General features: G+C 42.6%; 3 protein-coding genes and 1 long non-coding RNA gene across 7 annotated transcripts; 3 read left to right on the top strand and 1 right to left on the bottom strand.

Annotated features, from left to right (window-relative positions):
* Nucleotides 1-43,014: 43,014 nt before the first annotated feature.
* On the top strand, nt 43,015-48,225 carry LOC146638295 (uncharacterized). The gene is made up of 5 exons (XM_085363742.1): nt 43,015-43,207; nt 43,372-44,267; nt 44,417-44,477; nt 45,434-45,587; nt 48,093-48,225. The coding sequence occupies exons 1-5, from the start codon at nt 43,015-43,017 to the stop codon at nt 48,223-48,225; spliced, it is 1,437 nt and encodes a 478-aa protein (XP_085219868.1).
* Nucleotides 48,226-92,407: 44,182 nt separating this feature from the next.
* On the top strand, nt 92,408-95,768 carry LOC146638294 (uncharacterized). The gene is made up of 3 exons (XR_014906619.1): nt 92,408-92,495; nt 93,790-93,925; nt 95,209-95,768. It is a non-coding gene; the product is annotated as an uncharacterized LOC146638294 (long non-coding RNA).
* A 3,562-nt stretch (nt 95,769-99,330) lies between these two features.
* Nucleotides 99,331-107,818, top strand: g3bp1 (GTPase activating protein (SH3 domain) binding protein 1). Its single transcript, XM_085367396.1, has 12 exons — nt 99,331-99,436; nt 103,675-103,791; nt 103,995-104,076; nt 104,351-104,524; nt 104,622-104,712; nt 104,936-105,029; nt 105,227-105,476; nt 105,557-105,661; nt 106,035-106,152; nt 106,339-106,464; nt 106,545-106,654; nt 106,750-107,818. The coding sequence occupies exons 2-12, from the start codon at nt 103,697-103,699 to the stop codon at nt 106,996-106,998; spliced, it is 1,494 nt and encodes a 497-aa protein (XP_085223522.1). The 5' UTR covers nt 99,331-99,436; nt 103,675-103,696; the 3' UTR covers nt 106,999-107,818.
* Nucleotides 107,819-120,609: 12,791 nt separating this feature from the next.
* glra1 (glycine receptor, alpha 1) lies at nt 120,610-241,098 on the bottom strand. Of its 4 annotated transcripts, none has more exons than XM_085367416.1 (11): nt 241,028-241,098; nt 216,518-216,642; nt 216,228-216,239; nt 206,583-206,621; nt 184,844-184,911; nt 173,674-173,897; nt 167,556-167,638; nt 166,097-166,234; nt 152,546-152,760; nt 145,854-146,000; nt 120,610-120,918 (listed from the first exon to the last, which is right to left on the bottom strand). In XM_085367416.1, the coding sequence occupies exons 1-11, from the start codon at nt 241,096-241,098 to the stop codon at nt 120,610-120,612; spliced, it is 1,431 nt and encodes a 476-aa protein (XP_085223542.1). The 4 variants fall into 4 exon arrangements, with proteins under 4 accessions (XP_085223542.1, XP_085223560.1, XP_085223550.1 ...); XM_085367434.1 differs by having other exon boundaries at nt 120,610-120,894; XM_085367424.1 differs by lacking the exons at nt 206,583-206,621; nt 216,228-216,239.
* Between the last annotated feature and the right edge of the window lie 47,260 nt (nt 241,099-288,358).

Genomic DNA, 288,358 nt, shown 5'->3' with positions numbered 1-288,358 from the left:
TTACGGGAAAGTAACGGTAATCTAATTACCGTTTTTGCAATAGTAATCCCTTACTTTACTCGTTACTTGTTACTAGACAGCAGGAATGTCTTTACAGATGCAGATGTTTTCAGCCATATTTATCGAGGATATCAGACCAAACTGGGCCAGAAATGTTTTTAACTTTTACATGAACAAAGCATTTTTATGACCTTTTTATTAAACTCATCTGCTGTCTGTACCATTGGTCAGAGTCACCTTTACTATTTTGTCCCTGTTTACGTTCCACCAGTGTGACAGATCAAGTCATTTGAGGTTAAGCAGACACATTTTGGTGGAGTTCACACTTCTGCAGGCTGTTGGTGTAGAACATGCGTCATTTGCCTTTCCTCCAATATTTACCATATCAACGTGTCTGCCAGGAGTGGAGTGACATTCGTTTTCAGAGCTACTGTATTGACCCGTGCATACTGACGCCTCTGCACAGAAACACGCATTCACTCAATCACACAGCAGTGTCAACATGTCTGAAGTTTCATGTTTCATGACTAAAATATGTGTAAAAAAAATTTTTCAGGCTCTGGATCAGCAATGAGAGTGTCTGACGATTTAGATACAGAAAGAGAGGGACACATATTTAACAGAGACTCACGTCTCTGCACTCCAGCATGTTGACATCCACACATTCATTTTAAAATAAGCCTGTGTCCTAGCCCCAAACACCAAAACTTTAATGTGTTAATGTGAGTCTTAGTGGCTTTTAGTTTGAAAAAAAGTGAAATTTACATGAAAAAAAGGCTAAATTATTATTATTATTTTTTTAAAACAACAGATTATTGTGAAAAAAGACACTTTCATGAAAAAAAACAAGCAAGCTTACAAGAAAAAAATCATCATGGCTTCTTTTTTTGGGAATAAATGCACAAATTTAAAATTCTGGGGTGAAAACTCATACCCCATCCTCTCATATCCACTAACACCTCTGGACTGTTTGCAGGGAGCGTCTACAAAGTGCAGCACTGAATGTTCAGCTGTCCCTGTGACTGTTTTCTTACAGCAGGCCCTGGTTTGTGTCGTTTGTATTTCAGCTTCTGCTCCTGGTTTCAGTCTGGTTTGTGGCTTTTTTCCCGCCTCCCTCATTTCTGTCTTTTCAGTCTTCACCTTTGTCTTTTTGTCTTTTTGTGTTCCGTTGTGTCTCTTCCTGTTTTATTTTGGTAAGCGTTTCTTCTTGTGTTTGTAGCTGTTTTCCCCACCTGTTCCCACGTCCCTCATTATCTTTGGGATATATGGTCTCCCGTTGTTGACTTGTCCCACTAAGCTTTAGTGGCTTCACAGTATTAAAGCTGTTTCTCAGTTGACACCCGTCTGTGTGTGCTCATAGTATGAAGGTAAATGAAACATTTAAAGCTGTATATGAAAATCAGCTGATTCTGGGGAGCTCAGGCTAATTTTTCATGGAGTGACACTTTTGCTTATTGACTATTCTTTATTTGGTTTTGCATGCTTTGCTTTTTTTCTATACATTCGACATTATTTTTAACTGCCCGTTTAAAATAGAAGATTAGGTCCACATTAAGGGAAAATGAAGGAATTCTTCTAAAAAAAATAACAAAGATGAAATGCTGGGAATGAGGGAGAGGTCCTTTTTTTCACATCTAAAGAAAACGTTTCAGAGAAAAGTCAAAGAGACTAAAATTGAAGTCGTTTCCTCCTCATGTGTTCTCCTTAATGTGGCCCCAACACCGTCGTAACGTTTAGTCCCACTGCAATTACTCGGATTCACTTTAATCTGTGAAAGATTTTCTGAGTGCAGTTTGACTCTAAACCTTTGATCCTCTGGAAACGCACTGAAAAAACACAGCTGAGCCTGTGTGTGTGTGTGTGTGTGTGTGTGTGTGTGTGTGTGTGTGTGTGTGTGTGTGTGTTCATCCACAGAATGAGCTCAGTGTCTCAGGCTTGTCTCAGTCATTTGTTGTTTAGTAGCAACAATACACACACTCGATGTAATGTGTGTGTGTGTGTGACCATACTCCATCACCATGTCCAGTGTAAGCAGTGTAAACCATACATATGTTTGGTTTACACTGTTAACCTATGACTTTATCGGAGTAGATGAGCAGATGAATGAATAAAATTGGTTTGTAAATTACTTCAGTGAATCTCGTGCTGCAGCCGTGGGTTAAACTGTCGTGTTATGAAAGACTCATCGGCGTGATCTCTGGGACAGCTCCGAGTTCATAGGTTCAGTTCCTCGCTGTTGCCTCCAGATCGGTGAGTAGTGAAAGGAAACCCGTTGCCACAAACACACTGGCCAAAACCGGCCTGCAGGTGCAGGGATGGAGCGAGGCTGCAGGGCCTCCAACTGTCCTCAGCTGACCCCACCCGAAACCTGTCAACGCATCTGTCAACAAGCTCACTCCGGCTCTCTCTCTCCTCACACAGGTGACAGGAAATCCAGGGTCGGGAGAAGGACAGGAGCTGGGAGGAGGGGTGTCAGTCTAACTTGTATATCTCTCTCACACACACCCTCACACAGTGTTTGCTCGGTCAAACACAGGGACAAGCTTCGAGGCCGCCCTGACCGGTTGACATCGAGTCCACGTTTCTCCTCTGGAGCTCTGCCGCTGGGTGCACTGATGCTTCAGTGTGTTTGAGTTCCTGAGGTATTCATCTGTGAACTCTCATGAGACACAGCGATCAGAGTGATACCAGCATTCCTGCCATCAGCCTTGTCTTTCAATCTCCTGGAGGTTTTTTTCACTGTGGAAATCAGTGTGTGGGTGTGTGTGAACTCCTTACACACACCCACACACACACACACACACAGAGGAAAAGCTTTCAGCGACCCTGACGTGTGTCTCAGGTTTCCATTGCCTCCCCCACTCTCTCATGTTGTGAAACAGTAACCCCCCCCCCCCCGGACCCTGCACCCCCGTTTGTTCCCACCTTGCTGGGCTGCCTGATGAGGCTCACACATGCTCACAGCATTTGTTAGAAATCTCAGTGTTAAACATGAAACTTGACTTTTAGATCAGAGTGTGTTTGCCTTTACTGGTGAGCTTAACCAGAACATCACCAGCACCATCAGCTTTTTACCAGCAGTCAGCTGTTCTGCCAGAGGAAACAGAGCAAACGCTGCTAATGCATACACCCCACCACCACCGTCCCCCTCCCCCGAGCAGATCTGATGATAATCTACTCCCACTGACACTGAAGTATTTACCTCTTGTTAAATGACAGCCTTTATCCAGATGAGGCTGAGGCCCACATGGGGAGGACATGTGGTAACAGTTCGATTGTATCACACATCAAATCCTGTGAACACAACATTGCACCAGCCGTGGGAATGTGTCCTGCTTTGAGAACAGTAAAATCGGATTGTAAGGCTACGTTCACACTGCAGGTCTTAATGCTCAATTCCGATTTTTTGATCAAATCCGATTTTTTTGTCTGCTTGTTCACACTACAAATAAAATGTGACAGCAAACGTGCTCTAGTGTGAACGCTCAAAGCGGCCCGCATGCGCAAAAGATGTCACACACAACGTGCTCTGTTTAGACCCAGACCAAACAATATTATTTGACTGATGGCCCTTAATATAAAGACTTCGGACTTTACGTTTAAGTTATTTTGTTATTTACATAATAATGTAGATAACCTAATAATTATCATTATTGCTGTTTTAGAGAGGAGTGGTGCTTCAAAGGATAGTTGCAGATTTCTGTCAGAATCTGCAGATTATACAGTACAAATAAAATGTTCACATTTCTCCAACGTTGTCTTCCCAACAGTTTCACTAACATCTACACTGGATGACCAGGAAGCGTTCGCGATGTCTTCTCAGGCGCTTCTCCGGCGCTGATAATTGGCGCCTGTCTTGTGTCAGTGACGTAAAAGACGGATTTAATGCGACAAAATGAAGAATGTCTTCAGGTCTGGAGATGGGAACAACCTGAGGAGCACAGCTTAAGGATGAAGGTGAAGGACTGCAAGGACTGCAAGAACTGGTACAGGAGGCAGCGGGCAGCCTGGAGAGGGTTGGAGATCAAAGGGGCTGAATGATTTCAACAGGTTTAGTTCACAGACCTCTGCTGCCTCCACACTTTCACTGGTTTTTGTCCTCCCATGTGAACTCTGTGGATCACACCCCTGCTTGGCTGTGGGCAGGCAACAGCTGGAGAAACTACACCAGAGCAGGGCAGGAGGTCCTAACGGCATCAGCCCCAGGTTCTGAGGACCTGTGCTGCGTGTCGAGGAGGTTACTGAACAAACTGTTCTCCATCATAGATCATCCTATGATCTGAAACCTTAGCTGGTTTAAGACCTCAGAAAGGTCCTTTTCTGTCACCATTGGGTACCTACGCCTCCTCCATTGCCCCTGTTACCTCTGGTGTCCTCCAGGGGTCTATGCTGGGTCCCATGCTGTTCTCTTTATATTTGTTACCCTTGGGCCGAATCTTTGATAAATACAACTTTTCTTTTCACTTTTATGCGGATGACATTCAAATCTATTTTGAACTAGCTGAGGATGTCACATCGTCATTGCAACACTTCTTTGATTGTATGGATGAAGTTAAAAACTGGCTACTGAGCAATTCTCTCATTCTAAATGATAAGAAGACTGAAATTGTAATCTTTGATACTCCCTTCTCTCGGGCTGAACTAATTGGTATTTTTGGGCCCTTTGCTGACTCTCTTTCTGACACTGTGAGGAACCTGGGTGTTGTCTTGGACAGTTCCTTCAAGTTGGACAAACATGTGTCCTCCGTAGTTAAATCGAGTTTCAATCAACTACGTCTAATCTCTAAGGCCAAGCCCTACATACCACGTAAGGACCTGGAGAAACTTATCCATGCCTTTGTTACATCAAGGTTAGATTATTGTAATTCCCTTTATAGTGGTCTCCATTCTGCCCTTGTTCACAAACTGCAGCTCGTTCAAAATGCGGCTGCGTGTCTCTTACCTGGAACTGGCAGGTTTGAGTCTATTACTTCAGTTCTTTCCGACCTGCACTGGCTCCCTATTAAATTTCGTATTGATTTCAAAATCTTATTGCTCACTTTTAAAATCATAAATAACACCATGCCCAGCTATCTTACGGATCTCCTCAGCTTTTATATCCCTGGGAGAGCGCTTAGATCAGCAGGCCAAATGCTCCTGGTGCGACCTAGATCTCGGCTAAAGACCAGAGGTGACCGCGCATTCGCCGCTGTCGCACCCTACCTCTGGAATAACCTCCCCCTAGCTATTTGGGCGTCTGATTCAATTCAATCTTTTAAATGTCGATTAAAAACTTATTTGTTTAGCCTTGCTTTCCCCGCCTCCCAGAGCCCACATTTTTAGTGTACTGGAACTTATCTTTATCACTTTGTTAATGTTTATAATGTTTTAACCTTCAGCATTTTGTGTGGACTTCACTGGTGCCTACTATGCCTGGTGTATTATTGGTTAGTTATGTCACCCGCCTGTTAGTATATTTCATTTGTATTTTATATTTGTATTTATTACTGCTCTTAACTCATTCTGTGAAGCACTTTGGCATACCTGTGGTTTTTTAAATGTGCTATATAAATAAAATTGTATTGTATTGTATCCTGACCGCCCTCTGAGCCGCTCACTGCACAGACAGAGAGACTAGAGCTCCTTCTCCAACAGACTGATACATGAGGTCTGCATGTTATCCCGCTCTATAATAATAGTATAATATTTGTTTGCAAAGAAGCATCTAAAAGAATATTATTTGTGTTTCTCATTCATAATTTGATCTTTCTTTGGTCTTACCGATGTCAATTTTGTCGTATAAAAGTAGCAACATCTGCAGCCTCCAGGGCTCAAACACGAATCATTAAAACCTGCAGTTCTTCTAATATTCAGCAGAGGCAGCAGTGATGCAGTCCCTATAGACTCCCATGGTAAAACTTTACAGCAGCCTCTGTAAGTATTTTCCACCTTCATCACAACTGCAAATGTTTTTATAACTCACCTGTTTTCTTTTTTTCTTTTTCTTTTTTTTTTTTCCGCCTGTCCCGTTTGGCTCTTTTGCCATCAGAATTGTTGTCTAAAGGCAAAGAAAGATGCCCAACGGATTTACTTTACCAAATTGACCATCCCAGCCTTGCCGTAATGGTCCATTTGATTCACCTTTTATTGTTTATTTTATTTTCACTTGCTGAATACGGGACAGACTTGACTGGGGGAAAGAAGGGGAGAAAGAAAGAGGGAAAGAGAAACAGCTGAGAAGAGGGACGGGGGAGAAGGGCAAAAAACAAAAACCAACAGAATGAGCAGAAAAAAAAATGCATATATCGATCACCTGGATCACCTGCTGAGAAAGAAAAAAGAAAACAAGCAGAAGAGAACAAGAGTAATAGAATAAACAACATCACAATGATATATGGGAATATGACAGTAAATACTAAATATTAAACATTATTGTGCAGCACATAAGATCAACAGAACACAGTGTGCTTTGAGGTAGGAGCCAAAAAGGGTGTAGTTTGTGGGTGTGATCACCCGTGTGTACACCTGTGAGCATGGACGTGCTTGTTTTTTGTTTTTGTTTTTTTAAAAGGTTCCTTCATGTAATGATCTGCTAGAGGGTGTGGGGGGGCCACAGCCCCGTCCTCCAGGGCATGAAGCAGGTATGGAGGAGATCAAAACTCCAGACATCCAGAGGCCCCCAGAAGAGACCAAGGAAGACCAACAGAGGGGCAGCCGCGCCACTGTCCCAGAAAGAGCTGAGGAGAGTCCCAGATGAGGGCTCACTCAGCAGCCGCGGAGCAGAAGCCAGGGGGGGTTGCAGTGACGCGCCCGTGAGCTCCGCCGGCAGCCAGCCGTGCCTGAGCGACCGAGCCCCAGGCCGAGAGGCCGGGGGCACCCCACCTCCGAAGTGGCCCGAGCGAGCCCCAGGCTCCAGGCCCCGATAAGCGGCCACCAAGGAGATAATAATGAAAACTCACCTGTTTTCATTATTAGGGGCGTGGCCTCTTTGACATGTGGATGGCGGCACAGGAGTACAGACATCTTTTATATTCAGTCTGATAATCTAATCAGAAGTGATAATAGCAAATTTTCAGTGATTAATGATCTCTCCAAGTGCAGCTCAGCCAGTACAGCAGACTAATCTTACTGTCAGCAGTTTGACTTTTTTGTTTCTTTTTAATAATCGTTTCTACTTTTGGTCTTTCAGATGGATCCTTGACTCATCGCGTCATCGAGTCCTTAGCTTGTAAAGCTTCATGTTTGTTAGCTCGTAACGGAGAGATAACCAAATAAGCATAAGGTCAAAGATTTCAACTGCCTGTGTCATCTCACTGCCTGCACAGATGTCAGAGGATTTTCCCACATTAGGAACATCTCTTTTTCATTCCAATAACACAGAGTTTGGAAAAAAATCCTCTTCTCCTTCAGCGAGCCCTTTCTCCTCTGCTCTCTCCATCTTTTGGTTCTTCCCTCTTTCCAAGCATAACTCGCTTGCTGAGAGACTGAGGGAATAACTCAAGGAATAAGTGGAAGCCAATGAGCAGATGGAGAGAAATAAAAACCACCCCTTGAGTATAGAGGAGAAATTTTACAGATCAAATAGGAAGCAAATCATTTATTCAGCTGTGAAATCACAGTTTTCTCCCTACTAATATTAGCATACATATGGGTTTATTTGTGGAGTTTGTGGACGTGTTGTTGTGAACACGGCATCTCTCTGGGTGTTTGTGTTGTGCAGGGAGGCAGCGCACTGTGTCTCTGAGGTTGTTAAACATGTCACTGTGGTGTATAATCATCGGCACCATGCTAGGATGTTATGCGAACAACAACGCCGACAGCAGCCAGAACCATAAACATCAATATTTATACCTGCCATCATCTCAAGGATTTGGCACAGGGAAATATGAGATTCATTCAAACTAAAGGTAATCTGATGGAGGAACGTACTTAATATTCATACGATTGACCCCATGCCTCCTGAGTGACACTTAACAACCATGAGTGAAATGGGAAAAGTTGAAAAACAAACCGTTAAAACGTGAAAATGCACGAGAACAAGTTCTCATCTTAAAATCATAAATAAATAACGAGAGAAGGAAATGAAAAGCAAAAGGTAGGAGACAGAGAGGACAAAGTTGAGCTAAAACCTGGCTTGCTTTGTGGAGTATTTTTAAACCTCTGCTTCTGATTGGTTGATCACTGTTGTGTGTTTCAGAGAATAACGTTGCACGTGCCCAGCGGCTCCTCACCATGCGTTCTGTTTACGGTGTGCACGCTGCCACATACAGCAGTTGATTTTACACTCATGATAATCTCACTATTACTAATATGTCTGACACCTCATTACAGATCGAATAAGGTGAAGGTATTTATCGCTAGAATGACGCCTGCACAAGCACAGGCATCGTACTACAGGGAGTGCAGAATTATTAGGCAAATGAGTATTTTGTCCACATCATCCTCTTCATGCATGTTGTCTTACTCCAAGCTATATAGGCTCGAAAGCCTACTACCAATTAAGCATATTAGGTGATGTGCATCTCTGTAATGAGAAGGGGTGTGGTCTAATGACACACAAGCTGAAACGTCAAGAGTGGGCCAAGAAATATCTCAAGACTGATTTTTCTAAGGTTTTATGGACTGATGAAATGAGAGTGAGTCTTGATGGGCCAGATGGATGGGCCCGTGGCTGGATTGGTAAAGGGCAGAGAGCTCCAGTCCGACTCAGACGCCAGCAAGGTGGAGGTGGAGTACTGGTTTGGGCTGGTATCATCAAAGATGAGCTTGTGGGGCCTTTTCGGGTTGAGGATGGAGTCAAGCTCAACTCCCAGTCCTACTGCCAGTTTCTGGAAGACACCTTCTTCAAGCAGTGGTACAGGAAGAAGTCTGCATCCTTCAAGAAAAACATGATTTTCATGCAGGACAATGCTCCATCACACGCGTCCAAGTACTCCACAGCGTGGCTGGCAAGAAAGGGTATAAAAGAAGAAAAACTAATGACATGACCACCTTGTTCACCTGATCTGAACCCCATTGAGAACCTGTGGTCCATCATCAAATGTGAGATTTACAAGGAGGGAAAACAGTACACCTCTCTGAACAGTGTCTGGGAGGCTGTGGTTGCTGCTGCACGCAATGTTGATGGTGAACAGATCAAAACACTGACAGAATCCATGGATGGCAGGCTTTTGAGTGTCCTTGCAAAGAAAGGTGGCTATATTGGTCGCTGATTTGTTTTTGTTTTGTTTTTGAATGTCAGAAATGTGTATTTGTGAATGTGGAGATGTTATATTGGTTTCACTGGTAAAAATAAATAATTGAAATGGGTATATATTTGTTTTTTGTTAAGTTGCCTAATAATTATGCACAGTAATAGTCACCTGCACACCCAGATATCCCCCTAAAATAGCTAAAACTAAAAACAAACTAAAAACTACTTCCAAAAACATTCAGCTTTGATATTAATGAGTATTTTGGGTTCATTGAGAACATGGTTGTTGTTCAATAATAAACTTATTCCTCAAAAATATAACTTGCCTAATAATTCTGCACTCCCTGTAGATGACCTCCAGGATGCTGCACACTGATGGAGAAAAAGTAGCAGTGATGATGCTGTGAGATCATCATGGGGGAGACGATTCAGGGAAATGATGTCGCCGCAGGATTTCAAGCTGTGCTCAGAAAAGTCATTGTGGATTTATCAAGTGTAAGATTTTGTACCCTCCACTAACTATCCCAGCTGCGGTGAGTGCTCTGCAGGGTATAGACACATCCTTCATGTTCTTTTCCTTTTTCCTCTTTTTTGATTGTTCTACTTCTTGAATATCGAGTCTTTAATAAAGATGCCTTGATTCTCCACAGGGCTCAACTCCAGGACTTGTTTTCTGTTTTTATAAATGCCTCATGGAGGGCGTTCCAGGGAAAATACTCTTCAACGCTGATGATGTTGTCATTATCACACACATTGTTATACACATGCTCTGTAGACCTGGCAGTGCTTCAGATTGAACACTCATTACAAACAACTCCCCTAACTTAAAAATTTAATTGTGCCTCTTCCAAAGGAGCGGATGATTGTTTTACATCAGCGCCACAACACACTTGTGTTATGAACACAAGTGTCTTCTTCTTCACAAACAAACAGACGTTTCACTGCACAGGTAACAGCAGCACTTAGTGTTGGTGTGTAGACACAGGAGATGAGACCGTGAATAAAATAAAAGTTGTTCCACTCATTACCAACGGCTGGAGGGCAGAATTCGATTGTTTTTACCTGCCCTTGGTTGAAACAAGTGACGAGCTTTGTCTTTTCTGTTTACTAGTCTTTGATATTTATATATTTTGATGTTTAAAGTAAGGAAATCCTGAGACTATATCTGCCCTCACTGCGCTCACATCACACATTTGGAAGCTGTTTTTGAGAAACAGATAACGATGCCAGCTAATTATTAGGCTCAGTTAGGCCTACATAGTTTTTAGTTTCATCATAATTATAAAAGTATACTGTTAAAAAGTTACAGGAACACTGAAACAGATCAGATCTCAATGAGAAACAACTCCTGCTGAATATCTGTACCGAGGAACCAAAGGAGCCACATCGACTGATGGAGCGCAGAGAGAATAGTGAAGGAGGACGGTGGTGATGACGGGACACTGGTGATACTTCAGTCTCTCTTTTGATCTCAGTGGAAAAATAAAGTTAAATTAATAAATAATAATAGATAAAAGGTATAAAAGGTTCCCAATAAGCACACTCTTGTGTCTGGCTGTAACTGTGATCAGTGTTGTAAAAATGTGCATTTTAACCAAAACCATTTTCTTTGGTTCCACACAAAAACTGGCTGGTTAGAATTGAGTAAGCAGTGAGTCTACCCGAAATGCAAAAACGTTCCAGGATGAGATGTGAAATCCAGCCTTCTGGTCAAATGTCAGGGGTACTGTTGCACTCTTTCCCCTGACCTTATGCATAACGAGGAAACTTTTATGTATGTCAGACATGGATGTCTGACAGCCTCCAAACTAAGACACAAACCAATAAAAGTGAATATACAGCCTCCTTAGCAGAGCCAGCAGCACAAAATGAAAATCTTACTAAAAACACAGTTGTGTGTGTGTGTGTGTGTGTGTGTGTGTGTGTGTGTGTGTGTGTGTGTGTGTGTGTGTGTGTGTGTGCGCCTGCTCCTGACAGCTTAAAGCTTTCAAGGTTTCAGCACACAAAAGTCTTGTTTCTCTGTAGGTTCATCACTTTGATACTCCGCTCCACTATCAGACAAAGACGCTCTTTCAGGAGTTATCATGTCCTCGCCCGGGCCCCTCTGTAACATAAGAAATACTGCCGTGTTTCTGCTTATCACCTGCCCACGCTCCAGCTGCCTGGACAAACACAGTTAACTTTCAGTGAATACACAATGTTCTCCACTGGTTACAAAGCATGCAAACTGTGCAAACTGTGCAAACTTAAAGGACTGAATCTCACCATCTTAACAGCATTTTTCATATAGTTGTCGTTCACTGAAGCAGGATTCAGGCAGTCGTCAAACAACACCAAATGGCACCAGGTTTCATCATCGTTTGCATAAATCAGATTTTGACTGATATGAAAGAAGAAGCCTGAGGCACACTGAACAAAACACTGCTGCCGGCAGGGGGTCCGACATTAATGTGAAGCATCGCACAGCCCCACAGTTTAGGCCTTTGTACTCTGTGCCGTGCCTCGGTGATGGTTTGTACTCTCGATTAGACACAAGTTTCTACATTCAGCCTGCTGGACCAAACTCTGCAGCACAGCTTCCAAAACTTAAAGTCTGACAGCATGAGATATGAAGAGAAGCATTCAGAACAACGCATCTCCTGTGGCTTGAGATAGCAGAGCGTCTCACATTTCCACCTCGTGATAAAAAGGGAACAAATTTAAACAAAGTGCATGCCATTTGATCCTCTCCTCTCTCTGCTGCTTTACTGTCACCATGCTGGCTCTGTGCTGATTAAATTAGCTGCACTCGTCGTTTGAAAAGCTCACACAACAAACATCAGACTGTTTTTCTTCCTTTTCTCCATGCATGACCACAATCAACATACTCTAGGCTGTGTGTGCACTTAGACCCAGATGTATTCACTTTATGCTGCTCACTGCTGAATAACAGCTCTAAATTTGTGCTTCTGAACTCTGCAAGTCCAGCAGGACCCAGAACGGGAACCTTAACAACAGAGCAACAGTCGGGAAATAAGGCAGGCGGGGTTTATTCTGAAACAAACCCAGGTAGCAACAAGACGACCTTCGTGTTGGATAAGCAATAAATGCTTTAAAGATCATCACTTCAAACTATCAACAAAAGTTACGCAAATGTGTGCCTGCTGTGCTGAGGTCTGGAAGAAGATCCTTACTGTCATTCTGCTGTTTCACGATAACCCAGGAACCACCAAGGCTCTAACCTGACATGAGCTGGAAACTGCTGAAACACCAGGATCACTATCCACAGTGTAGCTGTCACAGTCCAGGTGAGCTGCTAGAAAATTCCACCAAGTCCACGTTCTCCTGTGCACGGACCTGAACCCTGAACAATTAACCAAATATGTAAGTGTGTATGCTTTGTGTGGACCAGAGAAAATTCAGCATAAAACCAAACTTATAAAACCAATTCTTCTTTTTTAATGTAATTAAAGATGTCTGCTGTTTCAATCATTCCACTCTGGGAAAAGAACAGTTCAAAGATGACCCTGACATTCATGACCCTGATGACTGCATCAATACTTCTTAACACAACTTTGTTTTTACTTTAAATATCCACATATTTAAGGTAACAATAGTAATATTGGCTGTAATTCTACTGCAGACACATTGATCTTTATTTCACTGCTGTTTCATCAGAGTTCAGCTCTGATTCAGCCGACAGCAGAAAGTTGATTTAATGTGATTTCACATCATTTCAGTTATTTCATGTTTTTGATCATCATTAACGCTGCGCACACACACACACACACAGAAGACAGACGGACAGTGTGTTGTACATGTTAGAGGAGCAGATTAGCTGGGAGTGTGCTTCTTGTTTCCTGGGCCCTGCTGTGCCCAAACACACACACACATGCGTTGTGGGCAGGGTCTTGTACCTCCTGCTTCAGCACCATCTGCCTCTTTGATATATTGGCACATTTGGTGCACACACACACACACACACACACACACACACACACACACACACACACAGCATGCCTCTGAGGCCTGACCAGGCATCAGCTGTTCACAGTCGGATCAAAGGATTTAGAGATGACGTAATGATGGTGAAGCGTGACCTCGTCACACACACACACCTGCAGCACAGGTAGAACACCTCCTGACAGTTTTATTGGGATCTTTGTCTCTTGGATGAGGGCATTAGCTCGTATTTTTTCCTGCCTGCTAAATCCCCAGTGGCGTGTTGGCGAGCAGAAATGGGCTCTTCCATGCAAACAAGGCTTTTATGAGACTCCTGAACCTTTTATGTCGTTTACTGAAGCTTTACATCCCTGTTTACTGCAGAACTTCACAACACTGAACCCATGAAGATCTTTCAGAACTTTCTAACACTGCACAGTTCCAGTGAGAAATAAATTCAGCTAAGAAAACCCTTTAGCTCGCAGGTTGGTACGTAGCGTGAGCTCAAACTTCCTGCTGAGAGACGTGGCAATGTCTTGGCTTCTCAATTAGCCGCGGTGTGGAGCGAGCACTATGTCCGCTGGCAGCACAATAAAGTTTATTCAAACAAGACGACTCTGTCTTCAATAACCATAGACTGCTGCTGATTTTTGGACCAAGAAGTGATGATACGTGACACTTTATGGGAGCATCACACAGACACAAATAAAAGTGCTCAGTAACATCCAATTACAAATGAAAGGATTTTAGAATAGAATAGAATAGAATTCAACTTTATTGTCATTGCACATGCACAGGTACAGGACAACGAAATGCAGTTTGCATCCATCCAGAAGTGCTTTATTGATATAGATATATTACAATATATATTAGCAATAATATAGATATGTAAGTATATTACAGAAATGGGTCTATTATGGTATGTTATAATGTACACGGTATGGAGTATGTTGTGAATATTCTATAACTATAAATATGTACAGGCTGTATTGAGTACAAGCTATGTACAGGATATGAACAGGATATAAATATGAAATAAAAAAACTATACAGAATCTGAGATATACAGTTATACAGAAATGTGAACTATGCAAGTTAGAAACAGTTGTAGGATTAAAAATTATCGTATGTACAGAATGATTATTTACACAGAACTATACAGTAGTGCAGTTAAGAGGCTATATAAAGTGCTAGTGGTTGTGAGTGGTGGTTCAGTCCATGTTATTATTGTGTGTTTGAGGGTACAGTTGTCCATTGTGGGTGTGTGTATGTTCAGTCCATGAGTTTAACGTGGGTCAGATGTCAGGAGGCAGAGTTCAGGAGTCTGACAGCTGTGGGGAAGAAGCTGTTCCGGTACCTGGTGGTCTTAGTCCAGAGGCTCCTGTAGCGCCTCCCAGAGGGCAGGAGGGTGAAGAGTCCATGTGATGGGTGACTGGGGTCTTTGATGATTTTCCCAGCCCTTTTCAGACACCGCTTCCTGTAGATGTCTTTTATGGCAGGAAGTGGTGCTCCGGCGATGCGCTGGGCAGTTTTCACAACCCTCTGTAACGCCTTCCGGTCCGAGGCAGAGCAGTTCCCATACCAGACTGTTATACAGTTGGTCAGGATGCTCTCGATGGTGCAGCGATAGAAGTCCACCAGGATGTCTGAGGACAGGTGGTTCTTCCTCAGAGTCCTCAAGAAGAAGAGGCGCTGGTGAGCCTTCTTGACCAGCTTGGAGCAGTTGGTCGTCCAGATGAGATCCTTGGAGATGTGGACTCCCAGGAACTTGAAGCTGCTCACACGCTCCACAGCCGTCCCCTTAATGTGGATGGGTGGATGTGGGTCAGCATTCCTCCTGTAGTCCACGATGAGCTCCTTGGTCTTCTTGGTGTTACAGTTTTTTCTGAATACTTAAACCCTAACTGTGATTCCTGTAGCACAATCTCTAAAACTATTCAGACTTATAGCAAAACCACTCACTGAGTTTGCAAAACTAAAAGCACAAAAACTGCTTTGCACTCAGTTTGCAATTTTGTAACACACACTTTGCAAAACTGTAGGCACAATTCACTGCACAACACTCAATTACCAAATTTCCAACACACTCCTAGCAAAAGTATACACATGTATGGCTATCATTAACACTAATTTGCCAACTGTCTGGCACACTTTCACATGTGAAAACTTTTTTAGATAATTAGTTCACTTTGCAATCAGCCTAAGCGCTATAATACAGGTAAGCTGTGTGTGCGGAGTACAATGGAGGGAGCAGAAAGAGTGAGAAGTAGAGGAGGCCGAGGAAGAGGACGTGGAGGTGAAGAAGTAGGATGAAGAGGACGACAAGGACAAGGAGGAGCAAGAGGAGGACGAGGAGGGGGGAGAGGAGGGGGGATAGGAAGGGTAGGAAGAGTAAGAAATAGAATTGCTGATGACATCAGAGCTACAATAGTGGACCATGTAATCAACCGTGGAATGACCCTGAGGGAAGCTGGCCAACGGGTCCAGCCTAACTCGAGCCGCTACACTGTAGCAAGTACCATAAGGACATCTTGAAATGAGAATCGGTTAGTACAGTCACTTCGCACAAAGATTTGTAGCACTGCCATATGCCAATGAGAAACACACCAATACCATTGATGTAAAAATACTGAAATTGTTACTTTACAGAATTGCTAGATGACCAGATGCTGGGGGCAGAGGAAGCATGTTCACTGCAGACCAAGTAACCCATATAGTCATTATGGCGATTGCAAATAATCCTATACTTGGAAATAAACACTTGTGTTTGTTTTGATGTGTGTGAATAAACACCAGTGCTTGAAGTTTGGATCCGTCTATGCTTATGGATCTATGACAGAAGTATGAGCTCAAACTGACATAGCCTACCTTGTGCAAAAAATGTGCTTAAGCAATCAGAAAAAACTGTAAGTCTTGAGCTCTTTTATTTTGATGTACTAGAATAAATTATTTAGTGCACTCACACCAAACAAGGAGAGAAGTTTTCACATATCTGTGTTATAAACAAAGGCTGATTGCCTTCCGACTCTCCAGCATGCAGCTCCAGCTGTAACAAGAACTACAAAGACCAATTTGTACCAAACGTCATATGGTCGATTGTGTGTGGCGCTCAGATAATGCAGCAGAGATAAAATTTGAAACTTCTGCTTTGACGTCAACAGAAATTAGTGGAATGACCAAACACGTGTGCTGCAGATGGGACTTTCACAGAGTCGACACACTGACGTGTTTTTGTAAAAGTCCACTTCCAGGAAATTTTTCTGACCCACTCTGCTCCATCAAAGGCTGTCTTCCTATTTTCCTGCCTTTATTAAGCTCCTGCATTAAAGAAGAAATGTGGCTCTGTTGGAAGCAAAGGAGTCACTTCTTAAAAGCACTCTTAGTCGTCTGAATAACACCCACCTCAGCCACATTTGCTTTTGTGCTCAGAGTTGCTGTCATTAAGCCAGCCAAAAGAAAACTCATTTCCATCTCTCTTATTGCCTTTCATATGACTTTCATCAAATCCAGCAGTCGAGATTTCTTTGTCAACAAGGAGCTAAAACGCCCGAGCACTGACAGAAAAATTATTCAGTCATTACACGAGCCAAGCTGAGACATGCCAGGAGAAGAAAAGCCCATGAAATGGTATTATCTGCTTCAAAATGACTGTTTTATTGGTTTCACAATTAATTTTCCTGCCTGTTTATTTTTCGAGTCGTGTGTTTTTAAATTGCTTTGCTTTTCATATTTGACCTGTCTTGTCATCGTCCTGTCGCCCTTTTGTGGAGCACTCTGAAGTCTCCCAACTCTGATTGAGAAATAATAAAACAACATTAAAGTGATGAATAAAAGATTGTAATAAGGAGGCATCCCATACCAGATGAGAGACCTCACCAAGGACGTGTCCAGGGGGCTCGCTGTGATGTGAAGGAGCTGTGGCTCTGCTCTTCAGCCTCTCTGGAGCTGCGTCCGCTCTGAAAGCGACATGGTGACCAGATGGCGACATTCTGCGTCTTCACGCTAGTCACAAAAAATAGTTGGGACCAGAGACAAACTTTTCTCAACTCCCAGAGAAGAGACTGAAGCAACTACCAATGTAAAGAATAACATATTTGCCACACTAACATGCGTCTCAGATCATCAAACACATTTTAATATTAGACAAATGTAACCTGAATAATAAGTTCAGTTTTTAAAGTGAAGCAGGCTAAAAGACTTCAAAGCAGCACGATCTAAAGGAAGAGCTGCGAAACAAACAGTCTGAAAGGTTACAGAGACGTGTAAGGCTGTGAGACTGCAGTGAGAGCCACACATGGAGGAAACCTGGAACAGTGCTGAAGATTCCCGGGAGCGACTGAGCGGTCTACCAAAATTACTCCAAGAGTCCATCGACAACTCATTCATGAGGTCAAAGAAGAATGCAGAACAACATCTAAAGACCTGCAGGCCTCACTCAGCTCAGTTAAGGTCAGAGGTCATGATTCAACCATAAGAAAGAGGCGGGGCAAAAATGACCTCCATGAGAGAGTCCCAGGAGAACACAAATGCTGGTCTCACATCTGCCAACAAACATCTGGATAATACTCAGAGACAGAAGCAGAACTTTCTGGAAGGTCTTCCATCAAACATGATGGAATATCACAGCAGTCAAACATGGCGTTGGCGCGATGGTCTGGGACTCATTTCCTCATGAGCCATCGTGCAAAATCTTATGTGGGATGAAAGAACTCGGCTAGTTGATCCAAAGTCATGAAGCTGAAACTTTAAAAAGACTGGACTCACATCAGTCTGGGTGTTTCTATCAGCAGTCTACGAAGACATGGGGAACAAAAGGATCTGAGTGCAAAGTGATTATTGAGAATCATACCTGCAGGAACACCATTAAACTCCTTTATACAAGAAAGACTTTGAAGGTAAGCTCCTACCCTGTGCTTCCATTCTGCCTATTTCACTGTACAGTGGCCATTATCTCTGTGATTGCTTAATGTTAGTTGAGCAGTATGAACAGAGTACTCGGTAATTACCAGCAGAGAACGTCTCGTCTCTAATTTCCCTGCTCCATTTGATTCATTAAAGTCTTGCAGTTATGTTTTGTAAGGAGAACATGAAGAGTTTAACTCTGAGAGCGAAAAAAAGCAGGCAGGGTGAGTGTTAGACAAGAATTTCACAATAAAAGCACAGCTTTAACCCTTGAACAGCTTTTACAGCTTCTCAGAACAATTCAGCACATTTCACCTCAGCCAGCATATTTTTCCTGAATCCCTAATTACAGCCTTTCATCAAACATGAAGAATCAGCGTTTCTGACTGAAACAAGGCTCATTGTTCTTTGTTGCCGCTTTGCAGAAAAGAGTTTAGACGTCGACATGTCGGTTCTGATCCTCGCAGCTCGCAGACAATATCACCGGGCGGTATTTTGGCAGCTTTTCCTTTTCCAGGCGTGACGGGTTTTGTCCAAACCTGCAAGGCCATGGGAGCTGACTGCCTAACACAATGAAAGAAGAAAGTAATTTAACAAGTGGTCCCTTGATCTCTTCTCAGTCTGCTTCCTCGTGTTTCTATTTGTTCATATCCAAACTGATCCCTCCTGTTGCTGTTTTCTTTGGCTGCCTCATTTTAATCTTTCTGCATCTCCTCTCTCTGATCCATTGTACACTGCAGCTGTACCACAATTACCTCAACAGAAAAGGAAAAATCCACATAGAAACTCACAGCTTTATGCTTCTTAATCCATTTCTGATATTTCCGTAGAAACAATTGGACATAATTCTGTAAGCATCTGTTTTAAAGGTATTAAAAAAGGTACAGCTAGTTGTTATATCGGGTACGCTCTTTTAAAAAACACTGCGTCCTTGATACCGTGACTGATATTGTAGACTTTACAATCAGCTCTCAGCCTGACATGAACAAACTCACTGCCAAAGGAGAAAAAAACAGATAGTTGTTTTGAACAGGATCGTCAGTTCTCCCTGCTCATATTCAGAACACACATATTTCATTTTTAGGATCTCTGTGGTGCTGATGACCCAGTTTGATCCAAGCTTTGGCCGTGGGACAGATGGCCTCTCTGTGCTGACAGCTGGTTTATGAGTATGAGCGTTTGCATTGATATACCAAGTCTGATTTTCACCAAATGTGTAAAAATCATGGTGAAAATTCCCACCACCAACCTGTGGGCTGCACGGTGTGCTCATTTAGGTTTTATACTTCCTGTGTTCGTGAGGCCATCAGAGTCCCAGCCACGTAAATTTGGTCAATGGACAGTGAGCGAGAACGTCTTTTTACATTTACATTACAATGCACCGATGATCTGCCCAGGCAGTGGACTTCAAAGAGTCTCTAGCTGTTTGTGTCCATCCAAAGAATAATCCATACTTGTTAATTTATAAAAAGAGGATTCACCCCCCCCCCCCAGGTCGCTACTAAAAAAGAAGCCTACATGTTGGACTTGGTTTCACTTTCATCTGAAGAAGCTCCCAGTTGTTGATGATCAGTATGTTTCAAAAAAATGACACCAATAACTATCAACTATAGTTTCAGGACTTATCTGAAATCCAAGGTAGGACTTGAATCAGTTCTTCAGGCAATTCCCATAATCCGTTCTCATGGCTGGCCGCACAATTTCACCATCATTCAGGTTCTTATTTGGCCTGGGCTTGCCGTCACTGGTTCCTCCAGGATCCTTTGTAGCAGTTGAAAAAACAGTCTACACAAACAGTGCAGGACAATGAATTTCTATTCTATACTGGGTTCTTAACATGAGCCCATTAACTTCTTTTCCTCCAAAATGGATCTTAACAAATATTATACATCATGTATAACCAAATACTTAAGAGTGTACTTTGATTACCAATGTATTAATAACAAATATTTCTCTTAGCTTTTCCAAGTTGCCACAGTTACAGTAACTTGTTTTTAGCTGTAACAAATTATTTTATCACAATTATGTCAAAATAAAGAACATAAGCAACTTAAACAGTAACAATCACTGTTTACAATGAAAGTGACGTTTATCATTCTTACCTCTTAATTACTTAATTTACAGTACAAATACTTTTAAACCTGAGATGCGCTGTTTCTATTAAGACTGAAACATTTTAATATAAACACAGCAAGTACTTATATTTGAATGATATGGCTTGTGGTGTGGTTGGCTAACCGCACATAGCAGCTAGCATCACACCTAGCATCGGCAGTAACATATGTAGCTTAGAACACTCAACACTTACACCACACCGTAAGGAACAACAAGATAATGTGTGCCCTGGCTCATGTGTGCCCAGCCCAGTTTTACTCTTTAAGTGTGTGTGTGTGGGTGTGTGGGTGTGTGTGTATGTATCCATGAACGTTTATGAACATCGGTGGTTGCTGGAGTACTTTTCTATGCTGTGGTGTGCTGGGGGAGCAGCACAGCAAAGAAGGACTCATCCAGGCTGGAGAAACTGATCAGGAGGGCTAGCTCTGTGGTCGGCATGAAGCTGGACACTCTGGTGACAGTGGCAGAGAAAAGGACATTAAAGAAACTGATGGACATTATGGACAATGCCAGGCATCCTCTGCACACGGCCATTAACAACCAGAAGAGTCTGTTCAGTGACAGGTTGCTTCTCCCAAAGACAAGAACTAACAGACTTAAAAACTCCTTTGTCCCACACGCCATCAGACTGTTTAACTCCTCTCTGGAGGGGAGAGGGAGGGGAAACAGGAGGACAAAGGAGGGGGGAACAACTAAGCTGTAGTGCCTCTGCACCTCACTGTGCAATACCTTTGTAAATAGTCAACGGTGCAATAGACTCAATACTTGAAATGTGCAATTCACTTGTATTTTTATTTTTATTCCTATTTATTCTATTTATCCCCTTCGTATATTTTATTTATATTGTCTCTGTATTTATATATATGTGTGTGTGTATAACTCTGTAACTTCTGTCGGTGCTGTGCTTTTTTGGAAATCGAATTTCCCAGAGGAACCCACCCGAGGGATTAATAAAGTTCTATCTAATCTAATCTAATCTAATGTTAATGAGAGTGTGGGGAGTGAGTTGGAGGGCGGGGTGGGCTGCTTTTAACCATGTAAAGCACTTTGTGCTACATCTTTATATGAAAAGTGCTTTATAAATAAAGATTGATTGATTGAAGTACAACAACACACTACATTCTCATAGCTCCCGATTGTTTTGTTTTTTTAATTGTTTCTGAGCTAAATCGGCTAGTAAAAGACATTATCTAAACTTAACAGTTAGCTAACGAAAACATGTGACTGACCGGGATTTTCCAACACAATGGCTGAATAGATGTTATTCCCTTTGTGGCCAGAGTTCATGGCCTAATAAATTAGCAGCTTATTAGCATTGCTATGTAAAAACTATTTGGTCTCATTAACTGGTTTGCAGGACTGCATGTCGAGATACTTTGTGCCGTGCTCCGACTGTGTTGCCCTTAAGGCATTTCTCTGAATAAATAGGTTCATAAGTTTGAAATAAATAATTCTAAAAAGATTTGCCATTAAAAAATTTATATGTGTTGTTAAAATGAATAATTCATGCTTTACATACATTTTAGTTAAAAGGAAAATATCACTAAAATGTATTTCCTGTTCTGGCGGGGCACTTCCGGTTCCGGTCAAGCACTTCCGGTTTTGGTCAAGCACTCGGTTTTGCTGAGAAATTGGTCGTGTCCAAATTCATGGGCTGCATCCTCCTGAGGCCGCATTTGTAGACCGATTACGTCACAGCGACGCGCCGAAGGCTGTCCAAATTCGTAGACTCCTCCGAATGTAGCCGACAAATGCGTCCTCCTTTTCCCTGAATTTGAAGGATGGGTCGGGTGTGTCCTTCGTGGCCTACCATATCCCAGAATTCATAGCGCGGCCCAGCCAAACTCCAGTTTCCAACAATGACGGCCGCTACTAAGCTTTAAAATTACTCATACTAATTTTTCTGGGTCACAAAATAAACTTTTAACATATTTTCAGGCGAGAAAGTAGCTGTGTAAACATCAAATATCTGCTCGGTTTATCAAGATATCGCATATTTGCAAAAGTGCTTCGACGTTTTCGGAGGCGTCTGCTACCCACCAGCTCGATAGCTAGCCGGGAGCTCGAGGGTTACTGATGCGGCCGAGAACGGCACAACTCCCGGCACATCATTTTCAGATCACCGCAGACTTTCGCTGCTCGGGTTAAACGTAATATATATAAGTCACTTAGACAACCTAAAAATGTTATTGTTGGGCTTTTTTCACTGTTTTGTTTGTTCATGATTAAATCGGTTTGGCTGAGATTAAAGTTATTAGATTAGATTAGATAAAATAAAACTTTATTAATTCCCCGGGTGGGTTCCTCCTTGGTTTTTACACAGCTGACTAAACGTCAAACAGAAAACTGATTAAACAGAAGTATGAGACAGTCGAGAATTTACGCCAGTGTCCCGTTATATTTTAGATAGCAAAGAGCAGACGGCTGAGTTTATTAAACTCCACCGAGACAGCGGTGACCCTAATCAGAAGGCTAGACCGTCCAATTTCACGGCCGTTTACTTCCGGCCTACCCGACCTTCTGAGGACCTGGCCCACGTAGACCGCGAAGGCCGGGTCCTCAGGAGGATGCAGCCCATGAATTTGGACACGACCACAGGCTCCTCATGCTAAAGGCAGTATGGAGATGTAATCAAATGCCATCTACTCCGAATTATCAGGCTGGAACGCCGTAACTTACTTTATATGACAGTTCATACAGATAGCCTTGGATATTAATGTATATTTTGCTAACATGAATGTTTTAGTGAGAGTAATGCACTTTATTGATGTAAACATGCTTCTGCCTGTTGAGATGGAGTTTATTTTCTGTCATTTCAGTTTTCACCACATGTTCATGGAGACAATTAAACAAGCTGCAACTAAACTCCAGGGTCTTCATTTGTGGTTTAACTCGGTGTCACCAACATCCTCGTTGAAAACACTACAGTGAAAAGGTGCCTACTGGAGATTCATCACGGTCAAAATGGCATCCAGTAACAAGTCTGCACGCAGTTTAAGGACCAGCCGCTCATCTGGATCAGCAGTAAGCGCTGCCCATGCTCGAGCTAAAGCAGAGGCTGCCAAGGTGAGAGCATACTATGCAACAAAAGAAGCACAGTCAAAGGTTGAAAAAGCTCAAAGCGAACTGGAAAAGGCAAAAATAGATGCAGAATTAGAAGTGTTAACATTACAGAGGGAAGCTGATGCTGCTGTAGCTGAAGCAGAAGTGCTAGAGGAAGCTGAAGCTATACAAGAAGAACCTGAGAGTAGAAAATCTCTATCAGAAAGTGTAAAATTAGAACGTACAAATGAATATGTACGATCTCAAATGGCCACCAAGCTATCTCCCAGTCCACAAAAATTACCTTTTTCTTTTTTTTCTTTTTTTTTTGCCTGTCCCGTTTGGCTCTTTTGCCATCAGAATTGTTGTCTAAAGGCAAAGAAAGATGCCCAACGGATTTACTTTACCAAATTGACCATCCCAGCCTTGCCGTAATGGTCCATTTGATTCACCTTTTATTGTTCATTTTATTTTCACTTACTGAATACGGGACAGACTTGACTGGGGGAAAGAAAGAGGGAAAGAGAAACAGCTGAGAAGAGGGACGGGGGAGAAGGGCAAAAGACAAAAACCAACAGAATGAGCAGGGAAAAAAATGCATATATCAATCACCTGGATCACCTGCTGAGAAAGAAAAAAGCCCACAAAAATTACCAACCACTTTTTGCCCCCAAGCAAGTTCACCCAACACATTTGTAACGTGGTATCCCTCTGAAGAAGGGATAGAGCCACAACCCATCGACTCTGAAACAAGGCTTACCAAAGATAATATCACTGCTCTAAATAAGTCCAGCCAGCTGAAAGGTGTAACAAAACCTAAAGTGGAGAAACAAAATACCTCTCTCAACCCATGCGGCTCACCATTCATACCTCAACATAACTATAACGCCACGGCCAGCATTTTAAATCCAGCAGAGCCCTTTGCCCAATACATGAAATGTCGAGATTTAATAATCTCAGGCCTTTACCAGTTCGACGATAGGCCAGAGAACTACAAAGCATGGTGCTCTTCATTTACCAGTGCAACAGCTGAGGTCCAACTCACCCCCATTCAAGAGCTAGATCTCATGACAAAGTGGTTAGGGAGGGAGTCAAGTGATCAGGTGAAACGCATACGTTCAGTATATGTCAACAACCCCACATTAGCTCTATGCAAAGCATGGGAAAGACTGCATGAATGTTATGCAGCATCAGAAATAATCGAAAGGTCACTTTTCCAACGGTTGGACAGTTTCCCCAAAATAACAGTCAAAGATCATGTCAAGCTACGTGAACTAGGAGATTTACTGCAAGAGATTCAAGGAGCTAAGGAAGACAGCCATCTGCCTGGTCTACTCTATCTGGACACTTCTCGTGGAATTAGCCCAATCGTAGACAAACTCCCATATGGACTTCAGGAGAGGTGGATGTCACACGGCTCTCAATATAAAGAGAACAACCAAGGCTGTTTCCCACCCTTTGAGTACTTCTGTGAATTCATATGTAAAGAGGCAAAGAAACGCAATGATCCAAGTTTCCAACAGCAAAACTTAAAACCAGAAAAACCTTTTGCAAAAAACTTAAAATCCAGCAAGCCAATTACTGTACACAAAACCAATATTTCTCCCCCTAACAAGGACTTTAACCGGAACTGCCCACTGCATAACAAGCCACACCCGCTCAAAAGATGCAGAACATTGAGGAATAAACCACTGGACGAAAGAAAGGCCTTCCTCAAAGAGAAAGGAATATGCTTCAGATGCTGTTCTTCAGACACTCATCTTGCGAAGGAATGCAAATCTTCAGTAAAGTGTTCTGAATGTGACAGCACAAGTCACAACGCAGTCATGCATCCCGGTCCTCCACCACAGACCAACAAGGCTCCACCTCCGGCACAAGAGAATGGCGGGGAGAGAGAAAACAGTCATGACACGGTTGATGTCACAACAAGCTGCACAGACGTGTGCGGTCCAGGTCAGTGGGGACGTTCATGTTCCAAGATATGTCTCACATGGGTGTACCCTAAAGGTTACAAGGACAGAGCTGTTAAGGCATATGTAATACTAGACGATCAGAGCAATCGTTCTTTAGCCAAGCCTGAGTTCTTCGAACTTTTTGACATTAAAAGTGAACCTTTCTCCTACAATCTTAGAACATGCTCTGGTGTTGTAGAAACATGGGGTAAAATAGCTGAAGGCTTCCATATCGAGTCACTGGATAGGTCAGTGGTGAGCCCTCTACCATACGCTCATAGAGTGTCAGGACATTCCTAACAATAGGAATGAAATCCCAACTCCCAGCGCAGTGCTACACCAGCCGCACCTCCGTACCATAGCAAAGTACATCCCAGAGCTAGACCCCAAAGCCGAAATACTCCTGCTACTAGGGAGAGACATTTTACAGGCACACAAGGTCAGGCAGAGAATTAACGGCCCCCATAATGCCCCCTTCACCCAGCGCCTAGACCTAGGGTGGGTTGTAGTTGGGGAGGTCTGTCTGGGTAATGTTCATAGGCCTACAGTCAGCACCCTGAAGACAGTCGTTCTGGAAAATGGCCGCCCTACAGTTTTAAAACCATGCAATAGCCTTCTGCAACTCAAAGAAATGCCACACACAAACAGGCCAGGTAAAGCGCCCGAACAAACTCTGGGTCGAACGGTTTTTAACCGGACAGATAACGACAACAAACCAGCTCACTCAATACAGAACACTCTCTTTCTAAAAATGATGGACAATGCTATGTACAGAGACGTGGACAACAGTTGGGTCGCCCCACTTCCATTTAAGGAACCCCGCCAGCAATTACCAAACAACAGACAGCAGGTGGCCACAAGGTTCTCCTCCTTAAAACGCACCCTTAATAGGAAACCTGAAATGCGGGAGCATTATGTGGCCTTCATGAAAAAAAATCCTCTCCAGTGGTCACGCTGAGGTGGCCCCCCCACTGGAAAAGGGAGAAGAGTGTTGGTATCTTCCAACATTTGGAGTCTACCACCCACAAAAACCCAATCAGATCAGGGTTGTCTTCGATTCTAGCGCCCAGTACTTGGGTGTCTCACTTAACAATGTCCTCCTTACTGGCCCTGATTTAAACAACACACTTGTCGGAGTTCTTCTCCGCTTCCGGACAGAAAGTGTTGCAATCATGGCAGATATACAGCAAATGTTTCACTGTTTTATGGTACGCGAAGACCACCGCAACTTCCTCCGTTTTCTGTGGCATAGGGACAATGACCTAAACAAAGAAGTTGTTGAGTACCGGATGAAAGTCCACGTGTTTGGCAACTCAACATCCCCCACTGTTGCCATTTATGGACTACGCAAGGCCATCAGAGCAGGTTCGAAAGACTATGGTGCAGATACAGTAAAGTTCGTGGAGAGGCACTTTTACGTAGATGACGGCTTGATCTCTGTCCCCTCTCCTGCTGAGGCTATAGACTTGCTTCAAAGAACACAAGCCTCACTCGCTGAATCCAACCTATGCCTGCATAAGTTCGTTTCCAACTCTCAGGAAGTTATGCAGGCCTTCTGCCCAGAAGATTGTGCTCCTGTCATTAAAAACTTAGATTTAAGTGGTGAAGAGACACAATCCCAGCGAAGCCTTGGACTCATTTGGGAAATAACAAGAGACACATTCACTTACTCAGTGGCCACCTCAAGCAAGCCATTCACTCGCCGTGGCGTATTGTCCTCTGTCAATAGCGTCTTCGATCCCCTGGGCCTATTGGCACCCGTTACAATCCAAGGAAGGGCCCTACTCAGAGAGCTTACTTCAGAATGTTCAGATTGGGACGTACCCCTTCCAGAGGACAAACAAAGCAGATGGGAAATGTGGAGAAATTCCCTTCAGGATTTAAGAGAACTACATGTTCCCAGAACCTACACATCCACCTCACTAAGTCGAGCAAAGCGAAAGGAACTGTGTTTATTCTCAGATGCATCTACTAAGGCCATAGGAGCTGTAGCCTACTTAAAGGCAGTTCACACAGATGGGAAGGTCGAGGTTGGGTTCATAATGGGCAAAGCAAAACTAGCCCCCCTGTCAGAACCTACAATACCAAGACTTGAACTATGTGCAGCCGTCTTGGCAGCAGAAATGGCTGACCTCATTCAAGATGAGTTGGACTTAGACTTTGATGCAGTGCACTTCTATATGGACAGTAAGGTAGTGCTTGGCTACATCTGTAATGAGTCAAAAAGGTTTTACACATACGTTCACAACAGAGTACAGCGCATTCGCCAGTCATCAAAGCCAGAACAGTGGCATTATGTGCGCACAGAGGAAAATCCAGCAGACCATGCGTCTAGGTCACTGTCGGCATTCCAACTAAAAAAGTCCACCTGGTTCACCGGACCACCCTTCATCCACCGTCCTGCCGCAGAGACAACACAACTGAGTGGAATGTTTGACCTGATTGAACCAGATAAGGACTCAGAAATTAGACCAGAAGTAAAAACCTACGTCATTCACCTCCAAGTACTCATCTGTAAGCGTTTTGAGCACTTTTCTACCTTTCAGTCTCTAGTCAGAGCCATAGCAAATCTTATCCACATTGCAAAGTCCTTCAATGGGACTAATCCAAACAAAAAATGCAAAGGCTGGCACAAATGTCATCTGCCTCAAACTCCAGAGGAGATTGCTCAAGCAAAAACTGTCATCTTCAAAGAGACACAGAAGGCATACTTTGAGAAGGAACTTTCTGCCCTTGATGCTGGGAAGTCAATCTCAAAACAGAGCCCCCTCAAGAAGCTCAGCCCAATGTTACAGGACAGTCTCATTTCTGTTGGAGGCCGACTCAAACATGCAGAAATTGAGAGTGTTGAAAAAAGCCCAGTAATTCTTCCAAAAAACAGTCACATCTCCCTTCTGCTCACTCGCCATTACCACGAGCTAACAAGGCATCAAGGTCGGAGCAATCAGAGCTGCTGGGCTGTGGCTTTTAGGCAGCAAAAAACTAGTCAATTCAGTAATCCACAAATGTTTAACCTGCCGCAAACTACGTGGAAAACAAGAACAACAACTCATGGCGGACCTACCACCTGAACGCCTAAAAACGTGTCCTCCTTTCACCTACGTCGGCCTTGATGTCTTCGGACCGTGGTCCATAACAACCAGGCGTACCAGGGGCGGAGTAGCTGAAAGTAAGCGGTGGGCCATCATGTTTACCTGCATGAGTTCGAGAGCTGTGCATATTGAGGTAATCGAATCTCTGGACACATCCAGCTGCATAAACGCCCTCCGCCGCTTCTTCGCTCTGAGAGGCCCCGCCAAACAGCTGCTATCTGACCGTGGCACAAATTTTATTAGCACTTCAAAGGAACTTGGAATGGATAAATCACTCCAACAGTACCTAACTATCCAAGGCTGCAGTTGGGAGTTTAATCCACCACATGCATCCCACATGGGAGGCTCTTGGGAGCGCATGATCGGAGTCGCCCGCAGAATCCTGGACTCCATGCTACTACAAAATAAGGTTCAACTGACTCACGACGTGTTATGCACACTCATGGCTGAGGTTACAGCCATAATAAATGCAAGGCCGCTCGTCCCAGTGTCCTCTGATCCAGAGAACCCTTTCGTCCTATCCCCTTCAATGCTCCTTACGCAGAAATCTTACCTCCTATCCCCACCTGGAGACTTTTCGGATAAAGACCTCTACAACAAACAATGGAGACGGGTCCAAGTCCTTTCCAACCAGTTCTGGACACGCTGGAGGCGAGAGTATCTACCCACATTGCAGCAAAGGCAGAAATGGACCGGATCGCGCAGAAACCTCCAAGTTGGCGACCTGGTTCTGCTCAAGGACAAGCAGGTTGCACGAAACAGCTGGCCCATGGCCAGGGTCACTGCCACATTCCCAAGCAAGGACGACCGAGTAAGGAAAATTGAAGTAAAGACATGCAATCAAGGGTGCATAAAGACATTTATGCGACCAGTTACAGAAGTTATCCTCCTCATGCCAAAGAACTGAATGCATAATGTTTGTTTAGCATAGTGGCCTCCCGAGGCCAGGCAGGGAGTGTGTTGCCCTTAAGGCATTTCTCTGAATAAATAGGTTCATAAGTTTGAAATAAATAATTCTAAAAAGATTTGCCATTAAAAAATTAATATGTGTTGTTAAAATTAATAATTCATGCTTTACATACGTTTAAGTTAAAAGGAAAATATCACTAAAATGTATTTCCTGTTCTGGCGGGGCACTTCCGGTTCCGGTCAAGCACTTCCGGTTTTGGTCAAGCACTCGGTTTTGCTGAGAAACAGGCTCCTCATGCTAAAGGCAGTATGGAGATGTAATCAAATGCCATCTACTCCGAATTATCAGGCTGGAACGCCGTAACTTACTTTATATGATAGTTCATACAGATAGCTTTGGATATTAATGTATATTTTGTTAACATGAATGTTTTAGTAAGAGTAATGCACTTTATTGATGTAAACATGCTTCTGCCTGTTGAGATGGAGTTTATTTTCTGTCATTTCAGTTTTCACCACATGTTCATGGAGACAATTAAACAAGCTGCAACTAAACTCCAGGGTCTTCATTTGTGGTTTAACTCGGTGTCACCAACATCCTCGTTGAAAACACTACACCGACACACACTTGACGGCCATTAGAGGGAGGATCTCACAGGTAGAGACAGACAATGCTTCCCTTGCACGAGATGCAAGGTCAGTGTAGCTGCCTCAAAGCACCCCCATGTGACAATAATAGGCAATAGCCCTCGATGACAAAAGGGGATTTATTAGCCCTGTATTTCGCATGGGTTACATATTAAAGCTATAAATCATCTTTCTTTCCAGCTGCCTTCAAATATACAGAAAGTCGAGCTAATATAAATTAAGAAAACCCAGATTAGTCGGTAATAATAAACTAAATGTTATTAAAGTAATAAAAGTAGTCATCCGCCGCTATTAGTGCTTCATTTAGACCTTTGGTGACAGCCTCATATTGTATTGACAGAATTAGTAGATTGGTAGATTTGCACTTTGTGGGTTTGATTATCCTCCTGCTACCTGCTGACGTATCAGCCGTTTCCAGTAGTGGTGTGTGACATTGCATATTTTGGTATCGATCCGATACCAAGTAAATACGGGCCAGTATCGCCGACACCAATACCGATACCGATACTTTTCAATAAATAAGGTGGATGCCTCATTGAATTGCTAAATCGGAATTAATTTTCATGACCTTAAGTGTTTTTTGTGATTTTTCCTTTTGTATTATTAATTACTTAAAACCCAGGACATAATTAGGAGAAATAATTTATTTATAATTAAATAAAAAATGCTTTATTATTGTGGCGGGCCGTGGTCTGCGATGCTGCTGCAGATGAGATGGACTCACAATCATGCCTCACTGGCTTAAAACCTGTGCGCTGCTTGTGCTGTTGTTGTTTTTGGTGTTGATGTGTACATCTGGCAGCAGGAGGGCTGCAGCCGTTGAATGTAGGCTACTGTTACAGCAACCGAGTTGTCGTGCCAAACTAGGTATCCCCGACAGAATTTGTTTCCCCTGCGTCGGGAGCACACGCTGGACTGTCCAAATCACGGACAAACAGTATCCCACATTGTTGATTTTTAGTTCACAAACACTTCTTATAATGACTAACTACTCCTGACATTTTTGAGATGTTAGCTCTTTATACAACGAAGTTATAGCGGGATAATATCAGGTTGATCCTGCCACAATTTGTTCCCCCTGTGTAAATCACTGACAAACAGTATACCACATTGCTGACAGTGTTGGGAAGGTTACTTTTAAAATGTATTCCGTTACAGAATACAGAATACATGCCCCAAAATGTATTCTGTAACGTATTCCGTTACGTTACTCAATGAGAGTAACGTATTCTGAATACTTTGGATTACTTAATATATTATCGTGCTTTTTACAACAACGTGAATGTACTATTGCTGTGTGATTTATTACTATTACTGAAGGTCCGCGACTCCGAACTGTAGTAAAGGGACCTCTGACTAATACGGCGGGGTCCCTGTCGGCTCATAGCCGAAAAATAGCTTTACTTTGTTGTGTGGGTCAATTTTTCTTGCGAGAGACAGAGAGAGGCGTTGAAAGACTGCTCCAACGGAACTTATTGTTTTCGGAGGAAAACACGAACACGGTGTACAGTCGAGTCTTAATAGCTTACTTACAACTGGGCTCGTCAGGCACTCTTCTTGGCTGCAGTGGTTATTATTATATTTACATGCTTCCATCTCCCGTTTTTCCTCGACGACAACTCGTACCTTTCCACTCTCCTTTTTCTCCCTCCTCGCGCTCACAGACACATAACGTGTATGGCAGTGCATTCTCCCTGCAGCACGGACTACACTGGCCATGATGCTACATTCTTTAGAGCTATGCTTGTAGCATTCTGCCTGTTAGCTTAGCACAACAACAACAACGAAAAGGCGCTCTCTCACTGTAACAGGGCAGCCCTTAGCGGCTGGAAACACAGTGAGACAGACCAAGGCAAGTGTAGTGGAACAAAGTATTTATTTGCTATATGGCGCTCCTTAAAACAATTAACTTGTCGAGCTTCTTCACAGCACAAAAATCCCCTAATGACAACTGGCAGCCTTAAATATGTTCAGCTGTCACAGACTTAACCATTATTCCACTCTCAGGTAAATTCTTAAATCCCAACCTTCCACCACAGTATACAATATATCAATAAGAATAAATAAATACATAAATACATCTTCACATTTACATATTAATAAATATTTCACACTTTAATGTTACACAAAACCCAATATTATAAAAACCCAGAAACCCAAGCACAAAAAGATTCACCACACTCTTTACCCATGGTCTCTCCCGGAACCTTTAAATGGTGTCTGGACCCCCGGGGAAACATTTGCCCAAACACCTTGAAGAGGACACAGGCAAGAAAGGTGAGTCATCATTAACTTACAAACACTTATTTGCACCACTTTTATCCCTAGATTTCACACACACATTTGCCTTAGTTTTCCTTATTGGTAAACCTTAATCACAATCTCAATCACCATTCTTCTCTCCTGACAGACAACCACCACATTCCTTGATGAGGAGCAGCTGTGCAGGATCTGAAACAAGGCCACCAACTGATTTTAAAATTCCCAATAAATAGTCAATAAATATTTAAACTTCTTGTGTGCAAATCCATGCTTAAAGTGCAATGCTACATAAAGTGCTTGATAAGGTGCTTTTAATAAAGTGAAAGGTGTGCTCTAAAGTGCTATACAGACAATACAATATAAATAAATGCAGTAAGGGAGTCCTCTTCCTTACACTCACCCAGGAAACACACAGTCGCAGAAAGAGAGAGAGAGCGTCGCCCTGTAACCATGGCAACCGTAACGCTGCCGCCTGGAACGACAGAACGTAGCTGTCAAACAAAACCCAAACAGTCCTGACCCGCGACAAAATGAAACAGGAAAGTACCGCAGTGTAATCCATTTATTTCAACAAAGTAACTGTATTCTGAATACCACCTTTTTAAACGGTAACTGTAACGGAATACAGTTACTCATATTTTGTATTCTAAATACGTAATGGCGGTACATGTATTCCGTTACTCCCCAACACTGATTGCTGATTTTTAGTTCACAAACACTTCTTATTATGACGCATTACTGCTGAAACTTTGGAGGATTTAGCTCTTTATATAGTAAAGTTACAGGAGAATAAAAATAGTTATCAGCTAAAATGTTAATGGTTTGTTAAAATAATCCCATCTGATACCCCGTGAGCAATGAATATATAATTTTCTGTTGTAACCCTCAAACTGAATGGTAATGTAACGATACAAATTTTTCACTTTTTCACAAAATGAAAACATCAGTACTTCCTGCGTGCTCCCAGCACAGGGGAAACAAATTCTGTCGGGGATACCTACTTTGGCACGACACCGGGCCGATTCCAGTCTGAACGTCTCCTGCGTTGGGCGACACTTTCTTCTTTTTAATGTGACATTAACTGTGTCAGGGCTTTTTCACAGCGAGTAATGCTGTGGATGTTCTCTCAGCTGAAATTCACTTTCAGTGTCTTCATTCCGGCATGCCGTTTGTCTCTGCCCATTGGCGACTGTTGGGTCTGTGTTTCCACAAGCCCCGCTAGTTCTAGAGACTTATTCATCATGAAGAAAACAAGACAGTCGATCGATCAATCACTTGCGCAAGGGAGGCTTGTGTCCACCACGAAAATGACCCCGACTCTGACCTCCTCCTGCTGCCTTTTTATTGAGAGACAGTTCACACAAAACACGTCATAGCAAAGCAACGCCCACTTGGTTCTAAGACAAGGCATTGTATGTATATGTGTGAACTTCTGTAAGAATGTGTGTGTGTGTGTGTCAGACCTCCTGCTGACCAAAGGGTCGTAAACGCAGGAAGCTTACATCAAAAAGAAGCAGATCTTCCAAATAGGATGTATCTGCAATAAAACATTACAGCCCCCCAACCAGAACCTCGAGAATCTGGGGGGGAAGGACAGTGGAATCCCTTTCATCAGAGTTGGCAAGCATAGAAATGACAACATTTAACAATTCACCCTAACAGCGACCTTCAACATTAACCTTTACTGCTAATGTGTTAGCCTAACCAACTGTGGCTAGCTACCAGGTACTAATGCAGTTAGAAGCACCATTAAAGCAACTAATTTTATTAATTGCTTTTTTTGTTGATTTTTGTTGACTAATGTTGATATTTTGGGGTGTGTGTAAAGAACCAAAATTCCTTTTTTAACTGTAAAATCAACATTAGGAAAAGCGGGTGGAGGGAGGTTTGGAGTCTTCTCTCACCCCCATTCTCTGCGACCTGCTGGAGCAGGGGGGCTAGGAGGAGGAGTTGGCCGTCCGACTGCGGTCTGGAGTGTGGAGCCTTCCTGCTGCTGCGGAGTCGGGGCGGTCTGCCTCCCCCCACCGCAGGGAAAAGGGAAACACCACCTGGGTCTGGGTGCAGTTCCCCCCTCCAGGGGCGGGGGCACCTAGACCCGGTTTGTAGAGTACGCTTAGGGAGTGTGATCGTGTGTACAACGTCTCTTTATGTCTGTCTCCACGTTGGTTGAGTGTGGAGTAAGTGCATATGAGAGCATGAGGGTGGGAATGGATGTTTGTATCTGTGTGTGCCTGTATTTCTGTGTCTATATGTCAGGTTGGGTGTCAGGCGCCACCTCTCTGGGGACATCTCAGGCCCTCCAAGGTTTGGAGGCCTATCTCCCCCTACCACCACTTCCCCTGCCAGTGGCGGACTCCCTCAGACATCGGTGCGTTGGTGGTTCTTTGTGTCCGGGGATGGGCGTCCAGGTACACACCGGCTCACTCCTTGGCGGCCGCTTATCGGGGCCTGGAGCCTGGGGCTCGCTCGGGCCACTTCGGAGGTGGGGTGCCCCCGGCCTCTCGGCCTGGGGCTCGGTCACTCAGGCGCAGCAGGCTGCCGGCGGAGCTCACGGGCGCGTCACTGCAACTCCCCCTGGCTTCTGCTCCGCGGCTGCTGAGTGAGCCCTCATCTGGGACTCTCCTCAGCTCTTTCCGGGACAGTGGCGCAGCTGCCCCTCTGTTGGTCTTCCTTGGTCTCTTGTGTTCTGGGGGCCTCTGGATGTCTGGAGTTTTGATCTCCTCCATACCTGCTTCATGCCCTGGAGGACGGGGCTGTGGCCCCCCCACACCCTCTAGCAGATTATTACATGAAGGAACCTTTTAAAAAACAAAAAACAAGCGCGTCCATGCTCACAGGTGTACACACGGGTGATCACACCCACAAACTACACCCTTTTTGGCTCCTACCTCAAAGCACACTGTGTTCTGTTGATCTTATGTGCTGCACAATAATGTTTAACATTTAGTATTTACTGTCATATTCCCATATATCATTGTGATGTTGTTTATTCTATTACTCTTGTTCTCTTCTGCTTGCTTTCTTTTTTCTTTCTCAGCAGGTGACCCAGGTGATTGATATATGCATTTTTTTTTCTCTGCCCGTTCTGTTGGTTTTTGTCTTTTGCCCTTCTCCCCCGTCCCTCTTCTCAGCTGTTTCTCTTTCCCTCTTTCTTTCTCCCCTTCTTTCCCCCAGTCAAGTCTGTCCCGTATTCAGTAAGTGAAAATAAAATAAACAATAAAAGGTGAATCAAATGGACCATTACGGCAAGGCTGGGATGGTCAGTTTGGTAAAGTAAATCCGTTGGGCATCTTTCTTTGCCTTTAGACAACAATTCTGATGGCAAAAGAGTCAAACGGGACAGGCAAAAAAGAAAAAAAAAAAAAAAAAAAAAAAAAAAAGGAAAAGCCTCCATGCTGCGGTTTGAGACCCTGCTAGTAAAGAATGTTCTGATGTCTGCGATGTTTTCAGCATCTCCCACTATGTTCTGTCTGGAAATAAAAGGCAGCAAAAACCAATTTCAGTCCTCTGTGTCGTATGTTTACGGCAGGTTTTTGTTTGCTGAAAGTGGAAGATGTGTCTCGCCTTTTCTGTTTCACCAAATGAGCGCAACAGTCATCCTCTGGAGGAGAGCTTTAGAGATATGAGAAATGTCAAAGGGAGGAAGAGGGGTTTTTGATGGTTCCTCGTAACAATAGAGCCATTGTTAAGTCCCAAAAAGTCATATTTGTACAAAACTATGAAAGCAAACTATTACAGCTACATATTACATTCATTCTCTGTTCAACACATTCACACACTTCATCTGCCCCCTCATTTTAGACCTTTTCTTATTGTTCTCCTCCTTTAAAGGTACACACACACTCTCACTTTGGGCTGTAATTAGAGGATCACGCTCTCATTTAGCAATTCCTCCTCTCTCCTCTCTCTGTATCAAAGCTTTTTGTCTCCAACTCTGTGAAAATCAGACGAACCCGGACGGAAGAAAGCATCCACTCGCTACATGTAGGCGTTACACTGATTGGCTCAAATCAACCATTTGCATTGAAATGTATCTTTCATCTTTAATTACACTGTATTTCAGTGCTTGTTATGCATGCATTGTGGGATTGGTCTCTTTTCTGCAAACCTCGCCAGGCAGAGGTTTTTATTTTATACTATACTATCAGGCTGGTGATGCATTCAGGTGACTAAATCACAGCATGAGTCAGTACAGTACTGGAAAAGCTCAGAATGGAAATAAATTACGAGTACTTTGGTTCGAATGTCAGTATCTAGACACTTTGTGATGATCGGCCTTTTACTGTTGAGTTTTATCACAGGCCAAATATTCAAGGTGACAGAAATGAAGAGCTGACAGACTATTTCACTGACTTATTTCTTTATTTCCTGGCACAGAATAAATAAAACTGGTGGGACAATAATAACGTATTATCATCACATCCTCCACAACAACACAACTCAGAATAAACATGTACAAATTTAGAAGTATGGAGAAATATACAGCAGACAAAAGTTTGGAGGATTTATGAAATGTGGAGCTCAAGAAGCGTTTCTTGTTAAAGCACTGATTAGCGCTCGAAACAGGAAACAGTCGTAGAGCGTTTTCCAGTAAAGACCAATCAGCTCATTCACTCTGTCCAAGGAGCATGTCAGCAGTCACCGCTCTTCCACCGAATCCCTCGATCCAGCCGAGAGAGGATCTGATAAGTGATCCCAGCCAGGACGAGGCTATCTCTCTCTCACTGCCTATCCTGGATAATCGGCTTTTCGGACGCTTTACAGCATGAACATCACATTCGATCTGGTCTGACCTGAAACCAATGGCTGAGACCTTTAGACTAATCAGGAAAGTGTTTGCTGAGGTCAAAGGGAAGAGATTTTCCACATACCTTCATAAACCTGCTGAGTCAGCACACTGGTTTTTCCGTGTTGATTTCACTGTTACTGCCCATGGTTCAAGGAGAGCAGGAGACACTTAAACCCACAAATACAGTCAAAACGTCAGAACTTTATCCCAGTCTAAACTCTGTCGAACTTCTTCAGTCATTCCATAAAACAAAACGTTTTGCTGTAATTTGTTTTGTTTTGAGTAAAATTAAATTTTGAACATGTTCTAATTCTGTTTGTTGCAACTTTAAATGGTTTAACTTGTTTTAACTGGTCTTCTTGCCGTTGCTCTTTGATTAGAAATGTCTGTGATGGTCTTCATGCAGGTTCCAGATGTGCTCTGAAAGCTGATGGATCGAGACAATAAGAACTTCATCTCAGTCATTCATCTCAGTTTGAACTGAACGCTTCGTTTTCCTTTCTGATTAATTTCCAATGACAACAGTCTGAATGAGCAACTACATACCTGTCTACCTCCCTTCATACAAATCCCTCCATCTTAACATTAATCTGCCACAGTATTGTATTATGTACTCAGGGAGGAGCTTTACTTAAAATGATGGCTTATCCAGTTCTGCAGTTCTTACGAAACAAGCACTCTCACACTGGCAGCTATTTAATCGCCTGTCAGAGAAACCTAACTTTTCTGTTCTTCAGAAATGGTTTTATTTACCATAAAAGTGAACTTTCACTGGTACTGGGACACTCAGAGTAAGATCTAAGCATTTCAAAGCAAACAGATCCTGGCAAAAATAAAAGCTACACTTAGTGTCAGGGCACTAAAATCTGTTAGCAAGTTAAACCTGTGTGTCTCCTGATTTAACTGGCGTTGATAAAGAAGAAGATCAATACACAAAATGTTTATGAGCTGCCTTTAATGCTTCGTTCAGGCAACAAACCCATAGAGTTCGGCCAAAACCTTCAGTTTTCCTTAAGCTTTTCCAGACACTTCCCGTATCACTGACCCAGAACATGAAATGTTTCATATTAATGGACCTGACTGTCCTAAAATAGCTCAGATTCTTGGAACTCCTCTGGCCCGACGATGACAGCACGGGAAATATCCTGCAACCTGCTGCAGTTTCTTTGGTCGATCTGCAGCATCCATCCTGAGTTTGACAAACACAGCCGCACAATTGGAAGCTTTCTACACTGTAAAAAAAAATCCGTAAAAATACTGTACAATCTACCGTTTTTCTATGAAGGAATTTTCCGTTTTGATTTTTCACAGGTTTTTTTCCGTATTTCTTTAATTATGCATTGCATTCTGGGAGTAAGAATCGACAAGAAGCGGGAAAATTTACAATCAAGGCAGCCATCTTCATGCGCAGGGATTTGGAGACAATTTTGCATCTTTCTCAGGTAAATATCCAATATGTATTTCACATTTTAAAATGTATATCTTAAAAGACTTAATTTTACGTGTTTTTTGTTGAAAATTGTCCTAATAATGGTCAGTTCGTGTCTGCCACATCGAAGAATTTGCTGAGTAATCTTGAAGTAACAATAATTTATATTTAATTCTATTGGTGTATGGCGCTTGTTTGGCTGTTAGGCAGAGTTTCGCTATATAATCACCAGTTTTTATTTGACAGATATTCGTATAAATAAATGCTTATGGTATGAGTAAGTTTATTCCCTGTATCGTATGGTTTATGCTTTGCTAAATGTAGGCCTTCTAGCTAACTAATGAGTTAATGGGAGTTTGATATGCTTGGTTAGTTGGAGATTACAGTTGGTGCAAACAATATTCCCAAGATGAGGAATAATTTGTTATCCGCTTGGTGATGAATTTAAAGACTCTGCGGGGGAAAAAGCAGAAAATAGACTGTGCTTAAAAGGCCAATCACAATGTTTGCTAGCTCCGTCAACTGACATGTTTCTGGGGAAATGCACCTTGCATTAAGGTGTGTCAGGGGTCTCAAACTCGCAGCTCGCGTCACCTTTACTTACGGCCCATATTGGCGTGACGTTTAAATATTTTTTTTAAAAAAAACATTATTCAAAAAATTATTTAACATGAAGACAATATTAGCAGAGTGTTACAAGCATAGCCCTTTAAGAACATAGCCCGATGGGGGGTGTAGTCCGTGCTTGAATGTGTGGGACTGCCCCTCCCGTTGTGTGTGTGCGCGCGTCAGTGAGCGCGAGGAAGGGAGAAAGAGGAGAGTCGATAAGTACTAGTTGTTACCGACGAGAAACAGAAGATGAAAGCATATAATTACAATAATAACCACTGCAGCCAAAAACGAGCCCAGTTGTAAGTAGGCTGTGAAGACTCGACTGTACACTGTGTTCGCCGCCTCCGAAACAAGAAAGTTCCGTTGTAGCAGCTCTTCAGCGCCTCTCTCTGTCTAGCTAGCAAAGTTGACCCAGACAGTAAAGGTAATTACCAGCTACGAGCCCGACACGGAACCGACGTTTTAGCCAGAGGTCTCTTTACCACGGTTCAGAGCCGCGGACCTGGCCGAGGTAACAATAGAGTACAAACATGCTGGGGGATTAGCTGTGTTAGTTCAGTGAGAGATTTATTTGGAAAGAAAACAGTTTTCACTAGCAGTGGGAAAGCTAATATTGTACACTTATTTCTGCATTTTATTTTGTTAAATAGAACAAATGTTTTGTTTTTTTGTAACCCATGCTTTTTCTTAATGACACAATTTTAGCTTAACAGATGTTTTTAAGAGAAAAGGGAAAATAGTATATTCCTTAATGTATAAAGAAATTAAAAAATGAAATCTGATACTTGTCCAAAACTGATATAACCACAATAGTCACATGTCATATAACCAGAGTACAGCAATGACTGTGCAGGACTTTTATTGTGAAAAGTAGGAAGAGTAAATATCCATTTTTTAATGCATAGATTTTTTTTTATTTTATTTTTTTACTTACAGATTGCACTGGGTTTGTTTTTTTTTTGTGTGTGTGTCTTTTTTGGTTGGTTGGTTGGTTTTTAGCCCATATGAAGCTTGGTTTTATATTGACTGACTGCATTTATTAATGACACCATTTAATTAACTTTGGTATGCTTTTTAACTTGGTGCTTATCTAGTTAATTTGGTAAAAAATTTAAACTGAGGATATTAATAATTGAATAAAAAGGTAAAGTTCCTTTTAAGTAAAAACATGCTCTTTCAAGATCTTGAATTTTTTTTTTCTCCATAGGACAGCTGTGATCTGTGGAGTGGGTGCCTTAAATGATTTTTGCAACAACAAACATTGGCAGAACTGGAACAAGGCCATGTGAGCTTGTTACCTTTGGAAACTGAAAAGGAAGCTATCATTTTGAGCTCCGGTGTAAGTGAGAGCGGGGAGGAGGGAAACTCGCACTAGCTGCCACTGAAATGTGGCAAGTTAAACACTGAAACAGGCTTGAATTAAATGTATTGGCTTGTAGTTTGACATATTACAATGACTATTTGTTCCATCTCTTAGTGTTTGGATCAGAATGATATCTGATTGGTGCATCCTTATTCAGTTATGTTGACTTGCAATGTTTGTGGATTTAAGTGCATCTCTTTGACTGAATACCTGAAACACTGCAGATCACACAGACACATTAACAATGTATTTTTTTCGTGTGGCCATAAAGATTGTGGCAGAAGATTTTCCTCATACAGCTGCCTTGCTGTTCATATGTCACGGACACACAAAGATACAAGTACCAGACAAACCTGGAACAGAAATGTGTCTGTGCAGCTAAAGTGTTTGTTGAATTTTTGCAACAGAGAATATGCAGATGTTAAAAGGCTTGTGACTCACTTAAGTGGTCACATACAAGAGGGTTTAAGTGTAACTTGCCCTTTTGGTAATTGTGCAAAAACTTTTAATGTAAAGACATCCTTTTCATCTCACATTTCCAGGTGTCATAGAGGGTGGACTGTCACCCAGATAGCACCTGCACATATATGTGAAGTTGGACAGCCCTTACTAGGTGAAGGAGCACATGTAACAGAAAATGTTACTGAAAACACTGATGTGACTGATGCAGCCCAAAGCACTGATGTTGCGAATCATAACATTCAAGATGCCTATACAACAAATCTAGCTTTGTTTTTCTTGAGATTGCAGGCAAAGTGTTTAGTTCCAGCATCTACAATTACAGGGATTGCAAATGAAATGAAAACCCTTCAGGATATTCAGCAGGAGTACACAATGGATGTTTTGTCTCAAGAACTTGAACAGTATGGTGTTCCAGCTGAGACATTAAGATGTCTTAAGCAAACTGTTTACAAGCAGAGTCCTATGTACGAAACCTTGAATGAAAATGGTTCATTATCTACACACCATAGAAGGGTGCAGTATTACAAGGCACACTATAACTATGTTCACCCTGTGGAAGTCAAGCTTGGGTACAATGATAATGGGCAGAAGAGGCATTATCATTACATTCCAGTTCTGGAAAGCCTCACTGCATTGCTGAAAGAGGGAAATGCAGTTCAACAGAGTTTTAATTCTGTTTCTGCTGCTGATGGTGCAATCTGTGATATTACAGATGGGCATGTCATTAAATCTAATGCCATGTTTTCTTCAGATCCAGATTCTTTAAAGGTGATGCTTTTTCAAGATTCCTTTGAGGTGGCCAACCCTCTTGGATCTGCCAAACGAAAGCACAAAATTTTAGCTGTCTACTTAACCTTGGGAAATTTATGTACACACCACAGATCAGCTATTGACCAAATACAGTTGGTACTGCTCTGTTTAGAGGAAGACTGCAAATATTTTGGTGTGGATAAAGTTTTCAGTAAACTTGTGTCAGACTTGTGTGAGCTGGAGTTAAAAGGCATATCTTTTGAGGGCAAGCTGTATACTGGTACTGTTGCATGCATAATGGGAGATAACCTGGGCTCCCACATGATTGGTGGGTTTACAGAAAATTTCAGCTCTTGTGAGTATTTCTGTAGATATTGTCTTGTTACAAAAGATGACTTTAGGTCTAACTCACTCACAGTTGCCATGCATAGAGATCCTGTTGGATATAACGAGTCTCTGGATTTTTTGGAGAGTCACCCTGATGTAACAATGCATCATGGAATTAAAGGCAACAGTGTTTTCAACAGATTATCTAACTTTCATGTTTGTCAGCCTGGACTGCCACCATGTCTGGCACATGACCTTTTTGAAGGTGTTGTTGACTATGACATAGCACTATGTTTGCAGTTCCTAATAAAAACAAAAAAGTGGTTCAGCTATGAGTCACTAAATGACAGACTTGGATCTTTTTCTGGTGAAAGTGGTGACAAACCAAATGCCATTTCCAACAAGGGAATAAAGCTTGGAGGCCATGCAGCCCAGAACAGGTGGCTGTTGAGGTTTTTACCCATTTTGGTTCATGACAGAATTAAAGATGCTGACAATGCTGTATGGCTGCTTATACTTCTTCTGAGGGAGCTGGTTGAATTTGTCTGTGCACCTATGCTATCAGAGTCGCAGATTGCATACATGAAGGTACTCGTCGAAGAGTATGTGGAAATGAGGCAGGAGTTATTCCCACATGTAAATCTCAGACCAAAACACCACTATCTGCTTCACTATGCTGATTTGAGTTTACAGTTTGGTCCACTCATACATACGTGGACTATGCGCTTTGAAAGCAAGCATAGTTATTTCAAAAGGTGCATCAGGTCAAGTAAAAACTTCAAAAATGTGACCAAGTCTCTTGCTGATAGACATCAGTTGTACCAGGCTTATCAGAGTCATGGTGGCCTGTTCAGTCCACAGGTTCAGGTTTTCAACTCAACTACATTTTATCCAGATCTGTATGACGGTGGCATAAGAGCGGCAGTTGCAGACTTTGAAGTTACCTCAAGTAACTCAGTTGTGACAGATAAAGTTAAAGTCAGGGGTACTTCATATGAGAATGGTTTCCTTGTCCTAATGAGATACACCAAGAGACAGCTACAGTTAGGACAAATAGTAAGCATTGTTATTAAAAATGAAACAACTGTCCTTCTTTTGCTGAGGGAGAAAAATGCCAGCTGGGTGCCTGAGCTTGGGGTCTATGAACTTGAGAAAATTTGTTCTGATAAGCTCATTTGCAAAAATATTGACCAGCTTGGTGATTTTTCTCCCCTTTCCTTTTATCAGAAAGGTGCAAGGTCCCTCCTCCCGCTTAAGCATATGCCACTATGGAGCTAGTAAAAGAGTTGGTTAAAAAAGCTATGCCATTGCTCAGCAATGATCTCATGGATTTACTCATGGCTCGACTGGAAGTGATTGGAGTAAACAGTGTAGATGACCTTAACTTTGTCAGGATTGAGGACGTCGATGGAATTCTACCACCCATTCAGTGTCGAAGACTGATTCAGGCCTTCAGTGTCGGTAAGTCTTGGGGTGTGTGTGCAATTCTTTTTCCAAAGGAAATGCTGCTACCAAAGCAAAGTTATGAATAGATTTGTGTATACCTTCCCCAGATTGTTGAGACTAAAATTATGTGTGTGAGTAACTTTAAAAACTGAGCTAATATTAATTTGTGTATTTCATAGAGCAACAAGTTGGATTGGTCTCCATTTCAAGACCTTTGCCACAGAGTGACAAACTTCCCCAAACATCATCTCTAACTCCTGGTCCCATGGATTATTCCTTACCCTGTGAGCCATATGCTGTACCATGGCACAAAATGCCTCCCAACCTCATGCTTGCGTTGAGGGAAAAGAAGAGACCAAAGCCTAAGGAGAGAAGAGAACTTGTTCGTGTTATTATTGATGATGTCCTCTGTAAAGAAAACATACGACCAGGAAGAGCAAAGCTGCGAGAGATTGCAAGGCAGATTGTGCAGGAATATCCCTTCTCTTTTCAAGACAGAGAGCTCAGTGGAACTAAAGTCATTGGAACAGGATATGAGTCTTTGTTTATACAGCTAGAAAACAGAGTTGAAAATGTTAGGAGGCCATTAACGGTCTGCTCAGCAAAGAAAATGGCAGATGATGAAGCCAGAAAGAAGAAGCCTACATGTTCAGATTGGTATGGATGTGTTGAGTGGCAGCCTGCAGTTGAGGACACAGAAGAACTAGAAATTAGGCAAGATGAGTTAAAAAGAGCCTTCAACACTGACCGTCTTCAGGAATCATCTGTTCGAAAACTGATGGCTGAAACATATTGCATCCAACGTGCAACTATAAACAAAGGAACTGCTGTAAACAAAATAGTGGATGAGTGGCCCTTCCTTTTTGAGGCAGTCCACCTTTTTGAGCACACACAGACTCTCCTTGGCTTTGCAGTTCAAACAAGGCTATCAGAAGAACTAACAATCAAAGAAAAGCCCATAAAAGACTTTCTTAACTTAAAAGGCATCGAAATACTGGAAGGTCCATTATCACTGATAGCTGGAATTGCAAAGTACTTCAAGGAAAACCCTCACCATCTTATGTACCAAAATGAGGTGGGTTTAGCCCCCCCCCGGCTTAATGTACTCAAACATAAAATGTGCTTTTGCATGAAATGCCTTAAACTAAATGCAGACCAATCAATTGCATTGCCCAAGTAATGCTCACAATGACATTCCCTATGTTTCTGTGTTTTATTTTACAGCAACAGATATGCACAGCTGATGGACTGAGCATCCCATGCACCCCCTGCATACTTGCTATGGGTTTGTAGTCTATATTACACACTTTCCAGTTAAAAATCCGGGAATATTACCATCCAATGCATTAGCAGCATTAGATTTGAGAGGGTTGGTTGTCTTCAGACAGTATATAGACAACCAAATTAGTATAATTTTAAATAATTTAGAAGAACTAAAGACGAATATTACCAAATGTGTCAAAATGAACAAACTGGAGTTAAACATTGTCAAAACCATATGCACTGAGTTGGGTAACAGGAATGGTCTATAGATGAGATCTCAATTGAGCAGGTTGTTCAAATATCGTTATTAGGTTTTTTTCATTTTGTGTTGGTTTTTTATCTTCATCTTGGTCTAGTCATATCTATATGGTATACGTTTTCATCTCTGTTGTGATTGATGTCATCTGCTCACCTATTCATACATTTGGTCCTGTGCTGCTGAAAAGCATGTAAACCAAAAAATGTATTACTTTATTATTGTTGCTATTATTTTAATTAACTAAGTTATAGGCATGTCTTGTTATTCATACACATAGCTATTGTAAAAACTATGCCACATTTCCTTTAAGTACTGGTTTTAGTCATGGTCATATGCATATGACATAGCAATTGACATGTGGCTGTTATGAAGACCACTTTTTTTATACAGATTGGGCATGAAATGCTATATTATTAAAGCTAATTTACATTACAGATACCAACTCTAAAAAATAATGGCAATACTATCCGTGAAGTTGGATTTTAAAAAATATGTTTAAAGGTTTTAGAGCAGGTCACCTAAGAGACACTTGTGGAATTTAACCTGGTTGTCATTGTTTTTATGATATTAGTATACGGCTAATGTTGTTTTGATGTATATTTTTAACATGAACTCCCAAGAAGACGCTGTTTTAGGTCGCAACTAATGGCATCCTAATAAGCAAACGTATATGGGCATTTGTGATTGTCTTTAGTAATACTGATGTCTTATGCTTTAAGGTGACCAGCACTTCAAGGTAGCTGTTGACCAAGAAATTGTAAACGACCACATCAACTCCCCTATTGTGGCTCTGGCGTACACTTTTGCTTTGTTTTATGTCTTGAACATAAAATACCCAAAAGAGATGTCACTTACCCTGGAGTTCATTCAAAGGTAAGCACTTTGATTTTTCACTGGTTGAGCAGCATCGTATATGATACAGTCTTGGAGATTCTGAACAAACTGTTAGAAATGTAATCCTTGAGGATAGCACAAGGGTCTGATGTCTTTATAGAACAACATACCTGGCAGGTACACCACAGTTTCATGTGCTCAGGTTCACACAGAGTATATGTGACAGACTAGGGTTGTTGGATATATCGGATGACAATACAAAAACATCTGTTGTTTCCTATTACTCTATCGTTTGTTTTGTGGTGTCATAAAATAAACTGTTTACAGCAATATTTTTTCATCGTTTTGATGGTCACTGTAGCGGAGATATTAATTTCTTAAAGTTTTCTCTTATATTTAATATAACCACACCATGGACAGACAAACGCCTGTTTTTACGTGTTGTCGTTAGCAACAATGACGGTAAAACCACTGTGTGGCTCTGCTGTCCATTTGTTTGTTTTCCACGTAAACCTTCCACAATAAAGCTCAAGATCCTGTTGAGACTTTTCAAAATAAACCGAATCACGTGAAGTGTAAGCAGAGAGTTTACAGATGAGAAGAAAAAAAAAAAAAAGAGCCGTCAGGTGCTAAAAAATAAACCTTAGACTCAAACTTTGAAAGAAAATGGTGGCCGTTACAACTTGTCTAAAAATGTATAGTTTCATGCAACGGTTAAAACACTCGACTCCAGGTAAAGGACGCCCAGCTGGAAACACTTCACGCAAGTCGAGTTGCCCGAGATTCACAGAATTTACATAAAATATTACATTTTTGTGATTTATATCGTTGACAGGACGATAAATGTCTTATATCGGGATATGAGATTGTTGTCATGTCGCAGAACCCTATGACAGACAAGTCAGGGGCTGCGTCTGTGACCCAGCATTTTGAGTTTATTTTTGTATTTGTGATTTCTTATGTTGCAAAAGTGTCAAGTTCTTTTCAAGTTACGAAAAATTCCCATATGGGTTCTTGCTCCACCTGTTTTATCGAGCATGCATCGGTGGTGACTTGTGTGCACTTCGTACAGCTAAATATCCCAGAATGCATTTGGTCCAAAACCCAAACGCAGCAATGGTGGAGGAGAATGGCTAAAAACTTAATCTTTCTGGGTCACAAAACAAACTTTCAAGTTATTTTCAAGCGAGAATGTAGCTGTGTAAGCTTCAAATATCTGCTCGATTTATCAAGATACCAGATTTCCAAATATTCTCCGATGTTTTCGGAGACATCTGTTTCCCACCAGCTGGGAGGTCGAGGATTACTAGAGCCAGCAAGAACAGCAGACTCCCAGCCACACACACCCCTTCCCCCTCCTCCCCCCGCAGTCTTTAACTACTCAGGTTAAAAATGGTATAGAAGTCTCTTAGATAACTTCGAAATGTTAATGTTTGGTTTATTTCAGTGTTTTATTTGTTCCTGAGTAAATCGGTTTGGCTGAGATTAAAATTAAGCTTCATAACATATTAATCACAGTTAAATTAAGAGGGGACGGCAGTAAAAACTCTGTACCTGTGACATCATCAAGTATGCTGGTGTTCCAAGTTTGAAGCCTGATCTTAAAAGTAGAGATAGTGTCTGTCTCCTGAATCCAAACTGGAAGCTGGTTCCACAGAAGAGGGGCCTGAAAACTGAAGGCTCTGCCTCCCATTCTACTTTTAAATACTCTAGGAACAACAAGTAGGCCTGCAGAGCGAGAGCAAAGTGCTCTAATAGGGTGATATGGTACTACAAGGTCATTAAGATAAGATGGGGCCTGATTATTTAAGACCTTGTATGTGAGGAGCAGGATTTTGGATTCAGTTCTGGATTATTAATATTGTTTCCACTTCCCCTGATCACCTCCTGTGGGTATTTAGTCTGTGTTTTCATTCAGTCTTTGTCAGGTTGTCTGTGTTCCTTCCTCCATTTCGAGTCACAGTTGTCATAGTTTAGTTTCTTCCAGTTTAGGTTTTTGTTTAGTTTCCATGGCATGACCATTTTCACAGTGCGTCTGGGGAGGCTTGTCTTTTGGGAATTGTCTTCTAAGTCTTCAGATTGTATGGCATCCAGGTTTATATGCCCATCAAACTTGACTGCAGAGATCAAGAGTTTCTGCTGAACTGTCTTGACAACATTAAGTTCTGTGGAGGATCAGTTTCTTTCATCTTAATGAAAAGAAGACTGGAGTTAGCTGCTTTGGTAATTTTGACCCCTCAAGCAATTCTTGCAATCAGTAATTTGACTCTTCCTTCTCACGCTGTCACGCATGTATGAAATTTGGGTATGATTTTTGATAGGTTTTAAAATGGATAAACAAATAATCCTGTGGGCGTTTTTTTTTTTTTTTTTTTTTTTTTTGTATGGCAAACTTAAACTGACACAGAGCACGGCGGTGATTAAAGTTACTATCTTCCCTAAGTATGTAGTTCCTAAGTATGTAGCTTAGCCTATACATTAGCCTGTAGTTTTCATTCATATTTTATGAGTGTGTAATCAAAAACTATTTTCTATTTCCTAAAGAGTGTTCCTGGGAATAAATCCAGAACGAGGGTCAAAGGCTGAGATGAAGGGAATGAAGCAACTACACGTTCCACCGAGACTGCTCAAGTTCCTGTCTGAACTCAACAACTTTGAAAATCCCTGGAAAATTTGAAATGAAACTGGAAATCAAACTGGAACTTTTTGGGCTGCTTTTAGTAGGTTATTCAAATGGACAAAGGTACTGAGAGGATGCACTCACGTACACATGGAACTCGGTCTTCTCTCCTTCATGCTTGCTATCTCCCTAAACTGTACATCATATATTTGAAGTTTCATATTGAATAGCAAGCAAGAATTAAACAGCTTTTTGAAATGGACAAAAAAATGCAATTTTATAAACAATGCTAGATGAAATTCCCATGTTTTGCATTGGTAAAACATAGCATAAGAGATCTGTTTGTAGTAAATGTTCACAATGAAACCACTATAGCATTTGTATTGGTTTAGAGCTACTGGTGGTTATTTCTTGAAATTTGTACCTTGTATTAAAACATTCACATAACATTTCTTTTATTGTTTAAAGTGCATCTTTGTAAAACATTGTTTTGCACATTGTTGATTGTTTCAGATTATTGGTCTTCATTGACTTGTTTAAATAGGTTTAATTACATTTTTACCAATGGCAGGGGCTTGATTTTCTTCTACTGAAGTAATTTGCCATTTACAGCTGTTATTTATGTATCCATGTTATTCAGAAACATCAGACTGAAACTGAATTTGTGATATAAATGTCCATAGCGGTGCTATTTTGAAGCTCTGTTCATTATGTAATATTTATGTATCTTAATGTATTGTCGTTTTAAGCACCCCATGGAAATTATTAAATCCTTGGAATATGATTTTGTTTTTTTTTGTTTGTTTGGTTTTGGAGGGGGAGGGGTGTAAGGGTTTTGGAGAACTCTCCATACTTTAAATTTACGGAATTGTCTGTATTAGAAATAACAAAACTGTCCGTGAATGGTACGGAGAATATACTGTGAATTTACGGAATTATCCGTATTAGAAATAACAAAACTGTCCGTGAATGGTACGGAGAATATACTGTGAATTTACGGAATTATCCGTATTAGAAATAACAAAACTGTCCGTGAATGGTACGGAGAATATACTGTGAATTTACGGAATTATCCGTATTAGAAATAACAAAACTGTCCGTGAATGGTACGGAGAATATACTGTGAATTTACGGAATCATCCGTGTTGTGGGTTGAAGGAAATTACTGTAAATAGTCCGTAGAAAAACAGAAAATGTACTGGCAGAAAATTACCAGGACATTTCCCGTATTTTGACGGAGGATTTTCTAACAGTGTAAGTCACTGACAATCACAGCAAAAGCTCAGATTATTTGTTACCAGACAATCAGCTGGGGCAATCGTGGCTCAAGAGTTGGGAGTTTGCCTTGTAATTGGAAGGTTGCTGGTTCGAGCCCCGGCTTGGACAGTCACGGTCGTTGTTCTCCTTGGACAAGACACTTCACCTGTTGCCACCTACTGGTGGTGGTCAGAGGGCCCAGTGCCGCCAGTGTCCGGCAGCCTCGCCTCTGTCAGTGCGCCCCAGGGTGGCTGTGGCTACAATGTAGCTTGCCATCACCAGTGTGTGGATGACTGGATGTGTAAAGCGCTATGCAAATACAGGCCATTTATCATTTACAGTACCACACCGATGAGGAATACTGGCTCTGCATGGGTGAAATCTCAGACAGGGTGCTGCAAAAAAAAGCTTCTTGTGATTACGCTGACTGCTACGATTATGCCATAGTTTGCGTGGCAGACCATTTGCTCCCTGAAATGTAGTGAAACCTGGTAATGAGCTGAGCTCGACTGCAACCAACAATTTTCAAAAGGAATCACGCTTCTCACTGTTTCACTACCACTCGCCAAGCAGTTTATATTTGCAGACAAGTTGGGGTCGTCAACGCAAACTGCAGGTAACCACAGCAACCTGAGACATGGCACGCTGTGGAGGTCTCCCCCCAACATGACTGCAGAGGGAGCATGCTCTGCACAGCTATACGGCAACGAGTCACGAGTACACAGACTGAAGGTTGAACTCAGAGTTGAAGCAACACTGTCGTCATTCTCTGTGCACCTTGGAAGCAGATGAAGAAGAAAGACACATACAGAAAGTGAGCACATGCTTACGTGCACGTTTGCTTGATGCTTAAAGTTGGAGCTCTCGCTGGTCTCTATACACATCAGCTGACTTTGAATCATGTCAGCTAGTCCTCCCAGCTGAACTTAGTTCACTCTCATTCTGCTAAAATGACAGAAAACACTGTACAAACCATATTTTCTTGGCTACAGATCTAATAACATGGTTAAAGTTCATTATTTTTCACAATTATCAGATAATTAACATCAGATATTGCTTAATCAACAAAATTATGTGTGGTGGATTTCATGAACAAAGAAGCCTCACATGCAATCACCAGCAGCACGAACACATGAAGAAACCATCCAGCCAGCTTCCCCCTCTCCCCATAAATAACAGTGATAGTAAAAAATTTAATCTGAGAGTCTAAATGTAGATCACCCCCGGCCTTCACCCCTGGGCGGCTCCTGTCAAAGCGACTTCATGGAGAAACAGATAAACTCATTCAGCTTCAGCCGGCCAGCATGAATCACAGCAATAACGCAGCATTATCTGCTATGATTTATGCATCAGGTAACAAGCCCACACAGGAAGTGATGCAGAGCTCCCTTCCCTCCCTCCCTGGAGCTCAGCCCTTTTGTACGGTCTCTTAGCACAGTGACCTCACACCAGCCACGTTATTGGTCAGATGATGTCATTAAAAATGCTCCAACAGCACAAAGACGGTCCAGAGATCCGGTTCAGGGACTCCAATTAGCTGAAGTGCCTGCACACAACCTTGATGAAGGAAAAATGATTGGAGAGTAAAGTTCGATATTTATTGTGAGGATGGAGCAAGTTCATGAAGCTTGAGCTTTATTTAGAAATCTTCTTCATGCAGCAGTCAGGTCATCTTTGATAAAGATGTTCTTCACCTTCACTTAGCAGAAATATTCATTTCACTGTAGCATCAGTATAAAAGCAGAACTGTGCAGTATGAACCATGAATACAATATAAAACAACAGAAAATGGCTAAAGTTAGGGGAGGGCAAAATACAATATCCCACCATCTAACACAGAACATGATGAATATAAAGTTCTTTACCTTTCAAGTAGAGATGGCATGATACCACTTTTTTAATGTCCGATACCGATACCATAAATTTGGATATCTGCCGATACCGATATGAATCCGATATAGTGTTTTTTAATAAATAAAAATGTTTTTTTAATATCTTGCTGCTTTTTGTATAAGTTCATACTCAAGTTACAAAAAAACAAACACTAAAGCTATTCTGTTATACCTGTATGCAAAAAATATACTGCACCCAAAATATTTCATAGTTCAGCAACACTGATCAATCTAATAAACTTAAACCTACTCCATCCTCCCTATTCTGGTATTTTAAAGAGTAAGCAACCTAACTAATAGGGTTCTAAAAAAAGGGAACCACCTCATGATGCTTAATCGATGTAATCAACTTTAATTTGATGCAGTGTGGGAAATAAAATGCACAGAACTCAATTATTTTTCAAGAATAATTAAATAGATTCAACATCTTTCTTCAACAGAATTGCAGACTGCACAGATGGAAAAAGTACTATAGCTTACTAGGGTATATTAGACTTAACAGTTACTATATACAGTAACGGACTTCTATACATTTTTCATCAGATTAAAACTTTGGGTGTAAGATTCGGATAATTATTTATTAAAAGCTAGACATTTTAAATGAGAATAAGAAAGAAAAGTATGTCTTTGTGCCCCCCTTTTCCCTGTTCATGCCCTATCGGCCCCCCTGGCTAAACTTTGCTAGATCCGCCCCTGCACAGTTACCAGCTGTCAGCTATGTAGAAAAGGATCCTGGTGTAAAAAGTAATATTAAATAAATTCTAACAACAGCTTATCAAGCTTAAACGTGCTGCTGTTGTTCAGCCGCTGGTTTCCTCTTTCTGGCGCGAAGTGGGCAATAAACAAACAAGAGAGACGGACTCACGACAGAAAAGCCAATCAGCTGATCATTGATCAGTTTCATGATTGAAGTAGCAGCAGGAGAGAGAGAGAGAGAGAGAGAGAGAAAAGAGGCACTCGCTCCATATATCGGTTCTTAAGCTTAACGTGGGAATGCTTTACAAACATTCAGAGATGGACTTACACACTTGCTTTACTTCCTTCTGAGATCACGTTGTCGGCGATGAAATGCCGGGTTGGTAGCGAAACTCCAAATGCTCAACCAGACCACTGACAGGTCTCACATGCCACAGCCGCTCTATCACGTGACGCATACTGCTCCGAGTGCTAAGGTTATGAGGCGAGTTACCGCGTGTCGCAAGCTTTGTGAGGTGCTTTTTTTGATATTGAACGGATCGGATTACATTTTTTATTTCTCTCCGATATCCGATCCAGTAATTTAGGTCAGTATCGGACCGATACCGATACGTAATATCGGTCCATCTCTACTTTCAAGCATTTCTCAAATACATTACAGGCCTCTCAGTCTCCAATGCCACTGATTCTATGAGTATACTGCACAACAAAGAAAGTTTTGTGAAAATGTGCAGAAAAATAACTTCATTGCTTCTGAAGAAGCTTTTCATGAGGACTCAAGGTTAAAGACAAGTTATTCAACTTCCTCCGTCTTCATCATGAACACTGTGACACCATCAGACTCTGGCACGAAGAGAGGAAAGAGAGCCCAGCCACGGCCCGCTGACACTCAGTCAGTGTGAAACACAGAGCTCACGTGTGGACCTGAGAATCCTGCAAATCCATATCTGAGGTGTGACATTTACACCAAGCACGGAGAAATCTGGCTGGGATTAATGAATCCCGACTCCAACAGCCAACTGTCACACGCCACCTGAAGTGGAGCAGAAGAGAAGCGATCCGATAATCTTTCCACAGAGTCACCTGCACAGACCTGTGAATCTTACTTCCTCTGCACAGAAATTCTTGGAAAAAGACTCTTTGCATCATCGAACTAAACAGCAAGATGGTTTGAGCTTTTAGGGAGGGAACACAACTCAACGCAGTCACGGTAAAAAAGAGCCAAACCTAAAAAAACTGGTTGTGCGAGTGAGTATGGCCTGAGCCACGACCAGCGTGTGTTCTGTGAACTGAGCAGCGGCTGGCTTGCTGGTATCATCCTTGCAAAGATGACAGCACAGATGCTGGCATGCTTTGTGATTCGGCCTTGTTGGAGCTCGTCATGCACATCCTGATTTTTTTAACCAGCAAGTGTCTAAACAGGTTGCTTTGCTTTTCTGTGCTTCCCACTACAGAATAATTTATGTTATACTTTGTTTTTGCTACAGAAGAATATTTATTTTATTAATATTTTACATTTACAATTTTTTTCCTGGGGACCCCATGACACCCTATGTTTGTTTTTAACATAGTTCACGGTGGAGAACAGCTGCTGACATAATGTGGATCCGAAGATCCAGAATTGTCTTACCTGGGGTTGAAAGTCTCGATAAATGCACGGTGTTTCGGCAGGTATATTGGCTTCCGCAAGTGTGACGCTTATTTTGAGTGATCAAAAAAAAAATTAAAAAAATAGAATATAATTTTATATTTCAATATCACAATAATCTTCCAATTTAGAACTACAAGTTAAAAAAGAACTAACATAAATAAAATACACTTCAGCTAATTACTTAAAAAATAATAATTTATTTTCCCAAACCAGCGGAGGACTAAAGGACTAAAGAGCCGCATGCGGCTCCGGAGCCGCAGGTTGCCGACCCCTGTCCTAAACAGTCGATTCAAATGACAGTCAGCATAATTTTTGAGTCATCAACCATTAGAGTATAATTCAAATGTTACTGAACAAAGCTCGAATGAAAACAATGTTTTTCAAAAATAAAATGCCTAAAATGCACTGTTCCAAATTATGAAGCACACAGAGTTTCAAAACATTTTATAGGTTGTAGAGAAATGAAAATGGCCATTTGTTGAATTTGCAGCATTAGTAAAAAACATCTCAACAGGACAAGTTACATACTCACATATTTGATAGCAGTTTCACAATTCTTGCATGAAACGTGAGTTCTTGGAAAGTTTCTGCTTGAATGTCTTTGCAGAAACAGAGCTGCCTTACAGAGCTGCTGTTTGGATGTGAACTGCCTCCCCACCCTCAGAAAAACCTACATACTTTACAGAGGTCATTTTCACACCTTCAGGGACCCTAAAGGGGCCGACCAGCAATGTTCCCTCTAATTTTTCATGCGTGTGAGCGAACACACAAACTCCCTGAGCGGTCCCTTGGACCACTGTGAGCAACAGTAGACGTGTGCACTGTGGTCACGCCAGCATCGAATCCATCCAAGTTACATGGTTTATTAAAATAATCAAATTACAGCATTTACATTTATGTTAGACTACTTTTAACTAACTGCTTTAGCCCACTTGCAATGAAAATGTAAAAAAAAATCTAGTCATTGACCTGTGTAGTATGTTAACACTATTGGAAGTAAAAGTAACTTGAACTCCAATTTTGAAAACACAACTTTCTTTCTTTTTTAAATAAAGTTCTGACTTGTATTATGAGTATGAGTCTGTGGTCTGGGAGAGAGTCCTGTAACTCTCTGTCTGCAAAATATAGTATATAATTAGGGCTGGGTATCGTCACTGATTTCTAGAATCAATTCGATTCTGACTCACAAGGTCCCGAATCGATTCGATCCATGATTCGATTAAATTCGATTCGATTCGATTTGAATATGGGAAATTTTGACAGTCAGAAATATTATAATTCAGATCAGTACATTTACATATTTTTGTATCTATAAAAAGGAAGCTGACACACGCAAGACTTTATCAAAGGTGTGAGCGTCACAGCAGATGCCTTTGTGTCAAAGTAGCTAAAGATAAAACACAGAAAAACATGGTTTTCCTGGCCTGGGATTTTATACAAATATTCTGCAGTACATCAAAAACGAAAAAAAAAACCCCATTAATCAACATATGAACATTACCTCTGATAGGTTTGTAGGTTGAACCCATCCGCTGGAACGTTGAAGGCAATATAATTACACTGCAAAGCAAGACACAAGTAGGCAAAGTTCTTCATATTACTCGTGCACGGGAGAAAACCGGACAGAGCGCCGTTCCTTCGCTTGACCCCAGTTGCTCTCGTCCGTTCTCCCGTACCACTGTTCTTTTATTGAGGTTACATGAATATGCATAAGTTCATTAACATATGACGTCTACATACACACAAAGAGTACCTTGCCTGTGTGTGTGTGTGTGTGTGTGTGTGTGTGTGGACTGCTGATCAAAGGGTCAAACATCCTTGGTCAGGAAGAGGGTAGCCTCCCCCTCACCCTAGATAGATAACACGGTGAGGAAGTCCAGCAGTTCATCTAAACAAAGAGCACTTAGACTAAAACAGATGCAACTACGTTAATCCTACCATAAAACAATAAGACACGGTATGACCTCTCATGCTCCCAAAGTGCTGTCTAATACACACAAAGTTTGCAGACTATCAAGGATCAAAACCTCTACCAATCTACAACTAATTACAAAACTCTAAGCATATATAAGTAAATATTTCTAAGCATAAATGACAATCAACAATACAAATCTAACATTCCCCCCTTTTTGACCTTTATGCTTGAAAAGCTCCCAGTTATGATCACCTCATGTCTGACAGTTTCAATGCAAACATTTTTATACACATGTGACGGAGTTACAGCTGGAGCTAGCACTACGGCAGCAACGGCTACGCCAAGCACGGCAACGGCAAGCAGCCCCCGAATGGTACTGCCTACACCGGCGCGGCAGAGGGAATACGGGGAGTCGCCAGCGGAGGTTCCCTCTCGTCAGTCCCAAGGAGGGATTAGCAGTATCGACCCGTCAGGGGGAGAGTGGAGGCGATCGGCGGGGCCGAAGATCCCGCCTTATCAGATGGGGGAAGATATTGAGAACTATTTGTTGTGTTTTGAGCGGGTGGCCAGAACATGGAGATGGCCAGAGAGCGAATGGGCCTGTCGGCTAGTTCCACTGCAAGCGGGGAAGGCGTTGGAGGCCTATACTGCAATGGATGAAGAAAGAGCCCATCGGTATGAAGATCTCAAAACTGCCTTGTTAATTAAATTTGACATTTCACCGGAAACGTATCGGCAGCGGTTTCGCTCTAATATAATTCCACCTGGTGAGAGCCCCACCGAGACCTATTATCGCCTGAAAGGACTTTATCGACGCTGGCTCCGACCAGAGCAGCACACGAAGGACGAGATGGGAGAAGCGATCATCTTGGAGCAGTTAATTCGAGTACTGCCAGGGGAGGTGAGGACCTGGGTGAGGGAGCATGAGCCAGCAGATGGACTGGCCGCTGCTAAGCTGGTGTCACAGTACTTCAACGCGCGTAAAGGAGCACCACCTGCACGCTCATCTGGGACGCCACAGCGACCACCACTGCCATCGTCGGGGTTTTTGAAGAGGGAGAGCAACCCCGAGCCACCCGGGATCCCCAAGGTATCTAATCTACGAGGAGCGGGTAAGGACTTTCTTTGTTATTATTGCCAGCAGCCAGGCCATAAAGCCTCGGTGTGCCCTATTCGGAAGGCCAAAGTCACGGGGGCCTGCTATGCACCCCGGCTGGAGGCGGAGCCTACAAGGGTCCAGCCAGTGGATGTGCAACGCTATAAAAAAGTGATAGTAAATGGTCAGCAGGTTACTGCTTTGCTGGACACTGGTAGTTTCATGTCATTAATTAAGCAAAGCTTGGTACCAGTGAACTGTGTGGATTACAGCAGACAAGAAGAAGTGTTATGTGTGCATGGTGATAAACACCCATACCCAAAGGTGGAAGTAACAGTGACTATTAATGAACAGCCATACCTATTGTCAGTTGGGGTGGTACAGAATTTGCCGGTAGAGGTTATTCTGGGGATGGACTTGCCTGTGCTTATGGATTTGTTGCAAGAAAAAGAAGAACGGGCCACAGAGACTGAGAGGGGGGAAGCGGGGAAGGTTAAAGTGAATGTGTTAGGCCCGGTGGTCACTAGGGCCCGGGCGAAGGCTGAATGCCAACCCCTGCCAGACTTTGACAGTAGTCTGTGCGATGGTGGCACGAAAGGGCCAAGAAAATCTCGCCGCCAACGCCGCTTTGAGAAGCAGCTATGGTCAAAAGAGCCGGACACTAAGAACATGAAATGGGATGTGCCCGAAAATATCTCTGTGTTGCAAAGGGAGGATGAAACGTTAAATGTGTTGTTCGCTAATGTGATTGAAGGGGGAACGGGGAAATGGGGAGGGAAAGAGAAGTTTATTCTTGATAAAAATGTGTTGTATGCAGTTGACGGGGACCACCAACGGCTTGTGATTCCTGCTAGTTGTAAATCCCTCATTTTGCACTTAGCACACACCCTCCCCTGGGCAGGTCATTTGGGTCGCCAAAAAACTTATCTGCGAGTTAGCTCTCGTTTCTTTTGGCCGTCGATGTACACTGATGTCCAAAATTATTGCCGTACATGCCCTGTATGTCAGAAAACATGTCCAGCCCGCAAATCGGACCGGGCCTTGCTACAGCCCCTTCCAATCATCTCCACACCCTTCCGTAGGATAGCTATGGATATTGTGGGTCCGCTGGTAAAAAGTCGCCGGGGTCATCAGTACATTTTGGTGGTGTGTGATTATGCGACCCGTTTTCCAGAAGCGGTCCCGTTGCGTGCGCTCACGGCACCTAATGTTCTGCGTGCACTGGTACAGTTGTTTTCCCGGGTGGGGATACCAGATGAGATTTTGACTGACCAAGGGACTAACTTTACCTCTAAGTTGATGCAGCTCTTCCACAAGCAGCTAGGCATTTCTGCCATCAGGACGTCACCTTACCATCCACAGACAGATGGGTTGGTGGAGAGGTTCAACCAAACTTTGAAGAGGATGTTGCAGAAGTTTGTGTCAGACACTGGGAAAGACTGGGACCAGTGGCTACCTTTCCTGCTGTTCGCGTACAGAGAAGTTCCCCAGGCTTCCACTGGTTTCTCACCATTCGAGCTACTCTATGGTTGGGACGTGCAGGGGCCCTTGGATCTCCTCCGGAAGTGTTGGGAGACTCCTGCTTCGGCTCAAAATGAGAAAGGAGTGGTGCAGTTTGTGCTGGAGATGAGAGTGATCGAGCCGTCCTGCTCTGAATGGTGTAGCCCGGTGGTCATTATCTTCAAGAAAGATGGCTCCCTACGTATCTGCATTGACTTTCGGAAGCTTAATGCCATTTCTGAGTTTGATGCTTACCCCATGCCCCGAATCGAGGATTTACTGGAGAAGATCGGAGCAGCCAGATACATCACTACTCTGGACCTGTGCAAGGGGTACTGGCAGGTGCCACTGGAGGAGTCGTCGAGACAGTACACCGCCTTCAGGACCCCTGCCGGCCTGTTCCAGTTCACAGTGATGCCATTTGGCCTACATGGGGCACCAGCCACCTTTCAAAGGCTGATGGACAAATTACTACAGGGGTGTGACCCCTATAGTGCCGCTTACCTGGATGATGTAGTGATCTTCAGCAACACCTGGGAGGAGCATCTGCAGCACTTATCCGAAGTCTTGGGAAGAGTTCATAAGGCAGGATTGACCCTCAACCCCACTAAATGTGAGTGGGCACGGCAGGAGACCCGCTACCTTGGCTACCAAGTGGGCAGGGGTGAGGTGCGCCCGCAGATGGATAAAGTGGAGGCTATCCAGAACTGCCCTCGGCCTCGCACTAAAAAGGAGGTCCGGTCTTTCCTGGGGCTGGTTGGTTGGTACCGAAGGTTTGTGCCCCAGTTTGCAACCATTGCGGCCCCTCTTACTGCGTTGACCGGTAAGAACCAACGGAATCCGGTCATATGGACCGCAGAATGTGAACAAGCTTTCCAGGGGCTGAAAACCTGCCTGTGTACGACCCCAGTTCTCTGGAGCCCGGACTTCAAAAAGAGGTTTTTGGTCCAGGTGGATGCCTCCAAAAGTGGCCTGGGAGCAGTGCTGGCTCAAGGGGACCCTGGAGAGGAACATCCAGTCCTATACTTAAGCCGCAAGCTGCTGCCACGGGAGACCAACTACTCGACGGTGGAAAAAGAGGCCTTAGCTATTAAGTGGGCGTTGGACAAGCTCAGGTATTATTTACTTGGAAGAGAGTTTGAGCTGGAAACCGATCACCGAGCGCTCACTTGGATCCAGTCCATGAAGGATCATAACAGTCGACTCACCCGCTGGTACCTGTCACTGCAGCCTTTCAGATTCACCATCCGTCATAGACCAGGCAAGCTCAATGTGGTGGCAGATTATCTTTCCAGGTTGCCGCACATCGGCCACCTCCGGGTGGAAGGGGATGATGTGACGGAGTTACATCGCCCAGCCGCAGACAGCTGATCGGGGCGTATATACGCACCGCCACCATTAGTTCTAACAGACACCAATAAACAAAAAGGGGTGAAGGGGGGGGGATTTGGAGCAGCATAGAGGGTGGCCAACTTATTTCCCCTTACCTTGTTAATAAAGTCGGTCGAGGAGATGCGCTGTGATCTCCAATGATGCGGGATGATGCAAGCCGATGGTATGGTGTTCCGGGGTTTAAATAATGGGTTCACGTGGGCTTGGATGGTCACGTGAACTGCATCCTTTGTTTGGATTGTTTTAATGTTTTGTGAAACATTGTAGGCTGATTGGAAGTTGCCTAAGAGTCTGTATATACATGTGTGTTGTGAGACTACAGTGGGAAAGAAGCTGAGGGGGGACAGTGAGGATTAAAGTAATAATAAAGAAATGATTGTTACGTCTAGGGGGAGGGGCTACGGGATATAAGAGACAGGTCATACGGGGTGGGAGAGAGAGTCCAGTGAGCTGTTACAAGGAGGGTAACATGCAGGCTGGGTCGGGTATACAGACGTTTTGTTGACACTGACCCAAGTCAATTCTATTTGCTGTAAATAATTTTCTGTGCACTGGGGAGGCCGGCTAAATAAATTATCCACACTAAAAGACCTTACCGACTACGCCTGTGTTTGTTGTCCGGGAGAGGATTAAAAGAGGACCCCGCGACAACACAGCATATGTCAAATCACCCTAAATTACTGTAAAAGTACACAGTTTAACAAATGTATTAGCAGTTATCCCATTCCTCATTGATCTCATCTCATGGCAAACTGCATCCTACAAGCAAACAAAGAAATTGTTAATTTAATAGTGAAAATAAGAAGATAACATTTTCAAAAACATCTCAGCTTGGTGGTGCTTCCTCCGGGTGTGCGCATCACATGTCTCTCTGCAGAGTGGTTTAAGCTCTGCAGGGCGTCATGAATGTCTCTTCCAGTTGTTTCCATCATTGTCCATAGGACCTGAGTCCAAATGTATGTAGAATAGACATTCAACCATACCAGTTAGTTTTGTTGTTTGTCAACATGGGTCTCAGCTATTTCCAAAGCTGCAGACCTCTCAGCACTCTAGTTTTATGGCCTCTACCAACCCCCATCACCTCACTTCAGGCCTTCGTCCTGTGAGGGGGATATTTATTTATTTATTTATTTTTTGCCTGTCCCGTTTGGCTCTTTTGCCATCAGAATTGTTGTCTAAAGGCAAAGAAAGATGCCCAACGGATTTACTTTACCAAATTGACCATCCCAGCCTTGCCATAATGGTCCATTTGATTCACCTTTTATTGTTTATTTTATTTTCACTTACTGAACATGGGACAGACTTGACTGGGGGAAAGAAGGGGAGAAAGAAAGAGGGAAAGAGAAACAGCTGAGAAGAAGGACGGGGGAGAAGGGCAAAAACCAAAAACCAACAGAATGAGCAGAAAAAGAAAAAAAGAAGAAAAAAAGAAAAAAAATGCATATATCAATCACCTGGGTCACCTGCTGAGAAAGAAAAAAGAAAACAAGCAGAAGAGAACAAGAGTAATAGAATAAACAACATCACAATGATATATGGGAACATGACAGTAAATACTAAATATTAAACATTATTGTGCAGCACATAAGATCAACAGAACACAGTGTGCTTTGAGGTAGGAGCCAAAAAGGGTGTAGTTTGTGGGTGTGATCACCCGTGTGTACACCTGTGAGCATGGACGTGCTTGTTTTTTGTTTTTTAAAAGGTTCCTTCATGTAATGATCTGCTAGAGGGTGTGGGGGGGCCACAGCCCCGTCCTCCAGGGCATGAAGCAGGTATGGAGGAGATCAAAACTCCAGACATCCAGAGGCCCCCAGAACACAAGAGACCAAGGAAGACCAACAGAGGGGCAGCCGCGCCACTGTCCCAGAAAGAGCTGAGGAGAGTCCCAGATGAGGGCTCACTCAGCAGCCGCGGAGCAGAAGCCAGGGGGAGTTGCAGTGACGCGCCCGTGAGCTCCGCCGGCAGCCAGCCGTGCCTGAGTGACCGAGCCCCAGGCCGAGAGGCCGGGGGCACCCCACCTCCGAAGTGGCCCGAGCAAGCCCCATGCTCCAGGCCCCGATAGGCGGCCGCCAAGGAGTGAGCCGGTGTGTACCTGGACGCCCATCCCCGGACACAAAGAACCACCAACGCACCGACGTCTGAGGGAGTCTGCCACTGGCAGGGGAAGTGGTGGTAGGGGGAGATAGGCCTCCATACCTTGGAGGGCCTAAGATGTCCCCAGAGAGGTGGCGCCTGACACCCAACCTGACATATAGACACAGAAATACAGGCACACACATATACAAACATCCATTCCCACCCTCATGCTCTCATATGCACTTACTCCACACTCAACCAACGTGGAGACAGACATAAAGAGACGCTGTACACACGATCACACTCCCCAAGCGTACTCTAAGCCCCGGGTCTAGGTACCCTTGCCCCTGGAGGGGGAGGAACTGCACCCAGACCCAGGTGGTGTTACCCTTTTCCCTGCGGTGGGGGGAGGCAGACCGCCCCGACTCCGCAGCAGCAGGGAGGCCCCACACTCCAGACCGCAGTCGGACGGCCAACTCCTCCTCCTAGCCCCCCCGCTCCAGCAGGTCGCAGAGAATGGGGGTGAGAGAAGACTCCAAACCTCCCTCCACCCGCTCATTGTAGTGTTGATGCATGTGTGTTCTAAGGTGCATTTAAAACCCAGGAGGGCATGGAGCTACCTGCCAGAGAGCAGCAGGTAAGCGCATGGTCCCTCCTGCTGGCCCTCAATGTCTACGTGTATTTAACATTGAGAGGTGGGCAACGACGCCAGGGGTGGGGTGTACACCCTGATGGTACTTTGGATTCCGTGTATCGTGCCCACCTGAGGGGGATATTTATGACTCCTCCATTGTCCACGCTCTGCAGAAAAACACCTCACCATCGCTTCTGGTTCCTGTGCTTTCACAGAATCATGATGTCATCCTCGAACTCCTTCCAACGCTGCTGAAGATTTAAGGCAGAGCACGTCGTACACCTTAGTTGTCTTCCTCAGCGTCAACATTGAATCTTTCATTTTATTTAAAATCTTGCTGTGGGAAGTCTACTCTTGATCTCCTGGAAGCTCAGTAGCACAGCTCTCTGTGTGATGTCTGCTGTGCTGAAGATGATCTCTGATCCTCCTCAAGCCTCTCTCCTGGCCTCAGCTCCCATCTTGTGGATGATCCTCTCAGGCAATCCTTCTCGTCACGCATAGTCCTGATTTTGGGCCTGCTGGACCTGTCTCTCTTAGGTGAGAGTTGTCATGTGTCCATCTCCTCTGCCTTCCTCCTGGTTCAGCTGTTTCCGGCACCAGCTGGGGTCCTATAAGGATGAGCGTCGTAGTCAAGGTAACCAAGAGGGTCCTGGTCGCACACAGGTCCGTCACGCCTCGCACTTGGTTGCCCTAGAGTTGATCAGAGGCTGGAGGTTGAAGTGCGAGCTTACCCTACGGGGGCTCAATCAGCACTCCCCCCTCACCACTGAAACAACCAAGTGTGAGATTTCTCTATTGTGCTGTCTTGAGGGTGCCGGGGTTTCCTGGGACCTCGACCTCTTTGCAGTGGCTCTGATAAATCCAGGAGGGTCTCTCCGCTATTTTGCAGGCAGTTTCATGGTCTTTGCTGTGGCTCCAAGGTCTGATCTCATGATGGGCCCCAACCAGCATGACCTTTGACCTCAACCACTGCCTGGGCTCAGCTATGCCTGGAATGTTTCTTGCTTCTCACTGGGCCTCTGAAGATTTCTCAGGAGATTACTGCTGCACCTTTATTTCCTTGCTAGGAAGAAAAACTTCTATTTGGAGAACATGTCAACAATCATCAAACCACATTCTTTAGTTCAGTGAACTTCACTTATAGGCCATCAAAGCCTCATCTGAACATGGATGCACCACTTGCATAGCTTTAATACCTGTAAATAAACAGTTAATCACACAAATCGCTGCAAAAATTATATAAAACAAAATTTAATGTTAATTCCAAAATGTAATGTTAATTCATTGTTTCATATTAATCCTGGATCCCCCATCTTGACACATGGACACTCCCATGAGTCAACTCATCAAAATCAGATTCCTGTCTTAAAGAAAAAGGTTAGCTAGATCATATCCCAGGCAACATCAGGGCATCTCCTCCCCTGGAGCAGCACCACCCTGGACCTATAATCCTGCAATAAAAATGTTAGTGTGTTTTGCATAACACCTGGCTCTGCCAGGAGCCTGCATACACACCATCATGGCCTGGAAAGCAAAATCTGGAAGTGAAATCAAACTTCACACCTATAAACAATTATATCATAAAAGTAATAAGCATTCAGCACTAGCAAGACAAGTGTCATGTGCAGGTTTTCTCAAATCAGTAAACTACAATTATTACCATAATTTGCCTCAGACATGGATCATCCCATGTACTCAGTTAACATTAATGTAATCAGTGACTCCTCTTAAGCAAGGTCACTCCACTTATATATTACTATGGGCTCAAAGTGGCCAGCTAAGAGCCCATATTCAACTTTTCCATAAACACCGTAATCTCTTATTTGTTTTACTCATGTCACTTGTCCGCTTCAGCTGAATCTACTACAGCATTCTCAGAGAAACAAACATTAGCAATACACATTGACTGTGGTCAGACGGAGGTCAGACACAGGTCAACAGGTTCCAGAGGTGCCATAAAAAAGACCATAAAGTCAACCATCCATAACTGTGGAAAGAAGTGACACTAGTTTTCAACACAAGAAATTTCTCACATGTTATTCACATCATCAAAGTAACCTTCACATTTTCCCAAAAACACAGTGTAACAGCATCACCAACTCATAAACTGTAAACACAGTTTCTTCACACATAAACCCAGAAATCCAGTAGTAGAAAAAACATCAACCAGCTGTCCTGGTATAAATCATGTGATCAATTCACATGAAGAACTGTAATGCTGTAGAAAAGAAAATGCAAATGTTAGCGCTGCGCAGATGTATACACTTTCTCACAGTTTCCTCTGTGAGCAACACAAGGTAGTGAATAACACCCCGGGTAGATGCACAGACACAGAAAGTGGCACTTAACAGGTTAAATCGTCATGCAACCTCAAATGTGGCTGTCATCTTTCTGCTCCTGTAAAAGGAAACACACATAGATTCATCTGCACCTTTGTCAGGTGGGGGTTAACTTCACACAGTAGTGTTACATCAGTAAAGTCTTGTCAGCTTTTACCAGTCAGTCAGTTTTTTTTTTCCTTTCACTCACTCATTCATGCATTCATTCTTTCTTTCTTTCTTTGCTGATAGTGGAATCAATTGTCGCATTTAGTTTCCACTCTCAGCAAAATGACGTCATTGCAAAAAGAAAAAGAAGAACTTTAGTTTAGATTACATCGCTGAATCCTTTTTGGACAGGAACTTTCATTTAATATTGTCCCAAATAAGTAGCTTTCTCCTGAGCCCATTTTAATGTGGAGAAAACTCACTTATAACGGCTTTCTCGACCGGTCGTATAGCACTTTCAATTCCCAACGTGCAGATCTGCTTAAAGAAAAGAAATAGACAAACAAAATCAGTGTCTGTTCAAAAGATAAAAATGAAAAATAACAGAGATTATCAAACCAAACTTTCAGTGCACTGTGAAAGTATCAAAATAAAAAGGCCTTGTTAAGTGTTATGGTTCGTTCGATTCAGGTAAGAGAAGAAAGCAAGCCCAGGCCGAAGTAGGTGTCAAAAAATAGTGATCTTTATTACACACTTTGCGCAGTCAGTGTGGGAAAGACAATTTGCAATACAATCCTTCCTCGAATGGACAGTCCCGTCTCCTTATATTGCCATTATGACATCACAGTTAGATCTTTACTGGAAATGATAACAATTGCCCTCCTCTTCAAAACCTTGTCCTAATATAGACATCAACTGCTACTCTTAAAGAAAAACAAGTGTGTATTACATTGTGCATTTTGTGAAAGTGTATCTATCAGAAAAACTGTCCTCAGACGACCCTCCTATTATTACTAAGTGTGAGTGTAAACGTGCGTGTGTTATATAAGTGCGTGCATGTGGTTACAGGCCGGCGTACGTGCAGAACTGAACGCAGACAGGCCTGGGTCTGAGCGGTGTGACTGCACTGAGGTGCAACCACTTAAGCAGATAACAAGAATAATACAGAACCTCAATAGACTGACTAGAGTACTGATCATCTGTGTGCATTAATATTTGCTCAAGGTAACATAGATGTGATTCAAAGATTATTCTGTCAACTGATTCAACAATGGTAAATGATTAATCAATGATAGCTGATTATAAGAATACAAAATAAAATATCTCCTGGTCACATAAGTCATGACACAAACTCCTCATCAACTTCACAACAGGAGAAGAATCATCAGCTAGATTCACTCCAAACCAACCATCAGCTGCACACAACGCACAACATAACCCTAATGTCATATTAGCTATGAGTTTAATCACCAGGTCTGTGCTCTTCACTCATTTAGGCCACAGATCTATTTTATTCAGTTTTCCTTTTTCCCTTCATCATAAAACATGTGACATGCTGTCATGCACTTCACAAAAGAAGTTTGTTCTGACGTATTCAGAGTTGTGTATCTAAATACAGGATTCACTCGCACATCAAAACAGGAAACTCAATGTTTTAGAGTCTCCACTCAACACACAACAACTCCAACACATCTCATTCACTCGTGCTAGAATTCAATCACCTTTCATTAATCTAAGAACGATCAACTAATTTGCATATCAGCTATTAACCCACTAAGTTGACAGGACGACAGAAATGCATGTTCAAAATAGTATCACAAAATACAATTTCCCTCATACAGTAAATTACTTGTGCTGCATCAATCAAGCAGGAAGCATCTCCCAATTTACTATATTAACAACTAAATTTATTATCTGATCACTGGTTGGTCAAACCAGGATCTTTTTTCCCACAAAAGTTAAATTATTGTCCTGCAACCTAGAGGGTTAATTTTTTGCATTGGATAAATTCAGTATTTGATAACAAGTGTCTGCTAAATTGACACTATTTTAACACTGATGAAAGATAACAAGCTAATTTTCATTGCATGTGTGTTTGTGTTATTAGGCAGGTCTAATGCATGTCTGTGGAGCTGCATATCCAGCAGAGCATGTTCTTAAAGCTGCCTTTCCTACACATTTCTCTACTATTATTTGATCATTTCTTAACTAATGTGCTGTGAGTCCACTGGTTTTTGCATCACACGGGGTGACTTGGACAAGATGATAAACAGACTCACATGCTGAAGATGTTGTCTAATCTTCATAAGTTCTTTTGTGTTTGTGTTAGTATGGTTAATGCATGTTCTGCTTGTGTGTGTGATTTTGTATGTTTCTATTTTCGCAGTGTTTCAGACTCCTTCACAATTTTCCAACTTAAGCAGTCAGTTTTGTTTTCCCCAGGTTTGCTAACCCAAATTTTGATTTCCCACATTAAATAATTCCTATGTGTTCTCACCTAGTCTTCTCACTCTGTTGTCCTCTCACTTTTTTGTCCTCTCCCACTTTCAACAGTCCAACAGCCGGCAGTTCTCCTTCAGCTTTGTCCTGTGTTCCACTGTCTCTTCTTGCCATTTTACTCCACAGGTGGCAAATGTCAAACTCCAACAGTCTCCTCAGTTCTCCTCAAAAGTTTTCTTCACATGCATAGTGAAGTTGCAGCTTGTTGGAAACACAGTGCCAATCATCCGATCAGTCAGGATGATGGGTTTGCTCTTCTCCTCTGATGCTGTTTGTCCACATTGCTGCTTTTGCTGGGACTCTTTGTTCAGGACTTTGCTGCTGTCTCTTTATCATGTTATTGCTTTGGAGCTGCATTCCTTATCTTCAGGGAGGGGTGAGCTTGCTTGTGAGGTTGAGAGACACATGGCGCTGTAAATAAGTCAGCCAGAAACTTGGCCTGCATGTTTCCAATGATGTTAAAGTATAACTTTCTTCCGACTGCTGCATGTGGAAAATTGATTCAGGTCTGCTTTTCACCTGAAAGTGACAAACTAAGACATGTTCATTATTATCATCACTGCTTAATCAACACACATCTCTCTCTCTCTCTCTCTCTGTTTTTGTGAACAATCCTTTCTTAAAAGCAGAAAATGAAATTGTAGTTGTTTTTTGGCTGATCAACACAAAACCTTTTACCTATGATTTTTCTTTTTCATCTACAATATATTCTTTCCCTTTTTCACTCTTTTTTTTCTTTTTTTCGTTACAATAGCTGGTGACCTGCAGAATCACCGCTCTCACTCACAATCAAAGGCAATTACTTGTACACAGCGCACAAAAACACTGTGATGTCAGACACATTCACACTCACTTTTTCATCTGCGTAAAATAAATCACATGGCTGATGATATGTGCCATGGTGATCCATATGTATGATCACAAGTTTATTTAATTATTTTCAACCCAACAAAACAAATAAACAAAAACATGATGCTGATGTTATGAACACTCTACACACAAGTCAAGATGCAGGAAAACTGCTCACGGAAACGCTGCACACTCTCTGTTTCCCCCTCTTTGAGTAGTTCTCAGACAGCTCTTGATCTGATAATGTGTAGCTTGCTCATCAGCTCAGAAAAAAAACTGCAACGCAACATCACACAGTAGTTGCATGCTCTGCCCACAGCGGCAAAGTCTTACACTTTCATATTCAATACAGCTTCTCCATCATGTACTTTTAGATGTTTCATACAGGGTTCAGCATATTAGTTGTTTTCACAGGTGTGCTCTATATCTCAACAATAGCTCATAATAAGACGACAGTCTTTCACACAGGTCAAGTGCCTCTATGCACTTCACTAGTTTAAATATTTGCCTATATCACTTCACCTCATATGTCATTGTACTGAATTTGAGCAACCACAAGCTTAATGTAGATGACTTTCAACAACTATCCACCTCAATTACGTCTATGGTCTGGCACACAGGCTGTTGTTGATCAGGGCAAGCTAAAGAGTTAACATTTTGTGTCAGCAAGGGGTGGGGGGAAGCCATTCACCAGAGCACATCTTAAGTGCTGCTGATGTGGCAGGCCTTCTCCACAGCTCTTCAAGGCTGGTGTGTTTTCTGAAAACTTCTAACATTTGAATCTCTTCCATTTATAAGCCTGCGATTAACCGCACGGCTCAGGTCCGCGTGACCGCGCTCGCGTGAACCCGCGCAGCTGTGGAGCCGTCGCTCTCTCTCTTTTTTACATAAATACTTTGTGCTGCCAGGAGCAAAGTCCAGCACAAACGTCTGTCTCCCTCCGACTCACTCTTGGTTGCTTAGAAACCCATGATAACAACAACAGTCGGTGTCACAGACCACATGTTCTGCTCCGCACACACTCACACACAACAACAACAACAACGACGACAATGACAACAACACAAAATAGGCCTATTGTCCAGCACAATCTGGACCCCGCGGAACTTCTCAACACCCCACTGAGCGGTGGAGAACTGACTACAGTACCCCACACAGCGGTCTGTATTTCGCCCCACTAAGACGGCGAACCAAAAAAAGTTCGAACTGCGCAACTCTGCAACTTAATGCTTCTGTACAAAAAACCCCACTGAGCGGCTTTGTACATCGCCCCACTTAGACGGCGAATTTTAGCCCCACTGAGCGGCCACGGACAACGCCCCACTGAGCGGCGAAGACGTACAGTTATAGAGTTGGACTCTAAACTTACTCGGTGTTGCTTAGCGTGTAATATCAGCCTCGAATCCCACCAATCGCCATTCATCGAGGAGAAAAGACATACAGCGAATCCACAGGAACTTCCTGGCTGACGTCAGTCTTTCAGCATGCCTCTCCTCCCCTCGGTGAATGCGTTTCCAGGGCTCCGGCATCGAAGGACCAATTAATGATAGGTTTGTAGCTTGAACCCATCCGCTGGAACGTTGAAGGCAATATAATTGATTGATTGATTGATTGATTGATTGATTGGTAATTTATTTCAACATGTGAACAATATACAAGTACATTTAGAAAAGAAATGAGAGAAAAAATATATACTATACAAATTACATACAAAAAAAACATTCTGATTAATTTACATGTTGAAAGGGAGTGGCAAGAAGTATACACTTATTTAATCCCACCCCTGTCCCATAAATTATCAGTGAATATTTAGTCAGCTTCCTTACTGATATAATTTGTAATAAAAATAGTGAACAGATTTCTGATATACTATATACTATAATATCACATCATGAATTTTTTGTTTGTTTGTTTTTAAATAGAGACATTCACTTAATTTAAATATTTTCCTTTTCTTTATAGATCGAGAAGATCATATTTTTATAACTCTTTTTGAACAGTTTTATGTTTGGACATTGCTTTAATTCCATATTCAGTTTGTTCCATAGTTTCACTCCTTGAACAGAAACACAAAAGCCTTTTCTTGTAGTACGTACCTTCATTGTTTTGAAGTTACAAAAACCCCTTAAATTATAACTTCCTTCTTTCAAAAAAAACATACTCTGAATATTACCTGGCAGTTCTTTATTTTTTGCTTTGAATAGAATTTGTGCTGTTTGGAATTTCACTATATCGTCAATTTTCAATATTTCAGACTGCAAAAATAGTGAGTTTGTATGATCCCTATAACCTGCATTGTGGATGATTCGAATTGCTTTCTTTTGAAGAGTAAAAAGTGAATGTAATGTGGTTTTATAGTTATTGCCCCAGACCTCTGCACAATAGCTTAAGTATGGTGAAACCAGTGAACAGTAGAGAATATGAAGTGATGTTCTGTCGAATACCTGTTTTGCCTTGTTTAGTACTGCAATGCTTCGTGATACTTTGGAATGAATATATCTTACGTGAGCTCTCCAGTTAAGTTTTTCATCTATTATTACCCCCAGAAATTTATTTTCACTGACTCTTTCAATATCAACACCATTTATTTGAATTACACTGCAAAGCAAGACACAAGTAGGCAAAGTTCTTCATGTTACTCGTGCATGGGAGAAAACCGGACAGAGCGCCGTTCCTTCGCTTGACCCCAGTTGCTCTCGTCCGTTCTCCCGTACCACTGTTCTTTTATTGAGGTTACATGAATATGCATAAGTTCATTAACATATGACGTCTACATACACACAAAGAGTACCTTGCCTGTGTGTGTGTGTGTGTGTGTGTGTGTGTGTGTGTGGACTGCTGATCAAAGGGTCAAACATCCGTGGTCAGGAAGAGGGTAGCCTCCCCCTCACCCTAGATAGATAACACGGTGAGGAAGTCCTGCAGTTCATCTAAACAAAGAGCACTTAGACTAAAACAGACGCAACTACGTTAATCCTACCATAAAACAATAAGACACGGTACGACCTCTCATGCTCCCAAAGTGCTGTCTAATACACACAAAGTTTGCAGACTATCAAGGATCAAAACCTCTACCAATCTACAACTAATTACAAAACTCTAAGCATATATAAGTAAATATTTCTAAGCATAAATGACAATCAACAATACAAATCTAACAACCTCTGACGTTACAGCGGTTTTATTAGAGACACGACTGAGCGTTTTGCATTTAGCATAATTTTAAAAAGTTTAAATTTGTTCAGTATTGAATGGCAGAAATTAGGTTTTCTTTTCAGAAGTATGTAAACGGGAAAAAAACAGCGGCCGACAGCGCTGTAAACAACGGTAGACTTGTGCGTAACAAGCAAGCGAATAATGCAGAAAACAGTACAGAGAGAGAGAGAGAGAGAGAGAGAGCTGTGCATGAACTGTGATTTTATCATGGTGGAAGCAAAACAGTAAAAGTCAGAGGGAATTCATGACGATGTTTATGTGAAGCGTAGTTTTGATCTTCTTTTGCTGCTGGTTCAGTCAGTTTTATTTTATTTTGTTTGGAGAGAGATAAAACTAACAGCTTTAGGCTACGTCCACACGTACACGTGTATTTTTGAAAACAGAGATTTTCCGTTTTCATTTTAAAAAATAATCCTGTCCACACGTAAAGGCAGAAATGAAGGAAAACGCTGCTAGGAACATGCCAAAGCAGCAGGTGGCGCTATATTCCTAACCATGTAGAAATGTTGGCCAATCAGAAGTGTAGAAGCCTCGGTGGGAAAAAGTAAATAAAGTTGGGGCATAGAAGCAGAACCGAGTCGTATGTGTGGAGGGACAGTAACTGTGTGTGTATATGTAAGCATTTAAACACTGCAGAGAGTACAATTAACAGTAACAGTATTGTAGAAATTCATTTCACCGAAACAATAATGTGGCGCACACTGTGACGTCAAAAAAGGCGCACACCTTTGACGCTGTGTTTTCTCCGTTTTTCTCGTCCACACGTAAATGCAAAAACTGAGTTTTAGAAAATATCCACCCTGGCCGGAGTTTTTAAAAATCTCCGTTTTCAGTGACCAAAAACGCTGTTTCCATGTGGACGAAAGGTGCAAACACATAGAAAAATCTGCGTTTTCAAAAATACCCTGGTACGTGTGGACATAGCCTTAGAATCAGCGCAAAAAGGGCGTAAACACAAAGTGTGGACCCGCCGACAGATCAGAATCAGCGAGCTGTCGGCTTTCAGCCCCAACCGTGTCCATGCCGTCGTGTGAGAAAGGCAACATCTCACTGATTCTGATCCGCAGTCCCGCTGTGTGTTTACGTCTTTGTGCAGAATCCGTGTACCTGCTCGCATTTACTGTCTTAGCTGTTTGGTGGTTGTTGAAATTTTGTGAGATTTCACCTGAGATTATGTCATTTCGGTTTTATCGATTTTAATCGATAAATCGATTATAAAAACCCACCCCTATATATAATGACCAATGCTGGGCAATTAATTATATAGTTACTTCTTCAAAAAAGTAACTCAGTTTGGCAAACAACAAAGTTTTTTGCAGCTATTTTTTTTTAAAATGCAGCCAAGGCAGTTTTTAAATAAACATTTCAAACTGTTTTTAGAACAATCAGCTGTTCTGCATCAAATCTGATGCCACACAAATTATTTGTGCCACTCCAAAAAATAATTTCTGTCCACTATGAGATAAAGGAGAACAACAGCCTGATACCTGCAGGCCTGACAACAGGAGATGTATCACTCCTGTAACACCTGTAACATTCAGCAGTTGCCTCATTGTTCTGACACACAACAAAAACTACACTACACACTAACTACACAAGATTTGCGCTAAACGTCTCAAATCTCTCACATCTCAAAACACCGCCGTCACTCCTAAAACTTCCCCCCGTTTCTTAACAACTAGATGCCATGTTGCCATATCATTTTTTGATTGGTCGACATGGTACTTTTTTGGACGAATAGGACAGGGAGAGGGGGGTGGAATTTTTGCTCACAGGCGGAGAGCGCTTTCGAGCCTTTTTTCTTATGAAACGCCGTCTTTACCGTTTCTTCCCGCAGTAAATGTAAACAACAACAGTATTCAGGAAGAAAACCAAACATTGCATTTTTTTTTTTTAATCACAACTCTGGTTTTACGTGGCCTATCAACACGATTTAAAAACTGGTATAAAGTCCCCACTTTTTTTTTTTTAATTGTTCCGTCTGTCCTGCTCACATCTCCAATGGTTGTACACGTTGTCATTAATGTGGCTTCACTCCACATCAGCCACGCCGCTTTGCTAGCTAAAACACCGGTGTCGGCACATAAGAATGCTGTCATAGCCTGTCAAACACGTTGATTAGCTGCGTATATACGAATGTGAATCGCATCATTGGCTGGACTATGGGATAAGGTGGCATTGTTCTAATCCCATACAGGAGCAGCCAGTCACTTACTGACTAACACTGTAAAACAGAATTGTTAAAGTATTAACTTTAATTTCAATTCAGGTTAAATTTTTTTTGTGCGCAACACAGATTTTCTGTGCGCAGAGACCGTGCCAGCAGTGCGCAATTGCGCACGCGCGCAGCTTAGAGGGAACATTGGCCACCACCAAACAACTGAGTTATTTTTACACACCGGCCAGCATCTGGCCAATCCAACACCTTTCATTGTTTATACCAATGACTGTATAAAAGATGGACGACGCGACACCGCTTCCTCCCATTGTGCAAAAATGAAGCCAAAATATCCCGCTTGTGGAGGCTGCCATCTTGCAAATTTGGAGCCAGAGTCTGCGCAGTAGTGACTTAAGGTGGAGCGACTGTGTAACGGTCCCGCCCACACACCCGCTGGACGTGACCGCAAACACGCCCCCTACACTTTTTACGTAGCCCGGCTGCTTGAGTTTTTTTGCTGGTTTACGTGACTGATGACTCGTTTAATTAAGGTAAATACAACCAAGTCACTGTTATAAAAAAAAGGCACACAGCTTATCATCTTATAGGCTGTATCCCAATTCAGGGTCTGCAGCCTTAACGGTCCACAAGGGCCGCGTACTCAAAGATCGCTAAGGCCTGAAGTGCGAGACTTCTGAAATGGGATTGTCTAGCCTCCGTTGCACTGCCCAGGTTACCTAGCAACCATGACACTAACAGCTGGAAACATTTCATATAGCATTATTTGACAGAAATGAAGGAGAAAATATTTTGTTCATTTGTTTGTTAGTTTCTACATGAGCTTTGATTTGATAAGTATCTGAGGCTGAGACCACGGGACTGTGGAATCATGATTATTGGGCTTCACTTCTGTACTGAACAGAAGCTAGATTAGCTAGTAAATAACAATTAGCTCATGTTGTTCATGAGACTAAAGTCATCTTACTTTGGTAATGTAAATACAATATGGCCAATATTAAAGTTATCATTTCAATCATTATTAGTTATTACAGCAGTGAATGACTGTTTCAAATACTGAGCTGCAGTAAAGATTCATGCTGCATTTATTTGTATTTCCTGTCACCTTAAATCTTCAATTGTTCTTTTAATATGTTGTCATTACTAAATTTGTCTCAGTGCTTACTTTAAATATCCATAAAATCATCAAATTTTCTGTAAGATTAAGGTTGACTATTGAACGGCAGATATTTTAAAGTAAAGGCTTTAAAACCAAGTTAGTACAAATGTCACTAATGTCACATAACTCTGTTTGCTAGATTAGCTGCTAGCATACGCACTGTGTTGGAGGCTTGTTGCTAGCTAGTTAGCGATGCTACACACCTAATACTTTAATAGTCTGTATTATTGAAGGATTCGGCACTTCTTATGTTTGTTTGTTTTTTAATCCATTTTTAGACAGCGATGAGATCATCTGCACACTCCACAGAAGCCCAGAGTTACTGTTAATATCAAAAATATAATGCTGTCCTTTGAGATTTTAACATAAGACTGTGAGTGTAATGGATCTAAAACGGTTTAAATCTTCAGAGCCCTCTACAGCCTGGTAACATGGAAACTTTAAAAAGAGCAGCAGAAGGTTTCAGTAGTGTAGTCTAATTTATTCTTTTCATTTAATAATCCGGTTGTTCAGTGATGACGCAACGAATCCTACTTCCGGGTCTAAAGTTGTCTGCGTTTAATATGGCTTTTGTGTTGTTAACATGTTTAATATGATGTATTTTCTTCTATTTGATCTCAAAAAGCTCCTAAAACAGTCAGTGATCCCTGTTGACCTCCCTCGGCTTTTATTACCACTAATCATTTATTTAAGCTCAGTTTTTAAAACCTTAGGATGTAACTACAGCCCAGCCCATGCAGCAGTATATGAATGACTAACCTCGTATTGTGGATGGATTATCTCAGTTGTTCTCCTGGCTGAAGTTTGGTCCTTTTACAGCATCCTGCCATGCGATTACATTTGTTCCTGACCACCGAGAACACTCACATTAACTTTTATTGAGTGGAAAAAAAGTTAGCTTGTTTATATTATGCTAACATAGCTGTGTCGCTAGCGGTCACGTAGCACATCATTATATACCAGCTAGCCCAACTTCAGTAACCCTACAAACGTCACTGCTGTTTAGTTTTCTGTCTTCATTTATGCTGGAAGTGATAACAGAGCTGTACGTTTGAATTTGTTTCCAAAACCCCGCAGTCAGGACATGCTATATTGTATTTAGATAGAAGCTAGCGAGCTAACTCCCTGCTAACTTCTAACTCCGTTAAATGTCATAAATTCCGTTTTCATGGATGCCTGGATGTTAAACTCAATTGTTACACCTGGTAGAGCAGAACGCTGATAATTTTATTAAAGATGAAAGACTTTAGACAGTTTTTCAACTCTCAGTAATGCCATAGTGATCATTTGATATATGGACCTGCAGCGGAGTTTAGACCCAGACACGGCTAGTGATGTCAGACTGAACAATCAGATAGAGTCCATATTATATCAACAGCTACATTCACCCTGGAGAGAAACTAGCTTTGTGAAACACCAAACTGAGGTCCTGTTAATGCTGATATATAGTGACACAGTTACATGAGTGATTAATCCTTTTGTTTTTTTGTCTTTAACTTTATCAATAAAGCTGCAGCTTTCACTACAGCACATGTGGTACTTTAACCTTTGTACTGTTTTCATCAGTTCATTTTGCAGTTAACATGTTGGATGATCTGTGTGCTGTCACTCAATGGGGCTGAGGTCTGAATCTCAGGGCTACGGTGGCCCCTAGAGAAAAAGCACATACAAACTCCAAAACACTTGCAAACTCCAAAACACTTGCAAACTCCAAAACACTTGCAAACCCCAAAACACATGCAAATTCCAAAACACAACGGAAGTGCTCCAGGACGCTAGGGGCAGTGTTGAGCTTTTGTTACCTAGTAACTACACAAGCCAGGAAGTGGATTTGGGCTGTATCCTAATTCAGGGTCTGCAGGCTTAAAGGCCGCATTTTAAGGCCGATTAAGTCACAGCGACACGACGAAGGCTGTTCCAAATCAAAGGCTGCTCAAAATGCGGCCCTCAAATGCGTCCTTAATTTCCCTGAATTTTAAGGATGGGTTGGTGTAGACTTCATAGCTAGGGTTGCCAACTCCCTGAAAAATAAATAAGGGACACCTCGTGGCCAGGGCCGGGCAACCCAGTTGTCTTCACCCTTCCCAGTGTGGTAGCTCTTTTTTTTTGTGTGTGTGAAATTATTTTTTAACCATTTGACTTGAATTTGATTTAAGCAGATGCATATTCTTTGTGATATGACCATATGGGAAACAAATGATCATTTAGCCATTTATTTTTAGGTCAAAATGACAACATTAACACAGTAAAACAGGTCTCTTTCTTAAACAGAAGCCTGTAATGCTTAACTTTTGAGAATATAAGTAAATCTTTCTTTAAAAGAACTCTGTCCTGCTTAACTTAAAATTATATAAATTAATAGAAAGCAATAGAACGAAAAATATTCTTGTAACTGTGCACATATAGTGCATTTAGTACAATTGGCTTCAGTTGAGGTATTATTTCAGCTTTTCTAATGCTAATCAGCTGCTCCTGTTTGTAAACCTGCTTGTTCCCATGATTACACATCATAACTCATCATCATTATTCATCTATGTATTACTTTTATGTATTAGTGACCTATTTGTTGTAATCATCTATCCTTGCAGTTGTTTATTACACAAAATAAATTATATTATTACACTTCTGGCCACATAGCGCTGATATTCACCGCACACGCCCATATTAACCTTAACCAGAGGGTTTAAAAAAACAAACCAGTGTTTACATACCATATCTGTTTCTGCCGTGGCCTGGTGGACAAAAAATTGGTTAAGGGTTCCCCGAGCTTTCACGCCCCTCATGTTCTTCTTGTGCCCACCATTAGAAGCATGCCTATGGAAAAAGTGCGCCGGCACACAGTGCAGTGCGCTTTATAGGTGTTATGGTGCACTTTTCCAGCCAGGTGTTTTCCTTTTCCCATTCCTCCCTGTACTTTTGCAGCCTTTTTTTTTCTTTCTCTGAGGGGAACAAACATTGCTGCTCTAATGCTGGGCTTACACTGTGCGATTTTTGGCCCATTTTGAGCCGATTTTTGAGTCGTGCGGCCGATTTGGTGATCGGCCCGATTTTGGCCTTCATCGTGCATCGTGTAGTATACGTGGGGTAACGAGAAGCGATTAACTCCTCACGACCAGCTCCCGATCATCAATCGCTCGTGAGGGTGTCACCACAGCCGCTCACACTGCTCATGCGCAAACACGTAAACATCGGTGAAAAAGACGGAGCAGCACGGCAGTGCAGCGTGTGATCTGGACACAAGCGATGGAGGCACAACTTGTAGAACTTTGGAAAGCTCATCCGAGCCTTTTCGATGTGGCATCACAAAATGATCACGACCACAACAACCGTGAAAATAGTTGGATTTACATTGCTGCTCAATCACAGCTGCCTGATCAATGTTTTTCATTAGCAATTTAGCAAAGTTGATGGTGGTGGTGTGTCTGTGTGAGTGAAAGACAGAGAGGGAGAGCGAGCGACAATTTTCTGTTATAACCTTCATTTTATGGAGGCACAGTGTGAGCACTCAGGTCGCATCAGAGCATCGGGCGGTATAGTGTGAGACCCTGCATCGTGACCTACCAACGTCTAACCCCTGCGAGTCAATTGTGCAGTTTGAGCAGGAGCTGAATAACGTGACTGAAAAAATCGCACAGTGTCTGCCCAGCTTTAGGTGTACTGTCATCCGAGACTTGCACCGCAGTGTCGGCGTTTGTTTCCCTGTTGGCCATGCTTGTTGTTGTGGTCATCTGTTGTCTTCCGGTATTTTCTCTGCAAGCGACCTTTCCTCGACCAATGAGATAATCTGAATTGTCATACTTGAATTGTCATAAGTGTGCTGTCAGCTCATTGGTCACAAAGCAGGAGAAGGGCTGGGAATTATGTTTTCAAACAAAGCATTAATTCCATTAACATTTATAGACTACTTTTGATTCTCACTGTATTACGGGACAAAGTGCGTCCCTTATTAGCTCAATACGGGACGTGTACTTTTGTTTCTAAATACGGGACGATTCCGTTTTTTAAGGGACGGTTGGCAACCCTATTCATAGCCCAACATATCCCAGATTTCATAGTGCGGCGCTGGTGTGGATAATTTTGCCGAAAAAAACGGCGGAAGCGGAGCCGCCAAAGAGTAAACTTTCAGAAGTAAGTACTGAATATTATGTCACTTATTTATGCGCAAATGTTTTTATAATGAAGAACATTAAAACATTACTGTTGGTCACATGTCGGGAAAGTTATGTGACATTAGCGATGTTTGTACTAACTTGGTTTTAAAGCCTTTACTTCAAAATATACGCCGTTCAATAGTTGACTTTAATCTTACAGAGAATGTGATGATTTTATGGATAATTAAAGTCAGTCATATATCCACAAACATAACAAGCTGAAAGTCAGTGATGCTGCTCGGTTTGCAGTCCTGAATATCACGGCATAAGCAGGATCCACTCCACTGTTAATGTTAGCTATGTTATATTACTGCCTCTGTTCGGTGGTGTCGAGCCAAACAGACTTTAACGTGTTTTTGAACGAGCTGACGGTTCACTCGTTAAGCTGAAAGAAAGATGCTTTAATCACAGCAGTCACACATGTGTCCACTCTACCATCTGGGAACTCTTCTTGTTTTGTAATAACACAATCTTCCTCCTTTTGTGCTGTTTTGTAGCAGTGTATACAACTGAGACTGTCACCTGTCTGTCTGTCTCACTCTCTCTTTGAATCCTGCAGCTTATCACACATTTGATTTCCATGTGTGACAACTGCAAGTGTCCAGAGTGAGGACATACTGAGGGACCCATTGCTGCACATCATCTGTGAGGCTTTGCACCCCTGACGATCCACAGACAGATGGAGAGAATAGACAGACTGTTCCCTGTTTTTGAAGGACTGCTAGAAAAGTTTGGAATAACTAATTGTCTGTCCTGAATCAGTCTTATTAGGCAATGTTCAAATAATGTTATCATTCCAGTGTTTTCAGTGTGGGAGTACTCAGGGCCTTCATGTTAAACACTATGAAAGGCAGCAACAAGTTTAATATTCAGAAACCTAAAGTATGTATCAGCAGCAGAATGGACCTAAAAATAAATGTTTGTTCCAGTTCTATGAAGCTTTGAGTATTTTGGATTAGTAGCACTGCTGTGTTTGTTGCATCATATTGCTGTAATTGTTTATATGCTTTATATATTCTGAGGTAAGTTGATCTATAGTGTTACATCATATTCTATAAGGATGTTATGTGTTTGTAGACTTTCTGCCCAGTTTGACCCATTTAGCAGAAGTCAGCCTGTTTAAGGCTCTGATATCTATTCTGTATAACTTAAAGCAGTTATGACATGGTCTGATTTTCTCACCCAATAAAGGAATATTCAATATATCAGTCTACTCTTCATTTGATCAGAAACAGTTATTACAGCAATGAGCCAAATTTAGTAATGCCAACATACTGAAGGAACAACATTTGTCTCTTATATATGATACACTTATATATGCACTGTCAAAGATACTTGTCTTTGAGTGAAGATTTAAGGTGATAAGACATAAATAACTGCAACTTGAATCTGTACTGAGACTCAGTATTTGACACAGAGTTCATGTTCACTGCTGTAATAGCTAATAATGATTAATATAATAACTATAATATTGGCCATATTATATTTACATTACCAAAGTGATATGACTTTAGTCTCATGAACAACATTAACTAATTGTTATTTACTAATTAATCTTAAATGACTGTTCAGTACAGAAATGAAGCCCAAAAATCATGTTTTACTGTCCTGTGGTCTCAGCCTCAGATACTTATCAAATCACACAAAGCTCTTGTAGAAACAAACAAACAAATGAACAAAATATTTTCTCCTTCATTTCTGTCAAACAAAGTTGTATGACACGTTTCCAGCGGTTAGTATCATGGTTGCTAGGCAACCTGGGAAGCGCAACGGAGACTAGACCGTCCCATACAGCCCATGTGCTTGCAACAAACTTGCCGTTTATTTTGCAAATCCAGCTCAACACTGCCCCTAGCGTCCTGGAGCACTTCCGTTGTGTTTTGGAATTTGCATGTGTTTTGGAGTTTGTACTGCTTTGTCTCTAGGGGCCACCGTACAGGGCAGCTCCTGTAATCACAAAGAGAACAGACCATCAAACTCAAATTTTATCCCTCAAAATTGAAATAAAGCGGATTCTTCTGTCCTCACACACTCCGGATCTGAAGTTCTTCTCTTGCATTTTTTTCAGTATTACAGTACACTACAGTAGCTTAATCCATAGTTCCTGATTAATGAGGAGTTACTGAAGTACAAGCTTTAAAAAAAATGTTACTGTCTTTACAGATGTGGCAAGAGACTGAAAACATGCTGTTGTGTGCACATATTTTATATTCAGCTCTGCACGTGAGCTAAAGCAGGGTGCAGCCTATTTCTTTTACAGTATAATACTTGCAATAAAAGTACAGTAACAGTAATTAGTGACTGAGTAGCCCGGGGCATTTCCCTTGATTTCTTTAGTAAATTCATTCACCTGCACAGATTAGCTAAACGAACCCTGACAGCCGAGTGCTCATTTTAGCTAGCTAAGGTCTCAGGACCTAGCTAAGGACGGTAGTTACGGATTAGCTTACAAACACGTTTAACTTACCGAAAAAGTGCACCGGGGCCTTGGGTCCTTCTGTCGGGTAGTCCAGTTTACTGTACTGAAGAACACCTCAGGCTGTCAGGTCAAAACACTCGGTCGTGTTTTCGTAGCGTAGGCCCTCCTCTCAGAGCCTACGCTCTATCTGCTATTCCCGAACAGAGATACGCAAGTTTCTCCGTGACTGCAGCTGCCAGTCAAAGCTGTTATGATGACGTTTCACCCCAATTTAACATCAACGCGGTACGAATTAGAATCAAACTTATGGGAAAGGAGACACCTTGGACATCAATCAGCATGATGAGAACTATTGAAAACAAAAGAAAGAATCTTTGGAAAAAAAATTATCTGAGGAGAATAAATAAATTTTAGTCTGACCCCAGTCCCAACCGCTAACATGGAGGAGGCGGGGTTTATGACCTATACTGCAGCCAGACACCAGGGGGCGATAGAGACGTTTTGGCTTCATTTATGGGGAGCTGTCGCGTCGTCCATGTTTTCTACAGTCATTGGTTTATACCGTTACAAAAAATAAAAAAAAAATAAAAATCATCGGACCACCTATGCCCGAAGGCCAGTCCAGCTATGGCTGTGCCATCAGTTGACCCTAGGGTTGCCGACCAGAGGCGGAGCCAGACATTTGAAACACCCGGGGCTTAGCCCAAAAGGGTAGTATGCATGTGGGATTTTTTTTTTTTTTTTTTTTTTGGGGGGGGGGGGGTTAGAAATGAGTGAAAGATTAATAGGCTCTGTTTTGAGTTTTGTTCAAAAAAGAATGTCTTCTTATAGGGAAAAATATATATCACATGTGCAGGACACCTTAAACTAGTTTTTTAATTAAGCAGCAAGGCAGAACAAGGTCAGGGCTGTATCAAGACACGAGGACTAAACCCCAATTCAACCAGACCCAGAACTGATCCAGAATTAAAACAGGACTACAAGAGTTCAAAATCAGGAGTACTTGGGATTTAACCAAGACAGAACCACAATCAGAACTAGATGATAGTAGCACTAAAAATCATCATAGACCTGCACTACACTTGTTTAATTCTACCAAAGTACACTATTTAGATTGAGAAAAGTTTATATAATTATTTAGCCTTGTTGTGCAAACAAGCCTGCAAAACTTAATAAATATAGAATTTGAAAAATAACAAACCTAAAAAGAAACACTAGGTACGAGATACATGAGTACCTATGATACGGTGGTACTTTTGGCAAACGACCATTTGACTAACATGTGTGTCTCACCTGCTCTTGTTCCATCTCTGTTCTGTCCTCATTCTCCATCTCCCTCTCTGTTCCTCTCTCTCCCTCTGTGTGCTGACAATCATCAAATATACAGGTGAAACCAGATATTTACAAACTCTTCAGATCAAAACACAAACACTTTTTTAATTGCAACATCAAATCAGACTAAATGTTTATTTTTTTTGATTGATAAATATAAAAAACACATTTGTTAACTTTAAGAGTAAAGAGAGAAACTATCTGTATTTCTTAATTGTAAATGGCACCAAATTGTATTCAAAATTGAGCCACACTTATGGAGCTCCACAGTTCTTTTTCTGGTGTTTTGGTTGATATCGCTTGGTTTTCCCATTTCAAAGAAACAGGCTCTGTGTTTTGCCTTATATGCATCCACAGCTGTGCCACCACTTTACTCACATGGACTCTACTAACCTATCAGAAGCTTCTTCAGCTCAGAATGGAATCGTCTGGAGTTTTCTTATTAATTAACAATAAACTTAGTGTATATGTACTCCTAAATTTGATGAAAGTGATAAAAATAGATCTCTCTCTCTCTTTATTCTGACATTTAACTAATTCAAAATATATTTCAATATTTATCTAAAACAAAAGTTTACTCTAAATTGATGTTGTACAGTAAAAATATTTTATGTTTTCTCCCTAAAGTGTATGTAAATATCTGGTTACAAATGTGAATATCCTGCTGTGTACTGAAATCCCTCTTGTTTTGCATAGAAATATACTGAACAACATACAAAGCATAATATATAAAATAACATTTACCTGAGTTTTTTCTTTGAAAGAACCCTCTAATGTCCATTCTTATATTTCAGTACATAACTGAAACCGATTTAGTCGGGGAGGGTAAGAACTGAAAATATGAAATAAACACACGTAAGCTAAGACTCTCTTAAAAAAATAGCATTTGTTCGGCTTTTCATTTCGCCATTTGTTGATTCACTTGAAGAGCGAGTAACGTAATATTGGTCAAGTGATCAGTTTGATATCAATCTTTCATGATGCACCGTCATATTTACATTATTTGTACAGTAGGAATGATTTGCTTTGGTACCTGGTCAAACTTAAGCTCTCCTTAGTATGGCTGGCTCCGTTTCTCCAACAGCGCACTCACTGCTGGCAGCAGCTGCCCCACCCCCTCTCTCAGTCGCTTAGTGACTGAGCTCGGATCATACCAATATCAGGGGGGATTCACGCACAGTCGTAAATTCCCACAGTGTGCACTATGTGCTTCGAATATTGTGTGTACTTTTTGTTTTATACAGTTGTCAGCCAGGCATCTAACTATGAAAAAATTACACTCCAAAAGACCCCGGGCTTCTGACAAAACAACCCGGGCTTAAGCCCAGTAAGCCACCCCCACGCTCCGCCCCTGGTTGCTGCTCCGTCCACGCGCAGAATCATGTCAGGAAAAGTCGGGAGAAAGCGCCAGAGTCCAATTTGGGATTACTTTGAATATGACTGTGTTTTGGATAAAGCAAGTGTCTTGTAGTGGAAAGAGACAAATTATGAGGGACATTTCTAAAGGGGAAAAAAATCCCACAAACCTTAAAGTGCACTTGAAAAGCTCACACAAGAAGGCTAACCTAGCTTACCTTGAGAAGGTAAGGGAGCGCACTCAAACCTCATCCCCAGAAAACAGAAGCTAACCCCAGGCAAGGCAGCGTGATGCATCCCGAGACAACAGGACGGGGATATCTACATAACTGTGTGAGTCAATTGCCTTCAAAAGGTTTATCAATTCACTTGAACCAAAATTACGAACACCCGGTGCTGCAAGAGTCAATAGTCTCATTGGGGCCAAGATATAAATTTTATAGTTGCCTGGTATCAATGGTTGTTCATCTGCCTTTATTTATTTATTTATTTAAAGAACCCATAGGTGGGAATGTGAGTTGTCTGTCTCTGCGTGTTAGCCCTGCGACAGACAGGCGACCTGTCCAGAGTGCAGGGTATGGTAGCTGGAATAGCAACATACCCAAGGATAAGCAGAAGAGCATGACTGATATGATGAAACTGGGATTTTGTTGCACTTAATTATTGCAAACACAACTAAAACTAACTGAAACTAATCAAAACTAAACTGAAACTAAGGATTTTTAAAAAAATAAAAACTAAACTAAACTAGCAAACAATTGGTAAAAACTAATTAAAACTGATATAAAATTGAAAATCTGAAGTCAAAACTAAATAAAAATAAAAACTAATGAAAATTGCAAAACTATTAAAACCCTGGTTATCTTGTTGTATTTCTGTTTTGGTCAGTGCTATCCTCTATGTTGTTGCATGCTGGGGCAGCAGGTTGAGGGTCACAGATGCCAACAGACTAAATTAACTGATCCACAAGGCCAGCAATGTTGTGGGGATAGAGCTGGACTCCGTTGGGGTGGTGTCTGAGAGGTAGATGTTGTCCAAGATAAAGACAATGTTGGATAATACCTCCCACCCACTCCATGACATGCTGGCTAGTCACAGAAGCACATTCAGTGAGAGACTGAGATTATCAAAAAGCACCACTGACTGACACAGGAAATCATTCCTGCCTGTGGCCATCTCCCTGTACAACTCCTCCATCTAACACACGGTGAACACTGCAATAGTTTCACCCTTTTTACACACGCTCTTTTCTACTCTGGATTATTCTTGTCAATTTTCTTGATATTTATTTAAGAAAATAATATTTAAGAAAATTGGCGCCCTCCTTGCAAACGGAGGGTGCCCTTACTCCCAGCAAATGGGCGTTAGAAAACCGATCGGTGCCTATGTCATTCCCAATATGCGCTGGCATGATGTCGGGCCAGCATGAGTAAGAGTATATTTTTTTTTTTGCCAATGCCTGTGATGCCACCCCCCACCAACATGTCGGGCAACCCGTATCAAAAACCGCTACTTGTCTGCTTGATAATGTGGAACATCCTTCCTTAGTAGTTTGTTCTTTAATTGGGCTCAACTGTCAAATTAATGATCATAGTAAAAACATGCAGCATGCCGTTGTCTGTTTAAGTCACACTAGCTTCTCCTTTTCACAAACACACACACACACACACACACACACACACACACACACACACACACACACACACACACACACACACACGATGAGGTGTACCGTACCTTAACAAGATGAAAGTGACCCACATGTGCGCACTGTTGAACTTGATGCTGAGTGTTGCAATCGCTGGAAAGCAACAGACAGCTGATAGTGTGAGTATGTCTGTGTGACTGTGTGAGTGAGTGAGTGTGTCTGTGCGATTGTGTCTGCCCCAATAGCAAGCAGATCTGGCCCAGATCTGGTATCAAGCCGGCACTGCTGTTTGACTTCTGGCATGATAAGACGTATGTCATCCAGATATGGGCCAGGCCTGGCATAGATGGCACTGTTTATGTGATGCCATGCCATATCTGGCTCGATTGTGGATTGGGTCATGTGGCCCAGGCTCGTAGAAAACAGGTCTGACCCGGATCTGGCATCAAGCTGGCACTTCTGACTGACTGGTGTCATGGCAGAGTGTATTGTCAACCAGATGTGGGCCAGGTCTGGCAATGATGCACTATTTATGCTCCTATTTAACTATTTTAGTTAGAAGACCCAAATGCCATGTTGCAATACTATACTGCTATGGTAGCCAACGTTTCAAATGCAGGTTTGACAGGTTTGTGAGTGTACACTTTATACAATACCTAGTGACGGTTTACTCATCTTTGCCAGTGGGTGGCTGTATCTCAGGCAGCAGAGCAGGTCACCTACTGATTGGAAGGTTAGTGGTTCGATCCCTGGCTCCTCCAGTCTGCAAGAGTGTGAATGTGTGTGAATGTAGTTAGGAAGCACTCAGATTAGAGAAAGTGTGTGAATGTGGCATGTTGTATAGAGCACTTTGAGCACTCTGGGAGAGTAGAAAAGCGCTATTAAAGGAATTAGTCCATTCACTGTCTGAACAGAGTTTCATCATGTTATTTTTGCACTATTATGCACATGTTGTTATTACATGGCTTGATTAAAATACACATTAGGATGACATCTGGGGCCAGAGCTGAAACTGTTCTGGAACAGCACAGAACCACCAGTGTGTCTACAACTGGCCTTGTGCTGGCCCATGTGTGGGCCACGTCTGGCAAACCAGAGCTGGGCCACCAAAGGGCCGTCATTCTTTGCTGTATGTGGGCCATGTGTAAGCACATTGTGTGGGCCAGATCCGATCCATACCAATTTTGCTTTGTGTGTGTGCGTAAATCATGCAGTGCTCAAAGAAACAAAGATGGCCTTTGTCTCTGAATAAGAGCACTCCACTGGCATGAGGTGAGCGGGAGAGCGGCTGTCACACAAACATGAGTGCTGATGGAGGACAAAATAAAACACAAACTAAAAGATAGCAACACCAGACACACATCAGGAGCACCACAGAAGAAGAGAGTGAGAAGTAAAAGACCTGCACTGTGACCTGAACTGTAAATCACATCGAGTCTGTAAATGCTTCACATTCATGGAACTGAGGCAATCTGCAGTTTTCTTTGACAGCGGGCAGATTTATCATTTGTAATGTGAACAGAACAGCTAGTAACAACATGTCCACTAACCCACCCTCCCAAAGCACTCTCATGGGACACAGGACACTCTGGTTAAACATACTTCCACTCTTCTCGCCCCACCAGTGGGCCAACTCTGATGGAAAGCTGTAGAATGAAATTGAAACAGAAATATGAGACTACTCGGAGGTTAAAAACACAGAAATGTTCCAGCTGTCACCATCGTGATGGGTTTCTCCTCAGAATACGGACATTTTCTCACAGCTCCTCAAAACACAAAACATCCTCCCATCAGGACGAAACCAGTCTTGTCTCAATTGATCACTTCTTTTGTTTTTAAAGGATTTTATGATTATGAAGGTGTTCCCCTCAGGGCGGGACGCTCTCCTACATTGACACAGCCAGCCAAAACCTTCAATAAAGTCAAACGTTTCTGGGTTCACCACAGGAGTCAATATCTGGGTGTCAGATAGTTATCGGAGGAAAAATTTACTGCTCAGAAATCTAAAGTTTATGTTTTGTTCTCCATTTCCTTTGACATCCTTCAGCGGTGTTGTTAATGTGACGGATTTATCAGTAAATGACAAGACCTGGAAGCAAATACCTACAACACTCAGCAGGAAACACTCTTCCTTTACAGTGTGGGACACTGACGTGACATGTGTCATTAGAAAGAATCATAATAATGTGAAACTTTAACACCGTGAAGACAGGGCAGACGACTGGTTTCCATCAGAGAACAGATGGATCTTTATTGGGTGCAAATGAAAAAGCCCTCAATGCAGAGCCAGGATTAACACAGAGAGGGCCACAATGAGAAACTCCCATACAGGGCGTGGAGAAGCCATGGAGAACATCATGCTGCCTGTAACAGCATTCACCGTGACCGGTTTGGTGGTGGGAAGGCGTATTCATGGAGGTCTGACTCGCCTTCAGCTCACTGCTGCTGCAGATGGCCGCCCCTCCCTGAGCCTGGTTCTGCCCAAGGTTTCTGTTAAAAGGGAGTTTTTCCTTCCCGCTGTCGCCAAAGTGATTGCTCATAGGGGGTCATATGATTGTTGGGTTTTTGTCTGTATGTATTATTGTAGGGTCTAACTTACAATATATACTGTAGCACCTTGAGGCGACTGTTGTTGTAATTTGGCGCTGTATAAATCAATCTGAATTGAATAGGTCCTGTGAGTGTATGTTGGATATGTTGTTATGTGTTCGTTTGTTCTATGTTTCCCTGAAGATAGTATTTGCATTTCTTGCTCCTGGCCTTCTGTAGTTTTGGATTTTTTCCTTTTGTGAAGTTTTTTTGAAGTTCTGTTTTCCAGAACTCATTTGGTTCCGCATTCTGTGCTCCACACAGCTGATCTTTTACACTCGTAAAGGATTGAAAGGTGACCTGGAATGACACAATTATCATAGTGAGTAACATCCAAGACGCTTCGGTTGGTTTCCTATGTTGTTTTTATCCATGTTGATTCTCTGAGTACATGAGCAACTATTCCCATTCCTGCAAACTGTTCTATTTGTGAAAAACACAGTTAAACATATACATTTTTAAAAATGGAGTTCTTCCTCCTCACTATAGCCAATCCTGCTCACATTGATTGGCTGACTTGGCTGATTGATTGACTGTCACATTGTTGAAGTCTTCTCTCCAGTGTTGGAGGGTCTTTACCTATTAACTGTAATCTTAGTCTGATTGTGTGAAACAAGTCTCTGTTGTAAATAAGACATTGAGTCTTAACAGGACTACCTGTATAAATAAATTCAAATCAAATAGATGCAAACATCTGCTGTAGTAAAACTCAGTCAATGTAACACTGTAAGACTTATGTGGCTGTACGCGGTTTATATATCGTGATCGATAGGTTCTGGGCATATTCTGGCACTTTTTGGGAGTTTTCACTCTGAACCTGAGCGAACATGTGACAGCTGAAAGCTGTTAGTATGTAGGAACAAAAAAACCAAAAAAAAACAAAAAACAGCCTTGCTGTTGTTTGACCTTCATCTTTCTGAATCCTGCGTACTCTGTCTGAGTTCTGAAAAGAGGTAAACTGAGCGGAGTGGGCAGGAGGCGGTGAGGAACACAAAGTCCTTCAACTGAAGATCGTCTGAAACGTGCTGTGAGAGATGTTTTTATGCTGCTCAGTTTCACAGAGACAGCGATGCTCACCAAACCCATAAAAACTGTCAGAGAGGGGAAGAAGGAGCTCTTCTCCTCTCTTCAAGGACAAAAATCGTGAATGGTTTTGTTCCAGAGCAGAAAGCAGTCTAACCGCCTCCTCCGTGGCTGTACTGCTCTCATTTGTCAAATAATATATGTATTTATTCAGATTAACAAAAGGCTTTGGGATTAAAATATGCCAGGCAGGCAGATGAACTTTAGCTTAGTGTGCAGGACCTGAAGGCCTAATTTGAGGATTTTCCTTTGTTAACAAAGAGAGCTGATCCTGCACTCTAACGCGCACCCTTCTGTTCTGAAAGCATCATCCCCGAGGCTCTAGCTTGCTCTGTCACTCAGGTGGAAATCACAGCTTCATCTCACTCACACACACACACACACACACACACACAAACAGAGAGAGAGAGCAGAAACCTGACAGGTGTGAGCAGGATTATAGAAAAATTCAAATAAATCCGGGGCAAAAAACCAGGCCACACTCTGGCCACCAAGCGTAGAGTTACAGAAAAGGAAGACGTGTTTTTGGACTTTCCTCTGACAGTCCAAAGCAGCCAAAGCAACACAGGAACCCATTTTCCCCTCAGGCTGCTCATTATCAGTGGCTTCATTGGTCAGACTGGACGTCATGTACATGAACTAAAATGATTTAAATAATCAATCCTGATTTGTGGATTAACTGGCTGTTGTTTATATTGTGACCTCTTTATATCAGACATGAGAGGCTCTCCAAGACAAACATTAACACTGTAGCGCCATCTTGTGGTTAAAAAGGTAGAAACTACCTGAACACATACAGATGATAACAGATTTATTACCCCCCTTTCATTTTTTAATATGCTCCCGACGCTAACAGTCAGTGGTGAGGCCTTTTTGCATGATAACTCGGCTGAGTCATCCACGCGTGTCTCTGCAGTTGTTCTGGGTGTTTTAGACCCTCACTAGTTTTCTTTCAGAGTCTTTAATTCTTCTGCCAGGCTTCTTCTGTGCTGTGCGGCTCTCTTTGAATTTCTCGACAATGCTTCTCACTCCAGTTCTTCACACTTGGAGCTGCTGTGATGACTTTGTATATTCACTCCTGCTCTGTGAGCATCAGTGATTCTGTTTCTCAGGTCTGGCCTGATGATACTCATTGACGACTTGAACCCTGCTCAAGTTTTTATACTGAGTGCAAACTGGAAGATAACAGTCAGTTTGAACTGGACAGCTTTGAGTGTTACAGAGTTAAAGCACATCATTGCACAGCAGTACTTTGTGCTGTGACTCAATAGAGTAATATAATAATGTAGAGTATTAATAATATTCACCCTGCGCATTCTCTCTGTTATTGTGTCCAAACTGGAATCATTTATTCTTTCTGAAGAAAACTGTTTGTGCTTTAAATCCTTTTCTCAGTTAAAATATATTCTCTTCATGCTTTGAGCTGCTTCTGAAGTTACAGTGAGCTACTTTTACGTGCAAGATCAATCGTGTCACATAGCACAATCAAATCACAGCGCACTGCTATCCAAACTGGAAATACAGATTTTACACTTCCCTTTTCATGGCAGCGAAGATTTTTGAAGATAACACTACGATAGTCCCTCTTTATTTTTACTGTAGCATTGTAAATGATGATGTCATAACATCTTGAGCTGACAGGACAGAAGCAGCTTTTCAAACTAAAACCATCACTGCTGCCGTCTGTTGGAGGGACACATACAAAGATTATGATTATTTATTGCAGCTATGTGTGAAAATTACATTTTAATTGAAATATAACATTAGTAAAAAAGCAGTTAAGTGAAGTAATTAAAGTAAAAATACTCGTGAGTATTTAAATAAGTATAAAGATACAGGCTGGGTTCACAGATTTTCTGTTAACAGCTGTCAGGTGCCAAAAACTTCTCATCTTCCTAATAAATGCCTCTAATGCAGTGTCTAAAATGCAAGCATTCTTTGTTAATAACCACCGTCTGCCTCTATAAAAGAAATCTACTTTATGTTTCTCCTAAAGTGAAGCTTCTGCTGTCACAATGAGCCAGTCACTAAAGCCTTACTGTTATCACTTGACCCTGCTTCAGCCCAACACACCAACACTGCAAACAAATGTAGAAGTTGTACACCTGATATGAGAGTCTGATTCTGGTGGTAAACTTAGCATGAGGTAAAATATTAAATTTGTTTGGCTAAATGACCTCCTCAACATGTCTTTAAGTTCTCCAGAGGCCTGGTAATGAACTAAGCATTGATTCAGGTGTGTTGACCCAGGGTGATCTCTAAAACCTGCAGGACACTGGCCCTTGAGGCCTGGAGTTAAAATATGAGTAACTGTATTCCGTTACAGTTACCGTTTAAAAAGGTGGTATTTAGAATACAGTTACTTTGTTGAAATAAATGGATTACACTGCGGTACTCTCCTGTTTCATATTGTGGTGGGTCAGGACTGTTTGGGTTTTGTTTGACAGCTATGTTCTGTTGTTCCAGGCGGCAGCGTTACGGTTGCCATGGTTACAGGGCGACGCTCGCTCTCTCTCTCTGCGACTGTGTGTTTCCTGGGTGAGAGAGCGCCTTTTTGTTGTTGTGCTAAGCTAACAGGCAGAATGTAGCCTCATGGGCAGTGTAGTCAGTGTTGCAGGGAGAATGGACCGCCATACACGTTATGCGTCTGTGAGCAAGAGGAGGGAGAAAAAGGAGAGTGGAAAAGTATGAGCAGTCATCCAGCAAAAACGGGAGCTGGAAGCATGTAAATATAATAGTAACCACTGCAGCCAAGAAGAGAGCCTGACGAGCCCAGTTGTAAGTAAGCTATTAAGACTAGACTGTACACTGTGTTCGTGTTTTCCTCCGAAAACAATAAGTTCCGTTGGAGCAGCCTTTCAACGCCTCTCTGTCTCTTGCAAGAAAAGGTGACCCACACAACAAAGTAAACTATTTTTCGGCTACGAGCGGACATGGACCCCGCCATATTAGTTAGGTCCCTTTACTAAGGTTCGGAGCCGCGGACCCTCGGTAATAGTAATAAATCACACAGCAATAGTACATTCACATAGTTGTAAAAAGCATAATATATTAAGTAATCCAAAGTATTCAGAATACGTTACTGTCATTGAGTAACGTAACACGTTACAGAATACATTTTGGGGCATGTATTCTGTAATGGAATACATTTTAAAAGCAATCTTCCCAACACTGCAAATATCCCTGGAAACTAACCCAAGTTGCTCTGTAGGGCATCCTGCTGGGTAGAACGACACACTGTAAAAAAAATCCGTAAAAATACAGTACAATCTACTGTATAAACGTGAAGGAATTTTCCGTATTAGTCATTTACAGGCATTTTTCTGTATTTCTCAACTACTGCAATGCATTGTGGGAAAAAGAACCTGAAAAGGAGGGAAAAGTAAGCGCAAGAGCAGCCATTAGGCTTCTTTCAGGCTTCATCTGGATTTTGGATTCTGAAGTTGGAGAAACTGCCTTCAAATTTCTGTGGTAAGTATTAAAACTCATGTTTCGTTTTATTAAAATAATGTTTTTCAAAAGACTCCGTGTTTTTATTTAGAAAGAATTGTTAATTTATTTGTTAACTGGTTTCGGCTGTCTCCAGACAAGTCAGGAATATTTTGCTGACTCATTTTTTAAAATAATTGTTATTTAGGTTTAACATGACTTAAGCTTTATTTTAGTTAATGTTAAAATAATTTTTACTGTGATACCACCAGTTTTGCCCTTCAGTGGCTGAACCAGTTTTCATAAATATTATAGTTAGCTGTCTGTGTCTCTCTGGGTATTACACAGCTGTGACACATTTTCCCTGTAACTGTGTTTTTACTCCAACATTTGTTGAAAATGTAATTTATGAAATGCTGAGCAGCATTTCTTGTATGTGGAATATTTTTGTCACCCCACTGTGCTAATGTGATTAAATACTAAAAATTATTACTAAAAAAATTCAATAATAAATCAATAATAACTATTTCTTGATTGAACTATAATGTTTTTGTTTTTTTTTGTTTTTTGTTTTTTTTGCCTGTCCCATTTGGTTCTTTAGCCATCAGAATTGTTGTCTGAAGACCAACAAGGATACCCAATGGATTTACTTTGCCAAATGGATCATCGTGGCATTGCCGTATTGGTCCATTTGGTCGATCTTTGTTTTTATTATTTATTATATTTTATTTTCAGATGTTACAGACGGGACAGACATGAGTGAGGGATAGGAAAGGGAGAAAGAAAGAGGAAGGAAAGGAAAAACAGAAGGGGAGAGGGACAGTGAGAAAGGGGGGGAGAAAAAAAATAAAAATCTCCTGGATCACCTGTTGAGAGAAGAATAGAAAACAAGCAGAAAAAAAACAAAGCAACATACTAAACACAACACCATCGCATTAATCTAGCTAAGTGTAAACAGCAGTAAATACTAAATATTCAATGTTGTTGTGCAGCACGCAGGACAGATGTGCTTCGAAGTAGCAGCCAAGAAAGGTGTAATTTGGGTCTACGAGCAGTGAACACCCGTGTGCATACCTGTGTGGATCAGCGCGCTTGTATTCCAAAGGTTGAACTATAATGTAAGCGCAGTGCTGGTGTGCAGGGGCTCTATATGCCTTGTCTATATCAAGCTTTTAGCCAAATATAAGCAGAGATATTTGTATCTTTCTTAAAAATCCAGATCCTTACAGATTATTTGAGAAATGGATCAACAGCTATCACTACTTGAAGCACTTTAAGTCCTGCAGTGGAAAAATATCCCTTATTTCACCTTTGATCACACACTTTGGTTTTCCAGTGCAGAGCAATGGCCAAGAAAAGGAAAGACTTCCCCGAGTGGAAAAAAAAGATGAAGATACAAGCTGGTGATGATCCAGAGCAGCTGGTCTCAGGAAATGAAGAAAAACCCTGATCACCTTCTCTACAAACACAAGGTGAGTTTAATGTTGTGGTTGATTTAGTTTTTCAAGGTATGTATGTTACTTTAATTATAAACTGCTTTTGTTGCAACAGAATGGTGTTATGTGTATGCAACTCTACGTGAATTATAATCCTTTGTAGGGCTGCGTGATATGACCAAAATCTCATATCCCAATATAAGACGTATCTCTCCTGATAACGATATATATCACAAAATAGTGCATTTTCTGTAAATTCTGTGATTCTCGGGCAACTCGACTTATGTGAAATGTTTTCAGTTGGGCGTCGTGTACCTGGAGTCGAGTGTTTTGACCGATGCATGAAACTATACATTTTTAGACATGAGTTTAAATGGCCGCCATTTTCTTTCTGAGTATTTATTACACGGCGTGCTGCAAGGAAAAGCCTGTTCTAACGTTTGAGTCTAAGGATTATTTTGAGCACCTGACGACTCTTTTTTGCTTTTCATTCGTAAACTCTCTCGAAACTCTTTCATGTGATTCTTGTGTAGGTGGTTAAAGAGGTTTGTCGTGTTCGAGTGGTGGTGGGGACCAGTTTGTGGCATAATTTGCATAGTACAGTTTTCTGGGGCGTGTCAGACTTTTCATAACCAAACCATGTCCATGCTACAGAGGTAGCCCCTCATTTAACAATAAGGTCCTCGATTTCTTTTGACTGGTCCTTCTGGTTCTGCCTCATCCTTGCTGGCCATGCTGGTATTCTCTGTGCCTTCATCTGCGTGGTGACTGTAAGCGCCATTTATAGTTACTTGATGTTTTTATTTGAGGTCATTTGTTTGATGCATATTCTGAAATTTTATGTTTGAGAATAATGTATATCATTTCAGTTTAGTTTGAAAAGTCTCAACAGAAACTTGAGCTTTATTGTGAAAGGTTTATGTGGAAAATAAACAAGCGGACGGCGGAGCCACACGATGGTTTTATCCTCATTGTTGGTAACGAAAGTACGCGTAAAAACAGTCACTTGTCCGTCCATAGTGTGGTTATTTTAAGTATAAGAGAAGGAGAGAACTTTAAGAAATAATATAGCAACTACAGTGACCATCAAAACCATGAAAAAAATATTGCCGTAAACAGTTTATTTTGCAACACCACAAAACAAAGAATAGTGTATAATATGAAACGATAGACATTTTTATATCGTAATCTGATATATATCGTCATATCGCACAGCCCTAATCCTTTTTTTGTTTATGTTGTTTATGCTCTAGGTAAAAAAAAATTATAAAAATACAAACTTTTTAAAAATGTCTTGTTGTTTCTCTTTTTTTCCTCAGAATAAATTGCGACTAGTCTCAATGGCTGACACGGAGGAGCAACACAGCGACACGTTAACTCCGACTGCTGCAGTTCCTGTATGAACTGAGCAACTCTTAAAATCCAAGGAAAAGCTGAGTGTATTTTACTTAAAGCTCAGATGGACCTTGATGTACTAACATGCAGGCTGCATTCAGGACTTTGTCACACTGTTATATGAAGAGCGGTAACAAGACTTTGTAGTAATTTGTCTTACTATTGTCTTATTTGTTGTGATTTAGGGTCTGTGCGCACAAGCAGAGGTTTTTGTTTGTAACTGTAACCTCGTTTTCAGAGCCTTGTCTAACATTTAATGGTCATGAAATATGTCAGACTTTTTCCTCTACTTAACCAGCTTAGAGAATTTGAACACCGTGGAGAAAAAGGTGTGCATTAAGGATTTTGAACTATGATGTTTAAGTGTTGTCACTGCTGAGGATTCGTGGACACAGATCCTTATTCACTATGCTGCTGTTTACAGTTTAACTTTTCATCAGAACAAGCACTTCTAATTATACTTTGCTCCTCACTGACAAAACAAGTCCCGTAAATACACTTTTATCTTTAAGTTTGGGACAGTAATCTGTCTTAATTTATTATGTGTTGTAGTTATCATATGGGGAAAAGTCCTGTGGTTATCCATCCGTCCTGTTCGAATAAACCCAATGTTCAGGAACATCTTCTTTAGATCTGTTCAGTAGTATTCATGTGGCACCACTTAAACAGTCAACAAATTTTGACTCAAGTATGTTATATTGTAAGATAAAGAGCCCAAAGAGTTAATCTCAGACAAATGTTCACACAAATGTGAATTACATTCACTTCATTAATGAAGTGAATGAAATGCAGTAATCAAAGGTGTTTGGCTATAACTGACTACATGTGTATACTGTATCATAAGTGGACAGAGATGGATGTAAACCACACCTTAACCATTTGGCTGAGGCAAAACTACCACAAGGCAGTGATTCTAACTCAAAGGTACTCTGGATATTATTAAATGTGAACATGTCGTTAAATATGACATTTTTTGTTTGTCAGGTGTCCTGTTTGAAGAAAACACTTGGTAGCCACTTGAATGAATGTAAATAAACACATTTACATGAGGGCAACCTGATTTCAAGGAAATAAAAATGCTCAAATTTGAAAGCTTGTGAGTTATTTTGTTCATGTATCAGCTGTTTAGTAGTTTTATGACAAGATGGATGCTGTCATTATATTTTAGTATAGTGTTTGAGTTAAGGAGAATAAAAGAATATTTAACATTAATTGTACCAATGTTGTTGTGTACGAAGCACAAATTAATTTAAGTTTTAATTTATGAATTTTTGAGTACATGGTGTACTAGGTTGTAATTGCATAGAAATGTACGTTTAAGGATATAAAGAACTATATTTAATGAGTTACAGTGAAAAGAAGTGCTTGGAAATAGTAATATAAACAGAAATTTCAATTTTTCTATTAACGGAAAATATCAGTTAATGATACAGAAAATATACTGTGAATAAACGGAATTTTCTGTTTTATAGCTGAAGGAAATGTCCGTAAATAGTACAGAGAGTATACTGTAAATCTACAGAATTTTCCGTTTTATCATTTACAGAAAGGTCCGTCAAACCTCCGTAAAAAAACAGAAAATGTACTGGCAGAAAATTACCAGGACATTTTCTGTTTTTCTACGGAATATTTTTTTACAGTGCATGTCTTAGAAAAGGAACCAGTCCATTTTTCAAAGTCTCTGCTGCCATCTAGTGGTAAAGACTAATTTCTGTGTAACCTGGGCTTCTTTAAATGAAAGCAGAACAGCAAGTAAAAAGCTGGAATAAGAAGAATTCTACAGCACTTGTTAGCTTTTTGTTGTTGGTTCCTTTTAATTTGTTATATAATTACAGCTAAAGGTAAATTTGTTTTTATTAAAAAGCCATAAAAACCTTTTTTTTTTTAATATGTTAAATGAACACAGTAAAAAAATAATGATGTTGCGACTGTACACAGTCTTTGAAAAAGAAATCTTGCTCCAAGGAAAAGCTTTTTGGATGGCTGTTTTGGTACAGATTGGCAGAGCATCATATGTTATTGATATTATTTTGCACATATCCAAATGTTCTAATGATGAAAACAAATCAGTATATATTTGCATGTATCCTACATATGTGCTCACACCTGAGATTAAAGTTTAAAGCTATGAGTTAAATGAATCGTGAAATCTAAACAGAGATGTTAAATGTTGTACTCGGTCGTTTCCCTGCTTCAGAGGAAACCGAGTTGGTCAGTGCGTGCTTTGCACCGAACAATGACAGTATTGTCTGGTTCTCGCAGATAACCTGGATGGGCGGTGTGTCATTTCAAAAAGCTTTTGAATTGTTTGGGCCACCAGACGACGACAGCTGTGGTCACAAAAAGCCTTCTGGTCCTATGGAAGTGTACGGGACAACAACTCTCTGACCTCTGCTGGGTTTATGGTCTTACGGCCACTCATTTGGGGTCATACTCAATAAAATATTGAGGATTATTGTGGTATATTATGCCATGAGTTGTATGAGCCAATGAGTGTGCAGCTACACAGCCTGTCCCTCCCTACATGTTCACATGTGCCGCACTCCACAGTAATCAATCAAATAATCAGAGTTTTATGCACATAAAGCTCCAGGTGAACGACTCATCAAACGAGCGTCCAGATCCAAACGAAGCTCTGAGCTGGCGGATAAACACCGTGAGGCAGCAATCTGATCCTGCAAACGTCTGAGACATCTCAGTAAACCACAGTGAGACTCCACGCAGCAACACCCTCCTCTACCACACCAACCTTCTGCATGTCCTCCTTCACTACATCGATAAACCATCTGTTTTGCTGTCTTTGTGTCAGTACCACAGTCTCCAAACCATCCATCACAGCATCACCTCAATCTTTAAACGTTCCCTTTCATTATTGCTGTTTACTTCTGTCACAAATCACCCCTAACATTCTCCTCCACCCACTCCACCCTGCTTGCACTCTATTCTTCACCTATTTAGATGGTTGACCGCAGGTATTTAAGCTCATCCACCTTTGCTCCTTTCATGTTCACCTTTCCACCTGCATGCACATCTGATCACTCTGTCTGTACTCACAGGTGTCCTTGCACCACTCTCACACAACGCCACACTTCCTCTGTTACGACCCATCATCTGCTTTCTATAGCCCAACAAAGACACAGTGAAGCTCCTTCTGACCTTCTCTACACTTGCGCATCATGGGGGGGGGGGGGGGGGGGGGGGGGGGGGGGGGGGGGGGATGGATGGGCACTAAAAATATTGAGGTAGCACAAAAAACAGAACACTGAAGTGGTGCAGTGGAGAGGAGGGGGTGATGATGGGAAATCGTGAGGGAAATACAAAGGGACACAATACGAATGGCAAGAACTGGAAATGCAGGAATAAAAAAAAAAAAAAAAAAAAAAAAAACAAAAAAAAAAAAAAACAAGTCGATGTCCAGCTGTCAGCTCATTTTATGGTGTCTTCCTCTCTCTTTTGCTCATGTTTATTAAAATTATAACCGACACAGAACAGAAAATGATAAATAAAGAAACTCTGCACTTGTATCGGTGAGATGAGGTTTATGGCTGCAGAAAAAGCCCCTCACTGGATCTTGAGTTTGGATTAGTTTGTTTAACAGTCCTAAAGCAGGCTGCATCCAGCTTCTTCTGATCTGAAAGGAGTGAAGCCCACATCTCGGTCCCACGGCCTCCTTTTATCACATTAAGCCGCTTAAAATGAATTAAAATCCGCATGATTGGATGACTCATTCGCTCCCAGGTTGGACAACAAAAGCCTTTGTCGCCCCCAGGCGGGGGTAAGCAACGGTACACTGCGAGCTAACAACAAAAACGGCAGTCGCCTGTTCACGAAACCATCGTACCGTCAACTGACACTGTGACGTTATTGGCACGCTCCGTGAACCCAGGCAGCGAGGAGACGCTTCCGGATTGGCTGTACGTAAGGGGCCGTTGCAGTCACGTTCAACTATTGGTGAATGAGTCGCGGAGCGTGAATATGATTGAGTAGCCGTCGCGTAGGCGGGCAGAATAGCACGTTCGGTTGTGGAACCGAGGCCGGTACTAAGCATTTCGGCACGTTGTGAAGCCGTTAGCGTTCAGGCAGCCGCTGCTGTGACTCTTAGACACTTCCTGTTTGTAAAGCGCAGTTTTGCCCAAAATAATTCACCAGGCGGTAAGTTACTCTTCTCTGTAATCTAATCCAACATTAGTGTGTGATTAGTTTATACTTGTGTTTTTTTATTAACTGGATCGCTCTTCCAGGCCGCGTCTACAGTCTGGTGTAGAAGGGGAGTTGCTGTTAGCAACCCTAATGACATTGTAACTAGAGTATAATTATATAATCGTGTATTACCTATACATTACAATATTTGAGTATTTTGAAATGCCATCGGATGGTGTAATAACTGTTATTGCGTGAAAAAGTCGAAATGCAGCTACCGGCTTGATTGTTTGGTCTCCAGGATATAGCCATCCCCCACATGTAGCTCTCTTTTAGCCGTGGCTTGGTCGTTAATGCCTCTTTTACCGCTCCATTTTGTCGTTTAATCCCTACATGTTAATTTAAATAAATAGTTTAAAGATCAATTTCGTGTTTGGTTCACCCTTCGGTCCCGGTTCGGAGCTGCTAGCAGGGCTCTCTCCGGCAGCAGCGGAGGGGTGGCCGGCCGGGACACGTGCTGCGGCCGCCGCTCGCCCTGCCTCGCTTTGGGAGCCGTGTGTTCGCTCAGTTTCCACAGCTTGGCTCCGGAGAGGGCCGTCTAGCGTGCCATGTGAACCCGGTTATCGATGGGGCAGTCCACTGAGGGTCGCGTGTAAGCCGGTGAGCGGCTCCAAGCAGCGGGCACGCCGCGGCCTTTGTGTGCGTGCAAGCGCGGTCCTTCACGCGGAGCCCGGATCGATAAGCTAGAGCCAGCTGGAAGCATTGGGGCACGTTTTTAGGCTAGCTGGGCTAGTCCACCTTAAAGCCTGGTGGACCAGGGAGGGCTGGGCGGTGTGTCACAGCAACAGATGGCTCGTGCTGTGTGTACAGGTGTGCACATTTATCTGCACAGCACTTTTCGGTGGAAGGTAGCGTGAAGGCCAGTGATCCCGTGTACTCCCGGTGTTAGCAGAGGGCTAAATTCTCTCTAACAAGAAGACACCTTCAACAGCAGGCTGAGGGAAGGCGGCCATCTTCCTTGGCTAGCCCAGGGGGTAAGGAGAAGGAAGACAAACTGTAGGAGTGCAGGGCTTAATTAATTAACCCAAAATGGATTTAAAGTTTATCAAATGTCCAAAGACATGAAAATGGGCAGAGAACAGACTTGTGTTACATACATTTGACTCTTTACCTTAACTGTATGTGAATCAGCTATACCTACATCAGCTTGCAGGCCTCAGATTCCTGTTGTAGGCCAATGAAGACCCAGGTAAAGAGCACTTCAGGTTTCACATTTCCAGTAACAGCAGACATGAAACATCCAGGGATGCCTGCAGACGGTATTGTATAAAGACCAGGAAGCATGCTCGAGCAGGATATCCAAGGTATGGTTAGGCTCACCTAAGATAGGTTTAATCTTAAGCATCAGGTTTTATAGGATTAGAAATGAGTCAATCAGAGGGATGGCTCAAAATCGAGGGAGAGTGGATACACTGGGCAAAGGATGAAGATGGAGCTGCTAGGTGGGAGGACAAGAGGAAAATCTCAGAGGAGGTTCCTAGTTGTAATGCATGGGTAGGCAACTCCAGGCCTCAAGGGCCAGTGTCCTGCAGGTTTTAGATCTCACCCTGGGTCAACACACCTGAATCAAATGATTAGTTCATTACCAGGCCTCTGGAGAACTGTTGAGGAGGTCATTTAGCCATTTGAATCAGCTGTGTTGGATCAACAACACATCTAAAACCTGCAGGACACTGGCCCTTGAGGCCTGGAGTTGCCTACCACTGGTGTAGTGAAACAGATGATGATGCTGGGATAGAGATGGAGAAAGATGTTGGGGTGTGGGAGTAGGAGACCATTGTGCCTTCACTGGTTTTGGGAAACAAGCGAGAGATGCATTAAAGAAAATTTCTATCAATTTATTTAAATAAAAGAGATTAAAAGTATATGAGTCACTAGCGCTTCATTACATCTGTCGCTCTGCGATGACCAGCAGCAGTCACCGTCATGCCTGGATTACATTTTCCCTGATATCGGTCTTCGGTCACATTTATGTCTTGATGAAATCTTTCCCTGTGCTTGTTGACAGAAACATGAGTCTTGAATCATCTGATGAGCTGTTTCACACTCACGATTTGTGATTCTCTGCTTTCACTCTGCGTCCACGAGTGTTTTGTGTGCTGCGGATTCAGTATCAGTTCAGTTCAGGGGCAACAAATACACCTCCTTTTATTCTGCCTTCACTTTTCTGGAGAGCAAACTTGTTAAACACTGAAATACCTTACCGTCTTTTTATTTTTATTTATTATTTTTTTGTTTAAGTCAGCTAAAAAAAAACTAGGCTTGTTTGAAGAAAACATTTTTTAAAATTTGAAATCTGGAATCGAAATTCATGAAAGCACAGCTGAACGAAGCCCAGCAGCAAAATACTCGTTGGCCGGTGTAATCTGCACAACCTTCCAAATGTAATACTTGTAGTACTTTGATTTTTGTTTGATTTTACTCAAGTTGGACAGTCTGCACACTGTGTACAGTTCAAAGCAACAAAGTTCAGATCAACATGAATTGTGATTTAGGATGTTTGTGCTGGCCACCTGTGTCACCACCACCTGTCAGAGGCCACGCCCCTAATAATGCAAACCCTAGTCCAGTTGGAACAGCTTTTATAAAGGTAGAACTCGTCTATAGAGACCACAAACTAGTTTGTTTCAGGCTGTAAACATGTTCATTTTAACTGAGTTGCTGCTGGAGCCCCTGCTGGATGCTATAGGAACTGCAGGTTGTAGTTCTTGGTTCGGTAAGGCTAACTGGGCTTAGAACAGCAGCTGCTCGATACACAGGATATCATAACAGATGTTCATCACCGTTGTTTCAGTTGATGTTGAAATCAGGTTTATTTAATATCATTACTCAGACTTTGTTGATTTATTAAACCTAAAAAAACATTAAATAGATATTGGACAACAGAACACGGATTAAAGCCAAAACTGTTACTGAAATAAACATTAGATGCTAACACATTGTCCGTGTTGCGCTTTCTTTGTCCTATTGTTGGAGTTTTACACTGAGAGAGGTTAGCGGGTAGAGTCGGCGAGTAGCTCATGTAGCAGCCGTGGTTTCTGTCTAAAAATATCCCGACGAGGAGGCCAAGCAGGCTGCCGGCTTCACAGGTGGATACCCTGGAAATGTTTTTAGCAGAGACTCTCAAATAAAAGCCACCAGCTCTTTCTGTCACAGTAAAGTGACCCAGCTGGTTGTTTCCTGTGGTTCATTTCCATTCAGCGTGAAAGAAGGACCTTGGGATTGATTGTTGAGGAATTCACAGCAGAAATGACTTTTTCCAGTCTTCCTTATAGACTCCATTCATGTTGCTACAGTGAGAAAATCTACCAGTAGAGGCACGAAGCAGGCAATCCATCGAGTCTGACGAGCCCTGCAGCTTTCTGTGGAAAAATCCTGAGCGGGTCTCATTTTAAAAACTGCAAATGTTCAAGAAACAGGGAAAGTATGCAGGTCTGTCTGAGCATGCCAGGCGTGTCTGTGGAGCGCAGCAAGCTTCCTGCTTCTGACGCCTGTTTGCATCATAGTTGTCATAGTACAGGAAAGGTAGAACACATCTGAACAAGCCATAGTCTGCAACCATTCCAAAACATAGTCAACGTTTGTGCAGTTTCCCGTGGATGATGTGCTATCTGCCACAGAAGAAACAGTTTTTTAATAAGACTTTCAGCATAAATTCAGGTGTGTCAGAAAGTAGGGCTGTGCGATATGACCAAAATCTCATATCCCAATGTAAGACACTTATCGTCCCGAATTTTTTCTTTTTTTTTTCTTTTTACATTTTCTGCTAATTCTGTGGGTTAGTGTCCACGCCCTGTGAAAATCGTCTCCAGGGCCGTTTTCACATCGGTGCACACAGACGAGGCAGAATGGGTCAGCTCTGCTGAATACAGGCGTCACAAACACGTAGAGGCCGAGGCTGAAACGCGATGAGTCGGTCTGCATGAGCAGCTCATCAGCACCTGAAACAAAGTTCCTCTACCCCACGGGGTCTGCTGCTCTGAATGATCAATGTTTAAGAGACTACTGAGCTCAGAATGACTTCATTGAGCAGATTTCTCAGTCTGTGCAGTCCTCATGTCTCCATGTTTGTGGCACTAAAACGTCCATGATGAATTTGTTCACAGCTGTCGGGATGAGCGGAGCTTTCTTTGTTTGTAGTGATATCATTTGGCCTGTTGCTGATCTCAGCCTGCTCTTTCTCTCTGCAGAGATTTCAAGTTGACCAAAGAAATGGTGATGGAGAAGCCAAGTGCCCAGCTGGTCGGGCGAGAGTTTGTCCGACAGTATTACACACTCCTGAACCAGGCCCCCGACTACCTGCACAGGTACAGCCGGCAGCTGTTTGTCTGTCAAATCAAATCAAATCACTTTTATTGTCACATCACATGTGCAGGTACACTGGTACAGTACATGCGAGTGAAATTCTTGTCAGCATACGAGGGAGTGACTGAAGCGTCACGCGCTCGCCCGCTGTCTTTGTAAATGTCTTCCTGCACACACTAAATCCGTCTCTGCTGTTTGCACTCAGGTTTTATGGAAAGAACTCATCCTACGTGCACGGTGGCCTGGACAGCAACGGCAAACCGGCGGAGGCCGTTTACGGACAATCTGTAAGTAAAGTGGCAGGCTGTAGCTTTAAGGTCAATTCCAAAGAGCTAGAAGGATGTAACTGTACTACAAAGTAATATGTTATAGTTACAGCTTACATTAAAACACACACACGCAGGCTAATTTCAGACGAGGCTGGCCCATCCTGAATGATAAGCTGAACGAGGTGGCGTCCTCTGATTGACGTCTGACCACAAGCGTGAAGTTGGTTTGAGTTCATAGCTTTTAGGTTTGGGCGCGGGAAGTCTGACTCAGCCTGTCTGTTCTCTTTTCCAGGAGATCCATAAGAGGGTGATGGCTCTGAGCTTCCGAGATTGTCACACCAAGATCAGACACGTGGACGCTCACGCCACCCTGAATGAGGGCGTGGTGGTGCAGGTGATGGGCGAGCTGTCCAACAACATGCAGCCCATGAGGAAATTCATGCAGACCTTCGTGCTGGCGCCCGAGGTCAGTTCTTCCATCGGGCCTTCAGCCTGTTATCATGTGATCTGTGACATGAACCCGCAGTAGAAAGTGTTGATTGATGGGTTTTCCTTTCCTTCAGGGAACCGTTGCAAACAAATTCTACGTCCACAACGACGTGTTCCGTTACCAGGACGAAGTGTTCGGCGACTCCGACTCTGAGCCGCCTGAGGGTGAGAACACATCTAGTTCTGTTTTTGTTGTGATTCATGACTCTTTCAGAGATCAGATTAAGAAATCCTGAACATGTCTGATCGGTTAAATGGGGATGAAAATATTCGGGTAGTGAGTCGAGTGTTTTCAGAGCAGAGGTGGAGGAAGTTTAGCGTTGCTGCTGTTAGTACAGCCGCAGTCTCGCGCAGATATTTAATGTTACGTACGTGTTTTGGTTTTCAGAGTCCGAGGACGAGGTGGAGGAGCTGGAGGAGAGGGTTCCCTCCCCTGACGTGGCTCCCGAGGAGTCGGCTCCTTTCTACGACCCAGCAGCTTGGTATGTGATCGAAGCGCGCTGAAGAGTCTCGCGTTCTTGTCGAGGTTTAAACTTGAATATTTAAACGCACAGAACACAGCTGCACCCGGGTTGTGGAAGAGGAAGATGATGTCACAGTTTTATTTACTGGAGTTCTAAAGCAAACTGCCACAAGTAGCGTTTTCAGTGAAGTGAACTTCTCTCTTCTTTGCTTCCAGTTCAGAGCCAGCCGTTCCTGGTGACGAGGAGGAAGCGGTGGCGGCAAGCCCAGAGCCAGAGCAGGAAGCAGAGAAGGAGGCCGAGGCAGTGGCGGTGGAGCTGAAGCCCGAGACGAAGCCGGACACGCAGACAGACGTGCACACAGGTGACGAGCAGACAGAGAAAAGCCCTGCCACCGCCACACCATCCGCTACAGAAGCTGTCGCTGCACCTGCCGAGCCCGCCCCCGCCGCCCCGGAGGAAAACAGGGTAGGTGGTTGTGTGGCGGCGTTTATGAATTGGGTTAAGTGGCAAACACGAGGATCTGATTTCTTTCCTTTGTCTTGCAGCCGTTCTCCTGGGCGTTGGTCACCAGTAAGAACCTCCCTCCCAGCGGGGCTGTCCCTGTCTCAGGAATCCCTCCCCATGTCGTCAAAGTCACCCCCACAGCACCGGTGAGTCCCTGTTCTCCCTCAGAACCCTGCTCAGGCTTTATGTCGCAGGTGTGGGTTCAGAAGTGCCGTGATGCTCTGAATGAACATTCATGTCAAATATTAGCAAATATGATAAAGTCTCACACAAAGACTTTGATTTCTCAACATTTTTCTGGAAATGGCTGTCCTTTTACTCTTTGGCAGCAGGTGTCACTATTTTAAAAGCAGATTTAATCTCAGTTTATGATGCAATCGCTTCTCTTGGGTAACACTGAGAAGATGATGGCAGAGCTCTGAGAGCTAGCTTCTGCCAGCAGCACGTTTGTGATGATAATCAGAGCCTCGAGTCCAGAAAACAAACTTTTTGTTTTAAAATGCGTTTCGACTCTTATAGCCCAGAGCTGAAGGGAAGTCAGAGTCCCAGACACCAGCACAGAGACCACAGAGAGACCAGAGGTCAAGGGAACAGAGGCCGGGAGGTCCTCCGCCCACTCACAGAGGCCCCAGACCAGGTACGCATAGTCCCGTCAGCAGCAGGCCTTTATTGTAAACCAGAGGTAACATCACGAAGCACCTCGGCTGCAAAGATGTCCCTGGCTGATTTGTGACAGCGGGGTCTCCTCGATGTGTTTGGATTTGTTATTTTTGCTGAACACAGAGAAGCTGTATCTGAAAAGGACTCTTCTTGTTTGTCTCAGCTCGAGAAGGAGAGCAGGGTGAGTCGGAGGGGCGCCGGGTGGTCCGGTATCCCGACGCACACCAACTCTTTGTGGGGAATGTGCCTCACGACGTGGACAAGAACGAACTGAAGGAGTTCTTTGAGCGTGAGTTGGGTTGTGTGAAACTTTTGTTTTTTCTTTTGTTTGTAGGTGTAAAATCTGACTGTTTTTACCGCGTCTTTCAGAGTACGGGACGGTCCTGGAGCTCAGGATCAACAGCGGAGGGAAGCTTCCAAACTTTGGCTTTGTGGTGTTTGACGACTCTGAGCCCGTCCAGAAGATTCTCAGTAACAGGGTGAGCTTTTTGATGCTTTCAGCCGAGGAGCTTCACGCTCAGCTGTTTGTGTCTTGGCCCGTGACAACCGCCTTAATGCCTCTTTTCTCCTTCAGCCCATCAAGTTCCGAGGCGACGTACGCCTGAACGTGGAGGAGAAGAAAACCCGGTCAGCCAGAGAGGGCGACAGGCGGGACGCCAGGCCTCGGGGCCCCGGCGGCCCCGGCGGGCCCAGAGAGCGGGTTGGGGGCAGCGGGGGACCCCGGGGCCCCTCTGCCCGCGGAGGCACGTCACAGAAACCCAGCTTTGGCTCCGGACGGGGCGCCGGACCCAGCGAGGGACGCTACCCTGCCCCCCGCCAGTGAGGCTCCCGGCCTCTGAACCTGAGTTCATTACTGTCATTTACCTGAGCAGGTGTGTGCCTGCCGCAGCAGGAGCTGATTGGACACGGCCAAATTCTCTGCTCCGCTCCTGGGAAGGAAAAGCGAGGAACTCTGTGCGGTCGTGGTTCCTTGTCATTTCCCTCCTGGTGCATGAGCGTCAAAACAGGTTTCAGTAATCAACGCAGGTTTAGTCGAGAGCTCTGCCCGCTCCTTCCTGCTGATTTCAGCAGCATGTGTCTCTCCTGAAGATGGCTGCCTCTTCCTCCTCCCCGGATGCCCTCCACTCCAGCCTCCTCCTCCCCCTCACCTCCTGATTTGAGGACGTCGCACTCATTTCTCCCATCGTCTCCTCCTCCTCTTCTTCTTTGAACTCCACCAACACGTATTATTTGGACTCTTGTTGTTTTTCATGCTGAACTTGAATTTATTAAACAAATCAAAACATGCAAACACATAAAAAAGGGTAAATACTACTTGAATTGGGGATAATGAACCCAGAGGTTAGGTGTTGTTTTTCGCGTTCTCTCCCTGTTTCTTAAAGGAACGTGTACTTTACTGCTTGGGCAATCCTGTGTATTGCTGCCACCATTGTATCTAGCGATGGATCTGTCTTATTTTTTTTCTATCAGGTCAAGAGCTGAACTATAGTGGTTTTATTTGAGTAATAATAATGTTGGCTTGTAATATGTGGATTGACAGACGTGTCTGAATGGAGCATGTTTCCAAACCCGTTGTTAGGCTTCTACCGATGCACTTCATTTGTCATGTTTAAAGCGAGCTCACCGGCCAACGAGAGAACTAAATTAAAGTGAATTACTGTTTTGAACGTTGTTTCAGAGCTTGTTTTCAGTCTGTGGACGGATGCACGGGGAGTTAAATGTGTTTGAGGAAGGCAGCACGTGTCCGTGTCCAGGAACATGGACGCTTTAAGCAGGCGACGCTTTAATACTGATCTTTTTCTTTTTATGCCTTTAATTGATTTTTTAAAAAAAAGTGAGTTTTATCTTCACTTAATCCAGAAACTATAAATTATTCATTTAAACCATAACAAGGCCAAGGTCTATGGACATGTGTGACAATGTTCATTTGACCAGCTGGTTAACACAGCAGCAGCGGCATTCGGCTCCCTCCAATGGTGCGTCTGGAGGAAGACGAACTTCACCCTGATTACCAAAATCCGCCTGTACCACACACTTGTAATTCTTCTCTATGGATCAGAGATCTGGGTCATCCTCAAGCCCGAACTCAACAAGCTCGAGTTCTTCCAAATGTGCTGTTTGCGTCAGATTCTCCGAGCATCCCTCTGTGACCGGCGCAGCAACAGCGCGATACATAGTCAATGTCACCAGCAGCCCTCGATAGAAGAGCTTTTTTGGTTTGGCCGCGTCTGCTGCATGAGCAATCATCGCCCCCAAGAAGACTTGGATCGAGCAAATTGAAGACTATCTTAAACGACAACATCTAACCCTTAAAGCAAGCAAAGGTCAAGGTCTGGAAGTGCATTGTTGACCAAGATGGAAACCCTACGACACCCACAGAGACATATTGGCTTCGTGGATGACCTCCCCTACCGACTGCCAGCTAGGGACAAAAGAAGGAGAGCAGGTTAACGCTGGTTTATGAAAGCAAGGTTTCATCAGTCATGGCGGTAACAGCAATACATGCAGTTCACTGTGAAAGGCCGTGGTCATCGACAGGTAAAACCTCTCCATACATTTCATCACAAGTCCCTCCACAGGTGATCAGGTGATGGTCGCCATCACAACGACAGGAAGTCACAGTGGCAGTGTGAACAGCAGTATCCATTTCTGTACTGACCGGTTTGACCTGGGCTGCTTTAACGAGTCCGCTCTCCTCACACCACCTCTGAACAACACGACGTCATCGTCCAACTTGTTTGTAATAAAGATGTGAATAACAGACGTAAGAAATGTTTGTTTTTTTTTCTATTCTCAAACTGCTCTCCCTTAGGAGCTCAGTCTGGGAGGAGTTCTTTTTTTCTCCTCTTTCTTGTATGTATTGTGGATTTCACTGATTTTCATACCTCTGACCTCTTCCCAATGTGATGTTTGTGTAATCTATATATGGTCAGAAGGGGTGCTCATGTTGGCACTGGCTGAAGCTAGCAGCCTTAATCTACCCAATTTCTTTCGGGATCAATGAAGTATAATCAATCAATGTTTCGAATAAATAAGCGGTGTTGGGGCTGTGCTGGTCTGCAGGGTGACCTTAGAATTCAATTCAATTTTATTTATATAGCGCCAAATCACAACAAAAGTCGCCTCAAGGCGCTTCATAGATACAGAGAAAACCCCAACAATCATATGACCCCCTATGAGCAAGCACTTTGGCGACAGTGGGAAGGAAAAACTCCCTTTTAACAGGAAGAAACCTCCGGCAGAACCAGGCTCAGGGAGGGGCGGCCATCTGCTGCGACCGGTTGGGGTGAGAGAAGGAAGACAGAATAAAGACATGCTGTGGAAGAGAGACAGAGGTTAATAACAGATATGATTCAATGCAGAGAGGTCTGTTAATACATAGTGAGTGAGAAAGGTGACTGGAAAGGAAAAACTCAATGCATCATAGGAATCCCCTGGCAGCCTACGTCTATTGCAGCACAACTAAGGCCCAACTATATGCTTTAGCAAAGAGGAAAGTTTTAAGCCTAATCTTAAAAGTAGAGATAGTGTCTGTCACCCGAATCCAAACTGGAAGCTGGTTCCACAGAAGAGGGGCCTGAAAACTGAAGGCTCTCCCTCCCATTCTACTTTTAAATACTCTAGGAACAACAAGTAGGCCTGCAGAGCGAGAGCGAAGTGCTCTAATAGGGTGATATGGTACTACAAGGTCATTAAGATAAGATGGGGCCTGATTATTTAAGACCTTGTATGTGAGGAGCAGGATTTTGAATTCAATTCTGGATTTAACAGGAAGCCAATGAAGGGAAGCCAAAACAGGAGAAATATGCTCTCTCTTTCTAGTCCCTGTCAGGACTCTTGCTGCAGCATTTTGGATTAGCTGAAGGCTTTTCAGTGAGTTTTTTGGACATCCTGATAACAATGAATTACAGTAGTCCAGCCTGGAAGTAATAAATGCATAAACTAGTTTTCCAGCGTCACTCTGAGACAGGATATTTCTAACTTTAGAGATGTTGCGCAAATGGAGGAAAGCAGTCTTACATATTTGTTTAATATGTGCGTGGAAGGACATGTCCTGGTCAAAAATGACTCCAAGGTTCCTCACAGTGTTACTGGAGGCCAAGGTAATGCCATCCAGAGTAAGAATCTGGTTAGATACCATATTTCTAAGATTTTCAGGGCCGAGTACAATAACCTCAGTTTTATCTGAATTAAGAAGCAGAAAGTTAGCGGCCATCCAGGTCTTTATGTCTTTAAGACATTCCTGCAGTTTAACTAATTGGTGTGTGTTATCTGGCTTCATAGATAGATAGAGCTGGGTGTCATCTGCATAGCAGTGAAAATGTATGCTATGTCTTCTAATGATGCTGCCTGGGGGAAGCATGTATAGTGTAAACAGAATCGGTCCTAGCACTGAACCCTGTGGAACTCCATAATTAACCTTAGTGTGTGAAGAGGACTCTCCATTTACATGTACAAACTGGAGTCTATTAGATAGATATGATACAAACCACTGCAGTGCAGTACCTGTAATACCTACAGCATGTTCTAATCGCTCTAATAGGATATTATGGTCGACAGTATCGAATGCTGCACTAAGGTCTAGCAGGACAAGCACAGAGATGAGTCCAGTGTCAGAGGCCATAAGAAGATCATTTGTAACCTTCACTAAAGCTGTTTCTGTGCTGTGATGAGCTCTGAAACCTGACTGAAACTCTTCAAATAAACCATTCCTCTGCAGATGATCTGTTAGCTGTTTGACAACTACTCTTTCAAGGATTTTTGATATGAAAGGAAGGTTGGAGATTGGCCTATAATTAGCTAAGACTGCTGGGTCTAGAGATGGCTTTTTGAGTAAAGGTTTAACTACAGCCAACTTGAAGGCCTGTGGTACATAGCCGATTATTAGAGATAGGTTGATCATATTTAAGATCGAAGAATTAATTAATGGCAGGACTTCTTTGAGCAGTTTTGTAGGAATGGGGTCTAAAAGACATGTTGATGGTTTGGAGGAAGTAATTATTGAAGTTAACTCAGAAAGATCAATTGGAGAAAAAGAGTCTAACTTAACATCAATGGTACTAAGAGTAGCTGTAGATAATATTACATCTGTGGGATGATTATTGGTAATTTTTTCTCTAATGATAAAAATTTTATTTGTGAAGAAGTTCATGAAGTCATTACTAGTTAACGTTAAAGGGATGGTTGTTTGTAATAAAGATGTGAATAACAGACGTAAGAAATGTTTGTTTTTTTTCTATTCTCAAACTGCTCTCCCCTAGGAGCTCAGTCTGGGAGGAGTTCTTTTTTTCTCCTCCTCTTTCTTGCATGTAGAGCTCTGACTTTTTGTCAGCCTGGCTACAGTGCTGAAGAGAAACCTGGGGTTGTTCTTATTTTCTTCAATCTGTGATGAATAGTAAGATGTTCTGGCTTTGCGGAGGACTTTCTTATAAAGCAACAAACTATTTCTCCAGGCTAAATCATGATCCTCTAAATTTGTGACACGCCATTTCCTCTCCAGCTTACGAGTCATCTGCTTTAAGATACGTGTTTGAGAATTATACCACGGAGTCAGGTACTTCTGATTTGAGATCTTAGTTTTCACAGGAACTACAGTATCCAGAGTCGTACGTAGTGAGGAGGTGAAATTATTAACAAGATAATCGACCTCTGTTGGAGTAGCGTTCAGATAGCTGCTCTGCTCTGTGTTGGTACAGGGCATCGAAGATGATAAGAAGATGCTTTGGACCAGAAAATGTTTCAGATTTTAGGACCACTTGAATCCAGATGAAGGCTGGCTGACTCCCAGCAGTATTCCTGGAAATGCAGTGGGCTAGATGAATCTTTGCCAGGCTGATTCTAGCCCCTGGACCTTATGTTTGACACCCCTGATCTACATGATGCGAGGGAGCGATGCTGACCTATTAAATAAATTTGGTGTCTTTGTCCTCAAGAAATTCCACATAAAACCTACAGAGGACAAATAGACCAGAAAAACAATAAAAAAGCACAAACAGATTCATTTATTCATCCATGTTTATGGGGGAAGCGATTATAGAGACAATCTCCAGCTCTCCTCTGCTGTCGTGTAGGATTAAACTGTGATTATTATTTTATTTTTTATTTTTTTACATGTCTGTCATTTTAGAAATTGATCGTCTACAAAACTCCACAAAGAAAACGTATTAAAAATGAAACGTTGATTTCATTCACTGGGATCTGTTCAAAGAACAAACCTAGAAGATTAAAATTTAGAGCAGGTACTTTATTACCTGCCAGCTCCTCTACCTGACACTTTAATAACCAGAGGGGTGCAGTGTTTTTAAGGTGGTACCAGAAAGCATGTCCAATGTCCAATATTCATCCAGTGACACTAATGGAGCCCAAACTCGGCTCAGTTTGAATAAATCACCTTTAAGTTGGTAAACAAAACCACCAGGAGACAGCTTCCTGTCAGTGTGCTCCTCTCTGCCTCCTGTCAGACCTCTGTCACCTTCACACCTGCTCGTTTGTTTCTGCAGCCGCCCTCCAGCTGACGTGCATTATACATCAGAGACGTGCCCTCTTGCCGCTTATCAAAACTTCCACTTCACGCCCTCCTCGCTCTGAGATCCAGAGCTGAGCAGCTGTGGAGTTGCCGTCCCGCTGCTGACACTGATCTCTGACTTCTCTGTGGAAGCCAGTCTTTAATTTGAGGCGGTCAGAGTGAAGCTGTGCTGCTTTTAGGAGTTGAGCAGATTCACCTTTTATCTAAATGATACATGACACGCATCATGTAAGAAAACAGGAAATCTGAGCGTGTCCAAAACCTGTCTGTTGAAAGAATCTTTCAAAGCACCAATCAACAAGAGCACATATTTCGATTTTACCCAGTAGAGCTGGCGGATCAGTGACTGGCCAGATAAATGAGACCATTAATGAGTGGTTATTTACAAAGGTTTGCATCCCTTGGCACAAAAATTGCAATCATCATCATCACCACCACCACTGATTCCGAGTCATTAAAACCCAGTGTGGTGTATCAGACAGCCTGATGTGCCAGAGCTGCACATTCATGAAATTCTGACAACTTTGTTTTAGTATTAATGTGACCAACACGTCTTTAATGACCCTGCATGAGCTTTAAAGGAATAATGGTGCCATTACTGATACCAGATTAAGTTCATATATTACAGTGTGGTATCATTACAGACCTTGAGTTCAGCTGGTTTGGATCGCGTTGGGTCAGTGTGTGTGTGTGTGTGTGTGCAGTCCCTCCATGATGTTTGGGACAAAGACACGTTTGTCTTTGAGGGAGCCCTCTGCTCACAGTGTGGAGGTTTCACTCAAACACACTGAGCAGACACAATTAAAACACACAGTCCTCACTTTAAAGTCAGTCACTCTCATACACAGTCCCCATCATTCAGGCCATCCCAGTGTTTGGAATTCCTCAGGTGGGCTTTATTCATGCGCGGACTGTCATTGGCTCCCTGAATTTAAATCTGCAGCAGGACAAGAGAAACAAGAGCGTTTCTCCAAGCCAAAACAAGGGGGCTGAAATCAGTTGACTTAAATCCAACTGAGCATGAAACTTCAGTTTAATTCAATTTATTTCATTTATTTAGCATCAATTCACAGCAACAGTAACCTCAAGATGCTTTATATTTAAAGGTAAAGAACCCACAGTGATTCTGGTCACGGCAGATGGCCCTGCCCCTCCCTGAGCCTGGTTCTGCTGGAGGTTTCTTCCTGTTAAAAGGGAGTTTTTCCTTCCCACTGTCGCCAAAGTGCTTGCTCATAGGGTGTCATATGAGTGTTGGGTTTTTGTCTGTATGTATTATTGTAGGGTCTACCTTACAATATAAAGCACCTTGAGGCAACTGTTGTTGTGATTTGGTGCTGTATAAATAAAGTTGAATTGAATTAATCAGGTAGCCCCCTATGAGCAGCTTTAACAGAAAACAGACTCTAAATATACAAGCATGTCTGTGCCCAGTTTCTGGTCCTGTTAGTAAAACAGTCGTGTTGACGCAGATCCACTCACTGTGATTTAACAGCTCGTACTGCACACACACACACACACACACACACACACACACACAGCCTAAACCTAACCATAACCTAACTGTAACCCTGACACTAAGCCACATTCTGAGCCTCAAAGATGCCTTCAAACTTGGGCATTTGGTCCCCATAAGGGCTGTTAGTCCCCACAAGTATAGTAAACGTCCAATTTTTGGACACACACACAGAGGATCATTTCTCAGCACCGTGCTGGGTGGAGTCTCGAGACATATAAGAGGTGCTCCCATCGACATGATTAGCATCGATTTCCTGTTGAAACCAGCTCGCCTGACACTTCATGAAGCTGGAGTGTATAGACTTCATCTGTCCCTGTGACTGAGGGATCCTGAGAACAAGCCCCTCCCTCCCTCCCAGGCACAGTTTCTATAACAGTGTGAAAAGTTGACCTTCAGACGCTCGGCTGTGGGTCTGCCACACTCGGGGTCCTTCATACTCGGCCTGACCTCAAGTCTATGCAGCTCTGCATGCTGCCGGGGGAACATCCTGCTTTCACTCACACTGGAGATCAAGAAGACAGTTTACAGGAAGGTTTTTTTTTTTTTAAATATAAAGATGCTTAAAATGTTCCTTGAACATTTGATTAAAACATTTTATCACAAACATTATAACAATCATTAGAACTTTCTAAACAAAGCTCAGGTGGAGCTCCTGTGGTCGTGCTGCAGACATTTAAATTGCTTCCAGGCGTGGGTTCCTATACAAATCTGTAACTTTACACTGATGATATGTGTGCACTTGTGCAGTCCAGACCATATTGGCTGCCTCCTCTTTTATATTAAATACATTATATCCACCTTTTATATTATATCCAACTTGGTCCTTCTCCAAACACCAGTGAAAAAGTACAGCAGGAGATAAGGTCTAAATGATGACGTCAACTTTCCTCTTGCTAAGTAAATGCTGTGTTTTACAGTAAGAGCCATGCAGACAGGTTAATGGGAATAAAATAATTAAAGGACCTGCCATTTAAATCTGCTCTTTTCATTCAAAGGAGCAGATTTCTTCCATACTGACTTCTCTTCATCGGCTCCCTGAATTTAAATCATGCTTCTCACATACAAGGTCTTAAATAATCAGGCCCCATCTTATTTTAATGACCTTACAGTACCATATCACCCCATTAGAGCACTTACCTCTCACAGGTTACTTGTTGTTCCTAGAGCACTTAAAAGTAGAATGGGAGGGAGAGCCTTCAGTTTTCAGGCCCCTCTTCTGTGGAACCAGCTTCCAGTTTGGATTCGGGAGACAGACACTATCTCTACTTTTAAGATTAATTTCCTTTTTTGCTAAAGCATATAGTTAGGGCTGGACCAGGTGACCCCGAATCCTCCCTTAGTTAGACTCTCTTTTCTCTCTCCTCTGTGCTCTCAGGTGGCCGCAGCCCCTCCCTGAGCCCGTTGGAGGTCTCTGCTTTTTTCCAGGTGCTAACATCATTACCTGGAGTACATCATGTACCTGACATAGCCACATGCCATATTCCTGGATTCAACAGGATCAGAGGTTTTGATGGAAAGGTGCGACTGCTTTTTCAGACATATGCAGGGACCCCGGCCCACCGTCCCATAATGAACCTTAGTGCGAGGTGTTCCTCTGGTGGCCACTGATGCTATGTGTGTTCTGACACCGGCCGTCTGAGCTACAGCAGCTCGTCTGTTGGGTCGGAGCACACGACCCAGCTTTTGCTGCTCCACCCACGACCCCGTCACCGGTTTACCGCCAATACTGACCCCTGCAGAAGAGGAACACTTCACAAGAACTGCAGTTTTGTAGGAAATCCTCACACTCACGCATTTTTCCGACTTCTAACGTCAAGTTTTAGGACACATGGTTGACCTGCTCCCTTGTCTGCAGCTTAACGTGAAGCACTCTAATTGCAGGAATTTTGCGTGAGCAGTAGGTGGGACAAAGAAATTCTGAAAGCACGATAAACACAACAAAGAAGTCTGACCTTTATTAAAATAAAAACAACCTGCAGCCGGGATTTCTTTGCAATTTTTAATACTTTTTCTCGAACGATTACACAGATCCTTGAGTCGAGTAACAGAAAGCAGAAGATCCAACTCCAACAACCTCGACAATGTTCAAAAACAGGTAAAGAGATTTTTGTTCAGAAAACCTTTAATCATTAATAGAATTAGTAGTATGACATATTTCAGTAAATATTTAGATATATACAGATACAGCAGAAACGGTACATTCTTTTTTTTTCTCTTCAAATTGCTTCACATTTTTTTATACAAGCCAAAATATCTGCCATTTTATTTATATTCATGCAAAATATTGATTCTCAGATTAATGAAAAATAAAAAGGATTTGCTGAACTTTTTTTTTTTTTCATTCTGCTCTGATGTGCACGTTCAGATTATAAGCGTCATAATGAGCATAATTGTAAGTTCGGCAAACGAAACAGGTGCACTTTGTGCCAATACACGAGAGAAGCAACTAAAGCAAAATTAAGGCCATTCCAACTTGTGCAAAGAAAGTAAATAAATAAATAATAATAAGAAGAATCGTCATAATAATGTTTCCTTTAGTTCACAGCAGTTCGAGAGTCTCTGTTTTTTTCTCCTTCTGCCTCGGGGTCATCGGGTTGTATAGTACATACAATAAAATACAAGAGAATCAAACAAACCCTGCAAAAGCCCGTGAATCATTAATCATCGGCAAATCAAACCATGCTACTTTAAAATCCATAAACGTCTAAAAATGCATCCCGCTCTCTCATCCTTCTGTCAGTTTGCATCACATCGCGATGCAAAACCAACCCACAGTATCCCCCCCTCTGCCCCCCAAACCCACAGAGAACAATGATTAATACGACGGCATGAGGCCTGACAAAAAGCTCTACAACAACTATGACACGCACGAGACCCACGCCTGAGGGGAGGGCCGTAAATGCTGGGAAATGGTGGTTGAATGGATGCACGATATGCTTCTAGGTCCTCTTTTTTTGTTGCATATTCAACCCCCATATGGCACAAGAAGATGTGCATGTGTATGTAAAACAGGCGACTGATGTCCTTGTGTTTTTGGCACAGAAGATAAAAGGAGCCGTCCTAATCAGATTGAGCCGGCTGAGGTTTCCCACCTGGGTGCAGGCCGTGACCACAGAGGAGGCTTCACTGCAAACAGAGGCCATCAGAGGCGGTTTGCATCATACGTGTCGCTCAGAGGAGCTGCCAAGTCTATAAAATACGATTTTCCTGGCGAGCGTGCACGGATCTATAAGTTCATTTGCTGGGAAGAGCTGCACCTCAAGCTCTATTATAAAAGATATTTTAAAGTTTGTTGTGTGCCTCACCACGACTGAGCCAGGTGGACTAAAAGTCGAACACTTCCATTTAAGACAGCGTTGATTTGTCCCTGTACACAAATATAAAATATTCCTTTCAGCAGCACTAAACGGTTTACTTTTTAAGTACTGCACCTGCTTGACTAACCCGTGTAACTGAAAGAGTTTATTACCTGGAATTAGCTTTAAGGTGATTTCTGGAGAACTTTGGTCAAACCAAGAACGCTGTGTGAGAAGCATCGCAGCAGCCTTTGAAAGGCCCAGTGAGCTTGTTTTGCTTCGTTGCTCCCACATACATGAATAGCAGAGAAGTACAAGTGTGACTTTGGACCTGGGTGAGGTCTTCATTTAACATGCATATTTGTGGGTTTTCAGAAAAAACACCACCTTTTTACTTTCCCTGCTTGAACCGTCTGATCTGCTCTGAATCTGAATCCGTGCCCACATCTCTGAAGGTGTAACGATAAGGAGGGTGAGAGGGTGAAGGCGGGGATTCGACCGGAGCTCACGGAAACACAGCCGCGCATGTGGAAATAAAACGGCCTCTGTAAGTAACCGAAGCACCTCTGAGGTCCCAGCTTTGAGCAGTTTTCCTTTTCTGGGAATGATTCGGTGAATGAGATGCATAGTTTGGACTGAAGCAGATTTTATGGCACTTCCATTTTAAAGTCAGAACAGGCTGGGATCGTGTGAGCAGAGGGAGAGGTGGAGCATAGCCCTTCGGATTGCTCGCAGTGTACTTTGAGACAAAGTGAATGATGTAAATTAAAATCTACATCAGATGTTCTGTAAAAGACACAAAACCCAAATTAGTTTTAAGGAATCCCTTTGCTGCGGATTCATGGATTAAACAGCAGGAGGAGAGAAATGAAGAAATCATCCAAATGAAAATATTGTTTTGTATTTCTGTCTCTGAGGATAAAAGGAATATGAAATTATAGCCTCTTAAATCATATTTTTTCTCACAATGCAGAGTTGGACAGCGAAATGTTTGTTTCAGTTAACAGTGGAGATGCACTTTGTGCCAATCTCCCCATGTCTGATATTTAGACCAAAACAAATAATCCATGTTTTATTGTCAGAGCGAGGAAGGTCTAGCTGGCTGGTTGACTTTCAGCTGGTGGCTCACTGATTAGAGGTTATCAGAGGAATAATCGGAAATATTCATCCGCTCTCTCTAAGACTCTTACAGTATGTCTGTGGACTGGGACAGAACGAGGAAACACAAACTATAATATATAATAGCTACATCGGGCTAATTTAACCAGCGCACAAGCTGGAATTTAATAAAATGTTTCTGACTGGGCAGTACGGCTGAGCCAGGCCTCCCGGTGTCTCACAAAGAATCGTCGACGTGCTCCTTTGAGGTTTGGCTGCAAAGGCAGGTTTTTGTGTAAGAAGCAGAAAAAGATAGTGTGAGACTGATTAAATGTTTGCAAAAAAAAAGAACATTGCACATCACAGCCTGTCAGAGTTCTCACTGCACACACATCATCACTCTCCTCCTTCCACCTCCTTCCTTCAGATTTCTAGTTTAAAACATACACACATATATATTTATATATATTTTTCTCCATCTACTGATCCGTGTGCATTGGGCAGAAGTGCCTGGGCAGTTTGCAACACCTTTGTCTCCATTCTGACCAATAAGCATGAAAGACCTTTTTTCACTGTCTGCAGCGGGATGTGGATGAGGGTGCCCAGACGTGGGAAAAATCATATTTGCATATACTGATCGTTGCATAGAGAAGCCTGGTGCAAAGTACAAGAAAAAAAAACGAAACAAATAAAATCATTAGTCACACTTATGAAGCCTCAAATGACGAATCCCCTCATCACAGCCTCTGCATGTGGATGGCGGCGTAGCTTTATGAGGTTTGCAGCTACAGTCGGTGCATACGAATGAGGTGGGAATACAGTTAATTAAGGTAACATATGTCCTCTCGGCTGGGGAGCGGGATGGGCGGCGTCACGTTAAGGCGGGGTCAAAGCAAGGAAGCACTACTGGAGATGTAAACGTATCTGTGTGTTGCTACGTCCTCGCTCGAGTAGTTCTCTGTCCGCTTTCACTAAAACAAAGCGAAATCTCAAAAACCCAGGAGCCTGCGAGGCGACATCAGCTGCTGACATCAGAGCGCACCTCCTTCCTGCGTGTCAGAGCGCCGCAGGAGCCACGTGTTGAGTCGGCACAGAAATTCATTAAGAAACAACCGAAAAAACAGAAATGAAGGACAGGCAGAGGAACACGCTGAGCACGGATAAATGAGATAGTTTGTCCCATGTCGTCCAGTCGTGTGATTGACAGGTCGGTTCAGTTTCACGGTGCTTGATGACAGCGGGAGCAAGGGGGAGCTTTGAGGAGTGCTTGCAGTACACATTTGAAGCAAATCTCGATATACAGAAAGCGCGACCTTTGCATCGCTTTGTTCAATGGAAGCACCGATCGGCCCGCCTTCTTTTCTTTTCTTTTTTTGGGTGAAAAATCCTTTAAATCCAGACGCCCACCTGTGGAAACAAACATCCTATTTTTTCCCAGTTATGATAACATATATGAGTATATTACACTGCTCTCGCACGACCCACCCGTCACATAGCATTATATCTGTCGTCACACAAAAAGCTAAAATCAAACACAACATTTCTTTTACAAGCCTCGCTTGTTCAGTCCGACTGCTCCCACACAGTTTTTGCTGGGATGCCTGCAAAAGTTGAACTTTTCGTTTCTTGAATATATTGCCACATTCATATATCATGCATTTTACTGCATTGCTATTGCACCGGTCCGGATTATTCAGGAGCTGGAAGGAGACGGGAACGGGGCAGGTTTCAGGGTAGGAGAGGAGATTAAAGGAAAAATAAAGCAATAATAAATATTTGAAATCGTGTCTGTAGGCGTCAGGTGGTGCCATGGTGAGCGACCGCCACAAAGAAAGTGACTTTCCTCGACCAAATGAAGGCGAAGGAAGAGGAAGAGGAGAGAACGCTCGGTGGAAAAAGGGGCAACAGATCTTGTACCGAAGTCAGCGCTCTGTTTCCTTTTCTCTGTCTTCTCCTCTTCGCACCGTTCTCCTCCTCGTCCTCCTCCTCAGCTCTCCACTACTGCTTGTGGATGTCCTCGCTGCGGATGATCTTGTAAATGATCCAGTAGAAAATGTTAAAAATGAGGAAGACGAGTGGGAAGGCCACGCGGGACACCGTGTCGATGCGCTTGGCCCGACTGATGAACAGCTTCTTCATCTCCTCGATGCTCTTTTCGGGTGCGGCCGAGGTCGGGGCATTGTTGTTGTTGCCTTTGATGGCCATGCCGTCCTTAGCCTGCAGGCAAGCGGGGCCCATGCCGTAACCGGGGAAACTGAAGCGGCCCTCGCCCGTCTCATCCTCCTGCAACACAGGCCAAGACTCAGGCTGTTAGGAACCAGAGAAAGACGTTACTGTTGAGAGGTGTGTGTGAGTGAATTTCAGAGATGTGCAGTCATGCAAAACAAATAACTGATGACGTGGAGTGAAAATGAAAAGCGAGGAAGTGAAGTACTTTATCACATGACCGTGTGTCTGAATAAACCAGAAATTTAAGGTGGAATTAGCGTCTCATTCTCAGCTGGCTGTCTTAATTAAAATAAAGAGGAAAAGAAGAATATGTGTATATATATATATATATATATATATATATATATATATATATATATATATATATATATATATATATGACTGACCAACCTGTGCACTGCCTGGATTGATTACAAGAAGGCCTATGACTCAATGCCCCACAGCTGGATACTGGAATGCCTAGAATTGTACAAGATCAATGGGACCCTAAGAGCCTTCATCAGGAACTCAATGGGGATGTGGCGTACAACACTAGAGGCCAACTCCAAGCCCATAGCACAAGTCACCATCAAGTGCGGGATCTACCAAGGAGATGCTCTGTCCCCACTGCTGTTCTGCATAGGCCTGAACCCCCTCAGTGAGATCATTAACAAGACTGGCTACGGATACCGACTACGGAACGGAGCAGTCGTCAGCCACCTCCTGTACATGGATGACATCAAATCAAATCAAATCAAATCACTTTTATTGTCACATCACATGTGCAGGCACACTGGCACAGCACATGCGAGTGAAATTCTTGTGTGCGAGCCCCACAAGCAACAGAGATGTGCAAACACAACAACACAAACGAGCAAAATACAAGAATGGCCAACCTGAAACTAATAAATATATGTACAATATATAATAGTGTATGCATTTCTGGATGTGTATACTAAATATTTTCCTACGTGTGTGTGTGTGTGTGTGTGTGTGTGTATACACATTTTTACAAATTAAATAGTAAAAAAAATAAAAAAAATAAAAAATAAAATAATAATAATAGTAATAATAAAATATATAAAATATACAGAGTTGAATATGTGCAAAACAAGTGGCATTTATATACAGTGTGGAGTGCATAATGTTGAAGTTCCAGTAGTGAAGCTGAGGTGTCTATGACGTGTTCAGCAGTCTGATGGCCTGATGGAAAAAGCTGTCTCTCAGTCTGCTGGTACGGGACCGGATGCTGCAGAACCTCCTTCCTGATGGAAGCAGTCTGAACAGTTTATGGCTGGGGTGACTGGAGTCCTTGATGATCCTCCCCGCTTTCCTCAGGCACCGCTTCCTGTAGATGTCTTGGAGGGAGGGAAGCTCACCTCCAATTATCCGTTCAGAGCACCGCACTACTCGCTGGAGAGCTTTGCAGTTGTAGGCGGTGCTGTTGCCATACCAGGTGGTGATGCATCCAGTGAGGATGCTCTCAATGGCACAGTGATAGAAGGTCCTGAGGATGCGGGGGCTCATGCCGAATCTTTTCAGTCTCCTGAGAAAGAAGAGGCGCTGCTGCGCCTTCTTCACTGTTTTGTTTGTGTGTACTGACCACGTAAGATCTTCAGCCAGATGTACTCCAAGGAACCGGAAGCTGCTCACTCTCTCCACAGCAGCGCCGTTGATGGTGATGGGGGTGTGTACTTCTCTGCACCTCCGGAAGTCCACTATCAGCTCCTTTGTCTTTGCGACGTTGAGGGTGAGATGGTTGTCTTGACACCAGTGGGTCAGGGCACTGACCTCCTCCCTGTAAGCCGTCTCATCACCGTTGGTGATAAGACCCACCACTGTAGTGTCGTCCGCAAACTTCACAATGATGTTGGAGCTGTTAGTGGCTGTGCAGTCGTAGGTGTAGAGTGAGTACAGGAGAGGGCTCAGTACACACCCCTGTGGAGCACCAGTGTTCAGTGTGATGGGGGATGAGGTGATGCTGCCCAGTCTGACCACCTGGCGTCTGTCAGACAGGAAGCTAAGGATCCAGCTGCAGAGGGAGCTGCTCAGTCCTAGATCCTGCAGTTTCCTGTCCAGCTTCGAGGGAACGATGGTATTGAATGCTGAGCTGTAATCTACAAACAGCATTCTCACATACGTGTCTCTCTTCTCCAGGTGTGACAGGGCAGTGTGTAGTGTCAGGGCTATGGCATCATCAGTGGACCTGTTGTGGCGGTATGCAAACTGTAGAGGGTCCAGTGAGTCGGGTAGTGCAGAGCAGATGAAGTCCCTGACCAGCTTCTCGAAGCATTTGCTCACGATGGGGGTCAGGGCTACAGGTCGCCAGTCGTTCAATGAGGAGATGGTGGAGGATTTGGGTACAGGGACGATGGTGGCCATTTTGAAGCAGGCTGGGACTACAGACAGAGAGAGGGAAAGGTTGAAGATGTGTGTGAACACTCCAGCCAGCTGAGCCGCGCATGACTTGAGGACGCGGCCAGGAATCCCGTCCGGACCAGTAGCTTTGCGTGCGTTCACCTTCCTGAAGCACTTCCGCACATCCTCCTCAGACACAGTGTGCGCACTGACGTCATCCGCGGTGCGCACACTGTCCGGTCTCATGGTGTTCGCTGTGTCGAATCTAGCGTAGAATACGTTTAGATCCTCACACAGAGAGGCCGTGGTCTGCGGTGTGCTGGTTTTCCCTCTAAAGTCTGTGATCGTGTTTAGTCCCTGCCACATACTCCGAGGGTTGTCAAACTGTTGCTCCACCCTGTCCCTGTACTCACGCTTGGCTGCTTTGATCGTCTTCCGGAGTTGGTAATGTGCATGTTTGTAGTCCGATGTGTTCGCGGAGGCAAAGGCGGTGTTCCGTGCCGCCAGTGCCGCGCGAACATCTCCGTTAATCCAGGGTTTTTGATTTGGGAAGGATTTAACTGTTCTGGATGGGACGACATCTTCCACGCATTTCCTGATAAATCCACAGACTGAGTCTGTGTATTCATCAATGTCTCTGGCGGCCACGTGAAACATTTCCCAGTCCGCGTGATCAAAACAGTCCCGCAGCGCAGACTCTGATTGGTCCGTCCAACAGTGCACCGCCCTCCGGGTTGGTGCTTCCTGTTTCAGCTTCTGCCTGTAGGCGGGCAGGAGCAGGATGGAGCAGTGATCTGATTGGCCGAATGGGGCGCGGGGGAGGGCTTTGTACGCATCCCGGAAAGAGGTGTAACAGTGGTCGAGTAGCCGGTTTCCACGTGTGTTAAAAAGGATGTGTTGATGGAGTTTTGGTGAGACTTTCTTCAGGTTTCCCTTATTAAAGTCTCCGGCTGTGATAAATGCTGCCTCTGGGTGTGCGGTTTCCTCGCTGCTGATCGCGCTGTACAGTTCCCTGAGTGCACGGTCAGTGTCGGCTTGTGGGGGAATGTAAACAGCCGTAATAATCACTGCTGTAAATTCCCTCGGTAGCCAGAATGGCCGGCACTTAATCATCAGGTACTCCAGGTCCGGTGAGCAGAAGGATTTGACCGGGTGCACGTTCGCATAATCACACCAGCTGTTGTTGATCATGAAACACACACCACCGCCTCTGCTTTTCCCAGTAAGATCCTGTGACCTGTCCGCGCGGTGCACAGAGAACCCCGGCAGTTGTATTGCGGAGTCCGGTACTTTGTCCGATAGCCAGGTTTCTGTGAGGTAGATCACGCAGCAGTCCCGCATCTCTCGCTGGAATGAGATCCGTGCCCGAAGCTCGCACAGCTTGTTCTCCAGAGACTGCATATTAGCCAGTAATAAACTGGGTAACGGTGGTCTGTTAGTGCGCCGTCTCAGTCGAACCAGAACGCCAGATCTTCTCCCTCTGCGTCGGCATTTGCGGCCTCCAGGGCCAGAGAACAAAGGCGTCTCAGGTGAGATGAATGGGGGGTCTGCAAACGGAGCGTCCGTGTTGCAAAACTTGAACTCCGGAAAGTTATAAGAAAGACCGTCTTTTATGTCCAGTAAGGTTTGTCGGTCGTACACAAGGAGACAAGTGCTGCTCGTGAAAAAATAAAGGAAAAGTAAAATTAAACACAGAAGAAAGCCGTTGCTTGGGGGAGCTCGCGACGAGGCTGCCATACTCGGCGCCATCTTGAGTATACACATATACATCAAGCTGTATGCCAAGAGTGAACGAGACATCGATTCACTGATCCACACTACCAGGCTATACAGCAATGACATTGGAATGTCGTTCGGACTGGAGAAGTGTAGTCGGATGGTAACAAAGAGAGGGAAGGTAGTCAGAACTGAGGGGATTGAACTACCAGAAGGCAACATTGCAGACATAGAGGACAGTTACAAGTACCTGGGGATCCCGCAGGCAAATGGGAACCATGAAGAGGCCGCTAGAAAGGCTGCAACCACCAAGTACCTGCAGAGGGTCAGGCAAGTCCTGAGGAGTCAGCTGAATGGTAAGAACAAGATCCGGGCCATCAACACGTACGCCCTGCCCGTGATCAGGTACCCTGCTGGGGTAATAGGCTGGCCAAAGGAGGAGATAGAAGCCACTGACATAAAGACAAGAAAGCTCCTTACCATGCATGGAGGGTTTCACCCCAAGTCCAGCACCCTGAGGCTGTACGCTAAGCGGAAGGAAGGGGGCCGGGGACTGGTGAGTGTCAGCACCACAGTCCAGGATGAGACAACGAACATCCAAGAATACATTGGGAAGATGGCCCCAACTGACCGAGTGCTCAGTGAATACCTCAGGCAGCAGAAACCCAAGAAAGAGGAGGGAGACGAGGAACCATCATGGAAGGACAGGCCCCTGCACGGTATGTACCACCGGCAGATAGAGGAGGTGGCTGATATCCAGAAATCCTACCAGTGGCTGGACAAAGCTGGACTGAAAGACAGCACAGAGGCACTAATCATGGCAGCACAAGAACAAGCTCTGAGTACAAGATCCATAGAGGCTGGGGTCTATCACACCAGGCAAGACCCCAGGTGCAGGCTGTGTAAAGATGCCCCAGAGACAATCCAGCACATAACAGCAGGGTGCAAGATGCTAGCAGGCAAGGCATACATGGAATGCCATAACCAAGTGGCTGGCATAGTGTACAGGAACATCTGTGCCGAGTATAACCTGGAAGTCCCGAGGTCAAAATGGGAGATGCCCCCAAGGGTGGTGGAGAATGACCGAGCTAAGATCCTGTGGGACTTCCAGATACAGACGGACAAAATGGTGGTGGCTAACCAACTGGACATAGTGGTGGTAGACAAACAGAAGAAGACGGCCGTAGTGATCGATGTAGCGGTTCCGAATGACAGCAATATCAGGAAGAAGGAACACGAGAAGCTGGAGAAATACCAAGGGCTCAGAGAAGAGCTCGAGAGGATGTGGAGGGTGAAGGTAACGGTGGTCCCCGTGGTAATCGGAGCACTAGGTGCGGTGACTCCCAAGCTAGGCGAGTGGCTCCAGCAGATCCCGGGAATAACATCGGAGATCTCTGTCCAGAAGAGCGCAGTCCTGGGAACAGCTAAGATACTGCGCAGGACCCTCAAGCTCCCAGGCCTCTGGTAGAGGACCCGAGCTTGAAGGATAAACCGCCCACAGGGGCGTGCTGGGTGTTTTTATATATATATATATATATATATATATATATATATATATATATATATATATATATATATATATATATATATATAATGTATGTAGAGAGAGAGAGAATATAGAATATTTGATTCATCTCTGTGCAATTCCATCCTGTTAAGAACAGCGAAAACTACCCCTGGTTTGACCCCTGAATGTTCCCTTCATGCTAATCTTCTTGCACGCCCTTGGACAGAGATGGGCAGTAACGCGTTACTGTAATCCGATTACTTTTTTCAAGTAACGAGTAAAGTAAGGGATTACTATTGCAAAAACGGTAATTAGATTACCTTTACTTTCCCGTAGGAACGCTGCGTTACTGTGTTACTAAAACCGTGATTTTTTTGCGAGAACGTCTCATGACAGTGACGTAAGCGAGTGCGACGTTCGTGACAACAGCTGTGTGCAGATCAACAATGGATCACATATCGATTGTGGGAGAGAGTATGAGCATGCAGCATTTAAAGTGTGGAAGTACTGACCTTACTTTGAGTTTGATTCCATAAAAAGTGACAAAAACATTAGTGTCCGTTGTGCGTGGGAAGAAAACTTCTTTTTACAGCAAAAAACCCCCCTTAAACTTCCAAGCAACCACCGAGTGCGCTACGACGTAATGGGAAACTCACAGAGAAACTCGCGGATTCTTCCACTGACCGCTGCGGCACACCTGCACTAGGGTAAACCTCCGCCTACCCTACTACTGCTTTACAGGTGAAAATAGAGCAACAGGACCGCTAGTCTTTGACTTTATTTATGTTCATCTGTGTTTTACTTGCATCTATTTGAAAGACTGAGTGCAAACACAAAAAATATATATATTTTATGTGCTGGAATGTGCAGAAAATAGGTTTAAATGTTAAACAAATTTCTTCCAGTCAGAGAATGTTGCAGATAATTTAATTTTTGCTTGATGCATAAAGTTAAAAGATTAAAACTAATAAAACAAGTTTTAAAAAGAAACTTTTCCATTTGATTACATTTTGTATGATGGATTATGCAGAAAAAGTAGAATTGGGCTGAAAGATCTATCGCTTTATCACCTATTCAGGTTGTAAATCGTGTTTTTAAAAAGTAACTAAGTAACTAAGTAATTAATTACTTTTGAAAATAAGTAATCAGTAAAGTAATGGGATTACTTTTTGGGGGAAGTAATCAGTAATTAGTTACTGATTACTTTTTTCAAGTAACTTGACCAACACTGCCCTTGGACCACTGCTCTCTAGTTTTAAATCACTCCGTGCAGTTCCCATTTTGACCTCTTACATTTTGTCATGACCTCAAACGTGCAGACAGTAAATGGACCCAATACTGTGTGGATGTTCATCAGAAATGAATATCTGAAAATGGCCCTTTGACTTCATCTGTGTGACCAGAATGAAAGTCAAGTTGAAGGGCCAGCATTTTGGGCAAAGAGCAAAGAGGCATTCGGGGACTTCAGGGAGAAATCTAAAATCAGCAGCAGTGCTAAAAGTGGTCCAAGCAGAAATGAGAAGATGACTTTGAGAGGGAAGTCGTAAAAAAAACCCCAAACCTTGGGCAACTGATGAGAGTTTTGCTCCAGTTTGGATCATCTGACCTCAGTTAAAAAACAGTCCCATCATTCTTAAACTTTCTCGCATGGAAAAATTGTTTCTTTTATATGATTTATATGATCCTTTCATCAGTCAGAAGAAAACGCTTGTAACAAACCAGTCTCAAAGGCCACCACAATCATCTCTTTCATAGATAGGCAGCCTGGATTTGCTTTTTTAACCATAATAAATCTGACTGATATTTCTTGGTCGGGCAGCAGGTTTGACTGATTGTAGGCGGGCACAACTTTAACATCATGACACGTTTGATTGGTGTGTCCATCTTTGATGGCATTAAATAGAAATGTGTTAAACTTTATTAATATGAGCAATGAATACAGAAGTATCATATATATATATATATATATATATATATATATATATATATATATATATATATATATATATATATATATATACATACATACATATATATATATCTAATGAACAGCAGTGTGTTTGAGAAACATGGTGTCTTCTATTCAAGTTCCCATCAGGTATTTGAGAAAAGAAGATGCAATTTTAATGGCTGCACCACTAAATCGTGATATTTCCTGTGTTGCTATTCCAGTGGTTGGTTGTGACTCATCGATTGTTATTTCGACTGAATGGCCCAGCGGCGCCGTGCAGGGGGGACGAACCCCAAAGCTCGCTGCCGATCACACTCGCTCAGCCTAGATGCAGAAGTCATCGATAGGAGCTGACGCCGGACGCCACGTACGCTCATCTCAGTCGCCAAGGGGAGCGGGAGGACACGGCCGAATGGATTTGGATTGATTGACGTGCGCCGTGCTCAAGGTTACGGCGCGTGCATGGCACTTTCACCCGAGCGCGGCGAGATATTGAAAATCCTATCGCCACACTCACCCTGCCTTTTCATTACAGGAGACACAATGACTTCCTTATCTGGTTCAGGGACTCGAACACAAAGGTCTACATGGGCTGAGAGACGGCGAGGGCGTGTGGGGAAACTAAACGAGGAAAATAAACAGCGCAGAATGTCCTTCAAACTTAAAACAACACCCGTGAAATTAAAAATTAGCTTCAATGATAAGGAGTCGTCTTTGTTTGGCTTCAGAGATTTTGATAAAAGTCGAGGTTGTAAAGTTCACGCTTGAATGCCATTTGTTTGTTTGTTCCCGCAGGCCACGGTGGGAGTTTGTGTGGCAGCTTATCAGCAGGGAATCTTTCCAGTTCATTTTGGCTGAAAAGGAAAAGAAAAAGAGCATTTTATGATCGGAAAACAAGCAGGAGCAAAATCGAAAGCAGGAGGAGGAACTGTTGGCAGCAGAAGGACCAAAGTGACGCAAAACCTCTGCAGCAGCAACAAATCAAGCTGCCAACCAAACAGACGCCTCAGTTCTCTTCAGTTAGACCAGCCTCCGGTTTCTAGCAGGGGGAAGGAGCTAAAAAAGAGTCAATAATGAGCCTGTTTGTCTTGATATCATCAATAACACAGAGAAAAGGGTTAAAAATGCTCCAAAAATCCGATCAAATAAAGCAGCGCAGCCGGGTGAGGGAGATGTACTGAGAGTGTGTGTGAGTGTGTGTGCGTGAGTGTTAGACCACCAGGTAACGATCCATTTTTAGTGCCTCATGTCCCCGTTCTGTCCTTGCATGCACTTCAAGCCATCTATTACTGTTAATACATGTACACACACACACATGTGCACGCACACACACTCACACACGCCCGTGCGTGCTAGATGTCGATGCATTAGCTGTGATGCTAGCCGACCTCTGCCTGTCCTTCAGTGACGCTGCTAAACTATTACAGATGCTCTGCTTTATTCTGCCTGCCATGTGATTAATGTGGAGGGCGGAGGAACGTGAGGAGGAGACACAATGAGAGGAACGGCAGAGGGAGAAAGAAAAGGTGGAGTAATGACGAAAAGAAAGGAAGTCAGAGAAGGAGAACAATAAGGGACAAGGGGGGAAGACCTGCAGCCTGCAGACTTGGCGAAAAGAACTCACAAGGTTCCTGAAGGAACCCATCGAAGAACGCCTCCGCATGGACCAGGTGATTCATTACATTTATGCCTAATTATAAAAATGCCCTCCATTAACACACAAGCTCTGGGCCCGCGCAGTCCACGGATGGATGGATGGGCGGAGGAGAATTAAGGTTTGCCCTTTGGATTCTACAAAGGAGCCTCAAAGGATCCAGCTCATCTAATGTCTCTTCTCTGATACGGCCCAAAAATCGAATCCTAACATATTTACACACATACGAAATCTGGAAAGTTATGGACCGTGAGATGTTTGGTCTCTGCACCGCCACAAGTGCAGACTCTGCTTTAATCCCAGGGGGGCAAAAACAAATATGACATTGACCGTTAAAGCCAGTTCAAGGGTGGTCTTCTCTTCATAAATGAAGCAGATAACAAGTCTGCTCCAAACTCGGTGTAGTACCTACTCCAACTGTGGCAATTACATTTGCAAGCTGTTTGTGTAAACAAGTGCAAAGGAGCTCTCGGTGCAAGTGCATCCCTAACTTAATGTCCACCACTTCAGGTCAGGGTTAATATTTTAGCCTCATGCTAAACAAGGGAACACTAGGAGTGGCCTAACCATACTCCCGAGGCCAGCGTGGTGATGAAAATATAATCCTAATCAGGATGATCACTGGATCCTTTCTACGGCAAACCAATCATTGGCCAATGAGGCCATATTAGATTTTGTAAATACATCGAAAGACGTCAGACCAGCTCTGCAACTAAAACTAACATCAGCCTTTAAACGAACCACATGAAGAACATATTACAGAGAAAGCCGAGAAGGTCTCCCACGTGGAGGCAGCGTGATGTATGGCTTCCAGTGTGCCCGTGGTTTTTGTTGGATGACAGAAGCAGTGTAACAACACTCGCTGCTCAGGTTCCTGCGGGAAGTTTCGTTTTTGGGGAACTCTCCACAAAGTGTTAAGGATGAACACTTTCTGTATGATTTATGTTCCTGAAATCAGGGACTACATGGTAATTTCCTAGTGAATATTCTTTGTTCACCGCCTTGAACCGAAGCTGAGAGTCGGCACTCAGAGCTGGCTGAAGGTTCCCAGATTTGTATTGGTACTGGTGACAGAGAAGCTTGTGTGATTTTCTCAGCATCATCTTGTCCTTTTGTCACGTGAAATTTTATCATAATAACTGGACTCGTCTTTAATCTGTACCTGGTAGATGAACACTTTGCTGGATGAAACAGACGGGATAGTCAAGCAGAACAGAAACAATAGACAAGACTAGGGTCAGATAGAAAACAAGTACAGTTAAAGTTAAAGAAAATATGAAAGACGGCAAAAGGGAATGAAATAATGTTGAAAAGTAGAATGCTCAGAAAGAAGCTGGGGCAGCGCAGGCGAGGGAAGACGCTAAAAGAGGAGTGGAAAAAAGAGGAAGAGGACCTCTTAGCTCACTCATCCATCACACCTTCATCTCTGGATTGAAGCGTTTCTATCTCCGCCTCAGCTGATGTGATTAATCGAGCAGATTAGCAGGAAGCTGAAAGCGAGCTGCATCAGGCCTGCCATCCTCCATGTCTCCTCTGCTAACATTACCCTTGGATACTTGTTTTAGAGACCTGCATTTACATAAAACAGGATTCAGAGAGGTGTCAGCCCCAACTAACGCCAGCATCAGTCTCTGCTGAAAGAGGCTGGAGGAGGAATTTCTTGGCTTGCGTTTCGCTTTATGATTTCCCCCCTAAGCAATTCCAGCCAAGCACCGGGGAAGGAAATATATTATACATTTGCCTCAGCCGATCCATTTTCCGGTGGATCCATCTTAAACCGCCCTTCACTTCCTCTCCCTGTCTCCCTTCTGCCTCTCGCCTCGATTACGGCCATTTGAGGCTTTTTAGGACATTTCAGCATCAATATGTCAGTGCTGAGTGCATTCTGGTGTGCTGACAGGAATATCCAAGTAATGTGAACTTTTCCATTCGTACCTATGGTATTTTGTGCCTTTAATTCACCCCAACTTAGTTTGTTATAAGCAGCAGGTTGAGACTGATATCCGGCTATGACAGAGTACACTTCACACCTGGAAATACATCCAGGATCCGTCTCCTGTCTGGCCACTTGTGATTGGATTCTGCATCGCAGCATAGATTTGATTTTATCTGTGAAATAACTGCGCTCGGGCACGGGAACATATTTGTCATCCCGAGAAGGTTAGCGTGGCTGTTTGTCGAAGATGCTGCTGTGCACCACTTTTATAGTTTTGTGTGGCAGAAGGAAGCACGGCAGCTGCAGGGGAGGTTTTTGATGCTTCAAATGCATTCCTGAGTTTCTTCTTCATGTCATTCAGTTTGTGGTAACGTGGGTCCGTTACGTCAGCACACACAGATCCAAGGCTGCTTTGGCACTTTTTATATTTATATAAAAATATATATATGTGGGCTCCAAAATATTTTTCATCATTTCATTTGTGGCCTGAGTCATCCAGTCAGAAATTAGCTCTGGACGTGATCTGGCTGTTCTGGATTATCTAAACTATTTTGGTGCTTATTTGGACTTTTCCTGCTCTCTCCCACGTTTCCTTGCCTTTGTCTTGTTTCCACTTCCTGATTTATTGTTTCATGTTTTCGTTTTCCCTCCTGATCGTTTCCACCTGTGTCTGCCTGCCCTCATTAGTCTCACCTGTTTCTCCTTTGCTCTGTGTGCAGGTATAAGCTGTGTCTCAATTTGTAGGCCACATCCTCCTGAGGCCACATTTGAAGGCCGATTACATCACAGCGATGCGACAAAGGCTGTCCCAATTCGAAGGCTGCTCCAAATGCGCCCGACAAATGCGTCCTTCATTTCCCCAAATGTGAGGATAGGTCAGGTGTATCCTTCGTGGCGCAACCTATCCCCGATTTAATAGCGCGGCCCACCCAATTCCAGTTTCCAATAATGGCGGCAGCTACTTAGTTGTAATATTACTCTTATTACTCTTTGCTATACTGTATTCATTAAACTAGTATTTATAATATCTTTATAATAATATAAATACTTTTCAAATGCATCAATGGCGGAGGAGGACAACTAAAGAGCTTGAAATATTACTCTTTCTGTGTCACAAAATAAACTTTTAACATATTTTCAGGCGAGAATGCAGCTGTGTCAACTTCAAATATCTGCTCGGTTTATCAAGACATCACATAATTGCAAGAGTGCTCTGATGTCTGTTACCCACCAGCTCGATAGCTGACCGGGTAGTCAAGGCTCACTAGAGTTGGCGAGAACACTGGAGCACATCATTTTCAGACCCCGCACGGACTTTCGCTACTCAAGTTAAGCATGATATATAAGTCACTTAGATAACTTAAAAATGTTATTGTTTGGCTTTTTTCAGTGTTTTATTTGTTCCTGAGTAAATCATTTTGGCTGTGATTAAAGTTATAGTTTTCACACAGCTGAATAAACGTCAAACAGAAAACTGATTAAACAGGAGTGTGAGATGGTAGAGAATTTACTCCAGTGTCGTGTTATATTTTAGATAGCAAAGAGCAGACGGCTGAGTTTATTAAACTCCACCAAGACAGCGGTGACGCAAATCTGAAGGCTGGACTGTCCCATTTCACAGACATCAAACCTGCGAGGTGTTATCAGGTGTGGGTGTGGCAACTGCACTTTTAAAAAACTAGTTGCTGTTTTCAATTATTTTGACTCCTCACGCTGCACTGCATGATGGATCTGCAGTGTGACTAAACAGCAGCTCCTTAACTTGAATCTGAGGAATGTAAAGTCGTGGGAGCTGCCTCTGAGTAGAACACATGGCAGTTAACAGTTGCAGTTGGTTCAGGAGGTTTTTGTCAAATAATCAATAATCGAGTCTTTGCATTTCCAGTTTGATCCTGGGCTGGAATTCATCATGTACAACCCTTTGAATGTCCGAGAAAAAAAACAGGAAGCTGCTGCTTGCTGCGCTCCTGATGAACGATACTGATGACGATTTAGAAGCTGTTGCTTGGTCTCGTTCTTTACCTGTGACTCATCACAGTACAAGTACAAGGAACCAAGCTTTATATGAAACTGAATGATCGCACGTCACAGCCTACCCTTTAGCCATTTCACCTCAACTTGAAATTCCAAGTTCTTTTCTCAGTTTCAAGTCATTTTCCCATTCAGGTGGCGGAAATGAGCTTCCCAGTTTTATTATTAAAATCTGTCACAGATGGGAGAAACTGTGAGACCTTCTTGTTCAACAATCATCTGCAGCTCTGATTAGCCACATTCTCTCCCACGACGCCCACATCAGCCATCTTAAACATGTTATTTTCAGTTGCCGTAGTTACAGGTGCAAATGTGTGTATTTGTGCCAATGAGATATCGAAACAGGAGTTGTGTGAGCATGGGTGTTCAGAACATTTAAATTGCAGTTGTTCATTCATCTTCAGCAGTGCAGAGAGTACACTCGTGAGCTACTGACACTCAGTCATTAAGTTAATTCATATTAATACCTGTGTCCTTGTGCATACTTATAAGTGAAGTTTCAGAGCAGAAAAGTAAAACTTTATGTGAATCATTAATAATTTCCAACTGCATTCTGTAAGCGAGTCATTTACCATACCAACACTTGAGACCATTTTCATTAAAAAAGAGCCACAGACGTTTTTCTACTTCAGTCTGAGACTTTAAGAGAACAGAGATTAGACTCTGGAGACACTACTAACTGTAATTCTGTTAAATGAGCTTTGTATAATGATGTTACAGATGTTACATGGGCTGGACAGATCGTGTTTGTGGTCAGCTCCCAAATTAAACACAGCTGCTAGCTGCTACCTTAATGATAGCTTCACAAGCGGCAATATCAGTAACTGCTAATAGCTAAACGGCTAACCTTAACATTTATGATAACTGTTAAATAATTTGGTCCTGTTATTTCACGAAATTCCTCATAAAGACCAGGGTGTCTGTCTGTCACTAGCAGCTGATCTGTTTAGCTGCTAGTGGGGGGAGGGTTAGGGAACAGGCTTGCTGTCTACAACCTGCCAACATGGATGAATCCTGGATTTGGGCACAGAAAATATCTCCATGAAAAACACAGGTAAAAAAACTGCAACCAAATATATCAGAGATTGTGATTCTGACCCAGGAGGAGGAGTCACAGTGTCAAAGGTAGGGAAAAACCAGTCCTTCATATGCTCGTTATGGTGACATGAGCCTGGAAGTTTACCCAGAATGCCCTTGCTGAAATTTCCTGCAGCGAATCATCAGACAGATTGCTGGTTTCTGCTCCTCTACATTACATGAAACTGCTACAGTTCTTCAGACTGACAGATCTGTCACACTGATGCTCTAATGAGGCAAATTAAAAAGTCCTAATTTGAACCCCTAGCTGGTTGTTAAGTGATGACGTATGAACCCTGCTTCCAGGTCTAAACTACTCTGCATTTATTAAGGATGATGTGTTTTAACATGATTTAATGCTTTATATCTTGTTCTATTTAATCTGAACAAGCCCCTAAAAAAAGCCGGTGATCACTGTCGGCCTGTCTCGGTTTTTATTATCACTATCATCATCTTAAAGCTCAGTTTTTAAAACCTTACAATGTAACTACAGCCCAGCCCAGCCCATGCAGCATTATATTAATGACTAACCTCGTATTGTGGATGGATTATCTCAGTTGTTCTCCTGACTGAAGTTTGGTCCGTTTACAGCATCCTGCCATGCAATTGCATTTGTCCCTAACCATCAGGAACCCTCACGTTAACTTTTATCGAGTAGAAAAAAGTTAGCAAAAAAAGTTAGCTTCACTGTGTTTATATTATGCTAACTATAGCTGTGTAGCTAGCCCCCACGTAGCACATCATTATATACCAGCTAGCCCAACTTCAGTAACGCTGCAAATGTCACTGCTGTTTAGTTTTCTGTCTTCATTTACATCTCAAGTGAAAGCAGAGCTGTACGTTAAAATTTTTTCAGAAGGCCGTACGAGGAAAGTTTATGGATGTTCCTGATGATGTTTTGTAAAACTTTGGCAGTGATGATATTGGAGTGCCCTGTGTGACCTGGAATGATGAACCACACGATCTGCTGCTCTCTTCCTGTATCTCCTCTCTTTGCATTTCAACCGTGTGTGACATAAATATCTTTCGGGGAAGTCGCGTCACCTTTTCACTCAATCTGAGGTTTGCATTTTGGTGTCAGTTAGTGTTCATGCTGGTATTAGCTTTTAATGCAGGTGAGGACAGTTTCTGAAGCTGAAGGTTGACCGTCCACAGAAATGGTAAAAATGTTTTCTGTGTTATTTTGAGCTTGAGACATCGTGGTGGTCCATGAGCTCACACATTTATTGTCATCTACATATGAGGTTCTTATCTGTGCGATTGGCTGATTTCCATTTTATTACATGTTTAATCAGGATTACATGTCCTTGTTCTGGTTTCATTCCTTTTACAGGCTGGGTTTTTTGGTAGAAACCAGTTCAGGAGGAGCTCACAATAGATAGTACAGTGTACGGGATGGCCTCTTGGCCAAGAGGTCATCCTTTTATTCTTGAGAAAACATGGAGAGCCTCATGCAAATTCATGTCTGACTAATCCCGAGGCTTTCAGCACTACAATAAGGGCGAGAGGTCGGCACATTTCCCTGTCCAGCAGATAAATATGGATATTTAAATAAAAATTTGCATGATGTTGTAGTGTGATCAGTACAAATCTGTACTTGTACTGAGCAGCTTGATGAAAACAGGGGCTATAAGCACTTTCAATCACTACTTTGCTTGATTTTCCTGATTGGGACTCAGGAAAAATGCCGAATGCCACTCAACAGCCGGCCTGTCAATCCAGAGGTTCAGCCGCCATGTATGGCTCATCGCTCACACCGCGCTTCTTTGGGCCTCCTAATCCCCGAGCTCTCTTATCTGCCTTTGTTCTCAGAGCTGGCGAACAGCCTGTGAGATCAAGGCATTTAGAGAAACCAGCATGTCGACCCCCCCCCCCCCCCCCCCCACCACCACCAAACGAGTAATCATGGCTAACGAGCTGATTATAGCCGATCAATCAGGATGTCAGTTTCCCTAATAAGGCGCTGTCATTATAAAACAGTGGGACGGAGGCTGCAGCGGGGAGGTCATGTCCCCCAGGCCTCTTCTCCAAATGCACATCTCTCTTCCCAGAAGGCCGACCAGGCTGCAGGGGAGGAAGCATCATCTCATTGCTCTCCTTCTTTTCTCGTGTTTTTAAGGTGAACGAGACGCAGGAGAGGACCGTCGTGTGCTTTAGTCGCTTGCTGCTTTGATGTGCTTGAGTGTTTGTGTTACTCTGACTGTGGATGTAACGCAGGGCAGTCACTTTTAATGCATCTGATGCGAGCCACTCCACTCCACAGTGGATAATTCACAAAAAATTTTTTAACGAAGGCCTCTCTTCATCTTAATACTAATGAGAATTTGTAAGGGAAGGCACTGCAGACAGTCCTGATTGAAGCGGAGGCAAAGGCAGTAATGTTTGACTTCCCTTTGATTTCTAAAGAGGCTCTCATTTTCAGTCTGGAGAGCTTGACTGTGTTAAACAAGCGAGCTGCTGCCAGGCGGGCCTATCCTTCAAGGATGAGTGGTGCTATTGATCTGATCCCCATGCAGTAGCTGTGCTCGCCCAGCAGGGGGGGATGTTTCTCTGCGTGGACGTTGGCAGCAGCGTTTGCTCTCACAGGGCTGCGGTATCTGTCTATTTGATGCCCTCTCGCTCTGTCTTTCTAATTAGACGTCCTTCTGAAGCAGGTATCCTGAGTCCAATTGCTTCTGCTCTTTCTCTGACTCGTTGTCCCCGAACTATCAGTGTCACTAACAAATCAATAAAACATCAGAGTAGAAACCACAGAAATCAGCACAACTTGGACTCCTCCAACTGCTGCTGCTGTGGCTACCTGCGCCGCAAACACAGCTCCGTCCGATGCTGAAATACGAGCCGGGGCGGGGAGCAGAGCGACAGCAGGCTGCGGCTTTCACTTGGATTTGCATACCTGCTGATTTCAGCCAAAGATTTCCAGTCCCCAAGAAATCAAGGCACAAGCTGGCTGTCCTTTCACTCTCACTTTTGTATATGTGCACTTGATGCTTCAAAGCACTTTTACAGCATGCATCTCAATAGTTGCATAACAGCCACAAAGTCCTCGAGGACATTGTTCACTCCGACTGCAGCGGCTTCCAACTGTACTCAGCTGCAGCTCATAGCGCTTCATCTCTGCTGCAGCCAGAATGGCAGGAAACAAACCGCTCTGGGGAATAATTACTCTAATCCATTACAATGTACCGTCCTACGACAATTACCACACTTAGAGGAAGGCATGTGCTCACCATTGTAATTACCTTAAAACACAGCTAATGTATATTAGGGCTAAAGTCAGCACAGATGGTTATTCTCTTTCAGAAAGGAATCACTCCACTAGATGACAGGAACCCCTCAAGAAGTGTATTTAACTCATACCACAGATCCTCACGTGTCCCAATACGAAGGTTTATATGTGCGAGCAACATCTGAATCCTGCTTCTTCTCGCTCTGGACCGGCCCGAGTGTCACGGCACTGACTGAGCACACGTACGAGTGCACTGGTGTCACATATGTGCCTCTGTGTATGTGCCAGCTGGCCCTCCGCTGATTGTGAAGTTTTTACTGTGACCTGCTGCTGCTGTCAGTGCTTGGAAGTGATGCACTAATTTTCATGCTAATGCAGCAAGATGCTCTGAACATCTGTACGAATAAGCTCAGAGAAAACTAGTTCTAGACTAGCGAGGGCACCTGTTTGGCAGTCACACCTCAAAGTTTAATCAAACTAAGAAGCCAAAACCTCTAATGACCAGAAGGGGCAGCAGTGAGTCAGCCCTCATAGACTCCCGTGTTAAAACCTTCCAGCAGAAATAAACGTGTTTACAGCCTGATACACAAACTGGTTTGGTCCCTGTAGATAATTCCAACCAGTTTGTGGTACCTGTAGAGGAAACACGGGTGAAACCGATGCTTGTAATGTCTTTAGAAGGATTTTTAAACCAATCATTTTACATTTTATTTTGCTTAGTGATCTTGCCTTTAACTCTTGTTTTCGTTAGTGAAATTCTAGTTTTTCATTTGTATATTAATTAGCACTAACAGAGTGTTTTCCAGCAGCTCTGGATTATCATGGAAATTAATCTCTGTCCAAAATAAAAGTATATTATACCTCTGTTATATTAACAGAGGTATAATAACACAACTCAACAACAGCAATACTAAGAGCCTCTGTTTGGCGTAAGGAAGTTGTTTATCTTACCAGAGTTTTGTGTTCTCCTGTAACTGGTTGGCAAACGCCTTCCCTGGAACATGTCACACTTTCAGAATTTTAAGTGGAATAACACCTAGTGGGAGGCAACCTGTCTCCAAGCAATCTCAGTCCGACACAGAGAGACGAGGTCCCAGCTGATTAGTGGAACTCGTATTCTAGTTTTTTCAGGTCAGTTGGATGGTCGTTCTGCAGTAAGGACTCTCTTGTCACTATTGTGGAGGAACTTCTGTTTCTCTCTGTGAGGTTCTGAATGTAGTTCGTTTCTATGTGACAGAAATTCAACAGATTTGTGATTTTTGTTAATTTATCACAGTTAATCGCTGATTTATGACAGATAAACTGATAGCAGGCTGACTCTAGCTTATTTAAGTCTCCATATTGGATCGCCAAAGTTACAGACCTGGTTGCTATCCTCAAAGTGACCAGGTAAGTTCATCACACATAGTCACAATCATTTAGGCTGTGCTGCAGACTCCAACCATTGTTTTCCCTAAAGCCTTAGCATAACAGGCTTATCTGTCTAATGCAGGTAGGAAGCATTAGCTAATTACTTAACACTTCACCCTTTAATCCAGCCATAGTCACTTCCTGACAAGTAGACAGCCTGAGGTGTATATGATCATCAGTGATGACCTGAAGCTATCGTACATTTCATTTCATTCATTCAGTTTTATTTATTTCCACATCACAGTTGCCTCAAGGTGCTTCATACTGTAAGGTAAAGACTACAGTAATACAAAAGACCCTATCATCGAATCACATCGCAATATCTGGGACAGCAAATGCAGTAAATATATGAGGACAGGACTTAACTGTGCTAATGACTGGGCTTCTAAAACACCAGGTTATAATCATGGTTAGATTGCGGTTATTTTTACATCTCAGCTGGAATTTAGATTTGATCGAGCAGTCCTGTGTTAGTGAGGTTTAGGCGTGCTGGAGCGCAGCGGTGACAGTTTCCTCTGCAGCGAGCTTAAACCTGACTGATAGCCCTCTCGCAGCCGTAATGGAGGGCTGTGGATCACATTAGAGTCACATTAGAAGCACTGGCCAGAGAGGTTAATTAAGAACGAGTGACGCCCAAGGACTGAACGCCTCTCACTCGCTGTGTGCCGACGGGGCTTCGTTGTCATCAGATTTCCTTCACAGCGGTCGGGATTAATGGTGATGATCTTATTGAGGGTGCTCATACATTTATTAAGGGATCATTTTATTCCATTTTTATTGTGCCTGAAATAAAGTAAAAAGACCCAAGGAGCTGAATTTTAAGTTGTTTTATACTTTTGAAGAATTCCTCCATTTCCACCAAATTATGCAGACCTCTCAGCAAAATCCTGCTTTAAATGCAAATACCTCGAATTGATCTCTGTTTTCTTTGCGTCCTTAGACGTCCTTGTAGCCTCTTGTTGTTAAGGTGTTGTGATGAGATGAGTTGTGCACAAGTGGTGGAGAGTAAGTAGATTTACATAAGTGCACTCCTGAAATATTTGACTTAGGTAAGCACCTTTTATTTCAGGCAGGGTTCTTATGTCGGGTTCAGGCCGTCGAGTTCACGCTGCTAGGTTCAGGCGGTTTGGTTACGGCTGTGGGGTTCAGGTTGCCGGATTCAGGCTGTCTGTCAGGGTTCAGACCATAAAATTCAAGCTGCCCAGTTCAGGTCGCTGGGTTCAGACTGTCTGTCGGATTCAGGATGCCAGGTTAAGGCCACTAGTTAAGGTTAAGCTGGTTAAGCTGTCAGGTTAAGGTCTCCAGGTTTGGGAAATCGGGTTCAGGCCATTGGGTTATGGCTGTGGGATTCAGGCCACCGAGTTCAGGCCGCTGAGTTCAGGCTGTTTGGCTGGCTCGGTCCGACTCCACTCAACAAGAGGCCAATAAGACGAGATCAAGATCTGGGAGGAGCTGACCTTCATCCTTCCAGGATGGAGTTTAAAACAATATAGATGGTGGACATCCAGAAAATATCGACCAGTGGTATCCCAGGTTACTGTACTCGCAAAATGAGTTGACTGATCCCGGAGTTGTTTTCTGTAAAGCTCGCCAACATTACTTTGGTAGCAGTTCGGATGTATTTAATAAGCCGTTTGTCACTAAAGCTTTGAGCTCTGAATAAAGCACTGACTGATTTATTCAGATATTCATTGTCCCTGCATACTTTTCATATACTGTAATATGTCTACAATTAATCAGGTACCTTTCTGTGTATGAAAATTCTTTTAGAAAGTTTTGTTTGAAAAATATATAAGATTTGGATTAAAGGTGAGCACAGAGAAACATTTTAACTCTGGACGTATATCTCCAAAAATGAAACTTTTAAACTTTTTAAATCTGACTTCCAGCAGAAAGTCTTTGTGATGTGTTTAAACAAATATGACATGTTTGCAAACTGAATTAAAACAGGCTGATTTACTGTAGTTTATAATATTAGTGACACCAAAATAGTTAAAAATAACAGCCTAGTTCTGTTTTTAATATAGAAATTGTTGTAATTTTGATATTTTTCAGTATCCTATTCCCACATGAATCTTCCTTTATTTAAACCTTTGGCTGTGGTGTGAAAATGCAGAAGAGACTGTTGCATGGATAACTTTATAGTCGCCCACTTTCTAAGCAGGCTGATACATGCTAACATATTTTTTCCCTCCACTTTATGATTCTTACATTTTCTTGGTGATGAATGTAATAAACACTTTTTTATATAAGAAAATACAAAACTCTGCGCTCGCTGCAGAGACATCAACTGTTAAATGACATTAGAGGATTTTTGGTGACTGAAGGGTCACCTCAGACAACCTCAACAAAAACCCGACTACACAACATGACACAAAAACTGAAAAACAAATGATGTTATATAAGAACACCAGAACATGAATTCACCTATTTTGTAATACAAGCTTAAAATAAATATTAAGGATTCCGAATGGCCAGATGTAAAGGCAGGAAGACCGACAGACGGGCTGCCGTGTACAAGGCTCAAATTGCATAACGTGGCCTACATTCACCCCGCTTCCATTGCAGGGCCACACAGAGAGTGTGAGATAAAACAAATGTATGCAAAAGGTTTGGTGTTGCAGATGTGGGTCAGTCCTGAGCCTGCGGTCCTCTTTCACTCTCTCTCTGTGGACTCGAGGGCCGAGAGAGGGGTGAGTGTCTGATTCCCTGGAAAGTGCAGCGGCAGCCGGACTGCTAATCTACCTCTTCACCTCCCATCGCTGCTCAGGGGGATTGGCGATTACCACAATGGGATTTAAGATTTATATATTTTATTTTGGATTATTTTTCTATATTCCCACAGACCGGCCTCCCAGCCCTCTCTCTCTCCCTCACGGTGCCTTTGTGGACTGAGATTTCTGTGGAGGGAGGATTCAATCACACTCCGTTAGTGGGGTTCATTTGGGAATACCGCTGTTTGCTTGTGGGTCAGACATTTTTATATATGCTGAAGTTTCCTCCTGAGTTTGGAAAGCCACACTAAAATCCCTCCCCCCCCTCCCCCTCGATCCTCCTCCGTGAAGGTCGAATGATATGAACTTTTGCTCCTGAGATTATGGGTTAAACATTTGTTTGCTTTTTTGTAGAAAGCGTGACATCACGGGATGACATCATACTTTCAGGTGCGCTCAAAGAAAGGTCTTACACTGATTTTACATTCTGGCTTTGGGCCGACTTCTGACTACAGCCTGAGATCCTGGAGCAGAGGTGGGTCAGTCAGAGTCCTCAGAGCTCTGTTTCCATATGTTTGTTAAACATTATGGTAATTTCCTGCTTCATGTTCTTATTCTTGGAATCTGATAGAGGCAGTGAGCCCAAACCTCCACCACGGCAGCTCACTGTCTATTTTAAGAAATCTGCAGGAAAAACGGGTGCTGGTCTCGATGATGGTTTTTAATGGATTTACATGACCCCTGCAGACTTTCATCAGAATGATAAACTTTAGGGATGTAGACTCAAACAGAAGCTTTATCATTGGAAACCTGTAGAACAGTCGGTACATAATTAAAAAAAACAAGGAAATACACAACAGGCCCGGTTCAGGTCAGGTATCTTTTCAAGGTCCTGTCCTCATCCCCTCACCCCCAACCCTTCACAGCAGATGGGCGCCCCTCCCTGAACCCCAAAGTGATTCCTCATAGGGGGTCATATTATTGTTGGGTTTTTCTCTGTATGTATTGTTATAGGATCTACCTTACAATATAAATCGCCTTGACGCAACTGTTGTTGTAATTTGGCGCTATATAAATAAAACTGAATTGAATTGAATCCCCTCACCACCAACCCTTCGCAGCAGATGGCCACCCCTCCATGAGCCTGGTTCTGCTGGAGGTTTCTTCCTGTTAAAAGGGAGATTTTCTTTCCCTCTTTTGCCGAGCACTTGCTCATAGGTGTTCGTCTGATTGTTGGGTTTTCTCTGTATTACTGTAGGACCTTTATTCTACAGCACAAGGCGACTGAGGGGACTATTGTTGTTATTTGGTGGTATTTAAATAAAACTGAACCGACCCACAAAAACATGCATTAAGGCTCTTTAGTATTAATAATAATGATCACTAATAACATTAACTTTTTTTAATGCAAACGTCTTAAACCCGCCTTTTTCTGCATGTCCAGCCTAAATCGTGATTACCTTCATTCTGAAACTGACAGTCTAATCTTGCTCTTATGTCTACAACGCAACGGCCTCACTGGGCAGGACCTCCGTCACCCCGCGAGGACACAAGGTCCTCATAAATACATGACCACACGCTCACACGCTAAAGCATGTCAGACTCAATCAGGCAGCTCCAGGAGTAGCGAGCACAAACACATGCCCTACAACAGCAAAACGCACGACAGCCCCCACGGATGCATTCATGCATGCTCACCAGCTATAACGATACAATCTCTCTCTCACACACACAATGGGTGCTGTATGGATTGTTTACTGCAGGCACGATGTTGCATTTCTTGTGGGCGTTTGCATTTCCCTGCCCTTCACCCACACAAACCACTAGTTTCACTGTCAAGCAGCACTTCAGCTCCCCGCAGGGCTGACAGCTTTACTCTTTATTCAATACAGCAGCCGGGCGCTGATAAATCCAACTGGACATATAGGATTGATTGATTAAATGCTGCAAAGATAAAAGCTAACCTAAGAAAGTAGCAGAGAGAAGGCAAAGAAGAAAAAAAGGCTCTGATACGTCTGAACTGTCCTCCGGGGGAAATTTGACTTTGTGTGTTGTCATTTTAACCAAATATCCAAAAACAGTGTTGAGGAATTAAATAAAGCGACACATTTTCAGGTCTCCACTCTATCTTCGTTTCATCAGAAGAGATGTTTTTAGGCAGTTTGACAGTTAATGAAAAATGGAGACTGTTTTGGGAGTTATTTGTTTTTGACTTCACAGTGATGTCAGAACAAAGAAAGACGAAGGCTGCTGATGTGATTATCCACCTCTTAGTGATAAAAACATCTAATCAGTGTTGTATGTTTTTCACAGGCTCTCCCAAATTGTAGCCAGCTCCTGGGGCAGATTTTATACGTGTCACTTCCTACAAGAGCTCAACATTTTATTTTTTAACAACACCAGGAAGCTGCGAATGGATGGATTAATACTCAGACGTAAAAATAAACACTAGTTTGTTTATTCTACGTGGCTTACTGTTTTAATAAATAAAAAAAATGTCTGTAATGTTTGTTAGCATACTTGTTAAAGGTTTGACTTTCTTCAGATTAACTAATGGGACATCTGTATATGAACATCTGTAAGCAGAGGATGTGGTTTTCTGATTGATTACTGACCACACGTGTTTAATCTGAGCAGAAATCAATGAAACACGCTGGGATGATTTTTCCAAGGCTACCTGGATGAAAAGCACGTGATGTCACAGACACACAAAAACCCTGCAGCACACTCGGCACTGTTTGTTCTGACTGCTGCATTTCCACAAACAAAAGTTTGAGAGCTCAGCAGAGTTTCTTTTTTAATGTGTGCTTTCTTCTCTTTTACATCGTGGATCCATTATGAGCCTCGTCTGTGTTTGCTCCGCGGCTCAGCCTTTAATCATTCTCGGCTCTCTGCCCATCAAACATTGATGCTTTGTGTTTCTGCCCGGTGATGACAAGCGTTGCCTGCGAAAAAGCTAATATCAAACACGCCGTGAATTTTTCAGAAGGCCTGAGGATGGAGGACAGCTGGGATTTTGATGTTCTCACACACACACACACACACACACACACACACACACACACACTGTTTTCTTGCGTTGAAAGTGAGTTTCCATTTTTATCTGTAAAAACTGCACATTTGTAGATCTAAAATATTAGTTTCTCTCGTGCTTTGGTTCGTGCTGGGACTGGTGAAATAACTGACCATCAATAAAACAACTTTGGTTTCATATTTCCTCTCCAAAGATCCCTTTCTGTTAATCCAAATCAGGTCAAGAACAAAAAGCAGAAGCCCAAAATGATTCGTATTAATTTTATGATTATTCAGAGACACCTCTGTGATATGAACAAATTCTAAGTCTTGAATATAACTCATCAGAGTTCTGCATGAAGGACAGACTCGGTGCGGAGATGTAAAAATGCATGAATTTAAAGGTGAGGCCGTGCCATGGACGCTCAAGGCGGCTCACCTTCATGTGTCGTCGCCTCCGTCTGAAGCGCAGCAGCTCCTTGTGCTGGCGGGCGATGAAGTTGACGGCGGCGTACTCGAGCAGGGCCGAGAACACAAACAGCAGACAGACGGCCATCCAGATATCGATGGCTTTTACGTACGACACCTGTTAGTGGAGATGGGAAAGAAGAGGCCGTCAGAGGGTCTCTGTGCGTCGTGTCTGACTTGCTGATAAAAAAAAGAAACCCTAATAAAATCTAACGAGCATCTAAAGATCATTTCACCCTGTTTGGTTTGAGGCTGGAGGCAGTCGATTAGAGAAAGTTTGTAAAGTCGGCTTCATTTTCAGTTCATGACTTTAAACTCCAAATGTTTTCTCAAATGACCAATTTACACCAAATGATGCTCCTGCGACATGAAAATAAGCGTTCATAAAGGAACATTTATTGCTGTAACTGATGCAGATAAGTGTGATTTATGCACTCATTGTACTGACAATGAGTGCATAAATCAGATGATATATGTGGGAACAAATACATTATTTTTTATTTTCAGCTCTGTCCTCTGCTTGTATCAAAGTCAGAAACTGAGCCTACTGCTAACCTGATCTCAGTAAACACTCGCCATACTTTATCATACTTTCAGCTCAGCTACTTTCAGTAAATTTGATAAGTTAAAATCATTATTAGGACAGAAAGATAAACCAGGGTATGATCACTGGACTGTGACCACAGCTGGCTGCACCCCTCAACTCGAGGTTTCACAACAGATGTTCACTGAGTGATGGGTGACAGTGTGTATTTAACCTCCTAGGACCTGGCGTCCACATATGTGGACATTACATTTTGGGTTGTCTAGACCAAAATACTAAACCTTGCCCTACAGCGGCCTAATATCCACTTACGAGGACAATATACTGCCACTGTTCTATCGAAATTTTAAACAAATATTCTCATATGTGGATCTCATTTCTTTTAGAAACAAAAATCAGGTAAAAAAAATATATATATGGTAATTCTTTGCTTTTACATTCATCGGGTCCCAATATGCCCAAAGATCAAAGAGTAATTAAAAAGGCATGCCACGGAAGACTTCGGGTCTTAGGAGGTTAAATCAAAGACTGCAACAATTTGTGGGGCCGTTAATATTCAGAGTTATCTTCCCCAGCATGTCTTTTATCATGTCTTCCTTCTCTCACCCCAACCGGTTGCAGCAGATGGCCCCGCGTCTCCCTGAGCCTTGTTCTGTCGGAGGTTTCTTCCTGTTAAAAGGGAGTTTTTCCTTCCCACTGTCGCCAAAGTGCTTGCTCACAGGGGGTCATATGATTGTTGGGGTTTTCTCTGTATGTATTATTGTAGGGTCTACCTTACAGGATAAAGCGCCTTGAGGTGACTGTTGTTGTCGCTTATATTTGGCGTTGTATAAATAAAACTGAACTGAATTATGGCAGTCAAGTTATGGTTGGTGTATGTTTTTATCTGGCAGCAGGGCACTGGGACTTTAGTAAGTGTTACCGATCAGTGTAAGCTATTGTTGAAGCAATACGCCGTTCTTATAGAGCTTCCCCTGGTCACTCAAACAAACGACCTAAAAATCCAAATAAGCTGTTTCCCCAATGAAATGTGCAGATTTTGGCGAAGTGCTTTTTAACAGAGGAAAAGGATTTTATAAACATACTGGTTTCCTTCAGAAAGCATAAATGTTTCCAGTTTGCACACAATAGCAGAATGATTTCAGAAAAAACAACAGTGAACAGGGTGAATATTATTGCTCCTGAAAAACTGACCTTTTCATTGAGCCCGAGAGGTTCTCCCAAGAAGAACAGGCTGGGATTACTGAGGAGAGGAGTGAAGACTGCAGTAGATGACTGCAGGCTGTTATCCAGCTAAATGGACTGTTAGCTTCAGGGGTAATCATTACCCTGGTAGTTTTTGTTTTTTGCGAAATAATTTGATTTCTGTGTGCAAAAGTAAAATAATCTAAGCATCCAAATACATTAAAATACTTTAATTTCATAGTGGTCTGATAATCTGTACTCATTTATACATTTGTCTGCAATATCTGAGTGCACAGGAATGAGTGATGCTCTGTATCTTTATCGCAATAAAGGCATACGTGTAAAGGTATTTCCACTGTCTTGAGCTTAGACTACGAGGTTAAGGTGCTTTCACTACATTATTAAATTTACCTGACTGCATGCACAGCCAGGTGCACGTAAAACACAACACTGGGCCCAACTAGCTCACAGAACCAGTGAAATTACAGCAAGACGGCCAGGGCGAGGACTGTCCAGATAACACGGGCTAAATGAAGTCTGGTTGGATCATTGTATGATTGCTATCTGCCCGCCAAGTACCTTTATTCGAGTGCATTCGCCCGGCCTGTCATTACAACTCTTCATCTCCAAACGCAATTACAGCGTGCAGCCTGAGAGGGAGAACCTGGTCTGTCTCGCAGAGAGGAAGCCCACAATCAGCCGTTTAAAATCCAATTAAACTATGACTTTGGATCACTTTACACAAACACAGAGTGCTTATCATCGCCGTTCGACCTCGCTGTGATTCGTGCTCGTTTGTGCCGTTCATGAAAACGTTTATCTTCGAACGCCTGAGCAACTCCCTCCCCGAGCTGCCGAGAGGCCTCAACGCTCAGTGGTGATGGTCATCCAGCCAGAGAGACGGGGATGACTCTCCCACAAAAATGATTTCACAGACACTGAAAGAAGCTTTTCCTCCTTTGTGTGAAGCAGTAGAAACAATCTTCAAATCCTGCCCAGCACACACGTTACCTTTTCATACATACTCATAAAATCAGCATGGACGATTTTAGAGGTCAGCTTTGGTTCCTGTGCTGCTTTATTTTGGACTGTATGGTTATGTTCATAAACTTGGGCAGATCCAGAAGTAAAAGAAGCTTTTGAATGACCCCTTCTCTAAAATAGTGCCTTCTCTGGTGCTGATTCTGGGAAGGCAGAGCATTAAGCGAGGTAAATGAAGCAGATGGAGAGAGAGTCTGCACCACACTGTTGGACAACACTTTATTTCCTGATGCTGTTTTTGTTTTACTGCCAACATGAAGCGTTATGAGTGACCACAGTTTTCCTTATGCTGCTGGTACAGATTTCTTAAATTAGCTCTCGCAGACTCTGCTTAGCTATGAAATCTGGCAGGACTGAAGCACACTAAACTCACGCTCTACATCCTGAGAGTGACTCGTGTGTTTTTACTGTGTCCACAGGCGACTGTTAGCTCGGTGCTGCAGTATGATCTGTGTGAGGCTGAAAGCTCCTGACAGACAAACTGAGCAGTAGTGACCTGCTGAGCAGCTTAGGCGGCGTTACTGTACTCATGCTTCACAGGGCAAGGATCAAAAAAGAAGAAGAAGAAGAAGTAGTGGCGGGCCGTGAGCTGAAAGTGCTGACAGACTGAGCAAGTGTCTGGAATACTGAGGGGGAATTTTCTCTTATTTTCTGCCATAATCATATTGCATTGAATGTTTCCACAGGTTGAAATAACGAGGTAAAAATGTGTGTAAGAATAATCCACAGGAGCCTAAAACTCAGGCATCAGACATGGTTGTTTTGGCCCAGATAGCACCCTCCATTGCTGTGACATCAGCGTGAGAGAGGAACGTGGTCAGCACAGCACAGTGACGTACTGCTGACGTAGCCCGTGTGGGTGGAGGCGACGCCTAGCTTCTACCCGTCTTTGTGTGACCCACTCACAGAGGGATTCAAGGCATGGGGTAGCTTGGAAATCGTTTGGGGCACGTGAGTAGAGTAGCTGGATAGTCTAGTGTGAACACTTGGGAACAACAGATTGGAGCTTCAATCCTTTCACGCATCTACAAAATGTCCCCAGGCTAACGTCATCCTGATAAAAGCGACAGATAACTGAAGCATACCGGTTCATATGTGGCCCGATCAGCAAGCTCCATATCAAGTCTTCAGGATGAGAGGACAAACTGAGAAGTGGGCTAGTGGAATACAACGTGCATGGAACGGGAAAATGTGGGAATGATGGATGGAAAGATCATCTTTCAGTACTGAACAGATGATGTTTTTTTCTGTGCTAATCTGTAATGTAAGATAATCTGACCATCCTTCTTTTTTAATTTCACCAAAGTTGACATTAAACTTGGATTAATAACAGATCTCCCCGCAGTCATCCTTCACCTGTTCAGATTTCCAGCACAGTTCTGCTGACTCAGCAGCACTCTGAGAACTCTGAGAGGGGCTTCCTCAGCATCGAGTCACGACTGGACTGAAGGTTTCTGACGGGGCATCAGCTGTTCATGCATGCAGCATCACGCAACTGAGCTCCCTGTCAGAAGATCAATGCATCGATCCTTTCTTCACTGAGAGACAGAAAAGAAATATCATCATAAATACTAAAGAAGGATGTAGTTTCCACACAGCCAGTTATCATCCCTGATGTGTCAGAGAAGGGGCTCAAAGTTTTCATAACCTGGTACTGAGGTCTTGGTCCTGGCTCCCCACAGAGGGATGCTTGTTCAGAAATTTAAACGCACGTGTCACAACACGCTGGGTTATTATGTATTCAAGCTGTTCCTAAACCTGATCAGACATTTTTCAGGGGCTTAAAACTAACTGAGCAGAGAAGGCAAAGGAAATAAAAGTGAAGACGTGGAGACAGAGGCGTGCAGTCGGTTTTGCTGAGAAGCTTACGCCAACCCCACCTCTCCTGGTTCCTTGTCTTTCGGTTGGGGCCGTAACGCTCATAGCCGCTGTTTGTATCCTGGCAGCAGCAGAACCGAAGGAAACGTCTGCATATTTCTGCGACGTCTGTACTTTCTCACAAAAAGGATCTGCAGCCCTGAGATGAGAGCGCCCTGATCTGAATCAGTGAAGTCAGCCCCTCTCTGAAAGTCCACTGCTACAGGTGAACTGCAGCTGCCCCAGGTCTGTGGCTGGGGCTTAGAGGGTACAACAACATGTGTCCCAATAATGGTACGATAAGTAGACGTGGAGAGAGTCATACTGTGCGTGTACTGTGCTGTATATGGACAGCATGATCAGCTGAGCAGAGATCTCGCCTCGTGTCCACTTCCATCTGCTCTGATCTGACAAGCTGCAGCAGAAACATCTGAAGAGAGCCATATGTGTGTGTGTGTGTGTGTGTCTGCTATCAATCGCACACAGAACACTGTGAGAACACTCACAGAACACTGTGTGTCTGTGTGTGTGTGTGAGAGAGGGAGCAGCATGCCCACCTAAGCTCAGCTGTGCTGTGTGATCATTATTGTGACAGCTGAACTGCAGAGGAATCATGGTTCACTTGTTCAATTTTTAGAGCGCATGAAGCACCTAATGTCAACAGAGTGTGTATATGTGTGTGTGTGTGTGTGTGTTTGTGTTGGGGATTACAGCTTTCCTGGACGTAATTATACAATCCTACTAGCTCACGCAGACCCTGACCATTTTTTCACTTTAATCTGAAAATCCCTGACAGTAAAAGATTCCTCTCGCTTTCTAAAACATATTGTCTCCATTTTTGTCTCCTTGAACCTTCTTTGTTAAAGGTCTTTTTTTAAATTCTTCCTTCTTTCATCCCTCCATCTGTCTGCCTCTCGACTTCCCTCCACTCTGTCTCTAATTTGTCAGGGAAAAGGAAATTTTTCTTTCCCTCCCATTGATTTATCTTTTCCCTTCATTCCAACTTTTCTTCAATTAATTCCTCTCTGTCTACATCGTCTTTGTCACTGCCTCTGTCATTTATGTCCCTTAATTATCAGAAAAAGCTGTAGGCCTTCCTTCCAACAGGGATGAAAAGACATCTGTCATTAAACGGCACGTCATGCATACAAATTCTTCCTGCCGTTGCTTCATATTTTACTTTGTTTTGGTGTTTTTGGGGGTGTGACGGATGAAAAACAATATCTGTAAAGGTAAAAGTCAACAGATGTGAAAATAAGCTTACGGATAAACTATCAGCTCAAACCTGAAAGTTCATCACAGGAATAAGATGATTTTGTTTCTGTCTTTATACAGAGTTAAGTACTGAAGAAGAAGCAGTAGAATATTAGCTTATTATAAACACTGGACTGGAACATAAAAGGCATAAAATAGCTAATTCTGTGATTATCCTGCGGCTTTCTTGTATGTCATCATTACAAGCTATCATATGAATAAAATTCTTGATATAGGAGTTTTATGGGTTTTTTTTAAAATGTTTTTATTTATTATTATTTTTATGTATTTTTGCAGTTTTTAGGAAAAAAAATAATTAATGACACAGAGGTCTCAAAAAATCACACAACCCTGTGAAATGTTACAGGGTTAAGGAATACAAACCTTTAAAGTGGCTCCGTTCTGCTGTTTCTTATTTCCTGTCTGCTGTTCCAGTTTCCAATAATGAGCCAAAACCTCAAGCGTTACAGTTTCTTTCTACTCGTACCTCTGTATGACGTCTATATGATATTATTGTATTCTCAGGCACCTGGCTATGAGTGTAAAAGCTGCACCCTCCTGCTGTTAATACCTTCCATATGGAAGGGGAAGACAATCAGATGGAAGGTCATTGTAAGGGGGAGGAGCTAAAACAGCTTGTTTCAGACAAGCACTGAGAAAGGATTATTTTAAACTGTGAATCATGCAAAGCTGCTCTCTAAGAGTCCAGGAATAAATGAATTAGAAATAAGGTATGTTCATGAAGTCCAAGCAGACTACAATAACGAGTGATTTGTCCTCACCTTGGGCAGAGACGCTCTTGAACCGGAGCTCTGCGTGGTCATGGTCAGCACGGTGGTGATGCCCAGGCCCACCCGGGCGGGCGCGGCGTCCATGTTGATCCAGAAGGAAACCCAGGACAATATGACTATGAGCAGAGAGGGGATGTACATCTGGATCAGGTAGTAACCCATCTGACGCTCCAGGTGGAAACGAGCCTCGATACAGGTGAATTTACCTGGGAGGTGGGGGACAAAGAAGTGTCTTTGATGAGGTCGGAGTTTGTGGGCGAAGAGATATGAGACAACAGAGAGAGCAGAAGATATGAGAAAGGACAGCAGTTTCTTTGGGCTCGTCCTGTCGAATGAGAAGAAAGAGAAGGGTGAGGGTGACAAATGTCCTGTTACTGCTGCTTTGAGTGAGCACACCGGCTTATTTACTATTAACACATTCTTGTCTCAGCTGATCACATACTAACACATCAAAACCCACTGGTGTTGTATTTTATAGAACTGTGTGGACCCTTTAGCTTGTGCTGTTGATGTGCAGGGCGCATGCAGGAAAGATGCCAGGGTGGTCAGGGAAGTCTAATCTTAAAAGTAGAAATACTGTCTGTCTCCCGAATCCAAAGTGGAAGCTGGTTCCACACAAGAGGGGCCTGAAAACTGAAGGCTCTGCCTCCCATTCTACTTTTAAATACTCTAGGAACAACAAGTAAGCCTGCAGTGTGAGAGCAAAGTGATGGTAAATGGACTGGTTCTCATATAGCACTTTTCTACTCTTCTGAGCACTCAAAGCGCTTCACACAACTTGCATTATGCATTCACCCATTCACACAAGCACATTGTTCTAAGTGCTTTCTAAGTAACATTCACACACATTCATACTCTGATGGATGCATCAGAGAGCAATTTGGGGTTAATGCAGACTAGGGGAAGCCAGGAATCGAACCTCGAATCTTTCGATCAATAGATGACCTGCTCTACCGCCTGAGCTACAGCCACCCCTTGGTCAAATGGAGTGATATGGTACTATAAGGTCATTAAGATAACATGGGGCCTGATTATTAAGTACACCCTCTCGCAACACTAATCATCTTCGTTATCGTCGTGAAGAGTCCTGCAACCTTGTCTCGTGTATTCTACTTCAGTGTGTTTCAGAGGGACGAGGTGGGTTGCAAAGTGGCTTGCAGATGGGCAGTGCATGGTGCAGTTTAAACATCGGAGTCATCAGGGATTATGGAATTAAGGGATTAACTTTAAGTTCTGTGTCAATAACAGAGAGAAAACCCGAAGAATCACCAAATTAACCACAAGCCCTGAGTTCAGTTTCAGAGCAAGAGATGGTGGTCACAGATCATGGCATGTAAAAGTAACAGTGCCCATTTTTGCTGTTCTTATCTTTAGCGTTTTTTAAAGCAACTGGTTTGGTTTTTAATGAGATGGCTTACGACACGCATAAGATTTTCTCTCCACAGCTTTATATTCATGGAGCCAGTCATTTTGTGTCGGTAGGTGTTCCATTATCACACGGAAATCTCATTTGGAGAATGATTGAACTTGCAACACATAAAGCACACAGCGCTGATTCCAGGAAAAAGAAACGACGCTGGTCAATGTTTAAACAAAAGCAAAATGTTCTTTCATCAGTTTCCCAGAGGCAGTGCGGTTCCATTATCACCGAAGAGTGTTACTGAATTCTCGATTATCTTCATTTGAAAGGGCACATTAAACATTGGCAAAGGCACATCTCCTTGAAGAACAGGTGGAAATGATGAGACGGAGGGTAAATTAAAAGAACAACAAGCACAGATTGGAGGAAGCAAGGAAACAAGAGCGAGGGGGAGAGTAAGAGAAGGAAGGAAGGAGCTCTCAGACTGAAAAAAGGATGAGCCACAGAGACGATGCTGACGTCTTTGAGACAAAATGTCATCTTCCTTCAGCGCTCATGCTAAGCCAAAGCAGAAAATCAGAGAGACGTACGGGGGCTCGCCAAATATCAAAGGAAGCCAAACATGTGGCACATCTGAAAACAAACCCAGGAGGAGGTTTGGGATTCAGCCTGCCACTCACAGAGTGTGAAGAGGAGCGAATCATTTCCATCTTCACAGCACAGCAGCGTTTTTCATCACTCTAAGAGGACAAAGTGCACAGTTTATTTTAGTCCAAGAAAGAGAAGATGAGGCATTGTGTTTAACACACGAATCCATCAGCAGCTAAACACAACCAGGAATAATCAGGTTTATCAAAACCAGCAGCTCAATAAAAATATTCAAAATATCCTGTTTACAGTCCAAGTTAAACAGGTGAGTTCTGTCCCTCTGCAGGTGTCGTGACGAAAGAAATTACCTATAAAGACAAAAACAGCATCAGGCTGTAAACATGCTTATTTCTGCTGCAAAGGTTCAACATGGGAGTCTATGGAGACTGACTCACTGCTGGAGCCTCTAGTGGACAGTAGAGGAATTGCAGCTGCTGGCTTCATTTCCAGCCCTGGAGGTCACCTCTGGAGTTTAAAGTGTAAAGAAAAGATGCTCTGAAAGTATCTGGTGACCTGAGCCAAGCTTCATATCAGCTGCACTGAAGACACATCTGTTATAACGGCTGCATCAGCGTTGTGCTCATCTTTACATGAGCTTTATGTCCTGCAGCGTCCTGCTACTTTTGGCTGTTCAGTTTTATTTTAGAAAAGGCTAAAGTGGTCAGCTGAAACCCGACAACTGTATGACAGAGGAGGGAAAGCACTAATTATTTAACTACGGGGAGTAACGGTGTGTACTCTCAGACGGTTCCACTCCAAACGAAGATGGCTCCATTGAGACGTTTGCATTTTCTTCTCTGTACATCTGTCTAAATGCTGACTGAAGCAGGCCAGTTTGCTGGATTGTTGGTTTTGGAAAAGTACATCTGTGAATAACTCCCACAATCATGACCAACTCTGTTATTCCCCAACAGGCACAAGCACTCTGCCTTTTTTCACTCATTCAGGAAGCTCGGAGTTGGACACATCTTCATAAATCAGTGATCAAACAGTCACGTCCATCTTATCCGTCTGAGTGTTTCTCCGGCACGCTTGTTGTGTCTGTGTAGAAAAATGAATTTATTTGTCTTTGTCGAAACGTAGGACCGTGAACTGGATGTTTTTGTCCTACATCTCCTCACAAAGCAGCACTTTAACTTGACTTTGTTGCCTTCTTAAGTCAGCGCACTACATGCAGTGTGCTGTTAAAAGCCCGCTGATGCGTTTCCCTTGTTGTACCTGCCAGAAGCACTGCTCATCCTTTTGAGGGGAAGCTCTGGATGTTTATGCTCACAGCATGCTGCCGTGAAAAGGGAGTGCAGAGATTAGGAAGAACGGAGTCAGGACCTACTTCTCCTAATCCCTTTGCTCATGCTGTACTACACTGCACAGCAGTACAAATACACACTGTGCTTTAGTTTTAGGCACTTTAGATTTTTAGATACTTATCCGAATTCATTCAGCAGCATCACTGTGGTCTCGAACATAGAGCCCGACAGAAAGAAGCTTCTGCAGACACAAGAAAAGGTGTAAATCCTACAGCAGATGGCGAGAACCCCCACAGAGGCCTGATCTCAAAAATCACAGAGTCAGTCTGGTTTTACATGAGACAGTCATTCATCTTTTTCTGTTTACAGGATGCAGTCTGGAGTTTATTTGGAATAAATAAAAAAGTATTCATGACATTATTTCTGACATCATCCATACTTTGTACAAACCTGGAAGCAAACACCCTTAAAAGTTGAGAAATTTTGGTCTCGGTTCCTGTTTGTGTTTTTTATCCTGGTTATATTTTCACTCAGTTATCTGACGCGTATTGCTTTGTTCCAGAAAAAGATGCGGTCCACTCTCACTGTAGATCCTAGATGAACACTGCATTCGTTTCTACTGTTCGTGAGAGCAAACTACATTTTCTGGGTTTGACATTGACGGAGTCTCGGGAAGAAGAAGGTGTGTCCAGATGAAACATCATCAGAACTGATTTGACAGATGTGACATGACAAACCTCTTATTGTAAGTTCATCATAACAATTCTTAAATGAAATGTTTGAAATCAACAGCAAAACTGTGCAGCTGCTGTTTTTGTGGTTTCCTGCAGTAAAAACTGACTCCAACAAACAGGATCATTGAGACCAGTTATCTGTCCAATCCTGTCAAAACTGGCTCACAGTGAGTCTGCTGCACTTGTATCTCATTCTTTTGGTCACAGCAGCATAGCTGCACAGCTTTACTTCCACACTCGGCTCTCTCTTCACCACAGCAGACCAGTACAGCCAGTCCACATCACCACATCACCACATCACTGCACGAGATTTGGGAATATTTTATCATCTGAAAAGTGTCTTTGCTTGTAAACACATACAGAGACATCATCTAATATCAGTTTGAATGCCTCTGTGATACCTTACCGACACCTGAAGTTAGCTAATTAAACATTTTTGTTAGCACAACTTGTAAATCAAATGTAAAGGTTTATTTTCTGTGGTGATGTGGACTGGTTGTACTGGTGTGCTGTGGTGAAGCTGAGTGTGAAACTAAAGCCTTAATGGTTAATCTGCTGTCCTCACATGCTACCATGAGCTCTGGGTAGATACACCCTCCGTAGGGTATCTGCTGCTTCTCCACACTGACCAGGATGCCTTGTCTCTGCCATGAGGTGTTTCAGGATGTCCTAGTGCTGTGCTCCTCTGCTAAGTCTACTGCCCCTTTGACCCGGACCCAGATCAGCAGGAGAAGATGGATGGATAAGTAATGGTATGCTAAGCATTATGCTTATGCTAGTTAGCCACGCCAGGGTCCTAACAGTGATAGCTGTAATGCTTTGGTTTTCATCTCTGGATGACAGTAAATGGTAAACAGGCTGGTTGTTATATATGGTCTGTTAAAGGTTAAACATTATTTTCAAATCTGAAATTCTAGCATTTAAAATGCAGACTGCAGTGGGTTTATTTGCATTGCAGCACTGTAGCAACAGTAACCGTGTCCCTCTGCCTCTCTGTAATGTAATGAGCACACTGGGTCTCATAATAAACCACAGAGAGCGAGATGGCCGAAGATCCATTTAATCAAAGACGATCAATGCACGGTGGCCTCATCAGTTAGAGTTAACCCTAAAAGACTGGAGAGAGGAGGAGTGAAAGGAGGGAGTGACCGAGGAGAAGAAGGATGTCAAGTGGAAAGTCGGAGAAACTTGAGGATAGAGCGAGAGGAGAGAGGGATGAGGAGGAGTGGAAGATACAAGAGGGAAGGAGAGAATGACGACAGCAGGAGGAGGAGGGGGGTGAACTTGATTTATAGCTGTGATACACTTCAGAGCTTTTAAGTGCTGTCCATATTTTCTATCTGATAAGAAGATTGAAATTATTCAGCCAGGCCCATATCTCACTGTGTGGAAGATGTGTGTGTCTCTGCTGTACTTAACACTGTACATGAACTCACACCATTCATGTGTGTGTGTTTAAATCTGTAAATTCACTCATCCCCTGCAACAGAGGTGGCATGTATGTAGGTTTACATGTTTCTGTATTACGTCACACTCCGTCTTCTCGGCCTGACTGAGAATCAGAGACACACCAACAAAGAAGAACCAGCACGCCCGCTCTTTAAATATTTCAAAACTCGTATTGATCACAAAACCAACCTGTAACCTGTTTTAAACACCTGCTCAGAACTCATTCTGATTGGCTCGCATTTCCTTAACTGCGCTCTACCTGCTTCGCTGTCTCCTGTCTGCCTCTATAAACTGCAAATGTGGAAATATCAAAAGTGAAAATGCATTGTTCCTGAACAGTGAAGGCAATTTAACGGTGAAGACAGCTATGCTAAAGGAGAAGATTCTGTCAGGTCCTCGTTCAGAGTTTTAGTTTTAGGAATGTTTGCTATGATAAACAGCCAGATTCATTCAGCCACAGCTGAAGCTGCGAGGGAAGACGCGCAGAGCGACGTGGCAGCGACGCACCTGTAAAGAGTCAAACTAACCACTCTCAACTTTGTGGCAAGTTATTAATATTATTATTATCATTACTGTTATCATTAAATCCTGTATTGAAACAGGTCATCTCACTGAGATGGAGATCTCTTTTTCAAGACAGACATGCACAAAAACCAGAGGTGGGGAGAGTAGCCAAAAATTGTACTGTAAGTAAATGTAACTGAGTAAATGTAATTATATACTACCCACCTCTCTCTAAAAGCCACACAAACACCGAGACTTCCTGTTTATAGAGGAAAGAGTGACGAGTAAAAGCAGACAGCTCAGTTGCTAAAACGTGTTACAGTAGTATAAAACAAGCAACGTAAAACGTGACTCTTCTTCAGTATCGACCCGAGCACTGCTAATAATCAACATCCAGTTACAGTTCAAGTCTTAAGCTCCATGGACAGAGCCCAGACCTCCAGCACACCTTTTACTTCACCCAGTTGTAAATGTGAAGGTTTACCGATTTTCACATTTGATGTGACCTTGATGTGTCTTACAGTCCGTCTTACAAACAATCTTTAAACTATGAGCCAGGAACACATCTTCAAACATTGATTTGAACTGTACAGATTTTGAGGCGCATAACCAGGACGTTGTTCCACACACTGAAACCTGCTCAGCTTGTGTTTTAATGACAGCCGCTGCCGGTGGGGACAAAGGTCTCACAGGTAGGAAGGGTTAAAGTAACGAGCTCGAGTCTTTCAGCTCGTCAGCCTGCTGCTTTGTTGGGCTGACTCGCTCTTGTTCTTGTTCCTTCGCTCGTTGGTTCAGGCACTATAAATACCTGGTTAGGCTTCGGTTAGTTTGGTTTAAAACACGCCCCTTAACAACAGTAACCCTGTTCTTCTACTGATGCTGTAAAGCAGGAAGGACACGGGCTGGGTCAATGAACCAGGCCAGCACTAATTGACACCCCCGGGATGAGATGAAGCTGTGTGTCCACACATCTCAGGTTGTACTGAAAAAATAATATGAGGTGCTTGCTTGTGTGTTGCATTACTTAATTTATACAAAAACAACATTTAATGAAAAACAAGGAGCACGAACCTGGAGAGCTAATGAAACTGAGACGATTGTACAGATGTGTAAGGTTAAAACATCAGTTTTAGACACCAGATGTACCGAGTAGGGTTGCCAACCGTCCCTTAAAAAACGGAATCGTCCCGTATTTAGAAACAAAAGTACACGTCCCGTATTGAGCTAATAAGGGACGCACTTTGTCCCGTAATACAGTGAGAATCAAAAGTAGTCTATAAATGTTAATGGAATTAACGCTTTGTTTGAAAACATAATTCCCATCCCCTCTCCTGCTTTGTGACCAATGAGCTGACAGCACACTTATGACAATTCGAGTATACAATTCAGATTACCGCTCATCTCATTGGTCGAGGAAAGGTCGCTTACGGAGAAAATACCGGAAGACAACAGATGACCACAACAACAAGCATGGCCAACAGGGAAACAAACGCCGACACTGCGGTGCAAGTCTCGGACGACAGTACACCTAAAGCTGGGCAGACACTGTGCCATTTTTTTCAGTATTCAGTTCCTGCTCAAACTGCACGATTGACTTGCAGGGGTTAGAAGTTGGTAGGTCACGATGCAGGGTCTCACACTATACCGCCCGATGCTCTGATGCGACCTGAGTGCTCACACTGTGCCTCCATAAAATGAAGGTTATAACAGAAAATTGTCGCTCGCTCTCCCTCTCTGTCTTTCACTCACACAGACACACCACCACCATCAACTTTGCTAAATTGCTAATGAAAAACATTGATCAGGCAGCTGTGATTGAGCAGCAATGTAAATCCAACTATTTTCACGGTTGTTGTGGTCGTGATCATTTTGTGAGGCCACATCGAAAAGGCTCGGATGAGCTTTCCAAAGTTCTACAAGTTGTGCCTCCATTGCTTGTGTCCAGATCACACGCAGCACTGCCGTGCTGCAACGTCTTTTTCACCGACGTCTACGTGTTTGCGCGTGAGCAGTGTGAGCACCCTCACGAGCGATTGATGATCGGGAGCTGCTCGAGGTGTTAATCGCTTCTCGTTACCCCAAGTATACTACACGATGCACGATGAAGGCCAAAATCGGGCCGATCACCAAATCGGTCGCACGACTCAAAAATCGGCTCAAAATGGGCCAAAAATCGCACAGTGTAAGCCCAGCATTAGAGCAGCAATGTTTGTTCGCTCAGAGAAAGAAAAAAAAGGCTGCAAAAGTACAGGGAGGAATGGGAAAAGGAAAACACCTGGCTGGAAAAGGTCACCATAACACCTATAAAGCGCACTGCACTGTGTGCCGGCGCACTTTTTCCATAGGGATGCTTCTAATGGTGGGCACATAAAGAACATGAGGGGCGTGAAAGCTCGGGGAACCCTTAACCAATTTCTTGTCCACCAGGCCACGGCAGAAACAGATATGGTATGTAAACACTGGTTTGTTTTTTTTAAACCCTCTGGTTAAGGTTAATATGGGCGTGTGCAGTGAATATCAGCGCTATGTGGCCAGAAGTGTAATAATATAATTTATTTTGTGTAATAAACAACTGCAAGGATAGATGATTACAACAAATAGATCACTAATACATAAAAGTAATACATAGATGAATAATGATGATGAGTTATGATGTGTAATCATGGGAACAAGCAGGTTTACAAACAGGAGCAGCTGATTAGCATTAGAAAAGCTGAAATAATACCTCAACTGAAGCCAATTGTACTAAATGCACTATATGTGCACTGTTACAAGAATATTTTTCGTTCTATTGCTTTCTATTAATTTATATAATTTTAAGTTAAGCAGGACAGAGTTCTTTTAAAGAAAGATTTACTTATATTCTCAAAAGGTAAGCATGACAGGCTTCTGTGTAAGAAAGAGACCTGTTTTACTGTGTTAATGTTGTCATTTTGAGCTAAAAAATAAATGGCTAAATGATCATTTGTTTCCCATATGGTCATATCACACAGAATATGCATCTGCTTAAATCAAATTCAAGTCAAATGGTTAAAAAATAATTTCACACACAAAAAAAAAAGAGCTACCACACTGGGAAGGGTGAAGACAACTGGGTTGCCCGGCCATGGCCACGAGGTGTCCCTTATTTATTTTTCAGGGAGTTGGCAACCCTAGTACCGAGCCACTTTCAGCAGGAGACGAAGTGGAATATGGACAGCCTGACGGCGGGGATTCTTCATGTCGATGTCAATTAAGAACCAGGTGAAGGCTGAGAGAAGCCACTCTGCAGGCGTTAGGCTATTAACAGCTACCTCACGAAAGAGTACCACGAACGTATCGTTAGCCAGAAACAAAGTGCCCTGCAATGCAGCAGAAAGTGTAATTAGTATTTCAAACAGGGCTTTTTATGTGTGTGCTGGAGTGGACGGAGGGAGGGGGGAGCTCCCTCGCTCCTGGAGTCACAATAGACTGCAGCTAATAAATCTGAGGAACAATGACACCTAATGTTGGGATTAGGGTTCTATGCTGTGGGTTATATTCCCACTATTTCTTTTGTGTTATGTGTTGTGTTTACTTCCTGATAAAGATGCTTGACATAAGTGTCTTATGGTGCTTTCAGTTGTCAGCTTCAGTTATTCCATATTTAAAAAATATTTAACAGTGACAATGAGACGGAGATGGGACAAACGAAAGTCTCCCAAAAGCTAAGACAAGGAAATGTAACGGAGTGTTTGTAGCGCTCGGCTTCACTCTGACTTTGTATATTTGAGAAGGGCTGAATTTGAGTTTTGGGGATCTGTACTTGAATTTATTGATTGATTTTGTTTAATTTTATTTTTCAGAATAAAAGTTGGTTCAAGTTGGTCAAAAAAATGTTTTACAGTTTAAATAAGGATTTATTTTATTTGAGACAAATGAATGCACTTTAAAATGTAGTAGTAGTTTAGAGAGTTGCAGTACTACTGCATGTACTATGTTTTAGGTTAATCTATATTTCTTTCTTTTTTTTTCTTTAAAAAAGGACATCTTTAAAAGATGGACTTATAATAACAATTTTATAGACAAATTATATTATTTATGGTTGCGGGGCGAGTTGGGGGGCGTGAAATGTTTTCTTCTTCCTAAGGGGGGCGTAACAGGAAATATTTGAGAAGCACGGAGTTATGGAGGTCCTTGCATTCCTCTGTGTTCTCAGTCTGTTCCTCTAGCCTTGTCTCTGTATCGTGGCTCTCTTCCTGTTTTATTTCGGTGACTGCTGTTCTCTGTGTGTTGTCTTTACCTCACCTGTGCCCTCGCTGTCTGAGATCAGTGTGTTGTCCCTCCTGAGTGTGAGTTTTCCCTGATCCTCCTTGTTCTGGGTTTCCTGCTCTACAAATGCTCATTTTTAAGTTCATCACTGTTTCCTGAATCCTCCACTCTCTGCCTGCCAGCACAGCCAGTTTATAACAGCAAGTTATGTTGATTCTGGTGTAAATTTTTTCTGCTCTCTTTCATCAATAGTTCACTTTAAAAAAGACTCTAACTTCAGTTTACTGAAATATGATTCTATCAGTATTTGATGTCCACACTGCAGCTGAACCACTTTTTTTTATCTACAGTGATTCGGGAAAGATCCTGGAAACAGCTGATATGTATTCATGTACCAAAGCTGTGGATTATCATCACTTCATTGTCTTTGTGTGTGTGTGTATGAGGAAGAGTGCGTGTGTGTGTGTGTGTGTGGGTGTGTGTGTGGGTGTGTGCAGAGTTGTGTCAAGGCTTTTCGTCTGGAGGAGGATCATTCATCTCCTGAGTGTCGACAGCAGATGTCAACCTCTGTGTGAGTGATGCCTCTGAATGGAAACTAATCAGCCTGCTACACACACACACACACACACACACACACCCACACAGAAATGGACCTGTCACGTTTGTGTTTTTGTTGAATTATGTGTCCCTCAGATTGTGACTCACGGTCTTTGTGTTGCTTCGGTGAGAACAGCAGTAAAGGGCAGCTGGATTCTGATATACTGTCTGACATAGAAGTAAAAGTACGTAAATGATTATTCAGTTATTATACGGAGGAATTTGTTTGTCATTCTGATCGTTCTTCTTTATCATTTAGACCCAAAATACAAATGCTGAATTGTGATTCCTCCACCCTCAGCTCCACGATGCCCCATCAATGTGCCCCCTCACACCTCACATACTCTTCAACCTCTAATGTTTCTGTTTAATCTAAGTTATCATTATTATTATTATAGCTATGTATGCTTTTCTATTTTAGGCTGCTGGCTCATGCAGATAATACAGATTTATATTTTTATATTTGGTGTTTTTTCTGGAGTGTAAGGATCGTGGGCTCGCTGTGTGGACCGGACAGATGGTTTTCAGCCACGCTTGGAGGACCTGGAGGGAGAAACGGAGCGTGGCAGCCGCCCCCGTCCTCCATCGTCTCCAGCAGCTCCTCTGTGGTTTCTCTTCTTCGGGATTTCGTTGTATTTGATTTTTTGGCTTCGTGATTTCGTGTTTCTCTCGCTGCCTGCTCAGTGCTGTCACTGTCTGTGTCTGTTTATTTTGTTTGATGCTCGATGACTGAAAAGCACTTTGGGTCACCTCCTCATGTTTTCATGTGCGCTGTAAAAACGTTACCTGACGTCTTGTCCACGTGCACGATCGGCGTTGTGTCGATTCAACGTTCTCTTCCTGTTTATCTTTTCCTATTTAGTATTTCCCTCTTTATATTTTTGCACATGATGCTTTTTAATTTCACAGTTTTCTGGTTATGAAACCAGACAAAATATTTAAATCCAACCCCCCCGTCATTTCAAACTAGCTCTGCTGCCTACAGTGTTTTCCCTTCACTGAGGGCTTCATGACACCAGGAAAACAAACTTTCAGTCCACTTATTTCCATATTTCACAGAATATAATAAAAGTGAAGACCTGTCTCTGACTCATGCAAGATTTCTGCACATTTCTCCTGTTTACATGATTTTAGAATATCTCTCTCAGTAAATTGTGAGATATCACCCCCTCCTTCCTGAACCAGAGACAAACAGAAAGAAGGAGGAGGAACCAGACAAAGAGACCGAGGAAGGCTGACGCGTAGCGAGGAGGAGTGAGAAACCATAAAATTCAACCTGAAGCTTGAGGCAGGTTTGGTCCTCAAAACTGAAAATATCCAAGTCAACTTCATCACATTTCCTATGCACACAGCATTACAGCAGTTTGATGTTAAGGTAGCTCAGAGAAGCACATTTTACCTGCAGCTGGTAACCGAAATCATTAGCGGTGCTCCCGCTGAGCTAAGCTCGGTATTTCACCGAGCAACGGAGAGAGAGTATCAGAATGCAACTGTTTGGCGTAACGTCTCAGGAAAGCTGGGATAGCGATCAGTTAACCTCCTGCTGATTAAATACAATTATTTGCTTTTCCAAAAGCTTTGAGTTGGAACCAAGAAGATCACCTGAATATGTAAAAAAAATCTATCAGTGCATGAACAGAAAATGGATTCTGAGGCAACAGGAGGAGAATAAAAAGATCTCTTTGCTTATAATATCAGCATCACAGCCCAGCTCTGAGATGGTTTTATCCCATTGTTCTCATGGAAACTGAAATGTTTAAGTAATCGTTGATATTGATGAATAGTTCTCTCTGTGTTAGCCCTGCCATCGACCCTGAATTAGATAAGTGGAAGAAAAAAGATTCTGTATTTGTTTGGGTTGTTCTGGCTGTGCAGAGCAAAGGATCATGGGTATGCAGCCTATGAAGATGTCCCATCGCATTAGTGGATCGCTGATTCTGTCCGGGGAACCTGAGTGGCTCAGACGAGTTCAATTCAATTTTATTTATACAGCACCAAATCACAACAACAGTCGCCTCAAAGCGCTTTGTATTGTAAGGCAGACCCTACAATAATGCATACAGAGAAAAACCCCACAATCATATGACCCCCTATGAGCAAGCACTTTGGCAACAGAGGAAAGGAAAAACTCCCTTTTAACAGGAAGAAAACTCAGAAGAATCCCCCCGCAGCCTACGCCTATGCAGCATAACTAAGGGAGGATTCAGGGTCACCTGATCCAGTCCTAACTATATGCTTTAGCAAAAAGAAAAGTCTTAAAAGTAGAGATAGTGTCTGTCTCCTTAATCCAAACTGGAAGCTGGTTCCACAGAACAGGGGCCTGAAAACTGAAGGCTCTCCCTCCTCTTCTACTTTTAAATACTCTAGGAACAACAAGTAAGCCTGCAGTGTGAGAGTGAAGAGCTCTAATGGGGTACTATAAGGTCATTAAGATAAGATGGCTTCACGCCACTACAGAGATGCTGTATGTATGCGGTCCTTTCTGGCTGCACCGTAGCTCCGCTAACGAACCAACCGCAGCACAAACGAGCATATTCCTGGCTACTCCATGTGTTTCTCACTCCACCTGTAACATGAAGAACTGTGCATAAAGCCAAGCCACATCATTTTTATGAACCCAACCAAGGAATGAATATGAGAGAAAACAGCATCTAAAAGTGAAGATGAAGACTAGGGGCAGGTCTCCAGGTTCAGACCTCTTTATACTAACCTTCCTCCTACAACAAGCAGTAAAAAAGTTTGGTGAACATCATTCTGCATCAGTTTCTCTCACCTGTGTTGTAGTGCTTGGTGCAGTAGCGCAGGTCCTTCTCTTCTTTCAGAATGAACTGAGGTAGTGTCAGCCCGTCGGCAACCTGCACGGCCCCCTTCTTGTCCCATTCGAATATTAGGTCGTTCATGGTGTAGCCGACTGGAGGAGGGAGCAATGAGCGGGAGGTTAGACTATTTCATCACTGCAGAGGTCAGTTCTCATCCTCTGAGGAGGAACTGGACCTCTCTGTATCTGGCAGGGGTGCAAAGTCACACCCTGCAGTTTTAGTGGATAAAAGGCCAGTTCAGCACAACAATCACAATCTGTATTGGCAATAAAATCCACTGAAGTAGTGAGGGAGAAAGCCTGAGCTCAGTGTTTGGGAAACTTTAAAGGCTTCTGTGTTTTCAACTAAAGAAGCAAAAGAATGGAAGGAAGAAAGAAAATAGGACGTAAGGAAGAGAAGGCGAAGAAAGGAAAGAGGACAGAGGGAACACAAAAAGGAAGAAAATCAAGCAAAAAAGACCAAAGCAGCACTCTGGGAGGCTGTGGAGTTTAAATGATGGTACTGAAAATCCCACCAGTAGCAGCCTGAACATGGACACAGGCAGGATGGATCCATGCTTTAAACTTGTCAGACCAGGAAACATTTCTCTAGTTTCTGTTGTCCGGGTTTGAGAGTCTGTGTTAGCCGTAGCCTCATTGTCCTGTTCTTACTGACAGCAGTGACACTGGTGTGGTCGTCTGCTGCTGGAGCCCATCTGCTTCAAGGTTCAGAGATGGTCTTCTGCAGACTTTGGTTGTAGCGAGTGGTTATTGGAGTTATTGCTGCCTTCCTATCTAAGCAGTCTGTCCATCTTCCTCTGACCTTAGCGAGTCATTTCCTCCCACAGAGCTGCTGCTGGCTTGTTATTTCCTCTGAGCTCAGAGATGGTTGGAGATCAGTGTGTGAAACACTCAGACCAACAACCATGCCACATTCTTTCTTCATCATTCTGATGCTCAGTCTGAACTTCAGCAGCTCGTCTTCACCGCTGAGCTGCTGCCGTGTGATTGGCTGATTATATTAATGAACATTAATGAACAGGTGTGCCTAATAAAGTGTCTGGGGAGTGTAAATATCAGTAATATATACAGGGAATTACTTTATGCCTTAAAACTAACTGGTGGCTTAACTAGTAAATGTGTTATTTATAAACAGCGGTAAAAAGCGACTTTATGATGTTTTGGTGTCCGTTTCACAAACTCAGAGACGACTGCATTGTTCTGTCTTTGATTTACGATCACTGACCCTCTGCAGATGTACTTCACACTCGCTACTGGGATTCCTCTCACGTCTGCTCAACAATAAGACCACAAGAAAAATCTATACCATATCTCTCACTCTGCCAGCTGTTGTTACTGATCGAATGATGTGTGTGTCTGTGCGCGTGTGTGTGTGTGTGTGTGTGTGTGTGTGTGTGCGCGTGTAATTGCTCACAGCTCTCCAGCTGCATGATGCAGGTCTGGACGTCCATTGGAAAGTTCTTCAGATCCATGGGGCAGGCCAGGACCAGCGTTATTCTGCAAACACACACACACACACACACACACACACACACACACACACACACACACACGCACACACACACACTTTTACAGTAAGAGGATTACCTCGGGTTTTATCAGATCGCCACATCGACACCTCAGAAGGTTTGAAATTTCAGACTGAAATAATCATCAGTGGAAAAACTGATTAAATGAATCATTATTAGTTTACAAAAGATAAACAACTTTGTTTATGCTAAGATAAAAGCAGCAGAAATAATAAATGAGCCCTGCAGAGACGATAGAAAATTCACTTCATTTGAGCCAAACCAATTAAAGCATCAAACACATGAAAGTGTGAATGAACTGAAAGCCAGAGCAATTAGTTCTTTAATTGATTACCAACTGCAACAAGTTTGATACGTGATCCAATCAATAAATTCATTTAGTAAGCATAAATGAGAAACGCAAGTTTTCCCTCCTGTGTGGGAACGTCATTCATTTCGACTGGAGATGAAAGTAGCTGAGCTCGTCTGAAGCTCCTTCCTCTGGATTTAACGGAGCAGCACAGCATTAAAAACAGCGTCTGATGACGGGTGCCATTTTCAGGTTTTTCATATGAAACTATTTAAACACAAACGTGTTTTTATGTCACTGACAATGAATTTTGATGACAATTGCAAATCGGTCTGCAGAAAGGGTCACTGGCGCCTTTACTGCCAAAGGAAACTTTCCACACTCCCTGAACAATTTGAACTTTGTTTTATCCTTCTTTTATTGAGTCTGCTTTATCTTTTTGTTTGGTGGCATGGTTCACTGAATAACTCACTGAATAGCCGTCTATTTAATGACTGCACCACGTTCCTCTCGTCTCCCTGAGCACACACTCTGCAGTTTACTATGACACCTTCCTGCTGCCTCAAACTGAGCTGGAGTACCGACTGTGGATTAATCCAGACTGGAAATAATCCCCAACAAACAGTCTCTCACCTTCAGTTTGAAGAATATTTAAATAAATGCGACTTGTTATGACTGAATAGGAGAGAAGAAGTTCTGGGCTCACAAAATAAAGTACACATGTACCTTTGTGGTTTGCATGTTTTGGAGACTAGTCTCAAACTTCTCCTGACAGTATGGAACTTTAATGTAAAGGTTAAATGAATGTTAATTAAAAAACTATGCTATTAGGTCCAATAATTAGCAGTAGGAGGCTGATTTGTGTAGATTGGTCATGCAGACAATACTGACAGTATTTTCAAGCCTTTCAAGTTAAATCTTTACTCAAAAAGCCATCTCTAGACCCAGCAGTCTTAGCTAATTATAAAACAGCTAACAGATCATCTGCAGAGGAATGGTTTATTTGAAGAGTTTCAGTCAGGTTTCAGAGTTCATCACAGCACAGAAACAGCTTTAGTGAAGGTTACAAATGATCTTCTTATGGCTTCTGACAGTGGACTCATGTGCTTGTCCTGCTAGACCTTAGTGCAGCATTCGATACTGTCGATACTGACCATAATATCCTATTAGAGCGATTAGAACATGCTGTAGGTATTACAGGTACTGTGCTGCAGTGGTTTGTATCATATCTATCTAATAGACTCCAGTTTGTTCATGTAAATGGAGAGTCCTCTTCACACACTGAGGTTAATTATGGAGTTCCACAGGGTTCAGTGCTAGGACCAATTCTGTTTACATCATACATGCTTCCCTTAGGCAGTATCATCAGAAGACATAGCATACATTTTCACTGCTATGTAGATGACACCCAGCTCTATCTGTCCATGAAGCCAGATAACACACACCAATTAGTTAAACTGCAGGAATGTCTTAAAGACATAAAGAGCTGGATGGCCGCTAACTTTCTGCTTCTTAATTCAGATAAAACTGAGGTTATTGTACTCGGCCCTGAAAATCTTAGAAATATGGTATCTAACCAGATTCTTACTCTGGATGGCATTACCTTGGCCTCCAGTAACGCTGTGAGGAACCTTGGAGTCATTTTTGACCAAGACATGTCCTTCAACGCACATATTAAACAAATATGTAAGACTGCTTTCTTCCATTTGTGCAACATCTCTAAAGTTAGAAATATCCTGTCTCAGAGTGACGCTGAAAAACTAGTTCATGCATTTATTACTTCCAGGCTGGACTACTGTAATTCATTGTTATCAGGATGTCCAAAAAACTCACTGAAAAGCCTTCAGCTAATCCAAAATGCTGCAGCAAGAGTCCTGACAGGGACTAGAAAGAGAGAGCATATTTCTCCTGTTTTGGCTTCCCTTCATTGGCTTCCTGTTAAATCCAGAATTGAATTCAAAATCCTGCTCCTCACATACAAGGTCTTAAATAATCAGGCCCCATCTTATCTTAATGACCTGGTAGTACCATATCACCCTATTAGAGCACTTCACTCTCGCACTGCAGGCTTACTTGTTTAGAGTATTTAAAAGTAGAATGGGAGGCAGAGCATCTCTGGAAATAGTCTGTTTTTCCCAGAAATGAATGTAAAAAGCAATTTTATAAGTAAAAAGAACCATTAGTGAAATTAAACATGCAATTCCATCCATCAGCTAAAATAAAACTTGTTTGAGGATTTTTTTAATGAGAGAAGCTGTTGAAAAATCTACTCCTTGGAATTATAGACTGAACTCAATACAGTCTATCACTATTACAATCCACTGTTTCAGTCTTTCAAGTAATTGATAAATTGGCAGACTGTCAAAAATGACAAATAACAGTTTTGCTAATTTCACTTAATCTTAACCTCAAAACTCGGAGCACGTACATCCAGGTGACATGCTTCCTGCCAGATAACGATAAATATCAAAGTGTTCTCTGCATCAAATGTTACACTGCAGTTTAAATTTCAGGGAGAAAACCTGGAAAAAGCACCAAGTTCAGTTTGGTGTGTGCAGAGTGTGAGCTGAGCAAGCTGTTGTGAAGTGCAGGAGGTGATTTCACTGCACACGCTCAGTCCTTCTGCAACGACACACGTCCAGTCCGCCCAATGCTCCAGATAAACTTTGCCTCGTCTGCACATTGTTACAAGTGCCTCACTGGATGCTGAGTTCGTGCTACATACGTGATGCAGCTTTCACCGATGTCCCACTTTCTCAGGGACGGACTCAGCTCGGTGGTTTCTGCTGCTCTGTGACACCTAAATGCTGACAGAGGAAGTGCTTTACATTGTTCTCCGAGACTGTAAAACGAAGCTGGACTTCAAATTAATTACAAGATGGATGACATGGAAAAATCTTTTTTCTGCACTGCTGATGGTAAATGTGAAGATTGTGTATCTGTATTTTGGGGGGTGCACCTCCATGTTGCTGGGAAAATGGGAAACAGCTGCAGCAATTTATTGAAACATACATGGCAATACAGCACATGAGGCAGAAACAGAGTTTGTGCAACTCTAACAAGCTTGACAGTGAGTGATTGGTATAACCATTTTTATAAAAAGTTCTGCAGGCTTCTTGAAGGACATTCAAAGCTTAATGGATGTTTCTGCCTTTTGTTCTGCTCTCTGTCAGGATGATCCCACACTGCTTTGATAAAGTTGAGGTCCGGGCTCTGGGGAGACCCATCCATACTGTTCCACAGTGTGCTTCTATCCAGGTGTTTGGGATCATTGTCCTGCTGAAAAATGCTTCTCTTCATTAAGAATGTCTTCCTGACAGCCGCCCTTCCACTGATCCATTTCTGGTGAGGCTTCAGTGAACAGTTGATGGATCAGCTCTCATGTTCAGGATCTACACCCTCTCAAACATGGCTAAAAAACATACGCGTGAAAGGAGCAAGATGTATGGATGGAGGATGTTTGGTATGACCGGGGGTGAGATGCCTTAAAAGAGCATGGATGGGAAAAATTCTAGGCGATAACTCAAGAGTTGATAACTGGGGACATCCTGATCAGGAAAGTGGTGACACATCTTCAGTGGGAGGAGATTCACTGACTTGACCTCTAACGTCTGTTACCTTCTTAGTAAAGAAGCAAGCAAAGTCATGAGGTAGAGAGATGTCACCAGTGAAGGAGGACAGGGTGGAAAATCATTTCCTAGTGCATGGAGCAGGTGGATTTTGTAATGGAAAAATTCAATTTTTGCTGAAGTTAAGCTGGAGGCAAATGCCTAATAGGAGATTCAATGAGGTCCATAAAATTTCCAGGTTTAAGTTATTTTCTCTCAGAGTCTCTGAGATCTGTCTGCAGCTTGCCTAGATAGCAACGGCTGGGATGGAACAGCCTGAGCAGATATAATGGAAAGAGGAGTGAGATTGCCAGGCCCCAGTTAGAGTGGAATAGAGGGTATCTGAAGCATCATTTATTCTTGGAGGGAAGAATGAGCCTCAGCGCCGGTGGTGTGGAAATGAGCAGGCACGAGGTTACAGAGATTGTGTCAAAAAGAAACCATCAAATTTCTTCTTCAGTGAGGGAAGAAATGATCAAACCCACACCTGACAGTTCTGACACTCTTAACTTCACTGTCTGTGAAAGTGAGTGCTCTCTGCAGCTGCTGGGTCTCAGGTTTGCCATTTGTGCTCTCCCCCACCCAGATCCTGGTGCTGGCGGTCTCCTCCAGTTGAAACAGAGTTTGTCTCTACTGTGGCCGAGTGCTGCGAATGGGGTCTGATCTTTGGGGGTCTCCCTCTTGTTTTGTAGGGTGTTGCTGACTGCAGTTGCAAACTGGTGCCGGTGCATAAATTCTCCCTTTGATAAAGTACGAATGGGACTCTATATTACTTCAGTGCTAGCATGTGCTTGTGTCTGAAGTGCAGCGGGAGATTGCACTACATGCGAATCTGGCCATCCAGTCTCAGAAACTTTGCTTTCATGCCGGAGGAGAAGCAAGCATCAGTCATGACTTCCCCTTGTGCTGCTCTGCCGATGAGTGATGACGATAGAAAAAAGAAAACAGCATTTACAGCACCCACTTTTCCCCCTTCCCCCGGGATGGTTTAATATCCCGAGTCGTGTTGTCGCCTCTGAGATCAAGCTGATCAACCGAGGGTTCATTCTGATGTTGTCAAGTTTAAAAAAATGAAAGCAGCAGAGGAGGCAGAGTGCAGAAGGGCCAATCTCACTCCTCCTCCTGCTGCTGGACATGAAGGTGAAAACTGAGGTTGATAATGGATCAGGCACACTGCTGGAATACTAACAGGCAGAGTAGATTACCATGGCTCCTGCGTTTTTTCATTTGCCCCCGAGCAAACGCAATAAAAGCAAGGAGGAGGCTCCGGCAGGCTAAAAGGTTTGTCAGCTGAAGGAGGCTATAACTCTGAAAGCCTTGAAAAGAATGTCTTGGAGATAAAAAGAGAAAAAAAGTGAGCAAGTAGAGGAAATAAAAACCTCCAACTCTGACGCAATAATAGAATTCTGAAGCAGAGGAGGGAGGTATGTGAAATGCAATAAACAGGAAGTCAGAGCAGGACAGTCACTTTTTATTTCCTATCACAGTTTTATAACTGATTGTTTCAGTACGACATCCCATCCTATAAACACTCTTCTTCATCCCGGTGTGAAACTTTTCTTTATCGCTCTTCTCTAAATTATAAAGTTCCTGATGTGCTCTTCTACCCGTCTTGTCCAGCAGTAGTAGCAAGCAGAAAGATAGTCTGAATGCTTTGTTGTGCCAAACAAATTTGTTCACGTACAGGTGTGATCTATCTGTAGGAGCACTGAGCTCACTATCAGTCCATCCGAGTCCAGGCCACAGTCTAAGCCGAGAGGCTTAGACTTCCTCCTGCTCCACTAGCTGATACTTGGGTGTTCCTAAAGAGCCAAGACATAGTCTGCCCCAAGATCTCCTACTAGTAGGACGGGCCTGAAACAGCCCAGGAAGCATCCTGGAGGCATCCCAGACAGATGTCCAAACCACATTAATGTGCTCCTTTTCTACTCTGAGCCCCTCACAACTGGCTGAGCTCTTTACCCCAACATTTCCTTCACCTGTGAGGTCACTGCTCTCAGTTTCTGTCAGCAGGTGACAGTCAGAAATCTTAACAAAGATGGTGCTGTGAGCCGTTTAATAACCACTCTCTCTCACAGTTGGAATATAAAACAATCCTCCACTCACCGTATGCTGTAGAGCACGTTGCCATTTTTAGAGATGCGTAGCAGCTTGTTGTCGGTGGTGACCTCATGAAAGTTGGCCCCCTTCTCGTTGGCAAAGAACAAGTCAGGTTTCCAGATGGAGTCCAACATGGAGGGGTCGAGGTCCAGCGAGTCGTCTGGATATTCGCTGTAGGCCAGCCGAGGGTCGTTCCACTGCTGTCTCAAGAAAATGTTCACTCTGTAGTCCTGCAAGGAGACACAGAGGATATGGAAGTGTTAGAGGTATGGGCAAGAAGGCAGAAGGAACATCTACTGAACATCTTCAAACATCTGGCATGGTCTGAAGCTCATTTATTATTGCATGGCACTATAGTTAGTCCTGGTGGAATACACAACGGTCGACATTACTATCACATTCACAGCCTGGCAGTCCTATCTTTTCTCTCATGTTATCCTCATGTTCACTGCTGCGTTCTTTGGAGGTCCAAATTCTCCCTGAAGTAGACTAGGCAGGTGGGAAGGAAACTGCTTTGGCAGAGAAAAGGCTTCAGTGGGTGGTAATTTTGGGGAATGATTGGGCAAAACGTTTCAAAAACAATTCTGTGTCTTATAGATGAAGTGGTTTGAGAGGAAACTAGACTGCACCTGGTTTGCATACAAAATCTAGGCAATGAGCGACACTTTGGCCAAGTGTTTTTACACAGCTGAAGTTTCCATTGGACATTTTACAAATGCAGATCTGTGTGCATGTGGCTGCTGGTAGTAGAAAGTGTAATAAATACCAGAAAATACTGCAAGAAAAGGTGTTTTTCCAGCTTTGTAGAGCAACCCAGAAAAGCAAGAAAACTCATTAAAAGGAGAGTCTGATAATGAATATTAAAAAAGCGTCTTCATATGGATGAAGCATATTCATAAAACCGTAGTTACGCAGTTGGTAACAGCTGGAGTTCACACTCGCTGTTCTTGTTCTGTGTGGATAATCTGCTAACTTAATTTTCCTTGAACATGTGAGTGTGTTGTAGTGGTTTGTTACGATGTGTTGGTGTCGTATGTTGACACACGTGCTGAGGGCAGACAGTGGAGAGCAGTAGGAAAGACGCTGTAATGTTATTCTGTTTTTTGGTTTTTTTTGCCTACTTCAGCCTTAAATTAACACGTAACAGCAAAAGCTGTAAAGCACAACTGACACACCTTGAACAGAAGGATGTAAAATATATCCACGGATCCATGGGGAAATGTTGTCTTTATAAAATAAGAAAGAAAATGTGGAAAAGGGAGAAAAAAGGCTCGTCAAGGGTCACCGCACCGCTGACTAACGAAGCTGTAACTCCATATGGAGGACCGGATCGACAGATACAGGCAGACGCAGCAACGGAGTGAAGGACAGAGCTGAGCAGGTGGTTATGGGTCTTTATCCATATGTCATTTCCTCCTTTATGTGAATGTAGGAGATTTTACTGATGGTGGTGACTTGTAGCCTTGAGCTACAGCACAGATCTGTTTCCTGTCTGTGAACCTGTGTGATCTCTCAGATCCTGCTCAGCCTCAGGGTATTCAAACTACTCGGCTTTGTGCTTTTGTTTTCACAATCTCTATTTGTATTTCTGCACTTGTTCTTGGGGTTGTGTGTTGCCAGAAATCATAGCTAGATGGATGTGGAGCGAGACGATGAAGAACACAGATGGAAATGTTGTGCTTAATGGCCAATAGAAACAAGAGAATATTTTTTTTATTACATTTGATTAAAAGACAAAAAAGTGTTATTCATGACACATGAGTACACATCCTGGCCACAAAGGACAATCAGGAGGAAGTTAAGTTTTGTTAGTGTATATAGCCTCCTACAATTCTCATCTTAAATGTTCTTCCTCACCAAATATGGGCAATATTTTAAACAAGGAGCTCTGCATTCAGGCGGCTCTGAATGTACACTTTCAGTTTTTCTTCTGATTGGCTCTGTCAGCACACAGTGCTCATAAGTGCTGCTGATTATGGCTCATCTGGATCACATATTGGAATGTTCATTTTTGGTTTCAATAGGTTTTATCCAGCTGCAGTCTGAATCGATGGATGTCAGATCAAAAACAGAGCACAGAAATTAACCTCCACCGTCTCTCGCACAGTCAGACCTGACTGAACATGACAGTCCGTCTGCCCTAGACTCGTGGTTGCAGTATGACAACACGGACAACTGATTTAGGTTTAGGTATAAAAATAATTTGACTGAGATCACATAAAGACCATGGTTTGGTTGAAGGTTAGGGATGGGTGGAGAGTCTCCAGTAGATGCTGTCTGAATCTCTGTAATTAGTGGCTGTACTAAAGTAAATCATTGAGCATTTAAAGGATCATCTGATTTTTTCTGTCCCTCAGATCGTTCCCTTCTTCTATGCGTTAGAGTAGAACTAGCCTTTACACTGGTTTCCCTGTATTTTATCACCTGTATCGACACATTTCTGCCTCTGTCCCGTGTCTCCCCCCTTCTCACACTGCTCTGTAAATTCTCTGCATGTGCAGTGCAATCGATCCAGGTAGAAGATATGAACCGCTGCTCCCGCAGAGCTTTGTTGTATAACCCCTCCACCACCCATTCTCCATTTCCTGCTTCACAATCAGAGATGGAGTCTCTGTATTGAGTGTGGGATGGCATTTAGCTTGCCCCTCCATCTCCCTAATTGTCAATTATTCTCAGAACATGGAGCCTGGCCACTCCGGCCAGGCTGGAGCCATCATTAAGCGGCGTGGCGTAGCAGAAAAGCATTGCAGGGACGAGGTACGGCGTGCCAGCAGCCCCGGCAGGTGGCATTTAAAGGAGCAATGAGCCACAGTGCCGTACATGTGTGTATGTGTGTGAAATGCAGTCACATGGCAATCAGCCCCAGTGAGCCCCAGTCGCCGTTTATCACTGTTTATTACACTGAATATCTCACATGAAACAAATGAGCCTGACCTTTCAAACGAGTCGCCTTTTCTTCTGCTTGAGAATATGATGAATATCCTGAAATGAAGCCGAGATGAGGAGCGTCTGTTGATGCAGAGAGCCAACGAGGAAATACAGAGGAGCAGAGCGAGTGTATGCCAGGACCATCAGTCATTGACGGGCCTATGGTTTGATATCAGCTTGGAAAGGGCAAAAGCTGGGCAGACAGGAACCTGATGAAGTTTCTCAAAACAAAGATAACTAGAAGGGCACTCAGAGATCACAGGACTCCACTAGAACCAGTGCCCCATTGTGCAGTTCTACACCACAATCAAATGGGTAAAAACACCCAAACCTGGCAGACATAATCAACATTCAGTCATCATGCACATGTCAGGTCAGTCGGCTTCTCTGCAGTCAAAAGAAGATTACTGTATCCATCTGCAGTAATGTATATCCAGTGGTATGGCGTTCTATGAGCAGAGTAGAAGTCAACACATTAATGAAATGTTGGAGTAAAGGGGGGTTGCAAAGCTGCTTGACGATTTGCAGCAACTGTAGCTGCAGTAGGTCGGAAAATGCTACATGGTCAAATTCAATGGAAACAAATGCCCTCTCAATGTTTTGGTTTACCACTGTGAATTAGTCTTACACTGTTTATTTATATTCATTTGCCTTTGTTGCTAACTTTATTATGTATGTGTTGAGTGAATTGCAGCTCAGGGTCATCTCAGTGAATCCACAGTCTTTGTAGCATTGGCCACACGCCTCTCCCTGCTATGTCCCGCCACTGGTGGTCCTGATTTCTCCTCAGTTCTGTGTCCCGCTAACACGCCACACTCAAACGGTGTTAATATTGTATGCTACATGAGGTTATTGAACTGTGCTAACACTCACCTTTTTTAAAAAAAAATAAACTCGAAATAAAAAAGTCTCACACTCAGGGTCATTGTACTGATCGTCTGTGTTCAACTGTTTATGAGCTTTGTGAATCTTTGTGAATTATTTTGTGAATAATTGAATTGAATTGAATTGAATCTGTACCCAGTCTGTACCCAGGGGGTGATATACCCTCTATTTACAGACTTCTGAAGATCCACAAAGAAGGAGTCCCATTAGCAGCATAAACTCAGCCACCTACAACATTTCCAAGTCCCTCGCCACCATCCTCGCGCCCCCTGCGGGGAACACACCCCATCACATTAAAAACTCCTCTGACTTCACCAACAATTTCCAGAAACTTACTCTGGATCCAGGTGAAACCATAGTGTCCATTGATGTGGTTTCTCTCTTCACTGGCATACAACTTAGGCAGTGTAGACTGCAGAACCAGCTTCACTCCGATCAGACCTGCAAACCTCGGCCTCACCACCACATATTTTAAACACAACGAGGGTTTCTACAGACAAAAACGTGGATGTGCTATGGGCTCCCGGTGTCACCTATTATAGCCAACCTTTACATGGAGGAAGTGGAAAGAAAGGCTCTGGGCTCGTTTAAAGAGACACCACCTAACCACTGGTACAGATACGTGGATGACACCTGGGTCAAAATCCAAACCCAAGAAGTAGAAGCCTTCACTGCTCACATCAACTCAGTGGATTGAAACATCCAAGTTAATCAGGGAAGACACAAAGAATAACAGTTTGCTGTTTCTGGACTGTGCTGTGTGCATGGAGGAGGATGGAAACCTCAACACTAAAGTTTACCTGAAGCCCACACACACAGACCAATTTCTTCTCTTTGACTCCCACCACCCTGTGGAACACATACTTGGAGTAATCAGGACTCTACAACACCAGGCAGAAAATGTTCCCTCTAAGCCTGAAGGGAAAAAGAGGGAACACACACTAGTAAAGGAAGCTCTTAAAACATATGGTTATCATCAAATCAGCAAAGGCACACAGGAAAAAGGTCAGAAACCAACTATGGAGAAACAGAATCACAAACAGAACAACACTGTCATCCCTGTCATCAGAGAAACTGAGGGTGGGGCTCACAACACCAACTGTCTGAGAACCTCCCCAGGCACCCACTCACATCTTGATCTCAGTAAGTCACATGATGGGATGAGGTAAGGTCTCACAATGGTTTTACCTGAAACCTCTGCTGATAATGACCCACACCTTTTTCACACCTTGGCTCATGTGATGGTGCAGATGATCAATAGTGGGCCAACGACCCTCTTAAGGGACACTCCCACTAGGGTTAAATACCTGAGCTTAAAACGCTTCTCGGATGAAACGTCTTCAAGAAACTTAAAGAAGTCCAGACACTTTTATTTCCAAGCTCCTTAGATGGGGGTGGTTATGGTTATGTCACTGTCCAGTCATGTTTGTGCTCCTGATGTTTGTATTTGCTCTAATTTTGTTTGTTTGTTTGCTGTTGAATGTTTATAAACATCTCTAACCTGCAGCCAGTTTGTGTGAGTAAATCTAAAACATGTACTCACTGGATCTACGTGATCACATTGAATAACGCACATGTCCATTTCCTTTTAACAAATATGAGACATAAACAAACTCGTACCAGTCTGTTCGTCCAACTGCTCTCAGAAGCACTGGTAACAACATGCTTCCAATGGTAGGGTACGTTTATGATCATTTATCAGACTGAATACTATTACTAATATTACTCTAACCTTAACTCTTTGAGCCTACTCCTCACAGTCTACAAAGGATTAATCCATGCTTATATGCATTTGCAAAGAAAAACATTAAAAGTGCCCAAAAATGAAAATGCATGTCTTAGTTTGCAGTATATAGTAAAGGTTAAACCTGATTTATTGTGTGTAAATGAGCTTCAGAGTCCTAACAGAATCCAATCTGTGATTTTAATTCTGAAAGTGAGCAGAGCGAGCAGCTTTTCCTTTCAATTCATGAACTGAAAATATATATTTTTTCAAAATGGATAAATGAGGTTTACTTGCATTTTTGATTATGAGCTTTCTCAGCCTGAGAGACAGACACCCTGCAGTTAATGTTCTATCTGCAAAGATATTTTATTTTGAAATGCCCTGAAAGCATTTAATTGTTTCACTGGAAAAAGTGGTCACACTGCACATTCATTTGGTCTATAAAACCTCATCATTATGGGTCAGAGGCTCCTCGTGGCTGCAGATGGACAAACATTAAAATGCAGAAATCAGCAAGCGGATATCAAATCTGTCTCAGACCGAAATGAGGGCAAAGTAATTTGAATGCACAAACGATTCATTTCAGGGAATAGTTCAGCGTTAGGAGAGCAAATGACTCATTTATTAAAAACGTTTATACTGAGGCAGCTTCATATTAAATCCTTCTATCTGAGAACGAGACATGAGGCCGTCGGACTGTTAAGTGCTACCCTGACATTACCATCTACCGTCGATGTGCTGTTATGAAACCATCAGCAGAGGAACTGCTGTACTTACACAATACCTTGCTCATTTCAGCATGTATTAAACTCAGGCAGTAAACCACGCATGAAAGGATGCAATACTCTTCCTCCTCTTCTTCTTGCAGCAACAACAACTACAGCGGCAGCCACATTCTACTTCCATGCCTGTCATAACATCCTGCCGTCTCCTTGGACGGCGCTCAGGAGGAGGTAGGAGGTCACGGAGGCTCGCACATTATGGTGGCACATCTGCGCGTGGAGAGGGAAACATGCTGTCTTCAGCATGCGGCCTGGGAAAAAGCCAACGCTGCGCCTGCAGCACTGTGAGATGTCGGAACAGTTTATGAGAAATCCAGGAAGCAAGCCTCTGCCCGGATCTCGAAAGAGGCGAGGAGGGTGCCGACGCGTTAGACCTGGACCGTTCGAGCTTGGCGTGTCCAATTTAAACTTCTAATTAAATCACCCACCTGAAACCTGTTTGATGATGAGAAACTTTTGCCTTGAGATGGTTACAGTTTCCCATGAATGTGAAGTCACAAATCAAAAACTGGAAAATGATGATTTTGTAGACATGTGAGAAAGAAAAGTGGGAGGGCACAGAGCTGCAGCACATCAGTGGAAGATAGCGGTTATATATCTGAAATGAATCTGGTTTTCTGTCCCGGGGTAACATTTAGATCAGCGCTGTATGAAATATGAGCACAAAATGAATCTTTTGATGCATTTTCACTGACAAAACTTCACAAAGTTCATTCCTTTATTCTGACTCCACAGACAAAAACACGGCAGATTACTTTACTGTAAGATTTCTTCCTTCGATGACTCACAAACACACGTAGTGCACATTTATGCACACGAGTCCAAATTAATGAGATAAAACTCATTAGTGCACATGAGGATAACATTTTAGATAACCTGACATATATACGAAAGAAAAGCTTGAAGCTCACTCTCATACTATGATCACATGGTTTATATTTTCTGTCATATGCTTTGGTATTAGAAACGTGTACTCTGGGTATTAACAGGCTGAGTTCACTGTGCAAGAATATCGCAATTAAAATATAAACCCAGCTGTTTGTCATGCTGCATGGCTAAAAAGTTGTTTTATCACCTTCGGATTTATATCAAAATGTATGACCTGTGTTAAGAAGAAAAGAAACAGCAGCTCAACACTTTTTAATATAATACATGTCTTAGTTATGATTTAATATTCCAATAATCAGTAATCAGATGTTTAAGGTTTCAGTGTGTGTGTTTTACACGCTGTAAGTGCACGTGTGCTACAAAGGAAGTGTGAAAGAATGAAGAGAGATTTTGTGTGTGTGTGCGTGTGTGTGTGTGCACGTGTGTGTGTGAGAGAGAGAGTGAGTGGGAAGAGCGCTGAAACAGGAATAAAGCCGTGTACTGGTGGGACTTTAGCGAGCACTGCGCCATTCTACTCACTCCATCTATCAGTGACCCGCCCCAGCAACTCGGTGGCTACATGCACGTGTGCACTTATGTCTTTGTGAGGACCCGTCGAGGACATTTTAGAGGTTTAGACATTTTTTGGTTTTGGTTTTGTGATGTTTCTGGGTAAGGAACACAAAATATACTTCTCACAAACATAGCTAGACGTGTGTGTGTGTGTGTGTGTGTGTATGTGCGTGCGTGTGTGTGTGTGTGTGCTGAGCATGGAGTGTGGTTACACACTGCAGTGAACAGCGTCCTTGCTGCTGCTCGCTCTGTGTTTCGCCTCCTGAGGTTTAAACTGGATTTTCTGCTTTGATAAAAGCTGATAAATCCAATTATATCAGTACTTTGCTTTTTCCTATAATCCACCATTTGAGAGATTAGAGCACCAGCTCTGACTGTGGTCTGCAGTGCGTGGACTGACTCTATGGTCTGTTATATTTGGTTTCTATATCATCATCAAAACACTCATTCAGGTCTCTGTTTCTCATTGGATCTTCAACATGTTTTCATTTTCTCACAGAACTTTATCCGAGCACTGGAAACCACCGTAAATTGGTCTCGTTGGTCTATAGATGGTGTGTCCAGAGCGTGAAGCATTTCCATGTGTGGTCTACTTCTATGACATAACTCTGACTTTATATGTAAATATTAATTGTGCTTTTTAGCCCCTGTTATGACAGGGCAAGTGAGAGTGGATAAGAAAGGTGGGAGAGAGAGGAGGAGGGTGGATTCAAGCTCAGGCCTGTGCAGTAGGTCACCTGTTTAACCCAGTGAGCTTTACTGAAGCAGGTGAGGTGCGGGACATCAGCTGAACAGGTATTAAAAGTTTCTCTGTGTTCTTCTGCTCATCATTTTAATGAATAATACTGCCACAAAGTGTTCTTTTCTTCAGTTTTTCCATTGATTTTGCTTAAGATAAGATAAGATAAGATAGAACTTTATTAATCCCTCGGGTGGGTTCCTCTGGGAAATTCGACTTCCAAAAAAAGCACAGCAACGACCGAAGTTACAGTTACAGAATTGTTATATATATATATATATATATATATACACACACACACACACACACACACACACACACACACACACACACACACACACACACACACACACACACACACACACATATATAAATACAGAGACAAATATAAATAAAGTATACAAAGGGGATAAATAGAATAGCTTCTGTGAGAGAGAAAATCTGGATTTTTTTCCTGCATGTTGAGGATCTGTAGAAGCCACCAGTGTGTGTGCGTGTGTGTGTGTGTGTGCGTGTGTGTGTGTGTGTGTGTGTGTGTGTGTACTGTGGGATGTCTATCTTTGCTGCTCGGCTCTGCCTCAGTCCTTCTTTCCTCCTTCCTCCTTCCTTTCTACCATTTCTCTGCTCTTCTCTCCTTCCTCCATCCTTTCTTCTTCCAAACACATTATTCTTTTATCATTTCTATTCTCCCACGTGTTTCCCTCTTTTTTCCTGGTCTTATGTTTATTTTTAAAGTAATAATGTAATATGAGGCACTGGCCACCTTCACATTACACCTACAGGAGCCCCTCAGCCACGAAGCTCCTGCCCCCCCCCCCCCCCCCTTTTGTCTGGGCTGATGGTAATGCCACAGGAGGTTTGGAGCTCTGCAGCGTCTTTGCACTACTAGCCTCAGCTGCGAGCCCGCTCTGAGCTGCTGTGGTTACTAAATGCTTCCACATACAGCTGATAGTGGAATATCTAACAGGACACACATTTCTTGTCTTGTCTTGTGCTCAGTGAACTCCTCTCACTGTGTCACAGATGTTGGTAGAGGCAGACTGCATGGCCAGGCACTTGATTTGAATTCATAGATGAAGTGGTGTAGCCCAGTACTTTTGTCCATATGGTGTATACTCATTGGTAACGATCCGTGTGTGGTTTGCTGTGAAGTAGCAACCGCAAGACCAGATCTGAGGCCTCCAAATCTGAGATCAAGGAAAATCCTGGGTTACTTCCTGTGGTTTGGGAGTGAGGTGATGTCATGAATGGTCAACGGATGCATCTCACTGGGATTCCTTGGTGCTGTCTCTTTGAGTTTTGCTGACACTGCGGCCTCACTTTGAATTAAAGCTAAATGCCAGAAACAATACAGTTTTTGTCTTTCACAACTTTCTGGACTCTCTCTATTACCCGAGCTCTTTCACTCGGATGAGATAAATGTCATATATTTTTTCAAAATGGGCTACGCAATTTCCCCTAGCAGCAGGACACTGTGTTTCTGTTTGGAACAGTAGTTAAACAGTGGGAAACGGCACGCTGTTGAACACTACTGTCAGTATTTCCTGCAGCAGCAGGAACGTGTACACCGTGTCAGACTGAGTCAACTTAATGGGCTCGCTGGCACACAGGTAAACTGAAAGACTTTGGATCTGACTCGCAGGAAAAATGCACTTTTGTTTTGGTGTTTTTACAATGTTTTCTTTGCTAACAGGATGGCAGAACATAAAACCTTCCTTTGACCTTCAACTTTTAGGGCCTTGAAAACCAGTTTTTCAAACAGTACTACCTGCCAGAGACAGGGAGCTGTGGGCTGTTTCACAGGAGTGTTTGTGTGTTTGTTAAATTCTAAAGCTGCTCGGGCAAAAGCAAACAGGGAGGAAAATAAGGACTTTTCTGGGGTGCTTGGTCACGCTGATCAAAACAGCCTTTTACTACTAGATGCAAAATTCCTCAAAGTAAAAAAACACAACACCACATTACACGTGTGCACGCTGAACGATGTTTAATCTGCGAATGTGCCCGAGGCCCTGCAGAAGGTTCACACAGCTGACAAGTTCAGAGCTCTCATTGGATGAAGAAGTGATTCATGTATGTTTTGAAGGTTAGCGGCACGAGCGTGCCTCGTTTTTACAAACACTTACAGAGGCAGCGGATGCTGAAATAGCCTCTGTTGTCACACACATACGAAGACACACAGAGGTTGGTTGGTGTCATATCGGCTCTGAGCCTTGTTGCTCTGTGAAGGTTGCTGGTTCAGTTATATTAGCACTAATGGGTTTTCTGTGTAATGATTGAGCGTAAATTTCCACTCCACTGCGTACAAACAGGCACGGGGCCGCTACGTTGTTATGCAAATGGTCGCGGCAGTGATGCGCTCTAACAAATGAAGTGTAGCAAATGGGAGACGGGGTCAATGAGGCAGAGAAATTTCGAAATGCTCACAGGGCAGAACGCTTTTAATTTTTAAAGGGAAATAAAAGTGAAACTTTTGGATGTGCTGAATATCGGTGAAGCTTTCGTTTAAATTAATTGAATTTTTCAGGGCGGAGTTACCCGAGCGGAAACACAGCCGCGACGAGACGTGACAGTTTCTATTGGTTGTCCGACCGTCCGAATCCACACAGACAAAAGTGACAAATAAATGATGTGAAAGTCTTTACACCGAGGTGTGATATGGAGAATAAATCAGCTCACCATTGTTGTTTCGGCGATGGACCCGAAGCTGTTGATGAAAATGTTGCAGGTTACGTTGACAGGCGGACCTGGAGAGAGGGAGCAGAGAGACACGAGAAGTTAGAGTTCATAATATTTATGCAGACAGAAGACGTGGAGACGTGTTTGTCATCACAGAACGTGGAAAACCTGCTCGTGAGAGTTGACTGCAGAGCTCAACATGGATTCAACACTGCATCAACACTGCAAGCAGCTTGAATTTGAGTCGGTATAGAAGCTGTAAAGAGTGAATGTGTGCATTGTGGGTAATAATTTCTGATGAGCCTTTAGATGTTGTTCCACTTCTAAAAGAGCTTTCATTGATTTTCACTGAGGACATGTTGAATTTCTGAGGAAATTAATTAAACTTAGGCATGAAAACATGATAAAAACCGAGCGAGGCTGACAGTGATCACTGACTTTTTTTATGGGGTTTGTTGAAATTAAACAGCACAAGATACAAATCATTAAAACATGTTAAAAACACCACAACCTTAAAAACCCAGAGTAGTTTGGACCCGGAAGCAGTGTTCATATGTCATCACTTAATAACCGCATTGCTATCAGAGTCAGGGGTCAGCATGGACACCCTGATTGATCTGCAGCTCCATGCACAACAAACTGTGATGCTCTGTGTATCCTGACTCCTTTCTATCAGAACCAGCATGAACATTTCCTGCAGAGTGAACTACAGCAACCACTCTGTTGGATCGGACCACACGGACCAGCCTTCGTTTCCCAAGTGCATCATCAGTGAGCCCTGAGCCAAATACTCACGCTCACACATATTTCCAGCTTCCAACATCAACTCTGATGACCACTTGATATCTCCCGCCCACTAACAGGTGCCATGATGGAGAGGTAATCAGTGTTACTCAGGCCTGGTTGGTGTCTGCAGCCTCCTGCTTTACATTCTCCTCGCTGTTGATAATTACTGCACTTTGTCGGGGTTAGTTTACAGCGTAAGATTCTTCTTGTGTTCTGAATCGATGTAAGCTGAGTGGATGTGTTTGCGTGTATCAGTCTGCGTGTTGCCGGATATTAAAGCAGCAGAGAAGATTAAAGCTGAAGCGAGTTGATGGCAGACTGCAGGAAGTAAACAAAGTGAAAGAAACCTTCTGCTGGGGGAAAGTTGGCTTCAAACACTGGCTGAATAAACAACTTGCTTTTCCAGACTTAAATGTTCTGACAGCGTCCTACTGCCTGACAACAGCAGGAAGTTTGTCCGAGAGCCGCTGAGACGAGGAAATGCGCAAACGTCTCATTACAACTCGAGAAAACTACAAACGAGAAAACCAATTACACATCCCCCCGAGCCTTGAAAAGCCCACTCGAGTGGTGTCAATAAACCCACAGTGTCCTTTCAAAGGGAATCATAACAACCAAGACAGTCTGCCCTCTCTCCTCTCAGAGACGAGACGCTGCGTTCAAGGTTGATGAGTTAGTCGAGGTGAGAGTCAGCAGCCCCGTGCACGGCTCCACGATTCTTTGTCTCACTGGATTCTACAAACACAAATGCAGTAAGAAGCACGGACACCGACCCAGCAGTTCAGCTCTCCTCTGTTCCAATCACACTGAACCAACCCCAGCTTCCTCTAAAGCACAGGTGTCGAACTCCAGACCTCGAGGGCAGGTGTCCTGCAGGTTTCAGATGTGTCCTTGATCCAACACAGCTGATTTAAATGGCTAAATGGCTTCAGAGTTCGTGTTTTTTCTCTTTTCTCTTTCCTTTCACTCATTATAATCTGGCTGAACTCTGAAAACCAAGTCAAGCTGCATCAATGAATGTAGAATAAAAAGTCAGTTTTCAAATTATGAAACTAACGTTTAATATGCTAAAGGTTGACACTATAATAAAGCCTTAGTCAGTCAGTCAGATTATTGCATGAGCGATGAAAGAGCAGGTGGCGTGATAATGGCTGGTGCAAGGAATAAAACTAAATACTGAAACACAGATTCAACAAAACACCACAGAAATACCTAAATAAGACATTTATTAAAAACATGAGGATTAATAAGACGAAAGGTTTTGTGTCCAGTTTCAGCTTGAACCTGCAGGTCTGTGATTCTTCAGGCCGCCTCTAATAATTTGGCCTCATTGAAACAGTTTTGGGGAACCTTCTCTGTTAAACGGTGATTGAACTAAAGTCTTCACATACACATCTCCACTGCAGACACCTGGTTTTAAAAAAATCACTCCTTTGAGCGTTCTCCCCTCTGACCTTCCTTATAAACATTTTTAGCACATCACGCTCGCTGGTGTACTACACCAATAAAAATCCTCCCAGTAGAACCAATCACAGAGGCCTCGTCAGCTCTGATATCATGCTTTATCACAGTATCAGCTCAGTCTGCATGTTTCCATTCATCAGGCTCAAAGAACTTCACAGCTCCAGTAGGAGCAGGATGATCCTCAAATGAAGCATTTTCCTTGTATTGGATTTAAGTCTGGAGACACAGTATGATCAGTTCTTTGTCTGTGAGATAATTACACTAATAACTGCCTACATATTTCAAACACATTTTTGTAAACAGATTACTGTAATCCGATTATTTTTAATCCATTTCCCATTAGAGATCTTAGAAAAAAATGTATTTGATTTTTAATGAGTCAAAGGTCTCTCACGGTCTGCCTTTAATGTCCCTGGTTAAACTCGATGTCTAATTCTAACTGCTGGCGGCTAGCTGGAAATGAAGGAAGGGGTCTGGATTATTTTGAAGGCCAATTACGCTCTCTGTCACAGTGTGAGGAGTGCCGGAGGCATACGCACAGACAGATGCGGTTAAGGCACCGGGTTGACGACGTATGGTTAAAAGGTAAAAGATCATCAGAGCCTGGCACAGGCGATGGATGGTCATGTGACATGTACAGCATCATATTTACGCAAACGACAGATTAGTGACGCGGCCGTGTGAGGAAACGAGGGCGAAGCAGAAAGAGCGACTGAGAAACGGAGATATTAAATGAACCTAGTTGGTTTCCACTGTGGCAAAAGAAAGTGGCTGCACGAGAAATGAGTTTGTTCCACTGTAGCTAAAGAGAAATCACCGCATTCTGCAGGTGGAGGAGGAGAGGAAGACATTTAACCTGCCAGCATTTGGGGTTCATTTACTTCAGATGTGATAGATAAGGGATGCTCGAAGTAGACCCGTGGGAACTGTGGAAGATTAATGCTGGTTACAGTCACGTCTAACACTCACCGACTCTGCTGTGTTTCTGTTTGTTCTGCATCTGTCATCTGTCTTCTGCACGGTACCCAGAGCTCTCCAACCATGTAAATATACAGCTTGTGTGTTTGGTATGCTTCAGATTTACACCCTCGATGTTAAATGCAAACTTTAAAATGCGAGAAGAAGAAGATCAGAGCCGTCGGCTTTCAGGCTTCTCTCATTTCCACAAGTTTAAAATATTGTTTTGCTGCAGTCTGTCTTCTGAAAGGGAGCGTTTCTATTTTTCTAATGTTAATAGTTTCATGCTTTACTTCATCAAACCAAAGATAAATTAACGTGCCTGAATGATCGAAATATGTTTTCCAGCCTGTATCTGTGTAGAGAAGAGGATTTTGGAGGAATATATGATGAAATATCACACACACACACACACACACATGATTCAGAGAAAGCTACTGGGTAATATTTTATGTAATGTGTGTACACTTTAATATAAAACCTACTGAGTCTGTAATTAAATACACTGAATGAAAATGTCTGTAACAATGTCTGTGCATTTTGTCACGTGTAAGATTAATTCAAGCACTGATATAAATTATGCAGCGCGTTCATTTTTTCTGTATCCATATTTCAATATTGTGCATTTTGTTAAAATCTGCATATTTTAGTGTAGCAAAACTTGCTTGTAAGACAAGTGGGCTCCTGGTAAACTATCATCCCTGCCCGACTGCACCCGCGTGATACGAGGTGAGCGCAGGCTCTGAGTGCATCACAGGGTTTATCCATAAAGCGGCTGGTATTACATTATCACCGTGATTTCTCTCAGAATGGCTTTTCAGGCCTAACTCGAGTCCTCTGACACGTTTCCTCAGCATCCCGGCTTTGTTCACAATCCCTCCTTCAAAGTCCTCTCGTTCCGTGGTGGGAGGGTGGTGAGGGGAGGATATCGCAATTTGTCTTTTCTTCTTGACGTCCCTCAGAGCACGTGACACAAAAATCTGAGAAGGAGAAGCTAATACCCACTGAAAACCTCCTCCTTCTCCTTCTTTTCCACCACAGCGGTTCATTTAATAACCATGCAGTGAAGGAGAGGAGAGAGAGACGGTTTTCCATTATTGCTTCCCGCTGAAGACAGAGACAAGAGGAAGAAGCAGCAGCTCGTTAAGTGTCACAGAGGACGAGCTGGCACCGAGTCACAGGATCCTGTAGCTTATATCGGCCTCAGCGTGCGAGCCAAGCGCTGAGAGCAGACGTGAGTGCGCTTCTACAGGCACGAGAACGGTTACGTAACGCGCTCTATGCATCGTGAATGAAAGGGAGATTTCTCAATTAAACCGTCTGCTTTCAGCTGCAGACAGAATCAGTTTCAGAATCTCATCACGTGCTGGCATATTTCTGAGTGCAGACTCTTTTAATTAGTGCTCGTTAAAATGCATGTGAGCAATTTCAATTAACGGAACTATGTGTTCTTATGCAGATTTTATGTAAACACTGTTCAGAAACCTAAACCTGAACGACCTTTTTTAACTTTGGTTATACAGGATGTTAAAAAAATGGTCGTTGATGTTTCTAAGCGGTGTCGGCGGTGGTGTAAGGCTTCCATCCTCACACACATGCTGATGTTGATGGTCACGCTGGTGTTAATGGTCTGTCCAGCTGTGGCTGAAATACAATGTGAGTCTCAGCTCTTTGGACGTCTGTGTTCAGTTGTGTAAAGACAGCACCACACACACGTTTTTATTAGTTTTAAATTTTTTTCATTTCACACAATTGTTTCAGTTAGTTTGAAGTCTAATTTTTATTTTAGGTAATTAAAATGTTTTTCACATCTGGTTTTAGTTTTTACTACAATAACCTCGAATGTCACTTATCAAGCACAAAACACACAATTACACACGTATGCTAAAATAAACACAACCAGACTTAGCATATGCTACAGTGCACAGACATGAAGGTGCACTGAGGCGTGCATGAACACACAAACACACAACAACCATTAATATAGATTTAGCAGCACCTACATACACGACTGTTGCAGCTGATATAGTTTGATCACATGGCTCTTCATCCCTGCTGGCTACAGAACATCACACAGAGCTCAGTGAAATGGAAGCCAATTTGAAATGTCAGATTAATGCAAGGAGATGTGGAACTTTTCTTTTTAACTAATGAAACTCTCTTGCTAATGAATGTGTAACTAATTAGGCTACATTTTGTAAAAGTGCCTGAGGTTTGAACAAAATTTGAATTTTTTTATTTCTGTGAATGCTTTTACAATTATTCATGTCCACTGGCCCTCAGTAAAGTTAACACACACACGCACACACACACGCACACACACACACACGAACAGGCTAATCGAGGCTAGCGACTATGCTAGTCTGCTGAGGTGGAGCGGCTCGAATAATCCCGCTCTCTTTCAGCTGAACTCCATGTCCATGAAAAACAAGTGACAGCATTAATAAAGCAGGATGAAACAACTGGCCCAGCTCGGCCTCTCAGCACTTCTGCTAACTGCAGCTGCCGCAGCCATTTCCTGCAGAGATGCTGTAAACACAGCTCTCTCTCTGTGTGTGTGTGATTCCCCATCATGCCACACACACGAGCTTAAAGAGGACTCATTAGGATTTTCCTGTCGTTTTCATTGAGGTTCATAGGTTTTTGAACATGACCGCGGATTTTAAATCAAACTGTTAAAACACAGTCATTGTTTTATCAGATGCTCAAAAATGATTGGACAAATTTAATGTTTTAATAAATTCATCCAGTTATTTTATTTTTTTAAATAATTTAAATATGAGGATTATAATTGCTGTGCTTCCTTGATTGAGACGCTCTGCTGATCTGAGCCAAGTTATGGTAAACAGGCTGGTACTCATACAGTACTTTCTACTACAAGTCTCATTCATCCTCTATATCAAAGTACTTTTATGTGCATATTTATCTAAGGAATGATTCGGGGGAAATCAGAGTTGAGTATCTTACCCAATGGTGCTTCATGGACTGAAGGGGGCGGGGACTGCTCCACCAAGCTTGGGATCAGTAGATGACCTGCTCGCCAACCCGAGGCCCAACTGCCCCGGTCATGGTCAGATTTGGTTATGGGTCAGTGACAGTGACTTTAGGCAAGCTGATGTAAACTTGCTTCAGTGGTTTGGCTGATTATTGATGTTTATTGGGGTGTTTAAGAGGAATAAAGTTATCTGTGGTCAGTTAGGTAGAAAACAAAACTCCTGTGGCACACCAGCATACTCCATACCAACAAAATACGTTAAATACAAATGAAACACTGATAATCTCAGAATACCTCAGTCTGCAACAACCACAACATGCTCCAGAGGTCACCATGAATTCTTGCAGAAAAATGAATGAATGAACACGTGTACCTACATTTAAAAAAGTCAGTTTCCTCATTCAACAGATGAGAAATACTCCACTTAGCTTGGTGCCAGATGTGAACTGTATTGGTTCTTTCAAGCGTCTTTCATTTCTTAGTGTTGTACTTGCCGGTCATCATCGTCGGCTCATTTTTCACTGTGAATCAGAACTGACAGGGGAAGAAGAGCTTGGTGGTGATCCAGGAAGTAGATGGGTCTAAATAGAGATAACATGAAGATGGCAGCCTGATAAACCTGCCGGGGAAGCGCGTGTAATTGCTTTTTTAATGATTAATAGTTCAGCACCATTCCCTCGGCAGACTGGAGCCAACTTAACATTTCACCCTCACTGTGATTTTTAAACTGATGCTAGAAACAAACACTTTGCTGCCAACTGACGCTAGGAGCTGTGGATAGTGGAATGAGCCCGTGGGAGCATTTCTGCGTCAGCACGTCCTGAGGGGAAGTTTAAAGATGGCCGAAAACACGACCGCTTGGCCTGATTTTTCTCATCGCCACCCCAGGACAAGGCTTCCCACTTCCATCGTGGCAAAGCATCCGCTGCACAGCATGGTATGTCAAGTCCTCCATGTGCCATATGTGAAAGACTGCAGGACACAAGCAGTGAAGCTCCAGTCCAGTAACACACAGCCCAGCTCTGTTTACACATTACACATTCAAAGAACTATTGCCTTTGCTGATTTTCCATCTATTTCAAAAACTAAGAAGCAGAAATCCAAATCAGGTGTCATTCTTCCACTGAAGTTCTGTCCTCTGTTGCTGTTCACAGACCAAGAAAACCAGTTTATTCAGACATTAAGGAACTGGATTTGGCATCATTGAACTCTCCATCACAGCCTTCTGTCAGCCTCATTCTTCGGTTCTTCTGCCAAATCGCTTTTTCTGTAGCTGAATGTACAGCAACAAAAAAGATGCATATTTCATACGGGTTATCAAGTGAATCCAAGCAGCTTGGCGCAGGCTTCAGAGATTATGTTGGCCGACAAACATGACATCCCTGCCCTCTTAATCAACCTCCAGTGACACTCTGAGGTCTTGCATCAGTCCTCACAGTGTAGTCAAGCCTCTCGAGGGGTCTCAATCCCCATCTGCTGACAATGACTGAGACGACGACAGCCGGTCCTCCACCTTGTTCAAAAAACGGTGGCGCCGTAAAGCAGGCACGGCTCAGTCTCAGGAGCAGATTTACGTTTTGATTTGAAGTGGAAGAGTGGAGGTTAAATCCAGTGATCCCTACTGTGGATTCATTTGCAAAGAGTGATGTGGAGCTAAATCCAAATCATACATTATCTATCAGGTTAACGCTGCATGGTAATCTCCTGGGAGGGGATCAGTTTAGTCACAGTGTAGCTAAACCCTACTAACAAACATCGCACTGATGTTTTTTTGGTGATTGACTGTAACTAGTTGCAGTGACCACTTTCAATCACAAAGAAATTGCAAAGGTAGGAGGCAACCTCCAAACAACTGCAGTGCGACTGTTGCAACTCATCTCTTTGCAGTAGACGGGTTGACTCAGCTGGTTACATTTTGGTTGTTTTCCTTTATAAACGCAAGCTTGCTCAGCACCTGTGCCATTTTGCTGTTGAGCTGCGGGCGTGCATGGTCACTCTCTGTGGAGGATTTCTGTTTCAGATCTATGAGCTTCTGGCAGGAATGAGTGTAGGTAGCAAACTTGTGCATTTCTGTGTATGTAGACAGCAACAGATTTGCACATGCGTTGATGCGCATAAGTTGCTTTGAAAACAGGGACCAATTGCATCTGCGACGCAACCGCTTCAGAGGCAGCAAGATCTCTCCTGCTCGTAGTAATAGCAACACGTTAACAGTTGCAACAACCAAACAGCAGTGCACATTTTCTGCTGTCATTTTTTTATCATCTGTACTCTACCCACAGTCCTCCGTCACGGAAAAAAAGACATCCCGGAGTGTTTCAGGAGAAGCTGTCACAGCCATGAAGCTGTCACAGTCTTAATGACGGGTTCCTCAGCAGCTGACAGCTGTAATATGAGCTTCAGCTACAGCCTGTATTTCTTTTCCAGTGCTGAAAATCACTGACACTCACTGTGCAATCACAGCCTGTATGAAGTCACGAGTCCTTCTATTCAATTATTCACCCAGCTCCAACAACACACCACCGTTCTCCACCTCCTGTGCCTTCGTAACACCCTCACTTCAGTTACCATCGTCACAACTATCACGCAATCAAAAGTAAATGATCACTATGGAAAACTGGAGCTGGGATGAAGGATGACACCGAGGAAGAAGCTGAGCTCTCTGCAGACACATCTTCCAGAGCTTTCTCTCTGCTGCACTTCTTTCCTTGTTTCATACTGCCGTCGTGCTCTCCAGCGGCACGCCGCCCGTCCTGTTCCTGCCTCGTCCGAGAGACAAAATTCTCTTTACACTGCAGCATCCTTTATTTTCAACGTATTTATCGAGCCACCGGTGCTGACAGATCGGTCTCTGGGGACTCATCCTAACCCTTGTCCTGCGAACCTCTAATCATCAGCTCGGTGTTTACAGGGACCAATTAACCAGTCAATCTATCAGCTTTCCTCGCTGACATCTTCATTTTACAGCACCTCCCTACTGCGGCATACCTGGACCGCCAAGTGGAACTAATGAAGCGGCATAAATCAAGCACATGCCGTGCTTTTACAAGAGGGAAGAGTATAGGTGGTATAGTGGGCTACGCTCCATTATCAGGCCTTCGGAGAGTTGTAAAACACAGGTAACTGGAGGATTGCCTTGGCCCTGCTCTCCTATGCTTTATTTAACTCTCTCTTCTCCTGATGCCCAATTTGCAGTCCTCTAAGTGACACCTCAACACCACAGCGGTCTGCCTGAATTTATTTCCAGCAACAAATGGCATCGAGCTAAACAAAGCAAAGGCGGCGGGGGGGAGAAGAAAAGTCACAGGCTACAAATTAAATGAATAATCCTCTGAATTACGCAGTATCGCCTCTTTTGCAATTGAGCTGCCTTCAGCAAAAAAATCCCACAATGGTTGCGAGACGTTAAATATTTATAAGGCGTCGTCTCAAGGCTATATGGTCCGGGGAAAGCAGTTTCACTCTTTTATTGAACTAATATATATTCCCTACACATGCCCGTGCAAGCTGAAGAGCAGGACTGAGGGAAAAGTGAGAAAACGGAGAGAGCCAGAAGGTTGTTTTTCTTTTCCGATCGCTGATTTTCTTCCATTACGTCCGAACGCAACAGCTGAGGAAGTGATCATCTCGTTCTCATCCACCGTGCATAAACACCAGAGCCGAAATGCCAGCTAGAGGGAAAAAAAGAGTTTCCCAGGGAACTTGAAAGCATCATAAATCCCCTGACTCGATAGTGAAACAGAGAAATAATGAACATTTCATCAAACCCCGAGAGCTTTATATTCCTGAAAGTTGCTCAGCACAACTTCGAAGAAAGTTCGCTAAAAGTCACGAAAAGATTTCGCACTTCTGAAAAAACGATCTTCAAACACAGTGTCGGTGCTGCAGCGGGACCGACGTACCTGCACAACTTCAACAGCCGCGCTGTCCGTCCGACCATGTTTCGCCTTTGTTGTTTACTACAAAGTCACCATGTTCCCTGACCAGAACTCAGGAATGATTATCAGAAATAACTCATGTCATACAATGATGACGTTTTAAATCCAAACAAAGGTCAGAAATACATCAGTTGAACCTTGACTAGCTGCCAGAGGAATCCAACGAGGAGGAGGAAACTCCAGGGTGAATAATGTGAACATTAAAGGCCCAGTTCACAATTTTCCTCTGGGAGTCTTTTTTCTCTTTTTATTCATTTATTTATGAAAAACAAATACAAAATATATAGAGATATATATAAAAAATATTTTTCACTGCCGTTCCAAACCTTTTAGGTGGATCTTTGCCTCCACTTTTATAGTTTCAAATTTTCCACGAGATTTGGGGAGAAAGCTGTCGTTCCCTTTCAGCAACCAGACCATTAGAGAGGTCTGACTCTAATCTTAAGAACCAGTTAGGAGTCCTAAAATACTCGAGGACCCTGGTAAGTAAGTATCTGCTGATCAAATCATCCTGATTTGACAGTATTGGGAAGGTTACTTTTAAAACGTATTCCACTACAGATTACAGCCCCAAAATGTATTTTGTAACGCAGCGGTCCCCAACCCCCGGGCCTCGGACCGGTACCGGTCCGTGAGTCGTTTGGTACCGGGCCGCGAAAGTTGAGGCTCAGGTGTGAAATGTATGGTTTTCAGGGTTTTTATCGGTTTTCAACGTTATGTTGTTATCGTTTTTATCGTTTTTATCATTAACTCGGTTTTCCTGGGTCTTTTCACGTGTGTTATGAATAAATCTTTTTTTCGGTACCGGTACTAGTTTTATTTTGTTGTATTTATCCGCAACACCTTAAAGGCCGGTCCGTGAAAATATTGTCGGGCATAAACCGGTCCGTGGCACAAAAAAGGTTGGAGACCGCTGTTGTAACATTTTCCGTTACGTTACTCAATGAGAGTAACGTATTCTGAATACTTTGGATTACCTATTATATTATCATGCTTTTTACAACTACATAAATGTACTATTGCTATGTTGCTATGTGAATTATTACTATTACTGAAGGTTACTCGCCATATCAATACCAACTAGATTTTTAAATCTTAATATAAAATGAGGAACAGTAGGGTGGGCATTAGTAAGGCTGCACTTTTTTGCAGCGATCTCGTATAGAAAACTATTTGGCGCGTATATAAAACAGGTCCGCGGCTCCAAACCGTAGTAAAGGGACCTCTAGCTAATACGTCGGGTTCCGTGTCAGGCTCGTAGCCGAAAACTTTGTTGTCTGGGTCAACTTTGCTAGCGAGAGACAGAGAGAGGTGTTGAAAGGCTGCTCCAACAAAACTTATTGTTTCGGAGAAAAACACGAACTCGGTGTACAGTCAAGTCTTAATAGCTTACTTACAACTGGGCTCGTCAGGCACTCTTTTTGGCTGCAGTGGTTATTATTATATTTACATACTTCCAGCTCCTGTTTCTGCTCGATGACAACTCGTACTTTTCCACTCTCCCTTTTCTCCCTCCTGGCGCTCACAGACACATAACGGGTATGGCAGTGCATTCTCCCTGCAGCACGGACTACACTGCCCATGAGGCTACATTCTTTAGAGCTATGCCTGTAGCATTCTGCCTATTGCCTTCATATTAAATCATTTTTGTGAATAATTTTTAAAAATATTTCTTCACGTCATTACGCAAGTAGAGGTGACATGGGCCGCGAGATTGAGACACAGGCATTAGAGCTTTTTAATGCGTGTTTTGTTTGGGGCGTGGAAACCAAATTTAGAGAGGGCGTAACCGAACATATGAAACAGGAAAATACCGCCGTGTAATCCCTTTATTTCAGCAAAGTAACTGTATTCTAAATACCACCTTTTTAAACGGTAACTGTAACGGAATACAGTTAGTCATATTTTGTATTTTAAATACGTAACGGCGGTAGATGTATTCCGTTACTCCCCAACACTGTGATTTCATGGCATTCCTAATATGGCTAAATATATATATATATATGTACCCAGGCAGTATTTTCCCTCAAATCAGCAGACTTTGGAGGGTTATCCCGACTTTCTGTAAGTAAAATAGGTAACTTTCAGCTCCCTACTTCTGCTTCTTTAACCATTTTTCCCTCCATTACATCCAGACATGACAATGAGGAGGAGACAAGCATCAAGGCTGCGAACCGCCGTGGGGAAGGGACAAAAAACGCTGGAAGGCTTTCAGACCAGGGGCGGAGCGTGGGGGTGGCTTACTGGGCTTAAGCCCGGGTTGTTTTGTCAGAAGCCCGGGGTCTTTTGGAGTGTAATTTTTTCATAGTTAGATGCCTGGCTGACAACTGTATAAAACAAAAAGTACACACAATATTCGAAGCACATAGTGCACACTGTGGGAATTTACGACTGTGCGTGAATCCCCCCTGATATTGGTATGATCCGAGCTCAGTCACTAAGCGACTGAGAGAGGGGGTGGGGCAGCTGCTGCCAGCAGTGAGTGCGCTGTTGGAGAAACGGAGCCAGCCATACTAAGGAGAGCTTAAGTTTGACCAGGTACCAAAGCAAATCATTCCTACTGTACAAATAATGTAAATATGACGGTGCATCATGAAAGATTGATATCAAACTGATCACTTGACCAATATTACGTTACTCGCTCTTCAAGTGAATCAACAAATGGCGAAATGAAAAGCCGAACAAATGCTATTTTTTTAGAGAGTCTTAGCTTAAGTGTGTTTATTTCATATTTTCAGTTCTTACCCTCCCCGACTAAATCGGTTTCAGTTATGTACTGAAATATAAGAATGGACATTAGAGGGTTCTTTCAAAGAAAAAACTCAGGTAAATGTTATTTTATATATTATGCTTTGTATGTTGTTCAGTATATTTCTATGCAAAACAAGAGGGGTTTCAGTACACAGCAGGATATTCACATTTGTAACCAGATATTTACATACACTTTAGGGAGAAAACATAAAATATTTTTACTGTACAACATCAATTTAGAGTAAACTTTTGTTTTAGATAAATATTGAAATATATTTTGAATTAGTTAAATGTCAGAATAAAGAGAGAGAGAGATCTATTTTTATCACTTTCATCAAATTTAGGAGTACATATACACTAAGTTTATTGTTAATTAATAAGAAAACTCCAGACGATTCCATTCTGAGCTGAAGAAGCTTCTGATAGGTTAGTAGAGTCCATGTGAGTAAAGTGGTGGCACAGCTGTGGATGCATATAAGGCAAAACACAGAGCCTGTTTCTTTGAAATGGGAAAACCAAGCGATATCAACCAAAACACCAGAAAAAGAACTGTGGACCTCCATAAGTGTGGCTCAATTTTGAATACAATTTGGTGCCATTTACAATTAAGAAATACAGATAGTTTCTCTCTTTACTCTTAAAGTTAACAAATGTGTTTTTTATATTTATCAATCAAAAAAAATAAACATTTAGTCTGATTTGATGTTGCAATTAAAAAAGTGTTTGTGTTTTGATCTGAAGAGTTTGTAAATATCTGTATATTTGATGATTGTCAGCACAAAGAGAGAGAGAGAGGAAGAGGGGAACAGAGAGGGAGAGAGAGGAACAGAGAGGGAGATGGAGAATGAGGACAGAACAGAGATGGAACAAGAGCAGGTGAGACACACATGTTAGTCAAATGGTCGTTTGCCAAAAGTACCACCGTATCATAGGTACTCATGTATCTAGTACCTAGTGTTTCTTTTTAGGTTTGTTATTTTTCAAATTCTATATTTATTAAGTTTTGCAGGCTTGTTTGCACAACAAGGCTAAATAATTATATAAACTTTTCTCAATCTAAATAGTGTACTTTGGTAGAATTAAACAAGTGTAGTGCAGGTCTATGATGATTTTTAGTGCTACTATCATCTAGTTCTGATTGTGGTTCTGTCTTGGTTAAATCCCAAGTACTCCTGATTTTGAACTCTTGTAGTCCTGTTTTAATTCTGGATCAGTTCTGGGTCTGGTTGAATTGGGGTTTAGTCCTCATGTCTTGATACAGCCCTGACCTTGTTCTGCCTTGCTGCTTAATTAAAAAACTAGTTTAAGGTGTCCTGCACATGTGATATATATTTTTTCCTATAAGAAGACATTCTTTTTTGAACAAAACTCAAAACAGAGCCTATTAATCTTTCACTCATTTCTAACCCCCCCCCCCCCCCCCCCCCCCCCCCCAAAAAAAAAAAAAATCCCACATGCATACTACCCTTTTGGGCTAAGCCCCGGGTGTTTCAAATGTCTGGCTCCGCCTCTGTTTCAGACATAAAGCACCGTCCGTCTTGGCTCTCAACAATAAAATGCTTTTTTCTCTTCATTATGTCTTTATTTGCTTTAAAGCTGTTTCGAACACCAAAGCACCTGTCTGCTCCTCTGTCTGGTTTATTCTGCCTTTACTCCCATGCAGATGCTGTGTGCTCGTACGCCCTGCACAGACAGCTCTCATTATTGTCCTACATACAAGCCGGAGCCCTGGCTCTTTTATAGAGCGTAGTTTCCTTTAGGTGAGCGAGTAAATAGATCAGCAACAGGGAAAAAAAAACACTTCCTGTCACATTTTAATTGCAGTGGTGAGATGAGGAATGGCGTTTTCTACTGACGTCATATTCAGTCATCCATCATTGCCTCTTCCATGGAGTGAACTTTAGGGAAAACTTCATTTTCCTCCCCAGTGAGGGCGGAGAAATGCCATTATAATGTGTTTTACTCTTCCTCCACCTCCATTTTCTCCTTCTGCCCCTCGTCTTTTTTTCACAATTCCATTTCTTCTTTTCTCCGGATACTTTCTCCTGTCTCTTGTCACTTTGTTTCTTCCTCTCATTCATATTCTCTCTTTCAGCCACGGGGCGTTCAAGTTTCATTACGAGATAAAATGTATTCAAAGTGGGAGGCAGGCGGAGGGGAGAGGATGGAGAGATGGATGGATGCATAGCAGCCTGGTCAGAAAACACCTGAGGCTCTGTGTGTGCGTGTGTGTATGTGTGTGTGCATGTGTGTGTGAAGTAGTGAGATAACAACTGTGTTTGTCTATGCATATTTACTAAAAATTGGCATTTGTGCCTGTGAGCATTTCCCGTTTCTCTGTGTGACAAGATGTGTGTGTGTGTGTCCTGTATGTTTACAGTGAGAATGTGTGTGAATGTGTTTGTTTGCCAGCAGCATGTGTTTGCATGTGAACACTCCCCTCTGCAATATTCCAGCTGTTTATGCATACTATCTGAACACACACACACACACACACACACACACACACACACACACACACACACACACACACACACACACACACACACACACACACACACAAAGTCATTTCAGTTTAAGCACAAAATAAAAACAAGCTTTTTGAAGATTAGAGGACATTTAGCGTCATGATTCTTCTGTAACATGTACTCATGAAAACCATCAGTAGTTTGAATGTTTCCAGCACCTGGAGACAACCTTACTGCTGCTGGCATTAAAAAAGCTGCTGTTGGAAATGAGTAAAGTGGCACGGCATCAGTTTTGTGACTGAACAGGTGACCTGATTGCAAATATTATGCATTTGTAATCAGGCCACCTGATTACAAATGCATAATATGATGAATGTGTGTTTTATAACACACGCCCATAAAAAGGAAAATATATATAGATATCATTCTATATTTATCCAGTCATTTATTAGACTGGATAAACTAAGGTTTATCCAGTCTAATAATTGAGAAATTGTGAAATTGCACAAAACGTTTGTGCAGGACAACGCGTGTGTGTTATTGCTGCTGGAAGCACTTATTTATTCGGAATAACGGGGGAGATGTTCTCAGGACAGGTGCGTAGTCGGTGCAGGTGGATGCTCAGACCCTGCAGTGACCCTTCAGTCAGTCACCCTGATGTTTTTGGCTGTTGTGCTTAATTTGCGCCAATTCATAAATCTGGTTTTCAGTCAGGTGTCACATTTTGATCTTCTTGACACCTCTGTGTCATTTTCATGTTTGAGGAGCTTCTTGTGGGATGAGGTCATAAGAAAAAAGGACCGGATGCTGTGGTCAGAGACGAGTCGACGGCTTTCATTTCTTCAAAGCTGCTGTGTGTGGACGTTTCACTTGTTCTTTTTATTTTTTGTGTGGTTGTGTTAAATCTGTGATCTAAATAATTACACTTAACGAGTTCAAATCTGATATTGAACAAGCACATTAAAGTTTTTTCTGTCTGCTAGAAAATGACCAGCTAGCGGCGTCAGAGTCTCAGAGGTGGGATATATTTTGGGGATGATAGCTGGTAGAGGCTGGAAGAACTTCTTGACCATTGCTGTGTTTCACTGTAAATGATTAAATAAGCACAGTGGCCTCAGGGAAATATATTGTGCTAACCCCTCCATCCTCCTCACTTGAACATAATCTCTGCTATTTTGGGTCATTTGTTGAAATGCAGCATAAAATACCAATATGTGATTTTAATAAAGTGACTGCACAAAGGGCAGACACTGACGCAGTTTGGGATGAAATCAGTAAGACTCATACTTGACCTCAATGCTATGTAAAGGAGAAATTAATGAAACATTATTGAATCTTATTGGGTTTAAATTAATCTGTTTTCATGGGTAAAGTTTGCTGAAATACTTTTTTCTTCATTATGAGTGAATGTAGGTGCTTCCTGAGTAATGACGTCACGTTTTGAAATGCCAGTTGTTGTAAATTATGTAGGAGGCTGGCCTTTCCAAAGATGAAAAGCAGCCACTGAGTTTGATAGTTTGCGTTTGCTGGAAGAGCACCGGATGCTTCATCTTCAGTAGCCGCTATTGTTCAGAGCCTGACCATGATTTCAGTCACACTCCTGGAGTCTGTCCTCTGAACATTTGAGTCACCGGTGACGTCCTGCAGTCAGCACAGGGGGGAGCATCAGTGTGTTGGAAAGTAGAGTTTGTAGAGCAATAAGAACTATGTACACAGAAATATGCCGATGCTTTTGTAATCACTGCAGAAAGCCTTCTTTTTTTTTGATCAAACACCCAGAAATCATTAGAGGATATATTATAAAACCAAAACGATGTCCTGTTAGCCTGTCATCCTCGTTCACTGGATTTCTCTGCAACATCCGCGCTGCATTGATTTAACGACCTCATTCAAATGAAAGAGGCTGCTGCACACTTTGACACACAGCTGAAGACGACCTCAAAGACGCCTGAAGAAGAAAGTTCATGCAGGAGCCGTCTTAAAAGGAGGAGGAGAAACACCTCCACACCTAACAGCGCTCTGATTTCAGGGGGACCCACTCCAAATGTGACATTAATTGCTTTACCAAAAAATGTATCACCTTGTCTAATTATAGGCAGACAGTGAATTAAGTCTGCAATAAATGAGTCGCTGGACCTTTCAGGGCTTTCTTTGCCAGCTTTTGACTGACAGGAGAACATGACAGGCTGGCAGCCGGCTGCCCGCAGGGAGACAGAAATCAATAGCAGGTCTGCAATGGCGACGGAGACGAGGTGACTCGGGCTTTATATCAATGGATTAGTGAGAGGTAGCAATGGAAATGTGAAAGAGATTAAAAAAGGGAGGAAAATAAAAATGTGAGCAGCGATGTGTGTGTTTTAGTTCCTGTGTGTGTTCTGTGTGTGATCTTTCCTGTTTGCTGCCCTCATGCAGATGGAGTGTTTGCAGAGTGTGTGTGTGTGTGTGTGCGTGCGTGCGTGTAAGACAGAGATGGTCATCTCCTCAATAAATTGGCGTGTGATTTAATGGCGTGTCGTGATGTGCTGCCGTTAGCTCGACACTTTTAATCATCTTGAGGGAAATGTAGATAGTCATTTGAGATTAGTGGACACACACAAGCGCACGCGCGCGCACACAAACACACACACACACACACTCTGTTAAAACAGGTCGATTCAGTTTTATTAAAAAACACTTTTCCATCGCTGTGAACACGGCTTCACCTTTAAAACGTTTTTTCTTCATATTCAGAACGTTTTACTAAGATTGTGGTTTTTTTTATTTCTGTGTGGATTAAAGACAGAGGCCGTTGTGTTAACATTAAAATCAAAGAAATGTTTTGACTCTTTTTTATTGTTTTAACTGCAGTAAAAAAAACCAAAAAAGCATATTTTCACTACTTAATGTTAATACTTGGATAGAAAATTATGAAATATATGTGAAAATATATACAAAGAGTTAGGGTTAATTTTACGTGATTTATGTGTGTAATTAACTATAATATGAGCTCTCACATGAGTGCCTGTGACAGAGAAAATGCTTTAGTCCTTCATGTTCATCATCTGAGGCTTTCTTCTCTGGTGCTTTTGTTGTGAAATACTTTGATACTTTTATTTGGGCAGCGTGAATAAGTTACTCTAAATTCCTGCAAAGTCTGAAATTACTTTCATTCAAATGACCCCAGAACACCAAACACAGGAGCTGGTAATATATTAAATAGAGATTAAACGAGCTGCTTTGGCCACAGAAGGAGACGCCAAAGTTCTTCTTTGTTTCCTCACATGGGGATAATAAATCATACAACACTTCAATAGTCTGCTTTATAAGACTTTCAGTGCTTCACACAAATATACATGTCTGTATGTTGTTCTTCGGAAAGTTAACATGGATTTAAAGCATTAAAAGAATTTCTGACTCGTAAAGAAAACTTTTGTAACCGTGAAACGAATCTTTAGTCATTTTGATCAAAGCACTCGTGATTCGTGTGGTTTTGGAAAGCCCTGCAGTTAAAATGTTCTTTGTAAACCACAGTGCAGTGATGCCATACTATTTAAAATAGGCCACATGAATGGGAACGACTGTGTGTAGGGGGATATTCAGCTTTACGTTCAGTAAAACGATGTGCTGTGCTCCAGCCTGCAGTAATCATTCTGCAGCGTTGGCTTTCTGCAGCACTGTGCAATCACATTAGAAAGGTGTTCTTCATAAGACAGGCCACTCGGATAAGCATAAATCTACATAGCAGCAACTTTTTGCCCTCAATAAAAAAGTTAAATAACCGCAATATGCTCCAACCTGCAGTCGTCACATTAAAGTGTCACCTCTCTGAAGCACTGTGCAATCATATTACGAGCCGTCCTCGCATGGACGTAAATCTGCGGAGACGGACTGAATCTGTGGGAGGACGGAGAGCCCAGAACCTGGCCTAACAGTAATCTGCATAAAGTATCTGCAAGGAGGTGGCTCCTGTGAAATATGTGCTCAACATCCCACAACAGAAGGAGCAGAGCAGAGCCTCCAATCTGATGGTGGCCATGGAGAGGCACGAGCCCCGACCTGCTGACTGGATTCTGCTGAACACGCTGGAAGTAAAACCTCACCACCCGCCATCTTCCTCCTCTTTCTCCATCCTATCTGGTCTCTAGTCTTCCCCTCCGCCTCCATCTCCTCCGTGTGCTCGGCTTTGTTAGACTCCTTCTTTCCTCTGCCGTCATCACCTTGTACACAGACTTCCTTCTTTGCTGTCTCTTCTATAGCATTCTTGTCTCTTCCTCTAATCATCCTTTCCTTCCCTCCTCTTTGCTGTCCTTTCATTTAGTCTGTCCACTCCTACTATCATATTATTTTACTACTTATTATTTTGTGTCTCTTTCTAAATAATTTAATTTTTTCTCTGACATATTCTTCCAATCCTATCCCTTTCTTCTTCTAATATTCCCCTCTCGCTTTGACATTAATCATTTTTCTTCTAAAACTGACATTTCCACCAATTCTGTCTGCAGCCAAAAATATCACCGCTACATACGCCTTTGTAGCAAAAATGCACGACATGTCTTCACAGCACTGCTGTAGGTCTGCTACATGACCGTGCTTTATGTTGATTAGCGATTAAAATGAAGGATAACCTACAGGTGGAGGAGGGTCTGTGGGTCCAAAAAGGGGGAAATCCCATCATCTAGAGACTGAAGTGGGCAAGCAGCTCATGGCTGACTCACAAAAATTACAAACGAAGCATCTGCAGCATGAATAAGACATTAATATATGACTGCAGCTCGGACCCACGTTAACGTCCAACCTACATTCTTTGATTTCCTGTCCAGCACGTCTGTGAACTGGAATTTTTCTCCTGCTATTTGAACAATAAAAAGAGAAATGATTTCTTATCAGCTCTGCACTTTTATATATTCATTTTATTTATTTTTAGCACCAAGCCAGAGTGTAAGTTATGCATCTCAGCAGCCCGGAGGCAGACAGGCTGCTGCCTGCTAATATAAACGCTGTCTCCTGTGACGCTGACAGTACTGGGAGGAGGTAATTGGGGTCTTTAGTCTGCAAACGGCGTCTCTCTCAATGGCGTTATTCACCCAGAGAAATCAGACGCAAGAGGATCGCATCTACTGTCCACTGCCGAGGTCGTTTTTTGCCGCGCTCATCGTTAGATGGCCGGTTAACTTTTTGGAGGAATAGTACCTCGGCCTTATTTCCTCGGTCTTGTTGCTATAGCGATCAGGAATATCCAACTGAAAATAATGACGTTTCTTTAACCTGCGCTGCACTCTGCAGACTCCGTCTGGCAGCATCGAGCAATAAGATTACCCAGTGCGTAACCTCTGCTGTTTGCTCCATCACCAACTGTAATTGTCTGGAAAGTCCTGCAGCAGTAATTTGTAGGACGGACCCTGTGAGCGGATTGTGTATGGGGCTCTCTATCACCGCTTAGAGTCTGTGCATGCAAATTAGGGCCACGCAGATATTAGTTACAACTGACAGGAGCCACTGTGTTAAAGGGCCTGCTGTGCTACCAGAATTAGCATCTTCAGCTAGGAGGACAAATGAGATGAGAGCGATCCTTTAACGCAGGGCAAACGGGGAGAAAGGTTACAAAGCTGTTGTAGTCCGTGCTCTACTCTAGACTTCATTTTACTTTTTATTTCCTGCACACTAAAGGTACACAATAAAAAATCTGTAAAATGAAGGAACTGTTTTTCTGATAATGAATTTTACAATTTACATAAACCTCTGTAAAAACAACATAATGGCAGAAAATTACCAGGACACAGGCTGCTGTGCAGTACTGCACATTCCTGCATTACATAAGGATGGCGGGTAGAATACAACACTGCTACACACCACTACATGTGCCATTAAATGAGTCACAAGGATGACAAAAATAAATCATTCTTATAGCTGAGTTTGGAAAAACACTTTAAAAATGTTCTGTGTGAAATTTTAATGCTGGTTTTGTATCTCTGAATGAACCAGAACATCAAGTTCACTGATATGAAAACACAAGGTTTGCTGGTGTGATCACCAAAGTGTCTACATTTGTCTGTGTCAGGGAGGAAAAAAAGGTTTTCTATTGCCAGACACAACCGTCTGCAAACAATCATGGCTGACACTAAAGGAAAAACATCTGTCAGGTCAAAAGTGCACGCCTAAAATATTTTAAATATACTGAAATGCAGTTTTCTTAGTTATTTCTAGACATTTTCTGATAAAACCTCCAGCAAAACATCTCCACAGTTTAACCAAAAAGCATTTCCCTCATGTTCCTAATGGTGTCAACATCTGGAAAATGCCTCGTCGTTGCATTAAAGACAAATGATCACAAACGTTGGTGAGGGAAGAGCAGAAGTAGAAAGTAGAAAAAAGGGAAAAAGAAACAGGAAAAGGGAAAGTACCTTTCTTGTGAGTAGCTTCATTTTTGGAGCCTTTGGGGTCTAATAAAAAAAAGATGAGAATTAAACACAGCATATACTAACAACACGTTACCAACTACACGTTGTTTGTCCTCGTTAAGGAAAACAACCGCGTTGTCTATCAAGGAGCGAACAAGACAGCAAGGCTCGATTATCTATGGTGTCGCAACACTCTGCCAACACTCGGCCGGGGTGAGTGTGTGGCAGCGGGGGAGACTTGGGGAGGGGCGGGAGGAGGGGGGCAACATACTGTGAAGGCAATAGCAGGAAGGAGGGATGCATGAGACTGTAGAGAAACAATCTACTGCCATACTGCAGCGGGCAGGACAGGAGAGGCGATGCGCTGAGATGAAGAGGAGGAGAGTTGCAATGCAGTTCTGTCAAGAGGAGCTGAAGTAAAACTAGCAAAATGCACTACAGGAGATGCAAGAGGCCAGAGAGAAAGAGGAGGAAGAGGAGGAGGGCGGGGAGGTGCAAAGACTACATGTCAAACTGGCTTCATTTAGATTTTTCCCTTATCTTGACGGTTTTGACCTCGGTAATTTTGGGCAACAGGTAGACGGTGACTTACACATTTCACAACAACTCGAATGAAACAAAGCAGCCGATTCTCCGTCCCCATCGATATTTCGACTGGCAACAGAAATGGCACTAACCCTAAAGGAATGGATAAATGATCACCAATCTTAGATGTAATTCCAATTCTTCCTATTAATATGAAGTCATTTGGCTGAAATGGAGCCCATCTGGATGACAAAAGGTCCTACTTCAACCCCCCAAGAAAGTAACAGCCTCTCACAAACGGGCCACATTATATCGTAGCTGAGAAAGAGAACTTTTAGTCTGCACAAGGCTGATTGATAGTGGAAAAATGCCAACCCGCTAATGTCAAGGAATCAGAAGTTAAAGCCGAACGATTCATTGCTCCGAGATCTTTCCCCCATTCGCCCTTGGAAAGATAAAGACTTAGCCCGATGTGCCACTGAACGTCAGTGGCTCATCGGATTGGTCTAAAAAAGTTTAAGAAAGGAAACAAAGTAGAGATTTTCTTCATCAGCACATGCTCACAGCTGCCGGCTAAACTGTGATTTAACACCAAGCCGTCTAATTTTCTGCAAATCAAAGACTTCCAAATCAGACATAACGTCAGAGTCGACCTTCAGGTATTAAACAGTTCTCATGCACTCAACAGCAAACACATTTCATTTCAAGCTATTAAAATTTTCTCTTCCAGTTACTCAGAATTATGAACAGAGGCCAACAATGCGTCCTATCGATACACGCCGAGGAGACTGTCTTCCTTTCGTAACTCATGTTTGTTGATCGATGTCCTATTTTGTCTTCGAACTGCACTGAACTGAGAAAACCGGGCACATCCTGCTTTGCTGTACTTGACAACTGCCAATGTGAAGGATGGGAACTACACCCAGTAGAAGTCTGCAAGCGATATTGTAATCTGTCACTGTCAGCCTGAAAAAAAAGGGAAACGGCTTCTAAGATAGATGGAAAGTATTCGTCGTGACCATGAACTGTTGTAGACAGGTGACTTAAACTCTATAATCTGCCCGAATCCACCAAAGGCAATTTTTCCTCCCTCCTCTGTGCACGACAGTCTCTCCGTGTCAGGACTAAGCCTGGGCTTAGCCTCGCGGCCAGGCGGCCCGTCGAACATCACCTGATCCTGGCATTAATACCACAGCAGCTTTGGTTTTTTGGACTTTTGCTTTGCCAGCAGAGGGGATCTCGTAACGCAAGCTAATTACTAGCACTGTGCACAATCAATTCTCCTGGCTTTGCAGCAAAGGTACAGAAATGAAACCAGAGGAAAAGAAAAAAGCTCGCCTCTGCGTTCGAAGCAAAGATGCTTTGTCAGACAAATACAGGGTTTTCCCCGAATGCTTTTCTCTCTACTTATACCCCAGGGTCCCTCCATCAGCCGAATGTTGGACGCATCTGCCACGTAAAGCCCGAGAACAGCAGCCCGTGGCCTGATTGTGTGGGGGAAGTGAACAATTACACGCCAACCTCTCCATCAGGCTATTTAAATGGATTTGGTGGGCTTAAACCTTTTTTCCTCTGGCTAGTAATTAGAGGTGCGACGGCGCAGGAGGACCGAATGGCCCTTTATAAGGCAGTATTCCCCTCCTTATAAACTTATTAGCCACGGACCGGTGGACTGCAGAGGGAGGAAGACAGAGTAATGTACCCATCGACTCCTTTTACACATCTCAGAGTGGCTGTGTGCAGCCTAAAGCTAAAGAAGGTTTTTGCTATCTGAGGATCAAAAGGAAACAATAATAATGTGAGCTATTTAAAGCAAACAGAAGAGGAGAGGAATTCATTCATTTCGACAACATGGCTCATTTGACAGTGCTCTAATTGCCAGCTTGATCATTTCCTGTTCGGCTCACGATAATGAACAGATTTAAACTTTTGACTGCAGAAATTAATCCGACCACTCTCATTCGCCTCTTTCCTCCACCTCTTAGACTCCTCTCGTCCGTTTTGGTGCCCTCACCATCCTATTCAATATTCCTCTCTTTGCTGCCCTTGCCGTTCTGCCTCCTCCTGCTAGACGCTCAACTGTGATCAATATTTTTGTCATAACTCTGGGGAGAGTCACCTCTGTGACGACATTAAAGTTCCTCTCTCCTTGCAATATATCCCTCATCCAAATTTCCTGGCTTGGAAAGGAGAGGGCCGTTACCTTGAATACTAAGAGAGCCACAAGACCTTCCTCTGGGCGAGAATGCCCACTTGAGAAAAAAAGAGGAGGGTGTAGATATTGTAGTTTGCATCCCAGAGCTGCTTATTCAAGACTGCTGCAAGTGTAATACATAACTGAGGAACACTGGGTCCACTGGGAACTGTGTTAGCATCAGAGTTCCAGCTCTAAGCGAGCACAAATCTGTTCTGTGTGCAGTGCGACACCCTGCATTTCACTTCTGCCACCTGCACTTCTTCCTAATCTCCCATCGTGGGCAAATCCCTCCAACTTGTGTCTTTCACTTTGTCTTTCTCTCCCCCCACTTGCTCTCCCATCCATTCCCCCCCCACCCCCCACCCGCAGCCATTCCTCCATCCTACGCTCATTACCTTATGCCCATTAATCCCATTAAGTAGCCATTAAACAAGTGCTGATAACACCAAATGAACGTCAAGCTCCGACAGCTAATAACTAAAGTCCCGCCTCGGCACGTTCAACTCCAGCAAGGAGAGAAGGAGGAGGAGGGAGTCGCACAACACAAGAGAAGCAAAGAGTTGTGTAGCTTTGTGCAGCAACAGCTCCTCCAGCTGTGCAAGGACAAAGTGAGGAGGAGAAGGAAAAGAATCTCTCGTCCCCTGTGCATATTTACTCAGGTCCACCGAAGCAAAGTGACGCAGTGATGATTTTTCAGTGAGAGGTCTTTGATATCAGGAGGAGGGAGCTTTGCCAAACAAAATAAAAGGACTGTTTCAAGGAGCAAACACGAGCTATGAAGCAACAACGGGGCCGCTCAAGAGTGCAGAAGATGAAAACCTGCTGAAGCACAGATTTTAAAGCTGGTGACACACTCAGTGTCTTCTCAGGCAAAAAGCCCTGCCTTGCAAACACGGGGGAGTCGGAGGGTGGGGAGTTTGGTTCGCCAGTGGCCTGTTCAGGTCGAGCCTGAAACCAGGAGCTTGGTCCGAGTCATTGGCCTTGCTGCTGCTTGGCTTGAGTGATGAGGAAGGACAAGGTTATGGCGGAGAGGGAGAGGAGAGTCACAGTTGTAGTCGGCACCATTCATCAAGCGTGCACGAAGACACACACTTGGACACAAGAAGAATTACACAAACCCTCCTCTCCCTCATTGGTTCCCTCGCTAACCCCCCATCTCTCCCTCTCATACACACTCCTTTATCTCCACAGCGCTGTGTGGCCATTCATTACCGGAGTAGTGCATCAGAAGGACTCGGTGCTGCTGTCTGAGGAAGTAAAAAAACCTCCTGCATGACCTCACCTGCTACCTGCTCACCTGACCAAATGTTTCAAGAGACAGATGCTAAAATAAAGGAGGGCTAAACAGATAAATAGGGGACAATTTCTTTAATAATGAACTTGTCTTTCAACCACCGATAAGGAAAATGGATATGCAGGAAGAGATGAGGAAAATAAAAGGAAGAGGGAAGAAAAATGAAGATTAAAATATAAGAGAATAAAATAAAAGATCTGATCACTATGCAGAAATAAATAAGACCAAATGATGTGTGATGAGCAAGGAAACTAATAAGGAAGCAAAAATTAAGAACGCAGCTATAAGCAGCAGACAGAAATAACGAAAAGGCAAAGACAGATGTGAGGTTTGGATGAAACACTGTAAAAACTGAGAAAGCAGGAAAAGAGAAATGAACGTAGGATGAAGTCATGGATTATAAACAGCTCGTCCTGAATGTGTCACGAGTGCTTGCTCTCCTCTCTCCAGCAGACGAACTAAACTAAATCATACACTGGACCCCTGCACCGGATCACTGGGATTTCTTCTCGTGCTGCCATAGTCATAGCCTGGGGCAGATCTCATCACTTCCCCATCCTGTCCCCTCCCGCCCTCCATCTACTGTGGCAAAATTAGCAGGGCTGGTGCTAATTGGATGAGCATGTATGATGTGTAGGAGGGAAAAAGAGGAGCACGGGGAGCTCACAAACAAAAAAACAAGAAAGAAACTATTTATGACATGCAGCAGTGGTGAATGAAGAAGAAACACCCAGTGCATCATGGGAATTCCCCAGCAGCCTACGCCTTTTGCAGCATAACTAAGGGAGGATTGAGGGTCACCTGATCCAGCCCTAACTATGTGCATTAGCAAAAAAGAAGGTTTGAAGCCTAATCTTTAAAGTAGAGATAGTGTCTGTCTCCTGAATCCAAACTGGAAGCTGGTTCCTGGGGCCTGAAAACTGAAGGCTCTCCCTCCCGTTCTACTTTTAAATACTCTAGGAACAACAAGTAAGCCTGAAGTGTGAGAGTGAAGTGCACTAATGGGGTGATAGTGTACTAGGAGGGGATATGATGCTTTCAGGACTTTGCACGTGAGAAGGAATTTAAATGTATTTCTGGAAACAACCAAGATCAGCAAGGTCAACGAAGGGAAGATAAATCTCTCTTTTTTTAATCCCTGTAAATACTAAGAAATTACAGTAGTCCAGCCTGGAAGTAATAAATGCATGAACTAGTTTTTCAGCGTCACTCTGAGACAGGATGTTTCTCATTTTAGAGATATTGCACAAATGGAAGAAACCAGTCCTACATATTTGTTTAATATGTGCACTGAAGGACATATCCTGGGGTTCCTCACAGTGTTACTGGAGACTAAGGTAACGCCATCCAGAGTACAATACACTCAGTTTGTTGTGAATTTAGATTTACATTTGCTATGTTCCCCATCATAAAATAGATATCAGTTTTACTGTAGACAGAATATCTCAAACAGCACGTGGGAGGCGTTCCATCCAGTAAAATAACGGTGGTACACAACAAGAAACAAAAAGATATTTGAAAAGCAGGTCAATATTAAAAAAAGACACCAAAATGGATTCATATAAATAATACAACAGTGAAGCTAAATCTAGTGTGTTTCCACTCCAAGTGCTTCACACTACAAGGCTCATCCATCCATCCTGCACCACACAAATCCTTCTCACTCTCGCTCTGATGGATGCTTCAGGGCCAGTTTGGGGTTCACTGTGTTGACCGCCTGATGTCACCTGGATGGTCCCGGGGTTTGAACCACTGACCTTTCAAATGGTGGCCACCCCACTCTGCTTCCTGAGCCATAGTTGCCCCAGGCACTGACCCGACTTCCTCGGGCAGCTTGTTTCGTAGCTGTGCGGCTCTGCATGTGTTCACTTCTGCTGGTTTTAGTTAAAAAAAAACAACAACTTTGTTCTAGTCTAAATTGGAAATTGTGCAAAAGACAAAATGAAACTGTGTGACGCGCCCAGTGTGTTCTCAGGGTAATACACAGTTATCAGGGTGTCTTCACCGTGTTGGAGAATGTGCACAGGTGACGGTGACGTTTCCACTACAGCAGCTGACAAGCATGCTAGTTGAAGGATCCCTTCCTTAAAAAGCTTCTAAGGAAACACGTTCGAGCGATCCGTGTGCTGAATGCCACATCATTACAGACACGTCACTTATTAAAGTGTTCCCACTTAGCATGTTATGGTGATGATTATTTTTATTATAATACCCCCATGCTATTCTAGTTCTTCCTTTTTTTGCTCCCTGCCTGACTCCCCTACTGTGCAAGTACATTTTTTTTGTTGTTGTTTCTTTCCCCCCGAGTTTACGAGGCCGCCGAGCTGTCAAGCTGTTTATTTCATGGGTGTGATTAATGCAGGGGTGTAGTCGGCTGGTAGGGGACGCACACAAACACACACACACTTACACACAAAAGACTGCATGAATGAGCAAGTCGGAGAGATCACGCTGTGTTACTCTGTCGACCTGACAACCATGACAGAATCTGGAAGTTCATGTCGGGCTGTCTGCTAACGATGGCCCCTGACACAATTAGCTGAGCACATTATATAAAAGATGGGCTCCTCCTCCTCGTCCATACGTATCTTCATTACAGATCTGCGTTCGTTACAAATTTACCCCAAAACAGAAAGTATCTGACATCTGAGCTCATTTAAATAAACGTGTCTGTGTTACAGGGGACATTGGGACTCTTATTATTCTGTGCGTGTGCGGCACAGCGCCGGAGAGTAATTTCATCTGCATTAAAAAATGTTATTACATCGCATTAGAAGAAGGAAAAAAAGATTAAAGCTATAAATTCAAATAACTGCCACACATGCCTGTTTAAATCCTGATTTGTAAAGGTCAGTGCAGTGCTAGCTTCAGTAAATCGCGCGGGAGTGTTGCTGAGCAGAGCTGAGGAGAAATCAAATTAAAAAAACAGAAATGATCTCCAAAATCGGCTCGCGACAAACACCTGAGCAAACCCTCGGCAGGTCGGCCATTCTGTAGCCAAGGCAGGTTTAATAATGCGCACTTAGTCACAGCGAAAACCCTCCGCTCCTCTCAACCCTGTCCTGCGTGAACCGAGATATCCTGCTCACCATATAATGGGTTGTACCATTATGGGCTCAGCAAAGAAAAAACAGAAGAAGAGAGAAGCTCCATGGCAGCATTCAGAAACAAAGCTGTGATTCACTTGTGCACATTCTGTGTACCTGTGTGCTCAGTGTACAAAATATTAGCAACACCTTTAAATTTCACCTGTTTTTGATTTAGAGACGACGGGCAGATGCAGAGCAGCAGACAAATAGCATCGCATGCTGACCTGACGCAGGCAGCGTTAGGTAATGTACTTCATCCCTCCAGGTTTGATCACCGCCAGAGATCCCAGAAAACATCTGGGTGAGAAGTGAACGGCAGAAATCTTTTCAGGTTATTGAAAAGACGAAGGCGAACCTTCTTTCTACCCCAGCAGGTAACATGCCACTTACTATATTACACACACACACACAAGCAGAGTGCTTAACAAATATATTAGACCACCAACAAATTAGTGGTTTATGCCACGGCTGACCTGAATGGACCAGGCAGGTTCTGTGTGTCGCAGCGTTTTTGTGTTTCTGTCTAGAATGAATTCGGATAAAGTCTCATGTTAAAAAACACATTTTCAAGGTCAGCTTCATGATTTATTGGTGGGAAACTAACAAAAAGTCCAATAACTTAAAATATTCTCATCTTAACATCTAAAGGTTTAAGACGTCACGTCACATTTGACCTCTGACCTCTCCTTCAAGGTCAACAAACTGATGTGAAGGTCAAAGTTATAATAATGATTTATGGAGATATTTAAAACTATGTTTCTTACTCCCATCTTTTCAATGTCGATCTTGTTTGTGTTGGAAACGTTTGTTTTATTAGGTATTTTTTATGTATATTTTTCATCTAACAGGTCATAACCACAATTCCTATACTAGGACGATGCTTTATCTTATTAATATATTTTTATTATAAACCAAAATACACTTGGTGTTTATTACAAAACATTTAAAATATGAATAAATCATGAAATAAATACTACACATGTACTATATTCATATAAATAAAAAAATATACAAATATTTTAGTAGGGTACATTAAAATGTGTTTCAGTGGGTTTATTAAAGTATGTTTAAAAAGAAGAAAGAAAAAAATGAGAGCCGCCTCAGAGGGGAAGCTCTCTGAGAGCTTCCTGTTTTTTAATGTTTCTCGTTAATCCAGCAGAATGCTCTTTAATTAAAAATATAATCATGTAATATCTTATCCATGAATTTTAAAGTTTACAGTTTTATGAAAAAGCAGTGAAGCACATTATTATTTTGCATCGATGAACAGTAAAAATGAGTTTTAGTTATTTTTATTTTACATTTCTAAAATATTTGACAGATGGTCTCATACATTTGTGAAGCTCTGTATACACACACACACACACACACACACACACACACACACACACACACACACACACACACACACACACACACACACACTGATCTGATCACAACCATTTTACATGAAACAGATCAGATCAAATTGAGCCAAGTGTAACGGCCATTTAGATATTTATAATTATTAATTAATGGTTTGGCAAATCTTGATAATAACCTGAAAAGGTTCACTTTTCACTAAAACTTGGACAGCGCCTAAAACGTGCGGTGATTGGGTGATGGGTTCCCGTGTGCTTTTGAGGTTCATGTTAAACCTCCTGCAGACCAAACTGCTGCCAGGTAAGACTCAAACTCCTTACACATCCCACTGATCTGCTTCTGATCAGACTTGGAGGGGAACTGAGCGTACCTCTCACTAACATTTGAACCAATCTTCATCCTTTAAGTGACGACAGTAGGACAAGATTTACTGTCTGGACTGCAAGGTGCCAAGGATAGCAATGCTTTGGCAGCCGTATATAAAAAAAAACAAGTAAGGCACATGTTGTAACAGGTGATTAAAGGTTAATACTTAAGGAAGACGTGTTGATAAAAGCTGGAATATCACCGGGGTACCAATATTTTGTACACATGACCCAACAAACCTAACGGAAGACATTAGAAATTTCTCACATCCACTTTATAAAATCTCAGTTCTGGCAGTTTTAAACATGCAGCAAGGCTTAAATGTCAGAAAAGCACAAGGGGAAATCAGTTTGTCTGTCTGTTCAGATGCTTAAAGATGCTGTAAATGTATTTTTAACCCATTGCATTAGTCATAGACTTTGGTGGATACGGAGGGCTGCCCCAGTTCTCTCATGTCCAGTCTGTGTTCCTAATGCAAGAAGTTTAAAGCAGAAACCTCTGACATGTGTCTTTATGGGGGCTTCCATTCAGGGAGGTCACTTAAAACTATATCGTCATCATCATCATCATGAAATCATGGTCAGCAGCACACTCATGGGAGAGAGGCACATTACCTTGACCACCAAAACAAGCACTCAGGATACTGTGTGGATACCAAGGAATGTAGCCAACTAGCTTAGTCCTTACTGGGGATTTTGTCATCTTACCATATGATTGTGGGTAAAAGTGCAAGGCTGGACTTGTGTTAGGGGAAAAAAAGGTGGGGGGAGGGAGTTTGGGGTCTGACACCTAAACTGAGCCGTGGGAAGAATTACCTTTGTTCCACACTGCAAAGGGCAAATACAGAGATCGACAAATTGAGAACAGACAAAAACATTGAAGTGATTAAATATACAGCAACAAAGTTTCAGCAACATCGATGTCTAAACATGTTATTTTCCTTTTTTCAGTTAAGCTAATAAATACAAACCTTATCTTTGGTGACATTCTTGGCTAAACAGGCATTTAAAGAAGGTAATAAAATGCAGACACAGCGCAGGTCTTTTCAGGGTACGTTTGGCTACATTCCTGTTTTATCCGACTGAGTCTTGGTGGCAACGCCTACCTTTAAAATTTGGTCGGATTCTGGCATCGTACCCCGAAACCTTGCCCATGAGCTTGTCCAGAAATTCGGACGGTGGCATCGGGGAGGCAGCTTTCCTCGCTGCAGCTTCTTTGGATGCTGCCAAGCTAGAAGAGAGAAAGGTAGACATGGTCAGCAAGAGAGGAATGGTGGATCCCAACAGATTTATGCAGCCTGGCAGTGTTACAAACAAACAATTACGTTTCATGTAAATGATCCAAAAAAGACCTGATTAACCCCAAAGATTACATAAACCCCGCCATTCAAACCTTTTACTGGCAGACATGTCTGTGAAGGTTCTTAGTCATCCAGGTCATCGTAGTCTAAGGAGCTTGGAAAGTAAGGCATCTGGACTTCTTTAAGTTGCTTGAAGACATTTCATCTGAGAAGCTCCTTCAGTTCCAAGAGCAAATGGTGGAGAGTCCCAGATTTTAAGCCCTATGGGAATGTCCCCCCCAAGAGGGTCATGGATTGATCCTCTACCTCTACATGAGCCAAGGTGTGAAAACGGGTGTAGGTCACAATCAACCAAGTTACGGGTGAATCCATAGTGAAGCCTAGTCCCACCCTATCATGTAATTTACAGAGGTCAAATGCCCCAGGGTGTGAGTGGGCATTAAGGCATCTGGGAAGAGATCTCAAAACTGGATTATAAATGGCAGAGAGTCAGTGTCATAAGCCCTCTGTTCAATGATGGTCATTCACAGTGGAGATAAATGGCTTCTTTCACTCCTCTTTCAAACCATCTGTCTTCTCCGTCCAAAATGCTTAAAATCTGGGATTCTCCACCAGTTGCTCTAACAACTGAAGAAGCTTCTCAGATGAAATGTCTTCAAGAAATTTACAGTAGTCCGGACGCTTTTCTTTCCAAGCTCAATAGACTTTAAGTGAACCTCATTTCCTCATTTCAATGACCACATCACCATAAAAGAATTACAGAGCTAAAATCACAGGTTGGTGCACTTTCACCCAAACATGATGTTTCTCAAACACAGATGAAAAGCAGCCATCACGGGTCATGAACACAGGCTGTCATGTGTTACAAGGAAATCTGACGAAAGAACCAGAGCATGGCTGAAGTGTACGAAAAGCCACAGCGTACGTACTCACATGTAAGTCTGAGCTGTTGATGGCCTGAGAGCACATCTTTTACTCTAGTTTAAACAAATTTGGTAACAAAACACGTTCATTTGTGATTCTAATCTATAAAAACAATGTACCCGTGTGAGAAAAAGCTGACAGGCAGATTCTTTGTTGTTGTTGTTCATTTTAACAAAGAGGTAGTTCACACTAATAAATGATTAAATCAAATATCTTAAAAATCACCTTTGGTCCTCTGGAGGTTATCCCTGCTGGCATAAAGCAGCTCCCGTCCACACCACAGATTCAAATCAAATTAAATTTATCCTCATTTGATTTCATTTCGTTTTATCTATTTTAATTAAAAACTGACTAATTAAAACTTTACAGTCTGTGACTTTAACGCCTGGCTACAAGAAACATGCTTATTCTTTTCATGAAGTTGTTACTCAAATGCTGTGATTCACTTAACCAGCTCCCATTGATTTTGCAGTTCAGTTCTTTACCTTATTAAGCTCATCATGCTCATTAGATGCTCTCTGCATAATGCCAAATCTCCAGCACAGCCTTGAGCCCACAGACATACAACGAGTCCAGAGCAAACAGTCAATAACGCTGAACACACAGATGATGATGGACTGCGCTAAAAACCAAAGCGAACAGCTACGGCACATCAAAGAAAGACAAACAGGCACCAAGCGGCTCTCCTGTTGCCATGAGGATCACTGTGGTGACCCAGCTGAAAATATTGGTCTTGACAGATATAGTAAATGTCAGTGCAGCTTGGGACATAAACGCTCCTGCATTTATTGAAATGAAGATGAGCTGTGTTCGTTACCTACAAATGTGGCAAAAAGTCCAAGTCATTAAACTTCCCACTGCGAGGCCTGAAAATATACTCAGCATTTTACTGCAGGGGAGCATTCCTAACTCAGAGCTTAAAGCTAAACAACAAGGGGCCTATTACGCTTTCTGTTATTTTCTGTCATATTAGTTCTCTCATAATGGTAGTGAGGAAATTTCTAATGATGAGGTCAGCGTCTGTACAAGTTCAGTTCAATTCAATTTTATCTATATAGCATCAAATAAAAAAATAAAAAAACAGTTGCCTCAGGCACTGGTACAAAAAGCTGCAGGCTGCAGTAAAATCTCTTCATATGATTATCAGACACAAAGTTCTGTGAACACACTGCTGTTCAAACCTCTGTTTGCAAGAGGAGGCCAATCAGAGGAAAGCTGGATTTAAAGGGAGGCAGAGGATGAACTGAGAGGCACAGACCATCGTGAGTCAGTCTGCAAAATCTCACTTCAATTTATATGGCATCAAACCAACAGAACAGTTGTCTCAGGGTAATTTATAGTGTAAGGTAATGAGCTTCTCACCTGGAAAAAAAAATCTGTATTTAGAATAGGACTATCTGAAACTCGTACATGTAAAAAAATCACAATTACATCCTAATAGATTCCAAAAATCTATTAGGATGAGGAAAAATCTGTTTCCCACTGTTGAAGCCTTCCCAAACATCCTTACTTTATAAAACAACATATCTCCAAAACTTTGGATATTTCAGATCTGAGCACCAAATGCAAGCTTCTGCAGCTGTTCCAGCTGTCGTGACTCCGAGCTGATTATTAGTTATTGATGTGGCTTTTAGTTCCTGTGCCACAGCCTGTTTGAACCCTGTGGTAATGCACGCCTCTGAATTTGGAATTAAATGCTTGGCTGCTTCAGTTGGATAGAAAGCGAACTGACAGTGACTCTGAACTGACCCGTGGCCCGACAGTGGAGGTGCATTAGTGGCCACTTGTAGTACAGTTTGTATTTCATTGCATCATTTCCTGCTGGGTCCAGAGACAGCACGGACAGCAGTGCGAGCCGAGCTATAAATACGCTGCTGAGCTGACCCACTTCATCTGACCGCAGCTCCACGATGAGCTTTGTTATCCAGGAAGACATGAGAAGAACTCTGAAAACCTTTCACCGTGCCAGCTTTGTCCTAATGAGTCGATGAATTAATCAGCAATGAGGACTGAATGAGGACTGGGTAACTATTAGTTTCTGTTCTTCATTCTCATTCATATTTTTTGGATTTTTTTAAGTGTAATTAGTTTAATTAAATTCTACAAATACACTTTCTTCCATGTCAGTGTCCCTAAGAAAGTAGATAAAAGCATGTAAGCATTTTTCTAGCACCTGTCATGACAGTAAAGGGGTTAACTACTGAACGTCATAATCAGAATACTTTATTAATCCCAGAGGAAATTATGTGGTCACTGTTGCTCCATGACAAAAAAAGCAAACAAGTTAAAGTACTACAGTTAAAGTAAATAGCTTGAATATAAAAATATCCCTGATATAATACACAAAAGAAATATAAACTATGAAGTTGAAATTAAGGTGACAACAGTAAAGGATGTGCAGAATGTCATGGTCCTGGGTCTTTTGACCCAGCGTTTTAAGTTTGAGTTTATTTTGTTCATTAGGTTATCTAAGTTCATTTGGTTATTAGACTCCTTGTGTTTTCTTCCCCTGTATTTAAGCTTCCCCTCACCCTTCGTGTTTCATGCTGCATGTCTTATGTTATCAAGTTTGTATTATCATGCCTAAGTGTTTCTAGTTCTTATTATTTCCCCCTCGTGTTTCCAACCATGTTAAATCTCCCCTGCTCTTCATGCGTTTCATGTCTGTGTCTTACGTTGTCAAGTTCTGGTTGTCGTGTCTAAGTCTGCATGTTTCCTGTTTTATTTTGAAAAGGGGTCTTGTGTTCTGTGCTCATGCGGTTAGTTTTACTCTTGCCTGTGCATCATTATGTCTATCCTAGTCAGCTGTTTCCTCATGTGTCTCCACTTCCCCTAATCACCTGCTGTGTATTTAAGTCCTCTATTTTCAGTGTGTGATTGTCAGGTCGTCTGTTGTCCATGCCATGCTTCCAAGTTTCTTGTCTAGGTTTTTCTTATTGTTTGTTTAGATTCCCCAGTTTAGGTTTGTGTTAATTTTGCTTCAGTTTGCCTTGCCCTTTGTTTGTACCCTTTCTACCAGCCATATTAAACGGCTCACCTTTTGTTAACATTCAAGTTTTGTTCCCTGTTCCTTGGAGTCTGCATTTTGGGTCCTTTTTTCAATTCATACAGTCTGCCCTCGCCAGACTGTGACAGAACGACCTGACAATCACACACTGAAAATAGAGGACTTAAATACACAGCAGGTGATTAGGGGAAGTGGAGACACATGAGGAAACAGCTGACTAGGATAGACATAATGATGCACAGGCAAGAGTAAAACTAACCGCATGAGCACAGAACACAAGACCCCTTTTCAAAATAAAACAGGAAACATGCAGACTTAGACACGACAACCAGAACTTGACAACGTAAGACACAGACATGAAACGCATGAAGAGCAGGGGAGATTTAACATGGTTGGAAACACGAGGGGGAAATAATAAGAACTAGAAACACTTAGGCATGATAATACAAACTTGATAACATAAGACATGCAGCATGAAACACGAAGGGTGAGGGGAAGCTTAAATACAGGGGAAGAAAACACAAGGAGTCTAATAACCAAATGAACTTAGATAACCTAATGAACAAAATAAACTCAAACTTAAAACGCTGGGTCAAAAGACCCAGGACCATGACACAGAACCGCGGGGCTTTGTGCTTTCAAACTAAAATCTACGCCATAACTGCAAGCCCCTCTGAAACCATACCCCGCAACCTGATGTGCATCTCACTGGAAATGTGACTGCACGTCTGTTCAGCACCGTTGATTCGTCCTGTGCATTTCTACCTTTTCCCTGCAGTTTTTAAGTTTATCAGTAAGAGAATAGCCATCATCATTTCAACAGAAGGAACAATAATCATAGCATCAATGTAAGGACTGAAACATGTCAGAAAGTTCCTGTAGGGAGCTTGCTGAAACTATCAGAGTGTACAAAGAAGTGGAAAAACGTGAGGGACAAAGATGTCCGACCCCCGGAAAGAATGCCCAGAACAAAGAGCAAGTGCCCAGGAGGGAAAAGGTCCCCGCATCTAAGGCGCTTCTATCTAGACTAAACAACGATGTCGTAGTTACATCATAGCTCTACAAAGACTCACCGCAGAGCTCTGAGTCACGCCTTAGTTAGGTTTTATTAAATAGTTCCTCTTATAATCTTTACTTGTTAATTTATGTAGTCTCTCTCTTTCTATCAGTACATCAACTCATTCTTTGTTTTTATTTTTATAGACTAACTGGATTGTTTTGCTTCTCTTTGGTCCTGTGTGTATCTCTGTCATTTTAATCTTATTATTTTCTTCATTTGGTCTTTTTGCTTAAAATGTTCTTAATTTTCACTCAAAGTGTAGAAAAGTGTCCTTCAGCTTCATTTAATCCATCATATCAGAGCAACGTGTGCACATAAACCTGGTTTTAAGGCCAGGTTCAGCAGCGGTCCATGACTCGCTCTAATGATCATATTATTGCTACAAAAAAAAAAAAAAAAGATTCCTGATTTTTAATGAATAAATAAATAAACACTCAGACAGTTTAACTGTTACTATATAAATAGTTAAAAACGGTGAATACGGTTCATGCTGTTGCACGGGGAGCATATTTATACGTCACTGTGGTTCCTGAGCTTGCGTCAGACTACAATCATCTCACTTCTCTCTAAACACAAATAAAATAAATAATAATAATAAAATACATTTTTTACCTACTCAGGGACTGTGGATGAACATTAGCTAGTAGCTAAATCTGGTGCAATGTTTCATCTTTGTTTTTGTACCCGGTCCCTGAAAAATAAATGTTAATGACTTTTAAATTTTATTTTTATTTCAAGTATCCGATCAAGCTGACCGAACTCCTCTTTGAACGTCTGAACCTAAACACAGGTCATAAATAAAATCAGGGCCTAATGGGAATTTTAATGACATGCATGTTTTATGACGGATCGACTCGGACCAAACCTTCTCAGAGTGAGTAGATGTTATGGATTTTGCTTCTGAGGAATAATTCATTTTGGTGCTGGAACATTCCCACTTTACAGCACTCAAACATTCAGCGGTCGTTTTCAGCCACCATGACTTTATCCCAGCTCAGGATATCAATGATTGAATATAGACAAAATTATTTCCTAAGATACTCGAGTCCAGACGACAAAGTGGGGCAGCAGCAACAGGACTTTTTGGGCTGTTTTCTTATCATTTCAGAGTTAGCTGAGTTCAAAGGGTCATTAAATTAGCTGGTCTGTTGTGACTTTCCTGTTTTCAAACTTACAGTTTGAACAGTAAATGTGAGAATGATGATTATTTAACCTCCTGATGAGTGTGTGGGAGGAGTGCGCTGCCACTGCATTAATCTCTCATAAATTAAAATGACAGATGATACAGTCGATCACGCTCACCTTCTAAATGTAAAACTGCAAACCATGACTTCCAATATGGTAAATTGTGCCGCGCAGCTTGATAAATAGTGGCATTAGCAATTCATAAACACGTAATGCGGCCGGCGCTGTCGCTTTATCAGGAAACTGCTGATCAGAATCGCAGTCCGCCTGGAGAAGACGGGAATTATGATGGAGCCGTGATTGGAAAACAAAACAGAAAGGGACAAATCTCTCACTAGTTCTTGTCTCATGTGTACACAAGCATGATGATGAAGTAAATATACACACACACACACAAACCAGCATGCCCTCTTCAGTGAAAACACTGGAAAACAAATCATGCGGGCGGGGGGTTAGGGTTAGGAGAGCAGTGTGTGTGAGTGTGTGGTTGTGTTGTAAATGTTTGTGTGTTTAGGACAAGGACCAGTAAGGAAAGTTTGGACACTGTCTCCATCTACACTGCTACCAGCCACTAAGGTCATCCCGTCCTGTTGGGTAACCGGCCAAGATCACATGACACACACACACACACAGTCTCCATCAGTCTGTGGTGTTAATTGCTGACAGTAGTTCACGGTGTTGTTGATAATCATAAATCTTCACAGTGATAATGACATTATAATGATCATAACTGAGTATTAATGACAGGGATGGAAATAAGTTGGCCTGATGAATGATAATCACCGTGATGAAGAAACCTAACCACATAAACACGGGAAACCCCCCAACCGAAGACTAATGATGCCTTTGCTAACAGTTATTCAGCGTGTCCACGCGGTCAGCTGAGCCGACGTGATTACAGATTTAGCACTGTCACTGTTCTTTCTCTGGATCAGGTTTACTGCACAAACATGTTTTTGCACACGTTCAACTGCCAGACCACCACATCCCAGCAGGTGGACCTGAGCACTGGACACTAATGTCCACAACCAAACTGCACACAGAGTTAGCCGAGGAAAAAGTTAAACATCTACAACGAAGGATCAAAAGAGACCATCTCTGTTTCTGCTGATGTGAAACTCAAGAGCTGATTGCTAATCGAATGGCTAAAAGGAAGATCAGGGGGAGGCAGAGTTTTCTGCTACTATCTGTTAGAAGCTCCTACCCTCTGTGTGTCAGGTGACTGGGAGCTGTAAGCAGGGCGGAACAGGTGTACTTACAAAGACTGAAGAGCTAGCACCTGCAGAGTGACTGAGCTAAAGAGAATCACAGTGGTCACATGACTGTGATCAGGTGATTTTATGCAAACAGGAAGTTAACAAATAAATTAATGAATGAAAAGAAATATTATAGGAACGTGAATATAAAAATGTATTAATTGAGTGTTTATGAATCAAACACAATTGTAAAAAATAAAAATTGCGATGTGAAACGTTGGCACTGTATGAAAGTCCCCTCACTGATGTTTTCTTTGCCCTAATGATTTTCCACACTGCCATACATGAAGGATGAGGCCGTGTTTCTTTTCTGACGGGCTTTGCTGTTAAATGACGGCGAGGCTGACGACATTATAATGATCGTAAATCACAACACAGATAATTATATTAGAAGAATCATGACTGATGATGATCAGAGTGAAAGGTTTAAGTAAGCGTCACATTATGAGTCTTGTCCAGGCTTCTGATTAACCTGACATGTTGCTGTGTTAGCCTGCTAGCCTGTTAGCTTTAGGTTTATCTGTCTTTCTTGGTATTTTGTTGACTTGTAAGGTGTGAAATCTCTCCCTGTAAGATGTTGAATGTTTATTTAAATATTAAAAAGGATGATCTGGGGAAGGGAAATATCACCGTGACATACAAAATAACTTATTTTTGGCCTTTCCTCACATAACCTGCATCAGTTTATGTAAGCTGTGTGTCCACCCTGGTTTAGCTGGACACACGTCAGTCACACAGAGGCAGCGGTTACAGTTGGAGGGACTGAATGACATCTCCTGCAGGCTGAGTGGGGGGATTTTGACTCGGTCTGCTGCCTCGTGATTCAGACTGCACAGTTTTACACTGGGAGCAAACCTTGATGGAGGCTTACTTTGGGCCAGTTAGGAACAGGATACATGAAGATTTTGTGCCATCTGTGGCCTTTCAAAGTCTGGAATTTTGACCTTTAGTTGAACACCCTGGAATTTGGCCAGCCTGCAATTTTTAAATGCCAGTGCACAGAGTCGACATGTGTCACACCTTACAGTCTGATCAGAAGAAAGTCTCAGATGGCCGAAATGTCACGTTTGAGAAAAAATGCCAACAGAAGCTCCGGTTTATAAAGAAATTCAAAAGAGAAAGGATGTGATGCACAGAAATATATGAGAAACACATCAGATCAGATCAAAGAGACAATAATGATCATTTTTTAAGGGCAATTATAGCGAGCAGAGGGATGGCTGTCTTTCTGAATTGGCACATGATTCACGAGCCACCTGCAGCATACGTCGGACTTTGGAAAAGTGCTGCAGGCCTGTTAGTCATCAATAACCAATAACACGAAGACATTTTCACTCATTTAAAAGTCAGTTTTAAAGGTTATGCCTCATACAGCAGAAATGACACATCTGAAACACTCGGACACGCATGTTGAAGAACTTCACACAGACACCAAGCTTATAAAATAAATATTTGTCCAAACATGCCGCATGACAGAATCTGATGTTTGAGACATGGAAAGCAAAGAAAAGTACAAATCTGCAGAGAATCTGAAAAAGTTCTTAAAAGGTGAAGTGGTCTGTGCTTTCTCTACAGAGTATTCCAATTAAATATGATAATATTTATAATATTTTATATGCAATAGAGCACATTTAAACCATGTGAAATAAGTGTAATCAAAACCGATATAGAAAATAAAAGTATGGTTCATGGTTCAACAGCCTCTTCTCTAACATTTATTGGTTATTCATTGCCTGCATAGTAAACGTTTCCAATAAATAACAGTTTAAAGTTTTATTGCTTTTGTTTCAGCCAAATTAAAGATTTTCAGGGGCAACAAGTACAATTTTTTGGCAAACCTCAGTAATATGAAAAATCATACAGCAGCAGTTTTTTGCACTGAATGGCAAATACGCTGATTATATATATTTTTTAATGAAGGTTATTTTAAATCCAGTGTACAAACTTTTAATCTACAAATATCTCTCCTAGCTGACTTTAATGATCTGTCAGTGATATTTGTGTCTAATTGTGGCTGAGCACACAGTGTAGGCAAAACTGAGATTTAAGGCTGTGATTCTTACACTTGTGTAAATGTGATCGTCTCTGTGGAATTGTATGACAGTAGAAGAAAACTCCATGGGAACAACACTGTCCTCAGTCAAACTCTTATCCGACGCATTTTTGTCACCTTTCACTTCATCAACGATAAGATGCCACTGCGCTCAAAGTGATGATGTGGAATCTAATTTCCATACTGACATTTGATGCTGCGCACCACCTCAGTGGACTAATTTAAATTAGTGCTTTATCTTAATCGATACCATTTTAAGTTTTCTTACTTCTACCAATCCATCTGTATTTTTGGCTACTGCTGAGGAACTCTGTGCATGCTTGTGTTATTTAACAGATTTTATTCAGAGACTCACAGGATCGTTAATGCAAAAGCTTGGCCAGTAAAGAGACAGCACGGCTGAGTGTCTTGTCATCATTAATGGCTCGGGTCAGTGTTGACGTTCAGGTTTGTGGATCTGATGCCAGAAAACAGCGTTGCTGTAAACTGTGGTGTATGTAGCACAAAACCTGAGACGGCTCTCGACACATAAGAGTACGCAAAGTAAACTTTTAGGTTTAGGTTAAGGTTTAGAACCTTTTTTATGGTAAAATGTGCCAAACTACAGGTTACATATAGTAGACATATAGTAACTAATTATCCATATATTCCAACATCTTTGCACTCTGAACCATAAATAAGCTGTACATGTTGTTATTTACACCGAGAGCAAAGAACTAGTGGGAGCTCAGTTCATTGTATGTGTACACACACTTGGTCAGTAAATCTGAATCTGTCAGGGGCTGGGTTTGTGACCCAGCACTTTGACTTTGTTGTTGTATTTGTGATTTCTTAGGCATATTGAAAGGATGTTAAGTTCTAGCACTATTATCAGGTCGCCTTAAGTTTTAATTCTAGTTTAGGTTTTTCTGTGTATTCTTAGTTATGAGTGTGCTCCTGTTCTCTGTATTATAGGGTCTATCTTGTCCTCAGTGTTTTACTTTCAGTACCCCTGTGTTTAGGTCTCTCTTGTTGGTTCGTGCTTCTAAACCATGTTTCATGTTGTCAAGCTCATGTCATGTCGACGTTCCGTTATGTCCCAGTAGGAAGTCTTGTTTCTATGTTCATTGTGCTTAGTGTTACTTTTCATCATCGTCATGATATTAATTTGTGTCAGCTCTTTCCTTATGTGTTTCTACTTCCCCTGATCACCTCCTGTGTGTATTTAGTCTGTGTGTTTTCATTCTGTCCTTGTTGGATAGTCTGTGTATTTACCCACCACGTCACATCATGATTAAACCTTTCACGATTCTGCTCAGGTTATGTTCATGTTTCTTGTCCCTGTTGACTATTTATGACTAATTTTTTCCAAGTTATGCTCCACATCCATTATTCAGGCAACACACAGTCAGCTCCCGCCGGCCATGACAGAATCTATATAAAGTACATTTAATATGACTCATCCTCCTCACGTACTCTTAAACAAGTCAACATAACCGACCCCACAAGTTGGTGCGATTTAGCTTATTTAGGCAGTGCCACAGTATATTTCCTTTTTGTTTACACATTGATCACATTTTAAAGTGATGACATTTTTAAGCTCATGAACATTGTAGGGTCTTTACCTTACAGTATAAAGTGACTTGTGATTTGGTGCTGTATAAATATAATGGTCCCTGAACTTAGCACTTGGTACAAGAATGTGATCTCACACTCGCTGGTGAAACTCTGTGAAATCCCCCTTTAATTAAATACCTCTTGTTAAAATGAATACGTATGATTGTATGATTATGATAACTGATATCATGATCTGAGATTACTGTGACTGCTGAGCTCAAATCACACTAATTCTCCACCCTGTTGTACTTATTGTCTTTTTTAAAAGTTGCTTTCCTGTTGAAATAGTCACATGACTGAATGACAAAGCATGTGCGGTCAGCTGATGATCGTCTGTAAGTGTCGACAGTTCAGAGAACTCGTCAGAACGCCTGTGGACAACGACGATAATGGCATCTCCCAAAAACTGTAATGAAGCAGTGCCAATCAATGAGAAGACGACCGTGGTTAAGGGGCTTGGGAAGCACATCTGTAACCGGAAGGTCGCCGGTTCGATTCCTGGGCTCTCTGTCCTGGTCGTTGTGTCCTTGGGGAAGACACTTCACCCTACTGGTGTTGGCCAGTAGGGTGAAGCGAGGCTGCCATATCAAGGCGCGATATGGCAGCCTCGCTTCTGTCAGTCTGCCCCAGGGCAGCTGTGGCTACAACTGTAGCTGCCTCCACCAGTGTGTGAATGTGAGAGTGAATGAACAGTTCTGTAAAGTGCCTTGAAAAGCACTATATAAATCCAATCCATTACTATTATTAAGACATCAGGACTCTGAGACCCGTCACACATCCAGTTCTGTTCTCAGTGACAACAAATTAGGTGGATCAAAGATTATCTCTGTGCCGATAATTCCTGCAGCAATGTGACGAATCGGCGCTTAATCCTCTTTACAACAACGGCCGGTGGGAGTGAGATCGGATCAAGCTCTTAGAGAAAAACAAATTTCTGTTGTTGGGCATGGCCCTCGTCGCACAGATGATACAATAAAAGCATAAGACCCGTGTGAAATGCTTCCAAATTAGCGGTGAACGCGCACAGAGCTCGGCTGATGACAACCAGATTAGTCACAGATTACACCAGCGTGCCATTGACACAAAGATCATTTTTCCCGGACGTGTAGCGTGAGGTGACACTGAATTACACTGAAACTGTGAACTCTTCGAGGGGGAGTCTGGTTTTGTTGACCTTAAACTAGAGAATAATCAAGTTCCAGATTGTGTAATTGTTACGGCACAAAGTGTGGGCTGTGGGGGATTTCTGACAGAGTAAAAATAATATCAACAGATTCTGTATAAACATTTAAAAACTGATCGACTGACTGGTTTGCTGTATACAGAGAGTGAATGTGATATTTCTATGTGATTTTTCATTTCTTGTTGTTTACTTGCAGTTGAATCTACGTCTCCTATAACTGTTCAATGCTTTAACATAAGTGTCATTTCTGACCCTGAAGACATATGTATGTGTATTAAATTATAGACTTTGATTTCAATGATCATTCTGCTGTTAATTATTCCATAATCAGACTCTTGTTTTCAGATTTTTCAGTAATATTTCAAGCATTTCTGCACAAATATAGCATATTTTCAAATGTTTGTTAAATTGTAACAAAGTATGAAAAAAACACAATGATTTTGTTGGTGATCACAGAGCAGTTAAAATTCACATTATGTGCTGTATATATGTGAACTTTTACATTTTTTAGTTTTTAAATCATAGAAAAAGTGATAAATGTAACTTGGTTTGTACAGTTTGTGTTTTTAAAGTCATTTTTGCATACAAATATTTGAAAACCAATACCACTGACAATATAACATTTTAGAAAATTAGAAATATTTGTTATAGATAAAGGAAACACACATATGAGACACTCAAAACATGATCCCTGTAGAAAACTTGAGGAGCTGAAATGACAGAGTCTGTGATTTTAGTGGGATGTCAGCTCAGTGCTGTGACGGTTAATGTGCTGATGCTGTGCTCTGAATTTCCCCCTGAGGGATAAAGAGTTTGATTGATTTACATTATCTCGTCTACACATTTTATGCTCATTTTACAGGCAGGATTAGTGTTTCCTGCATGACATGAAATTAAATGGGAAAAGCAGGTCAACAATAAAGTTTCTAACTAATGAACTTTTGGTTTTGTGGAACAATTTTGGAAGTCTGTGGACCGTCCCCTTTTGATTCATCTTTGTTTGCTTCTCCTTACTTAAAGAGATGGACTCTTACGCATACAGCACTTTTCTAATTGAGCCCTAAAAGTGCTTTTAGTACCAGCCTCATTCACTCAGTCACACACACACACACAAACCCATATCTATGCCTAAGTGCCTTCCCGAACATTCACACACACTGTGATGGATGCATCGGGGGCAACTCGAGGCTCAGTATCTTGCCTGAGGACACTCTGACATGCAGACTGGAGGAGCCAGGGATCAAACCAGCCCGCCCCATAGATAAAGACACTAGCTGCCTCCTTAAATGGCCGCCTAAGCTCGGTTTTCTGAGACTGCTGAGCCCTCAGCTTTTGAAATATGTGAATAAACAAAGGTTTCATTAAATCCCTGGACGATCCGCAGGCGAGAAAAGAATAATCAGCAGTTATCACACAGCTGGAACCTGATGTTTAAAGGTCCAGACTCATAGCAGCTATGGTTGTAATCCAAGCTCAGCGGGACACTTGCTCCCTGATTTGAGCCTCACAGAGTTGTCCCCCTTTATGTAAACCTGTCCTCTTTGTCCCCATTTTCCCCTTACCCCTGTCTGATCCCAGTGCAGCTGTGCAATATACCTCTCTGTGGTGCACTCTGTGTAAGACAATTAGCACTTCTCCCATGCATGCCATTTTTATTGCAAAACTGAAATTAAAACCTGATGATGGGAGTAAAACGCCTGAGATCAACAACTGGACCCTTCATCTCAGTATTCTTGTGTTCTCAGCAGACACTATGCTCACCATTTGTTTGAGTCTGCTCATCTTATAATTATTATTCAGCTCAAACCCCAAAATTTTAATATTAAAAGTTGTGCAAGTTACGTGTGTCACTGAAAAACAGAGTCAAACTGACCCGTTTCCCAAACACACTGAGAGAAAAGGTGCGTTTTGAATATGTCTTTTTCTGTTGCTCCACAAAATACATATTCATCGAGTCCAAACATCTGCCAGGTGTCTGCCCCATTTGCATAAACGCTTGGGCGAACAGATCAGATGAGTCCTTTTAAAAACCCACCTGCTTTAATGTCATTACAGGCTCTCCACACTGAATGTGTAGATATTCTGTTTCTATGAATAACCCAGCAAACGTAATGTTCCACCTACCTGTCTGACTGACTGAACTGCAGGCAGAATCAGGAAAAATGCATTAAGGCTCGAGGAGCCGGCGTCGATGTCTGTGGACACTTGACATCTCACCAGGCACAGCCACTACAGCCTGGCACGAGGATAATACAGCACACACACAATTAGAAGCAAGCTCTGCTGTGGACGCTTGACTATTTTGGCCTTAATTTCTCATGTTGGAGACAGAGACTCCAGCTGTGAGCTACCACGGAGCGCCTTTTCTAATAATATCTACATAATGCTGTCTGCCTGGCTTGTAAAAGTCCTTCTGCTGGACTGCGTGACAGCTTCAGCACCACAGAAGAAGGAAGACATGCACAGGTGCTGCTCGTGTTTTTTATAGCTCCACAACACTGACAGCCCTGCACTGAGACAACGTGCACAGCAACAGGGTGACACTCTAGATACATTCATACGTTTGTTTTAATAGTTTTAGGTATTTGTTGTATAAACTGAGAGCTCTACTCAAATAAATAATGGCTTTGAGTATTTTACAGTATTTATTTATCATTTATTTGAGTATTCAGTATTTACATGTTTACATGTATATTTTCTATGTAATTTTGTTATAAAAGTATAAAAGATATATATATATATATATATATATATATATATATATATATATATATATATATATATATATATATAATTCACAGTTCGGTTCGTTTTCAATACTTTGGTGTCACGGTTCGATATTTTTTTGATACAAAAAAATGTTCATGCCTATTTTAAGTTATTAAAATTATAAATATTTCTTTTAACTCGAAAGTACAGTTTTTAAATTAAATGTTGCTGAAACATCAAAATAATAAAAAAAATAAATGTATCCGATGGAGAAATCACTTATCTGTGGAAAAGAGAGTTTATTACAGAGAAATGGCTCTTTCCAAAATAAAAGCTATTTTGTCAACAGCAATAAAAGTGTTATTTTATATATAACATTTGATTTGATATATTTCAGCTGCATTTAACTCAAAATGATCATTTCACCCCTCAGACTAATATATATATATATATATATATATATATATATATATATATCACTTTTTTATCCAGGTAAAAGGCTCACCTTTCAAGAGAGTCCTGGCAAAGACACCAGAAATTACAATAAATGATATTCAGCACAGTTATCACAAGCATTTGAAACTTGCAGTAACAGATGAACAACATGCATCCTGCATTTCCCATAACGTAAGCATCACCAGAAAGTGTCCTCTACAAAGTTCTAAAGGAAACAAAAAATCATGTCCAAGGCATTTACTCTGATATTAACAGTACCACAGTAAACAATGGTCTAATACTGCAGACTGTATCTTTACTGTAAGTATTATTATTTCAGCCTCAGAGGTTCTTTCTGTCACGGCTGTTTGATATGTAAACACATACCCGTCTATAGTTGGAACAGGGCCACGAGGACCGAAGAGGCTCACAGTCAGCTGATATAAGTGGCACACAACCCGCGCCTAATCTTCTCCGGCTCTCCGTGATCAAAGTCGGGATTTGCTTTAATTATTTCAGATCAGCGCTGGCCCGTGCTGCTGTGGAGAGCTGCGGCCAATGCTGAGGCAGCAGAGGAGAAGGAAAAACAGCTGAGTTGCCCAGCGTCGGTGTCTCATATGCACACAGCGAGCAGAGAGAAACGCCAGAGCAAAGGAGAGGTGTGGGCTAATGCAAGACTCCAATCATTAGCCCTAAGTGTTCCTCATTATGTTCTTAAAGCCTCTGAAGACCCGAATCCCTAATTGATCTCATCCTGGCGTTTAGTAACACTCGGGAAAGCAAAGGGCTGCTCGCTTCCCTGGCACTAACAGATAGGCTGCCTCGCCCAGCAAACACGTCGTACCCTAGATGTTTAAGCATTCAGCATTTTAATGTTCATATCAAACAACATCAGACTGACGTGTGGTTTTCACACTTGCATGGAGTTCATTTTTTAGTCTAGGACAGGGGTGGGGAACTCCAGGCCTCAGGGGCCAGTGTCCTGCAGGTTTTAGATCTCACCCTGGGTCAGTACACCTGAATCAAACGATTAGTTCATTACCAGGCCTCTGGAGATCTACGAGACATGTTGAGGAGGTCATTTAGCCATTTAAATCAGCTCACACGTCTAAAACCTGCAGGACACGGGCCCTCGAGGCCTGGAGTTGGACACCCTTGGTCTAGGATGAAGGATGTGAAGACAGCACGAGGCTGTTGGTACTGACGTGTTCTGGTTTCAGGCCATGTGCTTGTGAACAGTCAGGTTTGAGGATGCTGTGGCTGCATGCAGCAGTCTGTGTTTGATATTCACAAATGTACGAGAATGTGTTAAAGTTCAGCAAAGGCAAAGCAAGGTTGTGCGTTTGATTCCCATCAGGAGCTGCTGTGTTTAAAATGCACGTAGTCATGATACTTTGGACATAACTTGCACATAACTACCACAGAAGGAAGCCTTATCAGTGCTTTTTCTAATATTTTGTTTTTTTTTCTTTACATTATCTCTTACTATCTTACTATCACATTCAAGTCATTTTTATGTTTTAAACATGATGTAGAACTTTAATGCTCCATTCAGCAGGACTGTAAAATGCTCATCTTCCCTTTTTTATTTAAAATTTAAAATAAATATAGGATTTCATTTTCAGATCTGAAGGTTGTGAAAACACATCCTGGTTGTCATATATTCTCCGTCTACTAAACCCATCGCAAAAGGAACGAGCAGCGTTTGCCAAAGTGGTCGTTAAACCGAGTTCTAAGTCAGAAAAAACTCTTCAGAAACGCTCCTCTCTCATCAACAGTTTCTGCCATCGTCCAGCAGCACTTTAATTTCAGAAGTGCACAGCAGCTCCCGACATTTCCAGGAATTCACCTTTGCTTTAACTCAGTTACAGCTCTGAGAGGCCATTGATAATGTACTCTGTTAGTTATGGTGAAAATCTGTCACTGTCTGCTGATCAATAATGTATTATCATATATCAAGTTTTGGAAATGAACCTGCCCAGAAGTTCATTATTGCAGATGAAGGTGAACTCCACCAGAGAAGTCGATTGTTTTTTGTTAGACGACTCAGGGAAATTGATCACAGGAGAAAAATATATATGTTATGATTTGTTATGAAAGGAGATGCAAGTAATAAATATCGGCTACGAACAAAGAAACACCCTGAGGGCAGACGCATAAATGAAACAGTTGCTTTAATTCGGCTGAGCAGTGAGTATGCTAACTGACAAGGGATGATTTCTAGGACTGCTTTTGGCAGTGCTCTAGTGCAAATCTCACCCCGCCTGCTCTGCTCCAGGTCTGACCCCATCCCTGAATTGTGAACCCTAATGACCAAGTTCACAGCAGGAAGGCATAAAAGACATCTTTGTCCCTCTGGGGATCAAAAGAGGATTATTGAATCCTGAATTATGTGCAGCAGTTTGCAGCAGCTAAAGCTGATAATCTCCTTTGTTCACTCCCATCCTTCACTATCAATTGCTGATGTTTAATACACCCAATAGATTTTATGGGAGCATTCCCAACTCGGAAAAGAAAGCCCAACGGTGTGCCATCAAATAGTTTGATCCCTTCATTTTGTGTTACTGTTAGCTTGTAGAACAAAGGTGAAAATAATCAGGATGGAGGAGATTTTATTGTGTGAGTGACAGCAAGGTTCAGTTTTTGATGTCCAATTTTGCAGTTTGCAACATTCAGAGGCAATTTGAGGCTTTTGTGCTTTTGATATGTCAGCAGACTAATTTGCTTCATCTTTGGATCTGCTGTGGAAGTCAAATCAGAACGAACCCCTGGGAGATCCTGGACAACAATTCTGGGTAAAAAGTGGAAACACGCTTTATTTTATGCTCGAAATGACCCCAAGTGTCACACATCTGCTTTCTCTGGTAGTTTATTATTTATCTTTCACAGAATTCTCTCTTAAGTACAAAAGGAAACATGAGGGGGACATTCTGGGTTGCAGTGCAGTCTACAATATTTTGATAAAATCCTGTAATGATACAAAAAATCTGTTTGATAAATATGAAGCTTTGTCTTTACTTCAGAGTGCTCCAACACCATTCAATGACTTCTTTAAACCAAAAAATTAGGAATTAGGAAAGAATTAGGAATAAGTTTTAAAAAATCAAGTCTTCTTAACCAGTCAATGACGTATTTCTTTAAATAATATAAATCAAAATGACATGGTAAGGTTGGATTTTTGTTTTGCATACTCTTTGGCTGATAACGTTGCACTGCACCATCTCATCCATGTTAGTAGTTCAATTAATGTGAATAATCACTGTATTTCATTACCCTGTATTTATACATGTGTAATGACAATATAGTTGAATCCTAATGCTAATCCGAAGCTGCTCTGGATGAAGTATAGACTAAAGGTATTATTTACTATTTTAAATATATCTTTTGCATTTTTGGTTTTACTTAACGACCAACGGTCTAAAGTTGCATGAATTTGCTCTGCATGTAGGAAAATTGGAGTTAGACATTAAATGTTCATTTAAACAGACTGTTAGGACCTCCAATTAATATATTTCACTTACCGGTAAATAGTTTCTGTAATTTTATTTAAAATGTTTTTATTGATTGCCTCTTTAATCCTTTTAATTTTTCAGAGTGTTCCAACACCGTTCACTGATTTATTTAAACCAAATCTGTAATCCTTAGGAATAAGCAAGAAAAAAAAATTAAGTCTTCTTAACCAGTCAATGTTGTGTTCTTTGGAATAATATTGATCAACATGACATGGTAGGGTTGGATTTTTGCTTTGCACTTTTTTTCTGCAGCAGAACAGCCTATATGTAATGTTTCTCCTTCTTTTGTTAAACACAAGTGTTTAACATAATAGCATCAGTGGTGGGCATGGATACATGAAGATCATGAATTTTAAATAATTAATTAACTGCAGCAAAGCAGTTTGAAATGAGTGAAATGCAGTCTGAAGTTCTTGTGCTGTCTGCACAAGAACTTGGAGGGAGCATGTGTTTATATGACAGTATCATCAGCACAAAGACGTACTTTTGCTGGAATATTAGAAAATAAAATAGGTCCCAATGGTCTAAATGTATTTGCATCAGAATTTTAGTGAGAGTCAAAACTGCATCTAATTCACATTTATCAGGTTAAGTATCCACTTAAATGTACATTATATTCATGAACGGTGCATCTCGTCTTTTTCACTTCAAGTTCGACCTTGAACTTGAACCCAGGCAGACGTTCATTTTCTCTTCATGCTTTAAGTTCTTAGACAGAATCAGAATTTGTTATAGGAACTCGCAGGGAGGTCTGTAATGTGACTGTAAATACAGATGACAGCCGGCACTGAGTCACAACACTTACACAGCTAATGAAAGCCAGAACTAGACTGAAGTGAAATATCACTCCAGGTAACATGACATTCGTGCAAGTCATTCTGTCACGGATTTGTTTTTCTGGCCATCTACGTGAAAGCTGACCTTTCATTTAATGAACAAACCACCGAGGTCAGTTTGTCCTCTTTAAAATGTCCCTCCTCTCCTAGTTTCCACTCCACCCCTTTAAAATACTTCAATTTAATATCAGTCTGACATCCGCTGCCTGAAATCACTTAAGAAAGCCATCAAATGACCTTCTCTAAATTGCCAGATTTCAACATCAATTTATTTCATGAACTGACAGAGTCGGATTTAATTTACTCTGAGACATGAAGGAGGTGAGCAGGTCGGAGTACGTCCCGCTCCCAAAGAGAAGAGATCCCGACATACAGCCGCCTCGTCAAGGCCAGCTCAAGGTTACCTTCAAGCAGCAGGTGACTGTTTCCACTCATGTTTCCATTTAAAAAAAGATTTTTATTGAAAATAGAAATGTACAGAGGAAAAGGTCACTCTGCACATTTCATTCAGGATAGAGACTGAAGGCTGGCGCTTTTGTACATAATAACGACACGTGCAAGCACCCGCAAACAACGGAGGTGATCAGTCTGTGTTATCATAGGGAGGCAGATGTGCAGCTGATCAAAAAAATAAAGGGATGCAGTTTGTTTCTCTAAGAAGCTGAAAACCTGAAGGTGCTTTATTTGTTGCAGCAGCGATTCAGCAAATGAAGCCATAAAAAAACTGAGTGACCCTTCCTGCAAATTACCCCCGATGCTTGATTGGCTTTAAATAACTAAACTGTCAACAGAGAGGCATCTAATTCTCTTTTTCCTGCTCCAGCACACCTTTAAGATCACAAATAACTGTATAACTGCATCTGAAACCAAATATAAATAAATTTCCCTCGAGAAGACTTCATGACAAACGTATGTTTGTTCCAGTTTGTTCCATGTTCCAGTTTTAGGATGATTAGCTTCTCCTTTTGTAAAAATAAACACATCGATATGTGTGGACAGAGGACAGCCGTCCCCAAAGCTTCCTATAAGATTCTGCTGTTCCAACGACCTCCCACCTGGTAGAAAACCAATACGGCAGACATGTCGGCGGCTGTTTCGATGCCTGTCAATCACTGTGAGTGACTGATTGGCATTCCCTGCTGGTTTGTGCGTTGGCATTCTCTAAATGCAGCACTGACCCGTTTGATTAATCGTTCCTGCTCGAGCGGTCAATAGAAGCAGACGATGTGCCGCAGGACTGAGGAGCACGTGATGTTCAGCTCGTGCACTTTAAGTCTGTTCCAGCGATTCAGGCTCAGATACGGTGTGATCGTTCATGGGTAACGCACAGCAACATTGCTGGAGGTTCTGAGCTCCTTTCCATACAGAAATCAAGAAATTAAAGGGAAATATATTTTTGTTATTGGGGTTAAATGATGGAGTGATGCTGATAGAAGAATAAAAATACAAGTATTTTTTGAGGGTTATATGTGAGAATATTGTTTATCAGTTTGTTGGCATTTTCTTTTCTGCTATTTAATATTAAGAACATACCCCGGGCATAAATCTCTTTGCTTGAATCCAAAATTTACAGCTCACTTCATGCAGTTTGTCCTAAAATGTGCTGCAAGAAATTATGAATGAGCTTTCAGCAGTAGCTCAGCATCTCTATGAGATTACTGTGATGACAGAATACGAACCCTAAATGATTTTGATAAACCTGTAACTCAAGAGACAGAATAACAGATTGAAATGTTAGCCTTACTGTGGACATTTACAGTATGTTGTACTTTTACTACATGAGCTATTTAAACTGCTACCTTTAAACTGCAGTTTCTCAAACGTCCAGCTGGGGCTCCAGCAGTGACTCAGTTCCATACATCTCTAATTCCTTCATAACAACTATGCAGACACCATACATATACAAACAATAACTTATTAGTTTACATTATTTTTAAGGTTTGATTGACAGCTGTAGCCAATGAATAGGCTCTTTGACTCTGCTCTAGTATAAGTGAAGCATGACTTTATTACTAATGATAATGTTAATTAATAGGTATTTGTTCATGCGCTGCACCTGCACAGTTTATTGAAGCAATGAGATAACAAGCGTTGGCTGATAATGTAGCACTGCACTTTCTCATCCACAGTAGCAGTTCAATTAATGTGAATAATCTGAAGCTGCTCTGGATGAAGTATAGACTAATAGTATCATTTATTATTTTAAATATATCTTTTGTTGCATGAATTTGCTTTTTATGTAGGAAACTTGGACAGCAAATGTTCCTGTGCGCTTTAAACAGACTGTTTATACTTTTATTTAAAATGTGTTTATTGATTGAGTCTTTAATCCTTTTTAAAAAAAAATATTTTCTATCATAGATTTTGTGCCGACTGTCCACATTAATATCCGAGCTACGCTGTGTTGGTACTGACTGTCATTTCTAGAACCTTCCTAATATAAACAACGAATTGTTCATGAGATGAGGAATGACTGAATCTTAGATTGGACAAACCTTCACGGGTTTACAGTTGTAGCTGCTGTTGCCACTGATAAAGTAAAATAGTTTCTTCCAAAACATTTTAGTCCCAATTTTCTTAAAAACGGCAACTGATTAGATTTAAAAAAGGAGACTTTTTCAGGGAAAAAGGACATTATCTCGGATTTGAGCCTAATGCAAGATGAAACAGGTCGTTAGATGAATGTTTCCTGCAGGTCCAATCTAAATTCCTAGCTCTCCTCTGCTGCCTGTTTGATGAATACTACGAGTGTGGACAGAGCCAGTGAGTGAGCGAGATATGTGCAGGCATTAAATGTGTATTCATCAGGTCTGGCCCCAGCCATTGACGGGCTAATCAATGTTTAGTAATGAGGCTGAATGTGGAATGAGGTGTGGGGGGGTGTGTGGGTCAGGATGGAGGAAAGAGATATCAATTAAGCAGGGAACTGCAGAGTCCAGGCGTGAGGAGCTGAGACGGCAATATCCCAACTCTGCTTCATTAACTAAACAGTGTGCACTGAATGCAAAACTCCTGCAGCCCCCTCCTACAAAAGCACCATGTCCCTCACGGTAAATGGCCGCCTTATTCACTGGAAAGTAGTCACTGCAGCAGGTAGAAAAACACTAGTGATACTCGACATAATGAAATCCAGGCGACGTGCAGGGAAATGAGATCCACGTGTGATGCAATAAAACGAAACGTGCAGGAACCTGCAGGCTGGGAACGCGCACAGGACCCAAACACGTTAGCAAATAATAGTGAGAGATAATATTATAATATGCATTCAGCGTAAATTGGAAGAAACAGCTGGTAACTATAAATAGGCTCCTTTTCAGTTTCCAACATGCTGCACAGAATCAGAAAGCCGGCTCGTTTAACTGTGACATTGGAAAGTAGAGTGCAGTTTGAAGCACTTCTTGTGTTTTCCACCAGTTAAGGCGCTTCATACTTCTGCTCTGCACAACTGTCTGCAGAAACTACTGTATCATCTACGGGATTTGGAGAATGAATATGTAGTTGCATTGAATAAGACTTGAAACCAGCCGCTGAGACCATTTTTACTGAGCTCACAGAGCAGTAGACTCTCATAGACTTCTATACAATTGGACTCATCTTGGCAACCTAAAAAAAATCTGTGTTGGTCATCTGGTCAAGAATACTTCCAAAGCAGTAATTCAAATAATAATGATTATATAATGGAGGGTGAAGACTGATTTGAAGTTTTTCAGCCCCAGTAAAACTGTTCAATCTAAAAAAAAAACCCATCTGAGCATCGTCACCTCCATGTCATCAGCTGACAGAGTTTCATCATCTGCATCACCAAAACAATGGCTGCCACTTCCTGTTCTGGTCAGGTACATTTAGCAGGTTTGTGAAAGGGGGACAATGACAAACAGGGAGCCGGCCTGGAGATGACCTGGAGATCTACATGAAAAATATGTTTGCATTGAATGGCTGACAAAGTACTGTCTCTGAATATGTTTTATCCCATCAACAGAAACAGTGTCCTTACATTTTTCCTCTTTGGCTGTATTATGTACAAGGAGCTCGATTACTGGATGTCTGTTAATGAAAGAAGAAAACTCACAATAAGCGATTGTCTTATTGAACCAGTGAGACAAATGGGAATGTGGATTTCCAGGATACAAGGCTGCTCCGAGCCGTTTGAGGTATTCACAAACCTCACCATGTCCCCTCCACATACTGTCTGCTATGAGCAACACCTGCTTTAACATGACTGTCAGAGAGCACGTGACTCCGACAGGCTCCTTTCCCCCAAACATGACCGCTGACACCATAAACACACATCGCCCGCTAGTGGTCGCTGTTTCCTCTTTTACCGTCCTGTCTGGATTCACTGCAACTTAATTCAACTTCCTTTACATGCTCAAGAGCAATGAGACACGCAACCCGAACACAACTTTCATAAGTTTGCACATGAACGCCCCCCTCCCCCCGCCCAACAGTAGGGCTGCAAAGCAATAAAAATGCAAATTCATATTTTCCATTTTCTGAAAAGCAATGACACACACGTCGTTATTTTGCACTCATGAAGTCCATTTCATGCTTCTGCTTACCTGAAAAACACAACCGTTTGCCACAAATAGATCCCCAGCACGTTTAGTCGGCACATTTTTGCCAGTCTCATTTTGTTTAGAGGGGAGGGGGAGTGTGTGGAGGTGGTGGGAAGGGGAGGAGGGGGGTCACGCTCTGGAGAGGATGAAGTCCCCTCCAAAAAAAAAAAAAAAAGACCAAAAAAAGCCTTTAGTGGAAGAAGAGAAGGAGGAAGATGAGGGTGAGAGGGGAGGGGGGGTCGCGGTTCTGGTTTATGACCTCCAAGGTGAACCGAAAATGTTCCACCTTTTGTTTGTGTGTGTGTGTGTGTGTGTCTCTGTGTGTGTGGGTTTCAGATCCCGGAGTCGCCGGTGCCGAGCCGCGGGATGCTCATGACCTCAGTCTCCATGAAATCATGCTGATGTCCGCTCTCACGCCTCCACGCAGGAGGGTTTTTTGGGGGGAACAATCCACTAAATCCGCCAGGAGACTGTGTTCAGGACCACGGACAGAGGCGGGCAGTGGGTACGGAGCTCATCCGGGTTCTGGTTCGGGAGGGGAGGGAAAAGGGGGAAGAATAGGGGGGAGAGAAGGGGGTGGGTGGGGGTCTCGAGACGAGATCACGGGATCCTGTCAACTGAGCCACAGTTACATCCAATCACTCTAAAGTCCAGCGCGTGCGGTCCGCGGCGCCGACAGCGGGAACGAAACACATCCCCTCCGGTTCCTTCAGCAGTGGGTCTGCGGGAGGCTCACGCTCTCAGGAGGGCTCGAGAAGAGTGCACGTGCGCTTTATATTCCCCAAATCCAGCGCGAGGACAGAGCCGCAGCTTTCCTCACCCACATCCTACACACGTCCCGGACCCGCACGGGGCTGCTGCTCGGAGAGGAGGGTCTGCAGGTGGAGCAGGTGTGCCTCCTTTTCTCCCTCTCCTCCTCCTCCTGCTGCTCGGCGGCGGCTCCCCGGGGTGAGCAGTAGTAGTAGCGGTCTCTGCAGCAGCCCGGCTCGGCTGCTCCCATTGTCCGCTGCCGCTCAACTTGGAGACTCACCGGCGGCCGCCGCTGCGCTCCCGCCCCAGTACCAGCACCGGAACACCAGCTCCGCTAAACCGAGAGAAAGAACAAAAAGCAATCCCGTCGGAGTGTCGTTAACGTGCTCGCCGACTCGAGTGGACCCGTTCCATGGCGGAAGAGAGCGCGCACACACGTGCACGGAGGTGAAACACGGAGGCGGACACAGCCTCGTGCGCTCTGGTCTGCTTTCTTGCTGCAGTCATTTACCAAACTCCGAAAAAGCCCCTCACCGCGCACGGACACGCCCACAGCGTGCCCCATTGGGCTGCGCGGGGCTGAAGGACGCGGATGACTGGCTGGGGGAGGTGTCACTAGCTGGGTATGAGCTTCTGCCCCTCATACGTGGATCCCCTGAGGAAATATCAGCGAACTTACTAAAGACTGAGCGTGCAGACCTTTAATATTTGTAAAAGTGATAAATCACGTGTCTGTGATCTGAGTTACGGGAAGGGAGAGGAGCCCTCACTAAAACACACCGAGCTGCTCCTGCTGAACTGAGGGAGGAGGCAAAAGCTCACACTGTCTGATTTCACAAATCAATGAAACAAATCCGTGAGCAGAAGAGATCAAAGTTTTAATCTGATTCATTTTTATGTTCTTATCATGATCGAAGGGCCTTCACAGTGCATCCGTTTCACTGTTTAAAAGGATTAACTTTCCTCTCCCCAACCAGCCGCGACAGATGGCCGCCCCTCCCCAAGCCTGGTTCCGCCAGAGGTTTTTTTTCTGTTAAAAGAGAGTTTTTCCTTCCCACTGTCGCCAAAGTGCTTGCTCATTGGAGGTCATATGATTGTTGGGTTTTTCTCTGTATGTATTATTGTAGGGTCTACCTTACAATATAAACCTTGAGGTGACTATTGTTGTGATTTGGTGCTGTATAAATAAAATTGAATTGAATGGAGTCATGTCTGAATATGACTTATTAACACTTTGGTACCAAATACATGTCTTTGTTTAGTGTTTCTTTATTTGCCATAAGGTGCTGCAGCGTTGGTGAACTCCTCTTCACTCTTTTAGATGAAATTGATCCTGTGACGTGGCTTTGATGCAACTCGAGATGAAATTGGAGGGATTTGAAGTTTGGAGGTGCATGAGGAGGCAACTGTGAAGGGGCATCGCGGGATCATCTTTTTTATGGGCTGACTGTAATATGTGTTACTTTTTTCTTTTTCTAAGGTGGTTATTCACTTATGTCTGTTTTCATTCAGATACCAGGAGGACCAAACAAAGATTTTGAGGCTTTGTAGACGATCCCCTTTATATGAAGCCTTGAGTAAGATGCCACCAAATCAGAATTTAATACCTATAAATGAGCTGCAGGGACTCTGCATCTTCAGATGCTAATGGAAAGCTTCCAAACGTAGCTTTCTTCCTGCCTCAGAGAAAACCGCAGTCAGAATGCACAACAAGTTTATTTTTAGAGGACTGCACGCAAGCCTGTCTGCCTGTATACACCAAATTCCTACTCAAATGGGATGCAATGAATTCCACTTAGGGTTAGTAAATTACCAATTATTATTATTATTATTATTATTATTATTATTATTATTATTATTATTATCATTATTATTATTGTTGTTGTTGTTGTTGTTATTATCATTATTATTAGTAGTAGTAGTAGTAGGATTATTATTATTCAACCACTCAAATACTGCTTGTAGCGAGTCTTCATTAGCAGCAGGTTGTTTACCACCTGTGATTTTTATGACATGGTGCATCTCATGGTATTGGCACTTTGTTTTACATAAGAATTATTATAAATTAGAGGCTTTTTCAGAATGATCTTATAATTTATCAGCAGAGAGAGTGCAGGCCTGCCTGGGTGGTCATACAGTCAGTAAGATACTCTGAAGTGTCTTTAATCTTGTGCAGTGTAATACTGTAATGTTGTCACTCCAAAAATGTATTCTGTGATTTTAGAGTAACACACACACACACACACACACACACACACACACACACACACACACACACACACACACACACACACAGAGAGAGAGAGAGAGACAAGAATATGATGTCTTCATTAGTGTAAAGGGAAAATTGCTCAGTGTGCAGGGCTCCTACCTCAGGCTAATTTCTGACTAAATAAAGGAAACAGACAGATAGACAGATGTGTCGCACAGGTTGGAACACAGGACTTTGTACTAAATATGAGTATGAATGATGTATACAGCAAACAAAGCTCAGACTCACACTGAGTGTGCTGAGATGTGAAACATGAGTCTGACAGAATTATGCAGAGATTATAGCAAAGATCAGCTGGTCTTCATTTACTGCCAATTGTCTCATTATCAATGCAATGATTGTGGCAATATTTACTACTTGTTTTTGATGTTTTATTCTCGCCTTCAGTTGGTGTCACCTCATTTAGTCTGCACAGGGTCTCTTATTTTGAATTTTCTGTGTCTGACTTCCTGTTGATCTCATCTGTTCTGTGTCATGTGCCTTCTATAAAAACTGAAGCTATAGCAGTAATAATACTGCTGCTTTATATTAAGCAGAGAGGAGAGCTACTTGCGTGCACTCCTAAAATGTGCTGCGGCACATCAGGCGGAATCAAGTGTGGTCTTGACTGGAGGAGACCACAAATAGAATTTCTTTATGTAGGTTTGTTTGTTTTTATTGTCCATACTGTAGATTTTCTGCAGAACATCTTTGGGTTTCACTTCAGTACAGTTTTCCTTTTATAATTCAGCAGTATGTGGAATGCAAAGGAAGCATGATGAATATTTAAACCATTACACAGCCATTATAGCTCTTTATGTAAATGTGGAGTAAAGTGCTGTGGTGGTTATTTATAGTCACAGCAGGCTGTAATTGGCTCCTGTTCTTATTTGGAGTGTGTGGACCAACCCAGCTGACCCGTCCCTGCAGAAGATGGCTCACAGCTGTGCTGCTGGAAGGTTGCAGGTTTAAATCCCTCACTGATGAAATCTTAATAAAGAGTTAATCAACTCTTCAAACATTAAACCTCAGGAGCCAAAGTCTCCCAGCACAGATCTCTGAGCAGTGTTTGCTCAGTCACAGCCAAAATTTACAACTATTTCTGACTGGCTCAAGGAAATTTGATTTCACTTGCATTTGTGTTAAACTGAATATAAATGATTGTTCTTCTGTGCACAGCTGCTCCTGCAGTAGATCATGTTTTCCTCTCCTCTGACTCCCTCTGTCATGCCAGTCGCCTGATGGTTGTGTTTCACTACGTCTTAAGTATTTACATACTTAGCGTGTTGTCATTCGTGGGTGTCAAGTACTGCTATTTCACCTGCTGCCTGCCTTTCACAGATAAGGCCAAGTTGTCCTTTGGTTGTGGCAGTAGCGAGATGGTTCTCACTTTGTAACCAGCGACATAAAGAACCCTCTGGTGCCATGATTAAACACACAGTTGGCATAATTGTCCAGCATGCAGGGCTGATGTGCAGTAGACTGCAAAACCAACCACAAACAGGAGAGTAAAAAGTGAATCAAAAAAAGCAAAAAAGGTCCTAAAATTGACAGAAGACTAAAAAAAACTTGTGATATATATTCCAACACTGAAGCCCATCTTGTGTGTATCTCTGCAACAGCACTTCTGACAAAACAGCAGGATTTGATCCCCTGAGATAAGAACTCACCGCTAGAACCGAGACATCCTTTAGTGCAACAGAAAACCTCCCAATTTAAAGAGACTGGATATAATTTGGCCTGTCAAACTTCAGCACCTGGTTAGAAGGAGCCGGTGTTCAGTGTTGGCAGGTGAAGTTACTGCAGGAAAAACAAGAAGTCTCCCGATTCAAAGGCGATAGTGGCAAAGGTTAACGGTTGAGTCGTATTTTTGAAGTCCAGGAGTTGTTCTGATTCACTGAGAAATGTGAAGAGTCTGACAGCAGCAGCCCAAGAACAGCTGTACTCTACAAGGTACAATATGCTATACTTTAATATTTGCTGATATTTGATATTTGCTGTGAGTTCACTGTGCTCTTTTACCATCCACAAAGACCTTCATTTAGCACATTAACTGTTTCTGCTGCAAGCTGAACAGGTGCGCTGAGTGAGGCTGATGTTCAGCAGCAGGACGGATCAGTAGCTCCAGTTTCCCTCTAAAAGTTTTTAACAAAAGATAATCCAAGTAGAGCCCTTAGGTCTGCAGATAAGTTGCTTATGACTATCCCCAGAAAAACAGGGGTGACCGAGCTTTTGCGATCGCTGCACCCAAACTCTGGAACAGTCTGCCCCTTCACATTAGGTCATTGCCAACACTCGACATTTTTAAAACCCAATTGAAAACACATTTGTACTCTTTAGCTTTCAATTATGACTAGTCTTTTATATAATTACTATGTATGTTTACTATTTTATCTCTACTATGTGCAGCACTTTGGCTCAACCCGTGTTGTTTTTAAATGTGCTTATAAATAAATTTTGATTTTGATTGTTTTTTTTTATTTGAAAGCATCGTAACATTTATCCTTTACTAAAGGTCATTATGCCATTCAGGCAGCCTTCGCAGGGAGACTTGTAGAAAGGTTGAAACTCGAGGATTCTTGATATCAGAGCAGATATTCAATGACAACAGCTGGTGTCACAGGACGAGTGGAGGATACAGTGAAGATACACAAAATGACCCAATGGGAAACAGATTTCTCTACACTTATAGTAAAAATGTTCCAAAAACTCGAGTTAGGATTTAACATCACAGTATTAGACCTCCATGAGAGCATGTGTCCAAACCTGTGCCTACATCTGTCAGATTCTAATGCACAAAAACGAACAAAAAAAAAACCATGTTGTGCAGCGTTTCTCTCCATTATTTCATCATTTTCAACACCAACTTTCTATCTTTGTATCGCCATAAACTGTTTTAGCTTCAGAACTAAACTTTGCCCAGAAAGTCTTATATTTCATTTTTCAATCATCTCTTAAGAAGTTGGACTAAAATCCAGTGCACAAACAGCAGCTCAGCAAATCATGTATCAGTGCAATGGGAAAAGGTAGAAAAGGAGTTCTTAAAAATATCACTTTGCAAATGTTTTATTGCATGTATCTCATTTTTTCAGAACTCAGAAGCTGCACACTCCATCACCATGAATGAGGTTGCATGTGTTACCAGTGACCATTTTTATTGAAGTTAAATATTAGGTTAAGTATTAAAATTACTGATACCTGTGTCCTGTTGTGCAGCTTTAGGTTCCTTGTGTCATTCATGCTTTTTTGCCTTCCTCTTGGCTGAATTTACTTGTGTCTGATTGTCCCCATCACTATGCGTTGCTGTACGTCAGCATTAGTCTCAGTCTCAGAGTCAGAGTGGAAGACGCTCAGGTGTTGGAGAGAGGACTCTGTAACTCTTTCCTCCATAAAGATGACATTTTCTGATGTTAATGATGACCTTTGATATCTTAGCATATATCAGTAAAGTTTTGGTTTTAGTTTCTGGGCTTTTCCAAAGGTATCTGCACAGGTGTAGACCACCTTTGCTAACCTCTGATGCAAACCCAGGCATTTTGTCCTACAAACAGGCCTAAAATATGACAGAACCCATTCAGTTCAGAAAAGTGCTTCAATAGTTTCTCCCAGTAGGCGTTCAGGGGTAAAAAATTAATTAACTTCTGGTTTGGATTCAGAAGTTGTTCTTTTTGCCTGTCAGTGATTAAGAACTAGTCCAATATCTGCCACACTGCTTCAGATTTATTTCAGTGGCCCTAAATATGAAACATGCCACAACCACCATAAAATAATGCGGCTTTGACAAAGCTATTTATGACCCAGCGGAGCCACAGGTCATTTTTACTTGGCATGATTTTAAAATGAGGCTCTGAGGCAAAGATGTTTCATTCTGTGTAGTGTCTGCTGCCTAGACTCCTCATGTCTAAGCTCCTCCCTCCAGAGGACGTGATGAGGAGACACAAAGAGAGGAGAGGACATGAGGTTGAGCAGTTTGAGAAGTGTGAAGGGAAGCAGTGAACTAACCTCACTGCATAGGTACTTTATTTTGACGGCACTTCTTCTACCATGTAACCCACAAATGCTTGGTAGTTTCCCACAGTGTGACAGGTTTATCCACTCACCATCAGCTCACCGTTGCAACATCATTCTTGTGTTTAGCTCTCCAGTTCTTCTTTATATTTAAAGTAGAGATTACACAGAAGCCATCCTGCTAGGTGAGAAGAGGCAGTTTGGGAAATGGGAATGTTTGAATCATCTCTTTGAATTGACCTTGTGCCATAAAGATCCTTTCAGAGATGAGGTACAGCTGGATGGTTAGCATACAAACTAAGTCAACATTGATTTATTTTATCCATGACAATGATCTTTCTTTAACTTGGTTAACTGCTGCTCTTTTGTGCAACTGATCTTGTCCTCAGATCTTAGGGCATGTTTCCATTTACATTTTTATCCTTAAAATACATTACAAAATAAAAGACTGCAGTGAAAGTAATCACCTACATTGCATCATTTCCATATAAAATGAGAATATTTAATTTGTATTTATGAGATGCATATCTTGGGCCAGTCAACAAAGGCAGAAACTTTAAGAGGGGACATACAGCATATTAGATCAAAAACCGAATAAATAAGAAAAGGGGGGAAAAAACAGTTGTTGACGCTGACTGTCAATCCTTTAGAGAACGCCGTTGGCCTCAAACTCAGGATAGTGCGTTCATCAAACATGGGCTGGTCACAACCTGCACATATGATTGGATTTAACTCTAACCCTTGAAACTTTGTCATTTGTTATTTTACTCTAGAGCATGTGCAACAGGTGTGACTACTGCAGTGTGTACAGTGTATCAGATGGAGAGATGCAGAGAGAGTTCTAACCTGCTGAACCTTCATCATTTTCCAACCAAAATGATCTTAACCAGCAAAAGAAGACTAAAACCATTCTTTTCGTCTGAAACACGTTGTCATGAATTCTTCCTTCTTTTGCTGTCTTGCCTCCAAAACTTAAATCCACAAGGATAACAACTCCAACTCCATGTCCCTGCTTGCTTTGAGAGCAGTTTCCCATCAAAAAATAAATTAAAAAAAAATCACAGTTTCCTGTCTCATTTGCTTGTTTCGTCTGCCGTGGTGTACAGTGCTGTTCTCCGCTTTATTTAATAAGAACTTTCAACCTGCACAGATGGTGCCAAAAAGTGGCAAACTGCAGAACACATATGTCTTTACTGGAAACTCTGTAACTTTGTTCTGTTTCTGGTGCAGCCGATCTTCGCACCAGTAATGTCCAAATGTTGATTCATGGTTTTCTGGAGTTTCTGGTCTACTGCAGAACTGCAGAAGGGTTCAAAGGCAATAAAATAGAAATAAAATATGTTCCATCGCCAGTTACTTGGATACGATGACATCTGCTGTGATGCTCAGAGAGGCTCACAAGTATTAGCTTTGTGATATCAAGATGGTTTACACAGAATTTAATTTACAAAGAAATATTAAATTCATTTGATTTAGTTTTAGTTTTGATGGAATATTCATTGTATTCATTGTGTTTACATTGTATGTAAAAGCAAAATGTGACAAACTATAATGGAAACCACTTTTTTTTAAATCAGTGATGATGTACATGAATCATGTGACTTTAACATCCAGAGTGGGAGGACATGGGGGAAAAAAACTGCACGAGATGAAGTCATTATCCTCTGATGGTCCAGTATATGGTCTAGCCTCATCCACTACATCTCATGAGTGCTTGATCAGTCTGGGATGTGGGGAGGCTGGAGGTCTGGGTCTAAATGTTGGTGTCTTTTCTTGAGCTGCTCTTTACATCATGGGAGGGGGGGGGGGTTACTGCCCCAATGCCTGGATCAAAAAGCAGTGTATTATAATTACAATTTAATTATCTTTATTCACTTTTTCTGTCAGTGGTTTTAATGTTGTGGCTGATTGGTGTACATAATTTCAATCATGTTTTCTCATTTTATATAATTTTTCACAGTTTGGGGTTTGACTGGTTTGCTCCTAATGAAGTCATCTTCCTGTGCTTTTTTATTATAAAATGATTTAATGGCACCCAGCTGGAAAATTGTAGTGTCAACAACTGCTAACTTCAACAAGCCGGCTGCTAATATTTCCATAACAGTAGTTGATGGAAATGTGCATTCAATTTATTTTGCCAATTTTCTCAATTCATTACATTTGGATGGGAACTTAAATATGGATGAAATAAAACAACAAGGATAAACAACAACATTGCCAGAAGAAATTTTGTCCTCTGTAAAGAAAACTACAGCAATAACCCTGCTAAATGCTAGAAGGATAGCAGGAAGACAGATGTGAGCTCTCACAACCTCAAACTGTGGAGGAAGCAAGTTCAATTGAACTGTATACATAGAGCACCAAGTCACAAAAACAGTCTAAGGAGCTTGTCAAGCATCTGGACATTTTTAGGTTGCTTGAAGATGTTTCACCTCTCATCTGAGAAGCTTCTTCAGTTCTAGGGTCAAATGGTGGAGACTCCCAGACTTAAGTCCTGTGGGAGTGTCCCCCCAAGAGAGACAATAGACCCTCTAATGATCCTCTACCTAATCACATGAGCCAAGGTGTGAAAATGGATGTAAGTCACAATCAGCCAAGGTTTCGGGTGAACCCACTGTGAAACCTAGCCCCACCCTAATCATGTGATTTCCAGAGGTCAGATGGCCCAGGATGTGAGTGGGCGTTAAGGCATCTGGGAAGGGATCTCAGAATTGGATTATAGATGGCAGACAGTTGGTGTTGTAAGCCACCACCTCTGTTCAAAGATGGTCGCTCACAGTGGACATAGATGGCTTCTTTCACTCCTCTTTCAAGCCATCTGTCTTCTCTGTCCAAAATGTAAACATTGGCATCCTCGAAAGAGTGACCTTTGTCCTTTAAATGCAGATGGACTGCTGAGTCTTGTCCTGTCGAGGTGGCTCTTCTATGTTGTGCCATGCGTTTATGAAGTGGCTGTTTCCCCAAACCTCTCCAATGTAGAGGTTTGGGCATTCCTCGCTACACTGTACAGCATAAACTACATTGTTAAGTTTATGTTAACAACTTTTTTAACCCTTGGATGCACAACCTATCAATACCTACACTCTTCCACGAGTGGGGTGAAAAATGACCCCAAATAGAAACAATGCATTTTGCAACAAACTTGGTTGTTATTCTTCAAAATCTTTAAAACAAAGAGTTGTAACATTCTCATATTTGAGGTATTCCTCATAAAACTTGTTTGTGACATGAGGCACTTTGCATTTTTATTTATTTTTTCATTAATTTAAAGAAATTGCAGTTTTTCTATCGCTTGTATCACTTTTGTATGCTTGCTCTGCATATACTGCAGAAGCTGGGTCTTCCCTCTGAAAGGCACAAGTTGTTCATCCACTGTAACACAATCACCAGGGATGAATTTCTGCCTGCAGTTGACCAGGAACAGGCCCCATACGTAGCTGAAAGCTGCCATATGGTTTGTTTTCAGTCGGTAGGCTCTGGTCCTCTTGTCATCAAAGTGCAAGAAACGGTCAATATCTTAAAATCTTTGAATTGACATAGTGGCCTTGTACAATGGGTTATGCAGAGGACTCCCAAAAAACTTGTACATCCCAGTTCTTCTCACTTCCTGCAAAAATGGTCAATCAAATGAAGGCCAGGAGCTTTTGTTTGATTACATTTTTCCACTCTTTTCCCCTGTCTGTGGCTACTCTTAGTGCCTCCATGTTTGTGCATGTCAGCACCTCTTCTATTATATTATCAGACATGAACATCTTCCATGCATTTACTGGGGAGAAAGTACTAAACCCAGGTGCAAGCCCTGGCTGACTAATTCAGAATATTGTGGCCAGAGCAGTAAGAGGGGCTCATTCTGTTAGACTCAATATCCATTTCCTCTTCAGAGGACTCCTCTGTATCTGACTAGTCTTGTTCGGGGGGATGGGGGTGACAATAGTCTGGGTCCTCTATATCTGAGATGTCAAATTCTGAGTCAATGCCTCCGATGGGCTCTTCATCCCATCCGTCCTGGATCATTTGTAGGGCAAGGTCCACAGCTGGCCTCATAGCAGCCATGTTACTTTAAATATTAAAAAAAAAAAACATCAGAAAGTACAATGTTTGAAATGCACAGAAAACTATAAACAGGGCTGCACATAAATAGTCCGCAGGTGCGCATTTGCTGTCAAAATAAAAGATGCGCACCAGATAAGAAGTTGGAACGTTCGTTTGCGTACATGTTCTGGAGGAGGACAGACATTTGTTCAGAACTCTTAAAGATGTCGAAGAAGCAAGCTCCGTAAGCAATTACTTTGGTATCCCTCCACCGCAAAAGAACCGCGTATTCTCTGAATTTCTGGGAATACTTTTATTTTGACAGCGAATACACACCTGAAGACCACTTATGTGCAGCCCTGACTTTAAATCGTGTATGTTACTGTGTAAAAATTAATTCTTGATCCATCAGAAGTGTAAGTGGGACAGTCAGAGTTGCTAAGAATGAAAGTTTCATAGAAAATTGCATAGGAACTGCTTGGGGTCATTTTTGACCCCACTTGTGGAAGGGTGGGGTAGTGATACAAAAACTGCATTTTTTTTTAAAAATTAATGAAAAAATAAATAAAAATGCAAATGGCCTCATGTTACAAACATATTTTATGAGGAATACCTGGAATATGAATATATTACAACTTTGCATTTTAAAGATTTTGAAGAAAAACAACCTGTGGGGTCATTAGAAACTGTAACCACATCAGTTTTTAACCCAGAAAGAAAATTATTTAGAAACAAATGGAAGATCAGCCTGGTATCAAAATGTAAAAAGCAAAAAGGAGACGTTTTATAAGCTCTAACTAGTTTTGAGCAGTCACCTCTGCCACTTCTGCTACAGGGTGATCAAAGAAAATGCAGTTTTTAAGTTTTCTCCAGCAAATGATCAGAAAATCAACTTGTTTATGTTCGTCCACATCATACACATTAATTAAATACAACAGGTCAAGTTCAAACTTTCAATGCAAATGGTAATAAAGTTAGTAATTAAGATTAACAGGAAGTTACAAAACAAAAGTGATTGGACTGCACCGAGTAGAACAACAATAGCATGTTTATTAATGGTAGAAGATGTTATAGATGATGTGGAATTGATCTGGGGAAAATGTGTCATTAATTAAAAAATGTTCAATACCTCCATTAAACAGAAAAAGGTATTGTACAAAAACAAATCATAAATTAAAAAAAAATCAGCCAGGATAAAATTATTTCAGGCTTATGTTTGACTGTTTCATCATGAAACAAAGTTTTATTTATTTACAGCTTGCAAACAGGTTTTAAAGCCATGGAGTTCTTCTTCCTTTTATATCTGAGATATCTTTTTGTTGCATATTTTTATGGAGAGCTTCTGAGGGGTAACGTACTTCTCTTTAATGAGAGATAATGAAAAAATAGTTTTGCAGAGACATTTTATCTGGCAGGGTGCAGTGTTTGCTTGGCAGCTCTCGCTCTCTCTCTCTCTCTCTCTCTCTCACACACACACACACACACACACACACACACACACACACACACACACACACGCGCGCACACACACACACACACACACGCACACACACACACACCAGTTCTGAACAGCCTGTGGTGAATACACTGAAAAGCCTGCAGCTGTGGATGCAACAGAAGACATCACAGGACTCAGCAGACTTACATCATGACCAGCGTGCCTGCATTACCTCCACAACTCAGCACGTCCTTCCCCAACTTTGTTTTCATGTTTGAGGTTCACCTTAAAGTTTCTCCAGCTGTTGGTGATGTGGGTGGGTGTGCACCACGAGCACACCCACAGACAGAAAGGAAATTATTGATAAAGGAGAAGAGCAAGAAGATCATCACACCATAGATCCCTATGTTATTTTTAGTGTTGACTCACTATACGATGTCAAGCTTTTCAGGGGAAGACAGTCTTATCAGGGTGTAAGAACTCGTGAAAATCTCTGCTGTTCATTTTTCCTTTCTGATAACAGAGGCTAACCCAGAGCGTTCTCACTCCCGAGGCGTAACATGTCGACGTTTTGTCACGTCCCGCGGCGTTCCTGAGGAACGCGAAAGGAGACCTTCGGCGTTCTTATGGTACGCGGCGGGTTATGGCTGGAATCCAGTGCAATGACGCTCCCGCGGGAGTAGACGTTCCAGCCCTGTATTCCAGCCCTAAACCTAACCTTATCCCTAGCCCTGACCATAACCTTATTCCTGACCTTAACCAGGACTTTAATGATGTTAAATAGCGTGTTTCTAAGCGATTTGAAGAATAAGAGCGAACATGTGTAGGTTCAGTCCAGACGGTTCTCATATTTCCTCTTTTTCCGAGGTCGTCATTTAGGAACGTGGTGGGTAGCCGAAAACGTAATATGGTGACGATTTGTCACCTAGCGTAAAATGTTACGCTTTGGGAGTGAGAACGGGTTGGCTAACCATGACCGAAAGGCGAGGTGGAGTCAACAACAACAAAACACTGTTAGTGCTTTAAATGGTAAATGGTAAATGGCCTGTATTTATATAGCGCTTTACTAGTCCCTAAGGACTCCAAAGCGCTTTACATATCCAGTCATCCACCCATTCACACACGCATTCACACACTGGTGATGGCAAGCTACATTGTAGCCACAGCCACCCTGGGGCGCACTGACAGAGGCGAGGCTGCCGGACACTGGCGCCACCGGGCGCTCTTAATTACTCATCGTAAACCAGGCAACGAGGTGGCAGAGATGTCTGGATCATCAGTTCAGGTAAGTTTGGTGGCTCAAAGCATTGCTTCCGTTGATCAGAAGATGACAGAACAGTGGATGAAGCCGACTGAATGAGGGCTAAATATTTTCAAAGCTCAAACAGTTTTTCTTTTGATTGGAAAAGAAGTCCACAGCTTTGTGACTTATTAAAAAGTCTCTAATCGAGTTCTGGATAATTATCAGACAAATTTTGATAAATGTAGGCCGTATGAAAGTGTGTGGATGTAGTTCCTGTGCTCTCCTCCTGTGTCTCGCCCCCTCGTTATTCCTCTATGTATTTAAGCCCTGTCCTTCTCTGTTTGTTGTGTTTCGTCCATGTTCCTCGTCTCAGGCGTCCATGTCCCATGTTCCACGTCTCCTCTCAGGTTCCTTTGTATTACTTTCTGCAGACGTGACACCTTTGTTTACTACAGCAGTATTTTTTTATCATATAGTAAAACTAAAGTGTACTGCTCAAGTGCCACTTTTCTTAGATTAAAACATTTAGATATGGCCCACACTCTAAAACAAGTTTAAATTGCTTGCCCCAAACCTTTTCTAAATTAAGATTACACTACATTTCTAATGAAAAACAAACATTCAAAATATGTTTTAATCTATTTTATATAACAACTTTGGTGCAACACAGCAGGCCTAAGTGTGAAAAAAACATTTCGGCTGGCCTGAAGTTTAAGTTAATTTCAATCAGTTTTATTCATGTAGCACCAAACGCTCACCTCAAGGTGCTTCGTAGGCAAGGCAAGGCAAATTTATTTGTATAGCACAATTCAACAACAAGGTGATTCAAAGTGCTTTGAATACAGTCTATCATTCGTACTCTAATGATAGACTTTGGATTTGCCAAATTTGTTTAATAATGTTTTCTCATTATGTTAATAAAAAAATGTTGCAATTTTATTTGATGAGAATTCTATAAATTTCATCTTTTTTATAGATGTTGCCGTCTTAAAGCATTTTACACAGTAAAGTGATGACCGTATGGTATCACGGAAAGAACCCCAGCGATTCCCTCGTGCAAGCATTTAGCAACAGCAGGGAGAAAAATTCCTTTTTAACAAGAAGAAACATCCAACAGAACTGCCTCAGGGCAGGTGGGTCATCTGTCTTGATCCCCGAGATCACAAAAGAGAGCAGAGAGAAAAGATGCGAGCGGGAACAAACAGACACAGGTCAGCACAGCAGCAACCACAGATCAGAAACAGGCAGCTCACAGAACCTGCAGAAATGTGAAGGGAAACAACACTGAGACAGTTACTGGCATGCAAGAGCTGCACATGAATGCATGAAGAGTGTAAGAGAGGGGATTAGAGGAGAGGTGCTTAGAGCATGGCGATGGGTCCATCAGCAGCCCGAGGCCTACAAAAGCACAACTAAAAGATGATTAAAGGTCATCAGAGCCAACCCTGAGCTTTATCAGAAAACCAGAGTTCTCAGCTTAAGCTTAACAGTAGAGAGACACTTGGAAGTTACAGACCTGACGTAGTTCAACCTTAAATGACTTTTAGTGCATTTACAGCTAGAAAAGCTCACATCACACAGAATGAATTAACATAAAACCAGTGTTGGGTAAGTTACTTTAAAAAAGTAGTTAATTACTAATTACTAATTACTTAGTTAATATTGTATTTAAAATACTTATCTAATTACTGTGTCAGAAAAGTAACTTAATTACTAAATTAATTAAACTAAATACTTCTTAAAATCCCTATAAATCTTGAGTGGACAAACAATAGAAATTAAACTCTTTAAATAATACTTTTTTTTTTTTTAAAGACGGAGACTCTACAGTACACAGCGGTAGCATCTCTTCCACAATGTAGCCTGCAATCATTTTTTAAGCTCACCTTTTTAAGCACCTTCTGTGCTGCTGGAGTAAAATCAAGTTTTGCTGCTTAGCAGGAGTTGCCACAGTGTTATCCATGGATGATGAACAAGGATCACTCAGAAGTGTTCGTCTATGCTCTCGTGTCAGGTGCTTCAGTAGATTACTCGTGCTATTAACAGCAGCCGATAGTTTTTTTCTCCCCAGGAGATAGCTTATATATTACTGTAATGTTTTTGTCTGCTTGTTTCAGAAAAGTGAAGAGACGGGAATATGTCCATTTCATAAAACAGCCACACGACATCTTCTGCTTTAGAATAAGACTATGCAGCAAACTGGCGCGAAATGACGTACAGCTGCACTACAGCGATGTTAAAGCGGCAGAGTTTACTTCTACATTTAGAAGATAAATTATTGAAATTAAATAATGATATTCAGCGAGTTTAATTATTTTACAATGTAACGCAAGTACATTGTAAGTACCTGTAATTAAAATACCTAAAAATGAACAGTAATTAGTTACTCTACTTTTTCAGTGGAAAAGTAATTTAACTGGACAAACATCTTGAGAAAGTTGAGGGTAAACAGGAACGTTTCCTCTGGATGAGTCCGACTCTACCAGAGGAAACGGTGTAATGCGTTACTTAGTAACGCATTACACCCAACACTGCATATAACCTTTAATTCTAATATTGGCTTCAAAGTTAAGGGGGGGCCACAGACCAAGGCTGACCAGAAACAGCACGCTCGGTGCTGCAGTGAGAACACGGATGGAAATATAACTTTAACCGAGTGGCCCTATAAACTGAATGTTTTCTGCAGGCAGATCCCAGAAGCTGCTCCTGCTATTAGCCGTTAGATCGTCCAACTCCTCTGCCTTCAGGTGAAGCTGCTGACCAGCTGAGCTTCGCCTCTCAATGTCTTCCTGGAATCATCACGTTGTAAATGTCCTCGTATAATCCTCCATAACCCCCTTCTCATCATCCAAACTCAACCTTGAGTTACAACACGGCCGCCACTGGCAATCACATTGGGAGGTGTGTTCCTTCATATCCACACAGGGGACCACACTCAGTAATCTCCTTAATTTAGCCAGGCTGATGAATTGTCCTGCTCTGCTGTCTCTTCAGCACCTTCAGCTCACCTCTCTCTCTCCTCTCTCTTTTTCTCCCTGACCCCTTCAGATTTGTGTCTTCTTTTCTTTTTTGTTTTTGTCTCTGAATGTTCTGCAGATACCCTTTGCCTGACCACAGTTACATTGTCTCTTTTCCAGGACATCTTCACAAAGTCCAGGAAACAAGGGAAGAATCAATGTTCCAAAGACACAACATCACATCGTAGCTATTTCAGCCCATGTGCTTTACCAGGTTTCATGCAGGCGACATGATTGTGGACAAACTTCAGTATGAGTTTATATTTCTACAGTGACACACTGAGAATAATCATTCACTCATCCATCCTCTTATACTCATCAGCACAAATCCTATTTGATATGACCGTAAAATATTATAAATAGATTAGTCTTGGTAGCCTGGGATTGGTCCGCAAGGGCCTCTGCTCCTGGCCGAGCGGATTGGTGTTGCGGCTGCAGTGTGTGGACAAGAGATGAGGACGCTGTACCAGTACGTCGTGGTGAAGAGAAAGCTGAGTGTAAAAGCGAAGCTCTCAATTTACCGGTTGATCTATGTCCCTACCCTCACCTATTGTCACGAGCTGTAGGCAGTGACCAAAAGAACAAGATCGTGGATACAAGCGACAGAAATGGGCTTCTTCCAAAGGGTGGTTGGCCTCTCTCTTAGAGATAGGGTGAGAAGTTCAGCCATCCAGGAGGGGCTCAGAGTAGAGCTGCTGCTCCTCCACATCGAAAGGAGCCAGCTGAGGTGGATCGGGCATCTGATAAGGATGCCTCCTGGGTGAGGTGTTCCAGGCATGTCCCACTGGAAGGAGGCCCCGGGACAGACCCAGGAAACGCTGGAGAGATTATATCTCTCAGCTGGCCTGGGAACGCCTCGGTGGAGGTAGCCTGGGAGAGGGAGGTCTGGGTAGTAGGCTATATCAGACAGCTACATTTCTTCACAGGCTGACTGAAAATCTTTCCTTGTTTCTGTTGTTCTGGGAGAAGGTTTAGACATATTAAAGTAATAAAAGTGACAATACCTGTCCAGTTTTGTTCCCTTTTTTGAGTAAAACTGGTCACTGAGAACATTTCTCTGGCAGGGTTGGCTCCTCCAGCTGCGCTGAGTGAAGCTGCTAATTACTGACAAGCAGCAGCTGCTCACTGCCGCCACAGATCAACTCTGTACCTCTTTGATGATACTACCTGCTTTGCATTTGTGTTAGTATCCTCTCATCAGAAGTCACTTCAATAAACTCGGAAATCGTTTGATTATTATTTAATAATCAAATGTACATCTTGGTTAAAAAAAGCTGCTCGACTTCAAGTTCAGTTCGTGATACTCAAACCTGCATTTGAGCACATTATTCTGGAGGCTGACAAGTTTCACTGGCTATTTTAAGTTTGACAGCATTTTAGTAGGTAAAGGTGAATGGCTTGGACATGAATTGAGCTGCGGTTTGGGGAAAGCCTCAAAGGGGACTGGCGGCGGCTCCCGGGCCTGTCAGATCCCCGTGTACTAAATAGAAGTGAAGGGGACATAAACGAGAACGAACAGCTTGTAGAACTGGGGGAACCTACAGTGGGGCAAAAAAGTATTTAGTCAGCCACCGATTGTGCAAGTTCCCCCACCTAAAATGATGACAGAGGTCAGTAATTTGCACCAGAGGTACACTTCAACTGTGAGAGACAGAATGTGAAAAATAAATCCATGAATCCACATGGTAGGATTTGTAAAGAATTTATTCGTAAATCAGGGTGGAAAATAAGTATTTGGTCAATAACAAAAATACAACTCAATACTTTGTAACATAACCTTTGTTGGCAATAACAGAGGTCAAACGTTTACTATAGGTCTTTACCAGGTTTGCACACACAGAAGCTGGTATTTTGGCCCATTCCTCCATGCAGATCTTCTCGAGAGCAGTGATGTTTTGGGGCTGTCGCCGAGCAACACGGACTTTCAACTCCCGCCACAGATTTTCTATGGGGTTGAGGTCTGGAGACTGGCTAGGCCACTCCAGGACTTTCAAATGCTTCTTACGGAGCCACTCCTTTGTTGCCCGGGCTGTGTGTTTTGGATCATTGTCATGTTGGAAGACCCAGCCTCGTTTCATCTTCAAAGTTCTCACTGATGGAAGGAGGTTTTGGCTCAAAATCTCACGATACATGGCCCCATTCATTCTGTCCTTAACACGGATCAGTCGTCCTGTCCCCTTGGCAGAAAAACAGCCCCATAGCATGATGTTTCCACCCCCATGCTTCACAGTAGGTATGGTGTTCTTGGGATGCAACTCAGTATTCTTCTTCCTCCAAACACGACGAGTTGAGTTTATACCAAAAAGTTCTACTTTGGTTTCATCTGACCACATGACATTCTCCCAATCCTCTGCTGTATCATCCATGTGCTCTCTGGCAAACTTCAGACGGGCCTGGACATGCACTGGCTTCAGCAGCGGAACACGTCTGGCACTGCGGGATTTGATTCCCTGCCGTTGTAGTGTGTTACTGATGGTGACCTTTGTTACTTTGGTCCCAGCTCTCTGCAGGTCATTCACCAGGTCCCCCCGTGTGGTTCTGGGATCTTTGCTCACCGTTCTCATGATCATTTTGACCCCACGGGATGAGATCTTGCGTGGAGCCCCAGATCGAGGGAGATTATCAGTGGTCTTGTATGTCTTCCATTTTCTGATGATTGCTCCCACAGTTGATTTTTTCACACCAAGCTGCTTGCCTATTGTAGATTCACTCTTCCCAGTCTGGTGCAGGTCTACAATACTTTTCCTGGTGTCCTTCGAAAGCTCTTTGGCCTTGGCCATGGCGGAGTTTGGAGTCTGACTGTTTGAGGCTGTGGACAGGTGTCTGTTATACAGATGATGAGTTCAAACAGGTGCCATTCATACAGGTAACGAGTGGGGGACAGAAAAGCTTCTTACAGAAGACATTACAGGTCTGTGAGAGCCAGAGATTTTCCTTGTTTGAGCTGACCAAATACTTATTTTCCACCCTGATTTACGAATAAATTCTTTACAAATCCTACCATGTGAATTCATGGATTTTTTTTTTCACATTCTGTCTCTCACAGTTGAAGTGTACCTCTGGTGCAAATTACTGACCTCTGTCATCATTTTAAGTGGGGGAACTTGCACAATCGGTGGCTGACTAAATACTTTTTTGCCCCACTGTATATCGATGAGAACCGGAAGGAGCATGTTTGGAGGCGTGGTCCTGAAATCCCGATACTTAATCTCCACTTAAACGTTAAACAGAAGAATCTGTGTTAAATCTGCACATTGACTGCAATTACACAACACAGTTTTAATGTAACACACTTTTTGGTTGGTGTAGGTGTTGTTTCCTGGTGGCTTTTGGCTCAAAGGGTTAGAAAATACACATTAATATATTCCACTTTCCAAACTTTGATTTATCTAAACAAAGCAAAATCAAATCAAGGCTGAGAACAGTGCAAATGAATTTGTAACTAACATCAAACATGCACAGACAGTGTGAAATCATAGTTTGTTTTTACATAGTGTGCAGTTTGTAAAACTAAAAGACTAAACACCGCCTCTGGGCTCACATCATTGAGATGCTGAAAATGTTCTCTTTAAAGTACAACAAGTACAATGGCTACAGCCTGAGCAGCATGTGAACAGCATCAAAAGCCAAATGTCCTCTGGAGGGGATGGAGAACAATGGCCGAGAAGAAGTTTAGATTAGAAATCAGAAAGACATCGCTTCTGTTCATCCTTGTTTGGACTGCAAACACAAACTGTTTGTAGTTAAGAGAGCAGGACACTCAGAGGATCCTAACCAAGACTCCATTGTTCTTTCGGGAACTTCAGTGTGGCTGTGCACTCTGTGGAGAGGAGGCTGTTGATCATGTTACAGTTTTTCTTTGTTTTATTTTCAACTTTTTTGTTTCTTTCCCACATTTCCTGGACTTTTTCAGGGAACATAACAGGGAACTTTTTCACCAACACTGAGTTTATGCCAGTTTAGAGCATTTTGGTTCTGTTTTAGTCATCTTCAGAAATACCTGAGGTAGTTTCTGTAGGATGTAGAATTTGTGTAAGCCTAATCTAGCACCACCAGGGCAACAACCTTTGTCAGTGATTTGGAAGCAATAGGAAGGTATAGAGATTGAAAATGTGACTTCATTCAGGGGCAAAATCGCAAAGAATTCTGGGAACTCGTGGCAAGAGATACTAGCGCACGCAGGCTTTCACATGAAATCAGTTACACAGCGATAAAAAGAAACACGAAAAATGGCAAGAAGCTGCTGTATTATTAACTGCAATAGCCAGTTGTATGACAGCCACGGGAAGCCGACGGGTAAAGAGATCGGTTGTTATCGGATTACGTCATTGAAGAGAAATTGTTCGAGCCATGTTTCCGAAGTAACAAAGAGCTGACGGGTGGCCTGGATTGCAGCCATTCAAAGACCAAATACAACATCCCAGAACACTCCAGCTCACATGTTAGTCTGCTCCAAGCATTCCCACAAAGATCAGTGTTTTGTAGTAGTTAATACGTCACTTTTCATAACATAATTGGTGATATAGGTTACAAGCAAGTCTGGCGCTGAACAGAAATTGTCGCGCTATGCTCCTTTGTTTATTGTGCATAAATAGTGAATTGTCCTGACTCAATATTGCGTTTCGCTTCTGTTATTATGGTACATTGACAAAAACATATACTTTTATTCACAGGGTAAAACAGTTGTTTTGTATCACTAATTGCCCAGTACGATTACAGCATACAATATTATTGTCACTGCTACATTTCTGTAACACGTACCAGAAATTATTTCCACTACTAATTAATTACCATTGAGCTCAAAGGTCCTATTAATAAACGGTTAACGAATGTGTATTTATGAAGACGATTTGTGAAACTGGTAAACTTTCAATTCAATTCAATTCAATTCAATTTTATTTATATAGCGCCAAATCACAACAAAAGTCGCCTCAAGGCGCTTCATAGATACAGAGAAAAACCCAACAATCATATGACCCCCTATGAGCAAGCACTTTGGCGACAGTGGGAAGGAAAAACTCCCTTTTAACAGGAAGAAACCTCCGGCAGAACCAGGCTCAGGGAGGGGCGGCCATCTGCTGCGACCGGTTGGGGTGAGAGAAGGAAGACAGGATAAAAGACATGCTGTGGAAGAGAGACAGAGGTTAATAACAGATATGATTCAATGCAGAGAGGTCTATTAATACATAGTGAGTGAGAAAGGTGACTGGAAAGGAAAAACTCAATGCATCATGGGAATCCCCCGGCAGCCTACGTCTATTGCAGCATAACTAAGGGAGGATTCAGGGTCACCTGGTCCAGCCCCAACTATATGCTTTAGCAAAAAGGAAAGTTTTAAGCCTAATCTTAAAAGTAGAGATAATGTCTGTCTCCCGAATCCAAACTGGAAGCTGGTTCCACAGAAGAGGGGCCTGAAAACTGAAGGCTCTCCCTCCCATTCTACTTTTAAATACTCTAGGAACAACAAGTAAGCCTGCAGAGCGAGAGCGAAGTGCTCTAATTGGGTGATATGGTACTACAAGGTCATTAAGATAAGATGGGGCCTGATTATTTAAGACCTTGTATGTGAGGAGCAGGATTTTGAATTGAATTCTGGATTTAACAGGAAGCCAATGAAGGGAAGCCAAAACAGGAGAAATATGCTCTCTCTTTCTAGTCCCTGTCAGTACTCTTGCTGCAGCATTTTGGATTAGCTGAAGGCTTTTCAGTGAGTTTTTTGGACATCCTGATAATAATGAATTACAGTAGTCCAGCCTGGAAGTAATAAATGCATGAACTAGTTTTTCAGCGTCACTCTGACACAGGATATTTCTAACTTTAGAGATGTTGCGCAAATGGAGGAAAGCAGTCTTACATATTTGTTTAATATGTGCTTTGAAGGACATGTCCTGGTCAAAAATGACTCCAAGGTTCCTCACAGCGTTACTGGAGGCCAAGGTAATGCCATCCAGAGTAAGAATCTGGTTAGATACCATATTTCTAAGATTTTCAGGGCCGAGTACAATAACCTCAGTTTTATCTGAATTAAGAAGCAGAAAGTTAGCGGCCATCCAGCTCTTTATGTCTTTAAGACATTCCTGCAGTTTAACTAATTGGTGTGTGTTATCTGGCTTCATGGACAGATAGAGCTGGGTGTCATCTGCATAGCAGTGAAAATGTATGCTATGTCTTCTAATGATACTGCCTAAGGGAAGCATGTATAATGTAAACAGAATTGGTCCTAGCACTGAACCCTGTGGAACTCCATAATTAACCTCAGTGTGTGAAGAGGACTCTCCATTTACATGCACAAATTGGAGTCTATTAGATAGATATGATACAAACCACTGCAGTGCAGTACCTGTAATACCTACAGCATGTTCTAATCGCTCTAATAGGATATTATGGTCAGCAGTATCGAATGCTGCACTAAGGTCTAGCAGGACAGAGGCCATAAGAAGATCATTTGTAATCTTCACTAAAGCTGTTTCTGTGCTGTGATGAGCTCTGAAACCTGACTGAAACTCTTCAAATAAACCATTCCTCTGCATATGATCTGTTAGCTGTTTGACAACTACTCTTTCAAGGATTTTTGATATGAAAGGAAGGTTGGAGATTGGTCTATAATTAGCTAAGACTGCTGGGTCCAGAGATGACTTTTTGAGTAAAGGTTTAACTACTGCCAGCTTGAAGGCCTGTGGTACATAGCCGATTATTAGAGATAGGTTGATTATATTTAAGATCGAAGAATTAATTAATGGCAGGACTTCTTTGAGCAGTTTTGTAGGAATGGGGTCTAAAAGACACGTTGATGGTTTGGAGGAAGTAATTATTGAAGTTAACTCAGAAAGATCAATTGGAGAAAAAGAGTCTAACTTAACATCAATGGTACTAAGAGTAGCTGTAGATAATATTACATCTGTGGGATGATTATTGGTAATTTTTTCTCTAATGATAAAAATTTTATTTGTGAAGAAGTTCATGAAGTCATTACTAGTTAACGTTAAAGGGATGGTTGGCTCAAAAGAGCTCTGACATTTTGTCAGCCTGGCTACAGTGCTGAAGAGAAACCTGGGGTTGTTCTTATTTTCTTCAATCAGTGATGAATAGTAAGATGTTCTGGCTTTGCGGAGGGCTTTCTTATAAAGCAGCAAACTATTTCTCCGGGCTAAATGATGATCCTCTAAATTTGTGACACGCCATTTCCTCTCCAGATTACAAGTCATCTGCTTTAGGGTACGTGTTTGAGAATTATACCACGGAGTCAGGTACTTCTGATTAGAGACCTTAGTTTTCACTGGAGCTACAGTATCCAGAGTCGTACGTAGTGAGGAGGTGAAATTATTAACAAGATAATCGACCTCTGTTGGGGTAGCGTTCAGATAGCTGCTCTGCTCTGTGTTGGTACAGGGCATTGAAGATGATAACAGTGGGTGGATTATATTCTTAAACTTAGTTACAGCGCTTTCAGAAAGACATCTACTTTGATAAAGTCTACTCTCCATTAAAAAAAAAAATAATAAAATAAAATAAAAAAAAAAGTCTATTCTCCACCGCTGTGTAATCAATTATTGTAAATGTAAATGTTATCAGGAAATGATTAGACAGGAGAGGGTTTTCGGGAAACACTGTTAAATGTTCAGTTTCTATGCTATATGTTAAAACAAGATCTAGAGTGTGATTAAAGTGGTGGGTGGGTTCTTTTACATTTTGAGAGAAACCAATTGAGTCTAATAACAGATTAAATGCCATGTTGAGGCTGTCATTTTTAGCATCTACATGGATGTTAAAATCACCCACAATAATTATTTTATCTGAGCTCAGAACTAAATTAGATATAAAGTCTGAGAAATCAGACAGAAACTCTGTGTAAGGCCCAGGTGGACGATAGATGATAACAAGTAAGACTGGTTTCTGAGTTTTACAGCTGGGGTGGACAATGTTAAGCATCAGGTTTTCAAATGAATTAAAAGTCTGTCTTGGTCTTTCATTAATTAATAAGCTGGTGTGAAAAATTGCTGCCACACTGCCCCCTCGGCCTGTGCTTCGAGATTTCTGGTAGTTGGAATGACTCGGGGGTGTTGATTCATTTAAACTAACATAATAACATAATTTACGATATGTACGATGGTCTTTCGTTCTACACGGTGCATTTCAAGGTCCTGTACCCATCTGTCGGTAAACTGTACCTGGGCTTGTTGCAGTGACCTGAAGTTACTAAACTTCATGAGTGTATGCACTCACTCCAAGAAGCGTATAATTATAAATATGAGCGTGGTGAAAGTTGGGCAGCACGCTAACGTCTTTTGTCCACATGTGTGCTCGTAAGGGTCTAACCCTTTCACTCCTTTGATTTTGTCCTCGTATCTTTTCTTTGAGTTTTCATCAAGTCTGTCTTTGTACGGACTGGCATTGTTTTGTACATTCCTTTTTTGGGGGGGCAAAGAAAAACCAAGAAGGTATTGGAACCGGAGAATGAACGTTTTGCGGTGCTGCAAATTCTTGCATTTGATGCAGTACTTGGATTGTTTTTCCACGAGTTCCCGGCATGCAATGCGCGAAAGTCACGTGGTCTGTCAATCTCTATTGTCAAACCCAACTGAGTACGCCTTATTGTTGCTATGGTGTATGTTGTTAATGGTGAAATGGCATGGCAGGTGCACCTGTGACCTGTCACAATCACAGTGCGGTATGGGAAAAAAAGAAAAAAGAGAATGCTTGATGCTTGGACACTACTAGCATAATGGACAGGGTTTTTTTTGACGGGGTTCCCACACAAAAATAAAGCAGAGGTTGAAGCATTGCCAAATATGCTTCCAAACCAACTTTCTTCCAAGCCAAAGACCAGAACATATGATGATATCTTGCCTTTGGCTTCACCTGCACAACACTGATCCTGCCACAATTTGGGACACAACAGTATCCCACTGCTGTGTTATGTTTTTAAATCCATTTTGCACAGAGAGACATTTTTTTTGAAAAAAAAAAACCTAAGTAAAATAATTACACCATAAAGATGGGTTGTTTTTCTGTTACTTAAATAAAAGTAAACTGCAGTAAATTACAGGTTGCAATATAATAAACCACTACCTCTTTTGTTTAATTGTTTACAAAAGGTTTGGGGTGGGTGGCGGGTCTTGTAAAACAAATGGGGGGGGGCTAGCAAAAAAAGTTTGGGAACCACTGCACTAAGACATGGGACAGATAAACAGACATGGAGATAAGACAGACTTCCACAGGGGACACATGAAGACAAGGGGGCCACAAAATTAAGACGGGAAGTAACAGAACATTTGACAGACTGCCATGGAACCAGAAACTTGAACTGAAGACAGAAAGGTTAAAAAACATGGAGACCAGACCCAGGAAAGACAAACTGAAACTAGGACCTGACGAGATGAGAGCCAATGATATGTTGCACACACCTCTGCAACATATCATGGACCTCAAGGATGGGAGTGGATTTTTAAGAAGGGGGTATTGCCAGTTATTTAATTTGTAAGGCCCGGTGACCAATGCCCAAGTGGCTGAAAACAATATTATCAATACTATTGAGCCTTGATGCAGGAGGAACAGCACAAGCTCAGTCCAGGCTCTAGGATAGTGAGTTTTACGCTCTTAGGTTCTGACCAAAGGGGGCTCTGGGACTGGTACCCTAGGGATACTGTGGAAGGTGCTTTGGGAGTATCGGGTCCCAGGGCTGCTTCTGTGTGCCGTTAGTTCCCTGTACACTTAGTGCTGAGCATGCAAACATAGCTCTGACTCCAACCAGCTCAGGGTGGGTGCTGGGTTTTGCTAAAGCTGGACCTCCTGTTTGGGATTTTCATGGACGAGAGTGCTGAGTGTGAGGCAGCCAGAATGAGAGTCATCACTATTAAAGCTGAGGGCATAGTTCTATCCCAGAAAATGATGGCATGCCCTTTTCAGCTGAAGGACGGCCGGTCCCGGGTGGAGCTCAACTGTCTAATGATCCTGGCAAAGAAAATGGACAGTGAGACTGATGGTCAGCTGGGTGGAGCTTCTGCAGGATACCTGATAAAGATGCCCGCTGAACACCTTCTCCCTGCTGTTGGAGACAGGGGGCCCGGTTAGCTCTGCTTTCCCTAGTTGCCATCACAACCCTGAAATGAACTTCTGAAAATAGAAAACAGAAGTAGAACATGCCTCGTGGCTGTAACTGTGAGCACACTAACATATACAGAAAAAAGACATATAGTTTAGCTAAGATATATACCGGTTATAGCATTAGGCCTGGAAACAAGCATTGTGAAAACTGCAGAATCAGCATTTTAATGCACATATAGTTGAAAGGGAACATGGTGAAAGGTTCGCTTTTCCACGGCAGCACCTTCACTACGGTCTCATTTTTCATCGTCTGCCTTCATGTCATGGACATTTTTAAAAAAGAAGGTGTGACCTTTACTTCACTGTGGAGCTAGCCTTAAGTACAGCTGACCCAGTTTTAACATTTTTCTTTCTTAAAAAATAAATAAAGCAACCTCTTAAGATCCTCTCCCCCCTTTAGGTTAAAGAGAAGCAGGTGCCTGTACAGCAGCACCAGCTCAGCAGGAAACCATCCTTTCATTACATCAGTCAAAATCTTCATTGAGATTAATGCCAATGGGTCGAGGCACTTTATTCCTGAGGAGAAATATGCAGTTGTCAGTCGACCTAATTGCACTCTCATGGTGCATGAGGGCCCGCTGAGTTATTGAGAGCTCTACCAGGAAAATCATGATCGACGAGCAGCAGGAGGGCCTGACATCATGGTTCGCACAGTGGCTGCTCCATGGGGGAGAAGGGAGAGGGACGAGAGAGGAAAACAGGGATGGAGGAGGAGTGCAGCATTAAAGAGATGGAATCCAGACGTCTGTGGAAAACAGATTAACTGATTTAAAATTTAAGTTTAGTTTTTTCTATCTGTGACGTGTGTTTTTAGCTGTTCAGCTGCAGGTGACCAGTCAGACGCTTTCATTTATTCTGCAACTTTAACTGTAACAGAAGAAGCCAACAACAAAAAAACAAAACAAAACAAGAAAGGTTTGAAATGAAACCTTTTTTTTCTTATTTGGCGTGCACTGCAGGGCTACCAGTATACCACAGTTAGTGCTCATCACAATATGTGTGCTACATTTTAATTGGTTTATTCCTGGTAACTCAATTATGACCACTGACATGTGGCTATTTGTTTCATAGGCAAATTGTACACATGAGAGAGTAATGATGCTGCGTTTCTAAGCAGGGAAAACTTACTGGATATGACAGCCTGCAGGGACTCGGCTGATTGTAAAGTGAGCATGACTAGTTTCTGGAACTTCACTGAGCAGATGAACATCGTTCTTCTAAAAGATATTCCTATATTTTGGGACGTGATGCTGGTGGTAGAGAGACATGTTGGGTTAAAAATACATTCACATAATTTTCATGCACAAATCTTTCAGTGTGATTGAGGACTTCCCTGTCCTGAGACTGTCCATCGCCATAGCAGCAAAAATGCCCCATCAGATCCAGCAGACTCCTTACTGCAGGAGATCAAAACCTTTATTTTCATTTGTCGTGTGTGTATGTGCTCACTTACTGGGTTCTTAATGCTAAGTTGAAAGTTTAAATAAATTATTAGAGCAGGACTCAATTTGTAGGCCTGGCATGAAAACCTGCTGTCTCGCCAGGTGAGCTGAGGCACAGGATAAGCTGTGGGTGAGCGTAAAGGTATCTCTGCACCCTGCGGTGCTACATGCTCACTGTTGTGGTTTCACTTTTCAGGATGGACAGTGAGATCCAGGGTTGAGGTACTCACTGAACAGTGCCTGTGCTGATATCTGTGTGAATTCATGTCGAGCAGGGATAAAGGCTGATGTACATTCATGCTACGTTTTGTGTGTTTGCTGGCTTCACAATGCTCAGTTTAGTTTTAAACAGTGACACTGACTGACAGGGACACACAGACTCCTTCAGACCGCATCTAAGATTGGGAAGAACTGCAATGCTCCATTAAAATATAGATTTTACACTGAATGTTTGGAATACAATATATATTTGTCACGGTTCTGGGTCCGTTGGACCCAGTATTTTGAGTTTATTATATTTCGGTTTAATTCTGCTTCATGGATTGTTTTCTTATTCTCGTAGTGATGATGGTTATTATTTCTTGTTTCTGTTTATCCGTGCTTAAGGATTTGTTCTCATTTATATCTCACGTTTAGTTTAGTTCAGGTTCCATGCGTCATTCTCTGTCTCTCAGTGTAAAGTCTGCATGCTTGTTTAGTAATTCATGTTTCCTGTTTTATTGTGAAAGTCTTTGTGATAGGTTTGTAGCTTGAACCTATTCACTGGAACGTTAAGACAATATAATTACACTGCAAGCAAGACGCAAGTAGGCAAACTTCTTCATGGTACTCGTGCACGGGAGAGAACCAGACAGAGCGCCGTTCCTTCGCTTGACCCCAGTAGCTCTCTCCGTTCTCCCGTATCACTGTCCTTTTATTGAGGTTACATGAATATGCATAAGTTCATTAACATATGACGTCTACATACACAAAGAGTACCTTGCCTGTGTGTGTGTGTGTGTGTGTGTGTGTGTGTGTGTGTGTGTGTGTGTGTGTGTGTGTGTGTGGACTGCTGATCAAAGGGTCAAACATCCTTGGTCAGGAAGAGGGTAGCCTCCCCCTCACCCTAGATGGTTCATCCTAGATAACACGGTGAGGAAGTCCTGCAGTTCATCTAAACAAAGAGCACTTAGACTAGAACAGACGCAACTACGTTAATCCTACCATAAAATAATAAGACACGGTATGACCTCTCATGCTCCCAAAGTGCTGTCTAATACACACAAAGTTTGCAGACTATCAAGGATCAAAACCTCTACCAATCTACAACTAATTACAAAACTCTAAGCATATATAAGTAAATATTTCTAAGCATAAATGACAATCAACAATACAAATCTAACATTTCCCCCCTTTTTGACCTTTATGCCTGAAAAGTTCCCAGGTATGAATACCTCATGTCTGACAGTTTCAATGCAAACATTTTTATACTCAGCATATGTCAAATCACCCTAAATTACTGAAAAGGTACACAGTTCAACAAATGTATTAGCAGTTATCCCATTCATTGAGCTCATCTCATGGCAAACTGCATCTTACGAGCAAACAAAGAAATTGTTAATTTAATAGTGAAAATAAAAAAGTAACATTTTCAAAAACATCTCAGCTTGGTGGTGCTTCCTCCAGGTGTGCACATCACATGTCTCTCTGCAGAGTGGTTTGAGTTCTGCAGGGCGTCATGAATGTCTCTTCCAGTTGTTTCCATCATTGTCCATAGGACCAGAGTCCAAATGTATGTAGAATAAACATTCAAACATACCAGTTGGTTTTGTTGTTTGTCAACATGGTTCTCAGCTATTTCCAAAGCTGCAGACCTCTCAGCACTCTAGTTTTATGGCCTCCCATTACCTCACTTCAGGCCTTCGTCCTGTGAGGGGGATATTTATGACTCCTTCATTGTCCTTCATTGTCCATACTCTGCAGAAAACACCTCTGTGGAAAGGGTGCAGGGTTGTCTTACTGCTATTATGATCCCAGCAGCCTTCAGAGTGTCATCGTATGCACAGTACAGTGGCACAGCATTAGATGATGTTCATAGGAAACTGCTGTTATCACCACCATAGCTTCTGGTTCCTGTGCTTTTCACAGAATCATGATGTCATCCTCGAACTCCTTCTACGCTGTCGATGGAGCTTGGCACGCTCCTCATCCCCTGAGTGTTTATGTTCCAACGCTGCTGAAGGTTTAAGGCAGAGCACGTCGTACACCTTAGTCGTCTTCCTCAGCGTCAATATTGAATCTTTCATTGTATTTAAAATCTTGCTGTGGGAAGTCTCCTCTTGATTTCCTGGAAGCTTAGTAGCACAGCTCTCTGTGTGATGTCTGCTGTGCTGAAGATGATCTCTGATCCTCCTGAAGCCTCTCTCCCATCTTGTGGACGATCCTCTCCTCTATTTTGCAGGCAGTTTCATGGTCCTTGCTGTGGCTCCAAGGTCTGATTTCATGATGGGCCCCAATCAGCTTGATCTTTGACCTCAACCACTGCCTGGTCCTGTCAGCTATGCGCTTCTCACTGGGCCTCTGAAGATTTCTCAGGAGATTACTGCTGCACCTGTATTTCCTTGCTAGGAAGACAAACTATTTGGAGAGTATGTCAACAATCATCAAACCACATTCTTTAGTTCAGTGAACTTCACTTATAGGCCATCAAAGCCTCATCTGAACATGGGTGCACCACTTGCATAGGTTTAATATTTGTAAATAAAACGCTAATCACACAAATCACTGCAACAATAATAAAAAACATTGTTTAATGTTAATCCTTGGACCCCTCCTCTTGACGCATGGACACACCCATGCGTCAACTCACCAAACCTGGATTCCAGTCTTAAAGAAAAAGATTAGCTAGATCATATCCCAGGCAACATCAGGGCATCTCCTCCCCTGGAGCAGCACCACCCTGGACCCATAATCCTGCAATGAAAATGTTAGTGTGCTTTGCATATTAAGTTTGCTTAACACCTGGCTCTCCCAGGAGCCTGCATACACACCATCATGGCCTGGAAAACAAAATCTGGAAGTAAAATCAAACTCCATACCTGTAAACAATTGTATCATAAGGACAAGAAGCAGTCAACATCAGCAAGACAAGTGTCATGTGCAGGTTTTCTCAAATCAGTAAACTACAATTATTTTCATAAGTCGCCTCAGACATGGATCATCCCATGTACTCAGGCAACATTAATGTAATCGGTGACTGCTCTTAAGCAAAGTCACTCCACTTATATATTACTATGGGCTCAAAAGTGGCCAGCTAATGAGCCCATATCAAACTATCCCAGAAACACTGTATCTCTTATTTGTTTTACTCATGTCACTTGTCCGTTTCAGCTGAATCTTCCACAGCATTCTCAAAGAAACTAACATTAGCAATACACATTGACTGTAGTCAGACAGAGGTCAGACACAGGTCAACAGGTTCCAGAGGTGCCATAAAAACACCATAAAGTCAACCCTAGCTGTGGAAAGAAGTAACACCAGTTCTCAACACAGGAAATTTCACACATGTAATTCACATTATCAAAGTAACCTTCACATTTTCCCATCAACACAATGCAACAGCATCACCACTCATAACCTGTAAACACAGTTTTCCTCACACATAAACCCAGAAATCCTGTAGTAGGAAAAAACATCAACCAGTTGTCCTGGTATAAATCGCATCATCAATTCACATGAAGAACTGGCATGCTGTAAGAAAAGAAAATGCAAATATTAGCGCTTGCGCAGGCGTATGCATACTTTGTCACAGTTATCTCTGTGAGCAACTCAAGCCTATGAATAACACACCTGATAAATGCACAGACACAGAAAATGGCATTTAAAAGGTTAAATCATCACGCAACCTCGAGTGTTGCTGTCATCTTTCTGCTCCTGTAAAAGGAAACACATGGGTTCATCTGCACCTTTGTCAGGTGGGGGTTAGCTTCACACAATCATGTTCAGTCAGTCAGTCAGTTATTTTAAAAGTCTTACTCATTCACTCAGTGGTTCCTTCTTTTGCTAATTGTGGAAATTATCATCGCATTCGTTTCCACGCTCAGCAAAACGACGTTATTTCAAAAAGAAAAATAATTTAGACTGGATTTCCTCGTTGAATCCTTTTTGGGGGGGACTCTCATTTCCTAATTGTCCCAAATAAGTGGCTTCCTCCTGAACCCATTTTAAATGTGGAGAAACTCACTTGCAACAATTTTCTTGACGACGTGTAACGCTTTTAATTCCCGACTTGCAGATCTGCTCAAAGAAAAGAAATTCACAAGCAAAAATCAGTGCTTGTTCAAAAATGAAAAATAAAAAATAACAGAGATTATCAAACCAAACTCTCAGTGCACTGTGAAAGTATCAAAATAAAAAGGCCTTGTTAAGTCATGACACAAACTCCTCATCATCTTCACAACAGGAGAAGAATCATCAGCTAGATTCACTCCAAACCAACCATCAGCTGCACAACACACAACATAACCCTAATGTCATATTAGCTATGAGTTTAATCACCCGGTCTGTGCTCTTCACTCATTTAAGCCACAGATCTATTTTATTCAATTTTCCTTTTTCCCTTCATCATAAAACATGTGACATGCTGTCATGCACTTCACAAAAGACGTTTGTTCTGATGTATTCAGAGTTGTGTATCTAAATACAGGATTCACTCGCACATCAAAGCAGGAAACTCAGTGTTTTAGAGTCTCCACTCAACACACAACAACTCCAACACATCTCATTCACTCGTGCTAGAATTCAGTCACCTTTCATTAATCTAAAACCGATCAACTAATTTGCATATCAGCTATTAACCCACTAAGTTGACAGGACGACAGAAAAGCATGTTCAAAATAGTATCACAAAAGACAATTTCCCTCATACAGTAAATTACATGTGCTGCCTCAATCAAGCAGGAAGCTTCTCCCAATTTACCATTTTAACAACTAAATTTATTGTCTGATCACTGGTTGGTCAAACCAGGATCTTTTTTCCCACAAAAGTTAAACTGTTGTCCTGCAACCTGGAGAGTCAATTTTTTGCATTGGATAAATTCAGTATTTAATAACAAGTGTCTGCTAAATTGACACTATTTTAACACTGATGAAAGATAACAAGCTAATTTTCATTACATGTGTTTGTGTTATTAGGCAGGTCTAATGCATGTCTGTGGAGCTGCATCTCCAGCAGAGCATGTTCTTAAAGCTGCCTTTCCTACACACTTCTCTGCTATTATTTAATCATTTCTTAACTAATGTGCTATGAGTCTTCATGAGTCATTTTGTGTTTGGAATTGTTAGTAGGGTTAATGCATGTTCTGCTTGTGTGTGTGTGATTTTGTATATGTTTCTATTTTCGCAATGTTTCAGACTCCGTCTCAATTTTCCAACTTAAGCAGTCAGTTTTCTTTTCCCCAGGTTTGCTAACCCAAATTTTGATTTCCCACATTAAATAATTCCTATGTGTTCTCACCTAGTCTTCTCACTCTGTTGTCCTCTCACTCTTTTGTCCTCTCCCACTTCAACAGTCCCGGCAGTTCTCCTTCAGCTTTGTCCTGTCTAGTAGCTGAAGTGCTGCTGCTGCCTTCTTGGGCGACTTCTTAGCAGCTGCTGCCGGTTTCTTGGCTTTGGCCGCGGCGGGCTTCTTGGCTTTGCTCTCAGTAGCCTTGTTCATCTTGAAGGATCCGGAGGTCCTGGTGCCCTTGGTCTGCACCAGAGTGCCCTTCGCCACCAGGCTCTTGATGGCGGTCTTGACACGGGCCTTGTTCTTGTCCACATCGTAGCCTCCGGCAGCCAGAGCCTTCTTGAGAGCGGCCACAGACAGGCCGTTGCGCTCCTTGGAAGCGACCACGGCTTTCACAATCAGCTCGCCCACGCTGAGGCCGACCTTCTTGGGCTTGGAAGTCATCGTCTTCTTCCTCTTGGTCTGAACCTCGGCGCAGGGCGCAGGGCGTGTTTATGATGGAGCCTTTCCCACCACAGCGCTGGCACGTTGAACGCATCATGAAGGGTCCATTTCTTTCATGTCGCTAGCCGCATGTGGCTTGCCCGAGTCACTCAGTCCTGTTTGAGCATTTCAACATGCTGCCGCCGCAGACCCTGGCCTCAGATCCAGCAAGTTTAGCGCGCTGATCTCCAAAAAAGTCCCGAAGGCCAGAAAGACGTCAAATAAGTGTCTCGTGCTGAGAACTCAAACAAAAACTCCTCTTCACGCTGCCATCTTGCTCGCCCCTCCGTGAAATTCAACCAATCAGACAGGAAGATGGGTTTGCTTTCTTCTTCTGCTGCTGTTTATCCACATTGCTGCTGCTTTGCTGGGACTTTTTGTGCTCAGGACTTGCTGCTGTCTCTTTATCATGTTATTGCTTTGGAGCTGCATTCCTTATCTTCAGGGAGGAGTGAGCTCGCTTGTGAGGTTGAGAAACACATGGCACTGTAAATAAGTCAGCCAGAAACTTGGCCTGCATGTTTCCAATGATGTTAAACTATAACTTTCTTCCGACTGTTGCATGTGGAAAATTGATACAGGTCTGCTTTTCACCTGAAAGTGACAAACTAAGACATGTTCATTATTATCATCACTGCTTAATCAACACACATCTCTCTCTCTCTCTCTCTGTCTGTGTGAACAATCCTTTCTTAAAAGCAGAAAATGACATTGTAGTTGTTTTTCGGCTGATCAACACAAAACCTTTTTCCTATGATTATTTCTCTTCGTCTACAATGTAGTAATTTGTCTCTTTTTCACTCTTTTTTTTTTTCTTCACAATAGCTGGTGGTCTGCAAAATCACCGCTCTCACTCACAATCAGAGGCAATCACTTTTGCACAGTGCACAAAAACACTGTGATGTCAGACACATTCACACTCACTTTTTCATCTGCATAAATAAACCATATGGCTGGAGATATGTGCCATGGTGATCCATAAGCATGATCACCAGTTTATTTAATTATTTTTAATCCAACAAAACAAATAAACAAAAACATGATGCTGATGCTACACACACACACACACGAGTCAAGGTGCAGAAAAACTGCTCATGGAAACGCTGCACACTCTCTGTTTCCCTCTCTTTGAGTAGTTCTCAGACAGCTCTTGATCTGATAATGTGTAGCTTGCTCATCAGCTCAAAAACAAAAACAAAACTGCAACGCGACATCACACAGTAGTTGCATGCTCTGCCCACAGTGGCAAAGTCTTACACTTACATATTCAACACAGCTTCTCCATCATGTATTTTTAGATGTTTCATACAGGGTTGAGCATATTAGTTGTTTTCACAGATGTGCTCTATATCTCAACAATGGCTCATAATAAGACGACCGTCTTCCACACAGGTCAAGTGCCTCTATGCACTTCATGAGTTTAAATATTTACCTATATCACTTCACCTCACATGTCATTGTACTGAATTTAAGCAACCACAAGCTTAATGTAGATTACTTTTAACAACTATCCACCTCAATTAAATCTATGGTCTGGCACACAGGCTGCTGTCGATCAGGGCAAGCTAAAGAATAAACATTGTGTCAGCAAGGGGTGGGGGGAAAGCCATTCACCAGAGCATATCTTAAGTGCTGCTGATGTGGGCTGGCCTTCTCCACAGCTCTCCAAGGCTGGTGTGTTTTCTGAAAACTTCTAACATTTGAATCTCTTCCATTTATAAGCCTGCGATTAACCGCACGGCTCAGGTCCGCGTGACCGCGCTCGCGTGAACCCGCGCAGCTGTGGAGCCGTCGCTCTCTCTCTTTTTTTTTTTACATAAATACTTTGTGCTGCCAGGAGCAAAGTCCAGCACAAACGTCTGTCTCCCTCCGACTCACTCTTGGTTGCTTAGAAACCCATGATAACAACAACAGTCGGTGTCACAGACCACATGTTCTGCTCCGCACACACAACAACAACAACAACGACGACGACAATGACAACAACACAAAATAGGCCTACTGTCCAGCACAATCTGGACCCCGCGGAACTTCTCAACACCCCACTGAGCGGTGGAGAACTCACTACAGTACCCCACACAGCGGTCTGTATTTCGCCCCACTAAGACGGCGAACCAAAAAAAGTTCGAACTGCGCAACTCTGCGACTTAATGCTTCTGTACAAAAAACCCCACTGAGCGGCTTTGTACATCGCCCCACTTAGACGGCGAATTTTAGCCCCACTGAGCGGCCACGGACAACGCCCCACTGAGCGGCGAAGACGTACAGTTATAGAGTTGGACTCTAAACTTACTCGGTGTTGCTTAGCGTGTAATATCAGCCTCGAATCCCGCCAATCGCCATTCATCGAGGAGAAAAGACATACAGCGAATCCACAGGAACTTCCTGGCTGACGTCAGTCTTTCAGCGTGCCTCTCCCCCTCGGTGAATGCGATTCCAGGGCTCCGGCATCGAAGGACCAATTAATGATAGGTTTGTAGCTTGAACCTATTCACTGGAACGTTAAGACAATATAATTACACTGCAAGCAAGACGCAAGTAGGCAAACTTCTTCATGGTACTCGTGCACGGGAGAGAACCAGACAGAGCGCCGTTCCTTCGCTTGACCCCAGTAGCTCTCTCCGTTCTCCCGTATCACTGTCCTTTTATTGAGGTTACATGAATATGCATAAGTTCATTAACATATGACGTCTACATACACAAAGAGTACCTTGCCTGTGTGTGTGTGTGTGTGTGTGTGTGTGTGTGTGTGTGTGTGTGTGTGTGTGTGTGTGTGTGGACTGCTGATCAAAGGGTCAAACATCCTTGGTCAGGAAGAGGGTAGCCTCCCCCTCACCCTAGATGGTTCATCCTAGATAACACGGTGAGGAAGTCCTGCAGTTCATCTAAACAAAGAGCACTTAGACTAGAACAGACGCAACTACGTTAATCCTACCATAAAATAATAAGACACGGTATGACCTCTCATGCTCCCAAAGTGCTGTCTAATACACACAAAGTTTGCAGACTATCAAGGATCAAAACCTCTACCAATCTACAACTAATTACAAAACTCTAAGCATATATAAGTAAATATTTCTAAGCATAAATGACAATCAACAATACAAATCTAACACTTTGTCTTATGTTAGTGTGTGCAGCTTGGTTCCCCCCGTCTCGTTAACCCTGATCTCTCCCAGCTGTGTCTCCCTACTGTTGCCCATTCGCTGATTACCACCCTGTGTATATTAGCCCTGTGTTTTCCTGTGCTCAGTGTCGCGTCGTACCCTCAGATTATGCCTGTGTGTTCCTGGTCTCCGGTTTCAGTGGTCACTTCACGTTTGGTTTTCATGTCAGCAATAAAGCTAAGGTTCTGATTCACAATTCTGTGTTCGAGTCCTGCGCTTGGATCCTCCTCTCCGCCTGCCCGCACACAGAGCCCTGACAATATTTTTCTGTATGGTTGAATTTCCTGCAAAAAGCCCATGTATGTCAGGATCCTCGGTCTGAGCGACCCAGGGACCCTAAGCAGTTATGGACTAGTATTATAATATATGTATTTTGGTATTGCTGTCCCTCGTTCTCCCTGCTTGTAGATATGTGTGTAGGTGTGTGGGTGTGGCCCTGGCAGGTGATTGGCCACACCTGAAGCCCGTGACACAGCTGCAGCTGATCAGGCCTTGTCGGAGGAGCTACTTGAGAGTGTGGTGGAGCTCTCTCTGACGTGGGATCATTGCGTGACTTCACGAGAAGCGGGGAGACGAGAGTCTCCTTTCCCTCACATCCCCACAGTCTGCCAGCCAGACCGTGAAAATGTATGCTCACACCTGAGTTCTGCTTTTCTAGCAGCAGCACATCAACAAACACCCAGGTCCACATTATTTAAAGGAAAGCCACACAAACACAAATTATGCACAAATATTAGAAGTTGTCCATCCATCCATCCATCCATCTTCATCCGCTTTATCCGAGGCCGGGTCGCGGGGGCAGCAGCCTAAGCAAAGAGGCCCAGACCTCCCTCTCCCCAGCCACCTCCTCCAGCTTATCCGGGGGAACACCAAGGCGTTCCCAGGCCAGCTGAGAGATATAATCTCTCCAGCGTGTCCTGGGTCTGCCCCGGGGCCTCCTCCCGGTGGGACATGCCTGGAACACCTCACCCAGGAGGCGCCCAGGGGGCATCCTTGTCAGATGCCCGAACCACCTCAGCTGGCTCCTTTCGATGTGGAGCAGCAGCTGCTCTACTCTGAGCCCCTCCCGGATGGCCGAACTTCTCACCCTATCTCTAAGGGAGAGGCCAGCCACCCTTCGGAGGGAGCTCATTTCTGCCGCTTGTATCCGCGATCTCGTTCTTTCGGTCACTACCCACAGTTCGTGGCCATAGGTGAGGTTAGGGACGTAGATCGACCGGTAAATTGAGAGCTTCGCTTTTACACTCAGCTCCCTCTTCACCACGACGGACCAGTGCAGCGTCTGCGTTACTGCAGCTGCACCCCCAATCCATCTGTCGATCTCCGGCTCCCTTCTCCCATCACTCGCGAACAAGACCCCGAGATACTTGAACTCCTCCACTTGGGGCAGGAACTCATCCCCGACCCGGAGTGGGCACTCCACCATTTTCCGGCTGAGAACCATGGCCTCAGATTTGGAGGTGCTGATCCTCATTCCCGCTGCTTCACACTCGGCTGCGAACCGTTCCAGTGCGAGCTGGAGGCCCTCACCCGATGAAGCCAACAGAACCACATCATCCGCAAAAATCAGAGATGAGATTCTGAGGCCACCAAAGCGAAAGCCCTCCGCCACTTGGCTGCGCCTAGAAATCCTGTCCATAAAAATTATGAACAGAACCGGAGACAAAGGGCAGCCCTGGCGGAGCCCATCACCCACCGGGAACGAGTCCGACTTATTGCCGGCAATGTGAACCAAGCTCTTACAATGGTTGTATAGGGATCGAATGGCCCGTAGCAATGGGCCAGACACCCCATACTCCCGCAACACCTCCCACAGGACACCCCGAGGGACACGGTCGAATGCCTTCTCCAAGTCCACAAAACACATGTAGACTGGTTGGGCAAACTCCCATGCACCCTCAAGTATCCTCGAGAGGATAAAGAGCTGGTCCAGTGTTCTGCGACCAGGACGAAAACTGCATTGTTCCTCCTGTATCCGAGGTTCGACTAGTGGACGAACTCTCCTTTCCAGCACCCTGGCATAGACTTTCCCAGGGAGGCTGAGGAGTGTGATCCCTCTGTAGTTGGAACACACCCTCCGGTCCCCCTTCTTAAAGATGGGGACCACCACCCCGGTCTGCCAGTCCACAGGTACTGCCCCTGATCTCCACGCAACATTGCAGAGGCGTGTCAACCAGGACAGCCCTACAACATCCAGAGCCTTCAGGAACTCGGGGCGGACCTCATCAACACCAGGGGCTCTGCCACCAAGGAGTTGTTTAACTGCCTCAGTGACCTCGCCCCCGGAAATTGGCGGGTCATTCCCCTCATCCCTAGACTCTGCTTCCTCCTCGGAAGACGTGTCAGTGGGATTAAGGAGGTCCTCGAAGTATTCCTTCCACTGCCTGACAATTTTCTCAGTCGACGTCAGCAGCGCTCCGCCAGCACTATACACAGTGCAGGTAGAGCACCGCTTTCCCCTTCTGAGACGCCTGACGGTTTGCCAGAATCTCTTCGAGGCAGTCCAAAAGTCTTTTTCCATGGCCTCTCCGAACTCCTCCCACACCCGAGTTTTTGCTTCAGCCACTGCCCGAGCCGCATTCCGCTTGGCCTGTCGATAATGTCGGCTGCCTCCGGAGTCCCACAGGCTAACCAAGCCCGATAGGACTCCTTCTTCAGCCTGGTGGCTCCCTTCACCTCTGATGTCCACCATTTGGTTCGGGGATTACCACCACGGCAGGCACCAAACACCTTGCGGACGCAGCTCAATGCAGCAGCTTCGGCAATGGAGACGCTGAACATGGTCCATTCGGACTCAATGTCCCCAGTCTCCCTCGGAATGCTGTTGAAGCTCTGCCGGAGGTGTGCGTTGAAGATCTCGCGGACTGGGGCCTCTGCTAGACGTTCCCAGCACACCCTCACTACGCGTTTAGGTGCACCAGGTCTGTCCAGTGTCCTCCCCCGCCACCTGATCCAACTCACCACCAGGTGGTGATCAGTTGACAGCTCAGCCCCTCTCTTTACCCGAGTGTCCAGAACATATGGTCGCAGGTCTGGTGATACGATTACAAAATCGATCATCGACCTACGGCCTAGAGCATCCTGGTGCCACATGCACTTATGGACACTCTTATGTTCGAACAGGGTGTTCGTTATGGCCAAACTGTGATTAGCACAGAAGTCCAATAACAAAGCACCTCTCGGGTTCAGATCAGGGAGGCCGTTCCTCCCAATCACGCCCCTCCAGGTCTCGCTGTCGTCACCCAGTGAGCATTGAAGTCTCCCAGCAGGACAACAGAGTCTCCAGGTGGAGCACCTTCCACCCACCCCCCACCAGGGACTCTAAGAAGGCTGGGTACTCCGAACTGCCACTCAGCGCATAAGCGCAGATGACAGTCAGGACCCGTTCCCCGACCCTCAGGCGCAGGGAACAAACCCTCTCATCCACCGGGAAAACCCCAACGTACCGGCAGCAAGCCGAGGGGATATTAGAATACCCACCCCAGCCCGCCGCCTCTCACCAGGGGCAACTCCAGACTGAGACAGAGTCCAGCCCCTCTCCAGGAGACTGGTTCCAGAGCCCAAGCCATGCGTAGAGGTGAGCCCGACTATATCTAGCCAGTACCTCTCAACCTCACGCACTAACTCAGGCTCCTTCCCCACCAGAGAGGTAACATTCCATGTCCCTATTGCCAGTCTTGGCAGCCGGGGGTCAGTCCGCCAGGGCCTCCGCTCCTGACCACCACCCGGCACACAATGCACCCGACCCCTATGGTGCCTCCTGTGGGTGGTGGGCCTGTGGGAGGATGGGCCCATGTCTCCTCTTCGGGCTGTGCCTGGCCGGGCCCCATGGACTAAGGCCCGGCCACCAGACGCTCGCCCTCGGGCACCCTCCCCGGGCCTTGCTCCAGGGCGGGGCCCCGGTAACCCTATCCCGGGCAGGGTAAACTGTTCCCTCGATATTCTTTTCATAAGGGTCGTCTGAATCGCTCTTTGTCTGGTCCCTCACCCCGGACCAATTTGCCATGGGAGACCCTACCAGAGGGCAAAAGCCCCCAGACAACATAGCCCCTGGGATCCCTGGGACACATAAACCCCTCCACCACGATAAGGTAGCGATTGAAGGAGGAGATTAGAAGTTGTATTATTTTTATTTGCAGTTCTGTTATATTTCTGTAAAATAATGCACCAGATGCTGTTAGTTGGATCCTTTTACCATGAATCCATTGTGTTGTTGTAATATGTGAAGCGTCTGACAGTGTCTTGCTTGTGAAGGTTGGTGTGCCTCAGGAGAACAACAGCACGGGGTTAGATGGAAAACATGCATCTCCATCTCAAACCAACCTGGGCCTTCTGCTCACCCATCAATGATTTGTATAAAAACTTTATTGTCCAAAGATTGGACACAGAGAATAAATGCTATCCATCAACCAACTTTCAGACCATTTTTTTAGCACACTGAAACCTGCGGCAATGTTTGAACATGAATATGTAAAAAACTTTAAAAATAAAAGGCGGAAGCTTTCAGGTTTTTCTTACCATCAAAGTGAATCAAGAGCTGTAATTTGTAGGTTCCAAACATGTCTGAGTAAGGTCTGGTGGAAATGTTAAAACATTGAAAGCTGTCCTTAAAGTCCCATATCTGAGCACACACTATTAAAAAAGTTCATATGACAACAGTTAATGACGGTTTCTAAATGTTATTTAACTCTATTTAAAAGTACTTAAAAAGAAAACATGGAGAGTATTTTTAACGTGAAATTCTTTGTCACAAAAATGAAGTAAATCCTTTTTATTCCGTGTTGATGCTGCAGTGAGCAAATACAAAAAGCTGTAAAAGAAAGAACAAAAATATCAGTTCAGTCTTATCCACCTTCAACTTGCATAAAACACCTGAATGATTGCTGTGAGCTTTTCTCTTTTAAACTGGACCTGAATTATCAGTGTCCTCCACAGCAGTAGATCGTGAAATGCAGTCTTAATAGTACGCAGTTAAGTTATTTTAAATTAAAAGTGTATTAAAGAAGATGATCTATATTTAGATATATCTAGATATTCTATTTAAATCTTGGTCTGGCCAGACTGCTCAGATTAGCAGAACATGACCCAACATCGAACTCTGGCAGAAGTCGGGTCACAGAACCATCTGCTGCAAGGTGCAGTCTCAGGGAACCTTTAATCCCACTGGGTAGATAACAAACAGCACGCACACAAAAATATAAATACTCACACACTATAGTTTGGACACATCAACACATATAAATACACTGATATGTCGTGCATATGCGCACACACATACTTACACACATGCATGTGTGGAGCAGGTTATTCCCACAGAGTCAAAACACGCGATGACCTCTAATTTAAAAATCCAACGAGCCATGTTAGACAGCATGAATTATGCATAAACCTGGTCTGCTTGTATTATTGCCAAGAGGAGGGTGCAATTTCATTTCCCTCAGGTGCTCGAGAGCTGAAAGGTAAAGCAAAGGAAGGAAGAAGAAAAAAGCCTACACGATTAAAAAAAATAAATATATGAAGCCGGATGAATGTGCAGTTTGTTGACTGTCTGGGGAACAAATCTTATCTCTGCTCGGTAATTGTGTGGCTGTTTTCTTGCTTACACACTCCAACACTGCAGGGTGAAGTTATTGCACAGCTTGATAAGGACTTAATTAAAACAGATTGTAAGTTTTTATTGTGACCTTTATAGCTGCAAATGTTTTGTGCTTTTGTGGAACATGGTGATAATAGTGTGTTTGTACCTTCAGCTATGCCTCTGTGCAACACATGAGCTTTGGAATTTAAAAGGCCTGGTATCATTTAGTAGGAAGCCAATGTTCACATACATAATCATTAATTATAATGGTTTTCTATGTCAGACTGCATCGCTGCACGTCACTGACCTCGTCACATGTCAGAAAACTGAAACAATCATCAGTTATTAAAGGGTTAACATTTAAAGCATTTTGTTTGTGTTGCTTTTGTTCTTAATGTTTCATATTTAAACATTAAGTCAAGTTTCACAAAAATGAGTTTCTGGATGTGTGTCCATCACTTTTTAAACTGTTTCCATGTTAGTATCATATCAGCTTTCTTTAGCACACTGGAGCCTATCCCAGGTGTTGTAGAGTGAGAGCTGAGGTACACCTGGACAGGTCACACACAGACTGGAACTGCAGGAGGAGGAGGCAGACACCAGCGACTCTTCTTGCTACGAAGCAACAGTGCTAACTGTTGCAGCAGTGTGTCACCTTCTACTTACCACGTAACAGACCATCACTCCTGGGATTCAGCTGAACTTCACACACAGTCAGCGTCACAAACAGCACAGGTCCGTGGTTCAGCAAACAGCAGCTCAGCAGGAGGTCCTCACTGAGCGTGCACCCGGGGGCAGTGGCACACTGCCCTCACCATAGCTGTTGTGGTTATGACCAGCTTTTATGTGTTTCTCACTACAGCTGAGCTCCTGGGTGAATGTGAAGAGTTATAGATCAGAAAGTTTGAAGATGCCTTAATCTTAAAACCATTCCCGAAATGCACTGACAGCTTGTGCAAAGATGCCTAAAGAGAAAAATAAGATAATATTTAATGTAATAAATAAATAAATAAATATGAACCTGTTGTGTTATGTGACCTTATACTAAGCGGTACTGTTATAGAGAACAGCAGCATGCATGAGCTGAAATACATTTTTAATTTTATTGATTTCTAATTAGCCGGTTTTGTTTCTGCACATCACTTTACACTTCCGACATTTCACAGAACACCTATTAACCTTCAGCTGAAAGACTAAAAATCAGAACAGGAGTGAGATTTTTTTTCTTTTTGATGGAGACAAACAACAGAACAGTGAGAAGTGAACTTTGACCTCATCACTGTCAGAGCACGCCAACTTTGTGCTGCAGGGCTGCATGCAAACCTGCTGCTGATTGCAAACACAGAAGGGGTCAATGCTACTCACAGAATGAAATAGGAGGCCGACAAACAACATATACCCCATGAGTCATATGGTAGAAAAACATCATGCTACCCTCTTTAGAATATCTGCTTTGGCTTAAACACAGTGAGATGATAATAAGACATGACACAAAGGCTCAACACACTGTCTTTATTATCCAATGACATCAAGCTGAATAAATGCAAATTACAGCAGAAGTTATAAAAATGCTATATACGCTCACATCCCCGCTCATCTACTTTTCCCTCCACATGCGGGCCAGGTTTTCTTCCTTGAGGCTCATCCGAAATAGCACAGCGAGGAGTTACATCACATCCTGTGGACTGAAATCTCAGTCCAGCCCAGATGAGCTGCTCTCCGAGTCACTGTGACTCTCACAGACAAAAGTCGTTCTAGTAGAAAGGACGTGGGCGACATTCACACTAACTGTGAGTATCTGAATCTCACCTGTTGATCAGCTGTCAGCATATGACAAATGAAAAATGTCATTCAACCTATTTATCAATGAACTTGACATAACCATGATTTCTATTTTTTAAAAACTGTAAAACTAAAGTCACAATATTAACATAATTTCACAAATTAAAAAAATAACAACTTTTAATTGGCAGTCATGTAAAACCCAAACATTTTCTGTATTTTAATTAAAAAAAACTAGAGATCGTTGTTTTTCCATCTTTTTATTGGTTTTATTATCAAGTTATAATGAGGATCTTTGAAAACTGCTGCTGTTTGATGACTGAAAGGCCATGTCTTATTTACAATATTTGCATGCTGTGTTGTGTTTTGATGTCATTTGCGCTCACGTTCCAAAGGCTGCTCAGCGTCGGCCTCATCACCTCCCCCTGTGATCATGATTTCTGATGCAGTGGTGTAAGTGTGCAGTAGCTTAGAGAAAAAATCAGCGGTCATGATGATGGTGAAAGTCATCAGCACCATCACTTCGTATGGATTTAAGAGGAGGTCAGCACCAGCAGAAGAGTTGTGAGCAGCTATATATGAATTAAAAGCCATTATAAAAATTTCTTGAAGCCATATCTATAACCGTAAGATTGTTTGTCTAGTGTGGTTCTCCTTCCTGTGCACATTTGGCAGATTAAGTCAAAACTTTGAGGACCTTGTGCATGAACTGTAGCGACCAGCAGTTCCTCTTGTTGTAAGCATTTTCGGCTCAATTTGCTCTCTGAGCCAAAGAAGAAGTGAAGCATCCTTGTACCTGCGGTGCCACGAGGATAAAAGTTTATGCTTTGAAAACCGAGGAGCTGGAATCAAACATCCTCTGCAGGCGATACAAGTGCTCCGTGACAACATGACAACACTTTGAAGTTTGTGCATCCAGCATCACCGAATGTTACCCATGAAGGAGCACGAAGGTAGCTCTGCATATGATGACTAAAGTGTTTTTAAGACTTTTATTCATTAGGATATTTGTTTTTCTTTAATTGAGTGACAGCTGCTCATCATGGGTTTGTAATTGTTCCACTTTTCCATTTAAAGCCAGTTTCTCCAACTCCTGGTTAAAATAATCACACTGAGCTCAGTTTATCTGAGCAAACATCCATCCAGCTCTGTGGTGTGTTTATCTAAGTTACCACAGCATTAGCGCACTGACTTCTGGGACTTTGTACAGGATAGATGAAGTTTATGAAAGCAGAAATTATTCTCTTTCCTCTTCATGCACTTCAGCTCCTCATCCTCCCGCTGCCTCCCTCTGTCTTGTCATTCGGTGCCTCCCTCTCTCCGTATTGTCCTTTGGAGGCTGAAGCCCAGCTGTATTCCCGTGGGGCAAAGCGAACAGATGTAGGCAGTGCAGAGGAAAAGGCTCACATGAACAAGCAAAGCCCGGCTGCCTCCTGCAAATTTGACTCTCAAATTACAAAAAAAAGTAGGAAAATGAGGAAATATATAAAACATAGAAACAAATACTCATTGTGCATGTTATGATGCTATGAGTCACTTCCCTCCACCTCTTTATTTGCTTTATGCTCCACAAGACATTTTGTATGTTTCAGTATTGAGCTTCGTATGCTAATACTTCCCCTGGAGAGATGGAGCATCATCGTGTTGAACTGATTCAAGAGTAAAAAGAGTTCATCGTGTTTTTAAACTCTCAGCTGACTGTCAACTGTGTTAATATTCATTTGACTGCTGGTATTTTTTAAAAATGGGACCTCCTTTGTGATGTAAGGAACTGTTAATTCAGTTTAATTATATTGACTCAAATCACAACAACAGCTGCCTCAAAGCACTTTTAGACCCTACAATAATACAAAGACCACCCCAACAATCATATGAATTAAATTAAACACATGCAGACGCACACACTGTGTTTCCATCACCTCAGATGATATTAGAGTACAGTCATTTCCTGTAGACTTATCTTGGCATCAAAATTGCAAAAAGAATAATGTCCCCCGCAGTGAGAGTAATGTGAGTACACGCACAGAAACAAACTTTAAAACTGTGGAAAACATTTAGAACAGTCGTGGATGCCTGTAAGTGTGTAGTGTGTGAATGTGCTCTGACCTGCAGACAGAGAATAACAATATGTCAGAAAAGAGGAAGAGCCTCTCGGCCTGGGGCTCGGTCACTGAGGCACAGCTGACTGCCGGCGGAGCTCACGGGCGCGTCACTGCAACTCCCCCTGGCTTCTGCTCCGCGGCTGCTGAGTGAGCCCTCATCTGGGACTCTCCTCAGCTCTTTCTGGGACAGTGGCGCGGCTGCCCCTCTGTCGGTCTTCCTTGGTCTCTTGTGTTCTGGGGGACTCTGGATGTCTGGAGTTTTGATCTCCTCCATACCTGCTTCATGCCCTGGAGGACGGGGCTGTGGCCCCCCCACACCCTCTAGCAGATCATTACATGAAGGAACCTTTTAAAAAACAAAAAACAAGCGCGTCCATGCTCACAGGTGTACACACGGGTGATCACACCCACAAACTACACCCTTTTTGGCTCATACCTCAAAGCACACTGTGT

This window comes from Diplotaxodon limnothrissa, linkage group LG2 (genome assembly GCF_057381915.1).
Source record: "Diplotaxodon limnothrissa isolate DT_005_m linkage group LG2, D_limnothrissa_male_GT1.1, whole genome shotgun sequence".
Taxonomy (NCBI): Eukaryota; Metazoa; Chordata; class Actinopteri; order Cichliformes; family Cichlidae; genus Diplotaxodon; species Diplotaxodon limnothrissa.
Note: the sequence above shows the minus strand (reverse complement) of the source record. Positions and strands in the feature narration are given on the sequence as shown.

Coding starts and splice junctions, on each gene's coding strand:
- LOC146638295 (XM_085363742.1), top strand. CDS start 43,015: ATGGAGCTAGTAAAAGAGTTGGTTAAAAAAGCTATGCCATTGCTCAGC. Junction 44,478..45,433: donor CCCCTGCATACTTGCTATGG/GTTTGTAGTCTA, acceptor TTATGCTTTAAG/GTGACCAGCACTTCAAGGTA. Junction 45,588..48,092: donor ACCCTGGAGTTCATTCAAAG/GTAAGCACTTTG, acceptor TATTTCCTAAAG/AGTGTTCCTGGGAATAAATC.
- glra1 (XM_085367416.1), bottom strand. CDS start 241,098: ATGAGACTGGCAAAAATGTGCCGACTAAACGTGCTGGGGATCTATTTG. Junction 167,639..173,673: donor AACGTGCTCTACAGCATACG/GTGAGTGGAGGA, acceptor GTGTGTTTGCAG/AATAACGCTGGTCCTGGCCT. Junction 152,761..166,096: donor CACCAAGCACTACAACACAG/GTGAGAGAAACT, acceptor CCCACCTCCCAG/GTAAATTCACCTGTATCGAG.
- g3bp1 (XM_085367396.1), top strand. CDS start 103,697: ATGGTGATGGAGAAGCCAAGTGCCCAGCTGGTCGGGCGAGAGTTTGTC. Junction 103,792..103,994: donor GCCCCCGACTACCTGCACAG/GTACAGCCGGCA, acceptor GTTTGCACTCAG/GTTTTATGGAAAGAACTCAT. Junction 104,077..104,350: donor AGGCCGTTTACGGACAATCT/GTAAGTAAAGTG, acceptor TCTCTTTTCCAG/GAGATCCATAAGAGGGTGAT.